This window comes from Phalacrocorax aristotelis, chromosome 8 (assembly GCF_949628215.1).
Source record: "Phalacrocorax aristotelis chromosome 8, bGulAri2.1, whole genome shotgun sequence".
Lineage (NCBI taxonomy): Eukaryota > Metazoa > Chordata > Aves > Suliformes > Phalacrocoracidae > Phalacrocorax > Phalacrocorax aristotelis.
This window is the reverse complement of record NC_134283.1, coordinates 32,105,657-32,389,241: the sequence shown is the minus strand read 5'-3', so window position 1 is coordinate 32,389,241 and position 283,585 is coordinate 32,105,657. Positions and strand designations below refer to the sequence as shown.

Here is a 283,585-nt window from a genome sequence, read left to right as displayed (position 1 = left end):
GAGACAACAGAAATAATCAGAAGTAATCATCAGGAAGCCAAGGGTGGCCAAAGCAACACTTTCCAGCCTTATGTTCAGAGAAAACAAAGACTGAGATTTTGGGCAGTGTGTTGGCTGGGAAAAGAGGCTTGGGAAGTCTGGTGGCATCAATATCTCCTGCCGCACCAGTACTCATCTCAAAGAGAGTGTCATTTACAGCCATGTTTTTGCATATAAAATTAATTCCACCAGAAATACCTGGCTCTCTTGCAAGTTCCCTCCATGTTGGAAAGAGCTGCCAAAAGTCAAGTCTGAATATTAGCTAACTACTTCAATCAAATTACATAACCACATGATGTTGAATAAGCTGAGAAATAAAGTCAATTGTAGAGTAACAAATGATGTATTTACTGCAATAGAGGTGCTCGAGCTTTCAAAGCTTACAAAATGTCTTCTTTTTTAAAAAAAAATTAAATTTCCTTGAAATCAATGTATTCCCATGGAAATTCTTTATTACAACAAAATGCCATTTAAATGCCATTTTCTGGTGGAAATGCTCTGTTGGTATATTATTGACATGGTTCAATTACTGCACTTGCACTCACAGTAGCAATGTGCCAGACAAATGGTACCCAGGGCACATTCCTCTCTTCCTCCAGACAGTCTTTTGTGTCCCTGTAGATTCAATGGCTAGACTCCAGGCCCAGCTGGAATGATTCATCTGGAATGTCTTGACATATCCTGGGAGCAGAAGTCCCTCTCTGGGGCAGCTCTTCAGAATTCTGTACCCCCTTGTGTTCAACCAGGACCATTTGCGTGACGAGGCCAGGACCTGCTCTGCCCACGTTGGACCCCATGAGAGATATGAGGGCTCAACCCAGCCATTATGTGTGCGGAGCCCTGTTTAAGGAGAGGTACCTAGATCTGTTGAATTTCTTCTCCAGGCATGGGAGTCATTCATTCGACTCCCATCTCATGCTCCTCTGGCAATGGATTTGCATATTCTGCCTTTGCATTGCAGCCATGTGATTTCTCATGCCCTGGGGATCCCACATGCCCAGTAAAGTTGTCACCAGACTAGTTTATACCCAACCTGTCTGGTTTTGTCCCAGAATGCCCTGGACCTGTTGGAATCACAGCCCTTGCACATGCCAGGCTGCCCAATGCTCAGCAGCTTCAAGCTCAAGACAGCTGCTTCTTGCATTCTTTAATCTAGTAAACCTGGATAAACATCATAGCTTCTCTGAAAGGGGTCACACCATTGAGCCAACAATGTGCGTTTGCAGCCCAGAAAGCCAACAGTATCCCGGGCTGTATAAAAAGAAGTGTGGCCAGCAGGTCGAGGGAGGTGATTCTGCCCCTCTACTCCTCTCTGGTGAGACCCCAGATGCAGTGCTGTGTCCAGCTCTGGAGTCCGCAGAGCAAGGACATGGACCTGTTGGAATGGGTCCAGAGGAGGGCCACAAAACTGATCAGAGGGATGGAACACCTCTCCTGTGAAGAAAGGCTGTGAGAGTTGGGTTTGTTCAGCCTGGAGAAGAGAAGACTGTGGGGAGACCTTATTGCAGCCTTTCAGTACATAAAAGGGGCTTATAAGAAAGATGGGAACAAACATTTTAGCAGACCCTTTTGCAATAGCACAAGGGGTAATGCTTTTAAACTAAAAGAGGGTAGATTTAAACTGGATATAAGGAAAAAAAATTTTACTGTGAGGATGACGAAACACTGGAACAGGTTGCCCAGAGAGGTGTAGATATCCCATCCCTGGAAATATTCAAGGTCAGGTTGGACAGGGCTCTGAGCAACCTGATCCAGTTGAAGATGTCCCTGATCACTGCAGGGGGGTTGGACTAGATGACATGTAAATGTCCCTTCCAACCGAAACCATTCTATGATTCTCTACCAGCTCCCACCCCATGAGGCAACCACCATTTGAAGCCACGCTATAGCCATGCAGCAGAAAACATCTCCAGTGTGGTCACTGTCTCCTTCGTAGGTGAACTGGTGCATTAGTGGCTAGGAAGAATAGATGCAGTGTGTGCAAGCAGAAGCTGCCTGTTCCCCATCTCTAGCGTATGCTCTGTGGAAATGAGGCAGCATCTTTCCCTTCATAGTCAGGAAGTCATTTCTCACTCCCTTCTGCCTTGTCCGGCTTAGACAGTGAGGTGCTTTGACACACACCTCCCCCCCCTTCCAGGAGAATCTGAGTCTCAGTCTTGCCTATTGCTCTGAGGATCCTGCTGCCTGCTCAACATCAGGAGTGTTGGAGCTGGATGATGGGACCAAGTGCATCCACCTGGAAGATGGGCAGATGCACCCTCAACAAATTTGCAGATGATACAAAACTGAGAGGAGTGGTTGATACCTGATGGGAGTGCTGCCCTTCAGAGGGACCGCCACAGGCTGGACAAACGGGCTGATGGGAGCCTTGCGGAGTTCAGTAGATGTTCTCAGTGGTGCCCAGTAACAGGACAAGAGGCAACAGGCACAAACTGAAATACAGGAAATGTTGTCTGAATGTAAGAAGACTTTTTTTTACTGTGAGAATTGTTGAACACGGAGTTCACAGGTTGCCCCAAGCGGTTGTGATGTCTCCATCCTCGGAGATATTCAAAACCCACCTGGACGTGGCCCTGGGAAACCTGCTGTGGGTGACCCTGCTTGTGCAGGGGTTGGACTAGACAATATCCAGAGGTGATTTCTAACCTCAGCTTTTCTGGAATTTGGGAATTCTGGGCTTCTGAGTGCTCTGTGACAACCCCTTGGGCAATGCATGACCTCAGCAAGGTGCCACTTGGGTTGCCCTCACCTATGGCTGCCCTCCTGCCTCCCCAGGCCCCTGTAGGTAGAAAAGCTTTTCCCAGCTACCATGCACTTGAGCAAAAACTACCAACCATCTCAGTACCCCAGGTACAGAACTGGAGGAAATTTGGAGCAAGAACATGGATCTATTGCCTTGTATCAAATGGGGTAGAATGAGGCTGATCTTGCCCTCCCTGCTGAAACAAGGATGTCTGGGTGCAGCAGTGGGGGGATATTCAGGAGTGTCCCTTCCACAGCTGTAGTCCTCCTTGCTTTTCTGTGGAAGCATCCAGAGAAGAATAACATTATCTTCTTTCCACTCAGATCATTAAAGCAGAGCACTCCATTTCCTTCCCAAATTAAGCTGATGTACAGGTTGGCAGCCTGGATAATCTTCTAAAATGCTCCTGAGAGGCTGCATGACCCATCCTGCCCTTACCTATCAGTGGGGGCTCCCCAGGAATAGGGGCTGTGGTGTTTATCCCCTGCAGAATTTATTCTGGAAATGCAAAATATATTCTCCAGCAAACCGCTGCCGCTGCCAAGTTACCTTGGCCCCTCAGGGTGCCACGAGCTCTGCAAAGTGCCAGCCCTTTGCTTCAGCCGCCGGTCCTCTCTCCTGCAGAAACTTGACCAGCCTCTCTGCAAATGCACACCGCAGCCACCAAGACCCAAACTCAGCCCTGCAGCCAACCCTCTGGAGCCAGGGCAGTTGCAAGGGATTAATTTTACCCACTTCAATAATATGCTTCAAATGGGTAAAACATTTTTTTAATCTCCATTTGCTATATTTCACCCCAATTCTCTGCTGCAGTGTCTCTTTTCCTTGGCCATGGTTTGTGTTGGAAAGCAAGGGTCTTGAAGTTTGTTCTCACAAATAAACAAAGTAACCTGTAGACCTATGGCAAATTAAAAGAAGCTATTTAGCTATGCAGATACACTCAGCTGCATTTTTTTTTTTTTTTTTGTCAGGTTTTGCAGTTCATTAATAACAGCCCACTGGTACAGAGAAAAATATCACACCAAGCAATCAGCAACACACAGCTAGGATCCTTGGGATTTTGGCAGCTTTGCTGAAAGGAAAAGGAAACAAAAAAGGCGCATTGGGCCACAGAAATGCAGCCTACCGATTACAGGCAGCCAAGCAAGTCACAGCAAACACTTTATTTGATTCATTTAGACCTTTCTGTTCTTATGAAATATTTGCAGTCTTCTTTTTGATCCACATGTATTTGTTGATGAACCAGCTCTGTTAATCATTTGTGTCCAACTACTTCAGCCTATATGTTCTTAGCCCACTGTTTGCTCTGTTGCCTCAAGAATTGGAAATTCAGCTTCGCAGGCTGTGGGTGACTTACAGTTTCCTTTGTATATTCGTGTGCAGAAAAATGGTCTTGAATCATTACTTGAGGGACTGAAATGAAAAGGAGTCAAAGGAAAAGATTATAGCAGAAAGATTACAGTATGAAATGACTGATTTTTATTTAACACATTAACCAATATACTTTTTCAAATATAGGCTCAAGCCTACTTAAGGCAAAGTTCAAGTTAATATTGATATTTGAAGGAAGAAGCACTTTCATATTAATCACCTAACTATTAAATGTCTGTTATGAGACAGAGCTTATGGGCTATGTCTCCAGACACATTTTCAAATGGTTCAGGCTAACTTTGATCCTTCTTAATGACGGAGAGCAATTATATAATGGGTTCAGAAACACTTTTAATGCACAACTTGCATGGGGTTTTTTTTACAGTGTTGTCAGATAATATCTCAATAACATTTCTGGGAAGCAAAAAAGACCATCCTTAGTCCACCCTGCGTTTTTGTTTTGCAGTCGCACATTTGCAGCCTAATTTGCAGCAGGCCAGAGCCTGAACGTGAAATAGCTGAGTGAGAAAAGCGCAAGGTGTTGCAGTGGTGTAAAACCAAGAGGGCTTTTCCTTCAAGCCAGGGATGCACAGAGTTGTCCATCACAAGTGGGGAAGAAGCCAGGAAGAGTTATCTGCCGCAGGGCGGCTGCCGGGTGCTCCAGGCCCTCGGCTCACACATTGCTATGGCAACTGCATCCACCAGGGCAGCAGAGATGGTGAGAAAAACCAGCGCCAGGCTGGCAGTGTGGAAAAGCTCAGCTCGTGCCAAAGACCGGGCATGTAGCAGGGCCTGCCACCATGGCCAGGGTGGGAAGGGCAACCCAGGAGCCTGGTGTTGGGTGGAGGAAGCGGATTTCCTCCCAGAGGAGTCTGTGGGGAGGTCAGAGGGTGTCACAGTCATGCCTGTGCTCTTAGCCCCTACCCAAGGGTTTCTCGAGCACATGTGTTTATGTTAAAAAAAAAAGGTAATAGATATTCCTTTCATTGTCAGTAGGGAAAGGCTGCCAAAACTGCAAGCATAGCACAGGGCATCATCATAGAGGGTCAGCTTTACACTTGGCTTTTTCACACTTCAGCATTTCCACATTTTCTAGCTGAATGCTGACCTGTGTCTGCAAGTGGGGTGGTGGGTGCCAGCACCTGCAGGGATACAGAGAAGCCTCATGCCTGCAGCCAGGGCATGAAAATATCTGTCCAGGTATGCAAGAGATGGGGTGTTTTTGAGAAGCTGAAACATACAGAGAGTGGCAGCATCCCACACCTGCTTTCCTCAGTTTAGCAGAGCTAAACTCATAAAGCTGCTGCTCACCTGTGGCATATGGCTGGACAAAGTGTCATAGGTCTGGGAGACACCTGTGGTCCAAGGTGTGCATCTTAGCTATATCTCATCACCATACTGGACCAACATGCTGGAAAGCATCAGCTCTCCCGGTCCTTGGGTTCCCAAAGGGATGAAGCCCAGGGGCTGGGGCTGGGGGAAAGCAGCAATGTGAGGGAAGCATGGCTGCTGGGGGTACCCTAATGCACATTCAGTACCCATCTAACCAAAGCAGCTCCCTCCTTCTGCAAGCCCCTGTCTTTATCTGTGTCTCTTTGCCACACTAGCTGCTCTGCGATGATCAAGTGCCCATCATATGAGGCATCCTCCCAGGAGAGTCTGTGCTGCATTTGGCTGCATGCATAAGCTGCAGCTGCCTGCTCACATCCTGCACCCCTGCACTCCTCAGCATAATTTTCAGCACTGCAGACAGGCTCAGCATAAAGCCTCAGCACCACAAAAACAGTAGGGATGAGTTAAAACAGCAGTTTACAGCTCTCAGCCCTGCCTGTCCTCACGGTGAATGTTGAGTGAAGGGAGGTTGTGCAGTGAGTAGGTTGAGAACCCAGCAAATCACCTCCCTCTGGGTCAGAGAGCACCTAGGAGGTGGGTCCTCCTCTGCTGAGGGTGAGGCTGAACCGCAGTCAGTGGCTAAGGCATCATTAGAGTGGCTGTACATCCATGCAGCATCCTCTTCCTCTGACAAGGTCTCTCTTGTCCAGCACACAGGGTCACAGGAAGCCTGTGCCTATACACACAGGGGTGATGGTTGCTGTGTGGGAAAGTGAAAAGCTTTGGGGGCAGAGTTTCTTGTAAGCAAGAAGACAGCAAAGCTTCCCACATCTGCCTGCTGCACTTTGTCTGTTTACAGCTAGCAGCAAGTGTAGTGGCAGAGTAACATGCAGGTTTCACCTGAAAAATATTGTAGCGCATTTGCATGAATCATCTCTGAGGAAGAGGATATGGGAGCCGGGGATGTGCCTCTGGTCTGGAAGTAGACACTGAATGCTGGGATGCCCAGCAAAAAGATCTCCCATAGAGACACACAAATTCTGCATTTACACATGTGCCTGTATGTATTTCTGCCTTTACAACTGCAGAGATAAACCTTTCCAGTTAGGGAAACTCATCTCGGTGAGTCCTGCATGCAGAGCAGCTCCCTGGTGCCAGCTGGGGTTCATGGGAGGGCAAAGAGGAGTGGGCCTGGATGAGGGTTGTGAAATAAGGGGGTGGAGGCATCAGGAAGGATGCAGAGCAGACCAGAGTGGCAGAAAGGTCCAGCAAAGTCTCTAGCGTGGCATTGTGCCTGTGAGGCAAACCCCAGAGATGTCCCAGGGCTGAATCCTCCTGCAGGTTCCTTAAGATCCATTTGGTCCCTAAAGGTACCTGTGTGCAGCAAGCAGTGTTTGGGGTGAAATATCTCCAGAAAAACACAGGCACCTGGAAAAACATCTCACCAGAATCATTGTGACTTAGTGGGGACCCCCATGCAGCACCATCTGTCTTTCTTTCCTCCCCAGTGAAAGCACAGGGACAGCCAGTCTCATAGCACCTCTGTCCATCAGCTTTGGGCCCCAGTTAGCTCATCTCTGGCAGTTACATCACAGAAATCACCTAAGACAGGCTGGAAGCACCTTGGGAAACCACACCATCTAATCTACTCCTTACTCCTATCCCAGACCTCCAGGTCCACATCTCCTGCTTGTCAAGAGAGGGAGAAGCTGGGCTTGTGACAGCTCTTGGTGAGGTGCGGTGTACAGTTAAATGCCTGGAAAGCAGGGGAAAGTTTTGTAGAGCTGATTACATGAAGCCCTCCTGTGTCCGTTCTGTTGAGTCCTTCCAAATTTTTCCTCTTTGAAAATGGAAGTGTTTCATTCTGCTCAGTTTTGCTATCTTATGAGTCTCAGGTTTCCTGGTCTTGCTGGGTGGTTCATTAGGGAGTGGATAACAAGCTTTCTCTGCCCATTGATGATAGCAGCTGGTGCAAAATCTTTAACGGATATATTGTTTTTTGAAGTATTTCTCTATGATTTGGTTTAAATTGGTGTTAACATAATGGATCAGGGGAGATGTTTTAAATAAATCAGATACAAATAAACTGTCTTTGTTAAGTAGGGTTTGCCACCGTGGTGTCAGAGACACTCCACTGCCCCACCAAGGGAGTTTTCAGAGGCGCAAATGGTACATAGGTGGCCCAATCCTGCTGAGAAACATAATGGAAAGCAGTCTCCTGTCCTGAAAATCCACTGGGTGCAGCTAGACCCACTAAAGATACAAGAATTGAAACCACAGGAACCTAAACTCCCTCCACACTGAGGCACCTGAATGAGAAATCTGGTTTGCAGGAATTTTGAGCGAGCCAGGGACTCCTAATGTTCCTGTGCAACCTCTGCTGCTCCTCATTTCAAGTGGCCAAATTTTCAGAGTGAAGGGAAAATTATGGTTAATAGACATACTTTTTTTACCTGAAATACAGCCTTTTACTTAGATAACAAAGAATTTTTTATATTACATTTTAGTACATTTTCAAGTATAGCTGTTTGGATAGTGACATTGACAGCAGAATCCCAGTATGACAAATGCAAAATATATAAGTGAGTGTATATGAGTATGAGGCCCTCCATGTACCATGGGTATGCACCTCACAGTTCAATTAATTTAAAGCCAGTTCTAACCAATCTGGACCTGACTCAGCTACCCTTCTCAGGACTGTGATAGCACAGCTGGGCTGCCTGGGTCAAGAGCTCCATGCTCAAATTCCATACACAGGATAAATAGACATGTATAAAAAATATGATGTGGCGTTTGTCAGAGGTGTTCGCTCACTTCACCTGCTGTAATAGCAAACAATGCTTTCGCCAGGAGCGAATCTGCAAGCCCCAGTTTCTGTGATCTCATCTGAAAAAAGGGGGCTTGGAAATGCATTTTAAGCAATTTTGTTTTACAGCTGATCTGTTTTTATACTTTGGTTACTTCTTTTTTGGTAGGAAAGACACGGGGATGCAAAATTAACAAACTCACACACTGCTGTTTTTCCTTTGGAAAAAAATGGAATTTTATCAGGCCTCTTGAATTTATAAAAACGCTGCACCCTCTGCAGCATTCAGAGCAGTGCAAAATGAAGGAAAGCAACATCCATCCTGTGCAACGGCTAACCCACGCTCAGACAGGCACTGTAGCAATGCACAGGCATTTTTGCCAGTGAGGCTCCCACTCCAAGGGCTGTCCAGGCTGCAGTGTCCCATGCCCACATCCCAAATAGGTGGTTGCAGTGTTTGTAGTCCTTCAAGCCCAACATCACAACGCAGGGAGCTCTCTCCACTTGCAAACCCAGATGCTCCCTACAGTGACTGGCAAGTGGGTACATGAATGTCATTAACTGTCTGAAAGCATCGGGTGGACATGCCAAGGGTAGACATAGATACTCTGCGAAGGCCACAAAACTGACAGAGGATGTCTGATGGTGTCCCAGCATGTGGTCACTCCTCCAGGCCCCCACTGCACTGTCAGTGTGGGGCAGACATCAGCTTCTGGCACAAGCATCTGTCCACAAAGTTCAGCAGAGTAGAGCAGCAGTAACAGCCCTGTCTGCTGTAACGTAAGTACATCTCATGCATGAGTCCTGGGGGTGTGTGGTTCTTACAAGGGGAGCAAGACACGATTTCTGCAAGGGCAGGGACACAGAGGCATGTGGGAGTGCTGGCAGCCATTCATCTGAGCTTGCCAAACTGGCATGGATGTAATCTGTGCAAGACAACAGTGAACTAGGGCCAAGCACGTGACAGCTATAGGCTTGACTCAGTTATACTAAATACAACAGACTTGTCACTTAGTGTGCGTTGCTGAAGGGATATGAGGTGGAAACTGTGGAGGCTCTCTGATGGATATCACCAAGCTTTGGCCCCAGACTCTTCAAGCAGTCAGTTTGCATCTTAGCCTGAACTTCTCATCTGACTTTTTAAGAGAGGAGGAACTAAACGAATGAGTAATCCTCATGCTGTCAGCCTCTGCCAAGCAGCCTCAGCAGTGCATGAGAACCAATGTAAGTCACCTAAACAAAAGGAACTTCTTGGGTCTCACTGCTCCTCATGCTACTTGAAGATGTTCAAGCTTAGAGATCTTAATGTGTGCAATGATAGCAGTTGCATTAATCCATCTTTACAAGATGCCATACTGAAGCAGCCTCCTAGCATTAATGCAGCCCCTTAGGAGGGCCTGGAGAGGGCTGTACATTAATGAAAGAAAAATTGCAGCAGATATTGTGGACTACAAGAAGTCCCTGACCTGCAGGTAGATCAGTCAGCCTGGCTACTGACACCCTCACTTGTGGCCTGTCCCAGGAGATGTGCTTCCTCCGAAGCTTGCGCAGCCGGGTATGAGCTCACCAGCTGCTGTATCGAAGCCAGGAACTGTCACCTCCAACATCCAGCGAGACAGTGCAGAGCCCTGAGCACGATGTTGGCATCAGCTCCCAGCTTGGTCTTGGAACTTGCTGTGCCCATGCATCCCCACATGGAGCTAGCACCTGCTCCTGTTGTGACCTGAACTGGGACCAGACAGTGGGTAAAACCTCCCGCAACACAGGGTTTCTAAAGCCACAACTGATTGCTTTCAGAGGGTCGTTTTGTTTTCCAGAGAAGGATATGAAGTAACACAGTTTAGGTGCAATCCTGGGAGGGTACATTCAGGCTTAGCTGGAATCTCCATTTGACCAAGGTGGGACAGAAGGAGGGAAACACAATTCATCTGAGTGTCTGCTCCATAGCAAAATACACAGGCCCATGCTCATCTACAGAGAACACAATTATCTCGGCTGTCTCTATAGTTGAAGGTGAGATTTAGAGGACTCCAGAGACTGATTTTGCCTTTGACATCTCCAGTGCAGCAGAGGGGAAGTGCTCTGGAAACATCTGACCTCCCTGTGTGGTTATGGGATCCCACACTGCCACAGGGATAACTGCTCTATGGTGACAGGCAGGTCACACAAACACCATCCACCAAGCCTTGAGCAACAGCTTTTCTGCAGCCAGCAGTACCAACCTTGGTTGGGAGGATGCAGAGTACAGCCAGGTGATAGTGGTCTCCTAAGCTCTGGATCCCCTTCCCTGTAGGTGGGATGCATCCATCCCACCAGAAGTTGGTAACACTTGGTAAAAAGTTTCTGAACATTATTTTCCTCCTGTCTGAACATGGACAGTGCCAAGTACAGCATCACATAAACCAAGCCTGCACCTGCACATTAGAGATCTTCGTGGGAAAGCATCCTACCACCTGAAAAGCATTAGAGACAGTTTATTGTCAGCACCATGGGGGTAGCCCAGCACTGATCCTGCCAGGGATGGGGTAGAGGACCCCTGGGGATGCGTTGGATCCTGAAAACCTCAAGTGGTGCTCTCCATCACTAGTGGCAGTGAGGTGTAGGTCTCACAGGTGAGACCACCATCTTCATCCCTTAACAGACAATTCAAGTTCAGACCTCATGATGTTGCCTTTAGGTAAAAGGTTTTGAGGAGCTAGAGGTGTCATTTTGCTCCCATGTTGCTGCTACCTGCAAGGCTCTGTGCTAGTGGCCAAGATGGGAATGGTATGGTCACCAGAGCGAGACCCCAAGGGTTGTGCCTGCGGGGACCTTCCCAGGTGCCACTGCTGGAGCAAAGCCCTTGCGGTGCGAGTGATGCACTGCCTTCCCTCTGACTTGTGCCAGGACTGCTCCATGTCCCATGTGAAAGGTGAGAGAGCATTTAAACCACTTTTAAAGCTGTGTAAAGCCTCAAACCTTTAGTGTCACATAAGGACTTAAATGCCTTAAGACTCTGTCATAAGACAGAGTTAAAGCAGCATAAGCCTCCCTTAGCCCCTGTGGTTCTTGAAGGGCAGTCTTACAGTATCCCAAGGGCTCCTATTTTAAAGGCCCCACAAAACCAGGCTTTCAGAGAGCTGCCCCTTCTGCTGGGCTGCTCTGAAGGCTCATGTTTGACCCTGGCTGCATCAGGCTGTGTGCATGCAGAAGGTCTCTTCTCCTTCCTTCAGCAGGCTTGGATGCCTCACTAAGGCAAAGGGTCAGGGCTTCTGGAGCTTGTCAAATCAAGCTGGTTTTTCTCCTTTCCTTAGTTGCAACTTTGAAGAAGCAAGTCCTGCTGCTGCATCTGGTGTGTCTCAGAGAGGAAGAGGATGCTGCAAGGTAAAGCAAGAGCGTTCTCCAACTGCCACAGACACAGCGGTCCAAGCAAAGAGGTGGGAACACACATCTGAGCAGCAATGTGCAAGGTCAGAAAGAAACGCCCGTGAGTCAGGCAGATGAGCATGCCCTATGCAAACACATATACCCTGATCCATAGGGCTTATCACAGGCTATAAAGACACATTTTGTGGAAAACCCTGTTAAGATACTGGCTGCACATCACTGCTTTAAGCCCCTACAGCAACTTAAACTGGCTATAATGTTAAGCCTTTAGAGTATTTTAAACTGCTTAGATTGCTCAAAAGACCAGCTTAATCTTAAACTACAGTGCAGCTGCTTAAACAGTTTAAGCTGATCTAAAAGCTCGCAGGAACACAGAGTGCTTGAACTATGCTTAGCCCTCTTTGTTGACTGAAGCACGGTCCTGGCCCTGTCACACCCAATGTGACACTGGGGCCTACAAATAAGCTGTTTCCCTAAATAGACCTTGCAGAGTCTGGGGGAGAAAAAAGACCTTCTATTATCCTTTCCTAGCACCAGGCACAGGTCCAGGTGTGCTCATTGTTCCCCTTAGCACCATAAGCAGCACTGGATCCCCAGGGAGAGGAAGGTCTCTGGGCACAGTGTCCTCAGCTAGGGAGGGCACTAGTGCTGCACAGAATCATGGGAACTGTCACCTTTTTTTTTTTGTCAGATACTGTTAGTCTCTTTTGTCTTTGCAATCAGAGTTTTGCAGGGAAAGGTACTGACTAGCTGGATTATTAATGTTGCTTCCTTGCACAGCCCAGCAGGAGTGAATGTTGGTTATCATCTTTCTCTAAAATAAGTAATTGCTGGAATCTCTGAGCAGGATGAAGCCACATCTAAACCGATACCTCGTTCACCATTAAGTCAGTCCAGACCTGTGAATCTCTTCCCCAACAGGGCCAGTTTTTTCCCATTCCCACAGAGGAAGCCCAAGGGGTTTTTTCATTAAACTTTGTTTTTCCAATTTCTTTGTTTTTTTCTATTTTTTATCACCCATGAACGCAACAAAGGATTTGTGCAATATGTGCATTAGCTTGGGAAAAAGGGGCAATTCTCCAATGTGCCTGAAGTCCGGATGGAAAACCTGCCCAGGTATAAGAAAACATGAAATGTAGTATCCAAAGTAGAAATTATATTAGGCTCAGCAGAAGCATTGCCTAGTGGATGAAGTCACATGATAAGAGATATGTTGCTGATGATTTTGGTGTGCCATGTGAAATTCTCAGTTTTCATATCATCATGATATTCAGAAAAAATGAAACAAAGCATTACCTGCCCAGTTGTACCAAGCACCCGTGGAAAATGGTGGAAACATTCTGTTGTAATTTTTGCCCTCTGGAATATTTAGCATTCATATTCATGTATGTGGATGTTGACAGTAGAGACTGCATAAGTTGCAAAGGAATTTGCATCTTTTTCTCCATATGCAACTTTTACAACATGCAAGTGTGCAATTTATAACCATTTTGACATATTTGTCACTCTGGGGGTTTACATTGAACTTGCCTGTTATTTTGTTTTCCTAATGCATGTTATACCAAGATGTGTGCAGTTCTTTTCCTCCTGCTGGTGCTTATCTAACTGGCCTGAATGGTCTTCTAGTGTTTTTGTGGCATTATCTGTTTCCTAATAACTGGCTACAATAGGCTTAGCAGCACCATGCTTGCTTGCATGGTGCTTGAACATCATGTGTTCACACACACACACACACAGAGGGGTCATCACTACAAACAACTCTCCAACACGGCAAAGGTTGTGAAATGCTGCAGGGCTCTAGGAATGCATCCCATCGTCCATGTACTTACCCAGATCTTGCAATGGGCTGGAAGTCCAGGCCTGTCTCTAGTAACATCTGAAGCTATTTCATAGGGTCTTGTTGAGATATGAAAATCTAAAAATAGGACTCAAGGTCTGTGGAGGGGCCTGAAGGTACTAGAGAAAAGGCCATGAGTGTCCCTGGTCCTGCCAACAAGCTCACCATAGATTAGATCTCAACACGGCGTCCTCCAGCCCTCCTGGCAGAATTCAGTGCTCACTTCAGACAGAGGGAGGTCACGCACTATAGGAAATGCCTTCTTCCCTGTTGCTTTCCTGCCCACTGAGACACCAGCTGCCAGACCCTGAGCCAAGCACCGGAGCCCTGACGCTCAGCACGGCCAGATCCTTCCCTTGTGTGTCCTCTGGGAGCTATCCCTCGTGTTCTGGGAGCATCTGGGACTCACAAACTTGCTAGTTGGCTTTCTCACTCAGGAATCATTATCATTTATTGATAGGATGCCTTTTGCAAGCCTCAGGGCACTATTGCAGCCTCTCAGGCTGTGCACATACAAATTCAGTTCACCTATAGCAGAGAAGCAGTTGCTGCATGCAGGGATGTTACAAAACTATCTTGGCCAGGAAGCAAAAAGCAGTTTCTCAGTGCGTAGCAACTGCAGAAAATTACTGCCTTGCCAGCCTGAACAATGTGTGCAGGAGTGACACACGTCCCCAGAACCAGGAGCAGGGCTCTCAGGAAACGCCCTGGGCTCCTCTCTGCACAGGGTGAACTGTGCGGAGTATTATTCCAACCTCATCAACCCCATGCCACTCACATTTACCCTGTGCATTTACTCCCATGCCAGCCACACCAGTCCCATCCCACACTCCCCACCTAGCCCCAAGTGTCCCTGATGGAGCATCTCCTCCAGGTTTGTCAGTCGTCTTTCTACCCTCAACTACTGCCACCAGCAGAATGAGAGAAACTAATTTTATAATCCAAATTCCTCAGGTCTCTACCTCAAGAGAAGGATTGTGGGGTATGGTGCATTTTGAGCAGGTTTTCTGGGCAGTTTGTGGCCCCTGTTTTAAGGCAGCATGGTCTCCATGTTGATAGTTGGAGCAGAAATTCAACAGCCCTCCTTATCAGCTTGCCTTGAGTTCTCCTATGAGAAGATATTGCAGTACTCAGTGATCATAAATGGAGTGACTCAGAGAAATGCAACATTTCCAATAAATGGGCAATGAAACAAGCCTGAGGTCAAAAAGAAGCTGCCAACTCTTTCTAATGGGTTGCTCCAAAGTGCAGATTCGTCCTTGGGACTGAAGTTTTAATGTCATTTCTGCCCATTGAAGGTTCCAGAGTGGAAGTTCCAAAGATCTTGAGGCTTCTGAGGTACCTGAGAGAGGCATTTGGACAGATAGCAATGCTGTCCTCATGGTAGTGGGGTGGGCCACGTGGAGATGGAGATGACACCCACAGGTCGGCATGGGGGACAAGGACATGGCTGTGACCTGGAGGTAAGTCAGTACCAAAGGCTGAGGGAAGATGTTCTCCTGAAGAACACCATCAAGATGGCTTCATGTAACCGGTTTAAGCAGCACTTTAGGGAGAGTTTCCTTGAAGAGATGGGGACAGTAGCATGCTTATATTTATTGCAGCCAATACACACTTCTCTCACCCCTGAGAAACGTGTGCCTACCCTGCCACCAGCACGTCCTCTCCCAGGGCCCCAGCTCCTGCGTCTGAGCAGCACAGAGACAATGTCCTCCCCTAACTGGGTTATAGAAGATTGGATTAGCAATTTGTGAGTTAGTAAAAGTCTAAGAATGGAAGATAAAACAAAGTGTGACAGGCTAAGCAGCGCTTGTCACCGGGGATTGATCACAGTGCTAATAGCCAGCGACAGCCGCACATTAATAACACAATAACCCAGCTTTGGATATTGGCACTATCACAACCCTTTAACCTGGTAATAACTCATTGGGAAAATGCTAACAGTGTCATAGCCAACATGTCTCTGCTGCTTACATCCCACTCTACCTGCTGGCCTGGCAGAGACAGCAGGACCACCATGGGGTCATTGGCTCTGCCACGCATGCAAGTGTCATGTCCCATCTGCAGCCCCATGGTGCCCCATGCCTGGTCAGGGACAGGGCACCAGGGTGCCCTTTGGGGCTATGGGCGCGTTTGTGTTGGTCAGGGAGAGGAGCTGGGCAGGCAGGGACAGGAGATGTGCAGGGGTGAACCCGTAGTGGTGACACAGCCGGGGATGGGGAAGAGCTGGGCTGTGGCATGCTGGTGTAGCCAGGGGAGGTGGGACTGAGCTCGAGCTCAGAGCAGTCAGCAGGGCCATCTGAGAGAATTTGACAGCAAGTAATCTGGGGATTTTTTTTTCAAATATTCTGGATTTTAGTGACATGAGCCATTCCTAATTTGCCTAGGAGGCCTTCTGCTGCTGCTTCTGGCTGTGGTGGGAGAAGAGACACTGGGGAAGTTACAAAGAAATCAGGGTTGTTTAGGTAATAGGAAATTAAATTAGAGATCAAGCTCTTTCAAAAATGTAGATCAAAATTTGGGGAAAAAAAAAATCCTGATATAAGGCAGACAGCATCACCTTGTTTACAAAGGTTTTTCTGAACACTGCTCAGTGTCACGGAGCACAGAGAGGGAGGAGAGATGGAGAAATATCACTGCTGTTTCTCCACCCCTAAGCACAAGCAGCAAGAGGCATTTCCCTACCTCAGCCTGAGCCCAGGCTCAGCTTTGGCACCCACCCAGCAGCTGCATCTCTTGGCTGTGCTGGTTGGAGTAACACTGAGAGCAACCTATTTAACGGATTCAAAGGTCAGCAAATCCTAAGTACCAGCTGCAGGAGAGTGGGGCTGCTGCACCAGAGAGGCATCCGCAGAGGAGCCCTTCCCCTCTCAGCAGGGACCAGCTTATTGCCACTGCATGTGCTTAAAACCCAAGACATCCCTGGGTGAGGTGGGGGATGCATCCAGGGCTGGGTCTACCAACATCTCTGCGGTAGCAAGAGCCCCAGCACAGGTGGAGTTAGACCTGTTAAGTCCTGCTGCCTGCCCGGTTTAGCCAGGTCAGCCACCCAGGATTGCTTATGGCTGATTACACCCATAGGCTGTGTAGTACATCCTCTATGACATCCTTTCCAGCAGACCCAACTGTCCTCATTTTTGACTCAGGCAATCCTGGGAATGTCCATGTGTGCCAGTGCAGCCCAGACATGGAGGAGGAGATGCTGGTGAAGGAGTCGGGTCCTGTGCCATAGTGCAGGGACCTGTGTCCCCCCTGTTTCCTGGGAGGCTGGCTGTGCTCCCTGCAGCTTATCATCACTGCCAGCAGCAAGTCAGATTAACCCGCTTATTCTGTGTCAAGCAATGTAAGTTAAGGGTAGAGAAACCCCCAGCTGTTATAAAATGCATTAGTTATCAGCATGGCATGGTCTGCTCCACCTCCCCATCAATGGCTGAGGTTTCTGCGCAAACCCTCCTCTGGAGTTGTGACCACTTGTTGCCCAGAGCATCAAGTCACTACCAGCCAGCAAGAGGGCTGTGGAAGGCAGAGCAAAATCAGGGGAGGTTACCTAGGGATACAGTGGCATGGCTGTGACGCAGGGGAGTGCAAACCCCTCCTAACAACAGCTTTCTTCAGCAGGCCAGAAGAGAGGTGTCTTTCCTTCCTTCCTAATGGGCTCCTGCCCGCATGGTGCCACTTCCCATCTCTTTGGGACAGAAGGCAGACCTTAAAAAAAAAAAAAAAGTGGAAATGCAATCTAGCTTTGAAGGATCCCCTGACTAATTAGTTTTGGAGGCCAGGCTGGCTGAGATCAGCCAGAGTTGCCTGCAATTACTCTGACAAGAAAGGGTCCCTTTGAGACTTTCTGCCAAATGGGGGCATTCCTCTCTGCTGCCCAGCTAAGGGAGCGAGGGCCAGAGAAGCAGTTGGGAGAGAAGACATCCTCATACTCCCATGCTGTCTAGCTGCCTTTTTTCTCCAAAGGTGCCCCAGTGAGGGTGTTTGCTGCAGTGTAGCTCTGACGCATGCAAGGGACATGCATCAATAGTGAAAAAGGGAGGGCTCAGCTTGTTTGGCTTAATTAGAATAATGAAGCTGTGAGCCTAATAGGAGGAGGTTGGGAGTGCTGAGGCTGTAATTGGCAGAGATTGGGAAGCGTGAGGCTGTCGGCTGGCAGCCATATGGAAGCAGCAAAGTGAGGGTAGTGAGTGACAGCCCGAACCTGTGGCGCTCTCATTAATTCCAACAGCAGAACTGTGATTGATGTGTCAGCTCCCTGCTGCTCTGCGATTCAGGAGGCTGATTCCACCTCACTTCTGCTGCTACTGCTGCAGCCCGGGCTGGGGAAGGGAAACAGGGAGAGGGGAAAAGAGGAGAAAAATGCATGAAAGAGCAAGAAAGGAGAAACAGGACAAAGATTTTGGGGTGAGGTGGATGGATGGATCTAAACCTAGGCATTGGTACCTGTGAAGCCTGGTCAGCCCCAAAAACAGGCTTCAATTCAGGCTTTCAATCCAGATTCAGGTTTTTGACCCAGGAATCACTCTGTGTTGGAGTCAGAGGTGTTTCATAGCCCCCAGGACCTGCACAGCTCTGTTCCTACTTGCACTTTTGGAGGTTTTGCTAGGCTGCAGGCAAATTGGCAGGGCCAGGCTACCCTTCCTTGGCCCCTCTGCCTGCACAGCACGATGCACTGCTCAGTCCTCACATGTTCATCTTCCTGCTGAGAGGCAGCCCACTCCCATCAGTGCTTGACACATGGACACCCTGTGGGCATGGGGCAGCAGCGCGCCAGTGCTCTGACTTTATCAGCTTACTCAGTCCTAAGCTGAGACTGCAAAGTCAGCGTGTCTGAGGTGTGGGTATCCATAGACCCACAAAGAGTTTGCTGGATAGAGGCCTAAATTTGAGGCAGGAGAGACTCACCCTCTCTCCCACTATAAGGAGGAGAACAGCCCTTACAAAATGCATGCTGAGAAGTGATATGCTGCTCAGACCCCCTTTCTTTTATTGCCCCAAAGCTTCTGCCATCACCCTGGCAGAGTTACAGTATTGCCAGCCTTCAGTGTGTAACCAGCTGATCACATTTCACTGCTTAATCTTTCTGCAATGCTTCCACCTTCCCTTCAGCTCCAACCATACATGAATGGAGCCAGTCTGTGTAGGGTGCAAACAGGAGGCTTTGCACCACCAGCAGCTCCCTCATGCCATTAAGGTGTGGATAACGGGCAGTGTCTGTCCATGCGTACTATGCATCATGCTCCTTGAGACAGCTCACCTGGCTGAGCGTGCAGAGGAGGGAAGAGGATGCCTGTCTCTGAGAAGAGAGCAGGTCTGCTCAGGGAAAGATGTTTGCAGGATACAGCCTGTGGCAGGACACTGTGAGAGCGGTAGTATGGCTGGAAGGAGTTCAGATCAGACCAGAGTTGCATTTCTGGTCTGCAAGCACCAGGCACAGGGAAGGGACTAGGCAGTGTTAGCTGGAGCAATTACCCATCTATGGGAAGGGGGTGGTTATATACAAACCCTATTTAATTTCTATTCTGTCTGGCCCAGTAATTTTTAATCTTTTCCATTGAAACAGCTAATTATTGTAGTTCTCCAAAAGCCAGGTTTAGTAGTTTACATGTCCTTTTACCTCTCTTTAGGGAAGGGAAAATGTCTGGGCAGATCCACCTCAGTGCTGTCACTAAATGGATGTCTTGGCACTGCATTCAAGCAGTTTTCCCTCATGGAGCAAGTCATGGCTGTGGGAGACTGTGGGACAGAAGGCCAAGAGAGTTCTGTCTGTGTCACCATGATCTGGTGTTTCATCTAGCATTGCCTGCCTGCATGAATCAAGACTTCTCATCCCTCCCTCTGAGGAAAGCAGCTACCCATGAAGGGGAACAGGGGATAAACTGCCAAGATGATAACTAATTTGGGTAAGGCTATCAAAGCTCATTTGCTTTGCCCTGTTGCCTTTGTGAAGGAGCATGCAAAGTGAGGTATTAGCATGTGGGGAACAAAAATTCAGCTTTACCCTCTGTATACACTCCCATAGTCCTAGCTGGGGGGAAGCTGATAGATCACCTCAGTCCAGGGCTGGCTCCTATGTGCTGCAAAGCTAATGGGGGAAAATGGGTTGCCTTTTTCTCTGGGCAATTCCATTGAAAGCTCACAGCCACTCCACTAATTTGAAGAAGCAAGAAAAGCAAGATGGAAAAGGAAAATCGGTTTTGATTGCAGAGCTCCAGCCGTGGAGTTCCTCTACCAGGAAAAGAAGTAACAGTCGGGGTAGCTAGAAGCTTTGTATCCAGTACAGTCATTTTTTTTCTAGTAGGTATTCACTTGTACGATGAACACCATTAGGTTAAGTATCTCAGAATAACTCTCATTTGCAGACTACATGGTGAGGAGGTGGTTTCTCAGGAACTGGTACCTCCTACACAGCGACTGTGACTGTTCCTGGAGTAGGATGAGGCTTTTGCTCATGGTGATGCTGAGATGTGCTTCATGCAGCTCTGCTCTGGTCTGCGTGTCTTAATGTCTCTGTCATATCTGGACATGCAGAAGTCAGAATGGCAGAGGCTACATTTGAACTGAAGGAAAGGTCTTCTGCCTGCTTCCTCTGCACAGAAAAGATGCCAGGCTGTCCCTGCTTTCCTAATGCAGTGTTTGTGGGGGTGCCACAAAACCTCAGCAAGGCAGTAAGCATCTCTGTGAGTCTGGGTCAAGCAAGCTGTTCTGCAATCAGTTTGTTCTTCAATAAGTGCATTTCCCAGCAGCCAGCTACCACTTCACCTCCAAGCTGGGGAAAACAGACTGTCGCAAGCTGTTCCCACACTCCCTCTCACAACCATGCCTGTTCACTTGCTATCAGGGACAGCACTGACCTCCTTACTCTTTGACTGATCATCAGTGCAAAAGTTGTGCAATGTCCAATCCTACCTTGGATGACTCCTGCAGGGGCTGGCATCTGAGCTGGACCATCAGCCCGCAGCTGGCTCTGCTCTCGCCTTTAAGGGGCCAAGTTGTCCTACAACCTTTGCATGTACACTGCTTGTTCCCAGATAGTTTGGCCCAGAAAGCAGCATGCAGGCATAGCTGATACCAGTGCAGAGCCAGGCATGCTTTCAGATCCCTGCTGGGAGCTCCAGATCGGTGACACAAGAGCCACTGGGGTCCTCAGACCAAGTGAAAGCATGGCATGTATCCCAGATCAAAACAGTTTCAGCTCCTGGACAGGAGCTTTGCTTTGGTTGTGCAGTGAAGAAATTAATTAGAAGTATGTGCCAGCAACCAAACACAGCAACTCCGTCAGATTTTCCCACACATTTCCCTTCCTACAGGTATTTCCAGGGGCTGAAATGCAGAATTAAGCTGTCTGAGAGTGTGTGATGCCACTTCCAAGACTCTGTCCCTACAGCTCTGCTTACAGTTAACCTGTCTTCTAGCTACTGTAGCTGAGCAGATGAGCTAAGTGCTGATGCTTAGGTGTCTGGAACTTCACAGGTCCTTCATGGGAGGTAGAAAACAGAAGGCAACATTTGTTGAGTAGCCAAGAGAAGAGAAATATCTAGATGACAGCCCATGATTTGTCCTCTGTGTCCATCTCAGTGTTTCCAAAGCTCATGAGCGAGCAGCAGACTGATGTGGAGTGGATATGTGCATGAAGATGTGGCTGGTCTGTGTTGACCAAGGCACAGCTGGCTCACCAACGGCAGCAGCCCTTACATGGCTGGGATGCTCTGAGTTCGCTCTGTGGTTGGCCTAGGGCTGGAGAGGACTTAAAGACTCATGGGCAGGGTCTAAAGAGCCCATCATCCATTGTGGCCAACACAATGAGATAGAAAACTATGAAGATGGCCCTGGCATCTCACATGCTGACTCAGTAACTAGCCCCATATTCCTGGTGATGTCTCCCATGTGGCTGCAGGCTTGGCATGCACTAAGGGTGGCTCTGGCCAAGCTAGGACCCCTCTGCTTGGTGCTAGGGATGTGCAGCCGGGAGGCAGCAAGTCCTCAAAACCATTGCTACAACTGCTAAGTGCCTGCGCTGAGCTGAGCCAGGGATCTGGCTGTGAGAGAGCTCTTACTTCACCCTTTTCTAGCAGTGCCTTCCAATGAAACAGGGCAGGGAATCAGCACCTGTACTAGAGCTGTGTCTCATCTGGGAGCTGTGGTCTGTGACAAAAAAAATGGAACTGCTTCCTAAACTGCTGCTCACTGGGAGGAGTCCAGGTTAATTCCTTGCCTCTGTCCCCATGCATCCATGCAGGGGGAATAGAGGCTGAATGCCGGCATGCTTCCCCTGGCAATCCATCACCCTCGCTCCTGCTCCAAAGCATCCTGTGCCAGAGTTGTCACTGAGCTGCAAGCACTGCACAGTAGCAGACAGTACACACACCATGCAGACACCTAAATGCAGGCGACAGCCAGAGAAAACAGCACCTGGAACAATTCAACCTACACAGGTTTTGGATACCAAGCACTGGAACAAGCATTAGCATTGCTGAAGAATCCAGGGATCTTATCCTAACTCTGGTCCATGATGCCAGAAAGCTGCAGATTCATGGGAACTACCATCTGGCTGTAACCTGGATCCATTAGGGCATGTGGAGCACACACCAGCCTGACTGACCTGGAACTTTCCGGGCACCTCCAACGGCTTGAGCTAACATCAGGTTTCTGCCATGGTTAGTTTCCCCTTTTTAAGTTACAGACACAACAGGTACTGGCCTGATCTCCCTGTTCACTATTTTGCCTGGATCATTTTCAGCAGTATTTGTAAGAACCATCATGCATCCTCTTGGCAGAACTCCCTGGAAGAACTGCAGAGCAAATCCCTGCAGAGGCATCATGGCAGGTTGTATGGCTGCGTGCACTGCCTGGCAAAGGGCACTGGGCATGGAGGAGTTCCTTATTCCTCTTGGCTGACCCTTCTTCGAGGTACTAACTGGGTATTGTATTCTTCGAAAGGACACCTTTCTCTGCCAAAATGCCTACAAGTTGCCAGCTGATCAAAGTGACTGGGAGAAGGACCACATTTCTTTTCCTACCTGAACAGTACTGCATGGTGGGGTGATTTTCCATGTTGGGTCGACCAGCACTGCACTGTTGAACATTGCTTCTCTTTCTCTCCACCATTTAGTCACAGCATCGTGTAGTTTTTCCTGCTTTAAGGGCTTCCACACCCAGATGTTCAGAGATAATGGTGTCTTTGTGGTAGCATAGTTGAGAGGCACTGAGAAACCCTTTGAGGAGGGTCACCCTGGGGTCCAAGGCTGGTCAGAGAGATTAGATGAGAGCAGCCAGGGTGGGGTATGACAAGAAATCTCTACCCTACTTGTAAACCGAAGCATGATTATGGGCAACCATCACTACCTCGTTGGGCCTTTCCCAGCATTTCCTCCAGGCACAGCATCCCACAGTACTGTGATCGTCTCTTCTGCAGGCAGAGACTTTAAAGCTTTCCCTTCCCCAGTCTGGCATTTTATTAACCTTGCCTCACTGTGCTGAATAACTTTCTGCTCCATGCATCGCACTGCCTGCTCGGCTGGCCCTGTTTGGTGAAAAGATTAATGCCAAGGTGAATTTGGGTGTGGGGGCATGTACTTCTGCCAGGAGTTGCTGGCCGACCACGCTTGGGCTTAATGATGTTCATAATTCAGAACTGGAACTGTTTTGACTGCAAACAAGCCATGTGATGTGAATCTGCTTCTTAATCACATCAGACTCCTCATGTTTCCAGCATGAATACTCGTAAGTTCAAAATTCATGTCTGAAACACATGCTGCTGCATCTTTGTGTGGAAAACATTCCTGTTGGCAAGCTCTGCAGGAGTGCTTATAAAGAACAAATATCAAAGTGTGGCAACCGCAGCTGATTACAAATAGCAGGAACATTTGCAGAGCACTGCTCTGCAGAGCAGGTCCCACGCAAGAGGCTTCTCCGTCTGCCATCGAAGTGGAGCCCAGGTCTCCCCAGGGATGGTCTGATTCTCAGCCTTGCTAGCCATGAACTACAGGGCTGCTCTGACTCACCAAAACCAGGAAAAATAACATAAAAGGTGTAAGCAGGGTGGCATAAATGGACCAGGGAGAAATACACAACGAAAAATGAATTCTGAAAGCAGGAGTAATATTAGCAGGAAAGCAGAAGAATTTGGTTCCTGCTGTAGCCTGCACAAAGGCAGAATGATGGACATGCAGAGGTTATTCTTGTGCTGCCTTTTTAAAGCTGGAACGAGGAACAGGTTAAGCAACCTTTTCATGTCAGTGCTGCAGAACATGCTGTGTCACACCAGGACTGCAAATCCCACTTCAAAATACCAGAACATGTTCTTACAACAAAACAAAGCACCTTATTCTGATTTTTGTAGACATATTTGCATGCTAATTTTTTATATCTTTGCAAAGTCTGTTGCCTTGGGTATTCTGTTTGCATCCATGTCAGTATATCCATGATGAACTTGGCCCTCCTTGCAACAGATTACACGATGGTCTGTGAGCTTTATGGGAATTATGAGGCAATCCAGAGAATTTCTTCCTGGATGTCACCGATAAAGTGGTGATCCAGTAATAGCACCACAGCCTGCTAGCAGTTAGTGTTCTCAGATACTAAATAAATGTTCATGGACAATTTTCAGGGTGCGTATTGAACCATCTGTCATAGCAGCACTGGTAGGTTTTAATTATGGTTTATACTCTGTCTTCAAGCACCTGGATTCATTTTTTCATACTGTCTGTTATTCATTATGATCTGCTAAACAGTGCCTTACTTCTGTTTTCTGCTATTCCCTTTTAACAGCTGGGCTAGCAATATAAACGGGAAGGTGTCAAAGGTGTGCAATATGTGAGGACATTTTTTGCTCAGGCACTTCCTGGTGTGGGGCCAATTGCATAACCATTTCCAGATTCATCTTTGGAATAATTTGCCTAGGGACTTACTTGGATAAATGGTTTGCAGCAAGAAAATGGATCAAGCAGCTTCCTGAAGAGGAAGGAGATCTCGAAGTAGAAGCAGCTTTGTGCAGCTCCGGTAATCCTGCACACAGCTAGCCAGCCCCCGCTAGTAAAAAAGCTGCTTGCTTTCTGTCTCCCTAGAACCTGGATATTTCAGACCAATTTGCTCTTGTCAACTCAGCCATGAGACAGCTAGTGGTGGAGGTTTGCAGCTCTGTTATTAAAGTTACTGCCTGTGGGTTGTGAGCATCAAGGGATGGCTCTGAAATAATCACTAAGTTACAGTGAATAATGTCTTCAAGCTGCACTAAAGCCATTGATGCAGTGAAGCTGTGCTCAGTGAAGTAGCTGTAATGCTGCTACAGAAAGTACGGCAGGGGTATGGCACAGGTCGGAGAGGACCTGCTGTTTGCATATTGGGGCCGAGTGGGACAGCATCGCCTTCCAGTGACTTCTCCAGCAACAAAGTGCATCTCTGAATTTTAGTAGACCATTCCCACCACCTTCCATGGCTCACAAAACAAAGGTGTGGTCTCACAATGCCCACAGAAAATTCAAATATAACTTTAGCATGTGATAAAATAGACACTCAGCCAGTTTCCCCAATAAGAAAGTGTCCATGAAACAATAAGGGCATAGACCCAAAAGAGGTGGGGAAAACCCAGGCTGCCAGATATACTTGCATCCATGATATGGCACTTTCAATGAGTAATCACTTGCCAATACATATGGTGTTTTTGTAGATGTGAAATGTCATGGAACATAACGTACTGATATGTTTAAAAATAAATTGCTGGGATAGCTTAAAAAATAAATGACTGAAGTGAAGGGACTTATGGTGCATTTTGCTGTGGATTAATTTTGTCATTTGATTTGGATAAAGCCAGATTCAGGTGTCAAACTAAGTATTGACTTAATAAACTGGGGTTTTTTTGCTTGCTCTCTGAGGAGTACTGGGGAACGAGGTCAGTCTCTTAATTAATTTATGCAAATTGCTGTTCTCTTTTACTCAGATTAAATGTTAGTGATACCTGTCTTATTTCCTTATAGCTAACTGAACAGCAACCAATACGTAACCAGGAGCAGGACTTTAAGAAAGTCACAAGCAGGTACAATGAAACTCTTAAAATCAGCCCAGAATAGTTCCAAAGTGACCATAATGATTATGTATGTGTGCGCGCACACACTTTTTTAAGCCACCAAAGTCCCAAACCCATATTCAATTGTTCAGCATCAGGAGGTGTTATCTAAAGGCATTGAGACGGCATATGTCTGCAGTCTGGGCTCTCACCACAGACCTTGCTCTGTGCACAGAGCAGATACCCAGAGGCTGGTTGCAGGAGGCTCGAGCAACAGGCATGAGCTCCTGGCTGACTATCATGCTGACCCCATGCTTGGAAAATCCACCCCCACATCCCCTTTCTGGGTTTCCCCCATGTTCCTCCCACAACTATATGATCCCCCAAATTTAGAGCTTGCCTGCCAAGTGCACCTTCGCAGTGTGATTTCTCCAACTGTATAGCTGTGCTATAAACTGAAAGATTAATACAGAACAAGGAGCTATTATAAGATACCATCCAGCCTCTGAGAACACCTGCTGCGAGTGGGGTGTAGAGGAGGGCAGGGACCCATGGGGGTGGGAAGGACAGCATAGCGGGGTTTCCAGCCTGCACCTGGCAGTGGTGCTGTGGTCCCTGAAATAATAGTGCAAATAGTGCAAATTGCTGCCCCACGGGAGTGGGCTTAGGGAAATAGGCCAGAACAAGACTACAGGCATCTACCAGCTCCAGTTATTGCAATGGGAACAATGTACCCCACATCCTGACTCACCTTCTGGTTATTCCTTCTTCTATCCCCTACCTATGGGTTATTTGTGGAGGAAGGAATTCTTCAAGATACCCAGAAAATCATGCCTGCGTTCATTTTGCTATTAAACACTCCAGGTAGCATTTGTTGTTGGATTTTTTGGTGGTTTTTTTGGGGTTAGTTTTATTTTCTCCTGAAAGTGATTTCACATGCTTTTGATTAAGACACAAGCAAGAAAACAAAGCCAGTACAGCAGGAAAAAATTCCAGCAAAGAGAACGGAGTTGAGGCGATGTCAGAGCAGCTGCATAGAGCAACCATCCTAGTCTGAATGCCAGTTTTGGGGAATTCTTAATGATTTCATCACCCACAGAGAGGACAACCTGGATTGGTTGCAAGCTGCTTGGAGCTGTGTCCACACAGAGGTCCTAGGATAATCTGCCCATTTCCTGGTAGAAGATAGTACAGAGCTGGTCAGCAAATGCTTATTTCCAAGAATTTTCAAGCATAATTTTTTGCAATTTCCTTTGGATCTTTTGTTTCTTTTGTGAGAAAAAAATAAGTTACAGGTTTTATTTTCCAAAAATAATTATTTGAGCACAAAACTGCAGTGTTCTGCAAGAAACCGTGTACAGATTTTAAAACCGAGTTCTAGGCTGCTTATTTGTTTTGTGTGGTTTTTTTGAAGAAAACATGTTTTGTGCAAAACTACAAAGCCTCTAACGTTATTTCTAATAGGTCTTCATGTTTAGTTCAGCTCTTTTTTATATTTTTTTTATGAAAACTATTTGGAAATTTGGCCAAGGTGAAAAAAAAAAATCATCACAGAAACCCCATCTGGCATGAAAGTTACTTTTACCGGAAAAATCAAACCCAGGTATGATGACAGCAACAAACCTTTGGCTGTGCAGAAGCAGCCTCAGCCCAGCGGGAGAGCTGAAGGTAGGGACCGGAGGCTGGCCCATTACCACTTCTATGTCACAGCAGGTTTCCTATATCTCTGTTGCTTTTTGATGAGTGGCGTAAATAGTGGAGCCACTTTTCCCTATGATAATGTTCTGTGTTTCTGCCAGTCGCTCCCAGCCCACCCCCTGTGGCTCTTCTCTCAAATCCGTCACATCCTTCACCTGCTTTCCCCCAAAGTTCAGCTTGGCTGTATTTCTCTCAAACCACTCTGTATAGAGCTGAAAGTGGGGTTGCAGGTGAGCCTGCCTGCCTGACTCCACATTGCACCCACAGAGCGTAAATAAAAGTGTCCACTCTGTCATGGGTACTCTGGGCTGCAGAGGGATGTACACACTGGTGGCATGAGGATGAGGAGGAGTGGGCATAGGCCACTGATGTAGCTTAGGAAAAGTGTCCTTACCACTGTTGGCTCCCAGCCTGTGACGAGTGCTCACAGGCACCTAAATGTCCATGTCCCCACTGCAAGCTGGGGTCTGGGCTCTCGTGATAGTCGGTGGTGGTCCAGGGCTGCACACAAGTACTTTCACAAATTGGTCTGGAGCTCTTGGATGTGCCTTAAGGCACCTCCTGATCTCCAGCTACAGCTTCAGGAGGCATGGACTCTTGTTTTTCTGCCTCCATGCAAATATCATGGGTGCCAGGGGATTTTTTTATCAGCCTGTAGACCCCTCCGTTTCAGTAATGCCAGCTTGCAAAGTTAGGGCACAGCATCCCTGAAAGATGTGTGCTGGCCAGTACCGCAGCAGGGCTCAGAAGCTGCCAGAATGCCCAGATACCTATGGCTAGACTGCACAGTGTAGGTGGCTTCATCCTGAACAGCATCCCAGCCCCTGCCGCTGGCTGCCTGAGCACTTCTCATCTGTTCCAGAGCAAAGTCAAACAAGTTTGCTTAAAATAACTCCCAGCACTGTTGCTGAGCTGCTCACGGATGCCTCTCCTCTGAGATGTATGGAGGGGCTAAGCGCTTGTGGGTACCTCAAGCACGGAGGCAAATTTGGTCTTCAAGCAAAGTGTGAGACTGTGGGAAGCGTCTGGACCCGTTGAGGCTCCACTGTGACTGGCGGCAAATTGTTACATGCCAGCCTGGCAGCCAGCTGCCACCGTCCTTATGGCTCTGCCTACATGCATCCCCTCTGCAATGATTTCTAAATGTGCAATATCAACATTGCAGTAGTACAGGATTTTTGCATGTAATTATCCTAAGGTTTATTTGAATAAAAATATGGTGGGGGGGAGGAAGAGCCCATCTAAATCTTGCAGATCATGCAAAGTCTAGCAGCTCTGCTAGCAGAGCTTGGAAATGCCAATAGACAGTTAAGAGCACAGACACACAGCCATATCTGTATTTGCTTTGAAGCGTGCCGCTAAAACACGTTGCCATTGAGATTCCTAAGCCCCACATTTTAAAATATTCATTGCCACAGCCCAGATTCTCTCCCGAGGAGCAGAAATCCAGGCAGAGATTAAAATCTATCTGGCATCCCCTTGTGGCTTTGCTTCTTCCTGCTGCAACAGGACAACAAGTCATAAAACCAAAGGACACCCAGATCTTCATGGATCGTAGCCAGACCTCATGGCAGAGAAGAGAGTGTCCTCCAATGGTTGTCTCTTCAATATCTGTAACATCTGGGATAAAAATAATGAGAAATCCATGATAAGGGATCCATGCTCCTATTAAGAGCTGTAGCAAGGAGCAATAGCCAGGCAGTATGGATAGACTCCTTTAGTGATACCCTTAGAGTCACCTGGGCACCTTTAGAGAAGGCTGAGCTAGATGTCCTGTGTCCAGGGGCAGGACGGACATACAGGTGTGACCCTCCAGTACAGACCATCAGACCCTCTCTTCCTGCAGTCATGTGGCTTGCTCCGATCCGCTGTGTGCTCTGCTTGCCTTTCGGGATCTCGCTCACTGCCTCCACATGCTACCCAGAGAAGTCATGAGTGTCTTTATGTAAGAAAAAGACATGCGCTCTCTCGTGATCTACAACAGAGCTCATCAAGTTTTATTCTTCCTGCGATTTCCCTAAGATCTCGGTCAAAAACAGCACATTTTGGAAGGACTCAATGTGTACGGTGTGACCCCAAGGTGACCACAGATGCTTCAGAATGACCTTGTTTGGGGGCAGGGGTCCTATTTCAAAGAGTCCAGGCACTTTGCTGTATGTACAGGGACCAATTCAGCAGCTGCCCTATGAAAAGGCTGAGATTAGGAAGTGCCTCAGGGTATCAAACTGCGTCTACAGATTGTAAAGTGCAGATGTTCTTTGCACACAAAATCCTCCAGCAATCTACAGACCAAACTGTAATTTTTGTGGGTCAAATTTTGTTAAGAAGAGCCGAGTGCCTCTAAGACATTTAACATTTGTCTCTGGTTATTGTCCTGGTGATTTACATAATGGATTAGTACAGATTAGCCCAGCATTCGGAGAGTCACTTGGTTGCTTTACATGCACCATAGGCAAAGGATTCAGGCTGTAATTGGAATGATCTAATAACAAGCATAATTGCTGTTTTATAGACTATAAGTACTGCCATGTCAGTAGCTTGTCTAACTCTACAGTGAGGCCATTGTACAAATATAAATCCCCCAGTCACCAAATAGCTCTTCAGAGGCTCCTCCGTGCAGCAGCTACAGCGAGTATCCTCGCACTGACTTAGATGCACACGGGAAGCTGAACACCTGTATTACAAGCCACCACCAGCACATTAATTGATCCAATCCTTTAAAGCTGCTAGGCTGAGCATCAGAAGATACAGGGCTCCCTTTGTGCATCCATTTCTGCTTCCCCAAGCCCCAGAGCGATGCTGTGGGGGAAACTGAGACAGGAGCACAGGATAGCCCTTTGGAAGCAGAGCGCACGGTATAGGGTGGGTTTCCCCCATCATACCCCACTCCCAGTGCTTTTCTCTCCAGTTCACTGGGGGTAAATTCAGGGTGCAACAATTAATTTATCTCAGGTGTTTTGCACTGCTTGGGAGCAAGCCAACCCCATACTGTTAATATTACAATGCTTTTTAGGAAAGAGGAGGCTGGCAATTGCAACAGCACTTTTGAATCATTCATAATTTTGCACAGGGGCAACTTCTGTGGGTGTCTTGTTTCCTGTATGTTTGTAATGTTTTAGGACTAAAAATAACAAGGAATTGCTGTTCAAAATGTAAGCGAGGAATTAGAGTTGTGAAAAAAACTTGAGAGTAAAACTGTAGCGGAGGACATCAGAGCTTTCCCACAGCCGCAACTACAAACCCAATTAATCCAGGGTTAGGCAGAATGAAAATGTGCAGCTGGAGAGATTCACAGTGAATGCTCTGAAACGGCTTTAACTTTCCACCCAAGCAATATGCAGATAGTGATGAGAAATTTTTTGGCAAATTAGTTTGCATTCATTTGTGACCACAAACACTGAAATGCTGTGATCCTAACCACATGGCCACCTAAGCACCGGTGATGCGTGCCTGTGGCTTAGCCTGTGCATTTCTCACTAGCAAAGTGATGCTTTGGGGCACTGGAGCTGCACTTCTGCTCCTGCCATGTGCTTCCCGTGTAAGGCTGCCCCCATCACTTGGACCAAAATACTGAAGTGGTTTCAAACAGCTGCTGCGGTTCTTGGGTCCCCTCTTGCAGATGGGCTTTGGTGTCCTTGCTGGAGCCGCCTGGGCTCATTCAGCAGTGACAGTCATGGAGAGGTGCAGCTGGGCTTGGGGATGGGACCCAAGGCTGTATGCGGAGCATGGCTGTCACGTGCATGGAGGCACCAAAGCTTCAGGAAATCACAAGCAAGGCATCTGAACAGCTGGAAGTGGGGCAGACCCTTGTGGTGGCAGGGGAACAGGGCATGGAGCTGACAGTCCTGCTCTAAGGATGCTTTCAGATATCTACAAGCAGGGCAGAGGGTGGTCGACAGCATCTTGGGGCCATAGACAGGGCATCTGTAGGGAAGCATCAGCGTGTCCCCGTGTAACCCTGCCTGGGGTCCTGAGATAAGCTGAGGTGGTCTGGGGAGGCAAACCCATCACTGAGCCAGTGCCTATAGCTGATCTCCTTCTGCTCACCATTCCCACTCACCAGGAAGGGGCACGTGGCTTGAAGCCAGCTCCAGCCTGTCACTGTCTTCAAAGTTCATTTTGCTGGTTGTTCTGTGCTGGGCCGAGCCACAAAAATGCACACACAAACACACCCCTCCCTGTGCTGGTCTGGCCAGATCAGAAAGACCAGTTAATCCACCAAACCAGTAGAGCCGCTGACCTAAAGTGAAGGCTACCCTCCGGCCTCCTTGGTGTTAGGATAAGGTCAGCTTTCTTTACAACGGGTCACTGCCTATATTCTTCCCCACACTTCCCGAGCTCACTGCCCTGCCCATCTCCTCCGAGCCCTCCTCCATCATAAGGGTCTGCTTAAACTCTTTGCCTAATGATTTCCACACTGAGCTCTCCTCTGAGCCAAGGGGATGAGAAGAATTCACATCCTGGAAGTTTCAGGCTCTTATTTAGGAATTAATTTTGCAAGCTCCTCCTTGGACTGAGCTCTCTGTGGGCTCAGGCATAACAGGGCCAGTGAGAGGGGAAAGTCATGTTGCTGGTTAAATCTCCAAAGCAAAAATAATCCATTTTAATGAAGGTTCACAATCTGCAATGAATGTGAAACAATGTTGTCAGCTAAGCTGTTGCATTATTCACTTTTATTTGTACGAGGTCCTTCCATTAATATTTGACTACAAGAGAATGCAATTAAAAATTTTCTACTTGAATAAACCTCTCACTGCTGTGTTAGTTAAAGGATAAAAACCTTTTACATTGCTGTAGAAGAGAATTTAGCATGCTGGCTCTGTGCACGTGGGTCACACACTAACTCCTTTAGCTTCCCGTGCCCCATATTTTGTTCTCTACTCCCATTTCTTCATGGGTCTTCCCTTCAGCCCTCACCCCATATTGACTCCTCTGTGCTTCCCTTCTCCCCCTCCCTGACATTTCGAGTATCCCAAAGCAATCGTTTCCTTCTGAGCAGAGCCAAAACAAGCAGTGACATGGGTGGGGGTGGGGGGTGTGTCCAGCCAGGTTGGAAGCATCTGCAGTCCACAATTCCCAGTAATTTCACAAAAATAATGGTAAGGCTGTTTCAGACTGAGGCAGAGCCCCACTTTGCCAGAAAGAAGTGGGGCTTTGTATTCATGTGCATGGGTGTTTGCTGGCAGGGAGAGGTGATTTATTATTTAAATTTTTGCACACATGGATGGGCACTGAGTTAGTTGTAATCTCCCAGGGAGAGGAGTAAAAACCTTCCAGGACCCTGGAAGACAGTTCAGAGAAGACATGAAGTCAGTTCGTAAACTAGTCACAAAAGGGAAGATGTTAGGAGCAAGGGAAAGAAGGATGATATGAAAAGTGTGGGGTTACATATATAAGCATTAGGTACTATTTCCCTTTCCAGAGCATGCAAGAACAAAGGGTATTTTGTGAAAATAAACAGAGTTTAGGTGGCCAGAGAAATGAGTACGGTTGGTTTTGTAGAGCATGATATGACAAGGCGCCAGTGAAGAAATAGGTCCATGTGTGTACAGATCGGTTGCAGAGAAGAGGGAAAACCAATTGTTTTGAGAAGAACTGAAGCAGGAGCACTGAATTGTTGGCTCTTTTGAAAATACTTTCCTGTCTCCCAGGCTAATTCAGGGAGCTATGATGTACAATGAGGAGACGAACATTTTATCCTGTTCTAATTCATCTCCTGGAGTCTCTGACTTTACTTGCCTTTGACTGTAGCTGTTGGGAGAAGCAGCTGACGGCAAAAGGAAAGTTCCCTGTGGTTTAGGAGACTGAAAGCCAGAATTGGATGGGATAGAAAGAGAAAGGGTGTGAGCATATGTAGAAGAAGGCCCTCTGGCCTTAAAGAACTAAGGCCAGTAAATGTTTGGAGCCAGGGCTTTTGGAGTAGAAATTCAGGGGCAAAGAGGGCCAACCTTGTGGGGAGATTGATGGCAAGGTGCAGGTGACAAATGTGTTGGGTCAGATGTAGGAGAGGCACTAGGACCAGGTGAATAACAGTACCCCGGCAAGTAGCTTTTAGGGGAAAAGGACCCCCAGGAGTTTTTACCGCCCCAGGGATCTCCAGATAAGCAGAGGAGCAAACAGAGCTGACTGCGGTGGACAGATGCTCTGGTTCAGCAGGTCCAGCATCCTGTAGATCATCATCAGTTTTTTGAAAGACAATCTGCTGGGGTACACAGTGGACAGGCAGCTGTTCTCAGAGGTGGCCTATGATCCCATCACATGCCAAAACCTCACTGGTCCCTGTGGGAAATTCATACCCAAGAACATGGTAACATTTGTAGATCTAGATCTGCTTCCTTTCAGGACCAAGCAGTCACCTTACTGCTGCACAACAAAATCCTTGACATGGTATAAGAAGCTACCAGCTCTGTCCTCCTCTTTCTATGATGAACATTTTCCCATTTCTGTGACAAACACAGCTCCACAGCTATATCTGCTTCACTGAGCAACTGAGATCTGTTGCTGAGGTTGGAGGAGCCCATGTACATGAATCCTGGGGCAGAGGGACACAATAACCAACCAGCAGCAATTGCAATTGCTATTTAGGGAGTATTCTGCTCTTTCATCCTCTCTTGTTTTCAGAGGTGGGCTTTTCCCTGGCCATTGGTGGGGAAGGTGGCAGTGATGTCCAGAGCTCATGGAGAAGCCACTGGCACCGTCTGTGGGCTTGTCTGAGATGCTCCAGCTGCATGCCTGGAGATCTCACATCCCGCAGCTGCTACTGCAAGTAGCTCATCTAATGCTAAGTAATCTGTCCATCGAATATTAAGCACCACCTAAAGCAGGTCCTCAGAGTCTCAGACTGCACAACCATATACAGAGGAATCTTTGGACCTTAAATGCTCTATGCTTCAAGTCTTCACTGATAAAATGAGGATTAAGAAGCCCATTTATCTCAGAGAGTGTTGTGAAAAATCAGTCCATTAGTTTGTGTCCCATTAATGTTATCTAGGCCAAGGAGATGAATAATTCTGTCCCCAGAAGATGATTTGTATAGCAAGCAGCATATAAGACAAGGGACCATACCAAACAATAAAGCTAAAGCAAGATATTAAGAAATGGTTCGTTAAGTGTATGCCATTCATCCCAGCAAAGGGTCAGGCTGTGTCTTACAGAAGTAGTATGTTTATAAGCAGAGGCTGTGGTGTGCTGCATGCACACAGGGGCTGCGTTAAAGCTTTGCAGAACACCCTAACTGGGATGTGTCCCACCTTGCTGGTGATTGATTTGCAACCTACGCCTTGTTGTGTTTTTTTTAAATGCTGTGGTTTTTTGTGTAATAACTTCAAGAGCTCTGATCCTTGTTAAGCAAAAGCCATTCACCAGGGAGCACAGGAACAAGCTAGTGGGAACCAGCCATCCTTACCGGGGATGAGAGGTTTCTGGAACAGCTGAGGCAGTGCAGACCCACTGTGGTGGTGAGCAGAGCTGCACACCAATCTGACCAAAGCAATTTGCTTCCAGTGCTCAGAGATCCCACCATTATCACCCACCTTTGTCCTCTGAAGCAGGGTTAGTGTAACTCCTTCTTACCAAGGCTGCGTCTGGAGGCCTCTTAAGTGTCAGAGCTCATGAAGAATGCATAAGCTTGGCGCTGCGTCCCTCCTCAAACACACAAATCTCTGCTTGAATAAGGGTGGATGCTGCCAGCTGACTGCAAGCAGGTCTGCCTTTGACCCCCACAGACCCAAATATGTCCATCTCGGGCACCCAGGCAGCTCATCACTGTAGTGGTCCTCTAGCCATTTTGAGCAGCTGAGCCCAGAGCCCTCTGCTCCTAACAAGGCATTGAGGTCCTCAAGAAGGGGACCCTTTGAGCATCCAGGTGGTGACAGGAGCATCTGCTGCATGGCTGGTGCTTGCTTTCCAACACAAACACAGAGCAGGAGAGGGATCTGAAAGAGTACAAATTTGTTTAGTGAAGGGGACATGTTTTCTGATGCTTCTTCTGGCTCCTGAGGGAGCTTGGTTGCTTCACATGGCTCCTGGTACGCTCCCATCAGTAACACCAGAAGCCAACAAAATTCATGGCATCAAGACTTGTTTTTAGACATGAAATTCTGAGATTTATTCTCCTATGTCCTGCATTAGTCTATAGTCAGGAAGGATTTTGGTTAAAATATCCCATTTTCTTTCCTTTCTCCCCTCAGCTCTGGAAAAAGCTGGGGTAAATGTAGGCTTCAACAGCTGGGCTTATAAACTGAGCTGCAGCCAGATTTCAAATCCTCTGCAGAGCCTGTAAACTTTTTGGGCTTCCAGCCATAGCTAGCAGAGCTTTTCTTCAAGCAGAGGTAGTCAAAGTGCAGTCTCTGGATGTCCAGGAAGCACAAGGCAACATGGAAAGACATCTTCACCCAAGCTGTTCAAGTGATGTGCCCAGATATGCTCAGGGGGCCACAAATGAGCAACCGACATAACACCCATATTTTAATTTATTAGTTTTGAAAATGCACCAATCACTGCACCAATCAGCTTTTGAATTTGGCATGTTGTATACAGTAAATGTAACCTGAAATACCTGTTTCTGACAGTCTCCAAGGTATTCATGAACAAAACTTCTGATGATATAAAGAAATATTTTCAATTCATTCAGAATGCCTCTACTAGTTACTAGCTTGCCCTTTTAGCAGAAACTGATGTGGAAAAATCTCGATGCAGAGAGGCAGCCTGAGAAAACTAAAAGTAAATGGAAAAGGCAGTGGTTGAACAGGAGCTGGCAACTAATCTTACCTTCAGCGAGCCCCTCCTGTAACAGGTACAGAGCTGCCTGGGAAGGACTAAAGGTGCTAAAATATGATGTTTATTGAATGATCAAGGAGTACTGCACTGGCTGTTCAGGAAGATTTATTCTCCATCTGTGCTTGTTTTTATTCTACTGGCATGCCTAATAAATATCAACTCTTTTAAACAAAAGCATCTCCCTTTGCAAACGTGTTAGGAAACCTTTGGCATTTCCCAATGATTTTGCCTCAGACCTCCCCACCTGGAGGCCCACATGTTTATTCCCAGGACTTGCCAGGATTTCTCAGACTGGGGGGGCTGGAGGTCCCTCGGGTTCACTCCTCTGCTTGTTGTCTGATAAAAAATATCAAAGTTCTCTTTTTTTTCAGCGCACACACTTCCAGATGCACACAAAGGTGACTACCAATAAACCAGGGAATTTTAGAAAGCAATTACTAAGTGAAAGGTCCATATTACACAAGCACACCAACAGCTCAGAAACCTTTTCTGTGCAACTAGAGAAGAAAAAGAAACTTTAAAAAAATAAAAATCACCAAATCCCAGGGACCTGTGAGGCAGTAAGTAAAGTTTGGCAACTTCCAAATGCATAACCCGTTGTTACAAGCTGTTCCATGTGGCTCCCCAGAGGGCTGGTCCATAAAGGATAACAACCTTTGCCTGCTGGGAGCTATTAGCTTAAATGGTAGCAGGCTGCTGCAGCATTTAAGCCTGATTATAATAGTGTCATTGGATTTGTATGTGCTAGGATCCATGCAGATGGATTTCACAAAAATTCTAAGAAATTACATCCAGGAAAGGGAGTTAAAGGGATGTCTCTATTCGTGGCAAGTGCTGGCTGAGTAAAATTGCACATAGAGGATCACCAGGGGAAAAAAAAGAAAACCCCAAGTAAGTTAAAAGAGATTCAACATTGTGATGGGGAAGTTAGGAGCAGAAACTTTTTCCAGGTTCTGGAATCTGCTAGAATGGGCAGACATATTAAAATGATAAAAATGCCCACATCTCTCTTATTCATTTTTTCATTAAATTAATATTATTTTATTAAGACAGCCTATGGGTACCTGCACGTTCATTAGGTATGCAAGCACATTAAATAATTCGCTGTGCTACACATGGTGTTGCACAAAATTTGGCAGGTATCGTAACCCTCCATGCAGGTATTATCCGTAGATTAGCATTTCTCCCTTCCCATCTTTTCTAGGGATTCAGAGGACAGTCTTCAAGCCAGGAAATCTCATCAGGTCAGACAGCAAAATCTGAATTTCCACATCCTGGAACTAAGTTAGTAATTTATACCTGGCTAAAGCACATCACCGAGAAAAGCATTGATCTTGTACAACTCATTTGTCTGCCTTTGATCTGCAGACATCAGGGCATTTACACATTGCCATCAAATCATTTCTCAGTCTCTCCATTGAGAAGGTAAAGGACTAGGCTCTTGCAGCATCTTCTGCTCAAGACTTTCCTGTTTCTGTTTTCTTTTTGGGTCACACACTGAACTATTTAGTGGATCTTTTTTGCAGTTTTCTCACCCATGGAGCTGCCATAGCATCCACACTGATCCCTAGCTTGCTGAAGGGCCATCCTAGAGCCACTGAGATGTAGCTGACAAAGTTGGGCTTCCCCCAGCCATCATGGATGCAGCAGGTGATGCCACAGACAGTCACCTCAGCAAACCCAAAAGTGCCAAGCATGGTACAGCTGGGAGGCAGTGAGCTTTCCAACAGTTTCTTTGTTTACAGAGCCATTTATACACTTCCAGTTAGTTAAAATAATCAATAATAAGCCTGGCATCTTAGCAGAAGCAGCCTGCATTTTTCCTGCAGTCGCAGTGGATTGCCTTCTCCCAGTTTCTAAAGCCATTTCCTTGTCTCAGTCATGATTTACCAGGGATGTTGGAATGAGGCAAAGGACGTGCAAGAGACATGACTTCAGACTGCCTGAAACCACCCTGAAACAACCTGATGATAACTTTCATTTTCATAGCCAATTTTCAGCATCCCTATCACATGTCCATCCTTGCAAAAAGCTGGTCAAAGAGGGTACAGAAGGGCACAGTACCCACGACCTGTGGACCTGTGCCTACACACAAGTGGGTAGCCCTCTAATTTCACCCCCACTACCAGAGCAGAAATCCTTGACTCTGCAGCCTTGGCCAGGCTCACCTACCCAGACTCGACAGGTTTAACCCTTCATTACCTCTCCAAACCTCCACTGCTTGGACAAATGGTGTTACATTGCCCAATAATCCTTTTTTAACATTTTGCAAAATCTTTCCCTCCTTCTTAAGGCTTAAGAAGAACAAAAAAATGCATATTCCCTATTTAGAAACATTCTTGTGATGTTTATTGGAACGAGCTGAAAGAGCTGAGGTTTGAAAATTAGTATCTGGCAAGGAAACAGTGTCCTCAGGGGCCAGAGAACAAGCCGCGCTGGGAGGAAAGTGATGGGACCAGCCTTTAAAGGCTGGAAATTGCAGACCAAGTGTGCTCAGCAGTATTTTCCTTTATGCTGTTCTTTTATTCTTAAGATGAAAATTGCTTGGGACAAAAAACATCAGCCTGATACCTGGGATAGTCTGCTCCTTACTCTCCTTTTTCCTGAGAAAATACGTGGTTCTTTGAAGAGAAGAAATGTTCAGCAAGAAGCAAATGCCAACGTGACCATTTTTAATGCAAATTCTCCAAGATCTCTCCCCGCTTCTCTAATACTGCATAAGAAATCTGTGACAGTGCCTTGGCAGGGCTGTCAGTCTGCGCCGCCTCTGCACTGCCAGGAGAGGAACAGGGGCCTGTGGTGGTTTTACATTATGAGAAACTGCCTTGTTCATTTTCCAGCCTCTGATCCCATCTCAACACGATAGCGAAGGCCTCTTCCACCCCTCTCTGGGACTTGCCGTGCAGTCGCTCAGAGGTTTTACCGAGTGGACAAAGCTGATGCTGGCAGTATCGCTGCAAGGATGCTCCTATGGGCAGGGGTGGCCACAGTGCCTCTTGCGTGGGTAGGGGCAGGCACAGAGGCATGTCCTGCACTGCCAGGCCCAGCCTCAGACAGAAAGCAGAGAGTTAAACCCCTCACTGGTATTCCCAGGAGGCTTGTACTTTAGTTGCTGCTCTGCTCTGGGCTCTGAGAGACCCAGCTGCGACTTTCCCAGCAGTTCTTCCCACACTCACCCTCCATCGGGACTGAGCATTGCTCCGTGGAGCATCACACTGACCCACAACCCTGCGTGCGGGGCTCAGGCTGCTGCTGCTTACCACCCCCACGGACAGGGAGGCCAGCAGTTCCCACAGCCTATGCCAGAGTGGAGGAGGCGCAGCCCACCAAATGTAGCCCCTGGGAGCTACAAAGCATGACAGTCCCCTGCCACTGCTCTCTGCTGGCCCTGGCACGGGTGTGCACCCCTGATTGCAGATGCTGTGCTAGCAGCTGTACCCCAGAGCCAAACCCGTGAGCCAACTCTCTCAGGGTATCTGTGGGATTAGGTGCATGCAGAGCACATGTGCTTTCCAGCCAGAGTGTCCACATTCCTATTCAATATACCCTCTAGCACCCATCCTCCCCAAAACAGACCCATGCTGATGGAACTCTGTCCACCCACTTTATTATCACCTCAACACCAGCATGCACCAGTATTCAGAATGCACAGCATTGCACATTGGTGCGCGCAAGTGTGCTAACCTACAGGGGGATCAGTGCCTCTTGCTGATTTCTCCTGTGGCAAAAAAATCATGCCCTGATTAACATTCACCTGTCCATAAACACACAAATCAGTCACAGTCCTGACCTGCACATCACCCATACCACCACATGTGCCACAGTCCACCCAGACAGATGCTGGAGGTGCACAGGAGCTCATGCACCATCACTTGGGGGTCCAGGCCAGTTTCTGCAAGCCCTTCTCCAGGCTTGCACCCTCATGTTAACTGGGGGTGACTCCTCTGCCCCAGAAATATCCGTCCTGACTACAGTTGCAGAGGGAATATTGGATATAATGGTTCAGCAAGTGATGATTCATAGTTTTGAAGTGCTTCAGTAATATTAACTAATTTATTAATTAGCCCCATCTGGCCAGCATGTGACTGAGCAGATAGTATGCATGCAGGAAAGGTCATTTCCACCGGATACCCGTATGCCTTGTCTTTCCTGTGGAGACAACAATCCCAAAGCAGGAAAGCACAAGGGTGGAGGGAAAAGAGCCTGTGAATCACATTCACTGGGCAACCCAACCAGGAGAGAGTCCCAGCGGTAGAGGTAACTCCATTGCGGACCAGGAACACCCAAGCCGATTTTCCCACCTGAGATGCACAAGAGGTGTGAGAGAAGATGGAAGGAGAGCCCCAGTGGCTGCTCCCAGTCACTGGGATGGCCAAGGCAAAGGGAAGGCAATGGAAACCCACTGGAAGGCCACAGCAGGCAGGAAGCTGCCGAGCTGTAATCCGGTGCACTTGGCTGTTTAATGCTGCTTATATCAGCCTTCAGTTCTTCCTCTCCCTGCAAGACAAATGTGATCACTGCTCCATATGCTTCACTAGCCTTCCCCAGCAACATTCAATTCACCACTGAGTTTTGCTGGGGGCCAGGATAAGATTGTGCAGATATAATAACTCCATTCATCACCACTGAGCAGGGGTGGGCAAACAGTGTTTTGTAAATGACTCGGGAAGTTTGGCAGCTCAGATGCCACCAATCTCCCTGACAGGCAATATCAGCATGCCCTCGAGCCCCAGAGCAGCACAGCCGGAGGAGCCAGACCCACTGTCACCATGCTGGCATGGACCCTGCCACTCAGCGGTGCACCAACCTGGATGTGCATGGGAGTGGATGGAGGGGAAGGCTCTCACCACCTGGCTTCTCCCAGTGAAAACAGAGCAGCAGGAGCACTAAGTCTGGGGATGCCCGTACCCCAGCAGTGGCACCCCAGACATGGGTGATGGTCTGGGGCCTGTTGCTGTGGACAATGCACCCACAGCTCCCTGGGAGACCCATCTGCAGTCTCCCATAGGCTTTGGGAACTTAGCACTTGGACCTCACCAGGCTCCTGCATCCCGCTGTGGATGTGTTACCCATAACAAACCTGAGTATCAAAGGCTTTTGGTGCTTTCCCAGCACACTCACGCACACTTGCAGACACAAACACACATGCACACACAGAGCCTGGTGCTGCTGGCCAATGCATCCTCTCCTGTTCTATCCTGCCTTAAGAAAATAGCTTCCACCAGTCAATATTTTTTAAAAACGGTATTTTTAAAATAAAAGGTGCAGAGATACATGGCAGCTCCAGCTGCAACCCACACTGCCTCCTCATTGTCTCAACACCTGGGAAATGCAATCCTGCTGCTGAAGACGTGGCTTTGATTCAGAAGATGTATTAACCCTAATTCCCTGTACCAATATCCTCTGCTGATCCAGGATCTGTGGGCAAGGAAGCCTGAGCCAATACTGGTAATTTCCATAGCCATCCTACAAACTCTGTTGCACCCCACACTGGAAATTGCTTTGCAAGCAATTCGCAAGGACGTGTTCCCCATGTGCTGGGCTCACACAGTCTACAGAGAAATCACTACTGGGACATGGCTCAGTGACCTCCTGGGCAAGCTGGCTGTTAAACACCTATGGGCTGGGGAGATTGTCTATTTACAACTAAATTTTTGGCCTACATCTCTTTTTAGGTTTTTGGGTTGGGTTTTTTTCTAAATTTTTAATTACCAAATTTGTACAGAAGGAACCCTTTGAAAACCACTAGTTTAGTGAGGGCTTGCTACTATCTGGGCTTTTCATTAAAAGGTTAGCACCTGTTAAAGAAAATCCAAGGGGCTGACTTTTTCTTTCTTGACACAAAACAGCCTTTCCAGAGCTTAACAGAAGTTTAACTAAGGCACTTGCTGCCAAGGATGCAAAAAAAAAAAAATTAATTTAGTGTGTTCAAGTTCATACATTATCTTTTGCAAAATATGTTCGAGGGTGAAATTTCCTGTGTTTGTTTTCAGCAGAGTTTGCAGGAATGTGTTAAGATGCTTCTCAGTAGAACAGTGATTATCAATGTTCATTTTCAGGATTAAAAAAGACCAGGTTCTTATGACTATTTTCATTTCACAGTTAGAAAACAGTTGCAGCTTCCTACACAAATACCACATTGAGACTATCTCTCTACAAAATACATAGCACACCTAGTCTTGTTTAAAGTGAGAATAAATAAATAATAAATAAATGACACAAATAATTATTAAAACGGCTTTGAGCAGTATATATTCCAACAGAGTAATGAAGCCAGGTACACATTGTACTCTGTCAAACCAAACAACTCACTTTTAGTATTCCTCCAGTGCTTTCTTCCAAGTAAGCAATACATTTACTTATGTATTACTATATAGGCATTATATTTGCTTACGTATTTCCTCTGCTTTTCATATTTCAAAGAAATGGTGTTAGAGGTACATTACATCAGGGGATGGAGAAGCAATATCCAGAACATACAAGTCAACCCATGATCAAAACTGCTCCACGATGCCCATTTCTATCATCCTTGGAGCACACGGTGAGGCTCTCCTGCCCAAGCATCATCCTTTGGTCTGAGCAACTCAGTCATGCAGCTGGGCATAGCCATGCTAGGGACAGCCTAGGTGTTTGGGTCAGCTCCCCTATGTTAACCATTCAGAAGATGCTCACAGGAGAGGTTTTTCAGGCACAGGAAGAGGAATTGGCAAGTTCTTCTTACAAACCACTGAAAAGTCAATTTATTTTTGCCAGTCTTCTTCTCTGTACTGGAATGGGAGGGAATTACTCACAAAGAGAGTAAAACAAGATAAGAGGTGCCACGCTTATTCCGAATGAGACCTTCCATGCCAGAAAGTGCTGAAAATCCTCACCCTTCTGCTTGGAGATGGGTTGGGAGTGCAAATGGCTTGGACAAAGGTTCAGGGAAGAAATCTCATGAACTGGAGCTGGAGGGTGACCAGCATGGTAAAAGTGGAGCAGTACGGGGATAGAGCACATACAGCTGTGGCTGGTCTGGACTGGCCAGACTGGGGGGAATAGATCAACAGCAGGCAGGACAGGAGCAGAGCTCTAGGAAATCCACATAGAAAATGGCAGTGGCCATAGGACATGTGCAAAAACACCACGTAACAGCATGTCCATAAGCAATGAACGACTGGGAAAGCCACATAAAAACCCACATCCTGTGAGCACCCATGGAAAATAGCAATACACAGCAGGATACAAGGGTCATTAGACGAAAATTCAAGGACTCCAGGCAGGGCAGCATCACTTTTAAGAAAACTTTAAATATTTATTGCTACATGGAATGTACTATGTTCATTTATTGTTTGAAATAGATAACCACTTTCCCAGGGGCTGTGGTCTCTCCTGAGCAAACCGACAGATGTTGGGAACATCATCCTCACCCCTGCACCTTTGAGTCCTGGAGCAACCCGCAAGCAGAGCCCAGACCAGCTAAGAGGTGAGCTGGGTCTTCCATGGGGACCAAAGTAAGGGCCTGAAGATGGTGTGATACCCAGGACCAACCTGGGGTTGACTCCATTCAATCTTTGCAATTATTTTTCCTCTCTTCTCTTCCAGATGCAGATTCACTGGAGGTGTGGATGGCTCCTGGACTATTGGGAGGGAGACAGAGCAGCTTGGTAAATATCTAGATGTGGAGATCTGGACCACCAGTGCGGTCATCTGAGTAGCAAGGAGCAAGACCAGGCTTCTAAAAATTACAGAAATGAAAACAGCTGTAAACTGGAAAACAATCTTGTCTCTGATGGAAAGGTTGCAAATCTCAGAGGCTACAATGACGTTTCATGCCAATGTCCTAATGAAGCACAAGAAAAGACATATTTCTGACTATGGCTGTAAAAGAGACATTTGCTTAATGTTTGTCTGCAGATTGGGGTGTTACGCTATGATGGCTTTAGAGGAAGGGCAGGCTGTCCTCTTGAACATGTCACTGAAAAATGTGCTTCCCTTGGAGACTAAGGGACAGCATTTGTATTATTCATTTGGTGGGAAATAAGCAGCCCAGAGGCTGCTTGATGAGACATTCACCAGGTCATTATGTGCCTTGGACAGCAGCAAGGGTGCAGAAGAGTGCCCACCACCTTCCCAAGCATGTCCCAGTCCCGAAGGAGCTGGGACCACTGTGCCAGTCAGGCCCAGGAGAAGTGGAGCAGTCAGGGGGCACACGGTGACAAACACAGGTGAAAACAGGAGCCATCAGCCCCAGGAGTATAACACTGGGGGCAATTAGCCCCGATGCCTTGCATAATGAAACATATATTTCTGAAGGAGCCTTGGTATAGTGCAGGAAAGTAATTTGTCAGACAGACATTAGTAGGCAGGGAGGCAAGCATAAGATGTCAGGAAAAGACTAGGGCAGCTGAAAAGGTTGCACAGGTAACCATGGTCGATGACCAACCATATGATGATAATGTTGGTTTTGTGGGAAATGATCTTCTGATCTAATTTTACTTAATAAGACTGGATAGAAGTAGCTGGCATTTATGTGGTTGATTGAGGAGGGTAACAGAAAGCCAATTACTTATTGCAACCTGAGGCTTAAAAAAGTCACAAACTCGGTATTTGAAATGCTGTTTTCACTGGCCTGGCTGCTTTGACAGTGCATGGAAAAAGCCATGGTGATACTGCCAAATCCATCCTTCTCCCTGCTAAGGAAACGGGTTGTGTCCATCCCTGAGCTCAGTGAAACTGGAGCCATACCCAGCTCCCACACATATGTGCTAAACCTGCAGGAGGGTTCATATTTACAAAACTTGAGCTTTCTCATGGATTCTAGCAACAGAAGTATAGGAGCTCATAGCAGATACGAAAATAGACTTTTTTTTTATTTTTTAAAGACTTCTACACTCAGAAGTCTCCTGTTGGACCTCAAAGTGGACCTGTTACTCTCTGTTCTTCAGATGATTTATTAATTACAGGCAGAGTTACAGCAGAACTGCAGTTCCCTCAGTCCTGGTGATTTGCGTGAGACTGGAAAAAACTTTGCCTTTTGCAGGAATAAACGCCATGTCCATAGCCAAAAAAGAGAATGTAGTCCTTAAAAGACTACACTCACACACAAACACACACAAATATATCTTCATATATATATATAGCTTTTGGTCATGTGTCTCATGCTTCAGGACTGAATCTATTTTTATGCTTCCATAAATGACCACGGAAGAGTATTTCAAATGGATCTCAAAGAATAACATCCTTTTGTTCACAGGCAGAGGTACACACAGAATGGACTTGGCTGAAAAAATAAAATAATGCTTTGAAAGAGGAGAAAGAAGAAAGTTACCTGAGTAACTACAGAGTTAGAGCTTCTCATCTTGCGTCTTGTTTTCACGGCATGAGATGTTTCTCTAGTTTGTAGAAAGGGTTCCCATCTTAGGAAGGACAAAAAGAACTATATAAAATCTTCAAATTCTGAATGAAAAGAGGCATTTGATATTGTTCTAGAAGTAGCTAAATGCTGTGAACACTTATAGAGATACGTTAATTACAGAGTACCTGCTTCTGGCCACATGGAAGCTCAGCCATGCATATTTTAGTGCATTCAGGGAGACAGAGAGAGCAGACACAACAAAAACCAGATCAGCAGGTGGACCTTTAGGCTCCTTCTTAAATTTAAAGACAGTGCCAGACTTGGGGGGAAAAGCTGATATTGCCTCTTACTGACCAAATCAGAGAGTAAATCTCAGCTTTATTTCTCCAGAAGCAGAACAACTACACCATGGTACCGACATAGCATCAGGCAATGTGTTGGGAGAAATATTTAGGATGCTCATGGTGTGACATGAACATGAAACAGGCTGATGGAAACAAAAGGTCAGGTTAGAGAAATTTTTAGTAGTTGCCTTGAATAATTAATCACCAGTGTGGTTTGTACCCCATGATACACCTTGACTGCTACATGTTGGGTACAGGCTGAGCGCCGAGCTGTGCACACTGCAGGTTGGAAAACATTGGGGCTAATATGGCCTCAGGACACCACTGCATATCGCTGTGCTCAGTACCTGCTGCTCCAGCTTCCTCTGAAGAAATCACTCCAGATAATGCATCTTTATTTGTTTTGGAGGAATTAAATTTAAATTCCCAAAGAAATTCAATGAAACTCCATAATAGACAGCACAAAGCCCACAAGCCCAAGCTCTGCATGCCTTCAGACCAGAACAAAATCCATAGTTTCAAAACTCAGGAAGAAAGGTTTTGTGAGAAAGATGCCTGGACTAGAGCCAGGTCTTGAAACAACCAGGAGGCAGCCTGACCTGTTGTTCCTAAATAAAGGTTTAGAAAATACAGTTTCTAACCAAGAAAGCTAAGAGACACAGAACATTCTTATGTGAGATCCAAAGTTAGGATCTTAAATTCCTTTTCAAGAACTTCAGCAGGAGGAGGGCCAAATAAAAACTGTCATTGCTATTTTTCTTGTTGTCATTATATGGTTACAAGTGAAAGTAGAATGGGACTTTTTGCATCAGAGGATATAATACAATCTGTAGGTGTTGTAGGAAGAAAGAGAAAAGAATAAGCAGAAGGGGAGGCAGGGAAGATGGGAGGTAAGTTACATAAAACTGCAAAGTTGAAGCCATTTTCGGAATACGGCTATTAGGAAACCGAAAAATCATGAAGCCTGGGTTTGAACTGCTGTACTTAGTGGCATCCATGTTGTCGACTTGGTAACATGGAAAGAGCCTGCCTGTGGGGCTGTCCTGGAGTGGGCATCCTCACTGAGCCTGGCCAGGCACAGTGAGTGGGTTGGGTTGAATTTCTGACTTCCAGCAGGGTATGACAAAGGGGATGGGAGCCCTTGTCAGGTGCCTTCAGCCTGTCTAGCTCCAGGAGCTTCAGAGCAACCAGATCTAGTATAGAGTTTCCAATGCAGCAACAAAGCCTAGGGGAAAGGTGAGGGCTCCCTTCCCTCCAGGGGAAAATTTGTTGCACCCAGAGATGCTAATGCAATCCATGCTGCCAGCTGCAAGGTGGGACAAATCCTGCTACCCATGCGGTGCTCCTCAGCAGGAATGTCTGCTCCAGTGACACCAGGCAAAGGGATGAGTGCTGTCAGAGCCCCCACAGCAAACAATGCATCTTGTTAGGAAGGACAGGGTCGTGGCTGCTCACCTATGCAGCTGGCATTTGTCATTAGGGCAGCAGCAGAGATAAAAGCCAGAGTAAAGCCACAAAAGTGCAGAGTGTGGCTGAGCCGTGGGGCAGAAGGGAAAAGCACCGTGCAAGAAATTGATTCCATTAAAAAGTAATCTCAAATTTAATAAAAGTTATGATTTGATTATAGCTGTAGAACCGGAGGGCAGGGAAGGGAATGCAGAGAGAGAGATGGGGGGAGGCACCAGGGAGGGGGAGAGCAGCTCTCGGGTCTGAATGAGCCTCCGGCACGGCTCTCATAGCCCGCCTGGGCTCTCAGCCTGCCTGGCTGCTGCCTGGCCTTTCCCTAAGCATCTCTTCTCCTGCCTCCATCCACCTCCAACCATGGCTCCTTGTGCTGAGCTTCTTTGTCCCCACTGCGGGATTCAGGCATGGGAGGGTGATGCAGCTGGGCAGGACAGAGAGCATCACGGGGGAGCACATCCAAATAAAGTCCACATTTGTGAAATCAATGCCTCGACCTGCTTGGATGAATGTGGAGAAGCCTTTATCCATGTCAGAAGATGTTCTTGCTTTTCTGAAGCCTGCTGGCACAGCTTCTCTGTGCAAACCTACCTGCTCCACTCTGACCTGGCTCTTCCAGCAGGGCAACAGCAGCCCCTGCCTCACCCTGCAGATGAGCCTTACCTCCCTTCTGTGTGTTGGGACAGCCATAGGGGCAGGCTGACCTGGTGGTTTGGGGTGCTAGTCCTCACCAGGACTAGCAGATGCTGAGCTGAACCAGATGGCTGCTGGTAGAGCCCAAATGCCAGGGAGGAGCTGATGAGGCTGATACCTTGAGTGCCCTCAGCTCTGACACATCTGCAGCCTTTAAAAGCTGTCCTTGCCCCTCAGAACTCCTTGGTCTAGGACTCCTCCGGCTCCAGTGGAAAGACACCTGCTGGTCACAGTGTGTCCTCTCCTGGTGAGCTGAAGCCACCCTTGTGGGCATGGTTGGGAGGGATATGTCAGGGTAACACCAGCAAAAGGCTGATGTGGGGTATGGGGATAGGTGGACACCAGCCTGATGTTGATCCAGACCCCACATTGCCATGCGGGACACAAGTGGTTCTCTTCATCGAAGGTTGGACTAGATGATCCCTGAGGTCCCTTCCAACCTGTGATTCCGTGATTCATTTTTGCTGGAGGAGGAATGGGCATGGTCTTGGGGTGAGAGGAGGACCAGGGTGGGGAGATGCTGTATTGCTTTCTCATGACAACATGAGTGCTAAGCAAAACTGGTGGCGAAGGAAAATATAGAGGGAATTCCTTGTTCCCAGATATGTTTTTCTTGCGTGTTCGATTAGATACTGAAGACCCTGTGCAAAAATAAATAAATAAATACAAATTGGTTTGAGTGTTACAGTAACACAAAGTCCAACTCCTGTCAAAAAGGAACAATAACTTCGTCTGGGAATCAATGTCTACACTGAGATCACTGGCTGACCCCTCTCCATTTTCTTTATTTATATTGATAAGGTTGGCAGCTGGATGGCTGCCAGTGTCTCAACAGTAAATGTATATGAATGATATATGTACATACATAAAATTGTTACACATTATAGGTAAAGATGTTTCTTTAAGTGTAGGTGACAGGCAGAGGCTGTTAGTGCAGGCATATATGCATGCATATATATAAAGAATGGAAGAGCGAATAATTAATATAACACCAATTATCTGGGCTTTATCTTTTAAACTGAGCTATTATATTATTTGAAAGTATGTGGCTAGAGAAGTAAAGAACAAAAAAAATAAAATAAAAATGTGTTAGGACTAAAAGAAATCTGATATTAGGAATTAAAAGGAATCTATTGCTCATATAAGGCCCACTACTGAGTGGGCACGATAAAATTGATGGTAGTGTTACTGAAAACTCAAATATGCTCCAAAAATATTTCTGCTTGGTAATTAAAACAAAAACAAACCAAAAAAAAACAGGACAGTATAGTGCAAGTTTACAGAGCTAATGAGATATTTTTCATTCTAAACTGTAACTATGGTGGTTATTAAATTGTATTATTGAGTCGAATGCATTTAAATTAGAGATGCTGTGCAATGGGCTTCCAAGTGTTTTGGAGAAGCTCCTGGGGAACTTGTGGCTTAACAATATGTACTAAAATAATGTGAAATACTGAGAGAGCTTCAGAGGATGGGGAGAAGGGAACACTGGGCCAAAACAAAGAATAGAACCAGATTGTTATAGTTATCTTGCTGAACAGTGGTCCTACATAAAATAGTAGGATAGCTGGTAAAAGATATAGCTAATAATTAATTGAGACTATAACTTTATTATAATAGCATATTATGGCCACTCAGCAGGCTTTTCTGAGTGTTCCTGGTAAACAAGTGTAAATCAGTAAGGATAACCACTGGAGTGATTTTCTTGGGTGCCTCTCTCAATTGTGCGCGGTGTTGCATAGCTGGTGAAACAGGAGGATGGAGGACTGCATGGGACCACTGTGAGCTCAGGCAATTCTGAAATTGCAATTAAATCCAGGGGTTCAGAGGAACATCCTGGAACTTCAAAAGCCACAGATAATCCTCCAACATACTTTAATATACTTAACTCCAAGTCCAAAATCCCAAATCTACAAAGAGCAATGTGTCAGAGGTAGAAAGCAGGAGAGACTGAATGTTGGCAGTGTTGTGGGCTCCTGCAGCAATAGGGTATTTGCCCAATAAAAATGGCCAGGTGGCCTTTCATCGTGTAACGCCATCTTACAGAAGATGAAAAATGTAAAGGCATCCCTATTATCCTTGACTTAAGGAAAACCTCCTTCTTGATCCCAAACCTTGTGACCAGGTTAACTCTGGCCATGAGAGCAAAGAAGTCTTTTGCCCTGCCAAATCCACCTTTATCTGGCTGCTTTACCAGCAAATGGCTGCTTGGTGATGGTACAGAAGGGAAAACAAACCCAAAACCCAAGTTACACATCAAGTGACAGACATAGTAATTCTTCCTGACCTCCAGAACCACAGGATTATATATATCCTAAGCATGGCATAGTAAATAAATCTCCTTGCATCCCCTGTTTAGATACACCAAGAAACTCCATACCCAATACCTCATATCACTAGTGTCAATTTCTGGGCTGAGGTGGCATGGGTTTGGGCACTGCCTGTCCCGCAGAAGTGCTGGGCAGATGGGAGCAACCACTGAAGGGGACCCTGGGGCAGCTTGCTCTGGTGGGAGCTGTGCTGATGTCTGACAGCCCCAACCTGCAGTCACAGTGTCGTTAGAGAGATGCAGAATTACTCCACCAGTGTCATGGTTGGTTTTCCAAGAAACCAAAGACAGGGACTTGAAAAGCTTATTTCTGTGTTTTGGGAGAGAAGCAGCTGGTTGCTGCCTGTTCATCATCCCATTTTCTTTTCCTTCTTGTTCTTCAGCACAGTGCTGCTCTGCAAAGCTGTCTGACTCACTGCTTGCGAGTGGGAAAGTGAAGCTTGCTGTGAATCCAGGCAGTTTAATTTTCAGATTTTGATCAGGACTTGGTTTGTCAGGAAAGCCAGAAGCCAAACCTGGCCCGTGGGTGCAAACTGGGAGTGATAGCTGATGGGCACATGCTCTTCTCCCAAGTCCTCCACACACCAAGCCAGCTCTGCTGCAGGCTGCAATAGTCATCAGGAACACTGTTAGAGCAGCACTGCTCCTTTTTAAGTTGTGGGATTGTGGGATTTTGGCAACGTCAACTATTCTTGAGACAGTTCCCAATTATACTCCTTTTCTTTGTGGTTTTTTTTTTTTGTAAATTTGTTGTTTTTCTCAGATAGTTGGTGCACAAGTGTTCTCAGTTATGTGAAAAATGTGTTCTTACAAGGCTTTTAAGTAAACACTCATGGATGTCTTCATCCAATGGATGGATTTACACTTTATTCTCCTGCTTGTAGCTGAGTCATTGAAACTGTAAACTGTGGTCACAAAAAAAAAAATTTGCTTCTGTGATTTTGTTTTTATCTGTGAAGATGATGTCTGGCCTAGAGTTGAACATGGCACCCTTTTCATTAAGTGACACACACAAGAACTATGAATCCTGTGGTTACTTGAGCACTGGCAGCATGAGGGTGCTCAGAGACAAGTAGGACAGCAAGGTTTTGGATCATGATTGTTGCTGGTCCAGCAACTGAGCTCCATGTTCCTACTGCTCAAAATGAGGTTTGGTTACAACTGAGCAGGACCCAAGATTATCCTCATAAAATCAATGTTTTTTTTCTAGAGAAGAAGCAGTTCATCCCCAGCAGGATAGCTCTGCCTTAATGTCTTGAGAGAGGCACGGGAATCTCTGGTTTCACCCTCAAATGCTGCACCTGATGATCAGTAGTCCCACATTTTTCTAATACTCAGTCAGCTAAGTCTCCTGCCAGAGACACATGTTATTGCTAGGGAGAATGTTCATGAACTTGCATGAAAATGCACATCATCCTTATTTCAGTGGTCTTTGTGCAAAGATGAAGCTACCCTAGTCCTCAGTGCAAGTAGTTTACTCCCCATATCTTTGCACCCGTGTGCTAATGCAATGTTTTTTTTCTGTGCGATGTAGCAACTCTGAGCCCAGGCGATAGCTTTTTATTAAAAAACTGATCTGTCTTTGGGCTGGCTGCAGGGCCCTTGTTGGGGGTGTTGAGTTTTTCTTCCTATTTTGCAATACCTTTTGAGTCCTAGGGAAATGCAATGTTTTATCAGGCACTGATTTTGTTACTGAAGCAAAATCCTTGCTGTCACTCACTTCTGTGTCATGCTGTCACAACACTTCTTTGGACCTGGCTTTTTTTTATTCATTATTGATCATGGGAAATTGTTTCTAGAAGTGGGATGTGATTTATTTATTAGCAAGTCTTCCAGCGGAATGTGATTTGTGCTCAAGTCCTTTCCCCTGAATTGTACTTCGGCAAATATGATAAGACTCTGGAAGTAGGACAGCTTTGATGCTGAAGAGTCACTCTTAACATCCCAAATACACTGTTGTAAATGTGGCTGTACCCTCCCTTCTGAGTTTCATTTCTGCTTGTGCCAGAGGCTCCCCATCTCTTCCTTTTAAAATCTAAGCTGTCTCCCTTTGCCATTGGTGGCAATAGGTAGGGCCTGAAGCATATTAGACCCACTCATACCATATTACATCAATCTTATTACCCTTGATAAACTCATAGGAAGTATTTTAGGCAGAATAAACTTTTTAATGGAAGTGAGCAAGTGAAATGATATATGTATAGTAAAGGCTATTGGGTAACAATTTTTTTTTTGTAAGTACAGAGGCTGGTATGTTATTCTGTTTGTCAGAACTATCACTGATTTTAGGATTAAAAATACTTTTGTATGTCAGGGTGTTAATCTTCCTCATGAAGTGAGGGTCAGTGGGTTGAGGGGAAAATGGGATTTGAGTACTCCCAGTCAACTAATATTCACTGACATGTACCGCTCTGAGAGCATCCACAAGAGCATATTCCAGCTGCAGACATATTATGAGCTACAAAGATAATCTGTGTAGAAGGGGAAAGCTCCTAAAACTAGTGTTATAATTTGTAACACTAGAAAAGCTTTCTTAGTCTAGCCTTGATCATATATTTTTTTTACATAGGGGAATGCCACCTCTTTCATTTCCTCTCCTCTCCCTCTCTTATGATTTACATTTTTTTACCCATAAAAGTCTGAAATGTCCTCTTGCAATTCTGCTACTATTGTACCAAGGATTTTAGTGGGAACATCTGAAAAATAAATACTAGCCAAGAAGCACATTCATTTTTATTATAGCTATTCTCTCTGCATATGCAATGGTGAATTAACTCTATTTCTGCAAGTCTCTTGATTTTTATATATCAGTGGAGAGAAGCTAAGGCCATAAAACTTGTTTGGCCCCGTAGACATTTGTGTTCTTAAATATGTAAAGATACCCCAGTGGGTATCTCCCCCAGCGGAGCCCATACTGGTCCCCTATACTTTGTGCAATTCTATCTTAGTGCATGTACTGCGAGCGATTTCCATTTTGTTTAATTCTCTTCAAAAGCTGAAAATCTCTCCAATTCTGTTTCTCTTCCTATTTCTGAGACTGCCTGTTATTGTTGCAGAGTTATAGCATGACACTGCCTGAATACAGGCAATTTTCTACTGCAAACATGTTATCATTATTCCGTCAATAAGTTTATTGCTTCAGAACCTCTGGGGCGGTAGTTGCTTTGCTCTAGCAAACACTAGAGATAGCAGACACCTGCTAGTCTTAAGTCTTTGAAATAGGTGCCCTGGTCCATATTACACTGGGGCGTTTTGACATATCTGTATCTACCTAAGAAACATTTTCCCTTCCTTGGGCTTTTTGGCCTGATCCTAATGTATCCCTGGGTTTATAGTGGGTGGGATGCTTGTGGATGTAGAGACTTGAGCTCAGTACCTTGTTTCTTGAGTTACTTTTATGGTAGCTTATATCCTTCTGTCTTAATCTCATTTTGTCTTTTTCCTCTCCCAGTCTTTATAGTGATATCTGTCTCTGATATTTAAATGCCCACACACAGGATCAGTAGATCCAAGAGTAATATTTTTATCTCATCCATTTAGTAGATGCTGGGTATGGCTTGCTTTACAAGTAAATCTAGATGATGTGATACTCAGGTTGCATGGTCTTCTCTTTAGTGGTCACAATAGTAATAAATAGGTTTATTGGTATTTTCAGGGACATATGTTTTAAGGCCAGCAGGGCCTTTATGATTATTTGGTTGGAGATTATGGATTGCTTAGAGCAGAATTCAAAGCACTGAGTCAAACTTAATAATGTGGAGGGGAGTATGCGTGATCTGAATTCATCACTTGGGAAGATACAGCCCACATGTATATGTCTCTTGAGTGTGGCATGCAAGCATGTGCTTGACTTTAGTTCTGTGAGCAGTCATCTCCCTTCTCAAAGTCCAGAGTACTTTCCTAAGTCAGGTCTCCCAGATCGGAGGTGGTGATCATCCACGTGCTCAGAGTTTTCTTTGCACTCCGAAGAAGCTGCACATTATTTACAGTTTGTATTCCTGCAACAGCCAGACCTTGGAATGACAATGTCTGTCAGCAAGCTGCCTGAAGTGTCTTAATAAGCATTATGTGAATCACTGGATCCTTCTGGTCCTGAAGACTTTCTGTTTTTCTGAAGGAACCGCTTTTCCTAGAGATGCCATCTCAAAATGACACATCTCCCCCAGAAAAGCACATTCCTCAAGGGGTTTTTAGAACCTCTCTCCTGCGCTTAGGCCCCACTGAGTAGTTGTGAGGCTGATTATGATGCTCTGCAAAGAGTTGTTTCACAACTATGATTTTCCAATTACTTAAATCACCTGGAACTGAGAACTAAACCAGAATTGCCTGTTATTTCTTTTTCTATTTGTTTTGAGTGGAGCTTTTAGTCCCATTTTGCTTCCTCCAGAGAACACTTGTCTAATGTCTAGTCTCACTATCTGGGTGGAGATGTGCAGTCCCACCCACTCTTCCATTGTGGGTGGGCTTCAATTTAAATTTAGGACATCTAACTGCAGGTATTTACTTGAGAGCTAGGTGTCTGAACTGCTGTTAAAATGACCACAGTAGGATTCACAGGGCACACAGACACATCAGGAAGCTAAATTTCAGTGCCTTAATCTCAGCTCAAATACACCCTTCCTATGTAGGCTGTATTTCTCCCACTGAAACCAAGTGAAAGGGGGATGCTTTCTTGGCACCTGTCAGACCAACCGTTTTGGGAGGTCACAGCTGGAGGATTAGCAGAGTGACCCAAAGCCTGCTCTATAGACAGCCACAGCAAACAGGAGCACCTCTGCCCACCCCAAGCTGCCTGGCCACAAGCTGATGTTGCAGACCCTGAGTTTCCCAGAGCCTGGAGGTCAATCTGCCCAGACCTCCACCTTATTGCTGGGGCCCAAAGAAGACCCAACCTAAACATTAGACAGAAAATACACTGAAAGTGATGGAAAGTAAGTTGATCAAATGGAACATTTAAAAGTTTTAGCAACAGCTCTGCCTCTGCTCAGGATGTCTTTGCAGGCAGATCCTTACTTCCAGCCTTGGTATAGGCAAGCAATTCACTGATTTCAGGGTTGCAGCAAACTGCACAGCCACTTCTAATCCCAGGAGATCTTCCCTTTTCACTTTCTCCTAGTCCTGGCTCTTTGAGCCCTGTCCCTCACCATGGGCTCTCTGACACTGCCTGGGTTGCAGGTTCCCAGCTCTACCAGCTCAACCTTGATACCACTTCTCCTGTCCTCTCCAGCACCTTCTACCTGGAGCAGGCTTAGCAGCAATTTGCCCTCCCTCCATGGTATCCCACCTGATCCAAACTTCTTTCAGGAAGGTGAGACAGCAGACAGCTGTATGTTCGTCTTCCCCACTCAAGATGCTTTATACAGGTCCTGGTAATAGCAGAGGGTAGGTGGGTGTGCAGTTGGCTAAATTCCCATGAAAATTGTAAATTGGCTTTAGCAGATAGGGGAAAAAGACTGGATAAGGATTTAACACATAGCAGTTCAGACCTTTTTGAGAAAGAGAGCATAATTATCTGAGGAATTTCATAATTACCTGCCCTTTTATAGTATACACTCATAAAATGCAGCAGGAACTTGGAATTACCTATCCAGAGCAGTTCGCCACATTGTTGCTTCTATGAGAACAATATGTTATAAACCACATACCAGTTAAGTTGTTTTAATTAACCAATTATCTATTCAAAGTTTCTTGTAGCTCTCTTTATCTGTGTTCTTTAGCTACAGTACAGTATGTAAATTAGAGTACATTAAAACACTTTATTAGACAAAATAGAATTAACAAAGAAAATAAGGAGTTACAGCAAACAAAACACAGGCCACCTGAACAAGCTTGCAACATGTAAATTGATAACTTTAACTTTAGCTGTTAAAACAGATGAAGCAAAATGAATTAAATCAGTTAATCCAAGTCATCCTACAGTTACGTTACCAAAGTAAGCTGTATCTGCAGTCTGCTGGTAGGGCAGATGACTTCTGGAAGAGTGCAGAGTCCTCACCAGCACCGTATGGGCTTATTGCTGTCTGCAGGAGACCATCTGTGCCTGTATGCCCTGTCCCACATCATACTTGCGCTGGAAGTGGGACCAGGGCTGATGGAACTCTGGACTGCGTAGCCCATTTGTATCAAAGTGCCCTTAAACCCATGGTTTCTCCCCAGTGGAACCTAGTCTTGCAAAACACGCATAAGATACAAGACCCATACAAGACCAGGCAGCTGCTGTATACTCTCAAACCACAGCTGGAGAACCCCTCATCTCTTCCCTCCACGCTTTCTGAAATAACCCTGTTATCAGAGCACTCATCTGGAGCACAGGGTAAATCCCATCCTTGCCTGAAGGCACAAACACGTCCTCTACCTCCAGGCAGTTTGCTATTCCCTGGATGAGCTATTTAGCAGCAGGCATGCAAGCAGTGCTTATTAAAGCACCTAAAATCAGGATGGACAGACAATATTATATAGGGCTGCCTCTCTCCAGGGCTTTCCTCCTGGGTTGGGGTCCTTGAGGGATAACCCGTCAGGTGCCAGGACCTCTTGGTCATGTTGTGGTGGTTCAGCTTTTTCACACCACAACTGCCATGTCAAGAAAGGCAGCGGCTTTCCATGAAAGCAGGTTTTTGCCTCTGAGAACAACATGTGTGCTGAGCAGGTGACAACTATTAACAGATAAAACCAGCAAACTGAGGATATGATTGCTGCCAGGCTTCTTGTTCACAAGTTGTTCTTTGCATCAACATATTGCTCCTGCACAGCAGCACCTCCTCTCCTTGTGAATGAAGGAGAGCATTAAAAACCTGAAGTCACTTGCAAGGCTTTAACTAAGGTACGTGCTTTCAGAGAAGTATTTGGACACAAAGAGATGTCTTGTCACTTGGGTAAACAAGACACAACTATCAGGCTTGGTTTAGGGCTTATCAGTTGGAACCAGCATGAAAGTGAGTTCTCCAGCTCCAACTTGCAGTTGCAATAACTGGTTTCTCAAGATAAACTCAGAGTGCATTCAAGTGCTTTTCTCTCAAAGTGATATGAAAGTCACATTGTTGTTACTCCGCATCTTATGAGCAGGTTCCCTAAATAGGATTTCAGGGAAACAAAGTTAATGGGATGGTTGTCTTGGATGCGATTTGAGGCATTACCAGATGGATTGATGGCTGCTACCCCTCACTGCTTCCCCCTTCCTTCATCTTTCATCGGGATGCTTTGTGCTCCAGGGAGAGGAGTGTTGAACAAAGTTATTCAGTCTTCTGTGGGCAATGCCTGTTGTGTTCCTCTTCTTGGCAAAGCTGGCACTTGTTAATCAGAAAGTGATCAGATGTATGGGTAAAAATTAAGACATGCCTGCCTGGAATACATCTTCTCTTGGCGCTTCCCAGGAAGGAAACAAAGCATATTCTGTATTTTGGCTGCTCCTTCTTTCTAGGAATATAAAAGATGTGTCCTACCAGTTTGGGTACTACAGCTCCAGCCATCTCTGACCTCTGATTAATTGTACAGCTACAAGTTATCCTGGGATGTCTGTTAATTGAGGCACCAACCAATAATGATTTGTGCAAGGTGAAGACTCAATGACCTGCTCACTGGGAGGCCACCCCAAGCCATCCTCAGACATCCTTCTCTAGTGTGTTCAGACATCAGTACCAGCCAGTGATCTTCATTTCAAAGCTGTAACTAGGTCCCATGACAATTCTCTCCCTGCTCACAGGGATGTCACTGACAGCGGGGAGCCGGGAGCTGCATCTGCCCCGTTGCCCCTTCGCCCTGCCTCACCCAACTGTTAGACCCAAAATGTCATTATTGGTAAAATGGGAACACCTATTCTGTGGAGCTTCAGATTTATTGTTAGCCTAATTACAGTCTTAGCAGTCCAATCAAAATATAACAAACAGTTATTATTCCAGCTACAATAATACTAACACCTCAAATTAATATGGAAACGCATCCTTAATAATGCAGTCATAAAAAACCTGCTGGTATCTGTCACAGGTTATGCTCACCCTTATGCTATTCCTAAGCTTGGTGGCACTGGTCCTCCTGGAGCAGAAAATGGGGCTGGGTGTCAAATGGGTCACTGGCATCTCAAGCCTTCACCAGGATGAGCCTGGGTGGCTGCAAGGGCACCTTCCCCAGGGTGCTTGTGTTACCTTTATACCTTCATTTAATGCAGCCTGCTTTCTTGTCCCTGCTAAAGTTGACAAGTTGCACAAAAGCCCCCCAGCTTCAGTTAATGTAAACGGTTGTTTATTATGCAATTACCACTGAGGTTTGCTGCATCCTCATGCAGCATTTGCAGAGCTAAGCTGGAAGAAGCTAGGCAATAGCCACTGATCCATGGTGACTGCAGCCAAAATGAGCTAAAATCAGCTTATGGACCAAGGTAAGCCCAGCAAGTCCCATCACCTTGCTTTTCAAGCACAAAGCCAGAATACTTTCCCAGGCTCTGCATAGTGAAAAATCACATTGCAAAAGACTGCATTTGGTCATTTCAGCAGCAACAGTATTAGCGATAATTAATGGAAAACCCAATGCAGTAAACAAGCCCTTTTACTGCTTCATGAATATCCAGTGCTGCTTTGGATATTGTTCTTTATGTTAATAATATTATATTATACTGTTAATTTTAGTTCAGTTTAACATTATCTTCCTTATATTTAATAGGTTATATGTATTAGAGAAATTAATATAAACCTTTTATCTTCCTGCACTTTTAAAAGTTATCAAATATTAGAGCCAGGTAGTTTTAAAAGATATTTTTTCTATCAGAATGCTTTTTTGTCAAAAATGAAGTTTTAAACTGGAGTAGGACTCTTTAGGTGCTCTAAGGATTTAATCAAGGAAAGCCATGATGATGGCTTTTGTCTACAAAATAACTTTTTTTTACGATAGCTTTTTATTTATGGACAACAGTAACACAAAGATTTTTTTAACACTGAAGTTGTATCAGGATGATTTGTTGCAAGTTATTTAATCCAGTCCCTGTTCTAGGTTTTAAATGTGATAGGTACTGAGATTTTAAAGGTGTAAGGACACTATGGGAACTGGCTTTTATCTGAAGTTCTTCTGCTTTTGGGCCTTGAGTTTCCAGCGTTAGTAGATGATCCTTGGGGACCAAGCTCAATTGATACAAGATAATTGCAAAATCTGAAAGGGCTCCCTTATGTCTCTGCTCTTCCGCTCCTGCTTTAAATGGTTGCAAAAGAGTTTTGCTATGGCTGTGCTTTGCACAGAAATTTTCATTGACTCCCTGATTTTAGTGCTAGAAAGGCTCATTAAATGACATAGTCTCATGTTCTTCAGACTAAGGGTTGCTATCTGCTTGGGATTACAAAAACTTTCAAAAAGCCTGAGAAGTCTTACAGAATGCAGTGTTAGCAGCTATTTCAAAGCAGAGGGGTGAGCGCTTGTTTTAATAATATATTGCAACTGCTCACACTACCCAAGCATCTGCTAACTCTCCTCAATTTTAGGTAAAAAATAATGGACTTCTTCCAGGGAAAAGTGCATGTTTATAACTGCAGGCAATAATTAGAGGCTGGTGATTCAATGAACTGCAAAAGGAGGGCGGGCGGGGGGGGACGACAGGGGACTCAACCTGTGGGGAAAAAGAGCTGAAGGCTACTGAGGTACTGTTCTAGGATAAACTTAACCTTCCTAAAATTTATCCAGGCTGAGTCTTTCCCACATCTAGAGAGACACATTAGGGCTGTCTTAAGCCAGTATCTGTTCTCCATGATTCACCTTGCCCTGGTCCCACCACGTGCTCCTGCACCTGGGAAGGACCTGCAGGATGAGCAAGCCTGTTGGGCAGCAGCTCGCCTTTCAGTGATGTTGCCCTGGTGTCTTTGACAGCTGAAAGAGGTGGGCACACCCAGCAATCCCCATCCAACACCTCTCTGCCCCCTCCTTTAGAAAGAGCTGAGTCATCTCCCCAGCCCCTTTAGCTTTGTCTCCATCAAGTATAATAGGAGCACAGGAGACTCCTCTGATGAAGACCCCAACATCTTGTTGGGTGAATCCCTATCTCCATGTTTTCTCACATGCAGCACTCAATCCCCAGGTATAAGATTGATACAGACTGCTCCCGGGCTGTTCTTGTGTGCCAAACACTTTAATCCTTCCCTTGCATACTACAAGAACTTGTTCACAAGTTTCACACAAACTTTTAATAGCTGATCCAAACAGGTTGGAAGCAAGGTTCCTGAACAAGCAGCAGGGCTTGACCAGCACTATTAAATAGTGATTTTTATCCATGTTCACACAGGTCTTGCATGAGGGAATGGAGAGTGCATAGCATAAAACAGATTTTTTTTTTTCTTTACTTTTCACAGGAGCTTTAGATTAAATAAATTTGTGGTAGCTGGTAGGATAAATTACATAGGAGCCAGTGAGAGATAGCAGGGAGGGTTAGTGGGCACTTTGAGCAATAATGTAGAGCAGGTCTAAGGTGAGAATTGTTACCTAATAAGTTGGGGGACCTAGGCTCAAAGGGATCAGATCTGATGCTAGGGTTGGGGAACGGCTAGTCTAAAGATGATCTCTTTTCGACATGAGCAGTGGTGGTCGCCATCTGTTTTGCATATCACAGTGTGATGGTAACATCCATCGCTCCACTCTGCAACTGGAAATTCCCTTTTTCTTTACTTTTTTCCCAGAGATGTGAGCAATCTGGCAAAGTCATGCTTGGTAAATCTGTGAAGAAATCCAGGAGAGGACATGAATTCTGTATTTCTCCTCTTTATCAGATCACTGCCCTTTAAGTATGCTCATGAACTCATTTTGCTCTTGTATTTCTTTGCAATATCTACAGAGAGAGGTACTTACACAAAACTATTTCTTTTTCCTGAGCACTCCTCCATTGCACTGTTTCATTTGCACATTAAAAAAAGTTTGTCTCCCATTTCTCATTGTATTTCACCTTCACACTTTTAAGGATTTTCTTCAGTCCTCTCTTTGCTCAAGAATATTCTTGTTTGGGGAACACAGTTTTCACTAATCCTGCAGATGTGCAGACCCTTTGCAGTACCTACCACTTTTCTTCTGCTGCCCCTCCTTGACCTGGCTAGTTAGACCAGACAAGACACTCAAGTAGTTAATAAACAACCTAAAACTCTTTTTGGGCTGATTAAATACAACTATTAAAAGCTGTCTCCCTGCCATATGGTTTTTCTCAAGGAAAACGTGCCTTTCCCAAATAGTGTTTTTGCTTTGACCGTAACATCTGTGACAACATAAAGCCATTTTCTAAGGAACATGAAGATGTGCTACAGACCTCTTGATGCCTCTAGGCTTCTTGTGGGCTTGTGCAAAGGGACCTACTATCTGGTGTTGTAGCTCTTTTTTTAAAGCACTAAAATACACCAGACAAGATCCAGAGTGTGCTTGTATGGACAGCTAATTTGAGCTTTATAGTGCCTAACAGTTGCTTACTGAGTGCTAGCAGGGTGATTCAGTGTGCCGAAGTTGGATGATGATGACTAACTCAGAAAGCCATCATGTCTACCACAGCACTGACCCTGCTTACCGTTTTGATCAGAACTGCTGCACACAAGGGTCAGACCACACCTTTTATCTTGGTGAGAAGTTATTCACTCTTGGGCAGGTTCATTTCTTTTAGACTTCGTGTGTCCAAACATCTCAGCACAGGCTCAAACCAACGCTGGAACTGAAGAGAAGATGGAGACAGATCATGATGGTAGTCAGGCAGGTGACACAATGAACCGTATCCATCAGTTTAAATCAACTGAAGAGAAGGTGATAGTGGCATTGCTTCTCTACACCCAGCAACCTTCACAAAGTCTTCCAATGGCAAACCTTGGTTGACCTGCCTTATGACTCCAAGGGATCTTCAGTCCATAATTCCCATAACTCATAACTCTGCAGGGACATGTCCCCATGCTTTTGGTTTGGGAGTCCTCTGCACAACACAGGCATAGCCCAAGAATAAAAGCAGCACTCTGGTTTTACCAGCGCCCACGACCTCTGTGTTCACACTGGTGGACCCTTTAACTCTCATTCCTCTGGTCTGCCTGGGATGCAGTTGGAGTGGTGACAGGACAACAAGGTTCCCCTGGTAGATTCTGAACACAGATACTCTTGGTTGGGTCAATTGTCAGCGCAGCAGTTTTGCAGTTAACAGCTAGGAAACTTAATTTATCAAGGGTGTTGGGAAGGTGTTAGTTTGTTTGGGCATCCAAGACCAATATGACCAAAGAACGGTGATGCCCTTTGCCCTGACCCCCTTTGCCTTCAGCAGAGGAGCTCTCCTTTCTGAAGGCAGGGTGGGAGGGCAGAAAGTCCAGGTAATAAATAGAGAGCAATGAGGTTTGTAGGTAGCATCACAGCTCCACAGCCATTCCTTGATATCAAAACATTAGTTTTCCACCTCTCTTAGGGTGTTACTTCAGCTGGGACTGCAGAAGCCCCCCTCAAACCTTTCTGTATCTGGAATTAATGTGGAATACCCTAAGCTCAAGCAAGTCTCATCTCCTGGGACATGACAGGCATGACACCAGGCTCTTTCTTTCCATGGTACTTATCTCTGCAGGCTGCCCTGACAAGCTAGAGGACAGAAGCTATTTTGGGTGGTGAAAGGCTGGCTTGACACATTCCTGCAGAGAGCTTCCCCCAGTGCCTGTTGAACTCGGGCAAGCTGTCGGAGAGAAGCTTGCTAATTAGCAGAGATCCTCATGCTGCAGCTGGGAGCGGAAAGGGTGTCTCTGTGCAGCTCTGTACACAGCAATGACAGCTTCGGCTTTGCTATTCTGTCCTGGCTTGTTTTTATTGAAACTTTGTGTAGATGTAAAAAATGCACAATTAGAGGCTGTTATGTGATTGATTTCTGGGTGCAGGGGCCTTTCCTCCTTGCCTGGAAGGTCTGGCAGGTATTATTTAAAGGGCTAATGAATGTTAATGGGCATATTATTTGCAAATCTTGAAGTGGAATATTAGATCAGGGCTCCTGTGTGTCATGGTAATCAGCTTTCCCTTGCTCACTCTGGCTTGGGGGGGAAACACCCTGCAGTTGCTTTGTTGTACGCTTTTCAGATTAATATCCTTTTTCCAATCCAGCAGCTTTTCTTTGGGTGTTTTAGTCAAAGAAGCAGATGGCTCACATGCTACTGTTTGATGCCTGACCAAAGGGATTGTCCTGCTCAAAACACCCACCAGAAGCACAGAGCGAGTTTCCTGCTTTGTCTTCTCCTGGGGCGGGGGGAAATAGTGCTTGGAAGGAGGCAGGGATGGGCTGGCTTGCCTACGCCGTGGCAGCATGCCTGTGATAGAGGCCAAGGGCAGGGCCTGGCTCAGCCCACCTGAACACTCCTCTGGATGGGGACTGGCTGTAGGAATACCGAGGTCCAGCCATGGGAGCAGCTCCCCTGGTGAGCATCTTGCTGGGCTCCCCACTGCTGCTTCCAGCTTTTGCTCCAAGCTGCCTTTCCTCCAGTTCTTCTCAAGTTTTATCCTGTCTTCTGCCACTGTCCACTACCCCAGTGTTTCTCCCACACCTCCATCCCTTACCCCCAGTTGCCTCCAGTATGCTCACATCCATCCAGAGCCGTCTGCCAGCCAGTGTGAGGACCAGCCCAGACCTCTGTCCAGGGTGGTGGCCTGCCAGCCCACATCCTCCTGGTTAGTGAACTGCTGCTGAATGCTACAGGTAAGGCTTCAGTCTTCCCCGTTGTGCTTCCAATGAGAACACAAATAAAGGTTCATCTCCTATCGTGTTTTCTGACTTTTGCACAACTCCTAGAAATGTGTTATCTGGGGGCCTCTGCCCCTTCAGCTGTGGGTTTGACTGCCCCATCAGCTCAAAATGCCTGGCAGACCACTGAATAGCACACATGTTGTTTCCTTTAGGAAGCCAAACTAAAAGAAAGGAAGAAATTGCAGATGACTTTCCAAATGTCTTTGCTGAAGCCTCTCCCAAGTGTCTGATGAAGAAATGAAGCCACTGCACAGTGGAAAGTACAACTCAGCTATGCATCACGAGGCATCCAGGGGAAGGTGTTGCTCTCAAGTGTCCAAAGTAAGCCACAAAAGCAGTGAGTTGTGAGGCTGGACAACCTCTGGGTGACATGAAATTGTGATTTAGGTGTTACACTTTGAGTGTTGCTGCACATGTATAGGACCCAAGTGAGATGAGCAGCACTGGGGAGCTGTGCCATGGGAGACAGGTGATGCCCAGGTTCAATGCAAGTGAATGAAGGGGGAAGGCAGGCAGTATGCTGCAACAATAAATCAGCAGATTAACAATGAAAGAAGATACACAACCTACCTATATATTTCCAGCATTCTTCTTGGTGAATCAGGAGGTTTTCTGCCTCAGAAGGGGAAGAGTATTCTACTCTGTAGTATACTTGGTCTGTTGCCTCCAGACTTCTCAGCATCTCCCCATCCATTCTCCTTAGCTCTTTGGTGCCAACCTACTTTGTATTAACAGTGATTCAAATGTTAACAGCTGCTGTCCATGTTAACCAAAAAGAAGCTTAATACAAACATATGACTACTGTATGAGCATTGTATAAATTATACTTGGTTATGTCTTAAGCTAAAGTAACAATATACACTTTTATCCAATCCTGATACGTTTATAAATATATTTAAATGGATATAAATATTTATAAATAGTTTCTGTAATCTTCTGTAATTAGGCTTTAAGCTCTGTGACAGACAGCATCTGTTTGATCTGCATGCGCTCTCGGCGTGTGTGTATGTCAGGTTTCTCTAATAAAAGTGTCAGAGTCAGGCAGATGCCTCTGAAGGGAGCCAGCATACCTTGCTCCTTCCCTTGGGAAAAGGCAGCCCAGACCTCAACCAGCCTCCCAGGCGCAGGAGGAGGGGGCAAGGAAAAGCCAAGCAGGGAGCTGGGAGTCTGCAGCCTGTTCCCAGAGGCTGTGGAGGGGAACAGGGGGTGATGGAAGGACAAACAGACCAGGGCCCTGTGGGGCTGCTGCTGTGGCTGCTGCAGCTCTGCGAATTATTGTCAGCTGGAAGCAGGTCTGGGAGGAAGGATCAGCTGGCAAGGACGTGGTGGATGGAGAAGCTGTTCATAAACCCTTTTTTATTTCTACTCATAACTCTTTTTATTTCTATTCTGTTTGACTTGGTTGCTTTGAGCTATCTTCATTTTAGAGGAAAAGAAAGTATCTTAACATATAGTCAAACAAAACTGTCCCTTTTTGCTCTAAAAGCCTTTTGGGGATGCTCTCTACTCAGAGGAGATCAGGTAGATTTTCTGTGCTATAGGCACCTGGTTACTCCTTGGGACTAACTGATGAGCATGGTGGCAGTAGGGCAGGACGATCCATGGCCACACAATGTCACCAGGAGCTCCCACAGGTACCTCCCCTGCAGTTTGGTCCCAAAGCATCTGCTGGGACAGATTTGGATGTCTGTCTGGACTTCTCCATGTTTGTCCTTTTACAGCTCGGGACAGCCTGATAGTGCTCATATGGCTCCTGGCTATTCAGGAAAAACCATATAGTAGCACAAAGCAAGTGGATAATGATGCTTAGACTATCCCATGTAAGGATAACATAGGGGCATCTGCTGCTTGGTGCCAAGGTGGCTTGATGGGTGTGTCCAGTGAGAGAAACAGAAATAGGCATTGCAAAAGTTTTACTATACACATCTTTTTTTTTTTTTTTTTTCTTTTTTTTTTGCTGGAGAGCCCTCTTCAGGGATGATGATACAGGCCACATTCTGGGGAGATGCTCCTAAATGGTCCCATGCTCAGTGGGCACAGGCAAGATGGGGAGGGGAGGGTGAGGCAGAGTTTGCCCTGTCTAGTTCAGATGGGCACCCTGGAGAGTGCTCACATGTAAGGCTTTGATCCCTGGAATTGGGAGGCTGTGCTGGAGACATGTCCTCAGCTCCCACGGGTACCACTCTGCATTCCCCAGCTATGCACATTGCTTTGGAGATGGTGGATGTGTCCCCTGCCCTTGGCCTGTTTGTCCAACCAGCCCAGCTGTGTAGCTACTTCTGGTTCATGAGAAGAGCATATTTGGCCCATGGCCTCAGGGAAAAAATTATTTCTGGGGAGATGGGGGACCCTTGTGGTCATCCAGGCTGAGAAAGAGGACCTGGAGGAGGATGGGGAGGTTTGTATGAGGCAAGTACTGGGAATGAGAGGAAAAGAGAAAGTGGGTCAGATTGGAACAAATCCAGACCAAAGCAGGAGCCTGGGGCTGCGTAGCAGTGGGAGAACCATCCAGCAGGGCAGGACTGGTTGTGCCAAAACACTGGGGTGGGAGGAAAACCCGTAGGAATAGGGACTGACCGGACTCTGGCTCTCCATTTCAGTCCTGCTCTTGAGCAGGGACACTATGATACTCTATGGTAGATAATTGTCCTTTCCAATTTATGTGCTTAAAAATGCAGGACAAGAGAGTGAAAAAAAAATGAAATTGCAAACTGAAAAGGTGCAGAATGATCTTTGCTTTGCAGCTTTGACTTGGGCCCTGGCTGTGTATCTTTAATCTTTCAGAAGTCTTTAATCAGAAGAAAATCTGGTTTATCCCTAAAGCCCAGGGTCTGAGCCTGTGCAGTGCAAACAGAATCCTCCGGAGCCTCCAGGAGGAGATTGCACGGAGACAAGCAAACACACGGCTGTAGCTGTACAACAAGACAGGCACGTCACTGCACAGCAGCAACCAGGTACGCCGTCCAACAGGAACCATGTTTGGCAGCATTTAAGTCTCTGGATGCAGAAGTGGTGAGGTGATGCTCAAGGCATGAATGCGGAAGAAATAAAACTGTGACAGCTGCAAATGAATAAGCAGGCTGCTTATTTTAAAAGGGAAAATTGAAAAGGCTGGGAAATTTTGTCCACACTCACCTGGAGGGAAACTTGCCAGTTCTTATGAGCCTGGATTTATTTAGGGGTGATGTTGAGAATTTGCAGGGGTTTGGTTTTTTAAAAATGGGGCAGCATGTCTTGCTACCAGTTTGCTAAGTGATCACACAAAACAAGTAAAAACATGAGAAACCAGTGGAGCCTGTGCAGCCACTCTGCTCCCTGTGATGCCGCCTGCACTGCTTCTGTGATATAAGCAAAGTCAACCCCGCCAGCACTGCTTTTCAGTTTAAAGCTAAGTGCATCTACTTCAGACCTTGTCGGGACAAATTTTTTTGGCATGAGCAAGGCTTTCCTCACTGTCTTAATGGAAAGCAGACTTGCTTTACAAATGTTTTCAGGCAGAGCTAGCCAGGGTAGACAGCGGATCCTGCCGGCTGTCCTCAGAGAAGCGCCTGCTGCCTGCGCCACCAAGTTTCTGTTGCTGGGTTTCCCTTTCCTCCTCCCTTCCCTTGTTGAATGTTCCTGGCAGTTTTCAGCTGTGACAAAAAACTCAGAGGAAAATATGAGTCCTGGAAATAATCCTGCTTTCAGCCTAAAACATGGGAGAGGGAAAGGTACTTAGATTTTCACAACTTTCCCTCCTGTTGTCACACGTTCCTGGCTCCTCTGTGGCAGGCGGCAGCCTTTTCAGACAATATTTCTGGTCATGGAGTATGATGGCAAGTTGCAATCCAAAAAGAAACCTGAAAACCACTTAATAGTATTTAAAAAGTTGCATTTTGTATTTCTTTTAATATTACCTTAAAATAGCATCCCTGGTTTAATTTCTGCAAACTGAGAACTGGGGAGGACGGGTTTGCTTTTTAATTTAGAAAATGTCAAAAACATGTTTGGACAATTTTAAATTACTTTTTCTACTCAGACACAACCTGAGTCTTTTAATTGCTTTTTAACGTTGTCGCACTTATCTGGAATAATACTTATTTCAACAAAAAAAGTTAGTCTGGTGAGAGGGTCCAGCCTACTAACAGGCTCAGACTCTTGAGCTGCTCAGTGCAATGCAGTGGGATGAGGCCTTAGAGCCAACTCCCAGCAAAAGCTACAGGCTGGGATGCATTGCTCCTCCACAGTGCTTGGCCATAGCCCCAGCTCACAGGGGTGATGTGGGAGACCAGGGGACACATTACCGCTCAGCCGGTCAGGGGCTGCAGGACAGGAGCAGCATGCAGGCATCTGCACAAGTTCAGGTTGCCACAAAAGAGGTCCCAGCCCAAGACCCACGGCTGGAGGAGAGGAGAAACCTGGGCCGCCACCAGGACCACTTCATACATTCTAAAGAGAGATGAGACCACCTCAGATCATTTAGGTAGCCCATAGCCACTGTTTCAGGAGAGGTTGGTGTAGTTCCTGGTCCTCCCAGACTCCCTCTGCTCCCTACTGCTGCCCTCTGTGTGATGGGATGGTGTCTACCAGAGACAGCTCTGCAGGGTTCATGCATGGGAGCTGCTCTCTAGGTCCGTGTCTGCACACCTGGGCTCATTTCCAACAGCTCAGCTCACCATCAGGGTTTTGCTGACTGCTAGGATCAATGGGGCTGGCAGAAGAAAGCACATCTGCTGCCGACACCACCCTCCTGCACCCTGCATCCCCTCCTGTTTCCCCACCCTCCCGCCCTGCTTTCTCACTCCTGTTTTCTGTGCTTCAAGGAAACAGTCCAAAGGCAAAGGTGCACAGGGATCCATCAATTTCCACACTGCCCTTTGCAATGTTGTTGTCTGGAAAGCTGGTGTGTAATTGAACAAGAGGCTGGCGCTTGTACCAGTGGGAATCTTCATTGCACTATTAATATCAGCAGGGGGCTTGGTACAAGCCAGAGGTGGAAGGAAAGCACCAGATGGCTTAACTAGCTCCCTGACACCTTCCCCCAGCGCCCATCCCACTGCAAAATAGAGGAGGGAGAGATTCCTCTTGGAAATGCAGGGGAGTCGGGAGAACAGGCAGGTCTGAACACACTTGGGGTTTTTTGCACACTGGATGTGCCAGGAGCAGAGGGATCGAGGTGTGTCTGCCCCTACTAGCTCTCAGGCTATGCAAGGATCAGTAAGAAAGGACAGAGGTGGTGGTCAGAAGGACCTTCGCACCTCAGTGACGAGCATGTGATGGCGGAAGGGATGATGACACTGGAACAGGGTGGCTGCATACTCAGCTATGGGGATGCAGAGAGAGGAGGGCTTGAAAAGAAAGTGATGAGGTTGGCTTAATGAGCGTGGGAGATTGTCTGAGTCTTGCCCAGGTATATGTCTTGGGGAGAAAGCTGTCCAGGATGCAGCCAGGCACATATCCTACCATTCAGGATCAGACAAAAGAACCAGAGTCACAGTCCAGGGCACGCTAGGGGACAGGTCTAAAACACATGCCAACTAGGGGATTCCCCAGTTCTCAGGGTTGGGGCACATCTTCAGGAGTTGAAGTGAAACACTACTAATATCAAAGTAGCCTTCTTCCTCAGAAAGAACTGTGAGGTTTTGGGTAGGTTTAGCAGCCCTCTTTTAAACTTTGTAATTAGTAACATAAGCTTTCCATCACTAGATCGAAACACATTTTTTTTTGTATTTTTTTCTCATATGGATTTATTTGGCTTCACATATGAACCCAGGTAAGGCTGTAGAATCATGAACATACCTGCCTTTAGGAGCAACAGTTCCAACTGAAGTGGGTAACCCTCATAGACCTTTGTTTTGGGAAAGGGATATCCTGGATGCAGGATACAACTAAGGTTTTATCCCAGCCCATGGATTTTCTGTGAAAATCAGAGGGACAGGGTGACCTTCGTGGGGTCCACAGGCCCCAAACCATGAAAGCGTTTGCATAACAGGCACATCAGACCAGGATAGAAAGCACATGCACCAGTGATGCAAGTGGAGGAGCGGGCTGGATATTAATTAGTGCAGAATAAGACAATGAACAATAAATGTTAGAAAATAATAAACACCCTGTGGGTTTAAATTCAGTGCAAATACAAATGGTTGAGGCTACATCATCACCCACCTGACCAGATGACTCTTAACCATATTAACTATCAGGAAGATATGGAGGCCAAGGGGATGGAAACCAGGCCAGTACTGGGGGGACTTCAAACACTCCCACAGAGAAAGGGATAAATGTCTGGAGACAACATAGGAGATAACTCCTTCTCAGGACAGATGGGAGAAGCAACACTAGATTTAATCCTAAGCAGGCCACAGGGCTAATTTAAAATGTTATTATTGAAGAGTCCCTCTATAAAAGTGTCTGCAGTGTACTTAAACTCAGTAACACTGTAGGAATTTAAAAATAAAACTGAAAAAGTTCATTGCGACTTCATTTCAAAAAGGCTATCCACATAAAAGTGGAGAGGCTTGCTAAAAAGAAATTAAAAGCAGCTGCCAAAAGGGTAAAATTTTTCCAGGGGACATAGATATTGTTTACAGATCTTCTACTAGATGATGAGAGCAATCTATACAATTATCAAAAGAGACTTTAAAAGGGCAAAAAATTAGCTGTTCTCATTAAAGAACCAGCTAAAGGAGGCTGTCAGAGGTAAAATAGTATCCTTCAGAAAGCAGAAGTTATGTTCAAATGAGGAAAGTAAAAAGAAGAGTGAGAGATGACAAATTAAGCACAAAGCTATGACAAAGGAGATGAACCCTTTTTTTGATGAGAGCCTTCTAAGGCGTAAAAATCTAATAATAGGACCTTTTTCTCAAATCCCTCAGCAGCTGTGGAGCTCCCTGGGGCTCTTACCACCTGTGGAGGTGGTAAGAGGTACCACGAAGGACCTATTCCAAAATCATCTATCGTTGGAAGAGGTTGGGGAGCAAACTGGCGAAATTAAGAATATCAAAAGGAGCAGATGGCATTCATCCCAGAGCCTGAAGGATGTCTCATATGAAACAGCCATTTAGCAGTTGTGCACAAGGGACTGTTTAAAATAACCATGGTACCAAAAGGGCTGAAGGTGGTAAACATGATGATATTTAAAAGGGCCTGAGCAGCATTCCAGGGGACTGTAGAGCAGCAAATCTCTGCGCTAGGCAAACAGTCAGAAAAATATAACAAAGATGTCAGTAGGCACAAGAATAAATATGAAATAGTGGGGAAGAGATGGTGTGGGTTTTGCAAAATGAAGTCCAGCACCACAAGCCCTTGGAGAGCCAGTGAGCTTGCAGAGCAAGAGGTGCATTTGGCAAAAGCTTTGGAAAATTGTCTTCATTGGAGGCTCTTGAAAAAAGTAAACCACTGTAGTGTAAAAGAGAAAGTCCTCCTCTGCCTAATAATTGCAAAGGAGTATGAAACACAAATTAGGAATAAATTAGCAGATTTTTCAGTGGAATAAAGATGTTGAGAGAGACACCCAGGGACCTGAGGTAGAGCATCAGCTCCAGAGCAGAAGATGACCTGGAGAAGGCAAGGAAAACAGTTAGGGGATGAAGTTGCTGAAATATTTCAATATTCAGAGTTGATGGTGAAAAGCTATGCCAGGACCTCTCAATACTGAGCCACTGGACAGTAGAACAAGAGTGAAATTCAGTAGCAAGGTGTGCAAAATTGTGTCCACAGGTGGAATGGTCCATTTGCACTTGAACCAGTCATAAGCCTTAAATGAGCTATTCCTGCTTGGGAAATATAACTTAGTCCTCGCATACTCACGCTGCAGGTAGTGTTACAAAAACATTGCTTCAGTGATCTGTGATAGCCTAAAAAACAAATTGAGTGTGGAAATTTTTAGGGAAAAGTGTTAAACAAAACAGAACAGATCAATTTGTCATTGCGCAGATCAATAATTCAACTGCTACTTAAATACTGTTTGCAAATCTGTTCCCTCCACTGGAGAAAAAAAAAAGACAGTAAACCCCCTAGAAACTAAAAAAGATGCAGAGAGAGGTGGGAAAGATAAGAGTTGGGGAACGACTCCACAGGTGGAGAAATTACAACAGACTGAGACTTCATCCTGGAAGAAGTGTGAGTGACGGGCTGTGCAGTGAGAAGCGGCACAGGAGAGAATATTCACGGTTCCCCGCAGCACAAAAACTAGGGGTATCAAGCTACGGATCAGGACTTTTGAAACAGGCAAGAAGAAAATGCTTTTTTCATATTCTGCATAACTAAACCTCTTCCCCGCAGGGTGTTGTTGTAAGGTTTGCATGGGCGGCAGGATAACTGAGCAACTTAAGGGAGAGCATCTGCTGGGAGATACAATGAGATGGTTTGGGCCCCACTGGCCTTACAACGCCTTCCCAGGGGGATGGTTTTCTTTTCTTAATTTTATTTTTTGGTTTTTAAGCTTCATGTAGGAATCCATCAGGTAACTTCTGAAATGGATGACCTGACCCAAGCTCTAATTTGAGGTCAGAGGAGGATGAGAGGGGTTTCCATGCACATGTTTCTGCATATCTAGTCCAGACTGGAAACTGACAGTCTGCCTTTAATACAGGTCATGGCATTTCAGATTGAAACATAGGGTCTTCTTTATTGCAGGGGACATCCAGCTGCTTTTGTAAGGGGATTCCCCACCGTACATCATGCTTACCTTCCATTATTGTAAGGAGAGAATAAGGATGATGGTTTAATTTCTTGAACAGCCTTTGAGGAATATGATTTTTAAAATTCATCTCATGTTCCAGGAAAGCTCCAGTCCTACGTGCAGACAGGCATTGGTGTAACTGCACTCACGGAGGAAGGAGGCATCTCTGGGATGAGGGCCATGTGATGGCTTCCCATCTGATCCCTTGCAGAGCTGTGCTCAGTGCCAGCTGAAGGCTGGCAGGTCATCAAACACAGGCAGGAAGAAAAAAAAAAAAAAACAACAGGGCACAGCTTCAAAGCACATTTCTAAAATGAAACAGGACTCAAAGCACATTTCCAAAGCAGCACTGAAAAAAAATGTATATATATTTTGCTTATGGACTGCAGTTCTGCCACATTCAGGTTTAAACCATCAGCCATGGAGCAGTGGTGCATAACAGTAGCGGTGTAATTTTTCATTCCACTGTCTTGAAAATGGTTAAACCATCATTTGTTCAAGGTTAAACAACCCAACAAAAGTTCCTCTTGTGCTGAGTAGAAATAGGAAGATTTTCTGCATGAAAAGTGAAATACATAAAGTTTTGAATACTTCGCATTTGAATGGAAATTTTTGCACCACCCAAGCCCCATTGATGATGTGCTTGTAATGGGGAATCAACGGTGACAGGGCTGGGGAGTGTGCACCCAGCGCAGAGGCTGCCTGCCTGTGCCTGAATGAGAATATAATTTATTTTCTCTATCAAAATTTATTTCATGAAAAGTCATTATTCTAAAATCAATGTAAACAAATCTACTGGCAGACAAGAGCAGCCCTCCAGCGTTGGTGCATGCTGCAGCTGGCGATGGCAAAGATGGGCCGCTGGCACAGCAGAGCAGATACAGACCACGGCAGCCAGGCTTACATGGCACCAGGGCAAAGTTTCTGGTGTGTCCTTCTAGTCTGTGGGACATTAAGAAATGCACACTCTAATTTTACCCCTCTCTTCTCCTGCACACCCAACAGCATTTCAGCCAGAGTCTGCTGTGTGGGGTGCTCTGGACAGGGAGATGCGGGGTCAACTTGCTCTGCACCCACCTCTGCAGGATAACATATATTCAGATTTATGAATTTATAACCACTGTAGATCATGATAACCTAGGGTCATTTTTGGTGTTGAGTCTGGGCCAGGGTGCACAGCAACTCCTGCTGACGGACTCTGCATCTGCAAGAGAGGCCCCAGGGATTAACCGTCCCATTCAGTTGCAGTAACTAGGCAGAAGTCCTTAGCAAAATCTGCTGGCCAATTCTCACACATGCAGCACTTTTTTGTAGCTCCCTCCGTTGATTCACTGGAAAACAGAAATTTCTCAAATTCTCAGAGAAATAAATACCTTTTGTTTCGGTTCACTCTTGACAGGCATATTTATGATGATCACAAAGAAAAGATCATAATAAACCCTGGCTAAAAAGGAAGAAAGAAGAGTGAGCCAAGCTATAGATAATAAGTAACAAATCAGGAAAGGGAGGAAGATAATGGTTGTGATTAAAAATCAGATGCTATGAAATAAAGAACAATGGATATGAGAAGTAAAAGTATCCATTACAAAAAAAATCTATATCCAAATGTGTTACGGACAACAAGAAAGCATTTTAAATTATCCAGAACAAAAGAAATTCTAGTAAAATTATTATGTTATAGGTCCATTTTCTGATAGGTGCAGCAATGCTGTCAATAATAATGCAGATGATGCAGAAGAGCCCAAAAACCTCCTCTGCGAAACAATGCTAACTACATATTTCCAGCTCTCAGCCCCCATCGTCTTCTATTCCAACAGCAACTGCGTAGCAGCTACCAAATTGTTTACAGTTTAAAAAATGTTATGCTGCAACCTTAATTAACTGAAATAATTATTAATTTTTAAAAGCTTTCAATTAATTTTTAAACTCATTTTTGTCTGAAAAATCTGGCAACTTGTTTCTAAATTTGTGGAAAATTGCTAAATATTTTAAAAGAATGACAGAATAAAGCTGGTGTCGTGGTGGTATTGAGAAGAGAGTGAAAAATGGGGCTATGGCACATCATGATCCCCCATGACACCAGCTCAGGTGTGCCACTGTCCCCTAAAGCTTCTCCCCACCACCACCATACACTCCTACTCCCCTATACACTAAGGCTGGGTCTAAGTTATAAACTACCTTCCTTTGTTTTCCTCTCAGCATCAAACATAAAATATTTTTTATAAGCTGGGAAAAGACTGTGTTTCCAGAAGCAGCTTGTGAATCTGAGGTTTGCCTTTGATGCAGAAGTTTATTGTCCTTATTATCCTGGAAAAAGTTTTCAGACATTTTAATCTGTTGAGTCACAGCAGGTAGAAGGTGACGTGGAAGGCTTGATTCATGATTTGTGAGATCAGAGGTTATTTTGGACATTGAGGGGTTTGCTTTCAGTTAAATCACCACAGCTCAAGCAGAATATCAGCTAAATAGTTGTAGGATCACTGTGACCCTAGTTTTATCAGAAATTTTGAAGCAATACAAGTAAACTGATGTTGAACGAGGGAAATGATGCATTCCACCTCTACTGTGAAATATGAGCAAACAAAAGTGAAAACCAGGTGATTTAGGTTCAAAAGAGCATCTTTAAGAAATAACTCCCTTGAGCCTTCCTTGACCTTCTCCTTTCTTCTAGCACACCACTTCTCTCATTTGACCAGGTTGGGGAGGCTTTGCTATAGGAAAGGGATGATAAGTTGCTGGCAGGACTTCGCTTTGTTAGAATGGTTATTTGGGTGGGACAGAATGTTTTGCTGCTGGTGCTGCTTCATTTCTGCCTGAGTGAGCCCGGACTTCTCTGTGACAACTTCCAGAGTCACTAGTTGAATTCAAACTACCAGAAGTAGTACATGTTATTTAAGCTTTGTTTAATCTCGGCTTAACTGGGCAATGAACTGGCCTGGAAGGGCCCCTGCACTGCTACAGAAGGAATTAACACCCACTGGGGTATGTTGGCATCCATATCCTGGAACCTGTGGCTTTTGGCAGTGCCAGCTGTCCTGTATTTCAGCAGGGCTTTGCACAACCGTGTCCTGGCTCTTAACATCGAGCGAAGACGTGAATAGCTGGAGGGGCATCAAACATCCCCAGGGCAAAGCCACTACTGCATGAGGGCACCACAGGGAGCTTTAAGCAAGGAGCACAGTGTGCTCCTCTCCTGCTGCCCACAGGAATTGCGTGAGATTCAATAATTCAGGTTATACAGAGCCAGCAGGCTCTTGGCTACTTCTGCACTGAGGTTATAGGTGAGCCCAAGTCCTGCTGCAAGCTCCTCCTGGGTGAGTGACAGAGAGATCACAGCAGGGATCCAAACACTGCTGGGCTAGGAGAAGACCTGCCCAAAGTGCAGATGGGATGGTAACAGCTATGCATCAATCTGCAGTGGCTACCAGCACCATTATCAGGTCCCCAGTGTTAAAAGGGCACCCTTAAATCGAAGCAGAGGATGCTCCTCAAAGAAAAATGCATCAACAGAAGCATTAGCTGTGAAGTTTCTCTAGGTTTTAGCATCTTCTTCCTGGTCCCTCTCATTTAATATTGAAGGCATTCACCATCTTTTGGCAATTCAATGCTTTCCAAGGCAGTCCGGACACATGACATCATTCATTTTGATGTAGTACAAACATTAGAGATCTTTTTTTCTTTCTTTGCCATAATGGGTTTCATTTTGAATAGTTTGCAGAGTTGAAATATCTTTCATAGCAGGTGAATGCATTTTCCTGCACTGAAGCCAGAGGAGGGTGTATTTTATCACCTGCACCTTGGGCTGAAGCCCCAAACTTGAACCGTGGCTGCACCGTCCGCTTGCCCCCATGCATAGGCAGGGCAGTCAGGTCCCTAGCAGCTGGAGGGGATGGATTAGCAACCAGGCACTGCTGCTTTTTAAGCAGCCCTGGCTGGGGAGTTCTTGAGATGGGTGTTTGATAAGGAACCATGCAGTGCTGTGTGCCCTTCATCTCATCCCCAAGGAACATACTGGCTGGGACAGGTACTGATCAAATTGATGTCCCAGGATGATCTCTGGTGTCTGTAAAGTTCTTATGCTGTTCATTTTTGCAGCTTCTCCTTATGACCTATGGCATGCATGAAGCTCTGAAGGCAGAGAGTTGCATTTAGTGGTGCAGAGGAGGTTCGCAGACCTTTGTGCAAGGCCCCGTTCCTCAGCCACCTGCAGAGCAGGGTGTCACATCCCAGCGCTTTTCTAGCAGACACAGGCAAGACTGTGTCCAGTGTCCCTCCAGGTACTCAGCATCCCATTTCCCTGGCCCCAGGCTTGCCCCTGGAGGGGGACATGCATAAAATCTTCTCCAAGCTAAAGCCCTATTTCAAACACTACTCTACTGGTATTTGAAAATAAGTAGACTGAATTGAGCTCTCATCTCCCCACTTCCAGATGCCCAGGAGAACTGCTCAGAAAACATCAGCTTCTCCATTTCCAGCCTGGCCAAGCTTGTAGAAAAAGCCAGAAAACCATAAAAATAAGAAGCTATCTAGTCCCTGCAGCAATGGTTGTATTTACCATCACTGATGCATATCTTAGCCTGATCACACACCCTAGAGACAGGCAAGGCAACACCACTCAGACCACACTCAATGCCTGCCTGCGTGCCTAGCACAGTGCTAGCACACAGGGACAGCAGAGGTGACAGTGTATTCACACCTTGCATGGCACCAACCCTGCCAGACCAGGGTCAGCCCTGTGATGCTGTGGTCATACCAGGGACAATGCTTTTTCCTTGCACTGCTTGGGCAGGGTAGATGCTCTCCAGCTGGGAAGGGTGAGCAGGGGGGGCACAGGTGCTTCTGGTCATCAACAGAGCCCTTAAATTCCCACCAGTGGGGCAACACTTTAAAGTTGCAAAGGGTGTGGAAGGACAGACTCCCCTTGGACTTGCTGAAATATTTATATTGTACTCACAAGGACCTGGCCTGGCTTGTATGCCTGTTTGCCTAACTGATGATGCCTTGATAGCTGCAGCGGGGAGATTGTTAATTGAATTCCGAAGGGATTAATTACAGCAGGAATAAGAGAGCCTGTCATCTTGCAGGTTTTTCCATGCATCTGGATTTGAGGGGGCTGGAGGAGCCAGGACTTGTTGGCAAGAGGCAGCTGGAGGAGCTGTGCTGCCCCAGCCTGTGGTGGTGCTGCTGCCCTCCCACCTGGGCACAAAGAGAGGTGGTGCCATCAGCTGTTTCCTTTCTCCATGCACTGGAGAGGTGCTCAGCTTGCTGGGGACAGCAGAGTGCTGAGATAAGTAGAAAGAGGTGGGTGCAGCACATGCACCACTCGAGCTCTGGGGAATTTCGAGTCCTGCTATGTGTCTCCTGCGGTGCGGTTGGGTGGCTTCTGGATGGGTCCCTTCAGCTCCTCAGCTATAACCAGCACAGAAGCAGCAGCAAGGCCGTGTGCAGTCCCCTGTTGGCTCTTGCATGCCCAGGAGAAAGGGCATCTCTGGACTGGGGGTAATTACAGGATCCCTTTCTGATGGCAACCCTCAACATGCTGTATTGCCAAGCAGCCATACCAGGGCAGGGCTTGATGCAGCTGCATGGTGCTGGGTGTGTGTAAGGGTCCTCAGAGTGAGACCCCTGGGCTGAGCATCTCAGCGGCCATCATCTCCAGGAGGGGAGGCTGCAAGGGACCAGTTATATGCACAGGGATTTTTATCCCTACTGTGCTGTGGAGGTCACTCACAGGCTGGATACGGACACAAGGAGCCCTCAGGTTGCAAAAACCCATCCCTGTGGTGTGCAGGGTGCTGCTGCAGAGAGTGTTTTCCTCGACTGTGAACCCCAGCGTTCCTGCTTTCGCAGCCCCTGTCCTCACACTGCATCCTGCAATCCACCCAACTAGACCACAGCAGCAGCAGGGAGCTGAGCTCCAGGGAGGAGACAAGAATTTCCTGGGGTTTAAAATAGACTTTTCTTTTTCGCATGTGTGTGTATGTATATATATAAGAACACAATCCTCCTTCCCGCTTTCAGAAGTCACCATTAACTCTAGCTGTGCCAGTGACGCAGTTGACAGCACAGACCCACAGACATAGACATGTGCTTCCAGAGAAGTAGTGAAGGGTGTGAAGGACTTCCCCGACCACCTTGGTGGCTGGGGAAAAAAAAAAAAAGTGTACCGTGCTGCTACATCTTAAACAAACCACCCTGGCCTTCCTATTTGTCAGTTTCAGTGACTGGCATGAAATACAGAAAATTATTCCTGGTCATTAAATGTTTTCATTGCAGTCAGTGGGTCAAATCACAGCAGGGGCACACATTTTTCACCTGGCCCTAGCTGTATGTTTTGGGGATGATTGCGGCAGGTGCCCTGGGTACTGTTGCCTCATGCTGGTGCAGCAGCACTGCTGCTACAAGGGTGCAGAGTGGTTTTTCATGGGGCAAGAAGACTGGACTGTTTGGTCCACCCCCACAGCTGGAAATTTAGGGTATCCTATATGCAAAGGATGGGCTGTGGATGGATTTCACCTCCTTCCATCAAAGGCAGTAGGGCATTGCTTGCCCTCAGGGATGAGAAGGGCTGTGCCAAGCCATGGTTTGCAGCAGTAGGAGCAGGACCCATGACTCTGGAGGCCTCAGCCATGTCCCCAGACACGTCTGCAAAGGGTCAGCCCCTCTGCTAATTGCCATATGCTCCTCTCCTGGTAGTGCATATGGCTCCCCATATGCTACTGCCATGCCCAATCTCATACAGCGTCCCCATTGTTCTTAAGCAGCAGGTTACAAGAGTCTAAATGCCTTGAAAAGCAAGTTACTGACAGGTTTGTAAGGGGTATGGCAGCAGTGATTGGTGTAGACTGTTGGTGCCCCTGCCCCTCCTTCAAACTTCTGCAAAACAAAAGTGCACGATACAGCCCAAAGTGCCTTCAAGTGCGGTTCCTGTTTGAATGACCATACTGGGTTTTTTAAGCACCCAAGTGAAGGAGAACTTAGGATGCTGAAGTGGGAAGGGGAACTGTAGCTTCTGCAGTGTCTCCGCATAAACCTCATTACAAGATGAGCCGTCCTCAGAGGCTCAGATTTTGGCAGAAGGAGTTCAGTGTGGTCTGGGGTGCAGGTGTAGCCAGGGAAATTCTGCCTGTCTGTAACTGCTGTTTTGTCCTGGGTTAGAAGCAGAAAGAGGTTTATAGGCCTGTACCCAGGAGCTGCAGCTGGGTCTTCTGCCTTGGTGACTCCAGGACACTCAAGGGCAATAAGAGGGACATATCTTAAAGATGTAGGAAACACTTTGCTGGGGGGGGGGGGGGGGGGAAAGAGGTAAAGGCAAAGGATGGATTTACTATAGCCAAAGTTTATCAGAAAAGGGATTGAAGTTAGAGACAGCTACAGAGAAATAAAAGAAATCAAAATTTTATATGGATTTGCCTGTTCTTCAAACTGGTTCCAAAAAGCTTGGAGTGATCCAGGTAACAAGGTAATGTGTTGTTGAGATATTTATACTACTTCTGGATAGGACTATGGTCTGGGCTATTAATTTGATTGGGAAGGGTTGTGTACTGCAGATAAGCTTCCTTTTTTTTTTTTTTCCCTGTGGTTATAATCAAACTCAGACTTTTTTTTCCCCAAAGGGTCCCCATTCTTTCTAACACAGGATTTGTTCCCTGGGGGTCTCTGCCCTGCTTCGGAGGAAAGATTTTTCTGGGGGCCAGCAAGGTTACATGGGTGTGTCATCACCCAGGGAGTGGCTGGGGAGTTGCAGGACTGAAAACAAACTTGAAAGGACCTACCTACCAGGGGACAATATTTCTATTCTGTCTCATTCCATATTTTCTGTAATTGAAGAGGTTCAGGCACTAATAAAGCCCAGCTTTCTGCTTTCGTGCTTTTCCTTGGGGAAAAGGTGCAGGCAGGCTCTCCTAGAGCCTGGCTCAGGGACCTTGCGGGGGTTTGCTGACTTGTTATCAATAATAGAAATTATGGTAATGAAATATCTCCGGGAGCTTCAGGTTTTGTTTCTCCTTCAGCCCTCATGCCTCAAAGGTAAACTATTACATTGCCAATATTGAGTGCAGGGTTGTTTGAAAGTATTAAGGCTCCAGTTCATCAGAGGTCATTTTTATTTGATTCTGGCCAACTGGCAGTTCCCTGTGTTTGCATCTACTCCTGAAAGTAAATGTCTTCTCGGTTTCCGTGCCAAAGCCAGCAGCAGCCAAAGGCTTCCCGGGTGTCTGGGTGTATGGTAGTGCGGGGGAGGGGAGGGATCTTTATCACCACTCTGCCCCAAGGCTGGCAAACAGAAGATCCTGAGCCCCTACCTCTGGGGTCTGACATTGAGCCTTTTCCAGCATCTCTGGCTTTCAGGCTGGAGAACCTGGATCAAAGCCTCAGATGGAGCAAAACTATTTGAACCAAGCAGAAAAAAGTATTTTGTGTGCAGATCTCTCAGCTTGCAGCAGCAATCTACCCTACCACTGCCTTCCACGGTACCCAGCTGATCTCTGCACAGACAGTGGCCAAAGCTCCCGAGCACCTGGAGGAGGCATCAGGATTAGGAGTTTTCAGCATCAGTGCGCAGACACCTTCCAGCATCCACGATGGTTTTGCATGTGCCGGCACGTGTTTCCTGCCCCAGGAAATGCTGGACTTGCTCCAAACCAGCTGTCCATGGGCAGTACATCTAACTCGAGCATGCTGAACACATCGGTTTTGGGGTCCTGCCTGTGATGTCAGGCCTCTGGAAGACATAAAAACCCTACAAGATCTTCTTTCTGTGTCCTTAAGAGTGATACCAAAGCTAAAAAAAAGATTGAACAGAAGCAGTTTTGCATTTTCTTCTGAAGAGTTAGGTTTCCAAACTTTGGTTTTCAGATTTTAGAAAAAAAATGTATCTGGGGGGAGGCAGGTATATTTCATAAACAGTTCAGTATTGTCCAAAACATGACAGCAAGCCTCTATTTAAAATTATTGATGCAGACCGCTCCGGAGCAGCCATGTCGTGCTCCCTGTTTGCAGGACTGCCAACATAACTGCAAACCCAAACACCTGGACTGGGAACCGCCTCTCCATCTCCATTAAGGCTCCTTTCATGGCACAGGTTATTGTCAGGCATTGTTTGCATCTCTTGCTTTCTGAGCGATGATTGTTGCTGTCGGCTTGCTCTTATCCCATTTATTATATAGGTAGTTTTATTTGTTTTTATTGCTTCTTTCATCTTTCATCTAATCAAGGTGCATTTTTTCCGTTGCTTTTTTAATCAGCATGGCTTTTTTGAACACATTTAGGGCATCTTTTTAAATGATCTTCAACATCTCTAGATTAATCACTCCAATTGTTCCAATAATTTTCTTCCCAGTTCCTATATGTTTTCAGCAGGCCTTTCTCTTGCCACAGTATGCGTCTATAAGAGTGCCCAGGCACAGTCTGTATTTGGGCAGAGCAACAAAACTAGGGCATGGTAGATAGCTGTTAATAAGGAGTATTGTTTGGTGATCTGTCCACCTTAATCCATTAGAAAAGGGGCTAAGATGCCAATATTCTGAAGGCAATGAATACTTTGAGTTGGAAAGCAATCAGGATGTTTCCGAAGCTTCGAGGATATGTGATTAGGAGCCACCTGAGATCCCCCAAGAGCTGTGCCTGGAGCCATGATAGCGTGGGGTGTGTAGAGTGAAATCAGTCAGTCAATTTACACCACTCCCTTTGGGGTACAGTATGGGGATAAGGAGGAAAATTCTCCTCCTTTTGAAAAGGTTGCTCAAAAATCCTCAGTCCATGGGTGCAGGCTGAGGAACAGCAAGTTACCATGTGTTGGGTGTTTTACAGGAGATGCTGGGGGCTGGCTCCTGCCTCCTGGCACTTTTTTAGAGGCAAAATAAATCTTGAATTACCTTGTTTTCATTTCCAATAAAACTGCCTGTTCGCGGTTGCCTTGGAGCTAATAATCTGACACGGTGCTGTGCATCTGTGAATGTTTGTAACATGGGTGTGCTGGTTCTGTGTTTGAGACTGACAGTGCAGCACTATATTGTTGGTTTCCTACCACTATATATATTGTGTTCCCAGAGCATCATAATAAAAAGAAACATGAAGCTAGGCGATTTATCATAATACAAAAATAAAAGGCATAATAATGTAAATTATGCACATCATTAACCGCAACTGTTGCTCTAAAATGGACACAAATTCTGTAAGAAAATCATCTTTAGGTTTAGCCATAACAATTTTCTCTGAAGGGCTTCCCTATAAGTGCTGGAAGACCCATGTATCCTCTTCTCTTGAGGTTTGGAGAGCTGGCTTGGAGCCGTGCTAATGCACTAACAGCAGTATAAGGTGCCTGTTCCTCCTCAGGGGCCACTTTGTGTTACCCGTGCAGCACCCCCAGGCATGTTCCTGCTCTGCTAGGAAATCAACAGCAGGTCAGGCAGTGCAGATAGGATTCATTGGGCTACCATGGAGGTGGACCTGTCACCATCAGCTCCTCCTCTGCTAGAGGCACATGAAGTCAATGGCACAACTCACCGCATCCTGCAGTAGATGTCATATAAGGGTAGGTGAACTACACACCACCCCAAAGTGCTATGTGTCCCCTCTGGCTGTGTAGGAAGCCCGAAATAGCCAGCTTGGATGTCTCACTTTGATGTTTAACACTGCCAGAGGTGACTCCTGTGCCATGCTGCGGTGTTTTCAAGAAATATAAGGGGAGGGGGGGAGGAACTGGTGTTGAATACCTCCTTTCCATTCTCCCCTTCCTTTCTGCTCACTCTTTACCTTCTTCAAAGGGGAAAGTCAGTTTAAACTCCTTCATCAGATCACCCTCATCAAAGGCAAGTGGGCTGCAGCCTGAGTGGGATTTCCCAGCCCCCTCCCATTGCCCAGATTCCTAAAGCTGGTTTAAAGCGACTTAAAACCTTCTTATGTAAAATTTTCCCTCACAAAAAATTAGACCTCATGAAAATAAATAATTCCCAGAGGAAATTTCAATTTGATTACAAATATTGACTTGCTTGGGGGAAGTTTTTTTTAAAGAAAAATCCATTTGGAATCAACATTTTCAAATTAAACATGTATGTTCACTCTGTTATTGTACTTCACTTGGAAATATACCAATTTTGTTTCCAGTGGTTGGGGATTTTAGGAGTTTCTTCCATCCATATTTTTCTGCAAGAGCTGATCTCTTTTAGATGCCTTAAAATTGGGCAAAGCAGGAAAAAGATTTGTTTTAATTTTAAAGGATTAAAAAAATGTAATATGAAAAGTTGTAAATCATTTTCGTGCCTCTAAAACACCCATAAAAATGCATAAACGTGTATTAAAGCTGTAGCCCCAGGAGAAGCACCAGGCAGAGCAGACACAGTGGGTGTTGTTCCCCTGGCATTGCTTGGAGGGTCTCCATCACCATACTGCTCCCATTTCCAGCAGGTCAGGAATGATTTTTGCATGGATGTGGCAGCCAGGAGACATGGGAAATAAGCAGACAGGTGGGAAAGACTTGGTGGTCCACCAACTTAGTGGTGGCACCAAGCTTTGCATGGGGTCCCCATCATTTCTCGGTTGAACTCATGAGCATGGGGACCCTCAGCATTCAATCCCCTGAAGGCATCCAGGCCAGAGGCAAATTGTTCTTTGTACAAGAAGACCCTGGTGAGCTCTGTGTCCTGCTTGGTTTTGGAGGGGAAGGAGTGGGTAGAAGGAAGAAGGAGCTGGAAGAACAGCAACCTTCTTCTGATGTAGACAAGATTTCCACACACTGACATTTGCCCTGCAAGAGTTACTGATGGGGGCCGGCCTTCAGCCAAACATGCCTCTGCCTAAATAAAGCAAACCCACTTACGTTAAAACTAAACATTTATTATCATAAGTGACCCTTCCTGGAGTTGCAGGCTCTCTTGAAGCCTGAATCGGGGGGCAGAGGGGTTAAGCTCTCCCCAGAGTGGGGGACCACACCAGGTCTCCAGCAGCAGCAGCTGCTCAGGTCCCTGCTGAAATGAGCAAGCTCTAGCAGAGACGCTGCTCGGTGGAAGCACCCAGGTATCAGCCAGCAATTACGCCACACAGTGGAAGTGCTTTTTAGGAGCACTCTCTTAATAGACACAGATAACAAATCACTGATAACAAATGCAAAAAGCCCTTGGACTAAAGGCCTGTTTGCCCAGGCAATATTCCCACTGAGCACAGCAGCCATTAGTCGCAGCAGGAAGCACCAGGAGCAGCTCTCTCTGGCAGGAGAGCTGCGTTCTTACATTAAAGCAGGAAAACAAATGCCTGATCAGTTTACCATAGCCAAGGTGCAATTTCTGCACCTTCCCAGCCATACCCTGGCACGCATGTGAGCAGGCGCCAGGCTCCAGTAAGCAATGGTTGAGCCTGTCTTACACCACACGTGGCACAGCAAAGTCTGGAGACCTGGATGTGGTCCTTCCTCTGTGCCTGGCATTTGCCCGCCTCTGCAGGGAGTGCTGCTGGTGTCCAGTGCTTGCTCCACGATTCCTCAATATTCTTTCTCAAATAATTGTGTTTCAAATACACTGTTTTGTGCAGACATGATTAAGCTGTTTAGGATGATGGATGTTGCCGATGAGGATAACCTCTCTTAAGGTTAATTAATCATTTGTAAACCGACCTTTGTATGTATATGCATTATTCATCAGTACTCCTGAACTAACGGGCCAGACCATTTTCAGCCTCTGGGTTTTTTGTCAAAGTCTTTAGTTATTCCATAACTGAGGGCAATTGCTGAAGTCCAGGGAGGGCAGTGCCCCTGGGTGCTGCATCCGTGCGGGATGCTCATGCTTGCCCATCATTTGGACCACAGCCTGAGTTTAGGCTGGGCCACAGCCTGACAGCAGCTTTTCTTCCCCACCTGTGTATTTCTTCCTTGAAGCCTGACTGACCTTAAACTATCTTGGAGACTCCACTCCAGGAGCTTGACATTTAAAAGTGTAGTGACGGAAAATAACTTCTTCTAAAATTGTGTAACTTATTTACCTGCATGAGGAGAGGGAGAGAAGAATTCAAATGAAGGCATACACATATATTGCGCTGCTTGATTGTGACTTTTCGCTGGTGCCATGTGGTAGCACGGCTTTCTCCTCCAGCAAAGCAGCTCCCTGCATTATGGTGGCATGCAAGGCATTTCCCCTGCATCCAAACCTGGGACTGGCCAAGGAGGATCAGGGATAAGGAGACAGGGGATCCCCATGTCCCCTCCCAGGCTGCAGGGAGAGCACAGGGCAAGGATCCAGTCTTGGAGGACCCAAGCAGCTGATTTAACATCACACAGCCACCAAAAGTGGAAGGCAGGAAAAGACAAGCCAACATTTATTGATAAAATGCCCCACAGATCATTCTTTGTCAGGTTACAAAAATGAAGAAGAAAAAAATAAAAGAGAAAAAAAGAAACCAAAGACAAATCAGCTGCACGAATCAGTGAGCTCAGTACTCAGGAAACTCCTTATATCTCCATGGGGAAAACCCTCCTGCACCCCACGTCCTCCCAAGTGAGAGCAGACCCTGCCCAAATGAGCTCCTCACCCCATTCCCCACCCAAGACTACAGTGTAGCTGTGGGGGAGTATCCTGAACACAAGGCATTCATGTATCTTTAATTATTGTTTCAGCCACGTAAATCCATGCTGAATTAAAATTCATGATGGTTCTAGGGTACAAGTGCAAACAATTTGTTCGGTAAACTTTGCTCTAATTGGCATTCTGAAAATTTCCTGTTAATCAAGCCCCTTGGGCTTGGTTACCAGTGTAGTTCTGCCTGCGAATGTCAGTGCTCGGAGGGTGCACACATGTATGCCGATTTCAAGGGTCTTTATACGATATTAACTCATACACCTTGTCCTCACATTAATTTGCAAGTAATTTTTTAACAACCTTCTGTGGTCCTGTCTTTTATCTCGCTGCTTCATTACTCGAGGCAAGCAAGTGAGCGGAATAGCATTTGTAAAACCCGAAACAAAATTGCACTCACAAATGTCTAGGATCTGAACTGAGGGCGTCTGAAATTCCTCCCTGCAGGAGCCACATTTCCAGTGGCACTTGACTCCAAGTGGCCATGGGAGAAACGAGAAGACTTTCAGGCCAGTGCGGTAAATGTCGGGCATGCAAGTGGTGTGGCTGCACAGAGGCTCCAGCCAAATGCACCCAGAAACAGGGCTACGGAGGTGAGCAACACTTTGGTCCTTTTGAGCTGAGAATACAGACGTCATCTGAAGAGCCAAGGCACGAGCAGAGCTTGTTTATCATCCAATCCCCATATGCATGGAGAACATCAGAAATTACTCCATGAGATGCCAGGGTCTGGGGGGATCCTGCCGCAGAGCCCCGCTTCCCACATGCCATCCAAAATGGACCGAATGGCCAGTTCCGGGACCAACCGGCCAATTCTGTATCTTTTACTCCAAGCAACACCTTCTCTGCAGTGATGCCCAGTCAGACCCACCTGGAACCACTGCCAGAAGGATTTTAGGAGCTTTTAGTGATCCCCCCCTTCAATTTTGCAGCCTTATCAGGCTAGTCCTTAACTTACAACCCAAGAGATTTGGGAATAGGAGAAGTTATGTATAACCTGAGCATCATTTCCCGTCAGCACAGTAAGTCAGAAGAATAGAAATAACAAAATAATGAGCATCTGACAGAGATCAAGGAAGAAGTAGAGAAGCTCTCTTGGATGGAAATACGTGGTGAGGAAACGTATGAGAACTGGCAGTTCCCAGAAGAGACCAAAGATGGTGCACAACAGCAGACTGCTCCCCTGTGAAAGCAGATAAGAAGTATAATTAGATGGCATTATGGCAGCAGCAGGGTCTGGAAGCTGGAAAGAAGTCGTATGGAAAGTCAAAATGGGCACGTGTCTGGGGGAGAATAGAGGAATAATACAGGTTCACAGCATGAGAGCGACTAAGTCTGTGCGCACAAGGTTTCGAAGGCAACCAGCAAGGGTCTGCAAATAAATTAGATGTAAAATAAGAAAAGCAAGATGTGTAGGGGCGTACGTGTCTGGGGAAGGAGAACAGACTGAACGTTCCAAGCAGGAATTTGCCCCATCTTGTTTCAGTCTTTATAAAAAGGTTAATTGTGAATGGAACTTAATGAAATAGGCTTTGATGGGAACTGTGGAGAAGGCCAGCATAAGGAAAGAGGTTTAAAGCCATTTGGATATGTCAAATATATACAAAATGAGAGCATCTGATGAAATGCACCCAACAACAACAATAAACCCTTGGTGGTTATCTTCAAAATTCATGAAGGTGTAGAGGTCCCTGGAGATGAGAGAAGCACCTCTATTTAAAGAGGATACTTTTAAAAAAAAAAAAATTAAAAATTAAATCATCATCTTAATCTCAATTCCCTGAAAGAGGCTGGAAGAAAGTCTTAAATAAGCCATTTGTAAGACATAAAATGAAGAATAAAATCAAAGAACGTGGGTTTGTCAAGAACCAGTCATGTCAACCCAATTTAGTTTCCTTCTTTGATAAGGCAACAGGCATACCTGATGATGGGGAAGCAGAAAACATGAGTGAGGCCTTTTGTGTTTTCCCACAGGACAGCCTCAAACCAGCTGAGAGAACACCCTCTGAAAACAATCAGAGCTCAACTGGCAGAGTAACCACTCCTGAAGAGGAGGGATCAAGGGAGAAGGAGGTTTCTCCAGCCTCCACTGTGGCTCTAGAGAAGGGGGCACTGTCAACCTTCCTCTCCACAGAGCTGATGGGCTGCCTTTCTCCAATTTAGCAGTCCATAGCTTTGCCCAAGAACTGAGACTAAACCTTCGTTATGCTGATTTCTAACATTTCATATTGGTTTATCCTTAATTCCCCCATGACATCAGCATCGCCATGCATATTTAAGTAGAAACATTTTGATGCAACATTATCCCATATTAACCTTGGATACTGGCATCAAGCCAAGAAGATGCTTCTGGTGGAGCTTCAGTTGCTCCACCGAGTTTGGAAATGGTGCAAATCTGTACAAGCAGCCTATGAAGCCTATATGTGAGCGTGGATGCTCTGGCACTCCACTCCCAGCCCTTTGGATGGATGAATGGATGGACGGACAGACTGATGGACAGAGACCCTTGCAAGCCCCAATCAAGGGATTTTGTGAGCTGTAACGGCTGCTGAAGGAATGCAGGAACAGAAGCTTTTGATACAGTTTCAAACAATGTGTAATTATCAGGTAGCTGAAGATTAGCCCATCTGTGCCTCAGGAAAAGACAATGAGAAGTTATGTGTTACTAATGGCTGAAAAGCACTGGCAACACAAAACAGGAAATTTTCAGTAAACTTTTTTCTTAAGGTAATGTAATTACAGTGTAATCCCCAAATCTCCTGACTTTTTGGTGGTTTTTGATAAAGCTTACGAGGTCTTCATTTTCCTTTCTTTTTCCTCTCCTCATTGCAGCAGCACAGTCTTTGGCATTTTGAGCAGTGCATCTGTCTGGCTGGGCCACCTAAACAGCAGATGTGGGTAACATAAACTGCTTTTACAACAGAATAGCTAATGACATGTATCAGGTTGTTCTATAACAGATTGTAAATACCCACCGTGCCTTTGCTACAGCCTTGCTATCTGAATGCAAAGCACCTGAGTTTGTAACACTATTTTGGACAAAATTTCTGTACTGCTAGAGTTAGCCATCCAGAGTTCGGTCTCTGATCCAGGTCAATGCACACGCAAGCATCAGCGTGGTTCAGATTTAGGACCCCTTTTGTTTTCTCTGCTTTTGGTCCCTGCTGATCCAGCATGCAAAAAAAAAAAAATAAAACCTCATGCTTTCTTTAAGTGCCTTGAGGATCCAGTGATAAGGTCTTTGGGGGCTGGTGAAGCAAAACTGGAATAGCACAAAACTCATGCAAACAGTCCAGGCAGGGTAAATAGCTCATGATTTTTTTATTCATACTTTTGTCTGTGGAATAACTGGGAGCAAATTGCTTTTTCCTTTCCTAGTCCAAATTATTCTGAGAATTTTTCTGCTGATTTTTGCTATTCTTCCTTTTGAGAGCATTTGCTCTCGAAGATGGCCTGCTTAGCTCTGAATGGAAAGCAAATGTTGCCTTCACCTTCAGTGAACTTTGAAGCAATTGATTTTTACCAGCATAAAAGAAGAGCTGAGAAGTGACAGCTCATGGGCTTTGCAGAGGATGAATTTTGCCATTTCATGACTGTCTGTGCAGGAGGATGCAGGCGTCCTAGAAGAAAGATGACAGGTGCTCTTTCAACTCATCCCAGTTCAGCCACCAGCCCTGTCCTCTTTCACACGTGGGGTCCCTGGACGGCCATGTCCTCAGCAGCCGCTGTGCAGATGCTTAAAGCAACTTGCAATAGGGAGGACTCCAAGGAAAATTATTCTCGCTAGCTTTTGTCTGGTAATCTGAGGTCAAGAAAATAAACTGCTTCCTCTCCGCTCTCTCCAGCGCTGCGGCGAGAAATGCAGCCAAGCTCCGGCAGTGAGAATAAAGGCAGAGTTGGCACAAACACAGGAGCTTCTTAAATGAGTTTGCCATTAGCCGGAAGGGCTGCAAATTGAAGTGAAGATAAGCCCCTTAGCATTTCCCTTCTTTAATCCAAGCCTCATAAAAGCCAAGATGTGTTCCTATTCAATGGGCTTTATACAGCGGCAGGTATTTCATTTACCCAAAAAAACCCTGGATCGGATAAATTATTAATGTTATTTATAAAGGCAATTCTGCCATCCAGCAACTTCTTTTGGATCCCTACCCTTAATCTCACTGCTTAGCATAAGATACACTCCAGTTAAAAAGGCAAAATCACATTCCCTTACATGGCCTGCAAAATAACACAGTGCTGAGGTGCCTGAAAAAGGGTTGTAGTTTAAATTCCACTTTAAAGACTAATACATTTATCAGTGGCAAACATAAGCCCTGCCTTCCACTTGCTTGTACCCTCCCTCTGTGCTGGATGGGGCCTCACTCGCACACATCAAGAGCTGTCAAAGCTACTCAGCGAGAACGATGGAGATGTAAAACACGCCAGTGCTTACAGGAGCCTCTGTAAGGCTGTTTGGTGGCTCAGTGGAGCCATGTGGTGAGAGAGCAAGTAACCCTGTCCTCTCCTGTAACATGTCCTATGCTCTGTCCTGTTCTGGGACACCCACAGGATACAGGCTTAGGCTCCTGCAGGCTCAACCCTGTGCCCACCCTGTGGATCAGGGTGTTATCAAGGGTAGAGGCAACACAAGAAATATCCAAGTGTCTCATCGAGCAGAGGCATTGGCTTACACTGTCAGGTGATGGAGTCAGGATGCTTGGAGTCCTGAAACAGGTCCTTGGAGACCCTGGGAGAGCCGCTACCATGGTGGCATCGCAGATCTCAGGCCCAGCAAAATTAGTTTGGCACTTAACTACAAGGAGCAAGGGAATAAAGATGAGAAGCTGGGCATCCTCGTGCACAGCCAGCAATGCTGTTTAAGTCGCAACAGTGGGAGTGATGGACTGGTTCCCATGGCGGAGTGCCAGCGCTGACAGGTAAAGCGGCACTGCTCCCATTAGCAGAGTGGCAATGGGTATTTTGGGGTTAAATGCCCACACTGAGGAAGAGGAGAGCCAGCATCTCCCAAGAAAGATGCGCTCAGTATTACAGGAGGAGAACAACAGCTCCCTGGTCCCACATTAGAACTAACTGAAATGCATCCCCCCTGCAACCCCACGTACATACTGGTAGTTGTCACAGCACAGTCACACACAGCCATAAGCTGTCCTCCAAATTTCAGGGCAACGTACATGTCGCATGCTGGAGAATGGCAGCGCATGGGAATTGCAGGGAGGTTTGGAAAATTTCTCATCGAATGTTTTCTCCACACAATATGTATGTTCTCTGAAATCCTTTTTTCAGCATTTTCCTCTCCAAAAGCTGCACGGCAAACTGTTTAATTGAGCAGCCAGCGCTAGCTAATGTTTTATTTCAGTAAAATTTGAACTAAGGCAACATATTTTTGTTTGCCTAACTTGTTCAACCTTTTCACAGTAGGGTTACAACAGCAACATGTATTTTTCATAGACGGCATTGCCCCTAGGGAAGAAGTACTCACGAGGTTCAGCATCCTTTTTTACTCCTGGGCTGGGTGCCGGGGATGAGCAGTGGCTTGCGGGTGGCAGCATGGTTTGCCTTTGATCAGCCATGAGCAGGGAGGGCTCCTGCAGCTGCGCTTGAAGCTGGAGATGTCTAAGCTACGGGCACCACAGAGAAGCACACTTTTATGTCAAAACGACTTATAATAAGATTTTAAGTTTGTTCAGGGAGCTGGAATGAAATATTTAAACACAGCATCATCGTAGCATTTTATTCTCATGAAAATGCTGAAATGCCATTTGCAAATCAGAAACATTTTAAAATTTGCTTTGAAATAGCAGCATCTTTATGCAACTGTTTTGTTTTTTTCTTTCAAGGAAGGAACAAATGCGGGGGAAAAAAGCTGAGATATTGGCTATTTCCTCACAAATGAGATGTCTGCTTTTCAGTCTGTTCTGGTGAGTCTGTTTGGAGCCATCATTCCCATTTGGAGCAGGGAGAATGAGCCTCAAGAGCAGCCTACGTTGTTGCATCCAGCATTCAAATTACGTTATCTTTGTTTCTTACACTGACGACGAGACATTTAGGTTGGAGAACTCCACTGGGCATTAGAGCTGCTCTGAAGGGTTTGCATGATTTGAAATAAATGTCATAAAAGAAACAGCAAGTTCTTGTATAAAAGCACAGCTGTCCTACTTTTTTTTATTGGGGCAGTTTTCACTTTCTTTAGGTTCAGTTTATTCATTTGCAGTTCTTAATGTCCCTATGTATATATTCTATCTTGTTAAACACAAGAAGCAAGCTTGCTTCAGTCCCTCCTCAAGACCCAGATAGTTTCTTATCCAACTCCTTGCTGTTCCCAAGCAGCGCACGGCTCTGGGCAGGTAGCCCAGAGCCACCCAAGCTCCTTGGTGCCTGGGTCTGGGTGGCGTTTGGGCCATTCCGAAATTCAGTCACTTTAAGTGATTGAATTTTGAGAAGTGAATTAAACTATTTTCAATGGGAAAAGCAGTTCTTTAGGCAGTTCTGGCCAAATTTGGCATTTGAGGTTCAAACCACTATTAAAAAAACGTTATTCTATAATAGTGACCAAAATATACTTGAATTCAGTGTCTTAGTAGGATCAAAAAGCCTCCAGATCCCCCAAGATGATGTCTGACTTTAAAAAAGGACCTTCTGATTTGTATACAGTTTGTTCATAGGGCGTTTCAATACAAAATTCAAAGAACTGTAAGGATAAAATGTTGGCAAGCAGCATAAAAAACTGCTTAAAAATAACATATGAAAGTGTCAGAAGAAATGTATATCATTTATCCAAAACACTAAGGATCCGAAATAGATGATATGGTTGAAAAGAGGAGTAGAGTAGGCATAAGAAAAATCCTTCAGAACTGAAGGCATGTCTAAACAGAGAGTGTAGACAGAAGCATGTCTGGGCCAGTTAAATGTACGATAACATCAGGCTCGTACAAGGTTTTAAGGCACAAAAGGCAGCTTTCCCAGCACCTGGTGTGGGTGGGACAGACCTGGAAATAGTCCCCAAGCCATAGGGGTTTCTCTTTGGCTCAAGATATGCCATACGTGACCAACATTTAGGAAGCAAATCTCCAGCCTGCAAACACCGCTCTTCTAAATCCTCCCTGATATTTGATCCAAATGAGCCAATGTGAAGTCTCTCACAAGTTGCAGATGCACTGTGAAATAAGACAAAATCAGCTTGTTTTAGCAATGCAATAGTCAGGAGCTCCCACTGACTCCAGCTGGTCCCGATTTCCCCGTTAGTTCAACAACTACTGATGTTTCAGACCCTGCTTTCTAGCTGATGAAGCGCTCAGCCATTTCCAGCACCCAAGCCTGCACCAGCCTCTCTTGCTGCTTCTCCCTGAGCCCACCTGCTGACATGTATCTCCCAGACAAGTAAATCTGGCTGTGACTTCTTGTGCCTCAAAAGCTGATCCTAAGCAATGACATTCCCACCATACGGACAGAACAGCATTTAAAATGTAGTTATGCTTGGAAACCTATTCACAATTGGTGGTATGTTAGGCAATGCTTTTGGCCGTGTGCCTTCCTCACTCACCTGCTTCTTGCTGCTACAAACAGGGAGGCAAAACTCCTGTGATCATTGTGCAGGTGATTAGAGGAAATTGCATTGCTGACGCGCTCCACGGCTGCAGCCGTGCTTCAGCTCTTGACTTGCCTGCTGGTAAGCTGCCAGAGAGAGGGAAATGTAGGCATAAAATGAATAGCAGAAGAGATTGCAGGTAATTATGTTTCTTAAGCTGTTAACAGGATTGGCCATTTGATAAATGAGAGGATTTGGGAATGTTTTGTCACTGACAAGCCATTGTAAGATCCGAGTGGAAACAGGAGTGTTTCTCTTCCGTAGTGCGAACAAGAAGGAAATTCTCTCAGGATGCTTACACACCGTGAAATTCATCTGAAACCTGGATGCCAGCGCATGGAGGTGAAAGGACAGATATAGGACTCCTTCTGCTGGAAAAAAAAAACCAAACCCAAAACCAAAACAGGTCTCTTACACACACTATTTCCTTGGTTTTGGTGCCCCTCTTGTGTCCCCAGAAGCTCTTGTTCTTTTATGGTGCCCCCCCACATCCCTGCATATGGCTTTTTGTGCTACCAGGGCCCCTCAAATCCCTCCGTCTGTTTTTCAGTGCTCTGAATCCCTCTGTCTCCCCCCTGCTCCCCTCTACATCTTGGTTTGCTTTTGCAGTTTCCTGGCAAGTTGGAAAGGCAAAAGGGAAACCAGCACTGCTCCATTTGTCCTTCTGCTCCAACATTGCCACTTGGGGTGGTTTTGGGTACCCCTAGAGTCCCTCTATTTCTTTACCAGAGCCCTCAAGGGCCTCGATGTGCCTTTTGGAGTGCCCCAGAGCTTTCAATCTGCTTTCTGGTGTCCCCTGCCCCTAGAAATCTGTGTGCTTTTGTGCCCCCAGGAGCCCTCCATGTGCTCTGTGAGCCTTCATGACTATCAGTCCCATCAAGCAGCAGTGAGGCAAGGGCAGGACCCATGGTCTCACAGACCACATGGGGATGGGATGCAGGGACACATCTTTTTAAGCCATTTGCCGATGAGTTGGTCTGAAGCAGAAGGGCAGGATGAGAGCTGGGCCTTCTCCAGGGGAGGGGAACCAGGATTCACCATGGGGCAGCACATGAGGCTGCTCTGGTATGAAGGGATTTGCTCTGCAGCAAGGGAAGGTGGTGCTGGCAAAGTGAATCGCGCAGTTTAAAGTCATGTCAGAGAAAGCGGTAAGCAAAGAACAAATAAAGCTCCCCAAAACCAATCCCTTGTGCTGCTTTCTGGGGCTGCCTCACCCAGCCAGGGCAGGTTCTTTGCAAGATCGGGGCCCAATGCCTTGGGCCCCTCTTTGTGTGCAAGAGCAAAGAAGGAGGGGAAGGCTCCAAACCTCCATCACAGCTTTTCAGTTCTTTGCTCTACCTGGCTTTTAGCAGCCAAAGCCAGGTTATTTGTATAGTTTTGGGTTTCCTGCAGTTATTAGCAGGGAAGGGTTGCTGGGAAGAAGCTGGTGCGCCTCAAATCTTGTTTTCCCAGCAGAGCCTGGGCAATGGGCAGACAAGAAACACTCCTTGTTTCAGTCCTGAAAGCAGTCTGGAGCAAGGGCTGGGTGCCCAAGGAAGAGAGGCAGGATGAGGGCAATAAAGCTGTTCTCTTTTCTTTGTAGCACTTCCTGCACTGGGCAAGCAGTAGCAGAAATTAATCCAGAGAGCCTAGACATGCGCACAGTCCTACCTTCTCTCCAGAGACAGGATGAGCAGCCCCCTCGCCAGTGCCCCTACCTAGCGAAGAATCTTCCGTGGTCCTGCCTGCATGGCATTCCCAGCAGGTGCTGGCTGCCTGTCCCTGAGGAGGTAGGTGAAGCAGCAGCTGCCTCTTTGGGAGATTCAGGTGGTAGGAGACACAAGTAAGTTCCTGCACCTTTATATTTGAGCTCTTCCTAACAGCAGAGCAGTGATTCTGCCTGAACAGACATATCTGGTAGGAAGAAGATACATGTTTTGACCTCAGCTGCATTAGTTGGCAGCAGCATCCCTGATGCTGTACCTGCTCTGGATGGGCAGTGGGAACTCAGGGTGGGGAATCGATTGATGTGAGAAAAGGAGCCAGCAAGACCTTGGAGGTGGGACAGTGCAGTGTTATCAGTTCACTTTTTGCACAGGAGGAAAAGGCAGTTCTCTAAAACTTGCTTCTAACAACATCCACAAAGAAATACAAGGACTTGAAAAGGGTGCAGGACAGACTCACAGACATCTGTGCTAAACATTAGTCTTCGCTCTTTCCCTTCAGAAGATCATTTCCAAAAAAGAAGGTAAAGCATCCCTCGCCTGTAGCTCTTCCACCAGCTCCAGAGGCATGGCAGCACTCAGCCAGCCCCAGCAGGCCTGGCACAATCACAGCAACAAACTCGGCCTGAGGATGTGGCCACTGCTTCCAGCCCTTGGTTGCCTTCTTTCACCTCCCCTCAACCACAGCACTGCTGGTTCTGTCCTGCTGGATAAATCATGTGCTCACTTTCTGCTCTCCCTTTTTTGGTAAAACAGATGTAGCATAAAAAACAGAGCTGCGATTAAAAAACCCTCTTTTTCTCCCCTCCACAATTACCAGCACCTAAGGCAATCTAGTTTGGTGCTGGCAACCTCCTTCCCCTTTTAATTATCCTCGTGGTGAGGTTTAAATATGTGACTCCCCTTGCTTGGGAAGTGGTTAGTTCAAGACTTGTGGTGTGTCTTTCCATAGAAAGACCTGTAAGTAACCTTACTAATTTTTTTTAAATTACTTTTTTTAGGCTGCTGTCCAGGTTAAGCTCCATGTAGCTATTACCACCAGGCACTACGATTAAGGAAGGACTCTGTTTTCAAATGCTCACAAAGAGAAAATGGAGTACTTTAAAGTATTTATTGAATTTCAGGTGACTTTTGGTGCACCCTGAAGCCTTCCATTTGGCTTTCCGTACTACCCAGAGCCCTCTGTTTGGCTTTCAGTATCCCCACAGAGGCTTCTGTGTGCATTATGGTTCCCAAAACTTGTCTGGAATTTTTTTGACATTTTCTGCCCCATGGAAAATGCTGTATTCATGCATGGGGAGGCTCTGTAGTACCTAGACCAATGCCTGGAGTGATTCAGCTCCCCTGACTATATCACAACAGCATCACAGAGGGATGCTTAACAGGCACAGCACAAATCAGCCTAGTCAAAGTGTACAACTCTTCCCTCTGTGCTCTGTGTTCTGGGTTTTGCATATTCTCTCTCCTGCACCATAATAATGTGTGCCCATCTGCAAAAAGTGTCTTAAGGCTCCACTGCTTGCTAACAACCACAACCCCTGTATGACAGATGAACCAGAATGCAATCAGGAGGTTTTACGTGCACAGAAAGAAGTAGCCCCAGCAAACAGTGCTGGAAGCAGCAGCAAAGCCTCCCCAGTGGAGGACGGCTCAGCAAAGGCAGCATGCCTAGCACACCACCTCTCTTCTGAATGCTAGCCAAGGCTGGAAAGGACAGTATGGTCCATGCCTTTGGTACCCTAGCACTTGACAGAATAACTGAGACTTTCTAGTTAATCTAGTGGAAAGAGTTTTGAAACAACTTGAAGGAAGCAACATGAATATGCAGCAAATATAGTCGAAACCTGCTGTCTATTGAAATGGCTCATTAATACTGCACAGACAAAGCAAATGACTGATGCTTACTACAGAGTTACCAGTGAACATATCTGTGCTTGGATTATTGAAGCAGTGCAGAATATTTCACCCCATATGGTTTGCCTGAAGAGGCTGTTTCAGATAATGGTTCTCATGTTGTTTCCATGGCATTTCAATATTCCCCAGAAGACACTCACTGGAGCACTCCAGAGCAACCTTGTGTCATTTGGTGCTGCGTGAACTAGCAGAATGCTGGGTACTTACAATTAAAAGTGGATTACAGAAAAATAATAATGAAGTTCAAATTTGAAAAAAAAGGGAGCATGAAATGCTTTCAGTGGAATCAGGTTAGTAAACCTAACTTTCAACATAATTTTTTTAATGGAAAGCATCACTCACAAAATAATTTTATGTACATGGATAAAATTAATCAAAATCACTGGAAGAAAAGTAGTGCAAGATTAAGTATCCACAAAATACGCCTCGGCACCAGAGAGCTCTTGGCAGGAAGGACACAAGGAAAGAACTGGGACTCATGCTCCATCTGCTAATAATGAAAATTAAGAGATACAGTGGTATAAGTACAAGAGAAAGGTTCACTAAGGAAAAGCCCTTCAGACTGAAAGTGCTGTAACTGTAGTTCTGATAATAGAAAGCCACTGGGCTTTAGGGTACAAAGAACATAAAAACTGTCCTACTCAGACAAATCAAAGGGCCATGGACACTCTGCTCGCATCTTGTGACCTGTAGTGGGTGCTATGGGAAAACTTTCAGCACAGGATAAATAGATATTCTTTTCCTGGACAATTTTCTGGATTGTCAGTTAGTAGCCTGTGGTCACTGAAATTCACAGTCCAAAGCAAACACAAGTGAAGAGAGGGAGAGGATACAGCACTATGGCAGGGCTTTGTTAGTCCATGTAGGAGTAGCTGCATGCATGTATCTCTACATGCATGTATTCTGCATGTTTACCTGCCCATATACTCTATCCAGGGATGGCACAGTGGTGTGAGGAGGCTGGCATGAACAAGAGATAACAGCTTTGATAAAGGAACGAGGATCTCTGACATATGGTGATGAAGCACAAGGTATACAAGAGTCTGAGGAGCATGAATAGCTTTTGAAAGAGAGGGCAGATTTACCACCTGAACTTCAGTGATCATGCTATAATCTGTAAGCCCTCTTTTACTGCTTGCCTTACCTCCAGCCCTGCTGATGCCTCTCCAGATGGAGGGAGCACAGGTAGCCCTGCCTGGATAGAGCTCTTCCCCAGATACTGCTGCTGAAGAAGACAGCATTTTGGTAGTATCATAGAATGTCCCGAGTTGGAAGGGACCCACAAGGATCATCAAGTCCAACTCCTGTCCCTGCACAGGACAACCCCAGATTCACACCATATCTCTGAGGGCACTGTCCAAGTGCTTCCTGAATAGTGTCAGGCTTGGTGCCATGGCTGCCTCCCTGGGGAGCCTGTTCCAGTGCTCCACCACCCTCTGGGAGAAGAACCTTTTCCTAATATCCAACCTAAACCTCCCCTGGCACATCTTCCTGCCATTTCCTCGGGTCCTATCATTGGTCACCAGAGAGAAGAGATCAGCATCTGCCCCTCCTCCTCCACTTGTGAGGAAGCTGTGACCACGATGAGGTCTCCCCTCAGATTCCTCTTTCTCTAGGCTGAACAAACCAAGTGACTTTAGCTGCTCCTAGTACAGCTTCACCTCTAAACCCTTCACCAACTTTGTGGCCTTTCTCTGGACACTCTCTAGTAGCTTTATATCCTTAATGTACTGCGGTGCCCAAACCTGCACAGAGCACTCAAGGTGAGGCTGCACCACTGCAGAGCAGAGCGGGACAATCACCTCCCTCAACCATCTGCAATGCAGGCCTTGATGCACCCCAGGACACAGCTGGCCCTCTTGGCTACCAGGGCACACTGTTGGCTCACGTTCAACTTGTCATCGACCAGAACCCCCAGGGCCTTCTCTGCAGAGCTGCTCTCCAGCCTCTCATTCCCCAGTCTGTCTGTACCTCCAGGGTTGCCATGCCCTAGGTGCAAAATCCAGCACTTGCCCTGTTAAACTCCATACAGTTGGTGGTTGCCCAGCTCTCCAGTCTGTCCAGATCTTGTTGCAGGGTCCCTCTGCCCTCAAGAGCGTCAACAACGCCTCCCAAGTTTTGGCTCTGGGAGTCCCTGATCCCACCATCGGTGCTGAAGACTGAGGTGAAGAAAGCATTAAACAGCTCTGCCTTCTCTATGTCCCTGCTTGTGAGGTGGTATCCTCATCCCCTTCTGTGGCCTGGTATCTACAAATAATGAGGTTACTGATAACAATATGATGTTGTCATCCGTTATAAAAACCTTAAGTAGACTGAGGCTGAATACACACGCTGTGCTGGTGGTTTCATGTATTTGCTGCCAGACCTGCACAGGAGGCACTGCATGGTGTCAGGCTACATTCCACGTTCTCAAGAGCCAACATGCTTGAACGAGCACCAATCTTTCCATCTCTATCCTATAGACCTTCCCTGTACCCACCTGTGCCTGTCCAGCTATTTTTGCTTCTCTTCCCACCCTACATCTGTTTACCTTCCAGGTCCTCCCACCTGCCTTGCTTCTGAGGCCTGCCAGCACATACCAGCTCCTCTGCTGCGCACTGCAGGTAAAATCTTGCTCATGCCTGAAGCCAGGAGTGGTGCTTGTGGTTGGACAAGGTCTCTGTGGAATACATAGCTGAACGCCAGCAAGTCTCAGCTGAATATACATAGACTGACCGCCACTCAAAGGAAAAGAAAAAATGCACATCTTTTACTGAGGTTATTTCTTTCCTAAATTTCAAGCCCTTAATTCAAATATTAAGACACTAGCTTGTCAGAAGTGGACTATGTGGCATTGCTATTGCGGTTTTTATTTATATATATATTCAATATTAAACAAAAGATATATTACAAACATATATGTATTTAAAACATTGGAAAAATGGTATCTTCTTCCGAATCCTTTTGCCATTTTACCTGACACTTTAAAAAATGTGAAAAATATTGGATTGATTCAGACACTCAACACAAAATCTTAAAACAATCGACTCACGTGGTTAAAGTTTGGTAGTGATATCAGCAAAGGAAAACAAAGACAGAAATGTCAAATGCTGGTACTGCGTGTAACTAGTTGTAAATCAATAGCCAGGAAAACTCCTGACCTACATGAACAGAAGTACAAAACAAAGAAACCTCAGAATAAAACCCATGGCTGACAGAGCTTAGCACAAGAAAGTTGTGTTTGCAAAAGAAATCCTAGCAACAGTACAGGGTCACTGCTTAGTGCAGACAGGAGAATTGGGAAGGATTATGCAGAAAATGCAGAAGTGTTCAAACAGACTTTTATTCAGTATTTGGAAAGAAGGATGATTTGCTTTCTTTGCTTGAAGATGATAAAATACTTTCTAGTCTATTAGTAACTGAGACAGATGTTAGAATTTATCAGCAATGAACATTTTCAAATCAGCAGGCTCAGAAGCTCCAGCATAGTTGGCAGAGAAGCTCTCGGGTCCACTAACATTGAATGTTAATAGCAGCAGATCTGTAAATGCCCAACTTATAAAAATCTATTAAATGAGAAGGGAAGCAAAGGGATCAATGAACCATCAGAGGAAAGAGCAGCTCTGGGTCAAAGCAAGAGAGAGGGTTTTTCCATCCTATCTGTCATTAGGACAGTCAAGGGTAACATGGAGTCCAATTCTCCTAACGAACTGGAGCTACCATCTTTTCCAGGCTCACTTAACCTGATGGGTCTGAGGTACAGAGCTGTCACTCGGCAGTCACTCAGACCAAAGTTTTCTTCTTGGTAAGAAAACTTCGACTTCTGGGTTAGCTTGAAACCTTCTGCTGGAGTTAAAAAGAGTCAAATGAATAAGGATAAACTAACATGGGCTCAGGCCCTGCTCCCTATTATTGCCTTGCATTATTAAACATGCAAGGATAGATAGTTTTCTAACCAGGATGTAGTTTTTTGGGAAGGTTTTTCCTTAGGTGTGTACTTCTCCCCATGACTGTGCATGAGAAGTGGCTGGCTTGTGGCCACAAAGTGTCCCAAATGGGCACACAGAAGCTCAGGGAGTAGCACTCAGGAGGCAGCGCTGTGATGCGGCTCTCCGAGCCAGGAGCCCTACCCCTCCCAAACTGCACTGGCATCCACGCCTTTGCTGACTTCAAGTGCCAGCAAGAGACCTACTTTAAACAAGCTTGACTCCCTTTTCTTTGTAACAAGGTACAGTTAGAAATGATGTGAATTAAATCAGTGTATACTTTGCACCACTATGTAAGCTAATTCAAACAACTGAATGGGGCTAGAAAGCATTATCAGGTGCTAGAAGCCATTACTGCTTCAGGATAGTACCAAAATATATGGTACATGCCCAGCTGTGCACAAAACTGTCTTTGGAACTTACTAATGTTTTCAACCCCCCAAAACATGTTGCACTAAACAAGCTAGTGCACAGTGGAAGTTGTCATACACTCCATTTGATCTCCCATGTAATGTGATGGTGCTTCACTGAAAAAAGATGAGCAAAAAAAAAAAAGATTAATCAAAATCCTATGTGAGTTTATTTATGGATCACAAAAAATGTTTCTAGAATATCCAAGACATGGTCGAGGGATAAAGTTAGATGAAGTTAGGATTTATCTCGATTACCTAACCTGGCATTAAAATCCTTTCCACTGATCAGCAAACAGAGGGATAAAAAGATTTCAGAGACATTATGTAGGTCTGGAATAATTCCCAGTACGAGTTCCTATAAGAAGAGGAATTGTGGGAGGAATACAAATATTAATCAGAAGAAAAGGTTCTAAATTGGGAAACTGCTCTGGCAATGAGACAAAAGTCTAAGTCATTAGTGTAACAACCTCTAATCCCTATCAAAGCAGCCAGTCTTACGACAGAGATGGACGTAAAATGGCTTTCTCCATAAATATTTCAGTTTTGATTAATTCAAACATTCTATGTCTGGACATAACAAATATGTTGTGAAACATATCATGAAAAAACAGACACATTTGGCTGAACAATCCAAAACCATGTAGAAAACTCATTTTCTAGGAAATAGAGAAACAAATTTTAAAGCTGTTTTCTTCTTAACTCAATGCAGAAAATGTCCCAGTGTCCAACTCTTTAAAATAACTTCTCCAAAAAAAAGCAGCCTGTCTAATTAAGTCCAGAACCATGCTACCATTTTGACCCCAATTTCCACTAGCAACTCCCTGACAGGCACCAAAATACCTTATTAAATTTTTCCAGGGATAGCAGTTCTGATTTTGTAGAAAATAAGTAAATATTTTCTAGGTCAGAAAACTCAAGAAATGCTAGGAACAGTCCTGTGGTCACAGAATTCAAACGGAGCATCAGGCAGTAAGTACAAAGTCCTGCTATGGTGACAGGTATTCAAGGAAAGCAGATCATCCCTACCCAGAGGCTGAAGAACATACATATGCATACCAAAGCTCCGAGATTACTCGCAGCACTCTCTTTTTTGCGTGTAATTACAAATCTTTTCCTTTCAGAGGCTGTGCCAGTATATGAGGGTCCTGTGACAGCCCCATAGTTGTGACAGTACAACTGTGTTACGACTACATAAAAAAGTGGATCAAGGTGGATCCCAGGTAAGGATAGCCCTGTTTTGGGAAAAGTAGTTTTTAGGCAGCCCCATTCTCTGTCCCAGGTTCCTGGGCAGCCTCATCATGATCAAAAGGGATTGGGGACAGAAAGGGGTCCAAACTGCTTAAGCCTCATACTGGTATTGGAAGAAATGCACTTGTAATCATGGTCTTTGGTTGAGGTGATTAATAAAGCAGGAATTTCATGTAGAAGCAGGAGGTTGCAGTGGGTTTCTACCACCCTCATGGACAGGAGGCTCAGGCCCTTGGGCTTTGTGGGAGAGGATGGTACTTCCTCAATCAGCAACTCCCACCAGAACTTGCATGTTCTTACAGTAAGTTTCACTTTGAGCTAATTAGTAGTTCCCAACTTATAAAAAAAAACATAAATCCCCAAAGTATTAATGGATTTTACCACGTTGCAGCTCGCCATGCTTTACAGCGAGGGATATAAAAATTGCCATCAAATTTACCCTCATTTAAAGGTTTCCACTTCTGATGTTATTACAGGCTTCTTATGGAATACTAAAGTGTATTTTAAAGACAGCTGCATTAGATTCCAATTTTGCTTTTAAGTAGTGCTACCAATCCAATCAAAGCATCATTCTCTAAGTTGGCACCCTGAAGATGAGCAATACTGGTTTCCAGAGTACTCCCAAGTCCTTCTGGGGTCTGTGGAGCCAAATTCATGGCTGCCTAAGTACACAGGAAAATACCTGCAACCATTTAAGAGCCAGGTAGAAATACCCTGGGGACAGCCAGTGGAATAACTCAAAACAGAAGCCAGTATTTTTCTAAAGCACAAAATAAATAATGAAAATATATCCAAACAAAATAGAAAATGAAAGCAGGATTGAAAGAGGAAAGTTTGGGACCACTATAGACAGCTTTATACTAAACTAAACTTATCTACGGTGGTAGCCACATTCATAATTCAGTTCTCCCCCATATCAGAGAGCTGGAGATGTTCTCCAGCCTTACTCTTCACAGCCCTGCATATCTTGTTAGCTATTCCTCTGAGACAATCCATCCAAACTGACCGTGTTTGGGCCATTATTGATTGCATTCAGGATCCCATCTGCAACTTCAGTGATGACTGAAATACTGCTGGTCAGTGAAACCCAGGGATTTCAGGCAGAGAGAGATAAGCTGGGCTGAATGTGGTTGTTAGCAGTTTAAGTCTTCAAAAGCCACTAGAGCATTGCTCTAGTAAAGACTAGATTTAGCCAAATAAATTCTAGTACCTACATTTCAAGCCCCAGGCAGGAGTGCAGCTAGCTGCAAGTCCTGGGAACAGCTGTACTGCTAGCAGTTTCTAGGATTTTCTTCATTCAGTCACTCTGAGGTGCTGAAGACCATGAGCTACAGACACTGCTTCTTGCTTCCATGTTTTGGACATTACCTATGCTAACAGTTATTGGTTTATGGCTATCATCAGTCTCCCTCATTTCCTACAATTTCTGCACAGGATTTCTTTCCCTCCCTTTCCCTCTCCTTCCCCCAAAGTCCATGTTGGAGTGTACCACACTTCCTACTCCTGAGACCCAGCTGTGGTTCTCTCTTCATGGTGTCCCACTGACCACAAAAAGAACTATTGGTGGGGTGCACACCAATTTCTCACTCACAGTCTCTGTTCTGGCCTAGAAATTGCCTTTACTGTCCTACTTAGCTGCCTCAGAGGCCTACCCATGTACTTCTACCTGGCTTTTGACAGTTGAATGTGCCTTCATAATTCTGTTTGGCAGGACACCGGCTTCCCATCAGCCTTCCAGAAATTCTTAATTCATTTATACTTCTGACCTACACAACAACCTCTGGCAATAAGTTCTACAATTTAATAATATGTTATATGAGAATGTATGACTTTCTGGTTTAGGCCTGATGACTAATAATTTCATGGGGTATCCTTAACTTCTCCTATTCTTAAAAATAATAGTCATCCCCTCTTCATTGTTTCCTAGCTAGCCAGGAGACCTCAAGATCTCTGTCCTATACCTGACTACTTTCTCTGTCCTGATATGAAAACCAGTCTGTCTTCATCCACTTTCTGTGGGTGAATTCAGATTAAAAAGCTTTGATTTAGTGTTGGAGTTTAGATATCTACCTCATAGATTGACACCTACAGGTAGAAACTTAAATTTAGGTGCCTAAATCTCTGAGCTAAATAACTCCCACCCATCCTTTTTAGTTCTATTTTATTCTTTATGAGACAGGATGAACAGAACTACACATATTAATCAATATGTGGGTTTGCCAAATATTTATGCAGTGACATAATCACATAATCGTGTTTTTCTTTTCCTTTTTTCCTTTTCTAAAAATATGTATATTCCCAGACAAACTAATTTACATATATTAGCATTGACTTTCACATGCCATTTTGGACATAGTCACTCACTGCCATGAGAACCATCTGACTCTCTTCTCAGGGTCAGATTCAACTACCTCCGATAATTTTGTGTCATCCACAAACCTCGTTACTGCAATATTCACCCCCCCCTTTCCAAATCATTTATGAGGATACTGAAAAGCACAGGTCCTAAATCAAACAGTTGCATGACTAAGCTGTAGAGCTCCTTTCACTGGAAAAACTGATCTTTTCTCCCACTTTTTGTCCCATTTTGTCTCCGTCTTATTTACTTACAAGAGGACATCTTATTATCTCAGCTTAACTACTTTAAGAGTCTCTGCAGAAAGACTTATTGACATTTGTTTGGAAGTCCGTACACACTTTATCAACTAGATCAGCCTTACCTACAAGCTTGTTGACATCTTCAAAGAGTTCAAACAGATTTATGAGACATGGTCTCCTTCTGCAAGAACTGTAATGACTTTTTCCAAATAAATCACATTTATGAAATTGTCTACTGGTTCTCTTCTTTATTATTGTAGTTTTTACTCACTTATTCAGTTTGGAAGTGAGTGATCTGTGGTTTTCCACATTTGTCCTGGAGTCCTTTTTCTCAAGGCTGAAGACACATTTGCCACTTTCCATCCTTCTTGCAGTGTGGTCAACTTAAATGACACTTTTCATGCTACATTTAGCTTCCTCTTAATCTAGTGTTTGAGGTCTTTCAGAACTCTTGATTGAGTATCATCTTATCTTGGTGCTTTCTTACTGTTCATTTTATTGATTTGTTCCAAAATGTCCTCTGCTGAAACTTCATTTAGGGACAATTCCTCATACTCTCCACTGCTTCACCACTAATGCACCCCTTTCCAGCTTTCCTCTATAATTTGTTCCCTATTATTACAGTTTCCTACCCTTCTGCCAAGTTTCTGAGGCATTTATTATGTCAATAACTTCCTTTAAAATCGGGCATTCTAGTTCACCTCTTTTAGGCTTCAGAGTTGCAGCATTTGTATAGATATATTTCTACATTTTTTTTATTGATCTAGTTGCCCATTTTTCATGGGGCCTGCTTAGCTGGTACTTTAATTGCTGAGACCATTCTTTACTATTTCCTTCCTCAATGTTATTGATTTTAGTTCCTTCCATCTTTCTAAATTACAAGAATTTTCTTATTCCTCTTGAAGAGGAGTTGTGATCTTGAACCACGTGTTGCTTACTTGGTGAGTTTCCACAACTGTCACCTATAAAAATACATCATTGTCTTTGCATGTTAAAACCTTGCAATCTAGTTTCACATTGATTTATATAGCTTATCTCTCTTGTAAAAACTACCTCACCAACAACTGAGAATCTGCTTGTCTGGTACTATGACAATTTGTAACACTGTGATTCCACTTCCAAAATTTCTTTTGTACTCATTCCTCTGTCATCTGTACCTAAATCATTCACACCACCAGTTCCCCCTAGCACTAAGCGTGGACACAGAAGTCCAGAAAAGCCCTCAACAGCACTGCAGAAAATGAGACTTCCTCCCATATTTTAATAATACATTTCCTTATCACCCCCCAGTATGAAACTCTGGTGATTGATCACTCATGTTTAATTTTTTATTTTCTCTAATTCCAACACCTGTTCCTGGCATGCTTCAGACACTCAGTTATACCCTTTTTTATATTTTGGTACTTGTTTCCTTTTTCATAAATGTGGCACACAGCACTTGCTTCTCTTTATTTCATACTGGTGACTTCTAGATCACTTTCTCCAGTTTCTCAAGATCATTAGAAGTCTGATCCTGACCTTCAAAGTGCATCTTGGTTTATCCACAAATTTTGACTGAGTTCTTTATTAAATCATATAGGTCATTAATTAAAAAACTGAACAGAACTGGGCCCAGGACATAAGCCAGCAGGACTCCAGTCAAAATAACCTCCCAGTCTGACAGTGCACCATTGCCACCCCCATTACAGTAATATCACGTACCTTCTAAACGATGAACCTCAAGCTGTGAACAACCCCATGGCCTGCCAGGACAATGAATTTGGCTGTGATGTGCCTTGCTCCTTTCTGGATCCAGAGTAGAGTCCACAGGGAGGAGGGTTGCCTGCGGGATAGACTATTTTGAGTACACTGCAGGAAGTCTTTGCTGGTAGCCCACTTAGTGCCTCTGATCATGGCAGTATGTGGATCTCTTTGCACATATGCAATAAATCTCATTGCCCCAGGAAGCACTGGCTTTTCTAAGCTTGCACAATGCAGTACAGTTATGCATTAGAGGAAGGGCTGCAACATATGGTCTCTCCCTTATACAGAAACAAGGTAAGTGTCTCACACAGCCAGAAATACTGGGCACACTGATATAGACCATATTTCTTTAGTCTGCTTCTGAAAGAATCATGTGGAACAGTTTCAAAAGCTTTCCTAAAGCAAAATATGTCCCATCTGCTGCCTCCTCTTCATCTACTAGACATTATTTTCTCAAAGAAGGAAATTAGAGTAAGATTGCATGATTTATTCTTGGTAAATATATGTCTTCTTTTTTGCTTTTTATCTTCTATTTGCTTTAAGTTGATCGTGTAATATTTTTTCAGACCTATTTTTGCAAAGAGCGGTCTCTAACTTCCCAATTTGTCTTTTTCAAAAAAGTAACCTGTGTTTGTCTTTCTGTAACACTCAGTGATCTCACCTGCCTTCCAAGAGCTTCCGGGGTCATCACTAATACTTCAGTAATTGCTTCACCTACTGCCTTCATTGCCCACATGGTTCTCACAGCACATACCCAGAGCAGTTTGAGGCCAGAGCTTCTAATCTGGAGGAACAGAGAGAACAAATATAAGGCACAAAAACAGTGCAAAAGGGCATGAGGGACTAGGCCAAGCTGAGACTGCTTGCTCTCCTCTTGCCTTTGAGGAGGTTTAGCATAGCATAGAATAGCATAGCATAGCACAGCATAGTATTAACCTAGCAGGAAGCTGTCTTCCAGCTGAGGAAAAGCAAGTTGAGAACTCCAGGAAAGCTGTATCTGAAAATACATTTTCAGTTGAGAACTTTCAGTCTACTGTGCTGATGGGAATTTAAATACCAGGAGCATACCAGCAGCCATGCATGTGACGACAGAGATTTGCTGTCTTGTAGGCAGAATATGAAGGGGTCTTCTATGAGACACCTAGGTGGATGCTAGAAAGTACTGGGAGGAGCACGAGGTCCTACTGGATGTCACAAATTTTAAAGGGAAATACAAGCAAAGGATCCTGGAAGGCAAAGTCAGACTGCTGGCTAGAAGATTTAGCCCCAAGGTACTGTTGACAGTTTCTCTGAAATCCTTCCAGTTATATACACAACTCAAATTAGGCAGAGGGAAAGAAGACGCTACCCGGAGGTGACGGTCTCCATCAAAAGTCAAAAGGGAAATCAGACTTTTCACAAGGAAAACATATATGATATGTTTAATTAAGTGGGAGCTGGGGGGAATCTGTCATGAGCTAAGGCAAACAGATCGCTAAGGGTTGGTAAAACAAAAACACTCTGTATACCCAGCTAGTTCAGAGAAAAAGCTTAGCACGTGGATAGGAACAGTTCATAGGCAAAATTTTATTATACCAAAATGACATTGGACTAAGAAGCTAAACAAAGGTGTCCCCCAAATTAAGAACTATAAATGCCTGTATATAAACACTTTTTTAATTAATAAAAAAAGCTATATGAAGTAAAACACAGGTAATAAAAATCAGATTTTGACAACAGCAGAAAATAGTAAATCCCAGGGACAAAACCAACAGTATGCCATAGCATGTGGCCATAAACTACAGAAAAGAGAGTATAAGTCATAAAAGTGAAAGGTCTTTTTTTATATCAAAGAAAATGTTTTAAGGACTCTAGTCAGCCTAAAATTCTTACTGGAAAAGACTATACACTGAAACTGTCTGGCAGTAAGAATGTAAGTACAAATAGTTATCCTATCAGTCACCAGAGAAAGAGGACCGAGTGCTTAATGTTGAGAGGTAAAATACTAAACATGGGAACCTCTATTATATTCATAAATAAATTGATATAATGGCACAAAGGAAGAAAAGGTTAGAGAACCAATTTATAGAAACACAGTATGACCACTTTTTAGAACTATTAGATCCTGAAGAGATCCTGAATAGAGGAAGTAGAGAGGCTGCTCTCTACTTAATATTATGCAAGGTACAAGGGGAGTAACTTCAAGAACAGGCAGTCAATGAACCAACAGAGAATATGGGCTGCCCTTACAGAACAGAAAACTCTATCTTGGAGTGCAATGGTTATGGCTTAGGAGGTCTTAATGGGCAAGGAGCTCACCACAAACGCTCAAGATAAAAGCGTGATAAAATGGGAGAAGTGATTAGAAATAAGGAATCCATTCAACCTCTGGGTACAGCATCATTGAAACCACTAGTATATCCAATTCTGATGTTCACATTTAAAGCTGTTGAAAGATTGGATTGGGGGCAGAAAAGAGCCATAAAAAGTATATGAGGAGAGAAGAACATGTAACTGGCAAACTTAAACAGCTCAATTGTGGGGTGATTCGATAAATACTTTCACAAGGGGAAAATATCAACCAACACTTTTTAATCTAGCAGAGACAGAAGAAAGACTAAGGGCTGAAAAATGAAAGTGATTCAAACCAGAAATGAAACACACATTTTTTAACAGCAGTGATGATTAAATTTGGGAACAAACTACCACCTGAAGTGATGGATTTTGCAACTCTTGACATCTGGAACCTGTTCCAGTGAAAAGTTCAAGTTTTGATAAATAAGAATTTTTTTTCCCTGAAAAACAATTTCGTCAGAAAATTCTTAGCCACTATTTGGATTACTTGTCTATTTTAAAGCACCAGAGAAACAGCTTTATACATTGAAAGTTGGACAAAATGATAATTAAAAGCAGACTAATAGAATTGCTAGATAAGAAGCATGATATGGTCGGAGCTAATTATCACAGTGGCTGTAATGAAAATTTTGCATCACTAATATTTTGGACTTATTTTAACATATCTTTATAATAATGACCAAAAGAGAACTGCTTGACATAATGTACTTGAACATTCAAAAGCCTTCTGACAGTCTTTCTGGGGCAGGGCCTGTTCCAGAAGAAACCTGCATGGCCAGATATTGTGGGTGCTACAGAAAGTCAAAGCACAGACCAACATGCTAAAGACTACACTAACAGCCAGAACACTGCCTAATATCACAAACAGGTATTTCACTACAAGCTTTGGCTTTTATGTGGAGGTGCTAAGTGGCATTATTCCAAGTACAATTTTTGTAATTGCAATCAAGGAACCAAGAACTCTTGCATAAGTGCCTTTAGTACACTACAGGAATGAAATATGACACACAAGGCACTGACAACTTGTTGAGCATCATTAAACATACCACGATCATTAACAAACGTGCCAAGGAAGGCTAGTACATCTGTATGTGATTGAAGCGGAGGAGTTGGGCTCCTTTTTTTTTTTTTTTTTTTTTTTTTTTTGAGTAAAATACTTCACAAGACTCCTGTTTATACTGAGTCAATAGAATGTGAAGCATCACTGGAAAAAACATCCTCTCGGGATTTTTCATTGGACTGAGAATTGTAGCACTTCTCAGTAAATGTCAGGCTTATCAGTGTTGTGAGTAAGCATCAGTTAGCTCTCAAACAAGCTGACTCTGTTCATTTTTCTCAGAACTGTATGTAATAGTCTCCTGGCAAGGAACAATTCTTTTAGTAGACTGCAGCATAAATTTGTAAAAGCAGCTTGCCTCAGCTCTGCTCCAAAAACCAAGAGAGATATAGTATAGGTTAGATGGCTGTAGAAAGGTCTGCTTTTTGACTACAAACCCTGGATCACTTGGAGTTAAAAGGATACAAGATATACAAATTCCTCCTTTTCAGATCATAGCAGATGCACTAATTGTAAGGAAACATTCTTCTTAATACTTATTTACCTACTTCAAATTACATCTGTAGCTTCAAGTATATTTTTGACCTGTGAGTGGTTAATGACATCAATATGCGCAACATTTTCATCCATTTATATAGATCCTTTCTTTATTTCCACCCTGTAGCTTTTCTCTTTATATTGTTAGATGAGACCAAGCAGCATCGTGGTGAGATCTTTATTAGCATTGAAATAAAAATTCATTGTTTGCTTGTATAGTGGGGAGATGGGTTTTGCATTCAGTGTTCACCATTACATATGGTACATTCATATCTATGTTTCATTTTCTTTCAACAGAATATAACAATGCACAAGAAAGGCTGCACTGGGTCAGAAGGTGCCTCTACTGCAGCATCTGGTTTTCATAATCTGGTTTTCAATACAGATGCCCGGGGAAGGAGTTTAAGAACATACCAGGCATGCAGCAATTCTTTCCTGGACTATTATTCTGTTTTCCAACAATATGCCTCTTGGAACTTTTTGAGCCACAATCCTTGGTTTTACTATTTAACAGGTTATGCTTTAACTTCTCTCCATTAACTTTTCCTGTTACCCCCAGAGTACAAGTAAACTTTGAGTACCCATAATATGCTATGGCAAGGGATTTTACAGCTTAATTACAAGTTTTCAAAGAACCATCAACCAGATTAAATTGATTTATAGTTGTTGCTTTGGAGGAGACACTAAAGGGGCTTCTCAGTTTGGAGAGAAGGCAACAACGAGGATACGAGTGAGACTTATAAAGTCCTGGTCACAGAAACAACAGGTGAACAGTACAGGCAGGTGGACCACTGGTCTGACCCACTAGCGTATTTCTTATGTGGTTATGACCACGTCGTCTTAGCTGCGTCTTCAGGACCCTTTCAAGAGCTCTAATAAATTTGTGAAATGTGGTTTCTCACCAGAAAAGCTTACCCTAGTATGCTGGGATTTATCCATTTAATAATTTTATTCTTATAATTTCTACTCACTTGCTCAGTATAGACTCCAGTGTGATGGTCTGCAGTTCTCAGTTTCGCTCCTGGGGACGTTCTCAGGGATTGTTGTCACATTTACCATCTTCCATCCCTCCTGCAGGGAGAGTGATTTAAGTGACAGGTTACAGTCTATAATAGCTCCATTATTCCGTATTTGTTTTCCTCCAGAGCTCTTGAGTGATTACCATATGGTCCTGGCAATTTCTGACTCTTCATCTTATCAATTAGTCCTAAAATGCATTTTATTGTCATTTAATTTAAGACAGTTCCTTACATTTGTCCCCGTAAGTTTGGTTGTCATGGGGGAATAACCTACCTCAACCTTAGTGAGCACCAACACAAAGCTTCAGCTTACTTTTCAACAGTTTTCCTCTCTTACAGTAAACCTTTTTGAGACTGGTCATCTGTTGATGAAACCTCTGGAAAAGTACCTGATTCTGGCAATTTTGAAAATATTTCTACTAGTATTTTTATTGCTCCTTTACTGAGCTTGCACCTTAAAATTTCCCATGACTGCCCTACAGATCTAGTTTTAAATAGCTTCTTTATTTGCTCATAAATCCCTGATTTTGAATACTCTCTTCCACTCTGCTGTTAGAATATTGCCTTTTTGGTCCCTTGTAGAATTATTTCACTTAGGGCTTCAGATAGGGTGGTTTTATCTAGTTTCTCATCTTCTGCATCCTTACAGCAGCTGCTTTTAATTTCCTTTTAAGAAGCTCCTAAACTTTTGAGTAGGTCCCATTTTTAAGTTAGATATTACTGTGAGGTAGTATGGGGGAAAATCAAATACTCTGAGATACTTTGTCAAGAATCCCTCTGAAAAAAAGATAGGTATCCACCAAGGTGTTTTCAAAGAAGGCAGGCTTTGGAGGGAAGAGGACATGTAACACCTCCAGCTGGAAGGGGAAGGATGGGGAGGACTCTACCACGGCACTGCAGGGAGCAGGGACCTGGGTGCTAGGTGAGGTGGGCAAAAGAACCTCTAGCACCAAGCTTTCAAAAGGGCCTGCGAGGAGGCTGTATCAGGGCCAGGAAAAAACAGGTAGGGAATGTGGAGAAGCAACTCCCAAAGAATAATTCATGTTGAAAAGCAGGAATGCACCTGTGTCAGCACAAAGACGTGAACTCACTCGTTCAGAAAGGGGAGCCAGAAAGATCCTTCACTATTACAGGCTCTCTATACTCACACAGGCAGTGCTCATAGAGCAGAACTGTCATATGTGGACTTTCTTCAGCATGCTGGATCACTCTTCTGCTAGGCAGGCTTTGGGGAGGCTGCAGGGAGCTTGGGGTGAAAGCCCATGTGCATTTCCCTACACCATGCCTCTCATCTCTGCTGCAGTGCTCGGCACCCTTCTGGCTTACATGAATCAGTGATTCATTAAGTATAGAAAAACTGTTGCTTCTCTGGGCGGCTGGCATCCAGCTCACCTTGAAGAAACAATCTCACACCAAAAAAAGAGGGGCCAGCTCCCATGGGATGCAACACAGGCCATGCACCTTTCTCTGCAAGGGCAAGCATGCAGGCAGAACAGCTCTCTGGTTGCTATATCACTGGCTGGTGTCATCCTACACTTGGACATGACAGTGGTTGGTCAGCCTCAGGGTGCTTAGAATACAGGTACTTAGAATCCAGGCAGCTTTCTGCCCAGAGATGTAGGTGTCCCAGCACAGCAGCACCCTATCCATGGGGACAAGCTCCCTCTTCACGTAGACAAGGTTTACAAAATGCAATGTAAATGGAACAGAAGGCAGGCAGCTGGCAGAACCCAGGCAGGCCTGCAGATCCACAACTACTCACAGAGACAAATCCACCAGATGTTTCAGCCTCACAAGGGAGTCACACGCCTGTCCTACTGCAGAAATTGTGTTTTGCCTCCTGTTGTGTTGGCTTCCTGCAAGAATGCTGGAAAATGGTGGTGGCATGAGAGTTACTTTCCCTTCCTAAAAGTGGTGCTACCATAGGTTCGTGTAGTTAGTGAATATCAACCAGAAATAAATCAGAGGTTGGAGAAATGCTGTTCTCCACTCTTCCTCCAGTGTGACTTATTTACACTGCTGCACTGCAATCTGAACAATGCCATCTATAATGAATACTAAATAGTGGGAGTCTTTTTCTCAGCAATGTGTTACTAAAACTGATTGCTGTGCAGTAAAATATGCTGAAAGAGCGAGTGGGATTGGCTGTGTTTCTCTGTTTCATGCAGTCATAGAAACTGTCAAGCTTAGGTGCCTCTGTGGTGTCCAAGCAGCATGTCTCCCTACACCCTTTCCCAGCTACCCATTTATTTTTAAAATGTTCCATTGTTACTTTAACCCAGTTCTTTCAGCCAATTTTAATGTTGTTATTATTTCTGCCTCTTTAAAATTTATCTAGTTATGCAATTTTAATATTTTCTTTTTTCCAAACCAATTCCTAGTAATATGTTAACAGCTGCCTTGTAGTGGAAGTCACCTAGAGTTAATACTCAGAAGTCCTCACTATTAAGAAATTACTCACCTGTGTTACAGAATCTGTACTGCATTGCCTTGCACCCGTCCTCAGTATATTCACGTGTCTCTGCTTTGTTACCAAGACCATTTCCCACCTCGTGGTGAGTACCTGCCTGTGGAGGGTACATGCAAAACCAAAGGATGCCAGAAAGCAAGAACACTTTTCCACACACGAATGACGTATTGAGTACTTCTACAGCCCCTTAAGCTTGAAGGACCAGAAAGTAGAAGGGGATCTACACTGCAGAAGATGGTGAAAAAAGGGATGCAAGAAGAAAGTTGTTATACGACCCCTGCACACACTTCAAAATTTCTGCAGCCGACATGGAATACATCTGCCTCTATTTTGGGAGTTTGATCACCCTTTTGATTTCCCTCTTCTGCCAGCAGTTCCATCTTCCAAACAGTTCAAGGCACAACCATGATGATAATTCTACATAACAAAATGCACAGCAGGAATGGTACTGACCCAAAGGCTTGTTAACGCACAGCATAGACAAGAATTTGTTGGGTGGTATTTTTTTTCCCCTTAGAATACTGAATTCAGGCAAAATCAAAGTTTCTGAAAAACAGCAAATGGGTCATACCATTGCAATGCATATTCTTTCTTCCTTGACTCATATACTGGAGTATTCATATAAATATAAATACGCTTCCTATACACACAGTATCAAATACTTCAGCAGAAGTGCTACAAAATGAAGTATAACACCTTGTTTTGGTAAGATCAAACTTGCAGTCACATGGGCACACTGAACAGGAGATACTAAAACTTATCACACACGTACTTCTCATTGAGCTATGCAAAGGTCATTCTGTTCTGTGAATAAGCTCGTGTCAACAGTGAGCATATATTAGAGTTCAGAAAACACTTTGCTGAGGAGATCCAGGCTTTCTGGGTTAAAAGGTTATGAAATTTAGTCTAATCTCTATTTCTGTTTTCTTAGACGTTCACTACCAATCTATTATAGGCAAAGAAGCCAGTGCAGCCCAAAATTAAGGTTTCCCAACTTCTTCCTTCACATGACCCTGACCGTATTTCTACAAGACTGTTCAGACTTGTAGTTCAAACTGTTCAGAATTTTCTCAACCTAGCCTGAAATTTCTCTTTTAAATTAAGCTGATTTGTATCATAATTTCTCAGATTGAAATAAAATAATTTCCTTTTGTGTAAACGTTCCTTCCACCACTCTCCTGAGAACCTTTTGTGTCTCTCTGCTTTACCACAGAAATTTCACATTTGGCACAGAGTTTCTCCCGGTGAAGGGTTTGTATCTGTTGCCTTCACCGCTGTCCCCAAAGTTCTTACACTTTCAATTAACTGGAACCACTAGCAGACATCTTCTACAAGTCAAACAGAATAACTAAGATACCAAAAGATTTAACATCCAGGAAAAGAAAAACACCAGAATAATTTGAATGATTTCTAACACATATAAACTAATAAGGAGATGAGTACTTGTCAACATGGATTCCTCATGGACAAAACAAGCTGACTCAATCCAATTTCCCTCTCCGATGGATGAGACTTTGTGGATAGGGAAAAAGCATACTCACATACCTCAGTGTTACTGAGGCTCCTGACATTGCCCTACACAACATTCATGAAGGCAAGAATGCCCTGGCTGAAGTCACGATACAAATCTGATTGGAATCCACACTCTGAGAGTAGTTTCCAAGGGTTCACTGTGAAATTTAAAGGACAAATTGAATGGTTGCTCAGCTGTTCATAAGTTCTATTCAATATTTTATTGATAGCCTGGATGAGGGAATGGACTGCGTGTTTATTAAATCTGCCAAAATTAAATCTGCTAAGAGTGGCTACAAATACGTGGGGGATAGAAGTATTAAAAACTTTTGACAACTTGGACAAGTTGTCTATAAATATAGGAGTAAAAACTGTAAATTGTAAAAAATGTAGCATTTTAACTTAGGCAGGAGTGAAGTGCATAAATACAGGATAGATATCAGCTTGGCAGAAAGCAGTCTGGAAAAAAAAAAAAAAAGATCTGAAGGTCCTGATAGATCACAAGCTGAACAGGGGTTGTTGTCCTGAGCAAAGAGAAAACACTACATAGCTATATTAACAGAAGAGTTACCTGCAAGACATCTCACAGGTCCTTTTGCTGTACTCAGTAACACCTCAGTGCAGAGGCACGTCCAATTGCTGGGTACTGCTCCTCAAGAAAGGTTGACAGACTAAGCAGCAAGAATAACAATAATGGTTAGAAGTCTGGAAAACATGACCTGAATCAAGAGACAAAGAACAGGAGATGCTCCAAAGAAAGACGACCATGGAGAGATGCAGTAACAGTCCTAACAGAACCAGGATCAGTGCAGTAACAGTCCTGTAGGAGATAGAAGTCTGCTACAAAATGGAAGAGAAACAACAGTTCTGCATGTGCCAAGAACGTCACAAGCAGATCTGATTCTGTTGTGGAAGAGGGAGATGGACTAAGTGATCAGCTGAGATTTCTTCCAGCTTCACTTTTCAATAATTCTGTGCTCAGCTGATGCTGATTATAGTTTGTCTGTACTCAATTTGTCCTGATGTACCCCAGTGACTTCATACAGTAATTGCTCATGCACATTTACATCATTTCTGCATTAACATCATCATTAAGGTTAGTGTTATACGTTCATCTTACCATCTTAAGACAATCTGTCTTATAAATACCTTATCAAAATGCTATTTGCCAAACCAGCTTGGCTCAAAACTCATTAATCAAAAGCCATTTTAATAATTAGGCCTCAAATAGTAATTCCATAAAATTTGTTTATAATCATTTTTGTAATCATTTGGCACCACTACTCTCAGTCTCAGAGTATCTAGATTAGAGCTGCTGGTGCCAGAGTCTTCCATTCCACTGCCATAATTTTAGAAATTGCTATAACTTTAGAAAAAATTGTATACATCTTGGGCCTCTCAGTTCCAGATTCTTACAGAAGACTCCAAATCACTGCTGCTGCCATTAGCATCCAGCCCCATCCCTGGCACAAAAGCAGGACCAGCACTACCTACGTCCATTCTGACGTCAGAAGAGATGTACTTAAAATCTTCCCAAGATTCCCCATTTCAGTGATTATACATCCTATATTAACAATGTACTGCTAACGTCTCTGTTAGTGCAGTTCAGCCTGTTATCTTCAGCCATCTCCCCAGTGGGCATGGAAAACAGTTTAAGATGCAGTGGCCAGGTAGCGCAGCTCTCTGACATGACTGCTTCTTAGTCACAATTACTTACTCAGGGTGCCAAGGGAAAGCAGTGCTGCCTTATCAAATAATTATAATCAATTACCAATATAGATCAGAACCAGCTATAGCTCAGCTTCCCACAGGATCCATCAAATTAAATGGTTGTGCTGTAGTACTGCTGGAAGAAGAACAGAGACCCTTGTGAAGTTGTGCATGTTCTGAGATTTATGAAAATGCAGCTCAACTTCACTGACATACAATCAGTTAAATCAACGTCACACAGAACCAAAAATCATACAAGCCACAGACCTTGTTAGCTCTGTATATCCTTACACCATTGTTAAATTGAGTTGATATGTCAGAGGGTGGAAACCCAAAAGATTCCAGACTTATCATCTTAATTCTTTACATTTCTTCTCAAGACTTCACAGTGCTGTCATTTTGTCTTCCATTCTGATTACCTTCTTTGTAACACATTGGCTTTCTTACTTTTACTGAATAATTCCTGGTCTATTATATCTATAATTATACTAATAATTAAGCAGGCTTTTTCATCAGCTAGCAGCTAATTACTTCTGTTCCTACCCAGCTTGCTCAGAAAACAGTCAATTCATCTGTATCCACATCACTCTCGCTGTTGCTAAGCAGTCAATGCTAGCCAGCAGTTGCACTGTAACCAGCGTTGTTCGGTTCACCCTGGCTTTAAACGCATTTTGCAGTAGCTGAGTGCTAGTGCCTTTCAACCTCAAAGTAAACATTTTTCAGTGGTAAGCAAGCCTTAGTCACATGTTAAAGTGCAGCACCTGCTTGGCAAAGACTGCTTATCCCCACCAGTTTCAGAGCACCTTTGGAGCTGTTAGTAAGTACCTACTACTTACTGCAAGGAGCAGTCTGGAATTGGAGAGACCTGGAATTGGAGAGACCTGAAAGGAATCAGCTAGCAAACCAGCCTCTACCATCTGCAGTCTTAGTCCTTTTGTGGTCAGACTTCATCCAAGATTTTGTTATATGCAAACTGAAGTCATAAAATAGTCTAAACTCTTGTTCTCTAGTAGTATTACAGTGAAGAACTACTTGCATTCACACACTGTCCTTCCAGACTTCTTTGTATACCAGATGATTCCTGTGTCCCCTAATGTGAGAACTGGACATTATCACCATGACTCTGCTGTCTCACTCTGGTTCCCACCAGCACAGTGTAGATGGCTTCTGCTCAAAAACAATCAAGCTAGTTAGTATCAAACTTCAGTGATGTGGCGAAAAATCAGCCCAGATTGCTTTTTTATTTTTTCTCCAATTACTTGTCATTTTATCTGTTGCAGGTTGGAGAGAGAAGCTGATGTTTCAGGGCACAAATTCCTACCATCTCCAGTCCTGGCAAGGCACTTTCTTCCCTGTTTCTCAGTTAATGAAATTAGTGAAATTAACATTAGTGAAATGTTAATGGCTGATATTTCTAGCCTTCCTAGAGACTGCGCTAGGCCAAAACCCTTAATCCTTTTATCTGATTCATGACTGCATACTCTGAAATGAAGAAATGTTGGCAAATGCAGTGGTTGTGCTTGATTCCAGAGAAAGGGAATTCAAAAATGAGGAAAACTGCTAAAAAAAAGAATGCTTAGAGTGGCAGCCAGAAAGGTAAAATGTCTTCAGATGGCAGGTAGACTATTTTAGGATTCTATATTGGAGGCTCAAAGCAAATGCATATAACCTGTCAAAAAAGACTTGAGAGCAAAACAAAAAGCTAGCATCATAAAACAGCAGGATCAGGGAGGCTGTTGGAAGTTAAAAGGTATCCTGCAAAAAGCTGAAGTTGTGTCTGAAAAAGGAAAACTAAAAAGAACATAAATTCTAGCAGACTAAATGTAAAAGCACAATAACATAGACCGAAGAAAGAGTTTAGGAGCGGTTTGCTAAAGAAATAAAAAAAAGTAATAAATCCTTCTTGAACGCATCAAGAGCAAGAAGCTTGCAAGATCCAGAGTGCTACACATGTACAGAAGAAGCACTCAGAAAAGAGAATGCCTTCACAAGAAGTCCCAAACTTTTTTTTTTTTTAATCTCTATTCACCTGGAGAATCTCAGAGAAACTCTGAAACCAGCATCTAGTTTATAAGGCATTGACAGAAGGCTTGTCTTAATTTAAGGTTGTTAAAAGTAGATTACAAACCAGACAAAATGAATAACAACATATCACTGGGCACAGATTATATTCGTACAAGATTTTTATAGAATGTTAAATATGAATCATCTGAGCTAATAACCTTAGTATGTAACCTTTTGCTGAAAATTGGTGCGATTATCAAAGGACTGGAGGGTAACTAATAAGAAATCAGTTTTTAAAAATAAATCCATTGGTGATTCAAGAAACCACAAATCACTAAGTCTCATGTCCATATCAGTCATATAGGCTGAAGCTCTAGCAAAGAACAAAGTTAGTGAATACATGAATAAAAGTATCACATTAAGGAAAAGCAAACACTACTTTTGTAAAAGGAATCTGAGCCTCCTAAATCTGCTGGAATTCTCTGAAGGAGTCAAAAGCATGTAAATAACAGAGATCCAGCTGAGAAATTTTCCCTGTATTTCCAACTCACCCAAGCTTTCAGAAACCTCAGACATTGAGGGTCTCATCAAAGGCTCTTAAATAAACTAAACAGCCAGGGACTACAGGTAAGGACCTCACAGTTTAATACTGGAAAAAGAAGATTAGACTAAAGGATGAGTTTTCGCAGTGGAAGATGATCATCAGTGAAGTCCCATGGGGATTAAGGTCCATTGTGTTCAATGTGTTCAGAAGTGATCTGGAAAGCAGGTGGAATAGCGAAGATGATTTCTGATAAGAACTAAATTAATTAGGGTAATATTTACTACAAAAACTTATAGATTTCATTACACTGAGCAGACCCATGATAAAGTGGAAAATAAATTTCAGCCTGACAACTATAATCTGGCTATCCACAAAAAGCAACAGAGAGAGTGATGGGCTCTGAACTAGTTTGCACAATTTAGGAAATGCAACTTGACATTGTAACAGTTAGTTCTATGAATATATCACCTCATTGCTCAATAGCAGTCAAAAAAAAAAGAAAATCAAAAGTTCAGAATTCTTAGGAGAGAAAACTATGATTTTGCCACTGTATGAATTCATGGTGCCTCAGCTTCTCAAATACTAAGTGCAGTTCTGGTACCCTGACCTAAAAAAAAAAAACCAAGAAACTGTAACAGGAAAAAGAAAAGCTACATGGCAGAATGACAAACATGGTAAGTACAAAAGTGTTTTCCATGTGAAAAACAAAGGTAGCATGCAGAAGTTGAATACAGAAGGAATGCAGAAGGAAACGATTGCTTGCCGTTTGTCTTTCCCTATTGAACTGAGCAGGTCAGGTGCCAGAAAGGAGAGATGGACATCGTACAAGGGCTCTGTCACATGCCTTTTTGTTCAGCTGCTGAAGTCTTCATATTCTGTCAGACAAGAATTTCAAAGGATGTGTGAGAATTGCAACAGCTAGGTTTCATACACAATCCCAGCATGTTTTCAGGAAAAAATATAAGGGGGAAAAGGGGGAACAAAAGACTGCTGTACTTCCAGTACTTTTTGTTTCCATTACTTCTAAATCGTAATTCATTAGAGGTCTCCATTTGCTTTCCCATCTGCCTTCCCCATGCTACAATTTCAAAATTAATAAAAACACATTTAGGCAGCATTTACTAACATCTGACTATGGCAATCCAGCCACGTCGCTTGCCAGCCTCTATCGTGATGCATTTTAACACAGCTCCTCTCACCTTTCTATGTTTCTCTCATTTTCCAAACTCCTTTGAGCATTGTGGGTTGGGGCTGTTAATTCAGCTCCCACATTGTTCCCACAAGGACAGCACTACTCTTCATTCAGTTGTGCAGTGGCTAGTAACAATTGGTCCCATACCTGATAACAGCCTTAAACTACTGGTGAGCTATTAATAATATGCAAGCAATCATTTTAATTGCAACCGGGTGTCTAGAATTTAGGAGCTGTACAAAGAGTTCCTTCTATCTAAAATATTATTGTCCCATTGTGCATTTTGGAGTTTAGCTCTCATTAAAAGTAATAGAGGGAAATAGTCTGTAGCAAACCGAATGTGTTTGTTTTCACAGTTCACCTCCTGCTCCTCTACACTAAAACACACTCCCATTCAGTGACAAGACCACAGCTGTTGCCATCTTTTACTTACCTGCCGAGTGCAATATTTAGCTTGAGGGACACTGAAGTTTTCTGTTTGTTAGTTATCAGGTCAATAACTCTCACCTTATCACTTCAGTTTCCATTTTGTTGATAAAACCTGTCAGCCTTCCTTGAGTGGTTTCTGGCCCTCAGAAGAAATCACATTAAATTGGCACAACCAAGTAAATCTGTAAGGGATGTGCTCATGACTTACCAAAGGGAAGGGGGGAGGGCTTGAATGTCTCCCTCTTCCTTCCTGCATGGCTCCAATGTCCAAGTGCTTAGAGCTGTGTTGAAATCCTCCCTACGGATTCAGCAGTCCAAGTCAGCTCAGGTCTTTGAATATGGCTCGGAGGAGATGTCTGTGGAGCCAAAATTGATATGTTTAAGTACAAGAGACAATAATAATTTCAAGTATAAGCTAAAAATACCCAGAAGAAAGTGGAATTCATAATGGAGATTTTAAAGATCTGTGACATACCAGAGTCTGCACAAGGGTTTTAATGAGAGAGAAGCCAATTTAATTGGTCACTGCGAGCAGATGCTTTGCTGGGTGAGTGGGCTATAACATCTCACATTCCCATTTAATGCTAGGAGCATCATTGCTGTGCTTAACACAGCTGCGACAAGCCCATGTCAGAGGAGTATATCATCAGAATCGGGAAGAACCTTGATAATCAACGTCTCCGCGTTGTCAGATCACAGAGCCCAGCCGCAAGAAGAAAGCACTAAAAAGAGGAGGCAAAAGCTGACAAAGGAACGCTTCTAAAGGTAATTGCATGATTGACCATCTCCGGTTGTCATTTTGTTTAATTATTATGCTAGGCATGAAGCTAAAACAGCCCGTTAAGTTTTAAAGTCTGTTAACGCTGCGTTAACAAGGAGTTGCTGAGTACCAGGGTTAAAATCTGCAGGCCTTTCCTGTGAAAACACTTCTGGAGTGTATGTCACTGTTCATAGGAAACCCAGAAATAGCTTCCATGGACCATTCAATTACAGGCAATCACCACACAGCGCTCCCTCTACTTGTGGCATGGCTCATCAATCAGGTTTTCTGTCACCATGTCTCTTCTCATAGCAGTCACCAGAAGGCTCTGAGCTCCCTCCGAATTCATGTGACATTTACTGTCAGGGGCTGTCAACACCAAGAGATTCTCCCAGGGCCTCGGAGTTCATCACAAAGTAACAAGATATATCCCCAAAGCACGCTCCCAGCTTCAGCTCTGGATTACAATGACTGACTGAGGGGCTTTGCAGCAGTCAGGGAAGAGTGAAACGGCAGTGCAAGCTACAGGGTATGCCCAAATACCTTCTCCTTCTTGTTTTCTTGTTAGAAAAATACATCCGCATTAAGAGAGGTTTTAGGCCTATAACTAATTAAGACTTCCTCAAAAATGCCCCATATATACTTATTAAGAGATAGACAAGATGGTTTACTTTGAAATTTAGCCTTCCCACCTTTAGCACTGATCCTGCATTCAATGTCTGTTTAACAATACAGTGACCTAATGGAAAAAATTTATAACATTTAATAAATTACAGTTGGCAACATTGACAGAGTGTGTATATACACATTTGGTTTTGTATGAACATATTATATGAAATCTAATAAAGTAAAACAAACACATTGTCTGTGAGTTGTGAAACTAGATAATCTGTAATTACGGTATTTCAAGTATACTTGGTCAAAGTTGCATGGTTGTTTTTTCTAGCCATAAATTTCTGGCTAGAGGAAAAAAACCTGTTGTGTATCAAAGCTTACATGTTCCACTAAGTTACTTTGCTCAAGATGCAGAAAACGCAGATGAAAACCTACTTATCAGAAGACCACTATAAGAGGAAACAGCTCCAGGGAATAAAGTTCCAGTGGCAAATGTGCCTCAAAGAAATAATGAAGAACTTGGAGATAAGTTGATTTAGCCTGGACTTTAAGGGGGGAGTGGGATTAATGAGTGTTTAAACCAGTGAATAAAAGAGTGCTTTCAATTACAAGATTTTTTAAAAGACCTCAGAATGTGTGTAACCTCCTAGAACTTCAATGTTGTTTTTAACTTGCTTTTTACAACCAGTCTGGTTTCATGTTTCCACCAAAATAAATACATTTCTTAGGGAGCACAGTATTTATTTCCCTAAGGAACAAAGTATTTACTTCCCTAAAATTATTGTGTGATTACAAACAGTTTTCTCAGCCTCTTCTTGTACACTCTCTGTGTTAGCCCACCAATTACCATCATCTGAGCACAACAATGCAGGCAATTTTCCATCCAGTCCATGCCTTACACCAGGTTTGGTAAGATGATACCATGGGAGACCGTGTCAAAGGTCTTACTTTGACTTTAGCAACACCCACAGCTCTCCTCTTGTTCTTTGAGCCAGTCTCATCACAGAAGGCAATCAGGTTGGTTAGGCATGATTGATTGCCATTGACAGATCCACGCTGGCTGTTCCCAATCACCTTTTTGCCCTACACACGCTTAAAGTTTCTAGGAGAAGGTGTGCCATCACCTCCCAGAGACTGATGCTAAATAGAGTGTTTCAGAGTTGCCCAATCCTTCTCACCCTTCTGGAATGCGTGTATGATGCGTGCCTTTTCTCAGTCATCAGAATCCTCTCTCTATTACTGTGACCTTTCAAAGCAGCCCTGCAATGACATCGGCCACTTCCCTCAGCACCCTTGGATGTACGGAACAAAATATCACCAACAGTCAGAAAAGCTGTAGCAACACACCCTGCACCTGCAGCAGTTCCTCATGGCTTCTTGCCTCTTCCTTCTCAATGTCTTTTCCACTCTCTGCAAGTTGCAAGGACACGAACTGAGCTGGAAAGACACAAAAAGCATCCCTCACACAGAACCGTCCTCCTGCCTACATAGCTCAAGTCACTTCTCTCTACGTTCACCCCTTCAGCCATGTTACTCCACACTAGTCTATGCCTCTGATCTTTGCTACCTCAGCTTTGTTCTTGCTCTAGACAGTCCCCTTCCTCGTCTCTCAGAACCTCCCTCACATCTCACCTTCATTGCACTATTTTCCTTCTCCTGAGTAAAAGGCACAAACACAGAACAACTGCACAACTGATGTTGTTCAACCCCTGTAGCATCCTCACAATACGAATCAAAACAGATTAGCTCTGCTATTGACTTGCCAGTTGCAGAAAAAGACAGAGACGGTTGCACACCAAATGGCTGGGGACTTGAAAGGAAATTAGAACTAAGGGCATTAAAACTACAGTGATTAGCTGAGTAGATCTTGGATGAACCAATACCAACAAATGCAATTTAAGTTTTTGGAGCATTAATTACAGATATCAGCTTGATAAGCAAGAAAATTAAGGCAAGATTATAGAGTGGAGATGCTCATATTTCCATTTTGCATGTAATTTTCATCTCCAAACAAACTGTAGTAACTTTAGAAATAGCAGTCTACTAACATGAGACAGTTTCAGACACTTTTCCTAAAACAGACAACTAAATTACTTTGTAATTAAGGTATTATGCCAAATCTGGGATGAAAAGGATAAGGGATTTGTATCCCATATGACAAGATATAAATGATATGGCAAACCAAAAGAAATTTGGTAGTTTAAAGCAATTGTTTAGGCTGATGAAAGAGGGGGATTGCATATCTCCTGGAAAGCCACACTTGGAGCTAAACATACAGCCAGCCAAGCATAAAACTCAGATAATACTGAGGAACAACTACAAGTCCGTAACAGGAATTACCAGCGAAGAGAAAACCATACTCTGGAAAGAGAGGCAAACTGCCAGAACGACCAAGAATTTCTGTGCCTATGGAACAAAGAAATAAACATAAAAATACACTGTCCAGCTGGAATGAGCACAGGGGTGGCAATATTCATACTTCTGAAGGAAACCACTAGGGTAAGGAGAATATAAAGCATATCTTTTTCTCACGCTGGCATGCCATAGCCCAGGTTGGGAACTCTGCCACCTCCTATTGCAACACCATTGAAACAAACACAGAGACATACAGCAGCTATAAGCCAAGGAAGTCCTCTGCAAGCACCATCCATCACAAACTCAGGCTGACTGCCGACAAAACATGGATGCAGGTTCATACACAACCCAAACTGTAACCCCATCTTAACATGTTTTTTACACGTTTCCATTCACAAATGTTTCACATATATACCCATTGCCTGAATATAATTAATCACATCACTGGTTACTGGAAGATTAACCAAGTTTCCGATCACACCTGAAATTACTTTCTTGCTATAAGTACTTTGCAGTATGCTATTTTTTGTCTAACCCATTGCAGCGCACTCGAATGTCCCCATACCCTGCTGTTGCAAGCCATTCCGGATGAGGAAAAGGCACCGTTTATTAGATAATTTATTTGGTAATCACGGTAAATACCTATTTATCAGGTAACCACGGGCCTGGGGATACTTCAGCACTCCCCACTGCTGGCTTGCCCCTACGTTGCAAGTGCTCACCCCCACAGCTCACCTCTGGGCTCAGGGTCTCCTCACACAGGAATCCCACACCCACCCCCATACCCAAGCTACAGGGGACCCCCAGGGACCCTCCCTAGGACACCCAGACCTACAAGGGACGCCCCCCGGCCTTCCGGGAACCCCCTCAGCCCTCCCTGAGTCTAGAAGGGACCCCGCCCATAAAGGGCACCCCGGCACGTAGGATCCCCCCGCTCCGCCCCGCCCCCACACCACGGCCCTTGCCGCCGCGCTGTTCGCGCGCTCCGCGGGGGGGGGGGCGGGCCGGGTGCCACTCTACCTCTCCTCTATGATACGGCGCCGCTCTATCCCTACCCGCCCGCTCGGGTCAGGTCGCCTGAAGCCACTCCCTGGCGCTTTTCCCCTGCGGGCTCCGCTTTCTCCTTAGCCTGGCGTAGAGGTCGCCGGCGCCGTCTCGGCCCCGCGGGAGGCCCGACTGGATTAGCGATCCCCTTGGCCACTCGGCCCTCTCTATGGCCCAGGCCGCCGTCGCTTGGCAGCCCGCCCTCTCTATGGTCCCGCGGGCGGGATGTGGCGGTGGCTGCTGCGGGGCCGCGGCCTGGGCCGCTGTTGGCCGCCCCCCGCCCGCCCCGCCTGCGCCGCCGAGCCGTCTGACGGCCCCAGCCCCGAGCGGTGAGCGCGGCCCGGCCCGCGGCGCCGGCCTGTAGCGAGAGCCCTCAGGGCGCCGCTGGGCAGGGGGCTGACGGCTGGTCGCTGGTCTCACGGTACTGGTGTTCTCTGGTGTTTTTAGAGCTCCCGGTTGCCAGGACGGACGGCCCCGGGATGGCCGGGAGCGAGGAGGAAGGCAGCAGCCCCTGCCTGGACTGGTGTGCCGCTACTCGGTGCTGGAGGCAGTCACCTGGGTGAGGAGCAGCTGGCGGGCCCCTGGCCCTGGTTGGGAGGGATGTCACCGGGAGACCTCGGGGGTGTGAAAGGGGATGGGAGCAGTGGGCGCTGCGGGAGCCCCCAGGGAGGGGAGCCGGGGTGGGAGGGGTCCCCGAAACGGAGCTATGGCCAAGCTGCCAAATGGAAGTGGGACAGAAAGAGGGAGCAGGGCTGTTTTCCTTGACTGGTGTGTGCGTTTCTTCAGGGTGCACTTGGTGCGCTTCTTCTGCAGCTGGTCAGACAGATCTCGTGGCTGAGATCGCTGCCGGACGCCAGGAGAGAGCGCAGATGTCCCAGGCTTTCTTCGGTGCCCTCTCAGCGGACAGGTTAGTAGCTCTGACTTGCGAGAAGGGGTTGTGGGAGGGCCCGGCTGTCGGAGGGGATTTGTGCCTCGTGATATGTTAACTGAGACCGGAAGAGAGCTGTTGTGAGAAGCTGACGGCTAGCTTTCAACCTCTTCGGGGAGAGTGAGGGCTGATATCTCTCAGGAGAACCTTGCTCTTTCTTAACCATTTGGTGCAATCCCACTTTGCATCCTGCATGCCCTTACCTTTGTTTTCTGTTCTGGCCTCTGCTCCCCAAGCTTCTGCTCGGCTTTGTGGTCAGAGCAGAGACGGACACTGGGTAGATACGCAGTTCGGTGTTGTCTCCTAAAGCAGACACTGCACAGCTAACAGAAACTGTTTTGCGCTCTGTGTTTCAGTGGTGACTGAAGCCTCAACCAGCTGTCCGAATGTGCAGCTGGAGTCCTGCTTCCTGCAGAAAGGAAGTCCAGAGGTTGTACTAGAGAGTTCATCCTCAGGCATCCCCTCAGGGCAAGGAGAGAACCAGCCCTGGGCAGAAGTAGGTACGTGCAATGTGCTGCAGGGTATACTTGTGGCAGAGGGACTTCTGAGTCTCTGAGTTTCCCCAAGGCAAAGCCAGGAGCCAAGAAGTGTATAGCCAATATTGACACTTGAGGAGATAGGTTAGAGTGGAAAGACAGAACTTCAGGGAGGTGAATCAGGAGTCCAGAGACAGGATGAAAAAAGCTGCTGAAGGCAGGGAGGAGCCTGTGTTGCAACTCTGCAGGTGACATTGGCTTTACTAATACTGGTCTGCCTTAGTGACCTGATTACAGTTTCTGTTCTTCTGCTGTGGGCAGATATTTGCAGCCAGAGATACTCAGGCAAATAGTGCGGCAGATTTGTGTACATGGTGTGAAACTAAAGGAATTATTTTCTCCCTGTAAGATGAGAATGTATATACGAGTGCTTATGTGGTAGATAAGACAGTGGAAGGAGGTATCAAATCCATTCCTATTAAAATGAATTTTTTAAGAATAAGAAGATACACTTCAAAAAATTTGAAGTCTTATCCAGGAAAGCATGTCCTGCACTTTAAAGTCATATCAAGGAAGATCAGATGATGCCTACAGCAGGGCTACTTACTAGATGTATAAACACTTCAGGAAAATTATTAGAAGTAGGAAGCCTGCTGCAGCAGGTGGAAAGGGGGGGCAGTATGTCGTTGTGATGTAGAAGAGGCACACAGAAATCAATCCCACAGATGTTGACTAGATGATGTAAGGTGTTGCAGAAGAGGTCAGAGGGGTTCCCCATTCTTTGCTTTCCTCCAGATTTTTAGCTTTTTTCTGTGCTGATTTAAGCTATTGCTCATCACTGCTTATCAAACCTATCTCCTGCCAGAGGTTACCATTCCCATCAGTGGGCAAATGGAGCATTTTGTTTCCATGTCTCCTAATTAACTTCAGGAAAACAGCCAGGTTAATTTACCTAAACTGCCAATTAGACTGTTTAACCCATCTGCTTTTGCCTGGAGCGTATTAAGAAGCACTCAAACACACTGCCTTGCTGCCAGATTACTGGACATGGACCTCTGGGAGAAGTGGTGGGGAATAAGTGGAGACAGCGATGCCTTCAGTTGCACAGCTGAACACTCAGGAGCGGACGTGTGTCTGTGTCTGACAAACAGTTTCCTGCTGGGAGTCAACAGGAGGAGCTTTTAGGCAAACTGATAAATTGAACAGTGACAAGTCACTAAGGCCACATGCTCTTTGTTCAGATGTTCTTCAGAAGCTATGAAATCGCTAAGCCTCTAATGATGATATCCAGTGCTTAAATCTGCTGTATGACCAGAAGAATGAAGACTGACAAATTGGATGCTGGCTTTCAAAAAGGGGAGGGGTGTTGTTTGAGCTGCGAAACTGCGGGGGAAAAAAAGATAATTTTAAGTTGATAGAAACTGTGTTGTAGAATAGAGATGTTAGATACCTGGATGAGCATGCTATATCAAAGAATCAAAGGTCTTGGAAGGATTTAAGAAACCATTTCTCAGGCCAGCTTGCTCCATTGCAGAGACTTGAAAGAGTTGTAAATCTATTAAGAGTTCTTTGGAGAAGTCAACAGGCACGTGGAGCAAGATTATCCTGCTTTTTACTTCCTGCAAATCTTCTAGCCAGGATCTAAGAAAAATATATCTGGAGAAATAAAGCTGATGTGAAGGTAGATGGAAGGACTACTCTTGGGCTAGTAACTCCTTAAAATACAAGAAATAGTTTTCACAATGGAGAGCCATGGATCTCCTTCATGTGGAGAGCTGGTGGATTCCCCTAATTCTATGCTGAAACCTGTTCTGTTCAGCACAGTCAGCAGAGATTTGGTAAAAAGAGGTGATGAGTGAGGTGGCAGAAGAAGCAAATGGTACAAAATTATTCAGGACAGTCAACTGTAAAAGTCACAGCAAAAGATTGCACAAGAACTAAAACCAGGGTAATCCCAAGGTAGGTTAAATTAGCATATGGATGGGAATATAACTGTAAATACACATACAGAATGAGGAATGTCAGATTAATAATTATATTGCAGAGGGAACATTTGAAGTCACCACAGACATGTTTCTGATAAGGTTAAGTCAGTGCTCAAAAGCAGTGAGGCCAATCAAATGTTAATTATTGTAAAGGAAGGAACTGAGGACAAGACAGTATCAGAGGTTTGTGTAAGTCTATGATGCAGCCACATCTTGAATAATGAAGGAAAAGACACTCTGTCTTAAAAACAATAACAAAAATGGCATAGAATAGGATGACAAGGAGGCAATTACATACAAGTAAAGACTGACTCTTCATCTTAAAAAAGAAGTGGCAGAGGGTGTGCTAGTCCTCTGTGAAACTGGAAGTATTAAGGGAAGGTGAATCGGGACAACATTTTTCATAATACACGTATTCATAGGCAGCATGGAAATTATTGGGTAGCAAATTTGAAAAAAGGCAAGAGGCAGTGCATGTTTGGCCAGTGCACAGGTAAATTATGGAACTCATTGCTACAGGCCAGAAGTATAAATGAGTTCCAAGAAGTGATTAGGTAAAATTACACATTCCAATTAAACTTAATGGGTCCAGCTGAAACCTCCTGCTCAGAAGATTACGGAACAGCTGATTGCTGGAAAGTTCTGCCAGGAAAAGCACGACTTTATAATCCCTGTTCCTTACACAAGCATCTACAACTGTCAGTTGTCAGAGATAATATATGTCAGAAATAATTTGATTTTGCTCAATATGCAAGTCCTCAGGTTACATTCTCCCATTATCCTGAGCATCCATTTTGTGGAAATTTATTGAGAAAAGTCAGGGTGAAGAGATTCGGTAATTTTCACTGCAGAGTCTGAAAAAATGTGTAATTTTGTAATGTGAGAAGTCCTGTGAATCTTCCCGTGGAAAGTTTTACAGTAGAGATTGGTGATGCCTTGGTGATACCTTTCTCTCAGAGTATGTTTTGCTTTTTACAGGAAAAGCTGCCTAAGGTTTAGGTTTTTTTTTCCCCTGGTGTTTAGCTACTGAAAGAGAATGAGGCTGGTTAAATCAGAATGCAGCAAGAAGCTGGGGAGAGCAGAAGGAAGGGAAGGACAGGTGCCTGACAGATGATGCAGGGGAATCTGGTAGCAAAGTCTTGCCGTTAGAGAACAGAACTCAGAGTGGAGCAGAATGTACCTTCACTTCTCCAGTTTGCTGTTGCCAGCAATGGGAAAGGACCTTTGAGAGAGAATTCCACGTTTCTTTCAGTGTTTCAGTTAATTTCCAGAATTACTTGTGCTGGTCTACACGTACAGTGACAGTCTGTTATTGCTGTCAGCTACTTTGGTACCTCAAGTGGCAAAGATCTTTGTGATGGATCCAAATAGCCCAGCTTTGCAGATGAGCCATTCCAGTTTTAAAATAACACAACATGATAGAATCTATTACTTTTAGTGTGTTTAAAAAGAAAACTTTAGGAAATTCATTTAAAAGTTGCTTTAAATAGCATTCTGGATATTACTATCAGCAAGTCTTCAGCTGCATGGTCACATCCTATTTTTTTCATACAATTCATGCCTCGCACAAAGCTTTTTTGCCAAAAGTTAAAGGCACATAGTGAATAAGCAGGTGATTACAACCAGTCTCAGTGTTATAGCAGCTGAATGCTGCCCTGGGGAGTTGTATTTTACCCCTGGTAGAACTGTAAAATTTGTTATTTCAATTCTGAGATTACAGACATTTCAAAAGCATGTTTTCATTTCAAAGCACAATGAAACCAATTGGAAACACTAAAATTTTCCATGAGGCAGAAATCCTGGATTTTGTCCAGTTCTTGTGAATTCATTCTTGTGAAGAATTTGGGTATTTTGGGATGAGCAATTTAGACTGTCTATGAGAAGATATTAATTCCTCATTTGGAGTGAGCTTTGAGCAACATTTGATTAGTACAGGATGAACAGTGGAGAAATACCAAATATTTATTAGCTGCTGAATATGTGAGCATTGGGCATCCAATACAGCAAAAGCTGCAAGATTGCATGGAAAAAAGGATACATAGTCATGTTATATCATAGCACATATATGAAGAAGTAGAAATAACATTGCACAGAAAATTCCAGCTGTGGTATTCCCAGCTTTTGTGTGCTTTGAGCATACACCCTTAAGAATAATTTGATGTGGTTCTGCGTGTCCGGCACAGCAACAGATCTGTTCAAAGCCTAGTTCCTATGAAGTTCTGCTGAAGCTTGACCATTCTTTGGCAAATAAACAAACCGTTGGGTGAACTTGTATTACCTAATGATAGTCTGAAGGTTAATCTAAGCTGGTCTTCTCATTCTGCTGAAGTGGGATGGGATTCTTTGCTGCTGGGGGTGCTTTTATTTCTCTCTTTACTGCTGAAGGAACCTAAGCGTTGTTTTTAGATTGTGTGCCTGGTATTGAGGCAGCTGCTCTGAAACAGGCAAGTGTTAAAGATCACGATACCCCTGAAGAGTTTTGATTTGAGGCTTGCCCAGCTTCAAAGGTGAGTTCCTAGCGAATTCAATAATCTAGTCCTTCAAGAGATGGGACTGGGTGTCACAATCCCTGTGTTTTCTTCCAAATGACCTTATGCTCTCTGGGAGTGGTAACTAATGTGGGGAGATTACTGGGATCTGGGTGAGGCAGGTTTTCCAGTAGGAGAGGGGCATGAGACAGTTTTACAGGCTGATAAAATTCAGAATTAGTTTTTGTTTATTTTTCATGGGGTAATGGTTTGTCCAAATTACAGCATGCTTTCTCAGTAAATAACAAGTCTGATTTAGGAGTAGATGTCTATGCCAAACGTAAAGTTTCTTAAAAGCATGAGTCTGCTAATGTTGTTTAAACAAATAGTTGGGAGAATTTTTAATATAGACAGTTTTTTTCATGAGATTTGCTGTTGCATATATGGCAAAAACCAAATTACATCATGAGGGAGATACCTGAACAAGAGATAGTCTTACCATGAGAAAGATCAGATAATTTTATGAAAATAAATGTACCTGAAAATAAATGTAAAGCACAACTAATAAATTCACAGATTGTATTACTTTTGATGGAATGATGAATAGAAATTGTGTTTGGCATAGTGATCTTGCTTGTTGGTGAGTGGTGCTTGTTCAGATAAAATACATTTTAATGCAGCCAGAGGGGAATTATTTATCTGGGAATAATGAGGCTGCAGCTGGAACTTAGGCCACAGCTTCATGTACATTGTAAGACAGTGCAGGCACCGCAAGAAGCAATCCTGCCTGTTGTGCCCTCGCTTCTGCTGCTGTGTCGGCACAAGTGCTTGTGTAGCCATACAGTGCCAGGAATCAAGGAACTGGCCCCCAAAAGGACTGATTCTTTACTCATATTAGCTCCATGCTCTGCAGCCACACAGCTTGAGAGGGAGATGGGGAGACAGCGGGAGGGCGCAGCTACTTCTTGCATCAGCTGTGCAAGTGATCCAGGCTTCAGCACCTGGTGTCAGGTGCCTGGTAGGATCCAGCTGCTTACAGCAATTCAGGTTAAAAATAATTGACCTCAGTCAGCCCTTGCCTGTTCGTCCTCTTTGCTGGAGGTCACCGTCCTCTTAGAGTAGCTGGTGTAAATGCCTGTGTAATCACTTCCAGTACAAGTCTGTTAAGAGCAAGGTGGCTTAGCTTCTGCTGTAGATGTTTTTGTTAGATAATTCTGATTGAAACTGGTCAGGTAGTAGCTGAACACGTTGTTGTGCCAGCCTATCTAAGAGGGCAGCGATGAGCGAGTGAGGCCTATTGGGGTGATAACCTAAGCCCGCATGTGATGCGGCCAGAATAGCACATCTGATCATTCCCTTGCAGAAGCAGAACTGTACCCTGGAAAGAAGTTACCTGGAAAAGGAGTTAGGGAGGTAAGCACCTAAGCATGAGATCTTGGTGTGATGCCCTGGGAAATAGGAATAGGAGCACAGTTCTGATACATGCAGACTAGGCAGTTACAAATTCAAATAAGGAGGCAATTTTACCCTTCCTGTGACACTGGTGAGAGGGTCTGCACTTCAAAAACAATGATGAAAATTCAGGAATAGTTGCAGAGAGTCATAAAGGTAATCAGCTTGGGCAGAAACGTACTTCATTTGAAAGACATGAACAGCACGGTCTGTTTAGAATTACAGACAAGAATCAAGAGGGGTTGATTAGTCGTATCAGGACTTTCAAAAGGAGAATGGGCTTTTTAGTAAAGAGAAAAAAGCCTAGAAAAGCCAGCGCCTGGGAGTAGGAACCAGATATATTTTAATTTGAAATGAAACACAGAGGTTTAAAGCAATGATTACAAGTTTCTGTAACAAACTTTCAGAAGTGGGAAATTCTCTACCTTTTGGTATCTTCAGATCAAGACTGTAGGCCCTTCTGGAGGAGGTGCATTAGCCAGTTGCAGATTAGAGGACTGTATTCATATGGCACTTCGTTGCTTTTGATACAAAGGTCTGATTGGTTGGTGTTCCTTCTGTTATTAATGTCCCTGACTGGGTGGGTGATCAGTCCTCTAGGAAAGAGCTGTGGAGCAGAGAGGATGGGAAGAGGTGAAGATACAGCATTGCTTAACCCTGCTTTTTTTGTTCTTTTTTCTTTTTTCTTAATGTAGGGGAGTTCCAGATCCGTGAGAGCTCCAGCTTGGAGCCAGTTCTCCACAGTGCAAAGGTACGCTTTCGTTTTTTGCACCCTCCATCTGCACTTAGGTTTCCTTACCTACAGGAAGACATCTCAATGCAACCCCAAGCACAGCCTGAGCAATCCGCTCACATGGAAGACTCTCTTCTGCCCTGCACAGCTGGAGGCCAGGAGAAAGAGAGATGTGATATGCTGCGCTCTGCTTTAGCCAGAGCAAAGTTCCAGGAACTACAAACTGGCACCCCCATCCTTTAAGGTGTCTGTGTAACAGGGGTGCTAGTAGAAAACCACTGAAAGAAAAAAGCAAAGAAACCCCAAAACAAACAAAAAACCCTGTCCAGCAGCCCTAGTCTGTTCTTGTTTATTCGCATTTTTATGCAATCTTTCACTAGGTGATTACGTGCTGTTGCTATTTTGGTTTTTACCAGACAACCCATTACTGGAGAAGGTGGTGTCACTTCTAAAGCTGCAAATCAGGGCTGGCTCTTGTCTGTTATAGGGAGGAAGACGCTTTGGGCTTGAAGAGGGTGCATCAGCTTGAGAGTCACAAGGCCATAAATTATATTATTGTTCTTGTTGTGATTAAACCTGCTAATTCCTTGCAGTTCAGTCTTAGGTGCAGACAATTCACCATTTTAAAAATCAGTCAGCTGAGCAATTGCTCGAGGACAGTGTCAGCAGAATGGAGATAAATTCAGTATTTAACAGAGTGGGATCCTGACTTTGACATGGTAGTGACCTCTGCTCTCCCACCAGAAAGGCATTCACATGGTCTGCCAAGGGTGTGAGCATTGAGCTCTCCATCCTAGGAGGTACCATGTCTGCAGGGCCCATAGGGAGAGTCTCTAGCTCATTCGTAGGTTGTGAGGCAGGTCTCGGGGTGCTCTCGGGAAAGGAGGAGAGTCAGTCTGTCTTGTCCTCTTGTGAGCAGCTCTGAGTGCTGGTTGAACAGTAAAGCTGTTGGATGGCAAGCGGCATTTTTGTTCCATGACTTCCCTGCGGGGGTATCTCGGCTCTTGTGCAGTGTGCACTGCTGCCACTCGATGGCACTAAATTTGTATGCAAGCTTGGAAGCTAAAGCTGCAGGCCAAGCTAATCCTCCTCTCACCTCCCAAAGTGGTGGTAAAGTAAAAAATCCTGTTCGTTACTGAGAAAGAAAAGACATTGTCTCCGCTGTGCAGGATTCTATTAGGAGCGTGCAGTGTTCAGTAAGCTGACAGTGTGGGCTCAGCTTGAACTGTGTAAAGTATATACAAATATGTCAGTGCATGTCTGGTAGAGACTATTCATGCTGTTGACATGATGCGGGAGGGCGAACAACGGCTAACGTTGCTTCTGAAGGAGGGAGTTATGAGTGGTATCGGGTATTTGCTAAATCCTGAAAGGTCTGATGATGCCCAAGAGACTACACCAAGCTCTCTGGCCAGAGGGGAGGCAAGCAATGTCCATACAGCTTCCCTAACAAGATAGCTGTGCAGGACAGGGAGATTTTTTTTTTTGTGGAAACATCACACCAGATTACATCACCCTCTTGATAACTAGAGTACAGTACAGATGTGTCTCAGTTCTTGGTTTCCAAGAAAGAATCTCTTATAGGGTTTGTATGTTTTGCTCTCTTAATAACTTTGCTCTTTAACTCCTCAGGGTGACCCAGCTCAGCGAGGGCATTTAGAGGAAGCTGCTCTCCAGTTGCAGCAGATTTTCCGGATTGACATTTCCATTGCATTGAATATCCTCGGTAATGTGGACTTGGATTTGTTTTGTCCTTAAACCACACATTTCTCTTCTTGGAGGACCTCCAGATTGTTGCAGGTCTTGTGTGAAGGCAGAGATGGCATATACCCAAGCTGAAGCCTCCTTTCAGCAATTTCAGCTGTGCTTTGAGAGATTTATTGCCCTTTGTCCTATCCTGCCACCTGATTTATGTCAGAATATTTAAATCCAGGTTTGGTTGAAGCCTGCACTGTTGTACTGACATCTGTAGTTGGAAATTAAGCCATCTCTGTCTTTTTCAGCAACACAAACTGTCGAATCCTTGTATCCTTTTTCATTGTCTGAGACCTCAGTCTTCCTGGCAAGCTGAAAAAGCAATTCCAGAATTGTAACTCTTAAGATGAGCTGAAGGAAGATGCAATAATCTAAGAAAGAAATCCCTGCCCTATATACACCACTAGTTGCAGCACTAAAAATGTGAACCACTTCTGTGCATACCATACGTTGTGTTAGCCCGTGATCCTTCTTTGCAACGAGACTAGAAAAATCCCTAAAATGCAGTGTTGCCATTTTTCTTAGGGAAACTTGGGTCCTGTGGAATGAGGGTTGGTGAGCCTGCCAGAAGTGGACAAGAGCACTTGGCAGGGGCCCAGGAAGGCCCAGTAGCTCTGGGGGAGGCTGCTGCATTTGAGGCTGCATTCTGCCCATTTTCTTTTCCCCTGTTTTTATGTTGTGTTCTTTCCAGGGATTGAAAGTATGAGAGCGGGCCATTACAGGATAGGCTATACCTGCTTCAAACTGGCAGCAGATCGAGGCTACAGCAAAGCCCAGTTCAATGTGGGTCTGTGTTACGAGCATGGCAGAGGCACAGAAAAAGACTTGGAAAAGGTATCCGCAGCTTGTAGGGTTGTATATATGTGACGCAGGCCAGGAGAGTGGTCTTTGTTGGGTGCACAGGCCTTTTCTCCTTTCGCATGGGTGTGACAGTCTCTGAAGTCTCGTTAGAAAATGCTGGAAATAATATAAACTGTGGGTTTGCAGTGCTGGCTTCAGTATCATAGATTCCCTCAGAGATGTGCTCCTTTCTCATAGCTTCTGAGGTCTTTTCATAGGTACATAGGCTGTGCCGCTAGCACCCATGAGAGTACCAAGGAGAAACCTGTCATGTTACTGTATTTAAAACACCACTGCACATCCGAGGGCTTCTTTACATCTTGAGTTATCCAGTTTGTGTACCTTAACTACAGCCTGCCACCTAGTGTATGCTGGCCATAGTCAGCATCTTCTGTAGCTGAAAAGATCTGCAGAGGCAGCTTGTTTCAAGTAATTGCGCACATCCCCATTGGCACAGAGTAAGCTTTGGTATTGTTGGCCCAGTGCCACCCCCTTCAACGTGGGGAGTTTTGACTAGAGAAGGCAGGGTGGTTAGAAGGCTTTCGTATAGTTGCAGTCCGCTGTCTCACTTAAACAATGTCATATTCTTCAGCAGGGAGGTGTGGGAGAGCTGCTGGGGTAAGTGTGTGCAACTTATGATAGATCTAGACAGAGAGGTTAAGCTCATCCTGGCCAGAGGAGAGTCATGTCATGTGTGATTCAGGTAATGCACGCCCTCAAACAAGTGTGTTTCTCTTTTTCCAGGCAGCTTTTTATTACTACCACGCAGCCAGTAGCTGTCACGCCATGGCACAGTACCGCTACGCTAAATACCTCTTACACCACGGACCTGAAAATGAATGGGGTGGGCATCAGAAAGCAGTGGCTTTCCTGGAGCAAGCAGCAATGGCTGGTATTACAGAGGTTAGTGTCCACAGCATGCGAGTTCATAGCAGAGAGCCAGCAGAGAACCCTGTCTGAAGGATTTGAACCACAAGACATCCTAGAAAGCAGTATAGTGGGGCTGGAAGCAAAATTCTTCCAATGTATTTATGCTTCTGACAGTGTATGGGAGAGAGCCTTGACTGCACAAGGGAGGCAGCCAGGTCCCCACCGTGTCAGCAGTGCTGGTTGTCTGTTCTGCTGCTGGGTAATTCTTAGACACCTAGATTAGACCATTAACTTAGGAAAACTGACCTGTAGTTGAAAATGTGGTTCTCAGTTTCACCTCCTCTCAATTCTGAGAGTACAGGTCGCTTTGGTGGAAGAACTTCCATGAGATGCTTGAAGTAAGACCATATCCTCGTATTGTATCTGTGACTTTTCAAGATGATTCATCCACATGGATCTGTGTACCCTGCCCTCCTTTCCCACTCTCCAAGAGATGCATTTAGGCATGTGCCATCTTGTGTTGGTTGCGAATGCCAGCCGTTCTGGCAGTGATTGCATCTCATGTAGCACACTGTTCCAGGAAGTGCATCTGCTGTATCTTATGGACAGCTCACAAGTAGGAGCTCTTCTCTGGCTCTGACTTTCACAGTGCAGTTTGAAATTATATTCTGGGTCTCATGGTGTTAGTATGGTGATGTTACTGCACGTATAGTGGAGTTCTATAGATCAAATGTAAATTTTTTTGTGTAGCATGTCAGACTGATTTTTTTTTCTAGGACAGCCCCCCTTCTGTCAACAGGCTCTGCAGCCAGCAGGGTACTTTGCACACCCATCTTGCAGCAGTAACCCTGGCATTTGAACAACCTGCAAAGTCAGTAAAGGAACTGGAGTAATTAATGGGGAAAACCCTGGCTGATCTGTATTGTGTGGTTTTGTCACAGGCACAGGCTTATCTTGGAGTATTCTACATGAAAGGGCTGCAACCTAAGGAAAAGAGAGGTCTAAAGTATCTGCTGCTGGCAGCAAAGAATGGCGTAAGTAATCCCTTTGCAAGCTATGTTTGTTCTCAGGTTGGGATCGTTGCAGGTTATGCAGGTGGCAGGTTTCAGGGCTTCCTGGAAATGGGAGTGAGTCTCAGGACTTTACCAGTCTAAAAGGACAGAGTAGAGCCCTGGTGCATCTTGGAGAGGAAACAGGCAGTGGGGTGCAGACCCTACGAAACATGAATGTAGAAACAGCCGTGTTGGGTTGGAGTAGTTCTTACAGCACCAGTGCTTGCATTCATCTAGCATAATTTTACAGGTTTCCCATTGTGGAGCATCTACAACCTCTCCAGTCAAACTCTTTCACTATTGTTTTGAGAACTTCGTTGTGTCTATCTTGAATCTGTTCTCCAAAATTGGCCTATTATTTCTTGCCTTCTACAGAGAGGATGAAAAGACTAATTCTGTTTCTTTGCAGGGACCTTTAATGTACTTAAATACTTGAATCTCCATTCAGCCTTCCCCCATTGTTGCAGTTTCTGTTCACATGTCATGTTGTCTAGATCCCCAACAATTTTCTTCCTTGCTGTTGAACTTTCTCCAGGAGACGCAGGCTTTGGTTTGTTGTTTTTGTTGTTTTTTTTTTTTTTCTTGAAGGGCAGCGCCACAATCTCAGCATAGTACTGCTCCTGAACCCTTACCAGCACTTAGAGGAGTAGAAGTATGACATCCTGTGTCTTGCAGCCAGGTTTCTGCATCCCACAGTTCTGTTTCTTTACAGCACTGTGACATTGTTCACTCATTTTCAGCTTGCTCCACATTGTAATAGCTAGTTTTTTCTGAAGAACTTGTTCGTTTTAACTTCACAGCTTTTGTGTAATGGAAAATAATGAATAGCTATTCCCTCTTCTTCTGGCTAATAATTCTGATTCTGTCACCCTTTAGTATGTCCTCTCTGAGTCATTTCTTTTCCAGGCTGCAAAGCACTAGTTTAGTTTGTCTCTCCATGTAGTTAAGCTGTTCCATTTTGCTTGTCTTCTCTCTACTTCTCTCTAATTCTCCTTTGACCATTTTAAGATGCTTGGACTAAAACTGGACTCAGGATGGAGACATGCCAAGGATCTGACATAATGAGATTCTCTGCATTCGGTTCCAATAATTCCTAATATTGTTTGCCCTTTTGCCTGCCACTGAGCAGTGACTTGATGATTTCAGGGAACTATCACAGTGATTCACAAATTCTTTCTATAAGCACTACCTTGAATTTGTCAACACTGTTTCCTCTGTGATTGTGTTGCCCACTCTTAGTTCTGCAAGACCTTCTTTGATTAATTCTTCACAGTAAATTTGACCACTGTGATTGATACTACATCACTTGCAAGCTTTACCACTTCAGTTTTCACCCACTTTAAGAATGCAGACACTGTCAGCACTGGTGAGACTAGACCTGACTAGCCCCAGCAGCTCAGACATCAGGTTCATGATGGTTGATACAGTATTTAATTCCAAATCTGCTAAAGATCTCTCATAAGCTGCATCATTGGCTCCCTTCTTCCATCTTGATGTCAGGTGTGTGTGCTGCACAATATAACAATGAATTATCTCATTAAATAGATGATTGTTATTTACTGAATGCCTAGTAAGCCTTTAACAACAGAAAATCTGGCAGGTAACTGCAGGTCCCAGGGGTAACCCCCAGTCAATCAGTGTTTTGTTTGTTTTGGTCACAGCCATGACAATTCTCAGAACCCGATCATCTCTCCCCACCTCTGCTTCCCAATGGATGCTGGCTGTGGGTGTACAACAGCCATATCCTTGGTGGCAGGCTTGTGCATAGGCTCCCTGGGATGTAACCCCACTCCCAGCATTCTGCTGGGAGAAGGGCTCCATGAGTATGTTCTTTTCCCAATACCTTGGAGTATGAATTTATGTTTAATTGGTTAAAAGACTGCTGGATATGGGTGAAGCAAGGATTGCACCGTTTAGCTACAACTCAATAAAAGGGAAAACGGGTACGAAAAGTCATGGGTTCAGTGTTTTCTCTCTCAGATTGTTGCTCTGTGCTAGAGCTGAGGGGGGAACTCTGACAAGTGTTCTTCCAAATACTACGATGCTTCAGAGAACTGTGTTATACTTTAGTTACCACTTTTTAATCCTCCCTTATTTTATGCATGCAACCACAGAATGTAAAATCCATATTAAAGAATGTTGTTGGAGAGCTGAGTCTGACCTTCAGATTTCAAAGCATGTTGCAATCACTTATGCCATGCTAATTTGGGGATCTCTTCTCCTGTGGTCTTGTGTTTGAGGTGTTCATCACATAAGAGACAGCTAGTGGAATTCTTCATACTTATTTAACCCTGTCTCTTCTCACATCTGAAGTGCCAATCCTTCAACATGTTTATCTCATCTCTAAAGGAGTTTATTGCTGTCATAAACCAAGACTTGCAACATTTTGCAAAGCACCCACTCATTGCGTTCTTAGCTTTCCTCTACCAGCTACATCTCAGACAGCAGCACTCGCAATATGTTCTTTTCTCATGGCTTTATTAAAACTTACTACTTAGTACTTTTTTCTGGTTTTTTCCTTTTCTTTATTTTTTGCAAAGCCTTGTTTAAATCTTGCTTCTGGCAGTTACACTCTTCAAGTTATGTTGCTGGCTTTTATGCTGGAAAAGGTCTGTGTGACCTCTAGCCCATGCTGTCTTTTCAATGTCTTCTGGACTGTCATGTTGCTTTTTTGCTATCTGTAAGACCCTTTTCCTCCCATTGGACCTCAAAGATAAAGTGCACAGCTGACACATAAACATATCATGGGTTTGGATTTGGCTCCACTGACCCACCTGCATGGAATCCTCTACTTTCTAGTTCGTTATCAGCAGTTACATATGTCTGAGTAGTTTAGGTGTTTTTTTCTCTAGTGCTTATTTGCTTGACTTCATTTCTGCTGCTTGAGATTTCCTCTGGAATATAATTGGGTGGGGCGGAGCAAGGTAGTGGTGCACTGTTGCATTGAAGGCCTGATGGCCTGAATCTGCCAAGGGGACTCTTCCAAACTTTGGCAGCAAGTACCTCTCTGGCATTTGTTATGTTTTTACAAGACTTTTGCATGAACTGTAGTAGGGCAGCCCACAGGGCGTGCTCAGAGTTTGGGTGTGGTCAGGATGTGGGTGCAGTCAAGGCTGCCCAAGTCCTCTTAACTCTGACCCCTGAGACAATCAGAATTCTCTGTGAAGACAGCTCTTCCTTTGTTCCAGTGACACAGACCTGGATGTGGAAGGGAAACGGTGAATTTAATTGGAAAGGGATAGAAAGGAGCAGAGTCAGAGATCGCTGGTAAGAAGTTCTGCTTCACTGTGTGCTCTGAGAAGGGACTAAATTACTGAAGATACTGAAGGTCTAAGGGATAGAGGAGTAGACTTTAAAGAAGGTGACCAAAGATAGAGCAGTAAACCTTAAAGAAGGTGTTAAAGACTCTCTGTTCTCCTTTTGTGTGCTGTTGTCACTTCTCCAGTATGGGGCTGATCGCCGTGCTTTCTCCTGTGGTTAGGATGCCCAAAGCAGGTATCATGTGGGCGTTTGCTATGAGAAGGGCCTTGGAGTGCAGCAGAACCTGGCAGAAGCGATGAGACACTACCAACAGTCAGCTGCTGCGGGGAACAGGAATTCCCAGGAGAGACTGCAAGTGCTGGAAGAGGAGGTGGAAGGTACCACAGGCAGCGGGGGAAGAGGGTGTGCGGGACTGCATTGTGTAGTGACCCCATAAAAGCGGGGCCTTTATTGCCAGAGGAGGGGTCGTGCAGGGCCGTGGCAAAAAGGAGTCCTTTTTACTGAAGGGAAGGGAGCACTTTTCAGATTTTTCACTTCTTTCCAGCTATTTCCAGTCGAGCTGAAGTGGAGAAGCTGTTCCCATAGTATGATCCATCATTAACATCTTGTTTTAATGTACTTTCAGATGTGCAAATAAAACATCCATTCCCTTCTGGAATAAGAGCCTCTTCCTCTAGCCCCTGTTTCTGGGCTACTGACCATGTGCCTGCAGGCCTCCATGCCAGCCAGCCAAGACAATCTGCCCTCACCCTGCCCCACTCTTGGAGCGCAGACGGACTCCACATGATGATGCTTGGCAGTGCAGGATGGAGCCGTGCTCTCGGAAACAGGGCAACACCGCTGGAACTGCAGTGCTTGGAGCCCCACCACTGCTGTTGTTAGAGTAGTCGGTAAGTAAAACAGGCAGAAGGGAAGGCATCCCTTCCTAGTCCGTGTAGGGCTGGAAGTAGGCTAGCAGTGAATGGAAAGAGAAAGCTTTCTGCTAACGGAATAGGAGCCATTTTTAAATACCAGGGTTTTGAGAATAAACCTTGTGGTACCTCCTATGCCACCATGTCATCTGGCTCTATCTTCCAATACAAGGACCTTTCTTATGCTCCTAGATTTCCGTATTGAGCTATGTATAGACTTCCACCATGCCACGGTGGTATGATTTGGGACTATAATTCCAGTAGCCCTGAACATGTTGCACACAGTCACCCAGTGCGGTTTACAAGCCTCTACATGGTGATGTTGGCAGCTAACTCTATGACGGGCCTGGCCTGCACCTTCTTGATCTCACTTCAAGGCTAGCTGTTCCCACAGTGGTTCTGCTACCAGCACAATATGGGCTTCTCTCTACTTTGCTGTTGTGGCAGTTTAATCCTCTTTCAAACCTATGCAAGCAAGAGAGTGAATTCTGATTATTGGGGCACAGGTTTTTGTGGGATATGGCTTATGGATCCACCTGAACTGGTGAAAGTGTAACGACTGTCCTCAGCCATCCTGCACTGTTGTCAGTGCCCTCTGGTCCCCAGTTACTATTCCTTCAGCTCTGGCAGTGAGCTGCCTCCATGGGTACACCCCTTTGAGTCACAATGAGCAAGGTTTTCTTCAAAACTTATATTGTACATGTTTGCTAAGCACGCTAGCACATTTTCACTGAAGTGGATAAGGGATGCTCCCAGTGGGCAGTAACCACTGTCAGGCAGACAGCGGCAAGCAGCTGGTATGCTAATTTCTTCCACTGGGGCAGCTGAATCCGGAAAAAGAAGTTTATCCACACCAGTTTAAACTGGTTCAAGGGCATCTGTACAAACTGTTCAGCTTCCTGTAGCCATGGTGCTCTGGTGCTTTGTGTAGATCATGCTCTGAAAAAACAAAGGCAATGGCCCCATCCTGAACTTGCTGTGGTCCCCGTTCAGCAAGGGAGGGGCACAGCCAGAGCTCAACACATCTGATTGTTCTTCGTCTGGTCTCTCCTTCTGCTCAGACCAAACTTTCTTAGACCATTTCCTTTATCAAGCAGGATACAATTAGCAGGAAATTCCTCGGGTGGATTTCCTATTCTGTGGTAATCTACAGCATGCTTACGCATCGGTCAGGACAGGACGGGGGTGAGGGTTGGGGGCGGTTGAAAGCAGTTCACAGAATCAGGAAATTGAACCAAGAGAGGAATTTGTCTCCTTTTTAATCTTCTTATTATAATGTATTTTTGTGTGAAGTTTGTCCTTTGACGGGCACATCAAAGTAACTTCCCAGAGGAAGATGTGAGGTTGTGCTGTGTGTTTGTCCTCAGTGTCCGTTCCCAAGATGCAGAGGAATCCCATAGGGCTGCATCTCCTCACAATCACAGATAAGCCTCCCTTGTGGTTTGCACAGCTGCATCTCAGTTATAATTTGGCTCACTGTCATTGCTTTGGTGCAAGATCTTGTTTTGTTTGTGAAACAAAGCAGCAAGACATTTAGCAGTGCGGCAGTATAACCAGGCTGGGGCAAACCCATCAGTGTAGTTCGTTGCCAGAGATGGGATCATCTGTAAAGCACTTTGGAGACTCCAAATACAGCAGTGGATATTTTGGATATTAAAGAGTCTACCTGGGGAAATCTTACTCTGTTCCTTTTGCAATTCGGTCCCAAGAGCAACAGAGAGGGGTAACTTTCTCATTTACTGTGCTTTAAATTATCTCTGCTTGTCTACTGCTGTGGCTTTTGTGTGTACACACTAAAAGCAGGGAACTGTCACCTCGAGGTGCATGGAAAAGGAACACAGGTAAGATACCCTTGAGATGCTCCAGGATCATGTCTGCTGGGTCTTGCTGCCTGTTCTTTTTCAACTTAACAGTAAAATGAAAACCAAAAATATCACTCAAAGACACCTGATGCGACAGCCCCACCATGAGCAGATTAGCTTTGGAGAAGCCTGTGTTGTGAACTGCTGTATCTGTGGAGAAGTCAGTGCAGTATTTTTAACGTAAAGGTGGGGAAGGAAAGAAAGCAGTGTGTATAAAGCACTGCTGGCCCTGCACTCTGCTGGAGGGGAGGTTGGCAGTCTCTTCTAAGCCTCACTTTTGTTGTCACTCAGCAAGCAACTATGTTGTGCCTTGCTAGTAGTGGATGCAGTGGCTTACCCTTATTCCCACAGCATGACTCTCCTCTCACCTATACAACCACTTTGTCAGCATGCCCCAAATTTGTTCTGGTGTTTTGTATCATAGTTGGACAGCACAAACTATGGTACAGAAGAGTGTCCTATGTGTGCACGAACCAGAAGCACTTCCGTCCCATCTATGCACCGGTGCATAAACCTACAAATGCACTCCAGATGCTTACGCCACTGTTGTCTTTCCATTCTGTGTGAGTGCAAATCCCCATTTGGTTAACACCACCTGTGTGCTTCTTCCTCCATTACTAATATCTGTATCTTAGTTTTCCTACACATGCTATTATCCTAAAACTGTCTTATAGCTCACATACATACAGATCAAAGGGAGAACCTGTAATATGGTTGAAGCTTGTGACTGAATATTTCAAAACAGTGTTTTCACGCTTCCCTTTTCCCAGGTTACCTTTGGCAGACTCCAGCCATCTGTTGTCTGCATCTGGGCAAGGACTACACTCCAAAATCCAATGGCCTCAAAAGAGAGCATGGAGAAGGAAATTGTGGGCATCTAGTGCAACCAAAGGCAGAGATGCCAGAGCAGAAGGTGCTGATTTTGAGGCGTTTTACGAAATGCCAAGTTCACAGTAGTAGAACCATAAAAGCTGAAAGGATCAGTGGGAGACAGTAGGCAGATCTCCCTTTGAGTTGCCATTTCAGGCTTTCTGCAGGTACATCATTATGTCACCTATAGTGCACCTTGTTCCAGAGATGGTAGTGTTAGAAAAAAACAATTTTATTTAAATAAGAACTGAGATCCTGGAGTCCAACTCTGCAGCATGTTGCAAAGTCCTTGACTGCAATATTTTATCTTCTGTGGTGCACAGTCTATAATCACATGGATGTAGCTGTCTGTTGTGCTTGTGGTTAATCTTACAACCCTTCCCCTCAATCAGCCTGCCCTGGGAGGAAAGGGGCCCTCCTGCTGTTGTGTGACTTGAGTGTGATGGTAAGGTGAAAGATGAGGGTGGAAGAGGAGGAAAGCTAGGAGGGCAAGGACAGGCAGGTAGAAGGGAACTAAATGAGGTGAAATCAGTCATAGAGAGATTTGATGGGGTGAGGCAAAGGAAGAAATCCATCTGGCATGATCAGTCTAGATGTGGATGATACAGTGACCCTGTTAAAGCACACATGTGCACTCTAAATGCAGAAAGAAGCTCTGTCTGACTCTTGTCTCCTTATCACAGCTGCCAAGCTGCCTACAGAACAGGAGCATGATCTTCCAGTCCAAGGCTCTTCCCACGTGCCGACAGCTGCCGCAGAAGACCCGAGCCTGTTTCATCGTGGACTTGGACCTTCTGGGACAAAATCATTTCAAAGAGGGTGCTCATTTCTGAAAGGAAGGTGCTGGCCAGTCTTGTTCCAGTGGCATTTGAGTCAGCCCCGGCTCCTTTGCCGAAGGTCTCAAAGGTCCTTGGCTTCTCCTGCCTTGCAGCTTCCTCATCCTGAGGTGAATGCAGAGAGTCAGGGGAGAAGACATTGTCCTTATAACTACTGGTGAGCGGCAAGGAGAGCCGAGCCACCCACGCTGGGTCAGCAGCCGTCAGCCTCTTGAGGGCCAGCTCTGGGGGGAGTGAAAACAAGAACTGTTGGTGAGATGTGGAGTAGAGGAGATCACAGGAGAGTGAAAGATCACAGGAGAGCAAAAAAAATAAAATTGAGAAATGAGGAGACTTCCTGAAATCAGCTGAGAGGACTGATTGTAAACAGGTCTAGAGATAAGCTACCAGCAGCATTGTTCAAACCAGCAGCTTAAAAATACCAAACAAACTAGAAGTGGTTTAAAACTACTGGGTTGTTTTGTATTTTAATATAATAACCATTAGGATTACTTTGCTTTCTCATTTGTTGCAGCCTCAAGTGGCACTTCACTAAATTGTCAGCAAAGCCAGAGAAAGTGAGGGTTTAGGACTGGCTAAAAGGGAGATGACAATGGAAAGCTTTCAAGGGGGAAGTATTGGACACAAAGGTCACCAGTGGACTTCCCTTAAGGGTCACTCTAGGGTGGGAATTTGCTCCTAAGTAGGCATATCAAGACAAAAAAGAAATGGGTTATTGTGAAAACAATAGTAACAGAAGTAGAATGAAATTCTGGATTATAAAATGCACAGCTGGATGGTTGAAGAATAGTAACCAAAAAAATGAGATACAAAGTAGCTGTTCATCAATTGGAAACAGGTGAGGGGCAGTGGGAACCTGGTGTGGGTGCTGGCTGCAGGCTTGTTAGTGTACCGGTAATGTGATTCTGCCCTGAAATGGGAAAATTATATCACACAATATGTTGGTCAAGATATTCCCTGTTGGCACAAAGACATATCCGTGGTATTGTTACTAGGTCTGGCGAGACCTGGTTAGGAGTATTACATATAAATCTGATTATCCATGCATAGGAAAGAGGATCTGAAATGACAGAAGTGCAGAGAAAACTACTGAGATGAAAACAGGAGTGAGTCCAGGCTTACATGATGGAGACTCCAAGAGGTAGCTTAGCTTAGCCTAAGGAAGCAAATGCTCACTGGGGATCTGACTGCAACGTGTCGTCATTTTGATGAGATAAGAACCGACGAAGGAAATCTTTATGCTTAAAATAGTGTTGGCAAAAGAAGAAGTGATTATAACTGTCCACAAATAAACATATACTGGAAATTAAAGGAAGGCCCCATAGCAGGGGGAGCCTAGAATAGCTTCCTCATCAGACTGCAGGAAAGGAAACGGGGGTTCTTGTTATTTAAGGTAGAGCTTTGCAGTTGGTAAACAAGACTCTGATGTGGTACACAGGTGCTGCCTTCCAGCCCTGCATCACTTCATTTCCAAAGTGTAACCTAGAACCACTGGGAGGTTCAAAGTGACTGCCAGGTTTGTGAAACACTTTGAGTCAGAGAGCAGCAAAACAAATAACTGGTGTCTGGTAACGAAACACAACAGTCCCAATCAGATGGCAAGAGCTGGTGTCATTATAATAATTATGTGGCCCTGACTTATAAAGTGACCTCTGAAAGGAGGGTCCCCCTTCTTAATGCATTTATCAAGCTGTTTCTAGAAGATAATCGATATCCTGCCAGAACCTGGGACATGCAGTCCTCAGTCGGTGGCTAGTCAATCACTGAGACAAGTCTCCTTCCTCAGCCAACTAATTAGTCCTTTTTCTCTGACAAACCACTGTGTCCTGGGATGGGAGTGAGGGCTGGGATTCAAACCTGGTAAGGAGAGAAGGGCAGGTACATCACTTAGATTTTGTTTCAGCTGAAGCCCCAAAATTCCTTTCTATTGCTTAACTTCCAGGATTTCTTTCTGCAATCTCAGTTTTTTGTTGCAGTCTCAGTGACTGTTGCTTAAGCGATCTCCCAAGCATGCTGAAGTGCCATGTTTTTGCTAAAGCATCCACAGTTCTCTCTTCCTCAGTCTGCAAGAAGCCACTGCATTCCCTGAATATTTTGATGCTTCAGCTCTGGAGCAGGGTACAACAGTAGCCTGCTTGCCGTGGGGAGAGCCAAGACTTAGTGGACTGATGGTCCTGTGACCATGAAACCTTATAATTAGGTATGTTTCATTTGACCGGTAACTCTTTACTACCTTATTTTAATGGTGTTTTGGGAGTGGGGATTGTTTTTATAATCATTAAAGCTATATCTCTTTGCTGCTGCTGCAAGCACTGTGTTTCGCTGGTAGGGGATAGGTGTTAATAGATGCTGCAGGCTGAACTCTCAGCATCTCGATGCTTACAGCATAAACAACCAGATAGCTGCCTGGGACAGATTACCCGTGCAGTTCCCCGCTGCTGCAAATAGCACAAAGGCCCAGACAGCCTCAGCCAGCTGTTACGATACTCCTGAGCACAAGCAGTGCTTCCTTCCTCCCTCTCTCAGGATGCAAGTCCACTTCTCTGTTTGTGTTTGGGAGAGAAGGAAGGAGTCCGGCAGCTCTGTTGTCTGCTGTCTGTTGCCTTTTCAGGAAGGTCTGGGCTCATGGTTAAGGTTGTTTTTCACCACTGAAACAGGGCAGCCTCTTTTGTCATGTCCAGCACTACTGCATGGGCAGGAAGCCACACTGGCATAGCCTCAGCATGCACCACTGGTGTTCACTGTCACATTCTAGTAATTCAGCAAAAGGGTTTACTTCTGTCAAATCCAAGAAGCATGGGAGATGCCTTGCCATAGCACAGATTTTCTAGGATACTACCCGTTTGGGCAGGAATGGACCTGCTGAGCAGATCCACCAGTCCCTTTACTGGGACCAATGCATGTCAGTACACTCATGGGATGGAGCTGGGCAGCCTGTTTGCTCCCTGCTCTTGGCTGCAGGACCTTTAAATCTGAGGAAGCTTGCAGCTCTTATTTCACTCAGCCTTTCCTTCTTTTGCTCCTTATTAAAATAAAAGGGCAGGAAGGTAAACAGACAGAAGCAGTGTGGTTCTCCCTCTAAGCAAGAGCACAGAAAATGCCCAGCTCTGGAATTAAAACAACTGCAGCAGCAAACCTCAATGAGATCCTCTTGCTGTGGGGGAGCACAGAGGCTCTGCAATGAAATTTCTGCTACAGGACATGAGTCAGCCCAACTCTTTCAAATTGAAATGCCAGTAGAAGAGATTTTTAGAATGAATCAATAAAAGGAACGTAGAAAATGGCCCAGATGGTATTCACCCTGGAGTGCTAGAGGAACTCGGATATGAAATTGCTTGGTTTATTAACTGCTGTTCGTTAACTACCGCTTCAAATGAATATGGTATTGGAGGAAGGGAAAGTAGAAATTGTGACATGAGTTTTTAAGCATGTGAAGGTGAATCTAGTGCAGGCAAATTCCTAGAAATCATTATATGCAAAATTCGACAGATAGCCAAGTACCTGCTATTCAGACAAGAACTGATGTGACATTTGCAAGGCAGGTAGTTGCGTTTTTCGGATTTGTTGGTGTCTTTGAAAGAGGTGGATGAAGAGTCCTGGTTGACAGAAGACAGCTGAGCTTGCGGAAGAGTGCCAGCCAGGCTGTCCCTGAATTAACAGCCAGGTTCTGTCAGGGACTAATGTGTGTTAAAAGTTGGGAAACAAGGGTAGGAATAATCTTCCCCACAAAGGGAGGTCATTAGTGGAGTCCCAGAGTATCTGTTCAACATGGTGATAAATGATGTGAAGTGGGTGGCGTTGGTGTTGATTCCAGTAAAGCACCCAATGACATCAAAGCAAAGTTGCTGAAGGACCTAATAACCCTTAGTGCCATGAGCAGAAAGTGGCTGGTGGATATCTGTGTCACCAGCTGTTAGATAGCTAATTGTCATGGAAAACGACATGTCATGTATTGATGACTCTCCCACCATGGAGAGGAGGGATTTGGGATTCACATTGAACAGTTTGGCAGCAGAGCCCAGCATGGAGCTTGGGCAGGAGAGGAATGAAGAACAAACCAGAAGACCTCCTTACACCACCAGTGTGGATTTATCCTAAACACTACACACATTCTGGTCACCACATCTCAATAACGTTACACTAAAATTAGTAATAGGTTGGTCACAGGAGACTAGACTGGACAAGTTCAGCCTGATAGGAGAGAGGTGCCTGATGGGGCTCAGAGTGGCATCAGGAGGAGCTTGACAAGGCCAACACTTCACCTTTCTCACTCTGGGCTAGGAGACCATGAAATGGGCTCAGGTCAGCACGGGAAAGAGAGTGTTCACACAGTGCATAGTTAAACTGGACTTTACCCCTACAGAGGCCAACCTCACAAATCAGCTCAACAACAGGAGACACATCTATGAGGGGAAAGACCTACCAGGCATTGTTAAACGTGAAAAAATCCAACGTGAAGCTTAGCAAGTCCCTTTGCTGTAAACTGCCTAGTACCAACAGCATAGGATGGTCCACATATGCTGTCCCAAGCATCTGCCACTGTCATAGCCACCCTGGGAGATAAGATGTCCCCTGGCTTGCCGCAGGCCAGACAGTTTTACCTTCTGAATAGGGTTAGTGTATTGTTTGAAGAGATCCCACTGCTGGAGCCCCCCACCAGCCCTGGCATTGTCCCAGTAGGGAGGCCACCTCACCTGCCTGCGGCTCCAGGAGGGTCTCCAGCTCCTCTCCTACCAGCTGCTGCACAGAGAGCTCAAACCCACTCTCCGAATCACGGTCCTCTGCCTCACTCTCACCATGCCCGCTGTCCTTTGTGCTCAGGCAGTCAGCATCCAGCCCCGCAGCCCTGCAAGGGGGTCAAAACACTCAAATCATACTTCAACCCTCAGCATGACCCTGCCCCGCCAATTATTTTAAAGGTCGTTGCCATTATACCCCATAAAACGACCCAGAGGTGGGGTGTGGGCATCCTCTCAGTGTGTCATTCACAGTACCAAAGGCATAATTTTTTCAGTCCCCACCAATTAATGAATTTGGGGTTTGTTGGTTTGTTTTAAAATAAACAAAAACCAAGCTGCACCCACGTGAACAAAAGCAGTGGGATCAGGAGTGCCATGGACCTTCTGAAAACTGGGCCCCAGCTGGTGCTGGGCTATACATGGAGCTGCTCTACATTTCTTGCCTGGGAGGGTTTTTAATCCTTCTGCAGGGAGATCCTGAGCAAACACATAGCTGCTGCATCTTCCCTGTATATTCAGAGGAGCTGCCCATGTGCAGGACTGGGCGAGGAGCAACAGATAGAGATGATAATGACAAAGGTGGAGAAAGATGTGTGCCGATGTCCTGGGCAGGACAGGGATGAAGCCTTGGCATCCTTGGGAGCACTCACCCGGAGATGTCAACACCATAATTTAAAGATAATGCCATATAGTTTGTCTCTGGGAACATCTTCAGCACACAGCTGGGATATCTCGGTCCTTCCCACCCCTGCCAGCATGGTCTCTCCGTCGCTAGCCTCCTGGCCCAGGGACAGATGCCCTGAACTCATGTCAACAGGCAACAGCATCTCTAAGATAGTGCTCAGAACTGTGAGAAAGCTTGTCCTTGTGCTGCTGCCTACAAAGCCTGGACCCTCTGTGCTCAACAGTGCACCTTTCCATTGCACTTGAACACATCAGTGTTCTCCCAGCAAGGATGGGCAGGTGGTTTGTGGCTGCTCAGGGGGAGCTCAGGTGGGTATGGAAGGAGGCAAAGAGCAGCCCTAGGAGGGCACTGGATACCAACAGGGAGCCAGGACCAGAGGAGCACAGCCATCCCCTGAAGGGAGGACCTACCTCCCCAGTCTCAGGTCAGCAAAACCAGGGGTGAGGTTTTGCCCTGTGTGTCTGCTGCCCTGGTGTCTCCTGCCCTTGGAGGCTCTTGGGGCCAGTAGGGCTGAAGCAGAGGCAGCACAGACACAGGGGAATGGGACATGGAGAAGGGAAGGGCTGAGACCCAGCCTTACCTGCTGCCATTCTTGGCCGTGTACTTGTTTCCCCTGTGGTTTGTTTTGGGCTGGAACTGGCCCTGGTGCAGCAGGGAGAGCAGCTGGGAGATTTGCTGTAAGGCAGGAAAAGCCTGTTGAGCCCCAGCGATCGCCACTCAAGCTGCTTCCTGCCAGGACGTCCCCTCCAAGCCCCCCAGCCTTTTTATAGCGTTTCCTCCTCCTGCAGATGGTTCAGCATCCCCACGCGGGGGAAAAACAAGCAGCGCCAGGCAGCCCACCTGGCCCCAGTGCTTCCCCTGCTTCGCCTCTGCCTGCCTTTCCCTGCCCGCACGCTCCCCTGGAGAAGTGAGCATGACCCCATGCTCATGTCCCCTTCCCTGTGTGACAGCTATCCTCCACCCCAGTTCCCAGGCATCCTGGTGGGTGCAGGGAGACCCTGCTCGTGGTGGGCAGCCGTTCATCCTACCCAGCCCCTACTGCTGGGTCACCTCTGCTCAAGGGTGAGAGAAGAGACCAACGAAAGACCATCAGGTTGCACTTTCCCACCACCCCAGGGTAGGGTGTGCAAGGCCTGGGCAAGGAAGGACTGGGGGGCTGGGGGCGGGGGGGGCTGCCTCCATGCCTCCAGCAACAGGCAGGGAGCTCCTACCTGCACCGGGGGCGACTCCATCGCAAACTCCCCAGTGGGGCTCTGCTCTGCCAGTGCCACCAGTGACAGTCGGACCAGGCTTCTGAGGATGTGCTGGTGGGGCTGGGGCTGCCCAGGTTCCCCAGTACCCACAGGCTGGTTGGGTGGCAGTGGGGCCTCTCCCATGGGCCCCTGTGGTGGCTTCACCAAGCTCTTGCAGTGCAGTGGTGCATCCAGGGGTCTTGCAGCATCTTTTGCAGAATTTTTCAGTCTGTGGGGCTGGCAGGGCCGGCGATGCAGGATGGGCAGGTTGAAGGTTCCCTGCTGCTCATCTGAGTCCTTTTGGGTCCTCTGATTTCTCAGGGTCCTGTAAAGAGTGGGGGTGAGGTGGAGGGGAGCCTGCAGGGTGCCCCCTGGTGCAGGGCAGGCTGTGCTGGGCAGATCCTCCTGGCAGGGACGGGGGTGCGCAGCCTCCCGGGGCCGGCCCCGGAGCAGTGGGACAAGGTGGATATCTGTCTTCTGTATCTGCCTGTGTGGCTTCTTGAGCTGCTGCTGCCTGCGGGCATCCTCCGCTTCCCTGCAGTTGTAGGCCATGCCGTCCTTTTTCTCCTTCTTACGCAAAGACAGGGTTAAAGCCAAAAGAAGAAGGCACCCACCCAGGAGAGCGGCCAGGCAGATAACAGCCACCATGGATGGACTCAGCCACCTGGGATCCTGGGCTGAGATTTTGGAGAATGCTCCGTGATGCCGGAAAACTATGCGGACCCGAGCCAGGGTGTGCAGGGGGATATCCCCCTCATCGCTCACCCGGACCACCAGCTCCCGCTCGCTACCAGCAAGGCTGCTGGCATTGCTGGCATTAAGGAAGACCTGCCCCAAGAGAGGGTCCAGGATGAAAAGCCCGGCGTCATCCCCACTCACCAGATCATACCGGAGAGCCCCGTTGATGCCAGAGTCCACATCCCTGGCCATGATGGTGAAGAGGAAGGGAGTGCCAGCACATGACACAAGTGTTGCATTGGTCACTGCTGCAGTCCCTTGGGTGCTCCCATTCCCAGTGACCACCCAGAAGCACCCGGTCTCTGCATTGACCAGGACAGAGAGCATGGCCGCACCTTCCACTAGCATTGGCGTGGTGACGACGGGTGCATTGTCGTTCTGGTCAAGAACAGCCAGCCTGATGGAGACATTGGACGCCAATTTGGGGTGACCACCATCCTCTGCAGTCACCAGGAACTCCAGGCTCCTCACCTGCTCATAATCAAAAGTTTGGAGGGCAAAAACATCCCCAGTGATGGGATCAATTGAGAACAGCCCTGCAGCAGAGGAGTCCAGGATCCTGTAGGTGATTTTCCCATTGAAACCCAGGTCAGGGTCGGTGGCAAGGACAGTGAGCAAGAAGGCAGGTACTTCACTGTTCTCAGCGACAGCAACCTCGTAGGTAGCCTTCTCAAAGGAGGGGGCGTTGTCATTGATGTCGCTGATGCAGATAGTGAGATGCTTCAGCACAGCCAAGGAGAGGTCACCCTGGTCCTGCACCACCAACGTCAGGTTGTACTCGGCACGCAGCTCCCTGTCCAGCGTGGCATTGGTCATCAACACATAGCTGTGGCTGTTGGTCCTCTTCAGCCTGAAGTGCTCATACCCTTGACTGAGAGAGCAATACACTTGCCCATTGCTTCCCGAATCGGGGTCACTGGCTGTCACAAGAGCCACGAAGCTGTCTTTGGGGAGGGCTTCAGAGAGCACAGGTGCCCGTGTAGCCCAGGTTATGTGGACCTCAGGAGCATTGTCATTGACATCCAGGACTCTGACCAGGATCTTGCAGTGTGCTGGGATGGGGTTGGCACCCAGGTCCCGGGCTTGCACATCCAGCTCATAGGTGTGGGTTTCCTCATAGTCCAGCGGGTGCTTCAGGATGATGCTGCCTGTGCTGGCATCGATCCCAAAAGTGCTCAGCACCTCCGGGGGTGCATGCTTGCTCAGGCTGTACTCAATCTCCCCATTGGGGCCCTGGTCAGGGTCGGTGGCCGTGACTGTCACAAGGAGGGTCCCGGGCAGAGCATCCTCCCAAACCTCTACCGTCAAAGAGCTCTCTGCAAAGACGGGGCTGTTATCATTAGAGTCAAGGACAATGACTTTAATTAAAGCGGTACCTGATTTTGGCAGCTCCCCATGATCAGTGGCTGTCAGCACAAGGTCGAAGGAGGAGTGCAGCTCCCGGTCCACTTCTTTAACCACAACAAGCTCTGCGTGTCTAGTCCCATCAGAGCCAGAGATGACGTCCAGAGCAAAGTGCTCGCTGGAGGAGAGGGTGTAGGAGCAGTGGGCGTTGGGGCCAGCATCAGCATCCAGGGCTCGGTCCAGTGGGATCCGTGTCCGCAGAGATGCACTCTCTGACATCTCCAGCTCCAGCTCAGGTGTGGGGAACCGCGGCGCATTGTCGTTGATGTCCAGCACTTGAACCTCCACATGAATCAGAGCCAGGTTTCGGGCAGCCAGCACGTCGAATGAGACCCAGCAGGGATCACTGTGCCGGCACAGCTGCTCCCTGTCCACCCGCCCAGCTGTGCTGAGCATCCCATCCCCACTCCCCACGTGCAGCGGGAACCTCCTGGGGGTCTCCATCAGCTGGAAGGTATCTGCTGTTTCGCCGCTCTCACCCCTCTCAAAGTGCTCAGCCAGTGTCCCTATCACCGTTCCCAGCGGCACTTCTTCAAACACCCGGTATTGCACTGTGAACATGGCCACCTCCTGGGCATCAGTGGAGAGGAAGAGGTACCACCACAAGGCTGGGAAGTGGAGAGCAGAGCGGCTCAGCAGCAGCATGCTGCTGGTGAAGCCCATCGCCCTGCTGCCCCAGCACGCTGCTGCAGGCTTGCCCGCCTGCCACTGCATACCCAAATGGTCCTTACGGTGATTGCAAGTCCTCAGCAACCTCTCCCATCTCCAAGTCCCACAGGCTCCAGCCACCAGTTGGTAAGGAGGATAAATGGCAAGTGAGTCCAGCAGTTGTCCCTTGCCCCGCCATCACCAGGGGACAGCCACAAGAGCCAGCTGCTCCCTGGGCTGAAACGCTCAGCCTCAGGGAGCCGCCACAGCCGCAGCTTCAGCTGGGGAGCAGTGTCCGGCCGACCGGGCCAGGGCCAGGAGGTGGACCAGCCGTGTTTCCTATGGAAACCCCACCTACAGGAAAAGGGAGGATCGGGCTGGTACAATGCCTCAGCAGGATGGGGGCTCGAGGGACGGCATGCTTCCCAGCTGGGAGGGGGGTGTGGAAGTGCCCTTGGTTTCCAACCTGCAGGGACCATCACCACTGCCTGCTGCCACCTGCAAAATGCATTTTACAGAAGGTGTGATTCCTGCAGCCAGTCCCTAACCCATCTGCAAAGCCTCTTGCATGCTTTAGGAAGATATCTGCAAGGACTAGTGATGATGACGGACTTCTGCTCTTGCATCATCCCAAAGGCTTGTTCCCTACATCATTAGATTTCTGATTTACTCTGGTTGATTTTAATTTTGTCTAAATCCAGCGCTTAATCCCTGCTCCTTGCTCTGCCTTTTGCTTCTGGTTTTGAGGGCGATGTGCCCATGTCACCTTTTCTAACATATGGCTTTTCATTATGTCATGGCTTCATTTTCACCTGGACAGAACAAAATAAGCTAATGAATCTCTGGAAGAGTCACCACATCAAACACAGCCAGGTGGACACACAGGAAGAAAGGAGGCTCTGGCAGATGCAACTTGTGTCCTGTCAGGCCTCTCCCCATCCCCTATGTCCATCTGTCCTGGCCAGCTCCCTGCCTTAGCACGTATCCTATCCCCAGCCCAGCTCTTGCTTTGATTTCCCCATCATCAATCCTCACCCAGCACTGATTTTGCACCACCAAATCCCTTCTTTTCTGTATTTCAGCAGCTTACCCTGAGCCCCTGCCTTCAAGCAGCCTATGTGAGGCTGCACAGCCGAACCACCCGCTCGCTGGCCAGCTGTGCATGCATAGGTAGCACAGCCTGAAGTTGTTTCATGTACTCCTCCTAAGCAGGCAGGGGAGCAGGCAGTTGGCTGCCTGCAGGGCCCAGTTACCCCTAGCTGGACCTTACTTGGGGTCTCAAGGTGATTGAAGGCACTCAGGACAGGAAAGATCACTGCAGAAGTCTCCTTGGCCATTACGGAGAGCAGAGCATCCTCATGGTGTGATCTGATTCCACCAGCCCCATCATCTTCATCTTGTCCCCTATGTGTAGCAGGCAGCCTCCAGCAGCCCTGCGACTGCCATTGGTGTCCCGTGCCCGCCTTGCCCCTCTCCTCCTGCCTTTCCAGCCTTGCTGGGCACACCCATATTGCCATCCTATTCCCATCCCTCCCCTCACAGCTCTGATTTTCCCAGCTGAGGCTCCGCATTGCCTGCCTCCCCTCTGTGTTCCTGGCTTTCATCACTTGTCTTCTATTATGGTAAATTTTAATGCCACAATGAACAGCAAAAGCAAAACCACTCCAGTGCTGACCAGCTGTTTTGCCCTGGCGGAGGTTAGTGCCACAGCTCAGCACACTGGGAGGAAGGGCCGGTGCAGCTTGGCCATGGCAGGGGGTGGCAGGAGACCCGGTGCTATTCCTGGGCTCAGCCCCAGCTCCAGGTGACCTTTGCCAAGTCATTTCCCTGCTTTGTGCTCTCACTTCCTCCTCAGCTGAGCAAAGTCAGCACATGGGCTCTCCTGGAGGGATGCTCTCCCACTCCCTGCTGCCTGCAAAGCTGCGGATGGAGAAGCGGATATCTCCCAGCCCATGCCCTGCTACTGGGTGAGGAGGCTACTTCCCTCTGCGGGGAGTCCCATCATTCCACCTCCCTTTTTTTATACCTTTTCTTTTCAGGGATGGAAAGGAACAGAAGAACCACACTGAAATATCACCAAGGAAAGGACATAAATACTATGCCTGAGAACTGGGGGCGCTCCCCAAAGAGCCCTGCAAGACATATTCTTCTCCCCATCGCCTCCCAAGCCATCTGCAGAACAAGCCAACCTCACCAAGTGCCCCACATTTAACCCACCACTCATGTTCCAGTAGATATATTCCCCCCAACACCAGCACCCACATGTGCTGGAGCCCACTTGGTGTGGCCCCTACCCCACCAGATGAAGGGATGGTGCCCCTTTAGGCTGCTGCAGTCCCAAACTGCTCCCTTTTCTCCCCAGAGGCAGGGAGGCAGATGGGAATTTCAGCATCAGTTTGCTTACTCACCATAGGGAAAGGCTGATGTGACAGTCCTGATGCTGGGAAAAGGCACAGTCACTGAGACGAGGGCTGTGTCCCCCTCCTGAGCACTGTCCTCCCCCACCAGCTGTGCTGTCCCCAGTCCAGGTGTTCAGATACCACCACTGGTGGCAGATCTGGACTGCCCAGGAGAAAAGGAGCTAATGCCTTAATTATTAGGATGCTTCAGGAATAAATCCCTATAAACTAGACCTGGGACCCCTGTTAGCAGTTTGTAGGGAGGATGGCTGCAGGACGCTGCAAAAGCATTGCTGGGCTGCGAATTATGCTGGGCGCATCTTGGTGGAAGATGGGCAAAGTAATGCTAACATGGAAAATAGAAAAGAAAAAGGGTTGAGCTGAGACTTGCCAGAAGCACAGACAGCAAAATAAGATCTGGTGCTAAAAACAAAACATGCCTCCTCCTGTTTCCTGTTCACACACAGGCAGGTTTTCAAAGTGCAGGTGCTTCAAGACCTCTGTAGACAATGTTGTGTGTAAGAACACAAAATTTCCTCCCAGGAGGTTGGCTGCACCTAAAACTTTTCATTTAAAGCTCAGAAAGGTCATCAGTTATATTCAGTTATTGCAGTAGTATTCTTCAGCTTCTGCGTGATGCTATTAGTGCCCAAAGAACATGTAAATGCTATTTACCGGTGTGAAAATCTGGCTCTTCTGAAGCTCAGCTGCTCTCCAGGCTCCAGAGCAAGACATGGACACAGGGGACACTCCAACCTCCCAGGGATGCAGCGCTCTACTCAAGGCACCACACACTTGCCATCAATCACATGGCAAGAGAGCAGCCCAACCACATTATTTCGAGCTCTACTGCACAGCTGGAGGTCTTCAAATTTTTTTGTCATTTTGGGTGGGCTTGGTGCTAGCTGGGAACCACACACTGTGCTGCATATCACCAGGAGGGTGCACAGGGCAATGTAAAAAAAGAGAAAGGAAGATAATTTTTTTCAAACCTAGTAATGAAAAACATCAAAAGGAGAAGAGTTCAAAATGAGCACAACCAAAGACGTACCAAGGTTTGACCTTATTAGGGTGCTCAGGGCTTACCATATCCTGTGGACCACTTGGGGAAGCAGGACTTGGTCTCATCTCTGCACTACAGCTGCTCCATGGGGTGGGAGGGTCAGACCATAGACAACAGAGTGCACCCTGTAGTGGGTCACTCTCTTCTAGGCTCAGCTCCGTACCTCAGAGAACCATCCTTAGCAGGAGGATGGTGGCAAATCTAGATGGAGCAAATAAAAGTATGGCTGCTTCTCATCAGCTGGTGCCCTTACACCAGGGATCATGTTTTTTTTCCTCACCTGTCCCAATTTTCAGCCCTCCAAAGACAAGCTTTGCTTCTCTAGAAGCGTCACTCCCTTTTTCAGCAGGAAAAAGAAAATCCTTTCTTAATCCATCTCTGTGCATTAGATGTTTTAGGAGCTGCATGCAGATGCGCAAGGTGTCCCAGGACCTGCCCCATCCTCAGCTGCTTGCAGGGATTGGGGAGGCTCTTGGGGGACCTTTCTCAGGAGGAGGGAAATGATTCACCCTCTCACACCAAACAGCAAGTATGGAAATCTGCAAGAGGTGGATGGTCCTTCTTTCAGGGGCACCTGGGTCTCCCTGTGCTCATCTTCTCCATAAAATCAGAGTGTGACACTGGCTGAAAGTCACCTCCACATGCCGCCTGGTCCAGCCTCCCACCCCAATCAAGTCCCTTTTGGGCTGGGTTGCTCAGGTCCTCATCCTTCATCACAGTGAAGACTTCTCTGTATCTTCCTGCAACCTCCTCCAGCAGTGCACCGGAGAACCCAAAACCCGGCACACCCTTCCAAGCCCGGGCTTACCCCAGCTGCGCCCTGAGCGGCGCTGGGCGGGGGCTGGAGCCCGCACGCCCTGCAGTTGGCTGCCGCCACCGCAAGGGCCCACTGCTGCTCCGCGCTCGCCTCCGCCGCGGTCCCCAGGCTCTCCCAGCACCCAAGCCGATGGGCAGCGAGGTGCGGAGAGCCGCCGAGCTCGCAGCAAGCAGCAAACCTCCAACGGGAGGGTTTCTGACCACCCTCACCCCAGGGCAGAGGTCCCGGTCGGACTCAGCCGGCTCCCAGAACTGCAGGGAGGCACTGCGTGGTGCTGCAGCTCCCCTCCATCCTCAGCCTCTGCTGATGTTCTGGATGCCTCCCTCAATTTTGCACAATTGTAGGCAACCCTGCAGCATCGTGAGCAGTTTCCTGCAAACCCAGCTGTAAAACCCCTGGGAGCTATGTGCTTGTGCAGGGGCTATATAGGAGCCGCCCCTTCAGCAGGAGGGAAATAAAAGGAGATGCAGGCAATCCTTAACCAGGACAGAGTTAATAGGGGATACAGCAGCTTTTAAAGCTTCCTAAGGCAGCCATCTGGCTTCGAGAAAAGCAAATAACTGCAAAGTTTCTGTCAGTTCTTGCTTGCTGTGCTCCAGGAGCTCCCCTGTGTAGATGGTATGATAAGGAGAGTTATTGTTGCTCTGTGTTCATAAAAAGATTATTGTTAAGGAGGGGAAGAAAGTTATAAGTGAAATAAATTGGAACAAGCTCAGTGTTTGAATAGATAGTAATAATGTTATGATAATTTGCATGCACATCCTCTGCCACTCAAGAACCCTAATATCTTTTGTAAAGTCTTGGACTACAAAGAGCAATCCTATAAGCGGATAGCAGTAGTGCTGTCCAAATATAGAAAAGGCGAATCTGTAAAAATGATATTTTATTGTATAGGAGAAAGCAATGAGAAGTAGAGTTGATGTATAACCCTTGGTGTCCTTCCGGAGGAGAAAGCTGGCAGAAGATTGTTACTTGCTTATATGATCTAGTTTGCTATTATGAGTCCTACTGTAACTTTTTTCCTGTATTTCAAAAGGTTATATCTAAATGCATTTTTGCAAATGAAATACACGGAAAGAATCCTGAAGGCCTGAGCTTCAATACTAGATCCTTCCAGAAAAGGTCATATAGAAGAAGGGGCTGCTGACAGCTCCTGGACTGGGCTGGAAGGATCAGAGCACAGGAGAAACACGGGGGAAACTGCAGCCCCGTCAGCACCACCATTCACTGCTGGTTTTATTTGCTTTTAGTCTGACAACCTGAAATACCTGAGCAATGGCAAAGCATTTTGCAACACGGGGGTTTCCCCAGCTCCTGCGCTGCGTAAGTGATAGATCTAGGGCACAGCACGCTGTAACATAAATCAGACCTTTACAAGTCCCCAGTGGCTGCAAATCAATGAGTTCTAGTAATAATTACCCATTTTATCTCTCTCTTTATTAATATTTAGACTTTTTAATCTTTTCTTTGCAAACACCATGTTTCGCTGCTGTGGTTGTACTTCAATGGGAGCTGCCACAAAAGCTCCTGTTTCTCCGATTAAAAATGTTGTCTCAAACCAAGCTGCTCCCTGATCTGAAACAAGACAACCACAAAAGTTGGGTGACGACTCCACCGATTCACAGTGGGTGAGTGACACCATCTCAGCGCACAGCTGGTGTCCCCCAGACACGGTGCAGCAAGTCTGGGTACCACAGTGCAGATCTTGTGACGGTTGTAAGGGGTGTTCTTAAGCTCTTAGACTGAGCCCTCACCATGGGTGACCACCTGGATTACCACAATCTACAGCCATTGTTTAAAGAGATGTCTCATTAGCTCTTCAGGTGGTCCTGCAAATTAGGGATGTATAAACTAAAAAATAAGCCCTGTGTTGATGTGCAAAGGGAGGTGGGACTCTCAGTGATTTTTCAATTGAAATTACAGACTTTATCTCCTCTAACACAGGCATGGGAAAGCTGATAATGCACTAGCACCTCTGGAAAACAAAGAGGGAAAATATCAAAACAGAAAACAACTGCCCCCCAAAAAAGTAATATAATTTACATTTATTGTAAAGACCAACATTTTCCAGCAAGTCCAACCACTGCTTAGCTTTCAAGTAAGTGAGAGGAAGGACACTGGAGAAATACCTCCAGTGCCCAGAGGAGCAGCTACAAGACCCCATTTCTTGTCCAACAGTGCACAGACGGATCTGTGCCAGGGATGTGGCTTAGGACAGACATGGATCTGGCTTTTCAGTTCTGGGGTGGGGAGGGGAAAGCCAGGAACTGTATTTTCACTTCTGAGACTATTCAGCAGAATAAATCCTTGAGGGTGATCCCAGAGGTTGCATTCCCTCCCCAGGGACTGTTCTCTGAGCCCACATACTTTAGACAGGCTTTGATGTCCAGCTTCCACTGAGTAAGGAGAAACCGAGACCGATTTCTTGTCCGAAGAGATGCCTGGTGTGTCCAGCAGCAGAAAGACTCCCAGGGCTGAACAGGTGACTATGACCTGCTACCACCAGAAGCCTTATGGGGCTCAGGACATTTCACTTCACCATCTGCTCCCTCTGTGCCACTTCAGTGAGCTTCTGCCCAGGGTCACCAAGCCACACCAACATCCATCCCACAGTGGTTGGCTACACTGACCCCACCATTGCTCCTTCCTCAACCCTGCTGCTTCCAACACTGAAACCACCCAAGTTCCCAAGACCCCAAGTCCCCAAACAGACCTTCCCTTGGCACAGGGACAGCAGACAGCAATGGGGACAATGAAGATGACCTCAGGTCTCCCCATCCCTGCTATAGTGCACAGAGATGCTGCAGGCTTTGCCCAGAGATGCACACATTTCTCCACCGGTGCCAACATCTTGAGATGTTCAGCCAACTACAAGGGGTGGCTGATGTGCCACTATCACCTCTCCTGCCTCTGTTGTGCCACCTCTCTTCTCTCACCCACCTCCACTGGGGGACCAGACGTGTTGTCCTCTGCCACTGGTTCCACTGCTGAAACACCAACATGGGTTCAGGTGCTGCCTCCTCTCCTCTGGCTGTTTGCCACAACAGGCTGAGCCTGCTCCTGGGGCTGGCAGGAGGGAGGACAGTGTTTCAGCCCTCTGACAGAGGAAAAGTGGCTGTGGCATGGCGGAAAAGAGGGGATGGAGGCTTTTCTGCGTCATATAAATGACATGATGAGGACACTGTGCGTGTAGAAGCATCTTTGATCTGGAAAGCAATTCCTGTTGCAGATGATGTAACTTCCAGCTCCCGCCAAGGGGTTGAGCATATGCCCAGAGCTCCCCAGCTGGGGGAAGGACCAAGACAGCTCTCCTGGCCACTCCCAGACAGCATGGGACAGATAAAACCAGGGCAAGAAAAACCAAAAGATATGCTAATGCTGTCCCATGTAGGCTGACCCAGCCCCAGAGCCTGGGCTGGGGACCCAGCTCTTGCCTGGGGACAGTGGCAACCCCCAGGCTGGACTTTTTTGGGCTGACAATGGGTCACTGCAGTGACAGTCAACCTCCTGGCCGAGCCTACCTGGCCAGAGACACAATCCTGGGGAGCTATGACCTCCATGTGCAGGAACTGGTGAGTCTCAGGCTGAGCTAACATCCCAGTCACATTTTTTCCCATGGGACATGGTCGCTTGAGTCCTGCCCATGTGGCCCACAGCCTTGTCACAGGTATGTGATCTCAACGACATTGGGCTCAGCGCTCCCAGAGGGAAGGTGATGCTTGCAGGAGCACTGGCAGCTCATGCCAGCTGCATCCACACCAGCCAGCTCCCAATGGCAGGGCTGGGCAGGCAGCTTCTTCTGGGACCCCAACTTCTTCCAGTCTGTGAGGTGCACCCCATTGTCCAGGTCCTGCGGCATGGGCTCGTGGTAGAGCGTGATCTGGATGGTGCGGAGGTGAGGGCCGTAGTGCACCACGATGATGATGAAGACAGCCAAAAGGATGAAGATGACGACAATCACTGAGATCATAGGCAGGGCATCAGCTTTCTTCGTCACACTCCTGACAATGGAGACGGGAGTGAAGGCAGCCACGTCCTGGGGGTCAGGTTGTCTCAGTTGGCTGCCAGGCATGGAGTTGTTCATGGCTGAGTAGGCTGACCTGGGACCGAGAAACATGGGGTGACCATGGAGCAAAAGCCATCCGATGTCCTTATCTCCTGCCCTTGAGTCAGCAGCTCCTGCCTGTGCTGGCAGCTGCCAGGGAATGGGACGGTCCCATAAGTGCTCCCTCCCTTGATCTCACGGGACAGGATAAATTTTAGTGATTATATCTGGGGTTGTAGGACAGTGCCCCAGACACATTCAGCCATGGAGGTGATGCCCTGCATCCCCTTGTCCTGGACACCTTCAGCATGGGGCTCTTCCCTCCCCACTACACCCTGCTCCCTGGTGGGGAGATCTACACCCTCTCCTCTTCACCCCCAGGCCCATGGTGCTAATCTAAGCCCAAACACCATGGGGACTTGCCTGGGAGACCCAACCCTGCCAAAACACACCACAAGGTATCCCTGGCCACAGCCAAAAAATCCCATGGGAGACAGCACAGGTGGGAGCAGGGGATAAGCGGGGGGGAGGAAGAGGAGGGAGGAAGAGCCCTCCACAGCCCCTCAGGTGTACCTCGGCAACCCTGTTGCATGGGAATCATCATCTCAGTGGCGAGGCTGGGAAGCCGACATCAGGACCAGCAGAAAAACCTCCCGGATGGTTCCCCGGTGTAGGTGCAGACAGACTCACCTCAGAGGCTGCCACGTCATGGCTCAGCCCTTTCCCCCCCCCGGGATTCCCCAGGGCAGAGGAGGAAGCACTTGCTCATCTGTGGGCAGGAGAGGTACTCCCTTACCTAGCCCAGTGCCACATCAGCGCCGCTGCCCCCTCCCTCGCTGTCACACACCCTTGCTGGAAAAACCCCTCCTCTTGCCTGCTGCAAGACAAGCGCCCTTTTGTTTGGGGAGAAAGCACCTACCACCCCTTCAGCTGCGCACGTGCAACCTCTGGCTGCTTAACTGCAGGAAACCTCCCTCCTTCCACCGACATGGCGTTAAAATTTAATGCAGTTAAGAAATTGGAGTAAAAAAATCACCCTTCTGCAAGTGAGATCTTTGCACAGCCCAGCAAAGTGTATCCACACAATGCTTTGGGCTGGAAGGACTCTCGCCCCAGCGAAAATGCAGCCCAGGGTTGATTTTCTCTGCTGGGGGATCCCACTGCTGCAGAAGGACCAGTTTTCAGCACCGCTATGGCCAGCAGAAGCGTGAGTCCATTGCGAAGCCCTCGACCCTGGGACCTGCTCGGGGTCGCAAGCAGGAGCCAGTGCCAGGTTAGTGCTCACACACCTCTCCCCTCGCATGGAGGCCATGTGAGCAGGCTGGCCTCAAGTCCAGCAGCATTTTAACCTGCACACAGGCAGATACCATCCCCCTGGTCCAGGGATGCTGTGTGATCAGACCCTCTGCCACCTGGAGTGACCCCGAGCACATCTCAGAGCAGAAAAGATGGATCATCCGGAGTTTTAGCCACTACAAAATATGTCTCCCAATCTTTCCATCCCAAAATGACACTGCTCTTACCTGGAGGTTGTCAGCAGGCAAGCTGGGTGGATATTTGGGCTCTGTCTTTCCTGCACGTGGGGAGGACAGAGTGGGAAATGCCTATTCCCCCATCCAGCCGAACATCCAGAAAAGATTTGGCCGCATGTTAGAGCTTCTGGGAATTTGCACTCATTTCAGGATTCTGTAAAACCTTAATCTACAGCGTAATCTCTCAGCATCACATCTGTGCAAGAGAAAAAAAAAATTATGGGGGAGGCTGCTAACAGAGGTTTTGTAAAAGCAAAGACTGCTGTGGGATGCTGGCTGCTTTTGGCCTGATGATTTGCTTGGTTTTTTGGAGCTGTTTGAAGTTACCCACTGAAATGCAAGGAGCTGCGCAGTGCACAGGAGACCCCTCCCTCCATTCCCACCACCATCTCCCGGTCATGGAACTCAAGGACCTTGCTGGCAGCATAAGGCACCCTCTTGATGCACTCCATGCAGTGAAGGAGTAGCTTCGATGCCACAGCCAAGGCTCTGTAGCTTTCCAGGGGGCTGTGGGAGGGGGCTGGACCAGCCCTCAAGCCAGGAGACACAATCCTGTGGATTTGCATCCTGAACAGCCACACGGACCCTCCGAGACAGGCAGACAAGGGAGCATTTCCCAAGTGCAGACCATTGAGACCCTTCTCCTCCCCTCAAACACACGTTCATATCCAACACGGGGCAACTTGTTACCTCTGAAATTCAAATTATGCCAGCAGGGGACAGACAGACAGACACAACGTGCACAGACAAGTGCATCACAAGGTCAGGGCCAAGAAAACAAATGCCCTTGGGCTAGATGGGGTGTGGAACCAGCCCAATTTTCAAGTTCCTTCCCTTTTCAAAGAACTGGGGTCAGGGTAAGTCAGAGCCTGCCATGTGCTATATGTCCTGCAGGGAAGGATGCTGCTGGTACCTGAAAAGCAGCATCCCAAAACCAGCATGCCCTGGTGCCCAGACTTGCTGGAGCTGCACAGGGAGGGGCAGGGGAGAGGGTGCTGAGTTACCCTGGGCCCACAAGGAGCAAATATTTCCAAATCCATCCCAGAGGTGTTAAGAAATCCCCTCTTGTGTAGGAAGGGAGGACCATCTCCTTACCCAGGAAGGACCAATATGGCCTGCAGCCCTCAGAGCTGATGCAGAGGCAGATTGGACCTGGGGTGCACATCCTCAACACAAACAAAGCATCTCCCAAAAACCCCTAGCACCATAAAGAAGCTACTGAGGCCCAGAGCGGGGCAGCCCCGCCATGCTGCTGCTCTCCCCTGCTGTGAGAGCCAAATCCCCCAACAAACTGATGGCAAGGTTTCCTTTGCCGTCGGTAAGCAATGTCTCACATCCTCTCTGACCATAATGGGCTAAAAAACACAGTTCCCCTGTGGATTCAGCCCGTTTCCTTCTATTCTTTAACAGGAAGCTCTGTGAGAGTCAGCCCAGGCAGGCAAATCATTCCTCACCCTCTTGTCCCTCCCGGGATGGACACAGCCTTAGCGGGGCCGCAGAGCCACAAGCCACCAAGAAGATGCTGGCTCTGTCCATCCATCCGCTCCTCTGGCTGTTTGGCTGCGTGCTGTTCCAAGGTGAGATGCTCCGTTCGCGCCCCAGGGAGGGTGAAGCAGTGATGAGCAAGGGGATCTGGGGAGCCCGGCTTCACGGAGGGCACCAAAGGGAACCAGCCAGACATTCGAACAGTAGTAGCTGCTGTTGGAAAGCACAGCCTTTAAATTCAGGGGTGGCAGGAGTCAGGTTGCTGGGAAATATGTGGCCATACTAGGTTTACTGGGTTTATTTGATGGCATTGGAATAAAAGAACCTGTTTTCTGGTTAACAAAGGGAGTGTTTCTGCTAAGGGTTGTGATGTTCAGGCATTTTGTAGTAAGTGACTTTTGTCAAATAAGCTTAAAAGTAGACCATTTAAATGTACAGGACATTATTTTCCTCAAAGATATTTTTTCCTTGGCTGATTTTAATTTTTCCTCTTGTTGATATAAATACACAGACAGTGCAAGACTCATGCAGAACATGACTTATCCTTATGTAATAATTATGCTCCTTTGTGATAATTCTGCTTTAACTTCTCTTTCCCACCTGAGTCACGGTGTGGGATGAAGGAACTGGTTTCCTGCTCTGAAGCATGACAGGTTTTTTTTCCTTCATCATCAGGCACCTCTTGTGTTGCTGACAGTGGTAGTCGCTAGGAGCTGAAAAGCATTCAAAAGAATATAGACTGCAACATCATCGCTGCTTCTAATAGACAGCCACCTAAAAATAATGTCTCCAATCCAAAGTTTTTATCATTAAACCATAGACGTTACCTATGGGTTACAGCCGCTGTGCTGGTAATAATGGGATTTTTAAAAGGGAGAGAATATAGAAAATTCTGTTAGTATCTGTGTAATTCTGGGAAGTAAGAGCACATGGACTGGAAAATTTCTGTCTTCATTAGAGGGCAAGACTGTTGGCTTCAGCAGAGGGGTGAATTGTGCCCAGTATCATATATGCGACTTTGAGGCCCCTTGGCCATACTGCTATAATCCTTAATGCCTGGCCAGAACACTATTTTTCCCTTAAAACTACTTGGTATGGTTTGCAGGGGACAGGAATGCCATAAAGGTTGTCAGACACTCTGGCTCAGCTGCATGATGCTGAGATGCAGCCCCCTGCCCGGTGCAGGACTGCCAACTGCGCTGCCCCCAAAGATTCACCTCCCGGCTAGACCCAGCTGCTGTAGCATCAGGTGATACGGATGCCACCCTCCTCCTTTGGTCCTGAGCACATCGCTCTGTCCTCTGCAGTCTGCTTAAAATCATGGGGCAGGGGCAGTTCTCACTAGATGTGTGTCTGGCAGCTAGCGCTGGACCCCAGCAGGGTGAATGCCTACAGACGATGACAACAGCATTGCTGGCGCCCACGGTGCATCAGCTGATGCTGCAGTTGCACCTCTCTGGCTTCGATCCAAACAACTGGCCTTCCCCACTGTCATATATCCTGTCTCACTTTTTTGCATTGATCCAACAGTTCTGAAATGGCTTTAATTTTATTTTTAACCTCTTAGTAAAGTCACTAAGTTGGTGTAGTGCTTGGGGGGGGGAAAGCTTCTGAGCAAGGCGAAGCAGCAGGCTTAGTGAAAGGGGCAGAGATGGGCTCAATGAATCTACTGGTTGCCCAACACACAGGCAGCTGGAGAAGGGAATTAGAGGCTCTTAACAAGACAGAAGAGCTCAGAGGCCTCCCTGCACCTGAGGAGGTGGAATTAACCTTGCAGGAGAGACAGAATTTGTTTTGGCTGGAAACTAATACCTGTCTGTGCAAGTTCATTAATTTATTAATTAATTTATTATTTCTTAATTTAAACTTCTAAAGGAAGTTATTTCTAAAGGAAGGTTCAAATACTGTTGTTTTGAAATTGCTGAAGTGGGAAGGTTTGGAACATTTCCAACCTATTTTTCCTCCCCCAGAAACACTTAACAGAAAATTTGTCCAAACAAACCTCTTCCTATGAATGGTTTCCATTACAATGGGCAGGCATTTTCCAGACAAAAGATTTCCACTGAAAAATTCCACCTCAAAGCTGATGAGAACCCAGCAGGATTTTCCCACTGTTACTCCATCCACTGCTCTCTTTATCTGCACCACAGCCAGTGGATGGATAATGTCACGAGAAGCATAGTATATTGAAAACATAGAAATGTGTCAATATATATTTTTTATAGAATAGAAAACATGGGGTGCAACTAGAGAACAGAAATTGAGCTACCAGGAGACCTTCCAGACACAGTGCTTGCATCCTAGAACCAGGGCATCTGGTGCATCCTGATTCCTTGGCCAAAAAGGAGCAGCCAGTGTAACCCTGACCTGGTGAAGAAGGAAGAGAAAGCAGCAGGTGCTTAGGAGAAATGTTTGTTCACAAAACAAACTGCTTCCTTCTAGTAACACGAAACTCTGCAGATGACTCTGCAAATCTGACCAAAGTGCCCAGAGATGGTTTCCAGTAATTATGTTCCATTTACAATAGCTGAGTCAACAACAGGTGTCCTTGGAGGGGATGGTGCTGGTAACCCAATGCCAGGAATGCTCCTGCTGGGAAAGCCAAGGCATGGGCTGCAAAAGGGAGATCTGCACCTTGCATAGCACCAGCAAAAGGCACCACTGCCAAGCCTCCCCTAGAAGGTCCCATTACTCCACTGCCAGAGGAGCCCACTCAGCATGACCCAACCACCGTAACGAGGAAGAACCTCCCACTCAGTCTTTTTTTGCAGACTTATGGGCTGGGGCGGGGGGCTGATTTTACCTTTCAGCTGAATCATCCCAGCACATCAGAAAGTAGCAAAGTCCCCTCTAGTATCTCTGGGTGCAGGGGCATTTGGAGATATAAACGTTTCAAGGAAGCTTTGCCCCTAATGCCAGTACCTCACAAAACTTCCTACAAACCTGTTGAAACAACAGGGATGCAGTTAAATGGCACTGCCTTACTAGCAGCTGGATTTCACAGGTTAGGGAGTATCTTCTCACCACTGGCTGGTGAGAAACCACTGGTTTGGGACCCAATTCCTTGAGATCAAGGTTGCTGATCCAGGACACAGTTATCGGACAGGGACATCGTATGACAAAAGCAAAGCTAGTGGCTTGGGCTTGCAACCCTGGATAAAAAAGAGGCAGAGCTCACACAGAGCTGTTTGTTGCAGGAATGTGGAAGAGGGGGCTCTGGAGATGTGGAGCATGTCTGTCCACCCTCCAGAGCAAACCAGGCAAACCCTTGTGGCACTGGGGACAGTCACTATTGGTTCTGGGCAAGAGAGGGCACCACCATCAGGCACAGCTGCAGACTCTGCATACTCCCGAGGGCAGCACAGCTCTGGATGAGCAGCTCCAGACATACGATTCAATAAGCTCCTCTTGTATGTTAGCTAGAAGTGACTCCTAGTTGTTAAAAATCTTGGAATCGCACTGAAATTAGTATGATTAGAAATGAGGGAGAAACATGTCATAGCTGATGATGCACTGGATGGAGACACAGGGCCACTGGGCTTTGTGTCTGGGAATTATCACAGACATATAACGCTCCTGTGCCTTGTTTTTCCCAGATATGAAATAGGTTAATAAAATGACCTCTTCCATAAAGTGCTTTGAAATCTGGGAATAAATCCTAGGTGATACCACTAGGGTCACTCACCTAAAATCTGGACTCAGATGAAGCTTGTCAGGCCAAGATGCTTTACCTGCTTTTTAGCTGCCACTTCTGCCAGACTCAGCACTTCAGGCAGCAGCTGCACAGTGCCTCCCCAGCACCGATGCACTGAAATGACTGCATCCAGGCAGCAATGTCCTTCAGCCACTCCCTTGGCATTCAAGCCAGGAGACTTAAGAAAATAAATTGGAAAGAACAGGAATTATGGGAATCCCCTTTGCTACCAGCCCCTTACACACCTTGTCTCCTGGGTCACTAGGTGGTAGCTGGACCGATCCCAGCAGGTTACATTCCTGCATGGTGGTTCACAAACACCACACAGTCTGGCTGCTACTGGCAACACCCAAATAAACCTGGGAAAACTTGGAATTACTGGAAAGAATACTAAATTTTTGTATAAACTTGGAAATGGTAGCAAAGAGCCTCCATGATCCTGGGGGAAGCAAGACATGCCCAGTAGGCACCTACTGTTGACCCACCACATTGGCTGTGCTGCTGCAGGGCACAGTAACACGTGTGCTGACAGAGGGCTTTGCGGACGTCTGTCCAGAGGTGTGCATACAAGCAAACACAGCAGCTGATCTCCTACAGCAGCCAGAGTAAACAACATTTGGAACAAAATCATACAATCTGATGAGGGCCACCTGCAAGGTGGCCTGTACGATGGCAGGACCTTGGCTGGTAGCTTCATTAAGGTGTGAAAGCAGTGCTGCTGAACCAGCCTGCAACTTGTGACACTTCCTCTGTGCCTCAGTTTCCCCATCTACATAAAACAAAGCAGAGCTAACACTACCCCTCTCCTCTGTAAAGTGCTTTGAGATCTGCTGATGAATAATATTATTTAAAAAAAAAAACTGTAGGTAGGCAAAAAGCACATGCTGGGCTCTGGCTCCCATCCAGCCTGGATAGGTGGCCCTCCCATCTTTCATTTGTATGGGGAATGATTTCCTCCCCCAAAACCCCAGGCCCAGGGTCAAACCCACATCACCAGCACTACAGGGACCAGGAGCCAACACAGGCCTCTAAACCAAGCAGGTCACGGAGGAAACTGGAGCCAGTAAACAGCTGGGAGGGTGACAGTGCAGCAGCCTGACGGAGCAGTGCTGGTGCAGCCGGGAGAAAAGCCATGCTGATTTCCTCTTCCAGGAGCAACCACTTTTCATGGAAAAAACAAACCTTGGCACGCACAGCAATGTGACAGAGCCCGCTCTGTGATGCGGTTTCCCCACATCGTTTGTCTCCTGGCTTGTTTTCTACATTCAAGTGGGTTTTAATTGACTTCTGCTAAGATCTGCTTCCAGAACAGCTCACCAGAGAGGAGCACAGAGCATGATGCTCAGAGAGGATGCCCAGAGCTGGGTGCAGCCTTTGAGGAGAGGCAGAGGAAGGCTAAGATTAATTTTAATTGCTGACAAGATCCGGGTTTAGTTCCTGGCTCTCCATAAACTTTCCATAATACTTTGGCCAAGTTATTACAATTCAGAACCACTTGGCAGTGAGCTGCCAAACCCCCCCATTTCATTTGGGAATTAGATGCTTAAATACCTCTGTGGATCTGGGACCTCATTTAGGCTGTCAGTTACCCAGCCTGCATAATGACATTTTTCCTCTTTCTCCGCCACAATTTCCACCTTACCTGTTCTGCTGTGTGACCCTTAAGGCAGAGGCACCTTTTTTAGGCACTTAATAAAATGGGACCTAGGCTTTTGCAGAACTCTCTGCTTTCCAGGTTTCCTAGTACAGGATTTTTTTTCCATGTGAAAATCCTAAGAATTGGGTGCTGTTGCTCTCTGCTGCTTCAGCAGCTGCTGTGCCTCAGCCAGGAAACAGCTGCACTTGCATCAAGCAGCCGGTATATTTTTGTCACAGGTTGTTTGACAGATGTGCCAATATAAGAATTGAAAATTCTAATTTTAGGTGGCTAGGTCTCTTTTCTGAAAACATTTGTTTATGCAGCCTGCAAGCAAAGGGTGCCACATGGGCTCTGCAGCTCCCTGCCACGCAATGCATTACCATATTTGCCCCCAAAACTGCCAGGAAAAGAGAACAGTTCAGCAAGTCCAGAGTTACACCTCATTGAGGATAGACAGTCCCTCTCCATCACCAGTTCTGAGTGGACAGGACCAGTCCCAGTGCCTTCATGCTGGTGCCAGAGATCCTCCCCTGTAACTCCATTGGTTTATGAATACAGACTGGACACCACAAGCCCTTCTTGAGCCTTGCCTAAACTCTGCTGAAGTGTTTCCAACAGCTGGCCCTGGTCTGGGCTCCAGCAGTGCTGCTATATGGAGGCTCTGATGTAAAGTTTGAGATTTTTAAATGTCAGTGCCTGTCTTTAGTCAGCAGCTGGAGAAACCACTCTTTAGATGTCTACAATTGACAAAAATAACACCAAAGCAGAAACACCTAAAATTCACCTTTTTTTTTGTTTTACATCATTCTCTTTTTGTGCTGAGGAGTGAGCATGGTGAGCTGCTGGCTCTGGGAACATCTTGACTGCCATGAGAGAAGGCTCCATGGAAAGACCCCTCCACTCTCAGTCTAACACTCACATCTAACCTCACAGATGAACTGCTGCAAGTAACAGAAATCCAAAATTCCCTTTCTCATCCTCTGGAAAAATTAACCGAAAAGCAGTTAGTGCTGAGTTGGAGCTGAAATGCACCTGCAGTTCTGATGCACTCCTCTGTAGCCCTACGGCTCTGGTGGGTAATCAGGAGTTTCCCATTACAGCAAGAGCAGAAAGCCTTATTTCCCATTGTAAATCCCTCAGCAAGCTCCCCATCTCCACCTGAACTGCACAATCTGGCTATAAATCACTTGCACCCAAACACACAACAAATATCTTGGCAGGGCTTACGCTCAATGGAGAGTCATTTGAATGGCTTTGATGTTAATTGCAATTACAGCCGTGCTGGCTGCATCCTGATTATTATTGTTAGCTGTTTATATAGCCAGGGCCCTCCATGAAGGGGAGCAGGGCTATTCTGGCAGAGCACTGGGAGGAAGCTGTTTCCAGCACCATTTGCACAAGAGTCCCCGGGGGACGTCTGCAGGGAGCTGCGACGCGTGGCACTTTTTTGTTTGTACCCATCCTGCTGCCCAGCCCTACGACATGACTTGGGTCTCTTCCTGCTTTGTGCATGTCTTTCCTTCTCTGCTGTAATTCAACCAGGATGCTAAACACCTTCAAAAGAAAACACCTAATATAGCAGGACTTTTGATTATTTAAGTTGGCACAGACGGCATAACAAGCAGCAGTGGCCAGAGGTCAGAGCCAGACATGCTCCACTTTGAAATAAGGTGTGGTTGTGTTTATAGAGCCAAGGCCATTTATTCCTGAGCAAAGTAGATCTCCATCCACTGGCCTCTTCACAGCAAGACCAGTCACTTCTTTGCAGCAAAGCTCAAACACGGCAGACCAGGGCGAGCACCTACTTGGTCAGGTGAATTCCAGGGACTGACCACTGGAAAAAAAGTGCTTATTCATCTTATTTACAATAACCCCAAGGTTTAGTTTTGCAAACGGAGAACTCCTTATAAGCCAATGTTCTGGTGTGACCTTTAGTGAAGGGCTGGGCTGTGGTGGAGGAAAGCATTGAGTACAATCCTCTTGTCCTAGCGCCAGGGATGCTGGAGCTAGCCCATGGGATGGTCCCCTCAGGGATGGCAGTACAGGGCAGCAATGTCATCTCCCTTGCTCTCAGCTTCCTCCCATCCCTAGAGGCTCTGTTCAAGCTCTCAGATTTCTCCTCAGCTTCACAAAAAACAGTTGAATAAACTGCCAGCTCAGCACCTTTATTCCCCTTTTGCTTCATCAAAGACTAAATGTAGTCAATAGTCCTTTCTTCAGCAATTCTTGATGCTTTCACATGCCACGTGCACTAAAAAGCACCTGTGATAATTTTAAAAAGAAAATGTGTTACAAGCAGCTACTTCTCCCCATGGAGAAACAAGACAATAGCTTCTGCAAGGGAATTTTGGAGAAATGAGCTACTTGAGCTTGGCACCTGCTAGAGGATACTGGCCCCCAAGATGATCTCAGCACATTATTTTTTGTGCTGAATGCATACAGAGTACCTTAAGGCATTTGCAAACCAATGTCCAGAAATTGTGTTGTAAAGCTGTTTCAGAAGAGGAAGCCCAGAAAGACAGAGAACTTGGCAAACTCTTGGGATCAATGGAAACAGCCCAAGTCACTCCACACTCTCCATGGAGGCAGCTGGGCCTCCAGGGAGCTGGCAGTGCCCTGCAGTACCCCAGGCAACAGGGTTGCAAAGGGGTGCATCCCCTTTCCTCAAAAGAAGCATCTCTACCTCTTTAAGAAGGACAACCATGTGCCCAGAATATCTTTCTTCCATTGTTTGGATCTTTTTGCATTGTTCCATAGTTGATTTAGTAAGTGATGTTACATCTGTCCATAATCCTGTCTATGTTACTAGACTGATGCTCATTTAACCTGCTCTTTGAAACCTGCAGAGAAGGCTATCTCATAATTCTCCTATACAATCACTCCTAGCAACTCACTATCCTTATGTTAAGGCAGTTTCCTATTGCCCAACCTCCCTTTTCCTTGCTGCAGTTAAAAGTCCTTGTCTTCTGGTCCTGTTCCCAATGGATTTAGAAAACCAGTTAGTCCCTTCCTCTTTATGTAACCAAAGTTATGATCATGTCTTCTCTTTCACAGACTAAACAAGACAGTTTTGCCAGCCTGCTGCCCAGTAAGCTAGAAGAGAAAAGCATGGAAAAGATCTGAAAAGTCAGGTCTGATTTTCATAGCCAAATCCTATCTGGAAAGAGACCGTGTTTTATTATGTATTCACAATAGTTTACACACCGTTTTGGTTCCTGTTTGGCTGGGATCATTGTCATAAAGCCTCAGACTAAAAAACAATTACAGCTCCAACGGAGTTACATGAGAAAAGTGAGATCAATCAGGAGCTTGCTACACCCAGACAGTCCCAATGGGTAAGTTCTGAGCCAAGCCCTGATAACCCACATACACTGGATGCTAAAGGTCTCATTCCAGGTACACACCACTATCAGGCCAGTCATCTGACCTCTTTCAGGCACTTAGAGTGTAGGTACCTACCACAAAGTTCATCACCTACACCTCCTCTGTGGTTCCTGGTAAGAAACAGGATGTTGCAGGCTGTGGGTCTTCTAGCCACAGCTAGAGTAAGGTAGAAATCTGAAATAGGTACGGTAAGGCAGAGATCTGAAACAGGTCAGAGCAATAGGGTTTTAGAAGCATCTGGTCCTCTCTTTGGTGAGAAAGAGCCTGGAGATGAGCTCTTTTGCAGGCTGGCTCAGGAGAGATGTAAAGCAGCAGGTGAGATGAAGCTCATGTACAGTGAGGCCAGATTCTGGCTGTAAATGGGTGCACAAGCACTGCTCTGGATAGTGCTGCATTGCTGCGCCTCCCCTCCTGCCACCCCACAAGGCGCAGCACCCTGCAAAGGAACTGTACCTCATCACAGACCACTGTTGCAATGGAGCTACATGGCATTACAAGGGGACAGCAAGCTGGAAGGATTCAACCTTTACTGCTGTCCCTTTTTGTGCAAAACCTTTAGCTCTCGTGGGACTCTGGTGAGATGGATGAGTGGTGGGATCAGATTCAGCTGGTTTCTGTAGCTGTAATGTAGTTTCTTTCATTAATCTTGACTACAGACAGCACAAGGATCACCAGCTATAACCATTTAAAAATACCAGTTAGGATATGCATTTCAAAAACAACAGACTCAAAGTCACCTTCTCAAAGTTAAGTCAGTTGGTTTTGATGTGAGCGTTTAAATTGCATTTATATTTTCTAGTTCTTGTGCCCAAGTATGGGAACTGAACATTTCTTTTTCCCATTTTAAATGGCAGCATTTTTAACTGTCATCTCATCTAATCATAGGACTCCAGGAGCTGGGGCTTAAGTAAAAATACCAGGGATCCTGAGAGTAGGCAACATAGGGGATTAGTGCAGGGATGCTTTGTCATAAGTCCATAACAAAAACAAACAAAAAAACCCAAACAAAAACACCTTTCAGATGAGAAACTAGGGACTCAGTGCAACACCTATAACCCTGGGAGAGCAGAGCCCAGCATGGACCTACAGGACTACCCACCACTACCACTACCCAAGTTGCAGGCCCCTTGCTGTGTCCAGACTTACACGGCCACAAGGCTTCAGCCAGCTTCCCAGGATGCAAATATATGGGACAGAAGAATCAGAGATAGAAGGCAGGAAGGAAAACAGTCCCTTTGGCTCCTGGAAGCCTTTATGAACCTCATCCATCCACTCATTAACACCTCAAGGGAACAAAGTGTTCAAATGTGTCTTAACTCTTTAAACAGCTCCGAAATAAGGTCAAACAGCCTTTTTCTGCAAGACTGAGCTGGAGGGAAAAAGCTCATGGGGAGGGAACAACCCCACTGATTTATATGGCCTTGCATTTTTCCTGTAACAGGAAGATGGCTCCCTGAAGGGTTCGGCTCCATCTGGGGAGGAGGGCATTTATCCTGACCGAATAAACTCCAGTACTAATTTATGCAGAACCTGATAGCTTTGCACTCAGTGTTTGCCACTACTTCTTTGCTAATGCTTTTTGGGAAATCATGTATTTCAAAGTAATTCCTGCAGAAGATGAGGAAAACCCAAACCACACAACCAGCAAGAACACCAATGCATTAGTGACAGTCACAGATTAGCACCACTAATACTCTTATTCTTTCATTTCAGGTACTACAGCCTCTGCAGACTCCTCTGTCCATGCTGTAACAGGTACCTCCTGGGTTGTGATCTTCTTTAAAAATCTATTTGGATGTGGGTGCACATGCCTTTGTGGGGATGCAAATGTAGAGTCCACACATGGGAACCAGATTCAGAACTCCCATCCACCTCTCACCCTTTTCCCAGGACCCTGTGTTGCCCCCTCTGCCTGCCCCATCTATCATCATTCACCCCCAGACCTCCAGGAGCCATGGAGGGCACTGCGCCCCAGAGGATGACCTTGCCTGGTTCCCCCTTTTCTGGTCTCTGCCCAAACCTTGTCTGGAAGAAAGCAATGCTGTGTTGCAGGAAGCCTAGTGAAAGCAGAGGGATCCTGCCTCGTCTTTGCTATCAGTTCCCCGCAGCTATTTCCTAGCAGTACTCCCTGAGCATGCTGTCCTTCACAGACCCTCAAAGCCAAGGCTTCTACAGCCACACCAGTGACAAACTCCCTCCATAGCATCTCTTGCCCCTATCACCATTTCAGCTCTTACTGGCTATAACGGCTCCTTTTTGGCCCATCCTTCTGCCCTCCCCTCTGAGGATCCCACCAACAAGGAGCACGTGTAGATGTCACCTCTGTGTCTCTCTTCTTGTGTTACAGGTCAATCCCAAACAACAACACGCAGCCCTGAAGTGAAGAACCATACCTCAGGTAACACTCATCTGGAGACATTAGAGTGCAGCTCAGGGGCATCCTGGCTTGTAACTGGTCTGACCTTCCACCCAGCTGGGCCATCCAGCAATAAATGGGGCTGTGCAGCAGCAGGTTAGACGAGAACAGTGGTGGGGAAGAAGGCAGTTTTGTGGCGTAAGGGCTTCTGATCCACCCAGCTCACCCCAGAGGGATCAAGACATGGGTGTAAGCAAGAACCAGGGGAGAATCACTACATTGAACAGGGAGAAACAGGGTCAGCAGATCACAACCCAGGGAAAATGCTGGGCTTCATATCTTGTGTGCACAAAGGATGGGCCTGCCCAGAGACCAGGCAAGGAGTCAGGTTGGGCAGTGTCCATGTTGCTGCATCCTCCTACCTGGCATCACCTGCTTTGCTTAGCACCTCTTCCATGCAAGGACCGTTGGGTGTGTGCAGTATATGCAAGCACAGTGCCTCACACACCAGGTCTGGCCTTGGCTCCTGGTGTTGTGATGGAAGTAACAGCAATGAAGTCATTATTGTAAGAGCTTCCCTGCATTACGTTTACTGTTCAATCTCTTGACTGAACAGGTCTCTTGACAAGCCTGACCACATTTTTTAAACTAAAAAATTCCAGTGCTTTGCACACCCTCAGCACCTCCCATACAACAGGTCAACACATTCCCCATTTCTCCAAGAGGAAAAGGAGAAGCATGAAGAGGCGTGTCCTAAACTGTACAATGTTTGTGTCAGCACAGGGACTGAACACTGCCTTAGCTCTAGTCCAGTTATTCATGTTGGGGGCTTTGCTTTGTTATCTACCTTCATGGAAACAGCATCACTCATAAGAACTGAAAAATATTTAAACATACTATGAATCTCTGGGGAGTTCTCTTACTTTATTCTCTTATTTCTGTTCTCCCCTTCTGCTGAAACCAGATTCAGGACACTACCACGTGTATGTGGTCACACAGAAGCCCTGGAAGTGGGGGTAGGGAGGTGTTAGCAGAAAGTTACATGTTTCAGTCTGAAAATACACAAAATCAAATACACAAGAAGGGGTCTCTCCAACTCCAGATCCACATCTGGTAGCCAACTTGGAACTTTGGATACAGATCTCTTCCTGCTATTTTGAGCAGTGGAATCTTTCTAAGCATATTTACCCCTCCAAAAGGACCCCAAAAATATAAAGGAAAAAAATCCCAAAAAGATCTCAGTTTCTGCTTCCATGCCTCACAGAAAAAAGAAACTTATTCCTAAATTCAAATATTTTGGTGCATTTGGATAAAAGGGGAAAGAAAACCCCAAACCTTAAAACCATTTTTACTCTTTTCTCATTTTTATTGGAAAGCCAAGAGAAGTCTAGACAAGGAACTTGCCTATAGATTCCAAACTGGTGATCCACTCTTCCTTGCACGAGGCTTATGGAAAGCTTTTTCCCCCACATCTTGCTCTGGATCATGTTCTTGCTATGCAGCTTTGAGTAGCAGGTTGAGGAAGATGACAGAGCTTCCAGACCATTGCAAGAACTGAGTTATTTGTGCTTAGAGACTTTCAGTGAAATGAAACATAAAAGTTAGCATTTCAGATAACAAGCAAACAAACACATGGCTGCCAGGCAGCTCTAGCCAGTTAAAGTGTCCAGTGATAAAAATACCTTCATTTTCAAAGCAGGAAGAAAGTGGTGACAAACCCCAGACTTTCTCTATGTATCTCCTGAGCTCCACCAGCTCAGCACCTCCATACACTAAATAAAAGCAAACGCTAATGCCAAAGTACAAAAGCACCCTGACTCTGAGCCAGACAAAGGCTATTTCCTATTTGTCTACTCATGCCCATGCTTTCCCTAGCCAGTTATCCATAACTCCCAAGGACTTTGAGGACTTTTTGCAATAGTCATGCCCTGCTCCAAGCTGTTTCTGAGCAGAGACTGTGGTGAGCAGAGCTCTTTGAAGTAACACTATGCTTCCTCTACAGAGCCTTCAGTAAAATCAACACCACCAACCGACTTGAATCTCACCACTGTGGGTCAAACCACTACAGCCAAATCCTCTTCTTTCACCACAACACTGCTAGCATTGACTATACGAGGTAAGTATGGAAAACTCAAATTTTTGCTCAGACAGGACCTGTTTATGCATCCTTCCTTATCCAAGGAAAACTGCAGGCATCAGAAAGACTGGACTAGTCCATGCCATGCTACTTATTCAGTAGCAGTGACTTTTTGAGTCTCTCTGACTCTTTGCTAAAAAAAGCAACACATTCCAGCTCCCCAAAAGCACAGGGTTGGACACAAACATGACCTAGATGTAACAGCTGTGCAGCAAGCCCATATGAGAAAGTCTCATGCAAATTTTTTACTCCATGGAAACCCAACAGCTCTCCATAACATAATCAGTAGCAGCTTCAAGATTTAATTCTTGTTTTCCATTTTTCTTTATCCAGATGAAAAGTCTAGTGGAAGCAGAAGCACAGCAGCTTCACCACCACAAGGTACTTTGTCCTTTTATAGAGTAACAGTAAGTTTAGATAACTTCATGGCAATTGGCTTTCTTGGTTCACACGGTGCAGGTTATCTAAGCACTAGTCTTTATCTTGGAGTTGAGCCATCAGTAACACCCAAAATCACATGTGTTATCCTTACAAGCACTGATAAAACAAGACCAAGTGCACTTAACACCCTCTGCCTGGAATGAACTTGAACAGTTGAAAGACTGATCTATGTTTAGGAAAAGGTAGCCCTTTTAACATCCTTTTTTTAAAAAAAAATCATTTTGCTTTTGACAGTCTGCTTAACCCAGCCTGTAAGCAAAAATTAAAGAATTCAGTAAGAGCTTTCTCAGAATAAGGGCAGAATCCAAGTGAGTGGGAAGACTGAAATCTGACAACTGAGCTGATTCCCTGTTCAAGATTCAGTCTCAAAAATCTGCAATGGTCAAGACAGAAATTGCTCTGCCTCTCCAAGCACCTCCTAGATCTTCTCTAATGCAATCAAGGTTAAAAACCCGTGGCCAGCTCTGCCAGCACAGATGTCCAACCAGCATGCTTGTGCCCAGCTAAGCCAAGAGCCCTTTGCATCAGAGCAGACTGCTATTAATTATAAACTTGCTTTATATCCAAAAAGGTCCATACCTCTTTGACTATAGAAATGTTGCTGATGCTTCCAAAAGTGAGATCTGTGTGCAAGACCCAGCATTCCCCAGGGACAGGGTATCCATGCCAGGCTCAGCAAACCACAGCTTCTGCCCACCACCCATGGCTAGAAGAACAATTTCAGAATGAAACAAATGGTTTAATAACTGGTGAAAAAATTGTACAGCTGTAGTCCCTGCTTCTCCAGACTGTTCTTCTCCATGTGGTTTCTGAACCAGTTAGATTTGTTATTTTATACCTTTTCCCCATTTCATACCATTTCTCCTTTTCTTCTGACTTTTAGCAAAATTACATTCTGAAACAGTGATGTTTTCAGCAAGACAGGAACCCCAGTTTCAGCTGCACACCCTGCATTCCACTGCAGAGTGCCAGGAGCTGTTTCACACTTTTCCAGGCAGCACACACTTTTGGCCAACGCTGCTATTGGGAAGGTGAGGATAAGAAAGGACGAAAGAAGATCCTGCTTGACCTACAGATGATCTTCTGCAGCTTTAAAGTATCATTTTTACTCTCCTGCCAGGGCCTGTAGTTATTCATTAAGGTCAATGCAGAAAATCTGGCCATTCAACACACATCCAGGAGGCAGCAAAGGATTTTTTTCTCTGTACAAGTGAAACACACAGGCTACCTTTAAACTTGTTTGCACAGGCATTGGAAGCAGATGTCACAAACCAAACAGCTTCATATAAACCAGTTTATCCCACTGAGAACTGGAGGCCTTTCTCAAACAAACCTCTGTGCTGCCACAGCTAGACTACATATGGTGTACAAGTTAGCCCAACTCAAACTAGCTTAATTACTTCTAGATAACCCAGGACAGCATACACACTAATTCCAAGGACAAGGACAAGTTGAACAGTCAATCCACACCCATAATCTGCAGAATTTCTTCCCCTAAACAGATTTATTTTTTCTGAAGTCTCAACATTTATGAGCAATAGCAAACCTACAACTTTCCCAGTTCACTATTCCAGTATTCAACTGCTGTAGCTGCCCAAAACCTGCATCTGGGATTGCAGAACCTGATCAGTCTGTACAAGGATATTTGAATTTTGGTTCCCTGAGTTTCTTTGGATATGGAAAATAGCACAAAAAGTGTTTGGTGGAAAGATTTTAGCCCAAGTATGAATTCCATTTTTCCCAGATATCACCAGCATCACAGTGAATCTGTTCTCTCCAGCATGCCCACTAATTCTTTTGGTTATTAGATGACACTCAAGGACAAGACTCACATTCTGCATTTCCTCTGTGCAGGTCAAGAGCCCAAGAGAAGCAGGAGTACCACAACTTCAGCAACTCAAGGTGCTTTCTCCTTTCTCTCACAGAGACATGATTACCACTAGATATTTTATAGCCCTTTTCACAGCCAACAGAAAGCCATCATACTGGCCATCATACTGCTACCTTCAAGGCAGCATGGTGAATGGCCAGCGAGCACCTGAGGGATGCTGGCAATCCCATCTAGCTCTTGAAAAGCCTGTAAAGCTCCACCGAAGGAGCACTTTGGGGCAACCTGTTGAGCCTGGAAACAGTGGTTGTGAGTCACAGCAGGAAAGGTGTCACTATGGCAAAAGGTTGTAAAAGGAGGAAGACAGGACAAGCCTCCCCCTCAAACACACTGCCAGATCAGTCCTTCACCTGCTTTGTCACTAGGGCCCCAGCAGAAAACGCTGCAGGTGTTCTCAGAATGTCAACAAAAAGGGCCGCACCAAGGCAATCCAATTCCCACACAGGTCTTGGTCACTTTGCTGTTAACATTGATGGGGCTGGTTAGGATCCAACATTATTCTCTTCAATAAAGTGCGAGTTAGGTCCTGTAGCATTGCTCTTCCCAACCCTGGAAGGAAAACTTTATATAAAGCTACCTTTCTCCCCTCTCGTAGGCACCTCAAACCCAGTTACCCCAACACCGAAGTCCCCTGACTACTTGCCTGTGCCCACTCCGACAGATCATAAATCACCACTGACGGTGGCAGCTTTTGGTAAGGTCTTGTGCAACCTGGGGAGAGGATGTGGGGAGTCTGTTTTTCCAGGCCACACTGTTTTGGACACCCAACTTCAAAGATGCTTCCCTGAAGATGGCTCCACAGTTTTCTTCTTCAGCATGCCTGATCCTGGAGTTTTCAGAGTGCAAGGGAAAACCCTTGAGAAAAACACTTGTCACCAGCCAGCAATAAATCACCTAATAAATACTCCCAGCCATGCCCAGTATGCAAGGGACAGACAATGTGGAAGTCCATCATGGCTACACCTGAGCTTGGGATCTTGCTCGCAGCACCAATGCTTGCCCCAGCTCCATGTCAGAACAAGACCTGAGCACAAATGATCCCATGCTATGCCTTGGTTTCCCCAACAGGGTCTAGAATAAATATGCTATTTGCCTGGAGTCTTAGACAATTTTTTCCCTGCAAACCTGTTGGGACTGCGTTCCCACCCTATCTTACTGCCTTCCCCTATACAGTTTCACCCTGCTTGGCAGGAAGCAGCCAAGTCCTCCACATTCTTCAGGCTGTGGAAGGATAGAGCAAGAGATGCCACACAAACTGGCAATAGATTTGAAGATAGACAGGGGGTAGATTTAAGAGACCCACTCTGCCTTGGGCTGTACTGTCCTCCTCTTCCATGAAGACGAGCAAAAAAACCAATTTGCTCATTTCTATCACACTGTAGGAAAAAGTGTTACTTCAGAAGCATTTTTAAAAGTCAGGTGTTAACTTCATAAGAATCATTTGCTTATATCCTCCAAGGGAAGCCACAAGAAATCCTGAAGGAGTCTTAACAGGACAAGATTCCCATGCAAAGAACAGTTTGATTTATCAAGGGCAGATGTATGAATCGAATCTGCAGTCAGCCACTGGTTTATGAGACAGATAACATCATTCACAGCCTTTAGCTTGTCTCTCCCCATTACATATTTACCTGACTTTAGACACCTTTAGGACAAGATTTACCAGCTGTAGTAGGGACATACTGACTTCAATCAGTCCCCAGTATAATCAGCTGACTTCTGCCCTCCTGACACTGCCTTACCAATTAAGTATTCATCAGAAGCTCTTTGAGGCTAAAACACAAGAGGATAAAGCCATTCGCTGTAGTCACTACTTACTTCTCTGCCTGTTACATACCATGCTTACTTCAGTGAAAATATTGATTTCCTACCCATGTTTTGATGACAGTCAAAGTCTCTCTGCTACGCCAGAAGCTGAGGACAGGCGTGTTACTATATCAATTGCAGACAGTTCTTTCCTCCATCCTCAGGTGTCATCAGCTTCATAGTCATCCTGATAGTGGTTGTGATCATTCTGGTCAGCGTGGTCAGCCTGAGGTTCAAGTGTAACCGCTCAAAGGACTCAGAAGGTATTTGCCTGGTGTGATCTGTCTTTGATTAGGGAACTAATCAAAGAGTCACTAGTTTCTACATGGATCCGGCAATTCCTAAAAGACACTTTTAAAAAGCTTACACAGTGGGGAGGTTTTGAAGCCAAACTGGAACACAGATTCAGCAGTTAGGAATGTAGTGGGACCACTTCTTTACAGCCCCAGCCCAGACCCATCTGCACAAAGAAACACTCTCAAGCTTGCTGCAGTTAAATGTGCAGCTTTCCAGAGGTGGGCACCTCTTCCAGCGGGAGTCATGGAGTTTGACTCTCCTTTTCCCTAGGAATCCCATTTTCCACTAAGCAGTGCCCACTAGAGGGCAAGGCTGCTCTACGGCAAGACGGTAACTGCCAAAAGACCAAAGAATACTGGTGACTAAACAGGCAGCAAAGCATTCAGTCCTGCCTGTATGTCACGTTAGTTGAAGAATTTTCTCTAATCAACTCTATAGCATCCCGCGTAGTGTCTCTAATCTCATTTGGATTTCAATTATAGCCCTGTACAACATAATTCTGAACATAGCTGACATTTTATTAGTTGGTTGTGATGTTTTCTCACAAGTACATCACCAACTGCCTTTCTCCCTCCAGACAAACAGAAGCCAGGCACCTCCATGGTATCAGAGAGGTAAGGCTGCTCATACTATTCACACACTATTTAAAGTGCCTATTTTATTCCAGAACTAATTTTGCAAGGAAAAGAGGCTGCTTTCATTATTTCAGGTAGAAGGGAGCATTTCAAGGCATCTTTGAGATGGGTAAAAAACCAAACTAAGCACTCATAGCACCTCATCCACTGCCTGATGGAGTCAAAGGTAGCAGTTCAATATTTAGGGGTCTCATTTCAAAGGTGCACTGATATCTGTGAAGACTCCTTACCTTCCAAAAGCAGTTTTCTTGCCTTTCTTTGCCTAGATACAGACTTTAAGTCTAAACCTGGGTTTCTGGATCTCAAAGCACCCTCAGTGAGATGAGATCAGGTCCCCAGAAATATCTTCCCAGACACCTATAACCATTATCTAGCAAGAGCAGGATAAGGGGGCCCCAATCCAGAGACTTTTGGAAGATAAGCACCAAGCAGAGTATGGTCCATCTGAACACCACGGTCCATCACTGCCACCCAAGAAGAGAGCCTGCACATGGGAAAGCAGCAGGAAACAAGAGCTGGAAGGGACCGAAACACATTGCTCCTACTTTTCCATCTGACAGTTTCCTACCAAAGTAACAAACCCTGCTTTGGACAGAGGCAATGGACACAGGGAGCAAAGCCCCTAAGTGTTTAGGTACCAAATTTGCATCAATGTCAATGGTTCACGAATACCCTTAATGATCACGATCTAAGTGATCTGCAGCCGCTGAGGCAGGACATATCAAAGCAGAGGACTGGGCCCCTGTGGCACCCTAAGCCCCAAAGTCATCCCATCTCCATTGGCACTAAATGCATATCCCAGCCCTCAGGATAGGGAGAAAGGGGAATTCCACCTTCCTAATACTTGTAAGTCTCACTCTTAAGAGAGATGGTGGCAATACACGAGCAGCAGCATCGGATGTGAAAATATCCAGGGCGCCCTTTGTATGGCAAATAAATTTAAGGGCATAGATCAGAGGGACACAGTAATGTTTCCTTTTGTTCCAGTTCTGGTAATGGCTGCAGGGCTAGAAGGTAATTCAGTCACTGAGAAACAGATCCAAATTGCTACTTGTTTCTGCCTACAATCAGTGACACAGGTGACAATGGTGCTTTCTGTCAGGTAAACCAGCACCACATCTGAATTTGAATGCACTGCCTGTTCCCCCAGAGATCTCTGAACCTGTGTTCAGACAGGGGATGGGGACTTTGGCACTAGGGATGTGTCTGAATCAGGACAGCAGCTCACACAGCAGCGTAAATCAGCTCTGGTCCCATGTGCCAGCCTGCCACAGCCTTGCCAGTTTGCCTCCAGTAGTGTGCAAAGAAACTCCCTTCTCCCATTTTCCGGAGTAGTTAATACTGCCTTTTCTTCTTGACAGCTGCTCAGCAGGCGCAAACCAGAAGGATAACAGCATCACTCTGATCTCCATGAAGAACATCAACATGAACAACAGCATGAGTTACCCACCGTCAGAAAAGGTTTCCCATTTAAGCCTCACTTTTTTAGAGGGTTAGCTGGGGACTATTTGTCTTGCTGGATAAGAGCATGCCTTTGAGTTATTTCTTTGCTCTCTTATTCCTTCAGAAAGATAATAAAAAACAGCTGCAGTCAAACTCCTAAAGGTCCAAACTAGTTCCAGTGAGACTGGTGAAAAATTTGGATGCCCATCTCAGGTTTATCCAAGCTGCCTGAACTCAAGGCATCACCTATACCTCACGCATATAGGTGCCATCACCTAGGGCCAGCCATCAGAGCTAGAGTGGTTTGTCATTAAATGAAGAGGTAAATAAGCTAGCCTTTGTGAAGCAAAGGTCTCACCCTCTAGTCCAAGCTTACTGCACTCGTGCTCCACAGATGATATTGGAGCACATTCCCATCATTACTCTCACATCCATCCCACATGGGTAATTCACATAATTTTAAGGTTTTTTAAAGCTAAACTAGCACTGGGTCTGGGTATGACGGAACACATTGCTTAACTTCTTTTGACAGCCCAAATAGGCTGCGGATCCATCATGTTTCATTCCTTTTCCAGGTGCTATGATGCCAAGGGCCCAAAACTTGAAGCTGACACATGACAACCGGCAGTGACTTTCTAGGTTCTTTTTTTTTTCCTTCTTTCTTCCTTTGGGGAAAGAGCAAGGGTGGACTTTATATATAAATTATTATGTCCCTTCTGATGATCCCACATAGCTTCACCTCCTGCAGCCTAAGGGCTTTCTCCAGTTACCATGCTCAATGGTTGATATCTAATTCTATTTTTTATATACCTTCAAACCCTCAGATTATTCCAGCAGCAAGAAGCACCAAGGAACCATGTACTTGGCTAATAAAGTGCTGCCTTAGATTAATGGCCTTTATAGTCTATGCCAGACAGTCACAGGCTCGTTAATCAGTATAGCCCCCCACTGAGTCAAACCCATGCATTAGAAAAGCATGATTCAAAGCTGAAGGCCTAAAGGGACTTAAATGGGCAAGCGCTAGGCCAAATCCCAGCATGACTGCTCCAAGCCCCTTATCCTTGGCACCCTCATTGTCCCCACAGCAGTGGGGATGATCATATCCACCTACCTCACAGGGTTGTTGTGAGGCCATGTTAATCAATATCTGTAAAGTGTTTGGAGAGCCATAGATTAAAGGTGCTGCTGCAATGCAAATTGCCATCTTAAATACTTGATTATTAATAAATGAGCTGCAGGCAGGCAGATCGCTATCTTCCCACAGGTCCAACATGCTCAAAGAAGACTCATCTTAGGCGTAAAGAACAAGGTTTCTGCATAGACAGAGTTTTATCTGAGTGTAAAAAGGAGTGGCCATAAGCAAAATGCTAAGCTACTTCAGCTCCTGAAATTTGATAGAGTTTGCTGGGAGAGCTTCCATCTTCTGTACCACCACCACGATAATGAGAACAGCCCTCTGTTAGGCTCCACAGTGCAGCAGCTCATGTTTGGAGCCAGCTGGTTCACAACCCAAGCTGGCTCAGACCCAGCTGCCAGTCACTTTTACCACCTAGAGCAAAATACATCCTTGTAAGTCATGCGACCAAGGATGATGGAGATGTCAATACCCATCCTCCACGTGACCCTAAGAGAAACAACGTGCTGTTGGGTATTTCTGGAGGTCCTAACTGCCTTATTCAGTAGCATAATATACTACAGCACTAACTCTGCAACTACCTTTGCCTCTGCCCATCTTCACCATGACTCCCGCTTGCAAGCTTCACCAGCTCCACAGTCAACACAGACCTCCAGAGTACCTCATCTACCCAGCAGCAGTACACCAAGATACTGCCTTCTCCTGACGTAAGCATCCACATCCATCAACCCTGAATGTAAACTGTGAAGTCAAGGAAAAAAAGATTTAGCCAAGCCAAATACACATCACTGCACACGTTCCACAGACACCCCCCGCCCCGGTTCAATGAAACATAATAATTTATCTTCATTTAATTTTGTAGGCTGGATAAGAGATGTTTTCTGGAGTGTGCAGTGCTAGAGGTTGCTGTGCTTTGCAGCTGGCAATTAAACGGTCAGCAAAATAAATGCAACATTTGCATATCTCCTGATAAGATCCAACACACTTTCTATCTTTAACATACACACCAGGTAGTTTGATAAACTATTTTTTAAAGAAATTAAGCCTTTCTGGTAAAATTCCTGAAAAGTGACATTGCTCTGACATGTGGAAAGCGGACTCCACAATCTGTAAGACTGTAAAGTAGGCATGTTTATTCAGCGCTGGGCAGCATGGGGGGTAGTCCCACCAAAGTCGTGCGCGCCTGTGTGATAGTTTGTCTTGGATTTATACAGTAAAGCATTACATATACATAAGATTTCCCAATACGCCTATATATATATATATATGCATGACCTTTCCCTGCTTTGTATTAAAATTAGCCAAAAAAAGTTATTTCCATAAATCTTTCCCGACTGAGCTTGCGCAGTGCCTCCTCGTGGTGGTTGTCGGGGGTCATAAAGATGAAGGCTGTTGGCTCCTCTTCATCACCGCTAGTAACCTTTTGGGTTTGCGCAGACTCAGTTATCTCTTGACACTTGTCCAAACTGCAAAGTCGGTTTTAGCTGATTCTTGAGACAATTTTCTATCCTTATCAGGAATTTGTCCTTCGCAGGTGGATTCCAGGCCTCCTTGCTAATTATTTTACACAGCGGCTAGATAAGCGTTCCGCAACAATTAACTTTCAGCTGGATAAGCATTCAACAATAGAACAGTTAACTTTTTTTTCCCCCCTTTCAACTCTACTCACCCAGCCTCCACCAGACTGGTGAGTTTGCTTAAGCACAAGATCACAGATGATTCCTAGGTAGGGGGATCCAGATAACTCACAAGTAGGGTTTTAGTCCCAGGAAGACACCACAAAGACAGCTGGTAAGCACCTGTGATATCAGACACCTCAGTAATTGTCAAGCTTTAACTAATCTTCCCTCCACAATGACCTCTGAAAGATGGTCTGATGCTTAATTTTCTTTCCTTTGTGCTCCTTCTTCCCACAGACTCTTGAGGGCCTTGACAAATGACCTGAACCTGCTCCACTCTATAACTGATCCATATAAAAAAGCAATATTCCAACTTTGACCTTGTTCAAAAGAAAGAACAAATAAAAAAATAAACAATAGACATGATGTAACCCCTAACTTAAGAGTCACTGGTGCTCAAGTAAAAGGAGAGATCTTCTCCAAGCTGCCATGCTCCTACAAAGCACACTGATGGAAGATACCAACTCCCTCACACCATGACTCCACTCCAAGAGCTCATTAGCCCAGCTTTAATTGGCACATGGGATGAGGGGAAGCAAGCAGCAACATTAGCAATGCGTGAATGCAGCTGGAAGGAGTTGCAGGACAAGCTTGTGAGGTGTTTCCAACCACAGGCTTGGTCAGAAGGTGTGGAGCAGGCATTTGCCCAGTCTCTTTCCAGCCTCAACACAATGACCCAAGACCATCTCCCATGGCCCTGCCAACCCAGCAGCGCTGCCAGGAAGGAGCTTTCAGTGCTGAGACAGCGATGTCATTCCCTGTCCCAGTCACAGCATTGACCTCACCCTGGTTTAGCCCAGGGCACGCTGCAGCAGGGAGGTGAGGAGCTGAGGCTCAGCCCACACGAACCACCACCGCAGCCCTGAGGGCAACCCCCCGTACTCCCACCGCCTCCGTGGCACCCTATGACGTCACCCTGCCTCGCAATGCGTCACAAGGCCGGCCTGTGCGCGCTGCCCGCTGGGTACTGCAGTCCGTACTCGGGGACTCCCGCACCCAGAGGCCCCCGCGCGGCCACCGCTTCCGCGCACAAAATGGCGGCGCGGGTGGGCAGGGGCGGTGGTTTGTGAGGGGCGGGCGGGTTGCCCCGGGGCTCGCCGCGGCCGCTATGACCTACACGGCGGAGCAGCTGGACGGCGTGCGGCGGTGAGCGCGGCGCGGGGGCTCCGCGGGGACGGGGCCTGGAGAGGAGTGCAGCGCTTGAGGGGGCAGCGGGGGCCGGCTCGGGGGCAGCCGCGGCTCGGTGACAGGCGGCGGGGGGCGATGGGTCTGTGGTGGGGGCCCGCGGCGGTGTCGTGGGGGAGAGGCCGGTAACGATAACCCTGTGTGCGCCTCCAGAATAAAGAGGTGTCGGAACTACTATGAAATCCTGGGGGTGGAGAGGGACGCCAGCGAGGAGGACCTGAAGAAAGCCTACCGCAAACTGGCTCTCAAATTTCACCCTGACAAGAACCGCGCTCCCGGGGCAACGGAAGCTTTTAAAGGTGAGGTGGGGGCTGGCCCGGTTTCGAAGGTGGTAAAGCAAGACTAAAACGAGGACAGACTGCCTCAGACTTACAGTTCTGCGCCTTATATAAAGGCACCATGTGGGCCCATATAGCTTGTCATTTCTGTAGATTTCTGCGCATCTCTACAAAATCCTGCAGCTGGTCAGCAAGATTTGCCTTTTAATTTTCAGAATGCAGATTTCCATTAGAAACAAAGGGAAGCATGTCCCAGATCTCATTCCTAGATACTGTTAAAGGTTCAGAATGATGCTTGGAAATGGTACTGGCGCTGCAGGAGAGTGTGTTGTTGTGTAATCAGTAACTGCTCTGTGTCATAAATAAAATTTTATATATATATATGCAAGCATATGAAATCTGAGTCCAATATTCTGTGTCTGGACTTCTCAGTAATGTTGCAATCTAAACCTGTATCAATAACGTTAGCATGTCAGCTCTTATATCTTTTGCCTTTTCCATCCTGTGTTGCAGCTGTCTGCAACAGCACTGTAAAGGCAGCATGAGGAAAGTAATATGTTCATTTATAGTCTGTTAGAATGAAGAGGTTTTGAAGGACTTTACTTTTTGTTGTGTGTGTGTTAGGGTTGCATTTCTCTGTGAACTTGTTTAGTGCATGTTCTGTCAAAGATCAAGGAAGAAGACAAGCCAAACAAATACTTCTAGGTGGTTTGACATAAAGTGTGAAACAGATGTGCTATACAGCTTCGCAAGCATCTCTGCTGACAGAAAAACTAGGAATATGGTTCTACATTTTAACTAGTCTCCGCAGTTATTAACTGTGTATAGTATATGGAGGTGCACTTCTATATCAATGCTTAGTCTGGTAAAATACTACATTCTCACTCAATCACTTCACTGAAGTGGACACTCGCATCTCAGCTTTACGAATATTTCACCTCTCTCCATATACCTTAACGCTTTTGTTTTTCTCTTGGTTATCAGTGATAGCAGGAAATAGGTTCCATCACAGGTAATGCCAGTGTTGTAATGCTTTTTACAAAGGCAGTTCTTTCAAAAGTAACTTAATCTTTGGTCAGGCACAGATTTTCTATGCCTGTTTGGGATTTTTTGTTACTCTGCTTATAAAAGTCTGAGATCTGGAAATAACACTTGATATGCCTGTGTAACACTTCTTTTAATTCACTTTCCAGCAATAGGCAATGCTTTTGCAGTTCTGAGCAACCCTGAAAAACGGTTACGATATGATGAATTCGGAAGTGACCAAGAGCATGTCAGCACTGGCCAGGCCAGGCACTATAACTACTACACAGAATTTGAAGCAGACATTACACCAGAAGAAATATTCAATGTGTTTTTTGGTGGGCACTTTCCTACAGGTCAGTCTCTGTCTGCAGTGGATTTGAAATGCAATGAACTGATACTAGACCATAAAGGAAGTTCAGCTTGGTACTGCTTAGGAAGTTGATCGTATATCTGAAAAGATTAAAAACTTTTTTGGATTTACTCTTTTCTCCCTTCCTAGCTTTTTATGTCTGGAAAAGCTCCCTTAATGCATAGTTTAAACTTCAGATTTTAGCAACTCTGTTCCCCCAAAAGATGTTGTCAAAGCCCAGCCTTGCTGTCTAGGGATGCTCCCAGGAGACACAGCTGCTGGTGGGATAATGGCTGTTGCTGCTTGTGCAAGTTCCTTACCTCTCATCAGGGAAAATTTCTGACAATACTAGTTAGAGGTAAGAATATTTTAGTCTGGCAAGGATTTAGGCGGTTTCATTCTTGGGTAGGCAACATTTTATTACCAGCTGTAGCTGAAGACCCTTCTTTTTGTCATTGCTTTTATTCCCTCCGTTGTCTGAAGCCAGTAATGGTATGGGAGGTAAAATGAGGTGTGAATGGGAAAGGGTCAGGGGTATCTTGGCTGATGGTCTTGTACTTAAGACACCTTACTGCATTCCAGTACAGCATGGCAGCAGCTCCTTGCATTGGGGTCTCAGTGCCCCTATAACTAGGAAAACACACGAGTTAATTTGACTTGCAGCAGCTTGCGTACTGTAAAGAAATTAAAACTTCGTAGCTTAGAAAGTGATGCCTGCCAGGAAAGGCTGGCGGTTACTAGATATACAGTATCCAGTAATAGAACAGTAGGTCTGTACCTGTACCAGCTCCATGCGTCTCAGTCTAGCCTTGGCTTTTATATTTGTAGTAAAAATAGAAAGATACTGCAAGATCAATGGAAATACAGCTTTGGATTAAAAGCGAATCTGAAAGGTATGGTGAGCTCAAGGGTTCTCTTGGCAGTATCTAACAAATTGCTTTAGCACTCTTGTAAACTTTCTCGCCTCCAAGGCATGTTAGAAAGCAACATATATGCCAATTACTACAGTCTAAAGCTTTAGATACAGGGAATTACTTAGAAGCTCCCCATAACCTTAGTCTGTGTGGTAGCATCTTGCATCACAGGTGACCTCAAATTGTTTGCAAAATTTGATTGGTAGATGTGGAAAGTGAGACAAACTCAGCACGGCATAATTCCACATGGAGTCTGCAAGCTTTCCGTTTCTGACTTTCCAAGAAATTGCACCTGCATGTGCCTTTTGCCTCAGCCAGCAGTGAAGCATTGCCCTCGTGAAATGTGACCGCTGTGTAGCTGCGGGCAACAGGGATGCTTGCATTGGAGGACAAGAAACTGAGGAGCTGTGGGAGGCATTTGGGTACTGGGCGTGGCATGTTTAACAGGTAGAGTGGCATGAAGAAGTAAATGGGGAATTTTTACTGAAGTGGCAAATAATAAAAAAATAAAAAGATAATTTCATAGTAATAAGTGGTGGTAGTAAACAATAGTTTCCTCACCAAAAAAATGTTTGGGTCTAAATTTATGTACATTTTCCTAATCTAAAAGTGAGTTTTAAATTAGTGAAAATAGTTGGTTGGGTAGTTTTCCAAATAGGTAAAGTCCACACAGTTTTTACTTAGCAAGACAATTACTGCTAAGAGGGTATCCAGGTAGTTGATATAAAGAGAACCTTTTTTTTAAACTGTCATAAAGTTCAGTAGGACTTGTGCTAAGCTGCAGTATTGTGCTGATTTTTGTTTTGTGATGCCTTGCTATGACCAAGCTTTCTCGAAAACTGAATAAGAAATTTTGGTGGTAGGGTAAACTCATCTGTATAGCTTTTGAGGGCAGGTCCATGACTTTGTTTTTACCATGCATTTTTCCTCTGTGGATTTTCAGTGGAAAAACATTGGAGTGTTGAATGTCATAAGTCTAAAAGGAGACTGTCCACATGGCATGGTGTTGCACTTATAAAAAGCAGAGGCTGCAAGTTGAACTTCCTTCTCATAAAAAATAAATGCACATGGAAGGAAAGTAAGTGCTGGAAGAAATTCTTTGAGAAACTTCGGATTTGGGAAAACTTTTTCCTAGGCACCATGCAAAAGCCATTCTTCTCTTCCCACACTTGCTTCTGTTTTTTCACAGCTTAATAAAATATTCTCTGAGTAGTGTTGAATGATAGAAACAACCTTTCTTTTTCAAGAAATAAACTTTTGTTCTTCAGCCTCATTTGGCCCTCTGTTGGAGCTCTGACTGCAAACAGTCCTGACCCTTGGAAAGGGAAGTCCTGACTTTTTCCTGACCCTTGGAAAAAGTCTGTGAACAAGCAATGAATGAAACAGGTGTTTTAACACAGTAGCAAAGATCAATTCTGCCCAGGTTTCTTGCAGAATTCTTTGGGACATTCAGAGAAAGGGCAGTATAAGAGTGTAAAATAATGCGACATCTTTCCCAGGGCTTAAAAATAGATTTGCATTTCTGCTCTCATGATAAGGCCAAAAATTTAAATTCTGTAATACAAATGCATTCTGAATTTCAAAAGAGGAGAGCACAGCTATTATTAAGATATTCATATGGTGATAAAATCAGGGTCGAAGCTTCAAATAGAAACAGCATATGCAATTCTTACCTCATTTTAGAATTTTTAAAAATAAATCAACTACATCAAGTGCACAAGAAAGGAAATTGTGAATTGTACTCTTAAGTATTTTTTGAATATATTTCCTTATTATAGAGTCATTAAGTGAAACTATTGGTAGCTTGAAGAAAGAGGAAGTAGAAGTGAGTGTAGAAGACCACATTCAGTAATTATGGGAAGCCATAACTCATGGCCTGACTCTGGTGAAGCAAGTTAATTTTTTTGCCTAAAGCCTGGGGATGCAACACAAGCTATGGCTTTGCAAGTGCATGTGACAAAAACAATATCAACATATGAGATACAATAATAAAAAGCATAGCATATTTCTGCAGTTTGATTTAAATTAAGATGGACTTGGGGCAAACTTTGCAACTTCTCTGGTACACTTTTTGGAAATACATTATTTTGACATTTAAATCTGAGGTGTGTTTGTGCTTTTTAATCTGAGGTCTCAACAACTGTTACTCAGGCCATGTAGTATAAGCCTGGATAGTTAACTAGAAACTCTGAGAAATACAGGTGAGTGTCAGCAACTGGATGAAAATCATGACTCTCGCTTCATTTCATTTAACAGGAAATATCCATATGTTCTCAAATGTAGCCAGAGATGCGCACTATTATCCACGGAGGCAGCGAAATGAAAGAGCATGGACGCAGGAGCAAGAGGAGGAAGAAAACAGGCCACAGGTAGCCAGGAGGAGGGATGTTTTGGGCTTAAATATTCCACCAGGGTGAGGGGTCCACTCACACGTATCTGAGGCAGGGACTGACTTTACCATTCTTAAATGCTTAGTGTCTATCCTCAGGTGCTGCAGCCAAAATGAATGTTTTCAAAAGTAACTAGATTGTCTTTTATTAATCACTACTTTAAAAATACATTGTGTTGATAGGATGACAGGCCCTGGGGTTTTTGTCACCAACTGTTTTGCAGGTGCTTGCTTTTTGTAAGCTCTAATGGCTTGGTAATCCAAAAACAATTAGTCCAAATGTGGACTGGTAACAGATGTGGAAGTACTGGCTCGTTCTCATGGTGAATTTAATCCTTCCATAAATTAGCACAAAACTTCTGCCCAGGTGCTTCACAGGCTTCTTCCAGCCCTGGGGCAGAATGTGTCTGGGATACTTTTCTACCAGCTGAAACCTCCAGATGAGTCACAAGGTGTCGTTTCTTCCTAGTGCACATATACACATGCCACCTGCCTTGGAAAAATGTTCCTCTGGAGGCACTCTGTTAACCTGACGAGATCATTCTCCAAGGAAGATTAATTTTTCCCTATAAGTCTCTTATAGTCAGGCTCTGAAAAAAAAAAAAAAGGCTTGTGCAGCCTACAGACACCTAAGCTAGGGCAAATGCGTCCCACTTACTACCATGTCAGGTATCCTTGTTGCTGTCCTAGGGCAGAGGGCGAAGCCTAAATAGCGGCATATTATATTTTGCTCCTGATTAGAAAAGGCATTTTAGAAGTCAGTTTAGAAATCAAATGAAGAGTAGAAGTAAAGATCTGTGGTATCTCAGGTGCTTTTTCCCCACTCTTTTGTTCTACTAAATTCATTCAAACAAAAAAACCAAGTGCTTGCATCCTGTCCCAAGTTACACTGCATATGGTCCCTTAACCCTTTACTTTTCAGCCATTTTATCCAGTCTCTGAACAGAGATTGAGATTTTTAGAATGCAAGAAGCAAACTTCAGAAGATGCATGGAAAGCCCTAGGCACAAATGCGAATTGCAACGTATTCCTTCAGTTGGGATTGTCAGCTGGTCACTGACAGGTACAGTGCTGTGGGCATCTATCGCCCCGTGAAGGAAGCTGTAGATGAAAGAGATGTCATTAAAATATCATTGAAAGAAAATGGCTTTTCTGAGATTATTAATAATTTGAAAATTCAAAAGTACTTCCTCTTTTTTTTTCTTTTCAGTTTACATTTAATACATTGTTGATCTATGATAGATAGCCTGGTTTCTGTGAACAGATGCATCCTTTTCCATCGATATATTTTCTTGACTACTAATTGCTGTTCTTTTCAGAATTCATATTCTGCATTTATTCAGTTGATGCCAGTTTTCATAATAATAATAGTATCAGTTGTAACTCAGCTGATGGCCACAAACCCACCCTACAGCCTATTCTACAAATCGTAAGTAATTTAAAAACACATATTTGGGGTCTTTGGTGTTTGTGATAAGGAGGTGGACAGAGTTGGACTTGATAGCAAGATGCATGTTAGTGTTCTGTTCTGTTCTTTCTAGAAAGCGTTATTGATTTGTAAATAAGGAAATACCAACAGCCTCTACTGATGAGTTTTTCTAAGCATTATCGCTATGAAGTTAACTGTGGTGTGCTTTATTGTACTGTGTGCTGAACAAATAGAGGCACTGAGGCAGAAAACTTTCTCAACTGGTGTGAGATGTTTCTGCACAGTGATACAGTATCTGTCATATGCATGTGGGTGTAGACCTCAGCTGCAGTGCTGATCAGCCTGTGGTCTGCCCAGCCCCCAGGGACCTGTGGACCACCAGTGAGGTTCCTGTGTAAAGCAATTAAAAAAAGAAAGCCTACAGTTCACAGGATAAATCCAAATCTGCTCTAGAGCCTGAATTCCATGGAAGAATTGTCAAGCTTCACAGATCATTAAAGCCTTGAAATGCCCTGGTTTAACATCTATAAAGAAGCAGGGCCGCAGGGTTGCAGAGGGCAAACTGAACTGGTCAGCTCTGGAAGCAGAAGGAACACAAACAGGCCTGCCGTGGTCTGAGCTTGTGGGGCAGAGGAAAACACACTTGCTCCTCTCAGCATCCAGTGTTGGAAGGAGGGAAGCGCTCTAGTGGGAAAGAGCTAAGTTCAATCACCTTCACTGGCTCTTGCAGAGATGGGAGTGGGAATCAGCAGGATTTGGAGAACCTGCTGCACATAGCAGTAGCAGAGTGCTCCAGACACTCCCCTTGCTCCCTCCTAGGAGGAAGGCTACTTAGGTTTAGGTCCATATCATCTCCACTGTCATAGTAGCCCAACACCCTTTATCGTTTTTCACCACAAGATGTCAGTGTGTAAGTCTAGTGTAAGAACAGGAGGGTGGTTGTTTTTTGGGTGCGTTTTTTTTCCAGAGTGTTTTTGCTATCTGCCAGTCCCATGTGAAACCTCCCACACTGCCCCCAGAGCAGGTAATCTCTCCTGCTTTTCTTCACTACCTCCCCTTCTGCTGTTGATTTGAGATAGTCAGGCCTGAGCCTGGGACAGTTATGTTCTTTCTCTAAATCATATCCTTAAAAACGAAGAGCCTGAAAACTAAAAGAAATTGTTTATATAAACAGACCATACACCTCTGGGACATAGCAAGAGAGGAGGACAAGAAGAATCCAGGAAATAGAAGGGGCAAACTGGATTCCACTGAGTAGAGTGTAACCTTTGTGTTTTGGCTGCCTGCCTCTTTTTCTGGGCAGTGATTTCAAAAAACGCCTGGGTATCTTTGGTCAAATAAGGAAATTCAGTATAAGAGTATAGTTTAATCCAGTGGCTGTATCAGAGTGGATAATTCTACCTACAGGATACTTTTTGGGATATTCTGTGCCCCACTTCACTTACTGATGATTATAAAACACTAAAGGAAAGCGTAACTAGAATCTCCCTTGCTAATTTTTATTTCAACTAAAGGATCCAGAAATCGGGAAAATCCAGATGCAATTGCATTGTGACCTAAGCAATACTAGGGCCATATGCCTTTCCTATAATCTCTATGTTTCTTGTCAATTCCCATGGTTTTTTGGACCTAGCTTGCCAGAAATTACCAGCAAACAGAAGAAAGTGTGTGGAGCTTCCATTCACAGATAGAATTTGCTCTTATGTTTTGGAAGTGTCTTGACAGAGCTCTTGAGAGCAAACACAGTATTGGGCAGGAACAGTGTCAGCTTGGAGTCAGTTCTTTGCAGATATCTCCAAATATTAGATATTTTCCTGTGGTTTTTAGCAGGGGAGGTGAATTCTGTTGTAGTGCACAGGTTGCTGTGCCCAAGACTTGTCATTTCCTTATTGGATGGTTGAGGGAGCTGTAGTCCTGGAGAAAGTAAGTGTAAAATTGTAAATACTGTCTTCTGGAAATACTAATAGAGAGAAACATTTCTTGATTTCTTTATATTTGAACTGCTAAAAAATCTGTTTTCTCCATGATGTTTTCACAGGTCCATAGGCCATGTTATTAGTAGAGAAACAGAGAACTTGCAGGTGCCTTACTACGTCGACAAAAACTTTGAAAGGAATTATCAAGGAGCAGAACTTCAAGAGCTAGAGAAAACTGTTGAAAAGGATTACATAGACTATATTCAGACCAGCTGCTGGAAGGAGAAACAGCAAAGTAAGTTATTTTTGTTACACGTGTGTGCCTACAACCCATCAGTAATTGTATGGTGGCTGTGCTTCACAAAGCACTGCCATTTTTAGCCTCATTTTCCGATGCATTTAATGTCTCAAACATTGCACTGGTATTTCTCACATCTGCTCCTAACATTGAATTTTCTATTCTTGAGGGTCTGTCAAAATTCACTTCCGGTGATTCTGAGAGACAAGTGGAAAGTAGATTTCACCGTTTGAGGCAGTTTTTTTCCACTCAGCTTTTACGCTTGAATAACTCATAGTGATGATGTTTTAAATGTGTAATCCACCACATTTATCTAGGTCTGACAGATTGCTAGGGCAAGAAAAGATCTTGAGACCTCACCCATTTCATGTTTCCTTTGCTAGAGCAGAATTATTTCTGCTTCCACTGGCTCCATGAGAAGATTACCTAACTTTTTCTTCAAAACTTCATAAGGAGGAAGGCTTGTAGCCTATTCAGGTGCTTTTGGTAATCTTGCAGTGGACTGTGTTACTGGTATCAGTTTTCAAACAGCGTGCTTCTGTACTTGTTTTGTGCACTTATTTGCATTTGCTATCTTTAGATGAGTTTGAGATCATGGTTTTCACCATAGTCAAGATTGTCTTTTAGAAACTAGAATTGAAGGGAGAACACAAAAATGTGAGCATTCAAAACTGTTGTTCTCACATCAGCCCTAAGTTGATCAGTGGCACGTATAAAGGCATGTATTTTAACCCCATATTGTATTATTTGTTAATTATTACTCTTCTAGTTCATTTAAAATAGAGCAAATCTCTGCTGCTTTTGTAACTACAAAAGAGCAGAAATCAGATTACAGGGACTAGCTGCATTTGGGATGTTGTGACTGATTTTTTTATCTCAGCTGAAGAACTCAGCACCTTAAAATGAGGAAACACAAACTACTGCTGTGCATGAAGGAAACTGGAAGTTGTTTCTGTGTAAATGTTTAATAGCAGCAGGCAAGATGGTTTCAGTCAGGCTTTCTGAATTGTGCCATGTAAAACAGTCCTCAGCACACAAGTAAGAAGTGACTTTGAGCTTGTTTACAGTTTCCTTATTAATTATAGTAGCATATACTTTGTCTAAACAAGACTTGTTTAGTCCTGTGCTAGACATAACAGTAGTGTTGCTGACTCCAAACTATTTACAGGTTTTTAATGGGAAGGGTTGTTCTGTTTTAATTCAAAGACTGTTTTGTTTTATTTTGCATAAAAGTTACCAATCTTGCTTTTAAAGAGAAATATACAGATGTAAGCTCTGATGTTAAAAAAATAAAAGAACCCATAGTGAAAGACCGTAAAAATCCCGAACAGTCCCTTAGTTTTTTGTGTGCTTGACTTGTGATCTCTGAGCTTCTGTGGCTGGCAATAGCAGCCTCTAGGTGTAATGTGGCTGTTAATAACCATAAATGTAGGCTTCATGCATAGGCTTGCTATAGGGATAGAATTTATTTCTTACTGAAAAAAAATGATTGACCTTGTGCAACTAAAATTTGCCGTATTGCCTCTTTCACATAGATCTTGAGCTATTCCAAAATGGGCACCAGGGTTAGCAAGTCAGAGAGGCGGAGAGAATCCAGCATTGAATGCCAAGTAACACCTGCAAAACAGTGCTCCTCTGGAGCTTTTTACACTCAGAGACTTTATTAGTCACACATCTGCAAATATATTTACAAGGTCCACAGTTAGCAGTAGCCTGAGGAGACCACTGCAATTAGAAAAAAAAACTTTCAGAATGACTACCATCTAGGCCAGCAAGCAGGTAATGAGCAGAGCTGAGACTCTGCTAACTTCAGTACAGCCAAGTCTGTAAAAATAAACTGTGAATACAAGATGGAGTGCTGGGGAAAAGTTCTCTAGAGATGTTGAGACAGGTCTTAGTCAGCTGTTGCTTCATAACTTTGGTCCATTAACTCTTGTTTAAGTGTTTAACTGCATGTGGTCAACTTTTTTTTTGTCAGTTGAATGTCTGTTAATAGTATGTTTTGTTTACTGAGGGTGCCTTTCTCTTTAGCACCAGCAAAATGTACATAGTTATATAGCAACAGTCTGATTTTTTTTTAGTCCTTGATGTTACCTGGTGTACAACTACCGTAATGAAAACTTGAGAAGTAACTGGTGCATCGCTATCTTGTTCAGCCAGTCGCTTTTATACTGCTGCAGTAGACAGTGTTCCTCCCTTCACAGCAGAATAGCGTGTAAAAGTTGCATATGCTGTGGTTTTTATCTTCTGAAATCTTTGATAGTTAAGTACAAAAGGTACGTCCCAGGTTTTTACAGGAGATTGTTCAGCTGTGATAGCACAATTGTAGAGTAAGACTCTACAGTCCAAGCCAGAGAAAATTCCAGAGAGGCAACTGAAAACAGAGGAGGAGGACACATAGTTGGAATTAGGTATTTTAGGAGTTCCTTAAATAGAAAAAGTACAAAGGAGCAACTCTATGTAAAAGATCGAAAAACATAAGAAACCAACGTGACAGAATGAATGCTGTCAGAAGTGCAAGCATCTGTATTGAATATATTTGCCCAGCTGGATAAGTGTAAGCTAAGATTCCTCACCGCAGAACTCCAAAAGCTCTGGACTTGGAGACAATTACCCAAGTCTAGTTTTGCTGAAGGCTGTGTGCTCAGCACTACTTGAGTGGCATTTTTGTTATAAAATCTGACAATTGATTTCTGATCTAAAACAAAATATTTATGCCTGTCAGTTTGTAAAGCTTTTCAGTAAACAGGTGTAGGATTAAATGGCCTTACATTTCAGTGGGACATGGACAGAGGATGTAAGGCATGAAAGGACTTACTGAAGTTCCTTCCACTCTGAATGATTTTGTAAAATGAGAGACTTGTAAGATACATAAAAGCTCTTTGAAAAATTGAGTGTCACCAGGTAGCCTGTGCTTAGGGAATTTTTGACCTTTTCAGAAACAAATTACTGCTAGTCACTTCAGTGCATCTAATCCTGGATCTAAATTATTCTTCAGGGAGGAAGCTATATTAAGACTTCCTTAGCTAATCAGCAAAAGACACTTTTCTGAATTACTGGGGGGAAATAATTTAAACAATGGGATTATCTGAGTTTTGAGAAAAAGGGGAGCAATAAGCAAAGTACATTTGAGGTTGTATTGTTAATGAATGGGCACAGAGGCCTTTCAGACGAGTCCCTCAGCTAGCTGTTCACCTTCCTATACTCAATACCAAAAAAAAAAAATTATAATGCCTTCTGGGCAAACCCCTTGCCAGACAGGGCTTGAATTCTGAGAAGTGCAACATCAAAAAACCAGTTACCTATACCTTGAAGTATATATTTGGATGGATGCTCTGGGCCCTTGCAGAACCGATCTGCCAAAAGCATGGCATTTTTCAGTTACGTGGGCAGGGGTGTATGTCTTGTAGTTCCTGCTTAGCTTATGAGGCTGCAGACAGCTGACACAGCCCCAAGGCAGGGATAGGAAAAGTAGTCACAAGGTTCCCTTTCCTTCTAGCTTGTCATTTAAATACCACTGAGAGGGGCAGAGTAACCCCCCTCCGCCAGTCTGTGCCCACTGATACCTCCACAAGGATCAACGAACAATGAGATGAGATCTAATTCACATGCAAATAGCGGTATTGCCTAAGACACCTTCTGTATCCTACTAGCCCCTTTTTATGCACCATTAGTTTAAATAAATGTGTATATTTTAAAGCAATCACCTATTCTTTAGATCATTATTGTAATTTTAAATCTTATGTGACTTCTAAGCTATATTTTTATAGTTTGTGTTTTCTTTGTCAACAGTAATAATCTTAATTTTTGTTTTGGTTATTGTGCTACTAGTGTACTGGTAGAGAGGGTTATTATAACTGTTTGAGTTTTTGAGCAATTATAAAGATACTGTTTTCTTAAGCAGCCAGCCTGGTTAAACCTGATGGCCTCTCTTTAAAGAAAGTTGTTAACATGCCCAGTTTCGCTGAAACAAGGTGAATTAAAAAAAAAAAAAAGCCACAGGGATAACAAAGCACTGACAAACAGTTACGTAAAGTAGGCTCACAACTTCATCCTAATATATGGGGTTTTTTATCTTTCAGAGTCTGATTTGTCAAATTTGGCCAAGCTATACAGAGATGAGCGATTAAAACAGAAAGCAGAATCGCTGAAACTTGAGCACTGTGAGAAGCTCTCCAGTCTGATCGGGATGCACAAAGGGGGCTGACCGGGACACACGTGTTCTGTAGTTTTATTTATTGCTGTTTTAACTTATGGTTTTTATTTTCCTTTGTATATAAAGGGAAGGAGTTTATCGTAAAGAGTCTGAACATTCGATTCCTTCTGCATATAGTGCAGAGATGGGCCGACACAAGCTGTAGGGCTAGTGTTTGCTGTAATATGCTGTACACTACATTTGGTTCTAAGGACCAGTGGCACTTTGTAAATTAATTCCCTGGGAAATGCTATTAGTTTGGAACCTGTCTTCATTGGTAGTTCATCTGCCATCCAAACAGCGTATGCTTCCCGGGAGAGCAGACAAATGTCCCAGCTTTCTGTATTTTATATGGACCTGCAATTCACTCGATCATACAAGCAGCATAGTTCTCAGTATTAAGTGCGCTATCCTTCTGTACTGATACCAAGTGGATGTCCTTGCTTCTACAGTGGTTTGTAATGAGAATGTAGATGGAAGGCGGCATGTTTCCTCTTCAAGTGTAGTATGCAATGCATACTTCAGAAGTGTCAAGTATCTGCTTCAGGTGAGCACTTGAGCACACTCCCAGCTTTCCCTGCCATCAATGGGACGTAACCCTGTGCTTGTCTGACTGTGGGCCCTGCCCATTCTGTTCCTTGGTGAGACAACACGCCGAGATGCCAACAGCGACATCGGACGAGAAGATGAGGGTCTGTGAATGGCACCAATTCCAATGTCTGCGAAACTGTAAAGAAAGGACAACCATATTTATTTTCTCATATGTTTTCAGTGGCATTTTTTTAAGCTGGCTGTTTAATTCTGACTTTTATCTGCAGACCCTACTCTCCAGCTGTTACAGGGGTCCTGCTTTTTCTGGTACAGTTTTGATGTAGCATATTTTTACTCTGTTAAGCAGTTATGAATGTTTCACTGTAGAGATTAGCAGTGCAAAGAAAAAGATCCACATAGTACTGTCCTGTTTTTTTCTTGATCCTCCTTTACGAAACCAGGCATTTAAAGGCAGGTTAAGGATGGGTTATACTCAGCAGCAGCAGAGAACAGTGTTATGCCGGCTGAGTATTAACTTCCTGAGCCGGTTTCTCTGGTGGCGTGCTGCGGGTGCATACCACATGTGGAACAAACTGTTCTTACAAAGGACATCTCCGAGCATTGCAGGCACTGGAGGTGCAGGCTTCTGCCCTACGTCCCTGATGTGGAGACTTAGCATAGCCACAGCAGAGGTGGTGCTCACCTCTCTGATGTGGAGGTACATGTCTATTAAAACTCAGCAAGTCTCTGGTTTTGCCCCCATTCTTAAAACTTGCTATGAGTAGCACAGGATGCCACAGATGGCCTTGGCTTAAACCTAGGAAGCGAAGTGCTCAAAAGCTTGAGATATGCCAGAATTAAAATTGCCTCTAAAGCTTAGGCTTCAAGTCTCCATGTGCCTGGGCATTACAGTGCACGGGCGTTACAGTGCAGTCACATCTTAGTGCTCTGCCCATGCACTGAGAGTGTCCCGTTGGCGTGGTGCACCAGGCAGCTGGTACCAAGAGCAGAGAACCGGGACCACAGGTACCAGAAAGTGTCCTAGTGGTGTCCCTGTTCTGTCCGTGGTGGTGACGGGAGGCTGGGCAGCAAAGTGGGAGCTGGGAGCAGCAGGAAGAGAAGCTTTTCTGGTGATCTGCACCAGAGGGGAGGTGTTTGTCTTGGGTTTCAAGAGTTGGTGCTTGTGCAGATAAGATAGATGTACATGTCCCCTATATGATTACACCATAGCAACCACAGCAATGTTGCTGCTATGAAATGGTGGTGTGTTAAAAAAAAATTAACAACATAGTGACTCCTTAAAATAGCATTTTCATGTTAATGTTTGTTCCCTATCAGGCAACTTTATAGGAGCGCTTGGGGAAGCTGAGCAGAGTTTGTCAGCCACTCGGGGCAGGAAGAACACCAGTAAAAATGGCATTTAGAGGGGACTGTTGTGAAACACGTTTTAGTGTGAGAGTCTGTAAGGGCAAAAATGTTTAGTTTGATTATTCTAGATTGATAATGTGGCTGGCAGTAGGACAGGTGGCCTTAATTCTGGTATTTCCCAGATTTGAGCTCATAATATGAGTATGTATAAAAAGCAAAATTCTTTTAATGTTGCTTTTTATATATTAAATAATTTGTAGAATATATTTGAAATGTGTTAACATGGTTGGACTTTGTTCCAGGTTTGGTATCTTCCCTGTCATTCCTGTTTGACTCCCATGGCTGAAAGTGATATAGGTGGGAAGACCAAGCACAACAACTTTATTGGACCTGTGATGTCCTGTACGGAGCTTGAATTCATACATAGTATTTTGCACTTAAAATAGACTGCACCTTTCATCCAAAGATTTCAGAGTGCTTTATGGAGGTGGGAGGGCACCTGTGAGAAGCACAAGAGTCTTCTCTGTGACTAGGAAAGAGGCCAGGATGAAGCAGAAAATAAGACTGAAAGGTAAAAATATTTCAAATAGCAATAAGATGTTCTTTGTTCATAATCAGTCAAGGGTGTTATGGATGACTCTTTGCATGCCAGTGTTGTGTGCTGTGAAGAAGGGCATTTGGCTCTAAAATGTCTTCGGTGATAAAGAATTACTCATGTTTATGTAAAGCACTGGCATCCTGCTCAATAAGGGGGGAAAAGAAGAAAAAGTGAAAATCGTATCTTGTGGCTGTTGAAATGCATTGCTGTCGTTAACCAAAGGTTACTTGCGAAAATGCGATTGACTTCTAGTTATTTCTTGGGTCCCTAAAGGGAGAAGGTGGTGTTCTGTGAGCAGGCCAGGCTCACTTGGAGTGAGCACCTGGTGCTTCCCGCCATGCCGTGTTCCCCGTGTGTGGCAGTGCTGTGGGGTGCTCCTATTTCGTGGAGAATACCAGGGACTTGCAAATGGGCTTGTGTGTGTGTGTATATATATAAAATTTGTTTTTTAATGAAAAACTTGACATTTCTGTGCCTGTCTGTACTGTGGTAAAAAACCTGACTTTGAAACAAGAGCTAATCATGCTGTCGGGGAGTTTGTTCCATGTGAAATGGAGGCGGGCCCTGAGCTCACGGCTGTCCCCGAGGCGGCGGCTCGCCCGGCAGAGCCGCGGGTGCTCCCCAGGGCCTTCCTGGGTCTCGGAGACGTGACCGTGACCCCGCCGCCGCCGTGCCGCTCCGGGCCGGGGGGCGCCGGCGCATTCCCCGCCGCGGCCCCTTTAAGAGGAGGCAGGCGCGCGCGTTGCTACGAGACGGGGAAGGCCGGGCGGCGGCCGCCATTTACCGTGGGGGTGCGGGAGGTGGCGACGGGGGCCGAGGCCTGGGGCTGCCGCGGCACCTCGCCGGGGCCGATCACCGTGTCCTCGCCCTGCCCTGGCCCCCGTGGTGGGGGCGCCCGCTCGGGCAGCGGGGTCGGAACCTGCGCGTCCCGGCTCCAAAACGGCACCTGCGGGGCCGGCAGGATCCTCCCGCCCCGCTGCGGGCCGGGCCCGCGCTCCGGGAGCTGGCGCTCAGCACCGCCACCTCGGCAGGCCGGGGCTTCGACACGGCCCCCGGCGTGCGGCCCCCGGCGCCCGGCCGGGCGCGGCCCGCTCTGCGGCTGCCCGCGGCAGTCAGCGCGGCGCCCAGGGACCGGCACCCCCCACAGCCTCACAGCTGGATCGCTCTGCGGGCTTGGGCCAGCCCGGCTGTTTGCACTCACCCCAGGGTGATGCGTCCAACCCTGGGGTACCGAAGCACTTCAGATGGGTCAATGCTGCTGGCATGTTTTGAATGCCCAGTTCCCTTCCGAACCCCAGAGGCAGCTTTGAAAGCCTCTGCCAAGCTGGGATGGTGCTTCCTGCTCCTCTGGGGTTGCAAAAAGAAGGTCTAGCGTGGGAGATGCATGTCCTGCTTTTAGCAGCCACAAGCAGCTGTTGTCTTCCTCCTTGCTGCCTCCCTTTTAGGCTTGCCAGCATTAAGAGGTGAGAATGCACAGAGCTGGCACAGAAACCAAGTTAATAAGCAAATGCAATGGTAAGTCTACAGGCACAATCACCTGGCTTAAGCATTAAAGTATTCAGTATTTAATTAGCAAGTCTGGCTCAGCCTGGGTCCACCTGTTCTGTAGCGTGCTTGTGCTGAACAGGCTGCTCAGCCACACACCCCAAACTGCTTTGGCTGCTGGAAGGCAGGTGTACAGGGTCTCAACCTGAAATGTTTGTATTCTATTGGTAGGTGGACCCCGGGGGGCCTCTGCCATGCCCTCCTTCCTCTTTTCCTGTGTAGAAATGCCAAGACACATTGAGGAGGGGGAATGCACCCAAGGACCAGGAGGAGGAGATGCAGACACTCGAGCGCAGATCTTGCCCAGCAGGTTGCTGGCAGCCTCAGGCTGCAGCTGATGCAGCGAGGTGGGACTGCCCCACCGGTTCCCTCTGCTTCAACAACATGCCCAGACAGGCTGTGAGAGCCTTCGGGATGTTGGAAGAAACCAGCCAAGGCAGCAGTCCTTGCTGCAACCTGGACATGCTTTTCTATACAGCTGGCCCTATGGAGCAGGGGCTGTACAGGGCCATCCTATCTCCAGTTGGGTGCTGAGAGTGGGTGCTGGGGAAGCAGATGAACGGCTGGGTGTGGGGTGGTACTTTCCAGCCACCCTCGCAGTCTCCAGTATTGCCGTACCACTTGTTGCAGCTGTTGACACTCTGACTGTTTCAGTTTTGGCAGGACCTGGGTGTCAAGAGTGAAAGATGCAGCAGGCACCATGCCTAGTGTGAGTGCTGGAAAAGAGGCAGAGGGAAGGTTTAAAGCAGTTAAACAAGTCATTGCCCTAAATCTGCCTCACACCCACTGCCAGGGCAGCAGGACCTGTAGGCAGTAGTGCAAGGATCTTTCCTTTTGTGCCCAGGTAGAGCTGCAGCGATCCTTCCACTGAGCTGATTATTTTACTTTATCCAGAGCTTTGCTAGCTCCTGCAGCCTGTGTTCCCCTTTTGCCTTCTCTGCCCGTCTTCCTCCTCCCCAGTAGCGGTACCCTGGATGCACCAAAGGCATCGGCAAGGCACCCCAGGGAGGCTCAGCAGGACACCAGTGACCCTGGGCTGGACCAACCTCCCTTTCCCACAAACTACCTGGTGTCAGTGTACCCTGGGACACGGGGCATGACCCTCGGTGGGGGAGAGGGAATGAAACAGCACCTCTCTGGGATCGGGACTGGCTGGGCACTGAGGAGCCAGCTCAGCCTAAGGGGAATTGCATGTCCTCCCTGCTGTGGGTCTGTACAATCGCCCCACAGCACTGTAAATCAGCAGCAGGTGGGGGCTGCGTGCATGTCCCCGTCCCTGCAGTGTTCCTGGCTATGCTGTGCTGGGGCCGGAGCCAGCAGTGACTCAGCAGGTGCCCACTGGGCTGCTGTGTGGGGAGGCCGTGCTGTGGGGAGCCAGGTGCGGGGGGCTCGGGGATGCTCCCGGCTGGGCCCAGGCTGAGAGCTGGAGCCCCTTCTCATAGGGACCATAGGGTTGTTGTACCCAAGCAGCAGCCCAAGTTTTTGGGGTGCCACAAGCCATCCAGGCAGCATGGGGAGCTCCTCTGCTGACAGCTGCATCCCACTGGCTCCCTGGAAAGTCAGACTGTAGGAATTTGGGGATTTGAAATCCTTGCCCTTGCTCTCTTGCACAAGGCCACTGTGTCAGTGAGTGTGGCCCACGGCAGGTCTCCTCCACTCCACGTGGCCACAAATGCCACCTACAACCATAGCCCTGCTTAGCAGTGAAGGGTTAAGTGCCAGGCCAGCTATCAGGGAAGCTTTCCTCTCCTCCTTTTCCTTGCCAAGGTTTAAATTTAGTCCCTGCATGAACCCATAGGGCTTGGGCATCGGGTTGCTCTGGGGGCTGGTAGCGCCAGGGAGCACCTGCTACTGCTGCTTCACTGCAGAAATCCCCCCAGGAGCCGGGGCTGAGCTCTGCTGGCAGCAGTCAGGGCCAGCAAGCTGCGGAGACCCTCATGCTGTGCTGGACGCCCTGGCTTCTTGCTTTGGGTCTCCCAAAAAAAGGCAATTAATAGCCATCCATTGTTCAACTCTCGTAAGCCCCAGAGGTGCTTAGTGCTTGGTTCGATTTCAAGCCTTGAGTTTGGTCCTGGCCACTTGCAACTCATTTTAGGGGAGCTGCTGCTTGGGGCAGGGTGGTTTTTGGAGAAGCCCACAGGATGGGGATATGGTGTCTGTGCAGCAAGGTGGGCAGAGGCACTGGGAAAGGAGCTATGGCAGAAACAGAGCGGCAGCCTGGGGCCCAGCCGTGCCCTCTGCACCGGGGATGGGACATCTTTGGAGGGGTCTGCAGGCCCCCCAGCCCCAGGGCATGACCCAGGTGCCTCTGTAGGATGTGGGGATGTCCTGGCATCTCTCCTGCAGGTTTGGGGAGCAGCAGCGTGGGGTGAGGGGGCAGGGGATGGTGCTGGCAGACCCCCGGCAGACCCCCGGCAGACCCCTAAGCCTGGGGGCGGAGGTGGCATCCCTGCAATGTGCTTGGCATTGCCTCCCCCGGGCTGGCACCCACTGACGTCCATGTGATCGAGGGGCTGCTCCATTCCGCCGCTGGGTCCAGCCACTGTGACAGCAAGGGAGCCAGAAGGTCGAGCCGGTGTCCCTGGTGGAGCGTCCCCGGCACCAAGGACGGTCTCCTGGCACCAGCTGGCGCACCCAGGGTCCTCCCTGCCATGATGCCCCGCAGGAAGAGGGACCCTGTCCTGCTCTCTGACACCGAGCTGCCCGGCACCAACGGCGAGGGTCCCCACAGCGGTGGGGACGGCCAGCGATCTGCATCGGAGGAGGAGGGCTACCTCCCCAGCCTCCCCTGTGATGACCTTGCCAAGAGCATGTCGGGCTCCTCCGTCTCCTCCTACCACTCCGCCCTGTGCTCAGAGGGAACTGAGACCTTCAAGGACTGCCTGGAGTTTCTGGATGAGGAGGGGACAGCCCTCCCGGATGGGGGGCAGCGGAGTCGCTGTGCCGAGGGGGCTGCCCCGGGACACTGGGCTCCAGCGGGGGCCCCCCGCGTCCCTCCGCCGCCTGGCCCCCTCGCCCGCCCGCAGCAGGCTCAGCTGTCCATCATGGCTAAGAATAGCCTGGCACCGGGGCAGGGGGGCAGGATGGGTCCCCTCAGCAGGGACCGGCAGCCTGCCACCACCACTGCCGGCAGCGGGGAGCTGGCTCTGCCCCGACAGCCCGGGGGGATGCTCGGTGGAGCGCCCAGTGATTCAGATGAGGTGGACGGCGAAGTGCAGGCGCTGACAGCCAGGGCTTTCCGCAGCCTCTCAGGTCCCCCCGGCGCCCGCCTCGACATGTGCAGCTCCCACACCTCCTCCAGCCTCTCCAATTCGCTGTCGGAGGATGGCGGGCGGCCACGGCGGTGGCTGGCAGCTGGCGGCGAGTCCCAGGGCACAGTGGCAGCCCTGCATGGCAGGATGGGCTGGCCCTTCCCCACTGGCGTGGATGGGGAGCTGCTGGGTTTGCTGGGGAAGGAGCAGTTTGAGTGTGTGGACGTGGAGCTGGAGAGTGGGGAGGCCAGGAAGGGCCACTGCAAGAAGAGGACCGTCCCCAAGCGCCAGATCCTGCTGAAGAGGAAGGAGAGGAAGGAGACGAGTTTCGGCCCCTGGGATGATGGCCTGGCCCCCCAACCCTTGCCCCCGCCCAGGAAGGAGCCCCCCAGCAAGGGCAGGGCTGTTGGAGACAACTTCAGGCTCAACTACAAACAGTTCATGAAGACAGCCTCCCTGGATGCTGATGCCAGCAAGACCAGGGCGGCCTCTTGCCTTGTGAAAAATGTCCTTGCCAAGAAAATGCAGTACGAGCAGAGGATCAAGATGGAGCAGAAGGGGCTGTGGGGCAGCTCGACCTCCTCAGGGCCATCTTCCGCTGGCACCGACCTGCTGGGGGATGGCCTGGAGGGCAAGTCCAGCTCACTCTCCCGCTCAGACTGCAGCCTCTCAGCTGAGGACCTGCAGGGTGGTGGGATGCCAGTGGCTGCGGTGGCCATGGGGGATGACACCACAACCTGTCCCACCAAGGGGGTGGTGCTGAGCGAAGCGACGAGGGAGAGCGTCTGCAAGCTGAAGAAAACCTTCAATGAACTCAATGAGAGGATGAAGTACCAGGAGGTGCTGGAGGGCCACCGGCTGCCCAGCGCCACCAAGGAGCCAGTGGTGGAGAGGATCTGCTACCAGCGAGCACGTGCTTTGTTTGAAGCCCACCCTGGGGTGGGGAAGGCACTGGATGTCGCCCCCAGATTTGAGAGAGTGCCAAAGCCATGGCCCAGCTTGAAACAGCGAGCCATACGCCCCAGCCACTCCCAAACCCTCCCCTTTGAGACCGACAGCCTGGCACTCCCCGCCACGCTACCCCGACGCCTCTTCACCTCCCGGGCGCAGGAGATGAAGCTGGTGCCACAGAGCCGGCAGGAGGAGAAGCCACCAGCAGTGCCCCACCAGCCACCCAGCCCTGGCACCCCAGCCCGGGAGTCCCTGCTGGCTGCCCCCACCAAGCCAGAAGATAAGGGGAAGGGACGCATCCCGCAGCCCCGTGATGTGCGTAAGCTGGTGAAGAGCAGCTACAGCCTCTGCTTCGGGACTACCGGCACATCCCATGGCACCACAGCACCAGTCAGCAGCGGGGGACTGCCACCGGCCACCCCGCTTGTCATCCACTGCACCTCAGTCTGCCGCCAGGAACCAGCAATGGAGCCAGGAGACGGGGAGGTGCTGGCAGCTGCCAGCCGAGAGCCAACCCCAGCACGTTCTGAGGGCCCTGCAAAGCTTGCTGGTTGCCAGCCCTCACCTCCCCAAGGCTCCCCCGTCCACATCACAAGAATCCAGGCCACACGGAGGGGGGTGGTGGCCACAGAGAGGCCACCAGCATCCCCCCAACACCGGGAGCGGAGCGAGCTCAGGGTGCCACCGCGAGCACCGACGGCTGAAGGGGTGCCGCACGTGGAGACCCACCTCCACGTCCTGGTGGGCCAGCGGTCCCCGGCGGTGGACGGGAAGGGCTCCCCGGCTCAGAGCAGCACCATGCTGCGGACAGAGAAGACTATTCTTGTCCCACCACCACCACCAAGTCCCATGGAGGGAAAGGACGGACAAGGCCATGGCTGCACCAGAGGACACCGCACTGCCGAGGGACCCGAGTCAACAGTGCAGCAGCATGGCAGCAGTGACAGTGGGGACCCCCAAGCCAGATCCCCAGCCGGCAGCAGCATGCACCCACAGCCTGGGGAACCGGTGGAGAAAAGCATACTGAAGGCAGCCGTGAGTGAGCAGGTAGCAGCAGGGAGCAGCAGCTCTGCAGGCAGCACCGGCCCCACTGCCCCAGTCCGAGATGGGGAGGCTGGCAAAGGTCCCTCTGGCCAGCTGCCAGAGCGGAGGGAGGCCTGGGAGCATTTACCGAAGTGGCCTGCAGCCACCGAGCCATACCTTCCTGCTTCGCCAGCAGAGAACTCCAACTACCTAGCAATTCCTGTGAAAGCCCCCAAATCCTCTCCGATGCCAAAGCTGCCCTCAGTTCCCGACGCATCCAGCATGTCCTTTGGGACCCCCATGGTCCCTAAGCCAGTCAGCACACCTTTTGGGACCCCCTCAATCCCTAAGCCAGCCAGCTCATCCTTTGGGACCCCCTCAGTCCCCAAGCCAGCCAGCACATCCTTTGGGACCCCCACGGTTCCTAACATGACTAACTCATCTTTTGGCTACCCATCAGCCTCCAGCCTGGCCAGCACATCTCTTGGGGCTCCATTGGTCTCCAACGCCACCAACAAGTCTTTTGGGACACCCTTGATCCCCTATCCTGCCAGCGCATCCTTTGGGACCCCCTTGGTCCCCAGCCTGGGTGGTGTACCCTTTGGAACCTCCTTCATCCCTAACTCAGCAAATACATCCTTTGGGACCCCCTTGGTCCCCAATCCATCCAGTGCATCCTTTGGAACTCCCTTGGTCCCCAATTCATCCAGTGCACCCTTTGGAAACCCCTTGATCCCTAACTCAGCCAACACAGCCTTTGGGACCCCCTTGGTCCCCAACCCATCCAGCGCATCCTTTGGGACTCCCTCAGTACCTAATCTGGCCAACTCATCTCTTGGGATCCCCAACCCAGCCAGCTCATCCTTTGTGTCCCCTTTGGTCACAAACCCAGTCCCCACTTCTCTTGGGCACCCATCAGTCTCCAATGTGGCCAGCTCATCCTTTGGATCCCCTTTGGCCCCTAACCCAGCTGGCACTCCATTGGAGACCAGTGTGTGTCCCCTGACCAGTGAGGAAGCACCTGGAGCAAACCCAGCCCTGAGGCCCCCTGAGGGCCTGGCTGCTGGGGAGCACCTGGTGCCATTGCTCCCAGCCCAGCCCCAGCCTCGCCTCGAGGATGCTCCCCATTTCCTAAGGAGGACCGATGGTGCCTCACCGAGCAGTAAGAGCACACCAAGCCCCACCAAGCCCTTTGCCCCCCACCTGCCCATGCACCGGAAGATGCTTGTTGATCCTGACAGTGGAAAATGCTACTACATGGAGCCACCGCGGCAGCCCCAACTGAAAACACTCTATGACCCTGAGACGGGGCAGTACTTGGAGGTGCTTGTCCCACCGGTGGCATCGCATGCTGGGCTCTACCAGGCTCCTTTCAACCCCCTGGTCATGGCCCCAGGGGTCTACGCTCCACCCTATGTGCCCTACAGCAGTTTCCCAGGGCTCCCGGCAGCCCCGCCACCCACTGCCCCCTCCCCGGTGCATGCTGACCTGCCAGCTGCCAAAAACCCCAGCTTCTCCAGGACCTTCAGCCCCACTCCCAAGGGCGAGGGGCCACCTGCTGCCGGGGGTCCTGACTGTGGGTACCTGGACAGCCTGTACTACATCCCCACGGGGATGCAGGCCAGCCCCGGCCCCAGCCCCAGCCAGCCCCCTGCCCATGCCAGCCCTGCCAGGCCTGAGAAGGGACCACTGCTCCAGATGTGACAGTCCTTGGCCAGGGACAGACCCGTGTGGCATGTCCCTTCCCATGCAGCTGGGCTTTCACCACAAAATTAGCATCATCCCCTGCACAGGAGAGACCCCCTGCCTGCAGCTGAGCTGGCAAAGCTTTGAGGGGTAATGGGCACCGGCTGGACCTCACTGACTCCTTATGGAAACAGGGAGAAGAAGGGTGTTTTCCAATGTAAGCACCTGGCAGCCCGAGGGGGGCTTGAAGTCACAGGCCCTGGCCTACAAAAGGGACCAGATGCACACACACACACCCCCCCCCCGCTTTCCCCTGTACTGCTGGTCCTGCCCCGAGGTGACTCCAGCTGGTTGGCATAGGGGGACAATGGCCCTGCCACCACCAGCCCCCCACAGCCACAGCTGCAGCACAGACTCCCTAAAATAGCAATAAAAATGCTGAGACAGCATTAAAAAAATCCTGCATAGTCATCCCATGTTTGTATGGTCTGTAAAGGGTGGAGGTGCGAGGGGCTCATTGGCCCCATTGCGGGAGCTGAGGCACTGGGACTCAGCAGGCTGTCTGTCCTGGAGCGCCCACTGGATGACTCCCTGGTCCCCGGGAGCAGGAGGGGACTCTGGTCAACGGTGATCCCTGAACCCCAGCCCTGAGCCCTCAGCCCTTGAACCCCAAACCCCAGCCCTGAACCCCAAACCCCTGCTCCAGCCCAGGAGGGTCCATGCCAATCCAGGGAGGATTTGGGTCAGTGAAGAGGGGTCAGGTGTTACAGCACTGAATTATACCAAAAACCTCCAGGAGAGGGGATGGTGAGTTGGGGGCACCCCACACACATGCACACCCCCCACCCTGACACTCTGGGGATGGATGGGGCCGCGTCAGCCGGATGCAGGTGTGTCGCTGCGCATCATCGCCTGCGTGCTGGCCCTGGAGGGGGTTTATAGCCGCCCCGCGCCTCTGCCCTGGCACTTTCAGCATTGCAGCAGGATGTGGCTGGCGCTGGCAGCGTGGCTGGCCCTGAACCTCCTGGCAGGGACAGGGGCTGAGGAGATGTGCGGAGGCCCTCCTAAAGCCCCAAGCCACTCCATCCCTGCACCCCGGCTCAGCCCAGAGGAGAACCTCTCGCCCCACATGCCTGAATCCCTGCGCTGCGACGCCTGCCATGCCATCACCTTCCAGGTGGGAACTGGGGAGACGGCACCCTGAAACTGGGGGTGAGAGCACTCACGGGGGTGGTCTGGTCTGGGGTGATGCTGCTGGCTTCCCTGAGGCACCGGGCTGATGGCACCCCAAAAAAGCCCTTTGGGGCAAGCGAGCTTCCTTGCAGCTACTCATGGACTCACCACCCCCTGCAAAAGTGCTGGGGCCACAAGGAAAGGGGGTGCAGATCCTGTCCCCACTTGGGAACAGGGTCATGAGGAGGCTGCTACCCTCAGCAGCTGGTTTCTGCCTTTTTCACCCCAGATTGAGGAGCAGCTGCGCAGGGCAGAGGGGAAGGTAGGCAGGAAGGCACTGAGTGAGTCTGACTACATGGAGGTGCTGGAGAGGAGCTGCTCACAGGGCTGGGAGAGGTGAGTGGGGCGTCCCCAAGGACAAGGGTGTCCCTAGGGACGAGTGTGTCCCCAACCCTTGCCTCTCCCTGCAGCTACGGGGTGCAGGAGCTGGACGGGGAGAAGCGGCTGGCAGGGCCAGGGCTGCCAAGACAGGAGCCCATGAGCGTGATGGTGATGGGGGGACCCTGGCCCAGCAGGTAAGTCAGGGGGGTTGGCAATAGTGGAGAGGTGCTGGGCACCACCCCCTTGCTGCTATGGCAGGAGGATGCAGTGTGACCCTCTCTGGCTCCTCGCAGGCTGTCCAAGATGTGCCACAGCTATGTTGGTGAGCGGGGAGAGGCGCAAATCTATGGGGTGCACCGACAGGGCCCGGCCGCCCTGCGGGAGCTGCTCTGCCATGGGGAGAAGGGAGCCTGCACCAGCAGCAAGGCTGGGGGACCAGCCCCACCCAAAGCGATGCAGAACGAGCTGTAGCCCCAGTGCGGTTAATGCTTAATGCCCCAGTGACCTTCGGAGCCGACTTCGTCCCCAGCAAAAGCCAACATGCGCCAGGAGGTGGGCGCCTTCCCGGCGTTGCCCATCACTGGCATCACAACAATCTCTTGACGCCCAGCCCAGCCATGCCAGGATGATGCTGGTGGCAGCGGGTGCCCCACACCACCGGACCCCCCGCGAGCCAGGAATTACTCTGTAACCCGCCAGTTCTAATGTTTTACCAACATGTTGCTCACGGCAGGGGCGTCCCAGCCCCGCCGGCGGTGCCAGCCCTAATTAAAGGAGTTAATAGCTGATCCGTCCCCAAGGCAGCACTCCCTGGTTTCACAACCGGCAGCCAATGGCCGCCTTCCAGCCTGCCACCCTGTGCCGCAGCCCGGGTGGTGACTAAAGTCCTTCCCACAGCCATAAAACCCCCTGTGCAGTGACACTGCCACCAGGGCCGCATCGCTGGAGTATGGGGACCCACTCGGGAGACCTGGCTCAGCCCCAGGTGAATGCAGCAGCCTCTGTCCCCATCCCCACCCCAGCCCAATCCCCTCCTTGGCTGTATCCGGGACAGTGGGGAGGGAAGTGGGTGGCTGGGAGTACCGACCCCAGGTGATGGCCAGCTCGGGGCCATAATACCCAGATGGGACTGACAAAGGATGGGATGAGTGCAAGGACTGTGGTGAAGCCTGGGACCAAGGGGACATACTGGGATGCTGCAGCTGGGACTGGCTGTGCCATACTTCCTGGCACCTGCGGGTTGGTCTGGGCACCCCAGAGACAGTGGGCACCCCCCTCACCCCTCCCCTGGGGACAAACCATCGTGTAGGGACAATGAGTTTTGGAAACCAGACCCCTCTCGGGGAGCAGAGCTGGTGCTGGTTGGGCATGCCAAGCCATGGCCTGGTGGCTTTCATGTCCCTGGGCCAGGGCCCATCCCTGTTCCCATGGGACACCCGGGACAACACTGACCCAGCTCCTGCCTCACCCTCACCGACAGAATGGGAACTCAGCTCTCTCCCCTGCTGGCCCCCCGCATCCCTCTGGGAAGAAGCTGTCTGCGGTGGGCAGGGTGAGTACCGGGTCACTCCCACACAGCACATCCCCCCAAATCCTTCTGTAATGCACCATTGGATGGATACCAGCCAGCCGGGACCCCTCCTCATCCCTGAGGGTGCGGGAGATCCCATGGGACAGTCTGTGCCACCCATGGGGATAGTGTGGGGTTTCCCCACCTGCGTCCCCAGGGGCGAGCCAGGGCTGAGCTGTGCCCCCTGCATGCCAGGACCCTGGGGCAGGCACCGCGCCCCCCCGAGCAGAGGTAGACATGCTCTACAGGATTGAGGATGTGCCCCCCTGGTACCTCTGCATCCTGCTCGGCTTCCAGGTACGGCCTGGAAGGGGGTACCCCCCGCCAGCAGAGCCTGAGCTGCTGCTCCCCATGGCATGGAGCACCCCACAGCACCCCAGCCCACTGAGCCCCCCTCTTGCCCCCCAGCACTACCTGACCTGCTTCAGCGGCACCATTGCTGTCCCCTTCCTGCTGGCTGAGAGCCTGTGTGTGGGCAAGGACCAGCTCACTGTCAGCTACCTCATCGGCACCATCTTCACCTGTGTCGGCATCACCACCCTCATCCAGACCACCGTGGGCATCAGGTAGAGCCGTGGCCCTGGTGGAGACCCCACCCCAGACTGTCCCCAGGCCATGGGCACAGGCCTCCCCTCTCGTTCCCCCCCACAGGCTGCCCCTCTTCCAGGCAAGCGCGCTGGCTTTCCTTGTCCCCGCCAAGTCCATCCTGGCCCTGGAGAAGTGGCGATGCCCGCCCGAAGGTGAGGGCAGAGGGGGTGCAGGGGGATGTGCCCAGTTGTTCCCCTACCACCCCAGGGGCCACCTCACCCCCCTCCATCCCCAGAGCAGATCTACGGCAACTGGACGCTGCCGCTCAACACCTCCCACATCTGGCAGCCTCGCATGCGAGAGGTATACCCTGCCGCCACCCCCCAGGGGAACCCCAAAATCGCTGGCGGGGTGCTCACCCCCTCTCTCCCCCCGCTCCATTCCCTGCAGATCCAGGGGGCCATTGTGGTGTCCAGCCTTGTGGAGGTGGCCATCGGGCTGCTGGGGCTCCCTGGGGCGCTGCTCAGCTACATCGGGCCGCTGACTGTCACTCCCACTGTTTCCCTCATCGGGCTCTCCGTCTTCCAGGCGGCCGGCGAGCGGGCCGGCTCCCACTGGGGCATCGCTGCGCTGTACGGCATTGGGACGGGGGTGGCGGTACAAGGGCATAGGGGTGTCCCCCATGGAGCCAGAAGCATGGCAGGGCCATGAGGGACCTCGTCTCTCTTCCCCCTCCAAGGACCATCTTCCTGATCATCCTGTTTGCTCAGTACCTGCGGCACGCCACCATCTGCCTGCCTGGCTACCGGCGGGGCAGCGGCTTCGTCGTGTTCCGCATCCAGATTTTCAAGATGTTCCCGGTAGGGACTGGCCAAGAGTGGCCAGGTCCTGGGGGGTGGTGTGTGTCCCAAAAATTCCCCCTTTTCCCACGCATGGATTTGCAAGCAATGCAGGGTGTGTCCTCGGTCTCTGCCCCACAGATCATCCTGGCCATCATAGTTGTGTGGCTGCTCTGCTACGTGCTGACGCGCACCGGCGTCTTCCCCGGCCAGCCTGAGGCGTATGGCTACAAGGCCAGGACTGACGCCCGGGGCGAGATCCTGTCCGTGGCACCCTGGTTTCGGGTCCCCTACCCCTGTGAGTGCCAGGCAGCCCTGCAGCACACAGGACCCCCCAACAGCCTTTCACCCTGGGGGATGCAGGGACCCAGCAGAGCATCACTGGGGCTGGGGAGCACCCGGGGGACCCCAAAGCAGCACTAGTGAGCACCAGGGGGCCCAGGTTGCAGAGTCCCCCCCCACCCTGACACCCCGCTCTGCCCTCTGGTCAGGCCAGTGGGGTCTGCCCACGGTGACCTCAGCAGCTGTGCTGGGCATGTTCAGCGCCACACTGGCGGGCATCATCGAGTCTATTGGGGACTACTACTCTTGCGCCCGGCTAGCAGGAGCCCCTGCTCCCCCTGTGCATGCTATTAACAGGTACAGTGCGCTGGCCCTGCCGGTACCCTGCGCATGCCATGGCATCCCTGGGCACTGGGCAGGGATGCCGCAGGAGAGCAGCGGTGGGGACCAGCCTATTCATGTTGCTCCTCAGGGGCATTTTCACCGAAGGCATCTCCTGCATCATTGCGGGGCTGCTGGGAACTGGCAATGGCTCCACCTCCTCCAGCCCCAACATTGGCGTCCTGGGCATCACGAAGGTACTGGGGCCGGGGAGGGATCCCGACTTGGATGGGGGTACAGATGCCATCACCTGCTGCTGGTCTCTCTGTGCAGGTGGGGAGCAGGAGGGTGATACAGTACGGGGCTGGCATCATGCTCATGTTGGGGACCATTGGCAAGTTCACGGCGCTGTTCGCCTCCCTGCCCGACCCCATCCTCGGTGGGATGTTCTGCACCTTGTTTGGTAACCTTGGCATGTCAAACCCGGGGCACCGTTATCAGCCACCCTGAGCCAGTCTGCAGGGATTGGGGGGCTGGCGAGCCTGGGGGATGCAGGGCAGGCTTTGAGGGTTCAGGTCAAACCATGGCTGGGTTTGAACACCCTTTGCTGCCTTCGTGGGCAGCCCACCCCAACGCCCAGCTCCCAGCTGGCAGCGTGGGTGTCCCTGTCCACCCGCAACCCGGCTGCCATCTCTGCTGGCAGGCATGATCACGGCCGTCGGCCTCTCCAACCTGCAGTTCGTCGACATGAACTCCTCCCGCAACCTCTTTGTGCTGGGCTTTGCCATGTTTTTCGGGCTGACGCTGCCAAACTACCTGGATTCCCATCCCAAGGCCATTAACACAGGTACCTGCCCGCCACGAAAAGCCCCAATTTTGGGTGCTTAAGAAGAGAGTAAGGCAGTTCTCATGGGCGCTTGCCCACCCTGGGTAAGCAATGATTAATTGGGCAAATCTAGCTTATTGCAGCACGCCCCGGCTCAGTCCCTGTGCTTTTGCAGGTGTCCCTGAGCTGGACCAGATACTGACAGTGCTACTAACGACAGAGATGTTTGTTGGGGGGACCATCGCCTTCGTCCTGGACAACACCATCCCAGGTAAGTAAAGCACATGGAGCTGGGGGAGGAAACAGAAGGGGTGGGAGGCAGATTAATTTTGGTTTAGAGCTGCAAGAAGGGACTGGGGAGGAGGGATGATGCTGGGCACCCCAGCTGTGGGCAGACAGGGTCTGGTGCCTCAGCTGACATGGTGCTGGCTGCCACAGGGACGCCGGAGGAGCGAGGGCTGGTGCAGTGGAAGGCAGGAGCACACTCAGACAGCACAGCGAGGGCCAGCCTGAGGAGCTACGACTTCCCCTTTGGGATGAGCGTGGTGAGGAGGAGCCAGTGGCTGAAGCATGTGCCCATCTGCCCAGTCTTCACAGGGTTTAAGGCGCGGGCAAGGGGCAGCGGTGCAGCGGTGGCGGCAGCAGACATGCAAGATAATGCAGACGGGCTCTCCGTGTGCACGAAGGTCTGAGCAAGGGAAGGCCTCACACCCTGGCGCCGGAGTAGCTGAGCCGAGCTCCCATGGGTGCTGTCGGAGTTCATTAGCACTCGCCAAGTCCAAGGGCAAAGCTTCTGGTGCTTGTCTCAAACACAGGGCTAGGGAAACTCAAAGGTGCCTTTTGGAGACATCTCAAGCTCCTGGGGTACCTGCCTGGGGACCGCCACCCCCGTGTCGTTGCTCCACCTCAAGCTTTAGCTGGCTGAGACTGGTTCAGTTCTTGCTGAAGCTCGCTGGTCACCATCGCAGCCAGCCAGAGCCCCCGGAGCCATGAACTCCCACCTTGTGGGAATTTTCACACTGTGCCCTTGGCTTCAGCAGGGCTACCCGGCAGCTGAAGCAAGCTCTGTGCTGGGTACAGTGTCCAGACCAGTTGGACACCTATTTAACATCATACATTAAAAAAAACATTAAAAATTCAAGCCCACCTGCCCTACTGGTGTCTTTGCTGTGTCCTGCACTGCTCCCTCATCCCTTCTGCATTTTGGAGGCTCCAGCAGCTTTCCACACTCCCTCCCGGGCTGCCCAACATGGACACACGCCAGATGTTTTCCAGCCCTAGCAACCATGTGTTCAGTGGCACTGCTCAAGCTCCAGTGCAGCAGGAGAGGTGGTTCAGCACCAGCCCTTGGCACACCCGTCCTGCTGCTGAGGGCACTGGACAGCTGGCTCCATCCCTGCCGCTCCGGCGAAGCATTGCCTCCTGCAGCCGGTTGGTTTTAAGCAGCATGTGCAGTAGGCAGCCGATGGCCTCAGTGCAATGGCCGACAGAGTCAAACCCATTTCTGGGCTTGGGTTTAGCACCAAAATCAAAAGTTGAAGCCAGCACTGCATGATCATGGTCTGTCTGCGCTAGTGTGGTGGCATGGCCACACGCTTGCTCCCCAGCCTGAGTGAGAAGAGCAGAAGTGAGAAAGCCCATGGGTTGAGAGAGTTTAGTAAGTGAAGAGAGGGAAAAAAATAACCACCAAAAAATGACAAGTGATGCAAAGGCACTCACTCACCACCTCCCACAAGCACAGTGATGCCCAGCCAGGCTCTGAGCAGCAGCAGGACCCCCCCTCTTCTGATGCCCCAGTTTTGTTGTCAAGCATGATGCTACACGGTGAGCAATACCCTTTTGGTCGGCTCTGTCCCCTCCCAGCTTCTTGCCCACCCAGCCTACTCACTGGGGCCCGAACAAGAGAAAGCCCGATGCTGTGCAAGTACTGTTCAGCAACAGCCAAAACACAGTGTGTTATCGACTGTTGCAGTCACAAACCCCAGACACAGCAGGGCAGGGGCTGCAACACAGAATGGCAGCTCCATCGTAGCAGAGACCACGGGGAAGTTCACCTCTCCAGTAAGCCTCCCCATGTTACATAGTTGGCTGGGATATGGTGGGGGGGGGGGGGAACCAAACCAAGGTAAAGAAACCAAACCATGGTAAGGCTGGCTGTTTCACAAGCTGGCTCCTGGCAACAGCATTCAGTTGCCAATCACCCCAAGCTCGGGCTGAAACACTGAAACCCATGAGGAAGCTCACAGACAAGCAACTGCTGCCAGCCATGCAGGGGTTCTCTGGTGAAACTCCCACTCCAGCTAAAAATAAGCTGGGGCATGGTAGCATGTTATTTCCTGACCTTCTGTCTTTAGGTGCTCAAGTCTAAACTATTTCCAAGTCAGTGGAAACACCAGAGTAATTTTGCTGCTTCTGGAAAGGCCAGCAGATTTCAGAAGGTTAGGAAGGGGGAAGGTAACACGCAGGAAGGAGCCCGGGATAACTGTCATTAGCATTTTGCAGAGCAACAGCAAATGAGTTGGTCTGACTGAATTCCTCCGAGAGGGGCTCCTCCACCTGGAGCAAGACTGACACAGCAATGTGGTTATGCTGTAGGCTAACACCTGCATAAAGGCTTCATCTCACTCTTCCTGTTCTGCAGTACTGCATAGTTTCTGAAGTGTTTCCATTTGGTTTAATTGGAGCTTAAAAAAAAAAAAGAGAAAATATATTAACGGCAAGGCTGGGCAAAGTTATGAAGTAAGAGTGGATCAGACTCACAGCCAAGGACTGCTGGCGGCTGTTACTGCAGCCACCACACAACTCACCCACACCCTCCTGCAGCTCTCTCAGGTTCACAGGAGCGAGCGTGCTCCCGCTCCAGCAGTCGCTGTGCCAAAGCCTCCGACAGCACGCGCCATGCAGTGAGCAGGCTTTATATAGTGCCATCAGCTGTTAACTAGGACTGCCCGTGCTGCCAGCAGCAGTGGAGCTGAACTGGGATTAGCAGCGGTGAGAATGAAGGAAAATATGCCCAGGCAGGCGCATAAAGCAGGAGGAAAGAAATAAAAGAGCAGTCAGGGTCCAACCTCAGAGGAATATTTTGGGCTATCATGTTACAAACAGCCTCACAGGCGCCGTATCCATAACGCCACCCCTTTCCTCTGCACCATGCCAAACGAGTTTCCATGTGAGACGTAGATTCATGAGACGGCCACCACATCAGTTCTACTATTATTTATTTTTTTAAATATTTTTGAAAAAATATAATTTTTTTACAATATTTTCAACTTAAACACTATTCACACTGAACACGTATGGCAGCTTAACCTACCCGAATATGAAGTTTAAGAAGCCAAAACTGTTCTAGCTTTATTAAAAGAAAAAAAAAAAAGTTGTGCTGTAGACTATTGTGTAGTGATGATTAAACAAAGCAAGGGAAAAGCACCACTCAAATCACTAATGCTAGGGTTTCCTTGGTTAAATCCAGCTATAATGTTGTACGCTGAAAGTTACATAGGCAGTGCTATGTATGTATCTGGGTTCTTGGAAGAAATTGTGATGAAACGCACATCTCCTTTAACATTATCGGGAAGTGGAACGTTTCTAACATGGTAACATACTGCAAAGTACAGGGAATTTCTTCCTTCCAATCGCCTGGATGTTAGTTCAGCAGCTGAGATCTACGACTCTGTACAGGTCTGTAAAATTTCTGTTAAAGCTCATCCTGCTTAAAAGGAGCATGAAGTTTATTAAGGGGGAAAATTAACATTAGTAACAATTACTGATATTTCAAAGGAAAGTTAGCTATTTTGCATAACAATCAGATCTCCTTGCTTTCATTTTTAAGTTAAGGCATTATCAGGTGCAAACCAGCACCAGTTAACATATCTTTAGTTAAAAACAGACCATCCATAGCAAATTCCAAGTCCTATTTAAAAAGACAGAGTCTGCAGAAGGTTTTATTAACATGGTACTTTGTCTCAACTTGACTGGTGCTTCTTACCTCACTGTCTCATTTGCGGAGAGCCAGGGCCCAATTATATTTCCATTAAACTTTTGAACAGATTTACTTAACAGTCTCAGCACTTTTATTGAGCATGCAAGACTAACAAAACTTTGGCAATGCATAAGTGTAACACAGTGACAAGAAGAGAGAGCTTTTACAATTAAATCTCCTAATACTGGCTTCACAGTGTGGAAATTGTGCTACATCCACCGAGAGAGGGCCCAGTCTACTCAAATATTTAAGTACTTCACCCCAGGAACAAACTCCTTTGCGTTTGGATTCAGATTACTCTTGACCTGAGGAAGGGAAAAACAGAAGTCGAGTTGAATCATTGTTTTCATCCTACATTTTCAAGCTGAATACAATACTAGGCAGACAGCATTAGGAACAGCTTACAGATTCAGACTAACAGTCAGGCGTGTAATAGCATTTTTGCGTATACCAAAAGTCTTTCAAATCACTAGAAAAGCCCGCTCCTCTGTGCCAGTACCTGAATTATCCATCCTTCCTTAGCACTACCTGGACACTTCAGTCACGTAAGGGCTCAGGGAATAAGAAACAAGAAAACCACGGGGATGCATCAAATACAGCAACTTCACTTAACACTGAACTAGCCTTTTCTGAGGTTGAACTGTTAAAACACGCCATGAAATTTTCAGATGTTGCTTATTTAAGCAAGAGGAGACTTGTCCCAATATGTTAAGGCACTTGTGCGAATTTAACGTATATGAGCATCGCATTGATTTTTTAAATTTCTGTGTCTGTGACTACCCTGTCCTCCCACTTGCAGGTCCGCTGCTCTACAATGGGCATCCAGCATCTCCAGAAGGAACTCTTCATCATAAACAAAGGGAGGTTTAGGCTTTTCTGTTCTTAATTGAGTCTAAAATAGCTGCCTGCAGCTGCTTAAGCTTGGAAAAGTAGGTGCTTGCATCCGCATTTCACAGCAGTTGTGACATGAGGATCTGGTTTTTTTTTTTTTTTACTTTGTATCAGTAACTTCTATATTGTTAGGGAAAGTAAGTACACACCACTCTTCCCTTTTAGTTAAGCTCTGGACAGAAGTCATACAGCAAGAAACAGGGAAATACAGTTTAGCTGCTTTCTTCTTCCTTAGGATTTCTATGAAGAGTTCTGCTGTGGTTCACACGATCCAAACCAGACCTGAGAACGCGGCTTGTACCTACCCAACACATTGACAGGTGCTGAATTAAACTTTCACTGTCCTGTCACCAAATGGCACTGCACAAGGTCAGGGTGCTTCTCTCACTGCCTTTCTTTCAAAACATACTATGCCTACCCAAAACCACTTGAATTTATGCCATGGGCTAGAAAGGTACCACATGGTTATGAAGAAAACCACTGAATAGGTCACGTCACTCAAAGAAACATCCCTTACCCAACTGTTCCACATTTCCCCCTCCACCATAGCCAGGCATGGTTAGAGAGTCTCTGGCCTACGTGTAAAGGATTTTCTCTTGCCATTATCGGCAACAAATATCAGCCTCGGACAAAGAGAGATATCAAGCTTTAGAAATATGATGAGAAACTGAATTTACCACCAGATCCTCCAGTGATGAGCTGTCACTGATAACAAGGTCATTGAACTGGTCCTGGATTTGATCCATTGTTTGTGGGAGATCACGGGCTGGAATAAACCATTCGTGCTCCTCCTCTTCTTCCAGCATCTCCTGGAAACAGCGCTCAATAAATTCTTCCTCCCACAATTCCTCTTCGATCTATACAAAGAGAAGAAACCGCTTCATCAACAAACTTTTTGAGAGCTTGTGTCTTCATTCCAAGGTTTGTGTGCCTAACTGACCTTCTTTCTATCTATGCAATAGGACTTCTAGCAGAACACCATGCTTGTACTGCAGGAAGGCAGTCAGCTTTGATTTTTTAACGTAGAAAAGTGCTTTGTCCCAGGAACTTGGGTTGCAGTTAAAAGGGAATGGCAGAAGAACCCCTCATCCCTAGCTCTTTTATTTGCAGCTTGTTACAAGCTCAAGAAGGAAAATGTTGGTTCCAACTGAAAATTTCAGTTGTACCAACTAGTCTGGACTGAACTCACTGGAAATATGAGGAAAGGAACCAGGGACAACCCTTGCAGCCAGGCATACTCCCTAGGAAAGTGTCCTGCAAGATTCTTGGGGAAAAAAAAATAACCACTGCCTGTTACTTGGAAAAGCATCATCTCCTTGGGTGTAGATTATGCGCTCACCCAATGTAGTTCTCAGGAATTCCACAAGATCTTAGCAGTTGTTAAGAATGCTGACCTGCTGTACTATAAGCAGGACAAATCAACTGATGCAGAACTGACACACATTGCAAAGATTAAAGGAAAGTTTTGCTTGGTTGTTCTGTAAACAAGCTCTGGCGGGAGTTCATCCTTACAAATTGTCTGTGTCCTTCATCACAGTACTTAAGAGTGGAAAGCAGGGAAATAGAAGGTGGTGTGAATGACTCACCAGACTTAAGGGAATGGAAAAATGATTCAGTTCACTCAATGGAAGCTAAAACAAGTTTTCCTACCTATCCATCACTCTGAAATCAAAGGCGTACTCAATCCTAAAGTGGAAATTCAGTTACATACCACAAATACCAAGTCAAAAAAGTTCACACCAGAGTTCAGGATTCCTGTAAAATCTAGGTCCCCTGTGCTTGGGGCAAACACACTCACCAGCTCACTTGGTGCTCAAGACGCACAGCTCTGGGGAACAGGGACTCCTCACCATATGCGCTAAGCCACTGTCCAGACAATTCAAACCCCGCACAAAACACCAATTTAGTGATTTCCCCAGTAAAGCACTCCAGGAAGGACAGCAGTCTCCAATCAATCCTCCTTGTGAGGCGCTGCCTCCGTCCTGCATACGCGCAAAAGGCAGACGTGGGCACACAGCCACAAGCTAGTGTTACAGCAGAGGTTGCCCAGCTCCAGGTTTTTTGTTACATGGTTGTACACCTACAGGTGCCTCCTATGGCAGCTCCAGAAGTACTAAATAACATTTAATACCCCAGATGTCTTGAAATTAATATTGCCTTTCTGTACTTTCCAGCCGAAGTTTAACTTGCTCGGGTTCCCACAGAGAGAGGTGCCTGCAGCAGCAGGTGACCAGGCTACCCCAAGGTGTTTGCCTGCCTGAGTAAGACCATTCTCCCCTCATGCTCCCATCTTTCCTTCTCTCCAAAAATGGAACACGTACCTGAAAAACAGTTCATTCACGGCACAACTCTCAGCTCCTTCCTCAAGAACTACACATCCTGTATGCTAACTACAGTACAGCCCCCAGGAGGGAAAACCCACCTAACAGGAAACAACACTGAGACCATCCTGGCATATGCACACAAGAATTTAGATTTTGTGAGCAACCTGAATTTCAGATTAGCTTTGTGTCCTGCTGGCACCTTAAAGAGAGAGCAGCAGACATATCCTATTTCAGAAGCTCAGAGTTCAGCACAGCCATACTGTGCTGGAGTGCAGAGAAAGCAGCTACTTGAGTACAAAGATCAAGTTTTAATTAAGAAAGGGGCAGTAGAAAGAGGTAGGCTTTTCCCAGCCTCCACAGGAGAGGAAACCGTGTCCAGATGCAAGGTGAAAGATGAAGTTTAGGCTTCTTTCCAACCTTATTGCGAAGGCCAGCTGTAAGCCACTTAACTATTAAGCAAGCAACAGGACTGCCACCCAACAGCTACATCCACCAACTCCCTTTGGAACAACAGCCCTGTTGATGAGGCAGGTATGTACCTGGATGCATCCAGTTCAGAACTACAACAGCTGGCATGTTTGCACATGTAAAACCTCCACAGCTCAGCAGCCTAGCAAGATCTGTCCCTTCCAAAGTGCCGCATAAAGTCTGTCAACTATTTTTTCTCCTTCTCACAGAAGTAGGGAATGAATGGATGCATGAGAACAAGCCACACTTCCCAAATTTTCCACCACGATTACAGAAAATAGGCATTTACTGCCAGAAAAACTGCGATCTGTCTGTTCCCCTCATTATTCTAGTACGCCTATCTAAAAACCCCATCTCTAAAGGATTCCCAGTCTTGTACCCTGGTTGCTAAGCCACAGTACCTCTCCCTTCAGCTAGAAAATGGTAAAGCACATCATGAGACAATTATAGAGAGAAATGACTTGCCTGCCTGTTAAATTCCTCTTCATTCTCCATCCACATGTACTCTGCAAAGGGATTGTCATCTTCATGAGAATGACCATTTATAATCACATCTTCACTGATGATGCTTGGGCTAGTACTGCTGCGACTTGGATCTTTCATGGCTACGTCTTTGAGTCAAAGTCTGCAATGAAGAAACGCAGTGATTAGAGACATGTGGATTCACTCATCACCCTGTTTCTGCATAAGCCCAGCCCAAGGGAAGGCTGCACCTGTATTTGAAGGCTCCAGGTAGAGCCTTACTGTGACCGAAGCAGAGGTGCTCTGCTCATCGCAACAAGTGAAAGATTATCAGAAACACCATTTCCATTGCGTACAGATTCGAGAGACAAATTGATTTCCTAAAATTAAACCCCACCAAATCAGCAAATGCCAAGCACCACAGCCAATGAAAAGTGATGGGAAAAAACCAAACAGAAAGCATGCATACTTGCCAGTAGGGAAGGAAGTATTTAAAGGTGAGGTTCAAGAAACAAAAGAAAAATTTGTTTTCCAAAATACTTTTTAAGCTCCCACCTGAGTTCCAACAAGCACCCCTGGAAATGAACTGCCCAGTGTCCGTACCATTTCAGAGTGGGTGGGCAACACTTCAGGGGAATTTCCAAGGATACCCATGGTAGGGGAAACTTCAGTGCAACTTTTAGCTTACCCAAATTCAGTTACAGGGTGTTCTGTGTGATTGCATGACCAACTGTCACGACCACTGGGAAACCTTGCAAGTGAGGCAGAAACCATTATGCACCGATTCCTACAGAGCCAGGCTGGCACAACAGTTCTTTCAAACTGTTCAACAGTTCTTACAGCTACTACATTAGCAAAAGCCCACTGACTGGGAAGCTTCAGGTAAAGGCACCACCATAAGGCAGTGAAAGAGAGTACATGCTTGCCTCTCATCCCACCTCATTAATATGGATTGAGCCACACCTGGAGAGCACTCAACATTTCTGTCCATGATATGTGATATTGCAACATCCTGAACTCAAGGAATGAAGGTACATGCTTTCTTCTACCTAACCACAACCAAAAGCAGGACAAAACCTAAATTTGGTCTGAATCCCTGTCATAAGAACGGTATTGGAACCTTTCCATCAGGCTCATAAGCTCGTGTGAAACTTGTAACTCTCAAGTTCAGAGACCCAAGTCTGCTCAGAGCGTAGGTTCTAACTGAAAAGCTTACTTGTGCTATAAAGTAAATGAGACAATGCTGCTGGTTTTTCCCTATACCATGCTTAAGTACAGATATCAACACTGGATACAGACAGCGTTAGTTTCTTAACAGTATACAAAGCATATGAGGCAATGAGCTAAAAAAATAGCAACACAAAACACAAACTTGAATGTTTTTCCAGTGCTAAAAATTTGAATGAAACGATGCAGCAGTGAGAGAAAATATTTTTATTTTCTTCTCCAATCAACATTTTAGCTCATTGTCTGCATACCGAAAAAATGACTTATTTGGAGAGGAGAGTATCAAAATATAGCCTTCATTGTTATTAAGAGTACAAGGGCTTATCACATAGCAGCTCATATTTTCTATTTCAGTTGGTCCTATCATCTATGGAAGTAATGCAAGTTTTGGTTCCAAATGTATTCTTATAATAGCAGGTCAAAGGCTTGTCACATCCAAATGATCAATTAAGAAAAGCGCAAAGAAAAAGAAACTTGCCTGGTTTGCTCTCTTCAAGGTTTTTAAATCAAAGGCAAACCCAAGTACGGAAGTCACTTTAGCTCCCTAGGAAGTACAACAAATGAGACCAGAACCCGGGTATTCTAGCAAGAGAACACAGGTTCTTTTTGATGTTCTTTCAAAACAAACTTGCAAAGGATTATTGGCAGCATTTAATATAAAACAGGAAGACACTGCATTTAACACCCCAGTTCAAGCCTGAAATTGCTCTAAGCAACTTCAGCTGTTCACAAGCTAACAAACAGGACAGACAAAAAGAAATCAAAGACCTCAGAGTCTAAAAAGCCTAATTTCTCCACCACCACCCCTCATCGGCACCTTTTTTCCCCACTAGCAAGTGTTTTCACCTTTTCTTTTCTGGAGTGAATCTTAATATTCCACTGGGCTTTCTGCACAGCAACAATTTACACTATACGTGAATAACTGTATTAGCAGTGTAAGGTACTCGGGGCAAATTCCAGGCAACTTCTGTACGAAGATGACTGCACCCAGGCAAGACCATAAAGACAAAAATATTTTAAAAATACAAACACAAACCCTACTTGTTTCTGTAAATGCCTGAAAGGTTAATTTCTTGAATCATGGGCTAGTTTTCTAACTCCTTAAGTGTTACCATAAAACACAAGCTATTTGCTTTAGCAAGGAGGGAAGAGAAGTTCAGTGGTTCACATTTGGACTGAAACAACTCTTTCCATTACTGCCCAAGGACGATGTGGATGATTATCTTCAAGAAAGATCCGAGGCTCAACCTGAATCTCCAAAGTTTATCTGATGAAGCCCTAAGTCCACTTGTGTTTTCCCACAGGAAAACACGTCAACGAACACTTACCCTGCACAGTTAGGAAGCCCCAGGCCAGTACCTTACTCACAGCACTCCTTGTAATTTGATTTTCTGCACCTTGTAATAAAATACGCTGTATAGGGAGCTTTCCATTTCACCATTTCAAGATACAAACCAGTTGGCATCTGCGAGGACAAGATTAGTCTCATTTCACCGGTACTAGATACAGGCTTTTTAGCCATCAGCTACAGGCAATTCTGAGGAGGAGAGCCAAATGCCACTTTAGTCTTGCAAAAAAGTCACAATCTAAGAAGGCTGCTGCATAAAAACAAGCCACAGTGACAGGCTACACTGCTGTTGTGAACAAAAATAATACATTTTCCATCTGGGAGTAGGCGGAAAGCAGAAGATCTCAAAGCTCTTTACACTAGAACAGGAAATAGAACATTAGTAGTGCTAAGGAACAGAAAATATAGAGAACTCTGCCACAGTGATACGACTGGAGATCCAGCCCCAAATTATGCAGCAATTTTGGGTTGGGGGCAATACAGGAAGAACAGTGTAAGTGCATATGGAAAGACAGAAAAAAAAAAAGATTATCTTCAGAATGAAGTCAGAAATCAAAAATCCTGTAGCAACAGGCCTTTCAGTTGACTTAAAGTGTTTTCTATATGAAGCACAGAACTCATTACTCCAGAACATCATGAGGGCCCATTATTTTTCCTGTTTCTCTGAATTTTGCTGCTTTTATAACAATGAAGAGCCCTAGACCAACCATCATTAAAATTCAAAGCTTTGTGATTGAAGATTTTGCATTTAAACCCCAATCACGAAAGAAGATTATCTACCGCCTACTTCAGAAAATAAGGTCGATGGGCCTAATTCCACAGAGCAAAACCCAGGTCCTTACACTCGATAACAAAAAATAGAGAGAAAAAAATTAAGGTACTTGCTTCAAGCACCCAAAAGCAACCCAGAAGGGCAAGTAGCATATTAGGATTTTAGCATAAGCTAGAGTTTAAGCAAAGGTGGTGCAGCAGGGAGTGTTTTGAATTTCTGCAGAAGACTGTGTTATTTGTTTATTAACTAGCGCTTACTCTTGTGAGTCAGGAGCGCCGGCCAAGTTTCTTGTTGTTGAATTAGATTAGCAAACGGCAGTTATCATCTAATCTGGTTATACTCCGTGTAATAAACAGGTTTCCCAACCGACTTTGTGTGGGATGCCGATGCTATCTGACACAAACGCTTCAAAGCATTGCACTGGAGTTTGCTTCAGAACAGCCGACTCGCTTACACAGCACCCCTGCACCGACACTGAAACAAACCGAACCCAAGCAGGCTGTGAAGAGCGAGGCCCTGGCCGAGAGGGGGGCCCCGCCGAGCCAGGCAGGCTCAGCGGGGAGCGGAGCCCTCGGGCGGGCAGGGTTTGCCCCCCGCACCCCGTCCGCATACCGATAGGAGCCGCTCTGCCCCGGCGGGTGCCGGGCGGCCCCCAGAGTAAGCGCGGCTCCACCGATGCCACCGCGGCTACGGGGGCGGCCGCCTGCCCGCTTCGGCGATAAACACCCTGGAACGGCCGGCCCCCGGCCCCGCCGCAGGGGGTGCCGCTCCTGCTCCCGCCCCCCCCCCCCGCTTTGTTCGCCCACAAGGGCCGCCCCCGCGGCGGGGGCTCCCCCCGCTCCCGTCAGGCCGCGCGCCGCCGCCCCCCGCCCCCGCCCCGCAGGACCCGGATGGAGCTGGAGACAATAAAGACGGCGCCACGGGGCGGCCCCGCCGCCGCCGAGGGGGGAATGGGGGGGTGGGGCGGGCTCCGCTGCCCAGTGCTGCCTCAGGGGAGGGGGCGGCTCCCTCCGCCTCTCCCAGCACCCCCGCCCCCACCCCGGGGTGGCTGCGGCCCGGGGCTGCGCGACCCCACCCCACGCCTCCTCACCTGCGGGCAGAGGGAAGGGCCGCGGGTTCGCACGCCGGCTCCGAGCTGCTCCGCTGCCTGGTCCCCACTTGCTGCCGGCTCGGCTCCGCTCCGCGCCCGCCGCCCCGCTCTCGTCCCAGCGCCGCAGGCCGCCGGACGTGAAATCACTTCCGCTACCTGCGTGACCTCCTAGGCACCGCCCCTCCTGCCCGGAAGCAGCGGCGGCCCGGCAGACGGAGGCCGCGGGGCATGCCGGGACCTGTAGTCCGGCCTGACCGCCATTTCGCGCTGCGGCGCGGAGCATGCCGGGAAGCGTAGTTCGCCGGGACATGGCAACCCTCCATCTTGTGGCGCCGGCTGGGATGGAGGCGGCGTGGGGGCCACTCCTCCTAACAACGAGGTAGTCACCAAACGCCCTCCCGGGGAACCAGCGGCACCATAGCGAGGGGGGTACTGCAGCCTGTGCGCAGCCCGGGTAGCTGCAGCCTCGCCCCCTCCGGGTAGGCCCGCGGGCAGCTTCTAGAGGGAAGAGGCCTAGGGGAGCGTTACCACATGGGAAAAACCTGCCCGGCCGTGCCTCAAGGACTCCCCATCGTTCCCAGCCTCCCTCGGGGAACTCCAGCCGACCCAGGGGAACCACCAAGTCCTGGGCTTCAGAGGGGGGGAAAGGAATTTAATACTTTCTGAAAAACACATGGTCTATAAAACGTTTCCACACTAAACTCGTGCATTTTTGAAGCTGTTAGAAACAAGTTGATAACGGTCCTCTGATCTTCACAACCTCTTAAAAAGCAACGAAACTAGCCTTTGTTCCATCCAAGCCTCTGATGAACACGATTTGCCTCCATGAGGAGCGAAAACAGAGTGTTCGAAAACTACCTGTGCTCGACACCTGCCTTGGTACAAAGGAGGGGTAAGCTAACCACCACAAGCAGGAAATCTTTCCCAACAGCAAGTCAGGAAAGGTATGGCAGAAAAATGTTTCTGGGTGCAACTGCAAAGCCCGAAAGTGTATGCTACTGAGGACTAAGTTGTACAGAAATAAGTCACCTTCGATAACCCTGAAATCCATCACTGGTTAAAGAGTTACCACAGGCGAACAGTTTTTTTCTGGCTCAGGAACAGTTAATGAGCTAGCACTGTATGGACCAACTTCCTCAGCTTAGCTCTTCACATTACACCACCTGTTAGGTTGGAAAGTCTCCTGCGCTATCAAAACACTCGCGTAGGCTGCCTTGTGGGCAGGAAAGGGGCTAACTAAGGATGCCAATTTCATTAACGTTTCTCTGCTTAGCCCTTTCCTTCCTTCCTCTGAAATTTTAGTAAGGGATAACCAACTCTACAGAAAGGCTGGGTTTTCTCAGATTTTCTGGGACTGATTCTCCCTGGATCAAGCTGTTTATACTGACTTTATTGGTCGCCATTACTGACTTGTTTCCAGAGCCTGAGAGCTTTATCTCTACGGCCTGTCATATGCTTACAAAATACTTACCATCTCACCACATACAACCTTAAAATACCCCTGCAAGGATCATCCTTAAAAAGAAGAAAAAAATCTACTCTGCTTTTACTACTCTTATTTCTGCAACTATTTCCAACTCTGTTTTAATAAATCCAGCATGACACATAGCTTTCTCATCTACAATGGAAGCTTCATTTTCTACTTGCTTCCCACGGTGCTCAGCAAGCCCAGGGCCTTGTTGCACCTCTGCTAAACTACATACAGGGCAAAGAGGCAACAGCCTCTAGGGTTACTCTTCTGAGTTGCAATTCATGTATGAAAGCTGGCATCTAAATCTCAGAGCAGTGCAGATACAATTATTTCCAAAGAGTAAGCAGCCCTTAGCAAGACCACATATCAATCTGCCACCAAAGTGTGTTCCTAGCATCTGTCCTCAAGATCAAATTATTCTGATGCCTTCTTTTAATCAGAAATTAGTGTAAGGGATGTATTCTCTCCCTGTCCTTTGCATGCAAAACAGAAGACATTTTGCAGAAGCAAATTAGGTTTGAATTACTTTGATTTATAAAAGCATCATATTGCACATGTACATACACCTTATCAGGGTGTTTAATAAAAGTACATGCATTAGGCATCTAACATCCACTGATGCCAGAAACAGAGCAGATGTGAGCAAGGGATTTTTGACTGCATTTGGACTGTGCTGCAAGTACTTTACTCCTGGGAATTCTTTAGTGCCTAAACATAAACAAGATGTAACATCCTCCTGCAGCTTAATCTCCAGCAGTTACTCAAGTTAGCACCTGCAAGAGGCTGAGGACACTAGGCGCCAGATCACCAAATAGCACAGCCATTTAGGATGCAGGCAATAGCTAAGGAACGAATACTTTAAAAATAAAACAGAGTTGTAATGTATTGAAATACTAATCCCAACTGTGCATGTTATAAGGAAACAGTATTACAGTGCCTTGGGAGGACCTTGAGAGAAGGGACATGACTGCCAAACACAGAGACTGCTTTGAAGTCAGGTCCTCTGCTTGGGTGTTGAACAACAGTCTCTTGGAGACAGACAAATGATAAATGTCACAATAAGCAAGTGGGGTTCCAAGTACATCCTTGTGACTTAGCAGCCTTGCAGTGGGTTTGACTGTTGCTTGCACTTTCTTTCAAGGGCCTAGGAAAGCTGTAGAGTAGTTTTAAGACTGCCTCACTGCATTACATTTAATTGATTTGATATAAACACAAATAAAACTTTGCATACTAATGAGTGCCATGTACAAAGCAGTAACTTATCTTTGCACTTTTACAAAAATTATTCACTGCATGGTAAGATTTTATAATTTGGATATGCTAACTAAGATATGTGCCATTAGCTGCTTATTAGCATTTCACCACTCTATACAGAGTCCCCAGAGAAACTGCTATTATCACAGTAGGAGAGGGTTGAAGTTATACTTAATTCTTGCACAAAAGTGATTGCACACCTCCCCTTTTTGTGAATATGCAACAGCAGAAAGTTACAACTAGAAAGACAAGGTATCAAGGCTTTACTTCCACAAAACACACCATCTTGTGTCTGCTAGATATATTTGCTTAAGTAGATTAACTTCTTCAAGATTCAGCCTCCTACATTTCAAAACTCTTCTTAGCACTGAAGCCTCCCTGGTGGCCAAGAGGCTCAGGTTGAAAGAACTGTCCCTAGTAATTTTCATCCACATGAATGTGATGTGGCTTGACCTTCAGCTCTGATGAAAAATACCATAAAACTCAAGAAATAAAACTGTCAGCAGAATATACCTACCAGTGTTTTAACAAGTGATACTTTAATTTGTTTGGAAACAAAAGAGATTTTAGGAAAGAGAAAGAAAAGTTATGCAGTAAGCTGCTAAATCACAGTTGTTAAAACATGCAAATTTTAAGAGAGCTAGAGTTTCAGTGTGGTATCATGAACACAGGAGTAAAGAGTTCAGTAGACACATTGGTTAACATGCCAAACATCTATAACAAATTACTGGTGCCTAGCTTTGTTTATTGGTAAATCACTTTAGTAACCTGAATTCACAAATAAGCAGTAAATAACAAAAACTACAGATAAACACAAGTTACACATGCAAATTCCTGTTCACATATCACATGTGCAGGTACATTAAGAGCACAGTTCTAAAGATTCTTGACAAAACCAGATTTTAACAAAATGTTTTAAAATGCAGGTATGAAAAAGTTACATGTGAAGAATATAAAGATACCTTTTTACATCTCAGGACTCAAATGCTGCTTTTGGATAGACTAGGGATCTATGACAGCTACAAGATTCAAGTAAAAGCAGGAAGAGCTTAAGGAAATAATACTGGTCAGAGGAGAATGGGCATTTACTTTTCACTAAAAATACATGGAATAGTTGAATAGGAAAGTCTACCAAGGGCTTAGGAAAAAAAAATAAATCACAAAGTTGTAAAGCTGACTAATCACTAATTTTCCTATTTGCTATATAACAGCAATGACATTAAAAGAAACTGCAATTCAACATTTAAAAATGCAACTTACATTTAAAGACTTTTCAAAAGTGAAATGCAATGACAGGCTTACACTCGAAATTAAATATCTGCTAGGCTCAGACTGAAATATGGAATGTTCTAGATAAAATAAAAATACAGCATTACTTTTTATTCTTTATTGAGAATGGAATTGAAAGACAATTTCTGAAGCTTGAAAGTAGTAAATTTCACTTAAATGAAGTTTTCTTCCCATAGATGAGCTTTCCACAAGGGTGCAAGATTTTTCTTTAATAGCTTGAAGTGTCAAAACAAAAACTTTTTGCCATTCTCACATTAAGAACAAATTTTTGTCATTAACTTAACTGCGTATGCTTTTTGCTACAACATTTAACACATGAACAGACCTATAATGCCTACTGTATTTCACTAAAACAAAAAAGAATACAGTATTTCCATCTACTACTTGTACTGCTTTTAAAAAAGATTAACATTAAAAACAAAGCCACTGTTTTCCTTACATCCTTCCTTCCTTTTAAGCTTCTTTCTTTTGCCTGTGGTCTTCGGCCATTTTATCCAGAATTTTCTGTTAAAAGAAAGCAACCATATTTTGGACATATTTAAAGAGTTTCTCAGTGTCACAACATTAATAATAGAAACATAAATCCAATTTCCAAGTTGTAAAATCTGTGAATATTAACTGCAAAGGTCATAACTAACAAGAGTGGCACTTCTCCATATACTGAAATGGAGCTCGTCTGAAGCTCCAGATTGTCGTCATGTCACCGAACATACAGCTCACCACCAGTAAGCACGAAACAGCAGCCTCTGCAAGCATTTACCTGGCCCTGCCCGTTAATGCCTTCCCAACAGGCTGGCAATCCAAGAGAACTACTTTTCATTTAGTCATGGACTTGTGACAGCACTTCTGCCACTTACCTGGTCAGAATTTGCCATCGATAAAGCCAGAGAAAAAATATCTCCCCTCCCTAGAGGAGGATTATTTTGGATGCTTGAGGAAATTTGTTATCACTTCGATGACATCTGGTAGCAATTCATCTATTTATTTACTCCTACTGCTCTCAAAGTGAACAAGACTCCCAGCTAGAGAAGTGCCTTGACATTGTGAAACAAAAGCTGCATTTCCACCCACTTCCTTCCCCGATTCTAAAACCACACCAATGTTACAAAGTCATTCAAGAACAGCTCGCTAGTCATTTGTGCCATGGAAAAAGTAAATAAAATCATGTTTCATTTAAGTGATAAAGTTAATAAATTGGGATTACTTCCCCCGCTTCCCCTTTTACATCAAGTCTTTAAAGTCCCATCAGGTATCTCAATGGAAAAAAAAAGAAAAAAGCTATGGGTGATGGATGAAGTGGGTTTTTCTCACTCTAAGATGCTGTATGGTAACTGGTTTTCTGATCTACTCCTTGATCATGTCCTTTGCTTTGTGACATTTATTTGTGCCATCTGCCTTCCAGGGCCCTATATTTGTTTAGTGTTCCCTATTATTGCAAGGGAGAACGCAAACAGAGCCTGAGATGCCACCTTCTTTTCTACAGAACCCCCAAGGTTTGTTTTCAGCTCAATCATCAACTGGTATGACATCAATTTATGTGAACACTATTATTATTAGCATTTCATTTAGGATTTCCCTTTCTTGGAGGTCATATTTAAAAGCAGCTCAGAGTACACAAAGATACAGCAGCAGCATTATCATTCATGCCATGCAATCATGTGATACCTAATCCAATTAGAAATCGTAGAACATAGCTCACAAAATCAGAAGTTGCAAATATGTTTTTTAAAAATATATAAAAGCTTCAGTGTAAGCTGTTGGCTGGTTAAAAATACTGTCAAAGGAATAACTAGAAGGGATTTTAGTCATATGTACTTCCTCTGCACCACTAGTTCTAAGCCTGGCCTTTACTGCAATTGGAATTTCCTCTTTAATTCAAATTTAAAAAAAAAGTGCTGGAGCCCATCTTTAAAATGTGTATCCTGTGTATTATTTTCAAAAGATGAAGTTTTGGAGAGGTCTAGCTTGAGTCAAAAAGTTAGAGAATAAGCCAATTTCCACTGCCTGAAAGCTTTTTTATTTCCTCCCTCGGTCCAGTCTCGTTCAGATCTATTCCCCAGGAAAGAATCACGCCATTTAAAATGAACAAGTTTTTGCCTTACCTTCAACTTTTGATAATGAGGAAGGCTGCTGCAATGGGTCTTTTTTGCAACATCTTCATTTGTGTAGAACAGGGAACACAATTTGCAATAAAACCCTGTTTTGGGTACCACATAATTCACACCTAGAGAAGTAAACACCACAAAATAAACTAAGAGATCTACTCTATATCATTTCTTTTAATGTCATATGTCATTTCAGCTAAATCTTAAAACCATAATTCACTTTACATTAAAAGCTGCTTTATCTTTAAAAGTCCTTGTTTTAGTTTAGTCAAGCCGGGGCCTAATAATAACTAAATATGTGCAGGTTTTTTTTGTTGTTGTTGTTTTTTAATTTATTTAAAATCAACCTTTCAGATTAAGGGTCCATTTTATTGGTTCCTTCAAAAGAACTAACAACATTCTGTGATCAGTTTCTGAGTTCTGAGTATTTAGTATGAATCTAAACTATTACCACTATTGCGCTTTGTGCTTTTAATTGAATTTGTCTTGCTAAGATATACCTCTTCCAATTTAATTTCTGCCTAAGGAAAGTGTTATGGAGAACTGTATGAAAATAAGGGAAGAAAAAGAAAATACTAGGGTTAGGGAAGGAGTGAATAAGGGGAGAAGAGTGGGAAGCCCTAACATGAAAGTCTCAGAGGCAATGTGCTGCCAGAAATAAAAGGCAAATGAGATGAGAAATGCTACTGCAATGCACAGAGACATATTTGAAAAGAAATAGAAACAGCCTTACCAACAGGAATGTTTGGCTGGTATGGCCCAATCCTAAATTCATCTGGAACCAGAGGTTTCTCTTGGACATTCTTTGTTTCCTGTTCATCCTGGGTGTCTGCATTTTCATGGGCATTTTTCTCAGTATCCTGTGCTGTTGTGGTATCAGAAGCTTCAACAGTTTCAGCCTTTGAAGTCTCTTCGGTTTTGGTTCCATTTTCTAATGTTTCATTTTCCTGCTCTGGCTCCTCAATCTTGTCTACCTTGATTTCTGCCAAACTATCATCGTTTTTGCCAGCAGATTTTACTGCCAAACCCGACTTGCGGAGTTTTTGATGATCCGAGTCTTCTTCATCACCAACCTCATCTAGAGTGACAAAACCTTCCATGCTCCGCGGAAAGCCACCCACATATCGCTGTTGAGAAAATGTTTTCCTTATGTCAGCTTATTCTTAAATGTTTCCCTCAAACTGTCTTAAATTTCATAAGAGAAGTATCTTCTCCAAATCCCCTGGAAAAATGCTCAAATTCTTCCTTCAAGACCTACCCCACTCATTCAAAATGTTACTCAAACATGCAGAAATGTAACAAGCTCTTTTAAAATGTACTCCAGAGTCCCAGTGGTAAATTTCAGAATAATTCAGTTTTTTTATAATGAGGGCCCACTGTTTTATCGTATCAACATGTGATGTTCAACTTGAGAATTTATCTTTTTGCTCTATTCTTACTTTGAAAGTCCTTCTAACATGAGTATTTTAATTTTAAGTGGAAGTCATTTTGGAATGCACAAGTTTAATTTCTATTTGAGACAGTCCCACAATTTCCTTCAAGCTGTGCCTGCACAAAAGGTAAAACCTTACCAGAATACTTCTGTGCCCACTAATAGTATGAAAGTTCATTAAAAAAAAAATTTAAGAGCTCTTTTTCAACCACTGGAAAGCTCAGAGCTTCTGCATTAAAAAAAGAACCCCCAACCTCCCTCCAAAAAACCCACAACCCCAAAGCCACCAACCACCAAAACTATGGAGGTCTCTTAAAATCCAGCTTCATTAAGAGACAGTCAATCTGTCTGAATTCCAATTTTTTTGAAACATGCTTAACAGCAATCGTGAGTAGTACTGAAGCAGCATTAGCTTCACATCTGTGCTCTAAGAATGTAGGTCTTCAAGGAAGCAAGTATGGGTTTTGAGGCAGTTTATCATAACTGATACTCACATAATGAGAAATTATCACTGCTGTTCGCATTGGCAGTACTAATCCCACACCATGTAACTAATTTCCTGATAGAAGGATCCCCCAAACCGGAAACCATGCACACTTAATTAATTTAGTAAGGAACATGCCGTACTTTTTTGTAAAACAACATTCCAAGTCAATAGCGTTAATAAAATTTTGCATGCTACTCCACATAACCAAGTATGATTTCAACATGAAAAAAAGCAGTTGGTAGGACACAAAAACCATGTGAGCATGGGATCATCTGGTAAGAAAGAGGAACTCCACAGCAAGTAGCCTATGACTGAAGACACCTTGAAACCCCCACCCCCAAATGAAAGTGGCCCTTGGCTAACTGCAAATGGACTTCCCTACCTTTCTGGCTAAGCATAAAGAATAGATGTACATAGAATTTTGTCCAAGACTAGATCAGCCTCAAGTCCCAAATAACTAAGTGTGAATGGCATTGTTCTGTTGCACTCAAAAGAGTAACTACAGTCTCATGAGAAATGGCTTAGGAGAAGTTGTTCCTGGTTACTTACTCAAAAAAGGAGTGAAGAGAAAGGCAAGAAAAACCCCAGAAAGTAACATGGTTAGAAGGCTACAAGTTAGCAGTTTCTGTCAAAATAGGAAGTGATTTATAACTGATTCCATTTGTACACTGCATCCAACAAGATCTTCCATTTTCTTCACACGGCTTTAACACCTGTTTCTCTTCAGACAGGTGTGCCATACCTGTGCTTTAAAGGCTCACAGAAAAAGATCTGAAATAGAATGTACTGTGGTGTGCTATTTAAGTTAGACACTGTATTCCACACTCGGGTACCTTCCTGTATCATTACCTTTTTAAGCTTTTTCTTTGTTGCTGGATTGGCCACAACATTCCCCTCAGTTTTTAGGGTCACATCATCAGCTGTGTCCTTTTTTTCTTCAGTAGTCACATCAGCTAAATTGGCAACATCTGCATCATCTCCTGCTGAGCTGCCACTTTCTAACAGTGCTGCTGCTTCCTCCTCATCCACTAGCAGCTCATCTTCAGATTCAAGGAGTAAACTAGGCTCATCTTGGTCTGCCTGTTCACTACTTTTAGTGCCTGATGGCTCAGCAGCATCATCTTGTTTCTCCTCTTTCACTTTATCTTCTACACTGCCGCTTTCAGGTTTCTGAGTAGCATCTGTTTTAGACTTCTTATCACTTGGAGAATCTTTGCTGTCTGGAGAGTATGTTCTCTTTCTGTAAAGAACAAAGAATACTTGCTTGTAAACCTGAAGAAAGGCCAGAAATTACTAAAAAACAAGGTAGGTTGTATTTTTCTAGACAAGCATGAAAAAACTGTGTTTTAGTTCAGAAAATGGAAGGTTGAGGGAAACCCTGACAGATCCCATTCTTCAAATATGCAAGAGGCTGCTGCAAGGAGGAACTGTCCCTAGAAGACAGGACGACAGCTCGTGGGTTTAAACTGTAGGAAGGCAAGGCTAATTAAGGACTGGAAAGATTTTCTGAGGAGCCTGAAGAGGCTGTGAAATCTCCATCATTAGACGGAGAGGGTAGGTGGCATATTAGAAACAGTTAATCTCAGGCCACAACAAACAATTTGATCTCAGAGCTTGCTTGACTTCTTTTACATCATTTCTATACTCTGGATAAAGTATTTTCATATTCCTTTTAAACAACATCATGCTTTAGCAATAGGAAGTTACCTAGTTTTATCCTTTTTCAGCAGCTCAACTCCTTTGTTTGGAATCTAAAATAAAATTTAAAAAACTTGTAAGTGACAGTAGAGTATTATTTATACAACTGTTGCAGCATTAATTCAGACCAGACAGTACAATCTAGCCAAGCACTTCCAATTACGTTAATCCACATGTACTCTTTTACCATGCCCACCTACCAACCAGTTAATAAACTGCTGTTATGTTAGGACATTACCAACCTAGAAATCCCACATCTTTACCCACAGTAATTAAGTTATTCAATACAAAACAAATGAGATATCCTGCTCCAGAAAAAAATCATATGCAATTCCTCTTTTGTTTATGAGCTGAGACGGTGCAGTGCAGGCAATGGCACAAGTCAGTGTTAATCTATATTCCTCTCCCTATTGCTAACAGCAGGCTACATGGAAAGATTCTGAAGACTCAAATGATAGAATCTCAGAATCATTTAGGTTGGAGAAGACCTTTAAGATCAACACTTATTTAGGAGTTACTGAATAGGAAAATTCCACTTGAATGGTAGCAACATGGAAAACTATTCAATGCATTAGTTAAGTATTAGAATTTTCCACAAAGTGTTGGGTTTTTGTGCATGATCACATGCAATAGTATGATTTCTTCATAGGTCACAATAGAAAGCTTACATTATTTTATGAGACAGCCTGACAGTTCAAATTTCTCTTGCTTTTCTACCTAGTATCCTAGTCTGATGGACAATGTCTTAAAATTGCAAGAATATTAGCCTGGTGTTATGTCAAAAAAAAAAAGCTATCAGCCAACCCTTCCCTCGATGTGAGCTGCACATGCAAATGTACAGTTACATCCTAAGTTTTGACAAAGCTTATTCTAAAAAAAATAGATTATAAGACTACATCTATCTAAGTAACTAAGTAACTATCTAAGTAACTAAGTTGGGGTTAGTGTCCACAGAGATCAAAAAGCTTTATGGTGATAATGAAAAAAATTTTGGATGGCATCCAACACAGGAAACACATTCTGTTGTAATACTTCATAGTTTAAAAATGAGTCCCTAATAACATTTTGTCTTTGTTCTGTACACAAGAGTACATGTACAACAAAATGGACAGAACAACCAGCAGCTGTGGAAAGAAATACAAAGAAATAAGCACACAGTGTACAAGTACATAGTTCTCCCACCCAGCTTGATTTTACTCACTGATCATTTTCGGGGGGGCGGGTGGGGGGGGGGGGGTGGTGAGAAAAAGAGAACCCACATTATAGAATGTTCTAAGTGGAGAGATTGTAATTAAAATCTACACTAATTACTCTAAAAAATCTGAATTCTGGTAGTAGTTTGTTTTTTTGTTTAAGCTGAAAGGAAGTTCCTTTTACTTTGTTCTAGGTTCTAGGCCTCATAACACCATACATGCTAAGTAACTGCACTTAAGTAGCCAGAAAATACTAAAGTGAATCCTTCCATTTTATAAGTGGCATTAAATTCTCAATAAGAAATAGCCATCTTCTACTTCACTTTACCCCTTTAACTACAATTAAAAAACTAAAGACACTACTTACCCTTAACACCAGTTTCTTGTATTTTTCAGATAAATCCACTTTCACACATCTGCCTTGGAACCAAAGTGCTTTGTTGGCACAATGCTCAACCATAGCTAAAGCATCTTCTCTGGTCTCCATCTCAATGAAAGCCTGAAAAGATTAAAAACACATTAAAAACAACTATGAAATACACAACACATTTGCAGGCAAAAGGACTTAAAACACAGCATTTCCAAATGCTGAAACAAAATTATGCTGTATCCATCTTCTCCAAAGTAGCCATACGTGTTAAAATTTACCAAAGTGCTCTATATACTCCAGCTGTTGAACTCAGTAATATCTGTCCCCCAGAAAGTTCTGAAATGAAACAACAGGAATTTAAATAATCTGCAAAAAAGGTAACCGTAAAGTGATTCCAAATAAAAAGTGTATGGTCATTGAAACTCATTTATTTGGTGCTTAAGTATCTGGGAATTCCAGGGTAGCTGAGAAACAAACCCAGTATTTTGTTTTTTCCAAGAGAAGCCTGAAACAGAAAGGCAGCAGCTGCTGGTCTATAAGCCGCCCTGCTTTGTGAGGTGTTCCTCTAAGAAACAAGCCTATGACACACTAAGTTTGCTGAAGAAGCTTTTAAAACCACATCTGGGCTAGAGTATCATTGGCAGATACAAGAAAGCAGTTTCTGCATCCACCTTAGACAGCAAAGGATTTTATTTTTCCAGTGAAATAAGGTCAGGGAGGACTTCCTAGGGGTCATATAATAAGTTCTAGTAATTTTTTGTTCCACAAGTGTAGCATTAGGGGATTCAGGAACTCATCTCTGAGTAAGTGCTGGATTTTCCTATTTAACCCAAGGGAGCAACAATCTGGGACAGCAGAGATGAAAAAAAAGTTAGAACTAACTACTAAATACTTTAAACCCCTGTGTATTTATAGATACCATGTACACGCACATCCGAAGCATTTTACTAAATACCTGCAACGCACTATCTTCTAACTTTTTTTTAAAAAAGTTAGAGCACCACAGCAGGACTGCTTTGGTTTAGTTTTAATGAAAAACAAAGGGTAAACGAAAGAAACATGTAATAATGGAATGTATCTGTTCATGTTTCATAGGTAATTTTTTTCAGGCTTAATAGAAGTTCCAAGACTCCTAGACATCTGCATAACAAAAAAAAATTAAGCCTCAATGCTAAATATACTGTCTTCACAGCTGAGGCTTTTTTTTTTAAAACAGCTCACATTACAGTAACATTTTGCAGTAAGCTAGAGAGCAGAACACCACCTACATAGTCCCCCAATAATTTCCGTATCCATGCTAAAGCAGAAAGTCTACACATGCACCGATTAAAGGCATGTAATTTCTTCACAGTTAAAAACCTTAGTTCCAAATCTTCACGCATGCATGTTCCTATGGTCAGTTACCTGGCTTTTCATTCTCATGAGTATGTAGTTCTTAATTTTTCCATACGGTTCAGCCAGTTTGAGTACTGCGTTGTCAGAGTATCCTGAATGAGGTAAATTGCTGAGGTGAATCACACGACCAAGCTCTGGTTTTGGCGGCTCAGTTTTTTGGTCAGGTTTACCCTCAGGTTTCTAAAATTAAGAGGGAATGAAATTTTTGAAGAACATACCACATAAGATATACATGGGTGACTGTCCCTTCATTAAGCTGATACAGCTGAGAAGTACATAAACTAAGAACAACTTAAATGCAAGAGCCTCGTAACACTGACTGCCCCAGATTAAAATAAAGCAACGTTAAAAAAAGCAAAGCATTTTACCTTTATTCTTTTGTATTTCTGTGATAAGTGGACTCTGACTGGTTTACCAAATACCAGTGCGGGGGTTGTTGAATAGTACTCTACTGCAGCCTGGGCATCTTCAGTGGTCGACATTTCAATAAATGCCTGAAATCATATAAATGCAAATTACACACATTCCTTCAAGAATTAGTATTTGTTTAAAATCTCAAGCTCTTCTCTACAGCTGCATCAAAAATGAAAATTGCTTTTTGGTTACACCATTAACTGACCTGCAGACCTTGGCATGAATTTCACATACTTTATTTAGGTGCATAAACAGAACTATTTCATTTGTTTACTTTCCACCTAGATTTGGATTCATAACATTCAATTGCTTCCTGCTTTTTCTCTTCTATGATATTGGCTTTTTCCACACTTCAAAATATGACACACTGTATAGTACAAACTAAGACCAAGTAAGCTTTCAGAGAATATGAGAACATGAACAGAATTTGCAAGCATAGTGTATTTGAGAAAGCTATGAATGACGAACAAGAAGGATTTGTTAACAATATTTAAGTTAAAATGCAGTACTACAGCATTTCTGGAAAGAAACACACTAATCACCCTTTCTTTCACACATGTGACCTTGGTGACGTGTGTAATCTTGCTTGGTAGCTGAGCAAGTCCTTTTACAAAAATTAAGCTCAGACAGTAAGCGTACTGAAGCCACCAAGCAGTGCCAACAGCAGTACTAAAGGGCCTAATCTTACCTCATTGATTTTATTTAGAATCAGGTGATTTGTAATTATTCCAAATGGTTCAACAAGCTGAAGTAGCTGATATCTCAAGTTCTTTCCCCTCTGGAAATCCATGATGTGAACAACTCTGCTTGTTTCCTGTGGAAGACAAAGCATGCATACGCAACATGAAAAGAAAATGTGTTATCAGCTAACCTAAAAATAAAGTCTGTCAAGGCTCTGCGTTACTATAATTTTTAAATCTTCAGTAGTATCTAGAACAAGATGCATAGAGAAAAGGCACAGAACCTCCAGGGACTTGCACAGAGGAAGATGCCTGCAATGCCGAAGTTGCCTTTCTATATGTTCATGTCCTACAGCTTCATTGAAAGAGAATGTTTAAAAGAGGGCCTCTACAGTTTTGGAACAAATATTTTGTAGAGTACTTGGCACAATGAAACCTCAATCTTCTTCCAAAGCTTCAGTACTTCTAAACAAATAAATCCTAAAATCTTTCAAGACTTTTAAAGACAATCCATATATTCAAAAGTATCTTATGAAAGCAAACAGAAGGCATATTTGCATAAAATTGTGTGGTTTTTCCTTTTTTTTTAATTAAAGAAAACAAACTTTAATACTAACCACTCTGCCCTTTTGCATGTGTCTCGGTCCTTGCATATTTCCATTTCCAGCTCCTTTAAAAAAATTAAAAGGACAAGCAAGCTTAGTTCAACCTGTGAGACTGCTATTAACATGTTCTCCTTACAAGTTCTTATGAGATAGAAATCACTTTAATACTACACCAGAATGATGTTGTGTTTTAAAATCTAATTGTTATTACAGCCTGAAAAGGCTGTTCGTTTATTTCAAAGCTCTTGTAACTTCAGGTCCTCCTTCCTGATCATTCTGTTCAGTTCAATGTTAGAGAAAGAGCTGCATTTACTGATGTGCAGAAATAGCAGAGAATAAGTAAAGACCATTGAAAAAAAGAATCTCTCCTGTTTTAGAGTAAGATTTGCCATAGCAAAATGTGTCCATACACAAACAATGTGAGATCTTTTTAACCAAGATACACTTTTTACAACTGAGCTTTTAGGCATAAAAAGAGACTCCTAGTTTTGGTTCTAAAACACCACCAATTCTATCATAATGCCCATTTTACTAAGGAACACCTGAAAAAAGCCTTTTAGATAGTTTGGCTCAAAGTCAAGTTTGAGATGTTTTGAAAAATTAACAGTATTATTTTAATGAAATTAAGTATGACTGCATCTATCAACTAAAAATTCCTTCAAAGTGTTATCAAATCTTGTACTCTGTCAGGATAGCTAGGTCAATTAACTAGTTTTGCTTCTTAGTCACTCAAAAATTTGAAAGGTAATAACAACTTCAAAGAAAGTGACAACTGCAGGCAAGAATCTGATTCCTAGCCTGCCTTCCTGTGAAGAGGCAGCTTGCATGATTGTTCTATCTTCGCCTTTCTCAGTTCCTATTCAAATCTATTTGCCAAATTAATTTGAAATTAAGGGGGAAAAACACTTAGGACACTGAATTCATCCAAGTTTCACAAGAAAACCCACTAACATGTAGCTAAATGGAAGACAACGCAAAAAAACTTCCAGACAGGAGAAAAGAGAAATAAAACACAGTTAAGAAGCCAACTATATAACGTGGCTGGTAGTTAGCAGATGGTAGAAAAGTCAAAGTGTGGGAACTGAGGATGAGTCTTGGGCTAAGGAGGGACTAATGTATTCAGTTCCACTGCTCAGAAAACTGAGTGTTTCGGTTTTTTGTTCTAAAACGCTGATAAATTAAAACAAGGAAAAAAAAAAGACAAGATCTTAAGTCTTGTAAAAGCAGGTGCCTGTTAACTTTACCTCTCGGCCCAACAGGAGGTCCTCCAAGGTGAAATGGAGGTGGTGGTGGTCCCAGAATTCCTGGTGCAGGGTTTGTGGATTGCTGTAACATGAAAGGATCACCCCTAGAATGAGAAGAACACACACTTTCATTTTAAACCAAAAAAATTTGAAACTTTCATTCTCAAAAAAAACCCCTAATTTCTGCAGGGCATCCAAGGAAAAATCAACTTTGGCTCCTTTTACTGCTGTTCTTCAGCCAGCACAAAACAAAAGGAGGTAACCATTTGAAGAAAAGGAGGTGCATTGTTTCACATAAAATTTGAAGAACAATCTGCTTCAAATAAAAAATTACAAATAGTTTAAAATTTATCACTACTTACATTCCATGTCCTGAATCACTGTCAGGATTCCATTCTGGATATCTTAAAAGAAAGAAGAAAAAAAAACTAAGAAAGATACAATCTCATCTACCTATGGAGTAGTTGTCATACAAGCAGCAATACCTTTACATGTTAACACAGATAATATACATGGTAACACTGCCCACTACAGGACCACTACAAGAGACGTGAGCAGTACCTACTGACAGAATAAAAGTGTTATCCATAATGAGAAGCCTCCTACACTACATGTAACATTTCTGCCAACTTATAATACAAATTGCACACTGTTTTACAACACAAATTTAGAAGTTGGTATAAGTGACTCGTAAAAAAAAATTACAATAGATTATCAACTCCTAAGATCCAACTCTAAAAATTGCATATAGATCAGCACGATTCAAGTTATGAACAGAGATGCCTTTTTTGTCAGGAAGATGCTCCAAGTTGCATGTTTTCACTCCTTACAAGGCACAGCATGTTTTCTAAACCTGCTTTATAATTGACCACTGTTTAGTTGTGCACACCCTCATGCCACAGGAATGTTTACTGTACTTCAAATTCGTACATTTCAAGCAGCAGCTGACAACGTCGACTGTGAGTCGCTCCATTGATATGATGGTTCCACTCCTGCAGCAAAGTAAATAATTAAAAATTAACAGCCACATATGGCGAGCCATTTTTAACAAAATGTTGTATAGTGCAGTATCTTCGCTTCTAAGGTGAAGTATCAGAGATACATACATAATGACATTTCTTTCTGTAGTGCTTTAAAGAGACACTGAAATTGGACCTACCTCAACTCCTAACCCGGGTAAAAAGGTGTCTGACAAAAAATGTCTTGCAATCTATGGGCTTGGTCCTGCCTCAGAGGTGCAAAGCTTACTATGGGATAACCACTACAGCACACATGCATATCATTGCGATCTCAACTTTTAGAGCTGGATGCCGAGATTTTTTTTTTCTTCACTAATTTTAGAATTTCCTCCACTCTCTCTGCTTCATTCCTCAGACTTTTAAAGATTAATGTGAACTAAACACTCAAGTTTTTAGAACCATAAAGAAGCCAAGAAATTGCAAGGAATTCAGAAAGGAAAGACTAAGAGAAATGGAAGTGCATAGCTAGGACAAACTACAAGTCAAATATACAGGTGACATAAAAATATATGACCATTTGTGGGGAATCATCAAGGGAAAAAAAAAGGAGATTTAAATCAAGATGGTGCAAAGGAGGAATAATGGAGTTAAATCAAATCAGCCAGGTAAAATTCCTTCTGGTTCTGGCTTTAGAACTAGCAAGGAATGAGGGCTTTTTACTTTTTCTCTGCAGATTGTTTTATTATGGAGGGAGTTATTTCAAGGAGAGAGAAGGCATGGGGACTCCTCCTTTATTGAAGTATAGAGTGCCTGATCTCTGTATCCTTACATTCTTACAAGTAACAGCACTAGTTTGTGCTATATTTGCATTTGTAAACTGACAGAACTTCTGAAGTTTCACTGCTGCACGTCGGTGAGTCACAGTCCAATTTCCACTCTGATGCTCTTCAATAAGCAAAGGGATCAGCAGAGACATATGGGGCAAATTAACTTTAGGTTCACAGAGGAGCGAAGGGGAGGGTAATTACAGATCTTTGGTGGGCAGTTTAACTGAAGGTTTTCTCTGATTGGCTACATTTTCAGCTGTGAACACATGTACTGCATTGGCCAACTGTTTTATAAGTGTCTTCTTACATGCATATTTCTGCTCAGCACCCACAAATGACTTTTTCCTAATCTATCATCTTCCCTGATTTTTAGTTTCTGCCACACTACAGCCATCCTTCTGGATACAATGAGGTAATCCCGAGGCTTACTGTAGTGTCTCCATATGCTAAATGCCTACCTTGTACTTTCACAAAGGAGAAAAACCTGGAGTTAAAGTCTCCCATAAAGTACTGTCATTAAGCTATGTCCCAATATTACTCCATGATATGCAGAATATAATGTGGAGCAAGATGAAACCTTCATTCATTTTATCAAGAAGATGTAAAATGAGAGCACCACTTTTTCTTGTTAACTGCACAAGATGTAGGCTCTGCAACTATAAATTAAAAAATATGCTGGCAATTAGGATGAAAAAAACACCCAAAACCCCAAGCAAACCTACCTATGAAACATTCTATTCTTAAAACCAGAAATTCTTCAGTTTAAAACTTGCTAACAAGTTTCAGTACAGAGAACAGCCCTTTAAACTCTAAAAAAATCCTCTAAATTTGGGTGCGCAATGTAAAGCCTCAGTGGCTGATTCTGCTAGATATACCATGCTTTGAAGCTGTCTTAACACATAATCTAAATTATAAACTAGAGCCAAAGTTCGGGAGATCTCATTCTTGTTATATTTCAAATGCTTTTAAATTGGCAAAAAAAAGAGGAAGATCTGACATATATGGATTTTTTTCCCCCAGGGAAAGTTTTCAGAACAGCAATGGCTGATTTACATTTTTAACCTTTTAAATACAATTCTTACCCTGGACTTCCCTTTACTCCCTGCCTCTGCCCAGTCTGAAGCATTCACTCCTCTGAGGTTTCAGGGCACTAGGTATTTACAGACACTAATTAATATGAATGCCCAAAGTTAAGGTAGAGAAAATCCAAACTGAGTTTCTTAAAACTCAGATTACCTTTCCCCTCAATTGATGGAAGCAAGAGGACGCACTGTACTTCAGAAAATCAGGCCAAACTTAAGCACCTAATTTTAGATAGCCCTCTATTAGGGACACAGCTATGTTCTTCCTTTGAGATGTATCACTGTTTCAAGTGTTAACCTCCAAATTCATCTGCTCATGTTGCACCAGTTTCTTTGGCAGGGAAGACAATCCCTTCACATCTAACACCTCATTCCTTCATAAAGGGATCAGGATTGACAAAATGCCTAAAAAACATGGGGCACAATTTACTTCACAATTAGGCAGAAAAGAAACTGGGTCTTAAAATACATACACATCAAATTAAAGAAGCAATTAAGAATACCACCAAAAAAGAAAAAGCAGGCGACTAGTCTGTCAGTTTAAGTTACACTAAGGGTGTTTAACCCCTTGCTTTGGCTTAAAATACGCATTGCTTTATCATACACTTTTAAAAAAAAATCTTCTATATTTTTCTTTGGAGGTGAGGAAAATGATTTTGATACTGCAGTCATAAGTTTACATTGTCCCAGCCAAGAAAAGCATTCCCTTTCTGCTTTCCATAAATTTTGGTTCAGATTTGATAACTTTTAAAGTTAAGTTCTACTTGATTCAATTTTGTGGGAGGCATAAAGTAAGAAATTCTGTAACTGTTAGGTATGCAAAGCAGAGGAAAAAAGGAGAGAAAGAGAAAAATTCTTGGGTGACATGATTTCTGAAATTAGGAACAAAGCCCAAACTTGGGTCATAAGAAACAGAAGATTCAATCTCAAACATTTTATGGTGTACTAGCACTTTAAGTGAAAGTATATTCCTAAAAAAACCAAACAGATGGTTTTACATGTCACAGAAGAAGTCAGCCACTTAAGTTATGCTGTCAAAAGAATTCGGTATTTCTCATACCTGGAAAGATATTTCATGTTGGATATCCTTTCAATAGATCTTCATACCAAAGCAAACTAAGAACCACGAGGCTTTAAAATAAAGTGCTAAAAAGAACCCTACTTACAGGATTACTGGTTGCCATCTTCAAGGGCCTCAGAAGTTTATGTTTTCAATCTAACCAAATGAAGTCCTTTTATAGAACTGAGCATGGCATCTAAACTGTTAACACTTAAAACCTTTTAGGAAAATAATTGTAAAATTCAGGAGACAAGAAACCCGGATTACTGTGCTTATTTTATATAAAAAAAATAATTAAACCAACACAAGTTCATAGACTGTCAGATCAGCTAGAATCATACAGTGTGTGCTCTAAACTGGTTTAATAATTTCTTTGCAGGGACAGAATAACTCTCGTGTTTCAAAAAGATTAGATGTACAGAAGCAGTGCTTTCTGAGAGGTAAACTGTAAAGAAACGGTTAGTAACAGCAATTCACATTATATCAATTACACAGTAATAGCATGTATTATATTTTCAGTTGAAGGCCTTCAAGCTAATTAGCCACTAATTGTGACAAGAGGGGCACTGTATTAGCCAATTAGCCAATTAAATTGCCTAGTATACTGGAAATCAGCAAGATGAGTAAAATTGGAAAAGCCGAAAGTGAGAAGGCTCCGAAAATAACGTCTGAATAAATAGGCCATTTTGAGTAACCTGCTACCTTTGCAGAGAGTTGAACTTCTCACGAATAAACTAAGAGTGAAGTCTCAGCATAACCGAACATACCCGAAGATCCACTCTACGGGCGAGCCAAGTAAAGAACACTACTAGGAACACAGAGCAGGATACTGCAACAGCAGACTGATTGCTCAGAGAGTCTACAGGGATAGATGCAACATGTGACAATAAAAAGTGAGTCTGAAGTGTCTAAGAAAGTTGTGAAAAAGGAGAAAAATGACGACAAATTTCAGCCATAGTATGAGACAGAGTGTTAAAGTGAAATTAAAAAGGCAAGAATGAGCTAATCTATAACGTGGCTTTTACTTTTGCAAATAAGTTCCAGGGCTCTACATTAACTCTTTCCCTTTGGACAGGGAAAAAGCAGAACTGTGCAAGAATGCATCTTAACTATATATAAATCAGCAATCAAGACAGATGTGGAGGAGAGCTGAAACTAGCTTCCTGAATAGCACAGTAGATACACTGCAAAAAACCCCCAAACCAACAAAAAATAAAAAACCCACCCAAAAACTGCTTGAATGCCAGATGTTTGTGGTTAAGAGAACATGTAGATGTAAAATATAAATAAGATATCCCAGTAGATGATAGTTGTTTGACTTGAAGTTACGCAATCTGGGCAAACAAAATACATTAATGTAAAGCCCTGGTTTACAATGTTTGTTAACAATTACCTTGCAAATAAACCAAGTGCCTTTTTCACTCTCAAACCAACTTTCAGATCATTTCAAAAGCAACCAGGCTACAGAAATAATTAAAGAAATAGGTAAAAACAGAACAGATACTACAACGTAAAGGAAAATAGAAGCATCTGGTGCATAACTCACCTTATTAGAATGAACTGGCATATCACATATAGAGCACAGATGGGGATAACCCTTCGGTAAGAATCCATGGAAGTCTTCAATATTGCTATTTGGAGGAGCACCTCTCTTTTTCTCAAAGAGAGATCTCTCAGGACCAGGACCACGACCCATTCTGTCATACTCACTGTCAAATTTATGATAGTTATGCGAAGTCTCACCATAAAAAGATTCATCCCTACACCTTTCTCCATCTCTTAATCTGTCATCTTCATAATCCATTCTGTCATAATAACCAGATTCTTGAGAACGACTTCCATGGTCATAGTCAACCACTGGGTTGAGACTAGGACCACGATCATCAAAGCTATCTCTTCTAAAATGCCTTTTTTCTTCCCAATCATCCCTAGGTACTCTGTATGGTGGTTCCCGTGTGGATGATCTGCCATCTCTACCATAACCTTCTTCAGCTCTCCTCCTTTTAAGTTGTAGAAGGATCTGAGGCAAGTTTTCAGGAGTAATCTTGTCCTCGGGATAGCGACTCAGTTCATCTAAGTCTCTAGCAGACAGACCAAAGCTGGCCAAAATGTTAGTGGCCTGGTCTGCGTCTCCACGGTGCTGAGAAGACAAAGGGAGTGGACCTCTACTTCCAATGTTAAATATAGACTGCAAATTATGGGAAGAGGTACTACCAGAAGACAGTGCACTATGAGATCCTTGTTGGTTCAATGAAGAACTCATTCCAAGATTCATTAAGCTAGCAAGGCGTGCAGTACCCTGGTTCATCCTTCCAAGAGATGCTGGCATATTTAAAGACTGGGTAGCAGCAGCAAGAAGGCCTATTCCTGCAGAGAGGTCACGCCCATGACCTTGTGAATCCCTACTCAGAGATGACTGCTGGAATGACTTGGACATTGTAGAACTATAGCTTGTCTACTTTATGGATAAAAAAAATTTGTTCTTTTTTATAAGATGGCTGAAAAGAGAGCTCACACTAGAATGCTAGGCAAACTTCACTTCAAAAATGGTAACGCCAAGAAAGAGGATCAATAATGACTGCAGATCTTCTTCAAGCTGAGAAACACCAGACAATTCTGTAGAAAAACAAGCAGTTTTAGTCATAAATCCCTTTAAACAGATGCAGTTTTAAACTTATGCATCATGTTGATCTAAAAACATTAAAGATCTCAATCTTACAAGGCTTTTATTACATAACTTAACAGATTCAAGAGGTACCCAGAACCTACATATATATTATTTCAGATAAAAATACAGTCATGTTTCCTATACATACTACTATTCTACAAAAAGCTACTTTCATACCAAAGACAAGTGAGTTTCAGAAGTTTGGGATGTCTAAAAGCATCTAAAGTTTAGAGATCAAGGCTTTTGTGCTAGTAGTTAATGGTTTTGTTTATACCCTATGTTACTGTACTGTGTCTATGAGAAGACCACAAAAAACTGAAGCCCACAGAATCCAAGATGACTTTGGCATATAATACATATTTGAAAATGAAACCTATACCACCACAGAATAGGACGAAAGGAAGTTAAAAGTAACTGAAGTTTGGGCAAAAAGTTTCTGCTGTAAGATCTGGTAAATAAGATCAAACATAATATTCAATCTTTATGCAGTAAAATTCAAATTACCGATGTGAAGACAGATGTGAACAAGAAAAGTTTTAAATTTTGCAGGAAGTAAACAAGACCTCTTGCTCAAATTGCAGTTATACTGATAACAGCACTTCAGAAGTGATTCTTTACTCAGTTGTGTTGTAGCCTGTACTCTCAGACCTCAAGCCAAACAAGGTCAGGCTTAGTAGTGGGATGGGAGACCCATGGAAATCCCTACTCCTGCAGAAAGAGACACTAGGTGAGTCAGGAGATGGCACGACTCCCCCAGCCAGCCCTGCAGGACAGCAGTATCTGCATCTCTTACCAGCATACTGCTTTCTCCTTGGTTTAGGTCTGACACTTTGATACCATGACCACATGTGGTAGTTAAAGATCCTAAAACAATACTTGTAAGAGATAGATACCTGCCTTGTGTCCCACTAAAATACTAACGTCATATTTAAATACTTGGTTCAACTGCGTTTACTTCAAGTTTTAACTACACAGTGTATCAACACCCACAGTATACTTTATGGTGCAATAATTGTATCTCATTAAATGTTTGATTTTGGGGTTGTTTTTTTTTAGTGCAGAGCAGAAATAAACTGTAACACTTCTCCCCATACTCTTTCAGCCTTGGGATAGATAAATAAAATTTAAAGCAATTCAACATGCATGAAAATATTCCACCAGGAATATGCTGTTCTTGGGTCCCCGATGCAGTAAAGCCCTTTCAAATCTCTGCAGAGTAGTTTTGCTTCTCCAGCACCGCCACTCAGATGCATATAAAATACATCACTTGAAAAAGAAACAGGCACAAATTGCATAGCTCCAGATGAAATCGGCTTCTAAGAGAACAGGTACATTTGGGGAGGAATGGAAAGGACAAAACGAGAGGAAGGATTTTCCCTTGAAGAGACCAGTTCTGCAGGAGGCAATTTCTCTTGTACTGGAAACAGAAGAAAAAAGGTCAAGGTTATGAGCACGTCTCTATCCCAACTGCCTACTCAATCCAGGGCCCTGTTTCAATAGCCCCAAAAGCAGCTTCTACTTTAAGCTGAAAAGCACTTGTTAATTATGCATTTATGTAGAAAAATAATGGATTCTATGAGAGATACCTAAAGGACAAAACCCACACAGAACTCCATCTTTGCAAAGTAATGGCTTTATACAGTTTGCTACATATTCTGTTATCAGTACATCCAAACTCATAATTCAGCTAGGCTTTTAAGATCTACACACACTGGAGTCAAAATAAGCTTAATTGTGTAACATTTGGTTAAGAATAAGAGATTGAGAAACATAGGTATGAAAAAAAGTTTAAAAGTATCTGAGGCAGAAGACAGAAAAGCTCTGCAGAAAGCTTCAGAGAAAAACAGTAAAACAAGAATATAGGGAGAGCAGATGAGGCATATTCTAAGCAAGATATCCGGGACAGGCTGACTACACTAAAGAACACCTGAATAGAAAGCATTTAGGAACTATATTGTAAAAAGCCAAAACTCTTCTGAGTTCAAACATGAGAGAAACACTAATATTCACCTGGGTACCATGTTTTATCTTACATGCGTTCAGTAATCTTCAAAGTACTTTATGACAGTTTTACAAGTTAATCCTTACTCCTTCCATTTTTACATATAAATTTCCTTCTAGTTCATTCAGGCACTTACAGAATGGTTTGAAGCTGAACTTAATAGGTTCTTCACAAAAATCAGATATTCCAGAGGGCTTTACAAACCAGACCCTGCCAGCAATTCAGCAGACAGCCACATGGGTCAGGAAAGGCATGGTGCGTCCTGCTGTTAATGCAAGGACCTGCGCTATTCCAGTTTTCACTAAATCAGGAAAGTTCCCCGCTCTTCAAAAATACCCTTTCCCTTTGAACAGATGCTCACTAATCCTCTTGTCACAATTTTGAATTGGCAGTTCATTGTCTGCTGCTCTGGAAGGATTAGTGGAGAACAAAACCCATCACATCCCAGACCGGCGCAGATCTGGGCTGCAGAGAACCCGATTACATGCCATGCTTTGACCCCACATACACAGGGAGGTTTTACCTAACCAAGCATACCATGCTGCTGCTGCAAACACCCACAGAAGAAAGCAGCAAATGGAGAAATAAAAAAAGGAAAGATGGGGAAAAAATGGGAGGAGGAAACAAAGAGGGACAATCTTACGAAAAAGCATGAAGTGGGACAGTAAGGCAACTGAATGATGAAGACAGCTGGTGTGCTAGCCAGTAAACTACCCTACACCTCATTAGGCATTCGAGCAGAGCACTTACAGAAACTAAGTTTCTGAGTTATCCTCAAAAAACACTATTTATCTCATCACTGTCACCTTGCAATTGCTGTTGTACTCTACTTCCAACCGTTCCCGTCTCTTTAAGATCAGATGAAGGCAACAACAAAACAAGGTGGGTTAAGAGCTCTAAATATCATACCACAGAATGTTTAACTTCCACATGGTCAGGTTTAGTATGTGATTCTAAGACAGCATTTCTTGCGCTGATCACTTCTGAAAGATTTCATGTCAGTATCTGATAGAGACACATTCCCACGGGCTAATGCCAGCTTTCAACAAGTGCATGTGCCATCAACTGAGTCACAGCAACAAGATGAGTATGACTGAACAAAGCTGTCTAAAGATCCAGACGTGATTTAGCTGAGTTGAAAGTGTTAATTGTTCTTCATGTAATTTCAGCTATACTGGGAACAGAGAGGCTTTCAGATATACATTTTTAAGATATTTGGACAGAAATTTGGCCATATTAAGATTTGAAAATATATACTATAAAGCAATCTTGAAATAAGTTGAAAGTCAAAATGCAACTAGATTTCTGGACAAATGTGGACAATGAAAAAAACCCATTTTATTTCTACAAGTTGCAAAAGAGTTTTCTGTAAAGGCAGACAAAAATAAGAAATTTGAATCCTACAGAATACACTGCTACCAAATAAAGGCCAAAATGAGGCTGATTTTCAAACACTATAGAAGCTTTTTCTTTTTATGTAAAACTGATTATAAACTCTTTTCAATAAAACTTAGAGAACTCTTGCTCCACATATTTATTTTTGTTCCTGAACAGTTTAATTCAGTGAATTTTTGAGATACATTTATCATGCCGAACATGATAACCTTAGATTACCACCTTTTATGGAACACCAGTAGGCTGAAAATGATTCCCTAGCTCCCTATTCCTTCTAACACTCTCAGCTTTTTTAACCTGTGCATACATATTATAGCTCCAATATTAATCTTGTTCTTAGAACAACTCATCTTTTATCCATTCTTCTTCCACTATTTATAGAAAGCTCTCAAAAATTAAGAATAACTTTTCACTTTCTATTCAGTTTCACTTTCACTGCAAAAAGAAAATTACTCAAAATACATTGAATTTAATCAAATACATGCAATCACGTTACAAACGTGAAATAATCTGCAAGCTGAAAAACAAACCCTCGGTTTGTAACACAAGACTTTTGAAGACTGTACACCCTTGGGAAAAAAGTCTCAAAGAAGTTCCGCATCCACAATCCTTGATCTTTGGATAAAAATCTACAGATTTTCCCTTCTCCTCCTTTACACATTACACTCAGTGCAGCAATCCCTTTTGCTGCAACCTATTCTGCTGTGGAAGAATTCATATGCTCCTTGGCAAAACTGTCCCCGACACATCATGGTTATCGATGGAAGAGATCTGGAAGTTCAAGTGAAAAATTTAGACAGAGAGCTCCCCATGCTGCTCTTAAAATAACAGTAGTAAAACCAAGAACTCACAAGGAAATTAGAAGCAGATGTTATCTAGCTACTGAATGACTGAGTGTAAGGGATTTGAAGTCTACAGGATTACTTTAACTTGGACAATACAGAAAAGGCCACTCTTTCCAAAGGCAAAGGGGGAATTGTCTAGCAGCCTTAAAGAAAATGGAGATTATCACCCATTCCAGGTACCAGTATTCAGAGCAGTTATTTAATATTGCTGTTTCACATGCAAGAAAACAACTCATCTTGTTCAACTGACCCTCAAAGGTCACGACCTCAAAAATTTAAGCAGCACCTGGCACACTGGATGCACACGCTGTTTTTGTGCACAGATTAGACAATCTGTTTCAGGCCTTGCAGAACAACTGGAAGAGTTTCATTTTTTAGGATTACGGTCAGCTTCATCTCAGTGATTTGCCTGATCAGAGGAACAAGGCTGAAATCTAGAGTCGCTGTGACAGAGGATTGCTTCAGAACAGAGAAGTATTACATTTGAAAGAGACTTACTTATAAATGTGGAATTAAAATAACTAGTTTCGCAGTAGAGATTCTTAAAAGTACTTACACAGTTTCCCACATCTGAATGCAGAAAAGAGCACTGTAAAAGACAAGACACTGATTTCCTATTTCTGCTCATGATAGAATTTAATAAATTCAAGCATCCTTTTTGTAAGTGCATGGAAAAAAGTGTATTTATTCCTTTACAGAAACAACAGAAGTGAAAAAAGGGTCCAAGGAACAATACAGAAAGAGAAGAAAAAAGTGTATTTTTAGAAAGGGAAAACAGAACCAAGCAGGAACATACAGAATAACTGCTGTCACGTGTACTGACTGCTCTATACACATGATTGCCTCTACAGCTCCCATGCACTCCTCCCTACTACTTGTAGGCCCACTCTTGTCACTACCTTCAGAGCTCTAACTCTACAACAAGATGGAGGCACAGTTTCCAGCACCTACGAAAAGCTCCGTAAAGCCATTAAGACTTGGTTCAACAGAAGGGATCTGGTAAAAACAGTCACTGCAGAATGATGTAGGATCTTAGACTGGAAGCTCTGGTAATAATTATGTTCGTGCACTTGGCAAAGTGAGGAGACAATCACTCATTCGCATCAGTTTTGGAGATGAATAGCCTCACAGGCACCAAAACTCTGACAAAAATCACAGAACATAATTATTTCTAAAAAATAAACTGGTCGTACATAAAGAGATCCAAAGATAGACCAGATCAGAGTTAATCAGTGTAACAGTGAACCAATTTCACTTTTTTTTTTTAAACCAACACAGAACACTTCCATATTCTGATGTGGTAAGTGATTAAAAGCCTTCTGACTAATCAGTGAATGTAAGCCTGCCTCTAGGCATTTCCAGAACTGGGATAAAAATCACATTCTTTCCGAGCTGAAATCTTGCTTGAGGTTGTGGAAATGTATTCTAGCTGCAGCGAAGAATCAAGGGACTGTTTTAGTGCTCAAAATAAAAACTCTCTTGTTTAAGTTATGACTACACAATATGGTACTTAAACACTTGCAAACTAAATTAGTTCAGAAATAGTGTGAGGTATTTACTTTTGTATTCAAGAATTGTTGACTCAGAGCACTGAGGAAGAATGCAAGTAGCATAGAGGCTACAAAAACACACTCATAAAATAACAAGTAAACTGAATGGAAATAATTACTTCACAGCTTTGCGTACAACAGCTTCTTCCCCACTTTTTCATTTGCTTGACTGAATCGCCCAAATTTTCTCATTTGCTGAGCTACCCAGAGCACCATTAAGTATTAGATTACAAAATATCTTTGCATGCACCGAACTCTCAGCAGAGACGTGCAACTCTGAGAAGGGCAGTAAGCAATGTTTACTCCATTAATTCCCACCAAATTAATAAGCATTTTTATTTATAAAATGGAACAAACCAGGTGGCAATCATATCTCAGTTGTATGGCTCGTAATACCACAGATCCTTAATTTCATTTAGAGCCTCAAAGACTGACTCTTCTTTGCTCCTCCTTAATTGGTTTTTAGTTTTAAAACCTTTAGGAATATGGATATTCACATTTTAAGGCTGCATTTAGGAATTTCTCTTGGTTCTTCTTCCCATCATTTAGTGCTGGAGTGTATGTAACACCTAGATACGTACAAGACACTGGAAACTGAAGTTTTCAATACACAGTAACTTCAGATAGCTTCTCTAGAACAAACAAAAAAGGCTCGTGACATTGCAAGCCTCACCAGAATCATTAGGAAGCAACCAAAATTCTTGAATTTGTTGCTCAGGTTTCATCTCCTTACCTAGTGCACAACACAGAAGTGCAGATTTTGGGTTACCACTGAACACACGTATGGACAAGGCTCAAGTTCCAGTACCCTCACTCAAATCTAATCATTCTATCCAATTCAGTAATAAGTCATTTTGAGTGTTTTTTTTTAATATAAAATTCAAGACAGAAGTTAACTAATTTCTCGATATACATTAAAAATGTTAATGTACATTTCACTACGTTTTGGAAGAATATAAGATTTTAGTATATTAAAGTTTTCAATGTATTATCACGTTTCAAAGTTCAGGAAGATTAAACCACTGGATCAACAGATTCCTTATAGAGAAATATCGAAAATGCCCACTTTTCCTCTTCTGGGGCACGAAAACTACACCGCCTGCTTTGAGAGACTTACATTTTCAACAAGAATTGCTCCTTTCTTATATATTACTTTAGGAAGTCAGGACCACCTACAGTTTTAAAAAAAAAAACTGAAGAATTTAAGGCTGAGAAAAAACAATAAAGACTATTCAAGTGCTTAAAACAGCATTAGATACTTTTTTCCCAAAGGTATGCTTTGTGGAAAGGAAAAAAGCCACACATAGAGGCTATATCCACAAAGAAGGATATTTTCAGCTTTCTTTCTACAGCATAAATACTTCATTTATCAAAACAAAACAGTTCTTCAGGTTCCCAGAAAGTTCAAGTTTTGCTTATTTTCAGCATAGGTGAACTTTTTATCGTTACTTTGACTCTGGAAACAAAATGTGTACATAAAAACCATAGAATGCTATTAATCCACCACAGGAGGGGAAAAAAAGAATAAATCCCGCAGCATGGTTTGTAACCGCAGCCTAAATAAATGAAAGTGAAACTGAGTAGAGAGAGGAGTCAAACTGATGCTTTCCCTGACAGAGTTCTTAAAGCTCTATTCATTAATTCTTAATGCCAGATAAACATCAAAACCCGTAGTTTTCGAGACTAAGGGCTTTCAGAGACGGCTGTTAAGGCAGCACGCACGTCTGTAACATGCTGCTTAGCTTCCGAGTGGAGGTTTTGGGGGCTGGGGAGGGAAAGCGCCGACCCTGAGGCCTCCGCTGGAAACAGATCCGCTAGCGGGACGCCCCGGCCAAATTACAGTCGGCGGGCAGAGCGCGGTCCTAGCTGGGGTCACTCCTGAGAACACGAATTACGTGCCGGAACACCGAGCGGCCGAGAAGAGACCCCTCTCCCGGCCCTCGGCAAGCGCCTGGGGGACGGCTGGGGGAGGGGACCGCCGCCGGAGCCGGCCCTTCCCGCCGAGCCAGCGGCGAGGGCCGGGCGCAGGGCTTTGTTGGGGCCCGCCAGAGGCGGCGCGACCCGGCCGCAGTACCGCCGGGCGGCGGGCGGGGGCGCCGGATGGCGCTGCAGAAAGGCCCTGGGTCAGACGCGGGGCCGCCGCACCGCCGGGCCGGACCCGCCGGGCCCGCCGCTCCCGCATGCGCCGCCGCCCGCCCCGCTCCGCCCCACACCCCGCGGCCTTTCCTAACGGAGTGTCCCCTCCCCGCCCCCCCTCTGCGGAGCGGCGGCCGCCGAGGCCGGTCCCTAACATGGCGGCGGGCCGGGGGCCGCCGCAGCGCCGCTCCTACCTGCGGGCCGGGGGCGGCGGGGAGGCAGGGAGGGAGGCGGGGAGGGAGCGACCGCGGCGGCGGCGCCTCCCGTTCGCTGTGGCGGCGGGGGAGGGGATGGACGGAGGGAGGTAGAGAGACGGCTGCGCGAGCCCCGCTCGCGGCTCGCCGCGCTCGCGAGCGCACGCCCGCCCGCTGCCCGCCCGCTCACGTGCCCGGCGGAGGCCGCCCCGTTCCGTTCGCTCCGGTCCGATCCAGTACCGCTCCGCTCGGTGGCGACGGCCTCCCGTGCACCCCGCCCTCCGTGTGTGGATGTGGCCAAGGGGGTGAGGGGAAGGAGGGGCCCCCAGGCCAGATCTCGCGAGAAGTGGGAGCCCCTCACCCTGCTCTCGCGAGAGTCCCGCCGCACCGCGCGGCGCCGGCCCGCCGCCCGCCCTCCGCTCATTGTCTGCGCGCTCCCGCGGGGGCGGATGGGAAGGCGCGGGGGGCGGGGCTTGGCACCATCCGCCTGTCCCCGCCCCCTGGGGGTGGGTGGGGTGCTCTCTGGGGACCGAGGGTTCGAGGCTGCTCTCCATCCTTTCCGCGCTTCCCGCCCGTCCGGAGCCGCCGTCCCCGCTGGGGCGGCGTGGGGTGACGGTCCCGCGTTCGGTCCCCTCTGTGCCCCAGGCTCCCCCGGGAAGAAACGCATCCCCAGCCCCGGCAGAGGCGAACCTTCCTCAGACAGGGCCGGGGGTCCCCTCAGGGCCCATGCCGGCCGCTGCCTCTCCCGCTTTCCGTGACTGGAAACGGAGGAACGGGCAAGGCGAGCCGAGCGCTTTCGCAGGTTTTTGCTCGCGATAACGCGGATTCCTCGCTGCCACTTGGCTCCTGCGACCCCCAGGGCGTTGTTACCTTTGGAATAGGGCAGACACTCATAGTCCCGGCGGAGCACTATGCCGAGCTCCTGGCAGCCGGTTTGGCCATGCTCTGTCAGCTCGAGCCTAAGGCCTGCTCTCCTCAGCAGGCTGAAGATGTTACCATCTCCAAATTTAAGACGATGGGCTCTTGATGCCTATTAGGTTCATTAGAAGATTCTGGCAAAAAAAAAAAAAGCCCCACAGCTTATGTGGCAGGCTTTCCTTTTCATCTAAGCCAATGTTGCCACCTCGCGCTGGTATGAGGAAAGTTCATGTTCCCTGTGCTCTCCTTAAATTTGTTGATTTTATGGCCAAAGTAGTACTCGTACAATCGGGCAAATACTATTCATGATGTGAAATTTTTCATAGTCAAAATCTTTCCAATTTAATTCTGTGTCTAAAGATTCAGTCTCTCCATCATCTTGGAAGCTGCTATGTGCCGACAGCTTTTCAAAGGTGAGGGAGTGTGGCTGAATTCAGTCTCCAGGGGAAGAGAAAAATCTGCCTCTTGAATTCATCACAGGCTGATTTTTCTTCTCTGTATGTGGTTGGAGAGCACAATGAAACAATAACACAGAAGGTGTTTGAAAAAAACGGGATTGGTACAAATACATGTTGAAATAATATGAAAGCACTCAGAGAACAATCACAAGAAATGCAGCTTTCTTAACAAGCTCAGGATTGTTAAAAACAATTAAATGCTCAAAATCAAACACATAGATCTAAGTTAACAATACTTGTGGGCCCAGTACTGCAGAGCAGTAAAAGCAGAGCAAAGCACCTAGATGAAATATAAAGCAATCCGGTCACTTTTTGTCCTGTAAAAGTCATATACAGATTGCAAAACATACAGTGCTAATAAACAGAATCATAAATCACGTTAGCATTTCCTGAGTACAAAAGCGGGTCTTGTTCCACTTCCCTGGCTTTATTTCAATGCCAGCTTTTTGTTCCTCTTGGACCACATGGGTTCTCTGGGTTCTCTCTCCATTTCCTTTGTTGTCATTCAGTCAAGGCACCAAACTGGCAGCAAGGTGAATCGTTGTGACCTTTATTGATCACGTTCGTGCTGCAGAAGGAGCCATACAGCGCTGACCAATGCTACCCTGCTAACGCAGCTGCTGCGGTAAGACACTGAGCTCCAGTTCCCTAAGCCTGTACTCTCACCAATCCCTGGAGAACATTTATGATGTTCCTATGCTTCTCTTTCCCAGGATGTGCACAAAGCCTGGTGGATTTGGGGAAAAAGTGCTGCCCCTCCAGCTGTCTGAGAGTTGCAGGGCCTCAGAAGAGCTCTCACAGTGCGTAAGGTGTGCAGGGAACGTGCAGGGAACGGAGCTCTGCAGCTGTTCCCAAGCTCTCTGGTGGGATAATCGCTGCTGCCAACAGCAGGCGTGCTGCAAGCTTACCCCAACAGAATCCCTCTGTCCTTTTCTACTGCCTTTTTTGTTACAGCACAACCAGGCCTGCAAGCCTTGGGTTCAGCCCCGAGATGAATGTAGTAGAGCTTTATTGCAGAAACAGGTTTTCAAGGAAATAAGCCAGTCATATTTATTGTCCACATAGCTTTGTGTGGCTGACAGAGCATGTATTTGTCATGTTTTGCCCATTTCAGAAGTACCTGGTACAGAAACAAGAGTCCCCTGGCACAGCAAGCTTGTTTCTTGGCAGTCAGCAGGCAGAAAGCCTTTGCAGTGAGAGCTAGAACCCACACCCACCCTGAGGGCAGCCAGCCATAAGGACACCCAGTGCTCCCCTCCTAGGTGAGTACTGGGAAAGAAGATTGTTGGGCACAACGTAAATCCATAGGAAACCCGGGCATTAGTTTTGCAGGTAGAATTTGCTCATATAGAACCAGTAAAGTTATATTTGTGTACGTCACATGCTTCAACCGAGACAAAATTTTTTCCCAATAATGTTGAATACTTTGACAAATATTTCTGGATAAAGTGTAACAAATGGACATTCAAAGATCAGCGATATTCAGACGGCAGAAGTGCTAACAAATAAGCGAGCAGTGCCAGGGACACTTAAAAAATCAGGAGAGCCCTAAAAAACCTCAGCGCTGTATTTCATTTGTACAGAACTAACATGACAGAAGTACCTATTTGACATAAACCATCAATAACCTGGGAATAATCTGGTGCATGTTAGTGTTTTATCAAAAGCCTCACGTTTATGAACCCCAGCCACTGACAGCCTAAATACGTTGACAGCACTACACTCCCGCAGACAGCATGGTGTACAGCAGCAGTCTCATGTCCATGCGAGTTTAACTTGTACACAGATGGCACCGTAGCATTTATGACAGGATAACTGTAACGTAACGTGACCAAAGACCATGGAACCATTTTTAAACGCCCGTCCTGGCAGCAGAGGCTGTGGAGGAGAGCATGTGTGCACACAGCAGGAAGAAGCACCCAGGCAGCCAGTTCCTGCCTCTCCAGGGCCTCCCACAGACAACAATTCAACGCAACTTTCAAATCCTGCTGTACCCAACAGCCTTATGATATAACGAAAACCAAAATCAGCAAGTTTAAACATAAATAAGTTTAATAAATAGGTCACATTAAAAATATATAATTTTTAACAAGCAGTGGGAGGGTATTAACAAATTGTTTATGTAATTCTTGTTATAACTTGCTCCCAACCATCTCTGATCTGATACTAGATACAGATCATGAAAACAACTACTTCTCCAGTAGTTTCATTTCAGTTGTGGAAGTTTCCATCTTCCCAGTCTCTCAAATGGGGATCTTCAAAGCAGCAGCAACAACTTAGTTCTCTTCTGACAACTATACTGCTTCTCCAGCAAGGCCCCACCTGCAGTAAAACATGCGAACTATTTGCCTGTAATTAAATAGCATACAAAGACAGTTAACAGGAGTATCTCCAAGCACCCCAAATTCAACCCTTAACACTGACCAGTTAGTTAGCTAACCTTCATTTTTATATAAAAAATGCAATTTTTAAAAAAAATCTGTTACACTTTTTGTTTTCTGACTGCGCATTGTCTGCATCCAATCTAGGATTAACTCCACCGAGGAGTTACTCCACTCTCAAGCATGCAGAGTGCTGCCAAAACCTGGCACCACCTAGCACTAGAACAGCACTGGCAGTGCCAGGAGCAACTCAGCAGCACATTTCTCTCCCAGCAGAATAACACTATCACAGGCACTGAACAGCTATGGGTAGCTGACTACCGCTGGATGAAACAGAACTCAAAATCGAGTTTTTAAAAGGAAGTAGAGGCCCCAAAGTACACCCCTCTGGTGATGCAGGCCTTGCTTCTAGCGCCTCCTCTCACCAGGGCTTCCTCCAGCAACGGGAAGCACCGCCTGCTTCGCTAGACAAACCAGGCGATCTATTTCCACCCCAGAGCACGAAAGCCCATTCACAAGCCAGCAGAAGCCATTCCTTTTACTCAGTGTGGCAGAACGAGCGATCTTTTTGTCCCTCTCCCCTTGCTGCCTCGTGGAGAGGCCTCAACCACGTAGTCTGAAAGGGTCCCGAGCTCTCCCTGGGCTTCCTGCGCAAGTTATTCCTTTACCTCTCCTCTTCACAGGCACAGGTCACGCTACCGGAGCAGTATTCCCCTCCAGAAGGCGCCTCATCTGGCTGCTTCCACTCCCTGAAAAACTTGGGGGTTTTCATAAATGAAGGCCACCGGTGAGGACCCATTACCTGAGGGCTGTATCTTCCAGACAGCTCTTTGCCACCCGAGACCTCCCATTTACAGCGATCCTTTCACACACGCTTGTGCCGCAGATCAGCTGGAAGCCCTAAAGAGAGCACAAGAGAAACATCACTTCAAATATTCAATTAATTAAATCTGCATAAATAGAGCTAAACAGTTGGAATCTGGTTTGCGGAAGGGGGAAAAAATCAAACCGAATAATAGGCTGAGAAATTACTTCTACACGGCACAGCCTGAACACGTCACCCCCGGGTCCCAGTGCCTCAGAGGTTATCAGTCAGCGCGGGCCGCCGGGCACGGCGCCTTTCGGCCATTAATAACAATTAAAAAAAAAAAAAAAAGAGGGAATATTTCACGTGGCGGTTTCCGTTTCCAGATCCCTGGGGCGGGGTGAGACACCGCAGGTCTCCAGCCCCGGTGCCCCTCGCCTCACGGCGGTCGGGGCGAGGGGAGTCCCGGCGCCCTCACCTCACCTCACCTCACCTCATGGCTGCCGGGGAGGCACACCGATGCCCTCCCCTCCCGTCGCCCGATGGCGGCGGCGCCGCCGAGAGAGGCCAGGCCCCGCCGCGCTGCCGAGGTGGTTCCGCAGGCGCCGCCCCGCTCGCCTCGGCCGCTCCCTCGGGGCGGGCCCGGCCCGGCGTAGGTCGGGGGCGGTGGCGGGGCCCGGGGCAGCGTCCGCGGGGGCAGGCTGGGCGGCAAAAGTCTCAATGAACTCGTGAAAGAGAAGAAAAGGCCGCGGAAGCGGCGTGGCTGTCCATCATCCCGTCTGTTCGGGCCCGAGAAAACGCTGGTGTCGAGTATTAGTTTGTATCTCATCGTGCAGTGCTTGTAGGAACAAACACGGTGTGTCACCATCTCCAGTCCCCAGCGGTGACAGTCAATTAAGGCTATAAAAGTGCTTTTCACCAGAGCCCAGCTTATGCCCCAAAGCTGCTCTGCAGTTGGGCTGGATGTTACAGCCATGGTACGAGCGGCAGTAATGGCCAAGGGAAGCGGAAATGGCTGACACAGCACATTTGCAGAACTTTTCTTGCAGCAATTTACTGAATTTTCTTCTCCCTCCCACAGTACTGCTCTTTCTTTTGCTCCGGGGACTGGTGTGCAGCACAAATGCTGTTGACCCAAGGTCCGATAGGTAGGGAAGAATAACAGTACTGATCGTGTACCACCAGAGATGGAGAACAGATGGCATAGGGCAGGCAATGAGTCCCTGGGCATGGGCGGTTTCAGAGCTGAGGATAACAGTAAAGCATTACTCTTGCTGTTGCAGGAGCTCCAGACTTTGGTTACACCATGGTGTGTCCCATCCTAGGCTTGCAGCACACGTCGTTTTGAAGCATTACAGCTCCACGCTACTGCAAGTCCCTCGAGCGGATGAGCTGTGCCAGCAGAGTGGTTCATGTCCTGATTTAACACATCCTGCTAATGTACGGGAGCAAAATCTCTCAAATGTGATCCCTCCTATAGCCTGTAACTGAGCATTTACTTGACAGGGGTTAAGCAGGCTTCTGGAGCCTGTTGAGTTGCTTTGAACACAAACTGCAGGGCTGCCTTGGGATGCAGGGAGTTCAAGGGAGGCTGTGTATAGACTAGAGGAGCTCTTCTGCAGGCTGGGTGTGCTTTTGTGGTAACTTATATCTCTAATCTGGCTTGAAACAACGCGTATCAGTCCCTTTAGTCCCCAACACGGCACTTGAAGGAGAAAAGGAGGATGACTTAGCCTCCACCAAGCTAAAATGAACAACAGGGCAAGCAGGGATCTCGGTATCAAAGAACAACATGTTTGCTACATCAGCTATGGCCTGTGAGAAAGGGAAGGCCAACACGCCTAAGCAGTTGAAACCACCATGAAACTAGCTCTTGGATAGTCAAGCCAGTGCTGTGGACACTTCTGGGGTATTGATGCAGACAACTGCCCATATCTCCCATCCCCAGGCCTGGAAGGAGGCGGGAGGTCAGGCAGGAGGACCTGTACCCAGCCAGCTGCTGTTTCCAGTCACACTGTGACACTGTGGTTGTGCTCAGCTCTGCAGACCGGTGCCTGGCCAGGCTTCTGCAGCACTGACTCCAAGCACAGCATTGCTGGGCTCAGCCTGTTTCAGAAGCCCTTTCCCATCCCCTTGGAGGGATGCAGCGAATGTAGAGAGGACGTTCGCTGGGAAGCTGTGGCAGAAGAGGGCTTTACTTGATACCCATGGCAGAGCCATTGTGTTTCACCTAGTGTAACACCTTTTATCCAAAGTTCACAAATAACATGCAAGCATTTGTTTGAGCCCCCTTTGCCAGATGAGATAAACCAATGCTCCAAGCCCAATTACTAGAGGGGAAAGCTGTGCAGGAACACAGGGAAATCTATGCTGTGAAGTGAGAGGCTGGTCCTGGCATCGATTGTTGCAGAGTTCTGGTATTTGGCATTCAGAAAGCTTTTGAAGTATCTCCCTGGTCCTGCTGAAAATGTCTTGTTATAAGAGGCAAGGCATATTATTTTGGGCCCCATGCTGCACTAATGAGTTCTACAGCTTTCAAACTGGAGCCATTGCTTAGGCAGCGTGCTCTGGGTCTTGGCAGAGCTCATCATCCATCCCCAACTGTAAGCACGTGCCCTCAGCCAGAGGCAGTAAGACCTCCAGTAATAAAACCGTGAAGAGCCCTCTGTGTTGCTATTACCTGTCCCTCCACCATAGTAGCTTTTCATCAGCCTTGGATCTTCTGAACTGGAGAAAACTGCTGTCCTTCACTAGGTTCATCATTAGCTGAGAAAGCACCTAACGCTTTACTCCGCTCAGCACCAGCCACTCTCCCCACACACTGCCATGGCTGTCCTGGGCAGAACAAGCCTGGCACTTTCTGGGATGAGGCAGGGGCATGCTGCATCAGCGAGGAGCACCCCACACATCATGGCCTGTGTGATCATCCCTGCATCCAGGAAGAACAGCTGCCAACCTTGGGCCAAAAAAAGACCAAGAAGCCTTTAAAAAAGACAGGGATAGGGGCAGATGATTGCCTGAGGCAAGAGAGAGCTCCAGCTGAACATTGGTGGCATCCCCAAGTTCTGAGAGCCTACGCTATGGGAAGAGCATGGGGGATGTATCCTAGCCTTTTCCCAGAGGTGTTTGAAATGTCTCACTGGACCACAAAGCCCAGATGAAACACTTCCTTTGAACAGATCCCAAGTGAGTGAGGTTTTACCTACACTGCTGTGCCCGTCCATGGACACACAGAGCACTGAGCCAGTGTTAAGGTATCTGACAGAGGCTGGGGAAGGTATAGCCGCATCTGTCTCACAGCAAGGGATTTGGCAGGACTACACTTTTAGTCTGCTCGTTTCAGGGCAGGCTTTTTGCTGTTGGCCTGCCCGCAGCCATTTCTGAGCTGGCTCTTCCTGCCTTGTGCGCCTGAAGTGCACTATCAGGGGTAAGCAGAGAGCCACCTCACCTGCGCTCCAGTTCCCATTAGCTGGTGCTTGATTTAATTTTTTTCAGCTTCACAGATCCTGCCCTGGTTCTCCACACCCCTGCATGTGCATCCCAGCATCGAGGTCAGTGTGGATGGTTACAGCAAAGTTGATCTTGCTGAACTCTCCAGCTTCAATCTGGGAAGAAAAGTACCTTTACTATTTGGATATGGCTCTTTGAAGCAGAGGTCCTTCCACTGCAGCTCATCACACAGGTGGCACTGTGTCCTTCCATGCTGAGAAGGAAAATTAGCCCTCAGAACCCAAGGAGAGACCCAAGTCAGATTCTTCAGCCTGGAAGAAATTGCTTTCTTAGCCAGATAATTGTACTAGAGAGAGAAATGTTAATGGAATGTATCATTTTCACTCTCTCAAAGCAAGAATAGGTACTTTTCTTTCAGAAACAGATTTTCTCTTGGGCCCCGACTTGTTAAACTGGGGTGCTTCTGGGCTTTCTATCCATCTGAACAAGAGCCATACAGTTCGTCCGACTCCAGAGGGGACCCCGCAGTTTCCACTTCCCAGCTATCATCACAAGGTGGCATTACAGACTTAAAAGCTGAGCCGCCTCTGCTAATGGTTAGAGAACTTTTCCAGACCCTGGGGTGTCCAGCCCCAGAAGAAGCTGTGGACTTAACCCTGCCTCCTGAGCTCCTATGTCAGGTCTAGCCCCTGACACTTGCTTTTCATCACCTTCTTTTAATGTCATGGTTGTTCTTTAAGCACACGGCATGCAGACTGAAAACATGCAGCCGTTACTCCTGTAACCTGTGAGCCATCTAATTGCACTGATTTAAGGTAGTTGTAGTTTTGACAGTTAACGGCATGCAGAGTGCTTTAATCTTGAGCTAGAACAACTCCAGCTCTTCTGGGCCCTACTCTGCCCCCGAGGACACACTGCTAATCAGACCAAGTGGTGAAGTAGTTTAAGATGTGGCTAAAGGGACCCAAGGGCAAATCATGAGTGAAACGCAACTGACTCACTTGGTTGCAAAGTACTGTCAAATTTAGTACTCTTTTTTTTTGCCTGAGAGTGATTTGGGAGAGCCATGATAAGACTTTCAAAAATTTTCAGCTTTAAAATAATAACAAAAATACAAAAATCACTCTTCTAAGATATGTTTTTTTTTTAAATAAAGTTTAGGTTCGAGTTAGGTGCGTAAAGTCCCAGTGCCGTGTATTATTCCCTCTGTATCCCTCCTGCTACCTCAGGCCTCTCACAGGGTGCAGCCTGCCCACCCGTGGCACGACCCACAGCCAACAGCCACGGCTCAGCTTGGCCCCACTGGTGAGCAGGCTCCAGCTCCACACACTGTCCCATCAGCTCAGCAGACGGCATCAGCAATGGCCTTGGCTCATATGGGAGTGTGCTTCCCTTCAGCCCTTGTCGCTGCCATCAAAGTAGGCAACACTTTGCCCAGGTCAGACTACAATAGGTGTGCTTGCTTGCTGGGTAGTTTTTGTTTGCTGAGGGTTATGTGCAGCTTGGATCAGCCCCAAGGGACCAACAGCCCTTACTGATGCTGACCAGCCTCACCCAACACCCCTACACCCATAGATCAGGAGCCCCATTTAACCTCACCCCTGGAGCTTCACTCTTCCTATAAGTGATACTGCAGGAATGCCTGCCTCCAGCCCTGCCCCTGGCTCTGCTCCAGGATGGACCCCTTGGCTCTGCACTGCTGGTGGCTTGGCTGCTGGAAGGACCCTAAAACATATTATTGTAGCTGTGTCACTGACCCTCTCTTCTAGATAAATTTTGGACCTATGTTGTAGCCACACCTCCAGCCTTGTCCTTGGCTCATCTCTTCTTGTTCCTGGGTGGGCTCTGGACCTGGGTTATTGCAAGCCGTACCTGGGACTGCTGGTGGATCCTGTAACCAGCACCAGGCTGTGCTCAGACCTAGTGGAACTGTGTCTGCTGGTGATGGTGAGATCTCTGCTGGGGTCATCTTGGTTTCCCTTTCCTTAGTGAGCAGCTGGCCCTTCCTGCTCCCTCCTGGGCCCATCATCTTGCAAGAGATTAAGTGCAAAACCTCTTAGTCTCTACACTGACCCTACTCCCCGTGAACCTTCCTGGGGCCTGGTGGGAGGAAGTTTTCCCGTGGTATTCAGTAGCTATGCCGGGAGAGGAAGATGCAGGGCTGGGTTAATCTGAGGCTTGCTGTTGGATGCTCAGGCTTCATCTACTGGTTGCGTTCTGCGAGAAGCGGCCGTGATCTAACTGTATCTCCTTCCCTGGCCAAGGGCCCTACAGTGTCTTACTGGGGCTTAGTATTTGTCTTGATAGATCGGTGGCTGTGCTGTCTCCTGGGGTGACAGCTGCCCCAGGGATGGCAGTGGGGCAAGATCTGTGCTGAGCCGTCTCTGGGGCTGTGGCTGGATGAGTGTCTCTGGGCAGCACAGGGAAATGCTGGTCAGGCTGTTCCCTTCACTGTGGAGCTAGAGAGCAATCTCCTTGGCCCAGAGGAAAGAGCAATCAAAAAAGGTTATATAAACCAAAATCAGCCTGCTGGAGGGGCGGACGCACCAGCACCAAGTGCAGTGCCAGTCCACATCCGTCTGGGCAGGAGCATGCCCTGCCTGCTGGGAGAGACCTGCCTCCCCTCCCTGCTGGGAGAGCCCTGCCGCCCCTCCCTGCCCGCAGCCCCTTTCTGCAGTTGCCCTCCCTCCAGGCCTGCCTGGGTTTCATCTTGCTGCCAGAGCCTGGGTCTTTTTGTTGTTCAAAATGTGCTCAGGCAGCACGAGGAGCCTGTGCAGTTCCCCTCTGTTCTTGGCTGAAACTGCTGCAGAGCAATTTCTTTTTTCCCTTTTATCTCTGGCAGAGCCCTGGAGCTCTGCTCCCTTCCCCTCCCATCCCTCCTGTCTTCCTGCTGAGCTCCCCCTGGCTGAGTCTCCTTTCCAGGTGTCCCCTTCCCCTTCCAGCTCCTATTCAACCCCCATTTCTTCTCTTCTCTCCCTCCTTCAGTGCTCCCATCTAGAAGACAGATTGCAAACTGTAATCCCTGTTACTCAGTGCCTTTCATCCAATGGGTCCTAAACCACTTTCTCAGCGTGATAAATGTGATCTGCTAATCCTATGGAGGGGGATACACCCAGACACAAGCCACTTCTTGGATCTTTGGCAGATCCCATGGCATCAAGCCGCTGGGTCTCTCAGTCGCAAATGTACAAGTGATAAAGTAGCTGCCTTGCCCCTGAGCACAGGCGTCACAACTTGCTCCACTCCACCAGACCCCATTCATCTTAGGGATTTACATATGCAGCGTGACTACCCAAAGCAGATCTTCCTCCTTTCAGTGGCCCACCAGGTCCCTTTTCAGCAAGGAAGAAGCTATTGGGGCAAGCAGTAAGATATGGGATTTAGCATGTGGAAGAGACCTGGAGGAGGGTTTACACAGCACTGACCTGAGCACACAAGTGGGCTGTTCTGGATCTCTAATTACTCTAAATTATACCATGATAATAAAACCCAATTACTCCGAGTGCCATTGTGCTGGTTTAATTCTGTGAGGTCTTACAAAGCCTGACTCAAGCCCTAGGGGATTTTAGCCAGTGCTGGCACTGGGAGCAGGGTGCTGTAAGGATGGCCCATGTATCCTGGGACTGGGTGGTGAGTAGAGATGAGTGGCACACCAAGAAATGCACCAGCCCAGCATTTTAGAGTAGAGCTAATTAGAAACAGCTTATTCCATTAAAAAAAAAAAGAAGAAATAAAGAAGGAAAAAAACATTCTTAATTAGGACAGAAACCCCCAGATAGGCTTTTTCTTTAAAATAGCCTAAAAATTTCATTTTTGCTTTTATTTGAAAACTATTTTTGCTCTTCAGACTGTAAGATAAAACACATTTGAATTGATGATGCATTTTACAACAGAAGTATATCCTTTTCATCCTGGAAATGCTGAAATGGGTTGTTTCAAAATTTTCAACAGTTTACCCCCCTTTTTCTAAACCCAAAATTTTTAATTTAGCTGAAATGTCTTTTTTTGAAAGGAAACTCTTGATTACATTTTTTTTCCCAACAGCTTTAATTAGAATTAACAATGACAGCTGATTCTTAGCTGGTGATAAACAGCTGGACTGAATCCACTCCACAGCCCTCTCTGCTCTGGGACTTCCAAACAAGCTCCAGCACTAGCAGGATTTTAACCTTCTGCAATATTTTAGCCTTGTCTAGTCACTGGAATTTATTTTTCTTTCTTCCCCGCCCCCCCCCCCCCCCCCAATTTCTTCTCTGAGGATTAGCTTTTACCAGTGCAGCATCTCTAACAGTCAGGGAACTTCACAGTGAGTTGAGATCGCATTGATTTCTCAAGGAAGAAGCTGCATACTAATTTTTTCTATTTTCCTCCCATGAGGAAGGCGGGTAACAGCTTCAGGAACACAGCTGGGTTTGTAGATATTATGTTCACCCACCAGATGATGGGGAAGTCTGAGGTCTGTGGGACCATCATGGGAAAGGAGACCTCAGCTGGTCTGATGCAATGTCTGAAGATGAAGCTAGCATTGCTGATAAATTTAAGCACATGTGATTAAAGCAGAGTGGGTTAAGCCTGAGAAAAGCATGAGGTGAGGCTCAAGGGATGGATCAGTCCATGGTCTGGCCAAGAAAAAGGCCAGGAAGGGCATCCTGCTTAAACCAGGCCCCCCATCAGGCAGAGGGGAGCCCTTGCTTGTCATGCACAGGGTGACCCTTGTTGTAGGCAGCAGCTCAGGACCCCCAGGGCGAGGGCTTGTTCTGGGCCACTCTGGATCCATTAGCCCAAGCTGCTGTGTCTGGTGCCTCAACGCCTCTGCAGCAAACCCCATCCATTAGCCAGAGGATTCCCAGGCTTATGCTTACCTTGGAGGGCACAGGTGCCCAGCAGAAAGGTGCTGCAGAGAATCCCAATGGCTTTTTGGAGACAGAGCCCAGGTCAAAGCCTTCTCAGATGACCTCCCAAAGGTGTCCAGGGCCTTCTACGCCATGGTGTGGGGCTGGGGGCTCAGCTGCTGTCCTGCCAATGCTTCTTTCTGTGTCCAGGATGATTTTCACAACCCAAGTCTTTGGGAGCAAGGGAAGGAATGCAGCAGCAGTGTGAACAGAGAGGAAGGGCATGGTGGTAGAGGTGAAGGGAAGATGTTAGAGTCTGCTCTTAAACCCCTAAAGCCTCTGTTTCAGGCACCCTCCAGAGAGTCAACAGGCACCAGGGCATCCTCCTTTGCAAAAACCAATGTCCCTGGTGCCAACTGCAGCTCTCCTGCTGTCGGGTCCAGCGCTCTTAATCACTGCCTATCCCTGTGTTGGCTTGTTGCTGTTAAGGGCTGATCTCTTCTCCCTGGAGACAAGCTTATGGCTTCAGCCTGTCCCACCTTGCTCCTCCTGCTCACCTGCTAAACACTTATTACCATCTTGGACAACCTTGAGATAGTATTAAATGAGAGGGAGGTTTCTATATAGAAGTCTCCCCGTGATTAATGGATTGAGAGATTTAGTGAAGATTAAAGCCTTTCTTCATACTTCACACTTCCAGCTCTTCAGCTGTTGCTTTTTCCCTTCTGCTTCCATACAGAAGTCCCTGTGGACCTCACTTTCCCCATCCTTTTTGCTGATGTTTTCTCCCCACCATGACCTGGAGACATGGCTGGCAGCACCCACTGCTCTTTGCCACCCAGTTTCCCCAAAAGCTTCACCCTGCTGAGCCCTGGGCAGACTCATGGGCCAGTGGTTGCAGAGAGGAGGGTGCTGCAAGCATGGCTTATTTATATACAAATGCAACTCAGGAGAGGAGCTGTAAATGCCTCTTTATTTCCATATTTATCATTGCAGTTCAGATGGATGAGGAATCTGATGGAAAGTTTAGGCGAAACAGAGGAAATGAAAAAGTGTCGGTAAGCGGCAGCTCAGCTGAGAGACTGGCAGCCTCGAGAGTTTCCAGCAGCAAAAAGGCTTTCAATTACCATGCCGTGCTGCTGCTTGATAACATCTTCATTTCCCCAGCTGTGCTACCAGGATGGATGGGGCAGCGGGTCCTCACTGCGGAGCACCCTGTGCCCTGTCATTGTGTAACCCCTGCTGCAGATGTGCCCAGCTGTTTTCCCAAAGACTGCAGCCTGGTCATTACAGGAGTATGGAACTGAGACCCTGAAAAAAAAAACCCCAAACATCTTTGGCCTTGGTGTTTTACAGGGCTGTTTTCCTCCTGGATGCTGGTAGGTAGCAGCAGCAGCAGCAGGATGCAGGTGCTGATGAGCAATAAATACCTCCAGCTAATGAGCATCGGGCTCACTTGCTCACACCATGGTAGAAAGAAGTCACAAAGGCTTTGCTGGACAACCTCAGAGCATCCAGCACTGGCCATTGGTGATGGTTGATGATTTTAAGCCTATTTTTGCATGGAATAACGGCTTATAACCATCGCCTCTCCTTTAAGTGCGTGACACCGCCGAGATTTACGGTCTCCTTTTTTCCACCTTATGGCAAGTGTTTTATTAATCAACCCTGTGCTTGGTCCCAAACCTGCATGTGCTGCAGCGTGGGGATGCTTCAAATGCAGTGAAGTGAAGGTGGTGTGGCTCCCAGGGGCAGCAGGCACTCCCATCCCAGAGTAGCAGGGATGGGAGCTTCCTGGGAGCTTTCCAAGGATCTGAAACCTTCAGCCCTGGGAGGGACCATTTGCCTGCGGGCCAAGGGAGCCTGGCCCAGCCCTGGCTGCTCTGCCAGGGGACAACCAGGACTGCAAGTCTGTGCCTGGGGCCTGTGTGTCCCTGAGGAGGGGGCGAGAGATGGAGCTGCCCTGTCACTGCCTGCATAGTGCCCCACCAGCACCCCATGCCAGTAACTTTATTCTTACCGAAATCCCTGCCTGGACACCTGGAAAGGCTCCTGCTCAGATCACTAGAGGTGACTGCAGCTAGAAGGGGTCCCTGGGGACCCTGCAGCCTGCACAGTCCCATCCCAGTTGCAGCCAAGCTGGTGGCACTAAAAACTCAGTGTTCCCTTCATACCAGTTATGCACCCGCCAGGTCTCTCTGCTCTTGCTACAGGCTTTATTCTCCTCTCTGCTTCTAAATCATTTGTACATTCCTTCCTAGGAAAGTGGCTTTGAATTGATCACTATTGCCACCTTATCTGATTTAATCAAAACCTGATATCAAATGGGAGTGAGAAAAGGAAGCCCAGTGGGAAGCCTGTGCACAGCAAACTACTTGGCTGTGATGAATGGCATTGTTAATAACCTGTAATGAAATGCTGGAGTCATCTGGCACTGCAGGGCTCTTGAAATAAGGCAGAGCCTGCCCTCGCTCCCCTGGCTGAAGCCTCCAGGCTCCCACAAGGGCTCAGCCGTCCTGTGGATGTGTTCCAGAGGGAGAAGAGTCATCAGGGACTGACACGTGACGGATCCTGTCCCTGAGCTGTTCTGCTGCTGTGCAGGCAGCAGCTCACCCGGAATCCCTTGTGCTTCGGCCCCCGGACATGCTCGCAGAGCCTCCCTGCGAGCGGGGACAGCCCCTCAGTTCATCACATCCCATTTACCGCTCCAGAGCCTCTGAGGGATTGATGGCAAAAAACCTCAGACAAGTTTTTTTTTGTTTTTTCATTTTGGGTGGTGAATGAAATAGCCTTTGGGTGGGTGGTGATGAGAGGCTGCAAGCAGGACTTGTCTGATCCTTACAGCAATTTGGGGAGGCTGATGCTGACATGGCAGAACTGGTCCTGCAAAAGTCCCTGGGTCCTAGCATGCAAAATGGGTGGAAAAAAGCATTTCTAAAAGCAAGCAGGGTAACCCTGCACCTGTGATGCCACCCCATCTCAAGCCTGGGGTTCACCTCTGCCCTCTCTGGATGCATCTGCACTGCAAAAATTGTCTGCTTTGAACTCAGACTGGGTTGTGACTTGCTTCTTAGGCTGTAGAGACATGTTTCATCATCTCAGCATGGAAAGTGGCTGCTGCCAGCTCTCTGCCAGTGGTGAGGCCAGCCGGTGCAGGCTGGGAGGCGATGCAACACGGTGCCAGAGCTGCAGGTCGTTAAACAATTACACCCGCTGGAGCCTGAATTTCATCCAATTTTTTGCAGCTACAGCATGACACAAAAGGCTGAGTGGAAGGAAGGAAGGAAAGGCCAGAGGGGAAAGGTATTTCAGACAATAGTCCAACCCTATCTATTTTGCTGTAAGCATGGAGTGCAAAGCCTGGACCTGCTGTCTGGAAACTCGACCTAATGAGTTGACCTGCAGCCTGTGGAGTTTGATTATTATCTGGGCACTTTTCATCCCTTGTTGTCCTCCTCTCCAGCCTGCCTTGGCCCTGGGATGGGAGCAAACTCATGCTCACCTGGGATGCCCTGGAAAAGGCTCCCCTGGTTGCAAGAGTGGCTTCTTCTCTCCTTGCATCCTCCCATGGGGGAAAGGGCAATCAAACCCTCCTGGTGACAGCTACTGCATGCAGGAGTGCCAAGAACACGTTGCCATGGCTTAGCTGCTGGAGAAGCTGAACAGTCCCGAGGAGGATCCCAAGGAGGGGAGGTGGCTCCAGCCGAGCAGGTGGTGGTCCTGCGTACATGCCTTTCCCTGGAGAAAATCTGAATTTCTGATGGCGCAAGAGTTGCCTCAGAGCCATCCCTGCAGTGACTGCACTGTCTCACTTCCAGCCCCTGCCCAGGAAGCAGCAGATATTCCTTGAAATCAAGTAATTAGGGCCAGTCACAAAGGCAAGGAAAAGTTTTATCAACTTTATTGTGACAGTGCAGTGTCACGCTATAGATCTGGGCTTGTGCTGAACAAGGGCAAGTTTTGCACCATCCTGCACGGGACGAACTAAGCTCTCCTTGCTGCTTTGCTGCTGCTTAGGCATAGGAGTGGCCCGACACTTCTGGCCCCTTAGCCTAGTTCACTGTTAAACTAGTGAAGCTGTTGACCGAGAAGCTGTCAGTGCCATTTCACAGGGAATAACCCGTTTCAGCATCCTCAGCTTTTCTGATTTCCTCTTTTAAACAGCTAAGTGCTATTGATAAGGAAAGACTGAGGTCCCCATGGCAAGTATTTAGGGATGCTGGTGGTTCTGGGCTTGCAGGCAGCCCGCAGGAGATGGGCAGTGGTGCCTGGTGGTCTCTGCCTGGGAGAGGGGAGCGGGCAGGACCTGGCACATGCCTGGGCAGGATGCTCTGCTCAGGGAGATCAGCCCCGAATCCCACCCTGTGCTCAAAGCTGAGCTGCTTTGAGCAAAGCATGTCCTTAAAAGAAGGTATTTAAACACAGGGAATCAATGGCATTAAGTGCAAATTCATCTGTTGATGCTGCTGTCCAGGGCAGATCGGCCATTTACTGTGGCACGTGATGCTGCGGGGATCAGCGGCTCTGTGCTCTGGGCCGCTAACGATGCCCAGAAGTGGCTGGAAACAAAGACAGCTGAAGTCTGATGGATTAATGCTGCTTCTCACCAATGCTGCCTGCGATCCATCAATTACCTATCTGCTTAGTCCTTTTCTCCATCCTTTTACAATCTAAATAGCACATTTTATAGTCAGTGCTAAGTGATGTGATCAACATCAATTACCTACTAAAAGAGAATCAAGTCTTGATTTGAAATTAAGTGCTGCATTTTGCCATGTTCTTTATATGTAGCCAACAGAACAATTGCAGTGACATAAAAACTAATTACACAACTCCACAATTAGGCCTCCCTCCTAGTGCTGTGATTGTCGTTTAAGTACATTGATGAAAAATTACTCCCAGCCCTAAATTACTCTCTCACACCCATCTTCTCCAATACCTTTAGAAAAAAACCTCCACCCCATCAGATCAAACAGAAGAACTTGAAATGCAAAAGATAATACATGCAGAGCATGTTTTCTAATCTCTTTGATGTGTGAGCTGTTTCAGACAGCAGGATTAGGCTGGTATCACCTGAGGATGCAGCAGCGCTCCTCTCTGTGACGATGGACCAAGCATCTCAGTGAGACTTCCCAAACCGCCTGAGGCTGTCGTGGGGCCTCGAGGCCAGCATGCCGGTACCCTGCTGTGTTGCGAAGCTCCTCTTCCCTGTGCCCCAGCCAATGTTTGGGTCTTGGGCTGCAAGCTGAGGAGAGACCAGTCCTGCCCGGCTGCTGGCCTTGGGCTTGGTGCATGGAGGGGGTTTATTGCTGCTCCTGCTGTGCCTGAAAGAGGCCTCACCGCAGCTGCAGAGAGAAGTCTGATCATCCCATTAGTGCTGTTCCGCCTGGCAGAAACAAGGGGACTAGCTGGATCCAGCTCACCTGCACCACCAGAGAAACCACGGTGGGGTCTGGGCAGAGATGGATGGATGAGCCCCATCCTGAGCTGGTGGCAATGATGCTCCAGGAGCTGAGAGGGCCCAGAGCCCCAAGAGGAGGAGAAGAAAGGGGCTGGAGTATGGCAGTGCTTTCACCCATCCAAAGGCCAGGAGTTATGCCTTGCCAGAAATCATGTAGCTGCCTGAAGAATCATGCCATTAAACCCCAATAAATCTGTGAAGCACTCCTGTTGGGCTTTGTGGGTTTTGCTTCTGGATTCTGATTTTGAGGTGCTTATATCCAACCTGGAAAGACCGAGAACATTTCCTTTGCTGGAAATGAAAACTAGGATTTGCTTACAATCAATCTCCTGCCTCCAGGATCTTTGTGGGTGCTGTCAGCAAAGCTCACTGCACGGGTGAGTGGAGCCGTGGGCACACCAGCCCAGGGGACAGAGCAGGCATGCAGTTTCCCGCTGGTCCCCTTACACTGTGCTGTCCCATCAATTGTTGCTTGCTCTCTCTGGGCATCCTTCACTGGATAATTAAGCATTGCAGGTTTAACTTTGGGGCTGGCAGGGTGGTTTTGGCCGCTGCCTGGCGTGCAGTGGAGCTCACAAGCATCCTTGTGCACCAGCTGGTCCTCAGCTAGACCCCAGCCCTTGCTGGGGAGAAGGGTCGCACAGCTTGTGGCTGTGGCTTTTCTCTCATTTCTGCAATGCCATCACTCAGTCATCTGCCGGGAGAGGGGTGGGAAATGCTTTGGCACCCGATTTTAACCAGGACTATGCTGCGAGCTAATGAGGCAGAAGGGACCCGAGGCTCACGCCTGCGGCAGCTTGGCAGTCACTGTACCTTCCAGTCTGACTTTCTCACCTCTTCTTCAGCGTGGTCCAGGGGAACTTAGGTGCCAAGGCTGTGAAATATCACCCTTGTATTTACCTGAAACTGCACTGCCTCCCTCAAAAGGTGTGAAAAACAAAGGGGTTGCTGAAGCTGCCAGTGGCAGGGGAAGTGAGATGGCTCAGGCCAACCACATCTCATGGACCTTGCGAATGTCACCTCCTTCCTCCCCACCGCCCGTCGGGTGCGGGGCACAGGGGAGCTGGGGGCGCCCCGGCACT

General features: G+C 46.1%; 9 protein-coding genes, 2 long non-coding RNA genes and 1 other non-coding gene across 32 annotated transcripts; 5 read left to right on the top strand and 7 right to left on the bottom strand.

Annotated features, from left to right (window-relative positions):
* Nucleotides 1-85,773: 85,773 nt before the first annotated feature.
* LOC142061347 (uncharacterized) lies at nt 85,774-125,002 on the bottom strand. 4 transcript variants are annotated; one of them, XR_012662118.1, is made up of 10 exons: nt 124,758-125,002; nt 124,589-124,670; nt 122,244-122,391; nt 114,636-121,289; nt 112,127-112,226; nt 107,889-108,011; nt 107,186-107,306; nt 93,599-93,729; nt 91,538-93,212; nt 85,774-90,850 (listed from the first exon to the last, which is right to left on the bottom strand). It is a non-coding gene; the product is annotated as an uncharacterized LOC142061347 (long non-coding RNA). The 4 variants fall into 4 exon arrangements; XR_012662119.1 differs by having other exon boundaries at nt 85,774-91,676; nt 93,045-93,212; XR_012662117.1 differs by having other exon boundaries at nt 85,774-93,212.
* A 1,752-nt stretch (nt 125,003-126,754) lies between these two features.
* DELE1 (DAP3 binding cell death enhancer 1) lies at nt 126,755-149,417 on the top strand. 3 transcript variants are annotated; one of them, XM_075102263.1, is made up of 12 exons: nt 126,755-127,138; nt 127,257-127,368; nt 127,596-127,716; nt 128,094-128,237; nt 134,814-134,869; nt 136,484-136,577; nt 137,298-137,440; nt 138,191-138,349; nt 139,258-139,350; nt 142,850-143,006; nt 143,255-143,519; nt 146,956-149,417. In XM_075102263.1, exons 1-11 carry the CDS (start codon nt 127,035-127,037, stop codon nt 143,509-143,511), a joined length of 1,440 nt encoding a protein of 479 aa, XP_074958364.1. In that variant the 5' UTR covers nt 126,755-127,034; the 3' UTR covers nt 143,512-143,519; nt 146,956-149,417. The 3 variants fall into 3 exon arrangements, with proteins under 3 accessions (XP_074958364.1, XP_074958365.1, XP_074958366.1); XM_075102264.1 differs by having other exon boundaries at nt 126,941-127,138; nt 127,623-127,716; XM_075102265.1 differs by lacking the exon at nt 128,094-128,237 and having other exon boundaries at nt 126,942-127,138.
* Nucleotides 146,484-156,733, bottom strand: PCDH12 (protocadherin 12). The gene is made up of 4 exons (XM_075102262.1): nt 153,744-156,733; nt 153,113-153,207; nt 151,803-151,954; nt 146,484-147,332 (listed from the first exon to the last, which is right to left on the bottom strand). The coding sequence occupies exons 1-4, from the start codon at nt 156,618-156,620 to the stop codon at nt 146,968-146,970; spliced, it is 3,489 nt and encodes a 1,162-aa protein (XP_074958363.1). The 5' UTR covers nt 156,621-156,733; the 3' UTR covers nt 146,484-146,967.
* Nucleotides 156,734-162,864: 6,131 nt separating this feature from the next.
* On the bottom strand, nt 162,865-165,649 carry SMIM33 (small integral membrane protein 33). 2 transcript variants are annotated; one of them, XM_075100995.1, is made up of 2 exons: nt 165,569-165,649; nt 162,865-164,933 (listed from the first exon to the last, which is right to left on the bottom strand). In XM_075100995.1, the coding sequence occupies exons 1-2, from the start codon at nt 165,586-165,588 to the stop codon at nt 164,495-164,497; spliced, it is 459 nt and encodes a 152-aa protein (XP_074957096.1). In that variant the 5' UTR covers nt 165,589-165,649; the 3' UTR covers nt 162,865-164,494. The 2 variants fall into 2 exon arrangements, with proteins under 2 accessions (XP_074957096.1, XP_074957097.1); XM_075100996.1 differs by having other exon boundaries at nt 165,452-165,571.
* Nucleotides 165,650-167,826: 2,177 nt separating this feature from the next.
* On the top strand, nt 167,827-188,812 carry ECSCR (endothelial cell surface expressed chemotaxis and apoptosis regulator). The gene is made up of 11 exons (XM_075102261.1): nt 167,827-167,987; nt 178,326-178,367; nt 178,960-179,010; nt 180,971-181,084; nt 181,439-181,486; nt 183,401-183,448; nt 184,030-184,128; nt 185,405-185,503; nt 186,115-186,151; nt 187,534-187,633; nt 188,191-188,812. The coding sequence occupies exons 1-11, from the start codon at nt 167,930-167,932 to the stop codon at nt 188,197-188,199; spliced, it is 705 nt and encodes a 234-aa protein (XP_074958362.1). The 5' UTR covers nt 167,827-167,929; the 3' UTR covers nt 188,200-188,812.
* Nucleotides 188,813-191,427: 2,615 nt separating this feature from the next.
* DNAJC18 (DnaJ heat shock protein family (Hsp40) member C18) lies at nt 191,428-207,420 on the top strand. 2 transcript variants are annotated; one of them, XM_075102260.1, is made up of 8 exons: nt 191,428-191,575; nt 191,768-191,913; nt 193,086-193,271; nt 196,438-196,550; nt 197,890-197,999; nt 200,038-200,210; nt 204,861-204,955; nt 206,610-207,420. In XM_075102260.1, exons 1-8 carry the CDS (start codon nt 191,538-191,540, stop codon nt 206,751-206,753), a joined length of 1,005 nt encoding a protein of 334 aa, XP_074958361.1. In that variant the 5' UTR covers nt 191,428-191,537; the 3' UTR covers nt 206,754-207,420. The 2 variants fall into 2 exon arrangements, with proteins under 2 accessions (XP_074958361.1, XP_074958360.1); XM_075102259.1 differs by lacking the exon at nt 206,610-207,420 and having other exon boundaries at nt 191,434-191,575; nt 204,296-205,164.
* A 3,423-nt stretch (nt 207,421-210,843) lies between these two features.
* Nucleotides 210,844-215,530, top strand: PROB1 (proline rich basic protein 1). The gene is made up of 2 exons (XM_075100994.1): nt 210,844-211,830; nt 211,885-215,530. The coding sequence occupies exons 1-2, from the start codon at nt 211,102-211,104 to the stop codon at nt 215,377-215,379; spliced, it is 4,224 nt and encodes a 1,407-aa protein (XP_074957095.1). The 5' UTR covers nt 210,844-211,101; the 3' UTR covers nt 215,380-215,530.
* Nucleotides 215,531-217,790: 2,260 nt separating this feature from the next.
* On the top strand, nt 217,791-222,427 carry SLC23A1 (solute carrier family 23 member 1). Of its 3 annotated transcripts, none has more exons than XM_075102258.1 (15): nt 217,791-217,900; nt 218,396-218,467; nt 218,681-218,782; nt 218,894-219,051; nt 219,137-219,225; nt 219,309-219,376; nt 219,464-219,645; nt 219,753-219,873; nt 219,994-220,150; nt 220,344-220,491; nt 220,607-220,712; nt 220,789-220,918; nt 221,159-221,302; nt 221,457-221,552; nt 221,870-222,427. In XM_075102258.1, exons 1-15 carry the CDS (start codon nt 217,865-217,867, stop codon nt 221,971-221,973), a joined length of 1,713 nt encoding a protein of 570 aa, XP_074958359.1. In that variant the 5' UTR covers nt 217,791-217,864; the 3' UTR covers nt 221,974-222,427. The 3 variants fall into 3 exon arrangements, with proteins under 3 accessions (XP_074958359.1, XP_074958357.1, XP_074958358.1); XM_075102256.1 differs by having other exon boundaries at nt 221,720-222,427; XM_075102257.1 differs by lacking the exon at nt 218,681-218,782 and having other exon boundaries at nt 221,720-222,427.
* Nucleotides 222,428-224,482: 2,055 nt separating this feature from the next.
* Nucleotides 224,483-234,028, bottom strand: PAIP2 (poly(A) binding protein interacting protein 2). Of its 2 annotated transcripts, none has more exons than XM_075102253.1 (4): nt 233,843-234,028; nt 229,409-229,568; nt 226,829-227,008; nt 224,483-225,565 (listed from the first exon to the last, which is right to left on the bottom strand). In XM_075102253.1, the coding sequence occupies exons 2-4, from the start codon at nt 229,544-229,546 to the stop codon at nt 225,500-225,502; spliced, it is 384 nt and encodes a 127-aa protein (XP_074958354.1). In that variant the 5' UTR covers nt 229,547-229,568; nt 233,843-234,028; the 3' UTR covers nt 224,483-225,499. The 2 variants fall into 2 exon arrangements, with proteins under 2 accessions (XP_074958354.1, XP_074958355.1); XM_075102254.1 differs by lacking the exon at nt 233,843-234,028 and adding an exon at nt 233,365-233,530.
* A 3,263-nt stretch (nt 234,029-237,291) lies between these two features.
* On the bottom strand, nt 237,292-265,322 carry MATR3 (matrin 3). 11 transcript variants are annotated; one of them, XM_075102241.1, is made up of 15 exons: nt 264,393-264,533; nt 254,955-256,024; nt 250,411-250,472; nt 249,843-249,884; nt 249,481-249,584; nt 248,249-248,301; nt 247,640-247,765; nt 246,906-247,031; nt 246,547-246,717; nt 245,140-245,271; nt 243,589-243,632; nt 242,731-243,121; nt 240,696-241,089; nt 239,960-240,081; nt 237,292-238,361 (listed from the first exon to the last, which is right to left on the bottom strand). In XM_075102241.1, exons 2-15 carry the CDS (start codon nt 255,843-255,845, stop codon nt 238,311-238,313), a joined length of 2,709 nt encoding a protein of 902 aa, XP_074958342.1. In that variant the 5' UTR covers nt 255,846-256,024; nt 264,393-264,533; the 3' UTR covers nt 237,292-238,310. The 11 variants fall into 11 exon arrangements, with proteins under 11 accessions (XP_074958342.1, XP_074958343.1, XP_074958346.1 ...); XM_075102242.1 differs by having other exon boundaries at nt 264,389-264,500; XM_075102245.1 differs by having other exon boundaries at nt 264,199-264,488.
* Nucleotides 265,323-267,604: 2,282 nt separating this feature from the next.
* LOC142061340 (uncharacterized) lies at nt 267,605-269,381 on the bottom strand. The gene is made up of 3 exons (XR_012662116.1): nt 269,254-269,381; nt 268,624-268,855; nt 267,605-267,923 (listed from the first exon to the last, which is right to left on the bottom strand). It is a non-coding gene; the product is annotated as an uncharacterized LOC142061340 (long non-coding RNA).
* LOC142061685 (small nucleolar RNA SNORA74) lies at nt 268,083-268,283 on the bottom strand. Its single transcript, XR_012662210.1, has one exon. It is a non-coding gene; the product is annotated as a small nucleolar RNA SNORA74 (small nucleolar RNA).
* Nucleotides 269,382-283,585: the final 14,204 nt, after the last annotated feature.

What these genes read in the sequence shown, in the direction of transcription:
- DELE1 (XM_075102263.1), top strand. Translation starts at nt 127,035, where the DNA reads ATGTGGCGGTGGCTGCTGCGGGGCCGCGGCCTGGGCCGCTGTTGGCCG. An exon ending in CCAGCCCTGGGCAGAAGTAG is followed by an intron (nt 128,238 to 134,813) that starts GTACGTGCAATG and finishes TTCTTAATGTAG; the next exon opens with GGGAGTTCCAGATCCGTGAG. An exon ending in CATTGCATTGAATATCCTCG is followed by an intron (nt 136,578 to 137,297) that starts GTAATGTGGACT and finishes TGTTCTTTCCAG; the next exon opens with GGATTGAAAGTATGAGAGCG.
- PCDH12 (XM_075102262.1), bottom strand. Translation starts at nt 156,620, where the DNA reads ATGCAGTGGCAGGCGGGCAAGCCTGCAGCAGCGTGCTGGGGCAGCAGG. An exon ending in ACGGCCAAGAATGGCAGCAG is followed by an intron (nt 151,955 to 153,112) that starts GTAAGGCTGGGT and finishes ACCCCCTTGCAG; the next exon opens with GGCTGCGGGGCTGGATGCTG. An exon ending in CCTCCTGGAGCCGCAGGCAG is followed by an intron (nt 147,333 to 151,802) that starts GTGAGGTGGCCT and finishes CACTCCCCCCAG; the next exon opens with AGCTGGCCCTCAAGAGGCTG.
- SMIM33 (XM_075100995.1), bottom strand. Translation starts at nt 165,588, where the DNA reads ATGACGTGGCAGCCTCTGAG. An exon ending in ATGACGTGGCAGCCTCTGAG is followed by an intron (nt 164,934 to 165,568) that starts GTGAGTCTGTCT and finishes TCTCGGTCCCAG; the next exon opens with GTCAGCCTACTCAGCCATGA.
- ECSCR (XM_075102261.1), top strand. Translation starts at nt 167,930, where the DNA reads ATGCTGGCTCTGTCCATCCATCCGCTCCTCTGGCTGTTTGGCTGCGTG. An exon ending in TGGCTGCGTGCTGTTCCAAG is followed by an intron (nt 167,988 to 178,325) that starts GTGAGATGCTCC and finishes CTTTCATTTCAG; the next exon opens with GTACTACAGCCTCTGCAGAC. An exon ending in ACTGACGGTGGCAGCTTTTG is followed by an intron (nt 184,129 to 185,404) that starts GTAAGGTCTTGT and finishes CTCCATCCTCAG; the next exon opens with GTGTCATCAGCTTCATAGTC.
- DNAJC18 (XM_075102260.1), top strand. Translation starts at nt 191,538, where the DNA reads ATGACCTACACGGCGGAGCAGCTGGACGGCGTGCGGCG. An exon ending in TGGTGGGCACTTTCCTACAG is followed by an intron (nt 193,272 to 196,437) that starts GTCAGTCTCTGT and finishes TTCATTTAACAG; the next exon opens with GAAATATCCATATGTTCTCA. An exon ending in AGGAAGAAAACAGGCCACAG is followed by an intron (nt 196,551 to 197,889) that starts GTAGCCAGGAGG and finishes TGTTCTTTTCAG; the next exon opens with AATTCATATTCTGCATTTAT.
- PROB1 (XM_075100994.1), top strand. Translation starts at nt 211,102, where the DNA reads ATGATGCCCCGCAGGAAGAGGGACCCTGTCCTGCTCTCTGACACCGAG. An exon ending in GCGAGTCCCAGGGCACAGTG is followed by an intron (nt 211,831 to 211,884) that starts GCAGCCCTGCAT and finishes GTGGATGGGGAG; the next exon opens with CTGCTGGGTTTGCTGGGGAA.
- SLC23A1 (XM_075102256.1), top strand. Translation starts at nt 217,865, where the DNA reads ATGGGGACCCACTCGGGAGACCTGGCTCAGCCCCAG. An exon ending in GTTTCGGGTCCCCTACCCCT is followed by an intron (nt 220,151 to 220,343) that starts GTGAGTGCCAGG and finishes CCCTCTGGTCAG; the next exon opens with GCCAGTGGGGTCTGCCCACG. An exon ending in GATGTTCTGCACCTTGTTTG is followed by an intron (nt 220,919 to 221,158) that starts GTAACCTTGGCA and finishes CTCTGCTGGCAG; the next exon opens with GCATGATCACGGCCGTCGGC.
- PAIP2 (XM_075102253.1), bottom strand. Translation starts at nt 229,546, where the DNA reads ATGAAAGATCCAAGTCGCAGCAGTACTAGCCCAAGCATCATCAGTGAA. An exon ending in AAGAGGAATTTAACAGGCAG is followed by an intron (nt 227,009 to 229,408) that starts GCAAGTCATTTC and finishes CTCTTTGTATAG; the next exon opens with ATCGAAGAGGAATTGTGGGA. An exon ending in CATCACTGGAGGATCTGGTG is followed by an intron (nt 225,566 to 226,828) that starts GTAAATTCAGTT and finishes TCCCTTCCTCAG; the next exon opens with GTCAAGAGTAATCTGAATCC.
- MATR3 (XM_075102241.1), bottom strand. Translation starts at nt 255,845, where the DNA reads ATGTCCAAGTCATTCCAGCAGTCATCTCTGAGTAGGGATTCACAAGGT. An exon ending in AGTGATTCAGGACATGGAAT is followed by an intron (nt 249,585 to 249,842) that starts GTAAGTAGTGAT and finishes TTCTCATTCTAG; the next exon opens with GGGTGATCCTTTCATGTTAC. An exon ending in CTGAAAAAGGATAAAACTAG is followed by an intron (nt 243,122 to 243,588) that starts GTAACTTCCTAT and finishes TGTTCTTTACAG; the next exon opens with AAAGAGAACATACTCTCCAG.